Here is a 288358-nt window from a genome sequence, read left to right as displayed (position 1 = left end):
TGGCAACTAATATTTTTAGACCCAGTCTGCCACTGGCCCCTACTGCTAATTTACTCAGAGATTTTGGGCGGGACAGTGGTGCAGTGTTAGAGTTGCTGCCTTAAGGGCCTGTCCCAATGATGTAACTTTTCAGCAACTGTCGTCGACCTTCAAGCTCAGGGGGCACTCGGCTGAAAAAACGCGAGCTGGATCGACCGTCAGCGCGAGCTGGATCGACCGTCACACACACACACACACACACACACACACACACACACACACACACACACACACACACACACACACACACACACACACACACACACACACACACACACACACACACACACACACACACACACACACACACACACACACACACACACACACACACACACACACACACACACACACACACACACATTGCAAAGGCGGGGACCAGGGAAAGCGGGGGAGCGCTGTTTGAAATTCACACGGTTGAAAGTCAAGGTGATACCCGCGATGAACAGGAAGGTAAAAGACGGCTGGCTCAGTGTACGGTAAATCCTTTAAAAGCACGAGAGGGGGGGGGGGGGGGGAGGGCGGGGGGGGGGGGGGGGGGGGGGGTGGGGGGGGGGGGGGGACAAGCAGAGACAAGGGGGGGGGGGGGGGGGGGACACTGGAGACACTTTTAAGAAGCCAGACAACTTTTAATAAAGTTTAGCAGGCATTTAACATTACCAGGCGGTTTTCCTTGGTTGTGAAAACTCGTGCTTATGTTTTTTTTCCCCAATGAGCCAATTAAAATGCCCGGTCAGCAAAGGAGATTACCTATGACTACCCTCGACTACCTATAACTACATAGCCACTCCCACTCCACTGCATTACGAGTTCAAAAGAACCATGCCGACCAATTTTTACTCGCGGAAACTTTTTCAGCATGAGGCGGCGAGTATGCGGGAACTTCACTCGAGCATGAAGGAGAGTTACAGTGATCTCCTAGGACCACGTGTCAACGATGCTGCGAGTTTGTAGCAAGCGCAAACTCTTCTAAACTCGCAAATTAGGTCGCTATTGTGGGACAGGCCCTTTACAGCCAGAGCCTTACAGTTCAATCCTGACTACGGGTGCCGTCTGTACGGAGTTTGTACGTTCCACCTGTGACCACATGGGATTTCTATGGGAGCTCCGGGTTCTTCCCACATTCCATAGATGTTCAGGTTTGTCGTTTAATTGACATCGGTAAAAACAATTTATAACGAGTCGGCAGTACACTCTACAGGAAATTGTCCCGGTCGTGTAGGGTGGTGCTAGTGTATGGGGTACTAATGCTCGTGTATGGGGTTAGCGCAGACTCGGTGAGCTGCAGGGCATGTTTCCGTGCTTTATCTCTAAACTCTAAAGTCCAAAGATAATTCCAGGCTGATTATAAAACATCGAGATGCAGTATCTTTCTCCAAATGCAGATGACACTGCTCTATCATTGCAAGATATGAGCTTCTTGGCCTTATTTTTTGCTCCTGCGAGTGATCAAGGAGGAGCAGAGAGATTTACAGTCATCACATGCATATGGCCATCAGCAAGCCTGGCTTCTCCAGGAACTACAGAGGGTTTCAGTTCCTTAATGTCCAGCTGGTCTTTGACCACTGGCAACAGTTCAGGCAGATGATGTTTCCGAGCATATCCCATGATGTCTGTAACCTATGGCTGTCTAGCAGTCGTTTTCTCTCTCTGACAAAAATCAATAGATCCCAGGCTAGCTACAAGGAGACAAAATATTCTTACAGACTTGGCAGATTGCCCTGGTTCAAAATCCAAAGATGCCAGCAAAAATCAACAACAGCAGTTACAACTCAAACAGAACAGTCCATAGAAAAAAACATCAGCTCCTTGCTTCAATCAGAAGAGTATTGCAGTAGTTTAGTTTAGTTTAGAGATCCATGGAAACATGCCCTTCAGCCCATAGAGTTCACACGAGTCAATTTACAGAGGACAATTAATCTACGTACCCGGATGTCTTTGGGAGGTGGGAGGAAAGCGGAGCACAAGGAAGAAATCTAGGCGCTCACAGTGAGAATGTGTCAAACTCCAAACAGCGCCTGAGGAAAAAAAACGAAGGAGCTGATCATGGACTTTAGGAGGGCACATCATCCGAGGACGTACACTCCATTGAGTATAAATGGGGATCCTGTGGATAGGGTGAACTGCTTTAAATATCTGGGAGTCCACATCTCTGAGGATATGACATGGTCATCACACGCCTCAGCACTGGTGAGTAAGGCAAGGCAGCGTCTTTACCACCTCAGGCAATTGAGGAAATTCAGAGTGTCTCCGAGGATCCTACAGTGCTTCTACGCAGCGGCGGTGGAAAGCATCTTGTCCGGGAACATTACCATCTGGTTCGGGAATTGCTCTGCCAAGGACAAGAAGGCTATGCAGAGAGTAGTGCGTTCGGCCGAACGCACTATGGGAACTTCACTCACCCCCCTGCAGGAACTATACAACAGGAGGTGCAACTCCAGAGCAAACAAAATCATGAGAGACCTCTTCCACCCCTGCAACGGACTGTTCCAGCCGCTACGGTCAGGCAAACGCCTCCGTTGCCATGCAGTGAGAACGGAAAGGTTGAGAAGGAGTTTCTTCCAGGAGGCAATTCGGACTGTAAACGCCTTTCTCACCAGGGACTAACTCTACTGAACGTTTTTCCTTCTATTATTTATTATGTAAAAGAATATGTGTGTTATGATTGTGTTTATAATTTGTTTGGTTGTTTTGTTGTTTGTCTTTTGCACAAAAGTCCGCGAGCATTGCCACTTTCATTTCACTGCACATCTCGTATGTGTATGTGACAAATAAACTTGACTTGACTTGACTTGAGGTCAGGATCGAACCCGGGTCTCTGGCGCTGTGAAGCAGTGGTGGTGTTCCATCTCTTGTACAATTTTCTCCTACGTTGGAAAGAATTATTGTTGGTTTCAAGTGAATCATGTAGAGGAAACTACTGTTGCGGAGGGTGCACTAATGGCTAAGAGGTATAGAACATCCTCCTGCAACTGGAGTTGCTTTGTCCAGTCTGTTTCTGCATTTCCCCAACCCTTACTGCCAACTCAAACCTAATATCCGTCATTGCACACCATCCAAATTGGTCCTTCCTCCCTTCAACATAAGAAGCAACATCTACCTAACCATAGACAGACACAAAAAGCTGGAGTAACTCAGCGGGTCAGACAGCATCTCTGGAGAAAGGGAGTAGATGACGTTTTGGGTCAAGATCCTTCTTCAGACTGATGCTGAAGCTGAGTTACTCCAGCTTTTTATGTCTGTTTTTGGTTTAAACCAGCATCTGTAGTTCCTCGTTACAATATAGGCATAATTCATTTATATACCTCAGCTTTGAACAGAAACACCCACTGCAAACATAATCAAATTAATAGGCGGTTCATTTTTTCAGAATTATAAAAAAAACACTATGAAGTCAGCCGTTAGCCCACAGTCCCAATTTATGAGTGGTGGTGTTGAAATATTTCCACTACCACCACCACCTCCCTCCACCCACACTTAGAGTATTACATGCCTTTTGACAAGGGTCGGAGTGAGCTGTTGCATAACAGCAGATTCTGTCATCCAGGGACATTTATTGAAACAGCGTGGCACGGTGGCGCAGTGGTACAGTTGCTGCCCTACAGCGCCAGAGACCCGGCTTCAATCCTAACTACGGGTGCTGTCTTTACGGAGTTTGTACATTCTCCCCGTGACCACGTGGGTTTTCTACGAGATCTTTGGCTTCCTCCCACACTCCAAAATGTACAGGTTTGTAGGTTACATACGGACAAGCACCTGTAGTCAGGATCGATCCTGGGTCTCTGGCGCTGTAAGGCACCTTCACTCTTCCCTCTGCCCAGCTGGTTCCATCTGCCTTCCATAGAAGGCTGTGGAGGTTAGATGGATGGATGGATGGATGGATGGACGGATGGATGGACGGATGGATGGATGGATGGATGGACGGATGGACGGATGGACGGATGGATGGATGGATGGATGGATGGATGGATGGATGGATGGATGGATGGATGGATGGATAGATGGATAGATGGATGGATGGTGGATAGATGGATAGATGGATAGATGGATGGATAGATAGTGAGAGCAGAGATGAAGAAGGCAGGAGAATGGGCTTTGGGGGTAGAGATAAATCAGCCACAATTGAATGGTGGAGTAAACTTGGGCCGAATGGCCTAATTCTGCTCATATCACATGACCTTTTGACCTTTTGAGCCTTCTTTTTGTCAGCCTCCACCTAAAAAGAAGTTTAGAAAGTAAAAAAAACGTCTAGAAAGTAAAAGGAAATGTTATTTTATTATGATTTTTTCTATCAACTACCAGCCTTTGTCTCGGTCTGACATCTATTTAACAAAAACATTGCTGATAATAAAATGTCAATGTGACATTTCCCAATTAGTCAGTTAAACAGATCATGAACATGTCCTTGCACAGAGAACTAGAACAGCGATTTGAAAATTATCACTTACTTCGACTACTCTTACTGATATATTTTTTAATGTATTTTATTAATTATTTATATCATTAAAAGATACCTTTTGCCAGTGGTAGTATTTGAGGCAGGTACAAAACATTTAAAAGTGTTTGGATAGGTGCATGGAGACAAAGGTTTGGAGGGCTATGCGACAAATGATCGGCATGGACCAAAGTGCCTGTTTCCATGCAGTGTGACTCTATGAATGTAAAGACGAGAACTCAAAAGAAAAATTAAGTGGATGAAACTTGTTGTGATAGAGAGATCAAAGGTCTGCAATAATAATTTTAGGCTATCTTTTATCTCGGCACTAGTCTCTTCATATATATTTAAGCGCCAAATGTACGTAAACTGTCAAAGTAGAATAAACTGATTGTACCTAGAACAAACCAGTTCTCTGGCAATATCCAAAGTCCATCTTTGGGTATATTGCAAATGTTAGCTTTTCATTGTATTACATGGATGGTGAAGCATTGGTGACAGTGCAGAGATTTAGAAGAACATTAAAATGTTTGAGAATAAATAGTCAGTAAAAAAAATTGAGTATTAAGAATTCCAAGATGGCGGCTGATGGAGGAGAGCAATGGTGTCGCCAGGACAACGGGCCTTTAAGGCCAATGGAAGAATGCATTCTTGAGAACTTTGAAACATTGTGGGTGACAGAAACATGGCAACTCTTTGTGTACTGCCTCGTTGAAGTCTACTACTACGCTACAACCATTGCATTTTGGTACTTATCTATTATTGTGCTTATCTATAGTATGATTTTACTGGATTGTATGCAAAATAAAGAATTTCACAGTACCTAGGTACATAGATACATGTGACAATAAAATATCATCATCAATAAAGTATCGTCAAGCCTCTGGTAAAATGACTAAATACAAACATAATAGAAGCCTTTAAACTTATGAAGGAATGTGCATCATTGGAAATAAGTATTGATAAATTTTGGTTGGACAAGGAAATTAAAAACTCACCAACCAAATGTGGAATTCACAAGACCCACACCCTAGATAAGAAACATAAGATAAGCAGAAGCGAGAAGTTACTATAAGGATAATAACATTGTGCTGCACTACTTCTTGGTTTAGGAAGATCACTTCAGGATTGCAGATGGGGGGAAAAAATGTCAAGGGTTAAACGACAAGTGATATAACAGCTGAAGTAAAACAACGGTGCAAAGAGAATTGTTGAGCTGCACAGTGGCGCAGCGGTAGAGTTGCTGCCTTACAGTGCCAGAGTCCCAGGTTCGATACTGACTATGGGTACAGTTTTTGTACATTCTCTGTGGGCCCTGTTTTCCTCCCACACTCCTAAGACTTACAGGTTTGTAGGTTAATGGGCTTAGGTAAAATTGTAAATATCCGTGTGTGTAGGATAGTGCTAGTGTACAGCGATCAATCACGGGTCTGCATGGACTCGGTAGGCCAAAGGGCGCTGCATTTTTTCTAAAGTCTAAAAGTCTAAAGAAATTGCAATGATTTTAAGGCAAATTTTTCCCAAGCCATCATTTAATTTCACATTTATACCTCATCCTGATATGTGTGATATTATATATTTGCATTATATTATGTTATGCATTGTGTGAATCAGGTTCCTTGGAAGTGAGGGCATGATTTGGCCCTCCTCTCACCAGTTACCATAGCCAATGTTTTTCTTTCACCACCTTCTCTGCAAGGGAGAGAGGGGAGGGATAATGAATGTACTCAAAAGCATTTGTAGGTGATTACTGAAGAGCTGTCAGTGTGTAGCATAAAATCTGGGATGTATAAGGTAAGTATTGAATTATGGTATATGGTATATTTCACAGCTACAGAAACGTATGTCTGCACCCTTTGCAATTTGTTTCCACCATCACTGGACCGGTATATGGATAGGATAGGTTTGGAGGGATATGGGCCAAACTCAGGCAGGTGGGATTAGTGTAGATGGGATATGTTGGTCAGTGTGGGCATGTTGGGCCAAAAGGCCTGTTTCCATGCTCTGTGACTGTGATTCTATGACATTCTATTCTTCTGGTCTATTTCCCAATAGCAGAGCCAATTACAGCGGCACAAACCTGGCTTTTGTTGCGTCTCCTTCAGTGGACATCCCTCCAAAACTCTGTTTGAAAAGTGCTTGGCCACAAGATGCTCTGCACTATTTAGAATCATACAGCATGGAAACAGGCCCTTAAGCCCAACTTGCCCATAACGACCAACATGTTCCACCTACCTGTGTTTGGCCCATGTCCCTCCAAACCATTCCTACCTTTGTATCTGTCCAATTATTTCTTAAACATTGCAATAGTCCCTGCCTCAACAACCACCTCTGGCACCAAGTTCCATACACCCACCACCCTTTGCATGAAAAAGGTTACCCATTAGATTCCTATTAAGTCTTTCCCCTTCACCTTAAACCTTTGCTCTCTGTTTCTTGATTCCCCAACTCTGGGCAAAAGAGTCTGTACATCTACCCAATCTATTCCTCTCATGATTTTATACACGTCTATAAGATCACCCCTCATCCTCCTGCGCTCCAAGGAATAGAGTCCCAGCCTGCTCAACCTCTCCTTATAGCTCATACCCTCCAGTCTTGGCAACATCCTCATAAAAATGCCTACTCTTTATCCAAGTGTGGTTGAGATTAAAAAATACTCTGTGGAAAACAAGACGTAACATTTCTCTTTAATCTTTCAGCAATCACTTTAAGTCGGTGTCTTCTGGTTCTCGATCCTCCCATCACTGTGAATCAATGTTGCCTCAGAAATTAATCTGACATAATCCAAGGCAGACTCTCTGCAGATCTTCACTTGTTGACATAATTATTCGGCCAGATTTTCTGGTTGGCACCAAAGTAACTACATTTCATAGAAACCCACCCACGTAAAGATTAAGTCGGCTCTAAGGCATGGATTTCCCCTTTGCAATTAGTTTGTTTTTGTTTTACAGAATTTGAGACAAAGCGAGATGTCATTCTGAACTTCCACATTTAACTTGCGTACAGACGACGCTGCAGTCAGTTTTACTGGTGTTTAGCACTAATGATTCCTCTTGACAGTACAACAGCAAATTGTGGACCGTTGATCTTGAAGATAATAAGACCGTTGAAGCTAATAAGACAAACTGATTCAAATTGGCCATGAGTAGCTGTGACCAATGTATCCAGTTCATGCGATATATAGCTTGCAGGCCAGTAAGCAGTCCAATCCAATTGGGAGAATTAAATTAGTATCAGCTCAATGTTGGAATTGTATTGTGAGGGTATAGAAAAGGCAGGCAGAGCAGAGCCGAGAAGTAATGAAAGGCCAAGCATTAGGAATTAAGCGAGCATATGAGGGAGACAAGCTTAGTTTTGTTCCCCCCAATTTTTCACAAGTCAGCATTTATACTCCAACCTCAACCTCAGACACCCAGCTCCAGTTTCAGTTCAGCCAAGGATTCCACAGCAGGGTTGGTTGAAAACTTCTCAGCAGCCCCAAATACAGCAACCCACAATTACAAAGCAATTTCAAACGGGCATGCTGGCAGTGTTTGTAAAAAAATGTTACAGAGAGAATTTTTCAGTGTCGCTGAGGAATTTTGTTCCAGAAATGCTTTTTTTTTTTAATTGTAAGGAGACTCTTGTAACCATAGTAGAGTTAACAAATTGAAACTTCTGCCAAGAGTTCAGAGCATATCAATAAATTGATGCTGACTCCCTAATTAAAAAACAAATACTTCAGGTCTGTTTAGTGCCCAATACTATTTTTTTTCACTGCACAAATCCAGTGGAATATGTTTTATGTTTTATGAAATCAAGAACAAATGAGAATTTTAGTAATTATTACATATATAACACTGCTGTGACCATATTCATATACAGTGTTGCTTATTAATATTGCATTTTGATCACTCATTTACTGTAAAGAAGCACCAACTTCATCAACTAGCTTAGATTTATTCTACCGCAACATGTTATTGAGTAAGATTTACTACAACAATAATTACACCTTGTCCTAAGTCTGTAGGGAAATGTTGAGAGTTGTACTGACTTTGCTCTGGGTCATTTGAGGTTAGAATGAATGCACACAGTATAGAAAGGCAATTCTATCCAATCTAGTTCTTTTCCAAAATATGTCAAAATGCCCAGCTGTGGATTTTGTTTCTATTATTAACTTTTCCTGAAATTTCCTACATAAATATTCCTCAACCTTAAAATCATAATTCACTGAACCCTGGAGATTTTTTTCGATCATTATTCAATGTTCACCAGCTGCTCACTCTTGATGTCAGCTCTCGAACACGAATAACACGTATCAATAATTTCCGCCGATATTAATTCTGCAACCCGAGACTCATGTTCTGATATTATTTCCAACTTTCTAATTGATCTTGGGATTTATTCCAAATGGCATGTTTGAGGTAAAATTGGCCTGGTTCTGAAATTCCAAGACCCCTAGCCAATTTTCTGAATTTAAGGTGTTTAGTTTTAGTTTACAGCGTGGAAACAGTCCCCTCAGCTCACTGACTCCATGCCAACTGTCGATCACCTCTCAAGCTAATTAACCTACAAATCTGCATGTCTTTGAATGTGGGAGGAAACCAGAGCAGCCGGAGAAAACCCACAGCCACATGGAGAACATGAAAATTCTGCACAGAATTGAACCTGGGTCTCTGGCACTTTAAGTCAGCAACTCTCCCAGCTGTGCCATTGTGCCGCCCTAGTGGACTATCTCATTTAAAATGTAGTGCAAAAAAATTTGCATTGTGCCCTCAAAAGTGCAGCAAGGTGGTGCTGTGAGTAGGTGGTGTGATGGAAGGGGGTTTTAGGCACTGTTGGTGGCCGTGAAGGGGCCGCTCCAGTTTTGTGCAAGGTTTGCAGGCAGCGTTACACTTTCAGGCACAAGGTACAAGCTGACATGAGTAAAAGAATAGCCTGCGGATGAGGAGACTTGCACAAAAGCCAAACGCCTGCATTCTCCCAGCTTCATACACAGTGGGTCTCACAGACAAAAATAGGTTTGGCTGCAGTTTGCCAATTACGGATTGAGAGACTATCTTGGGGGAAGAGAGAGGGAGTAAGAGATATGATCACCCGGGGTGGGGGGGAAGGTTGAGCGTAGCAGGCAGAGATAGGAATCAAAAAAAAGCATTTACATGACTTTGAATGAGTTCCCCAGGCGCACTCCAGAAAAGGTCAGGTCTCATTTACATACTGCTAAAGTTAGCCCCAACTCTCCAGCTGAGGCCTACTTCACTGTGCATCATTTGAGTTTTGTAGACCTCATTCCCATGGTGAAAGATTGCATTGTAAAATCGTGCACTTTACACCGGTAGTCAACAACGTGGAAGCGTATGCATGCAGTTAATGGGAAAGAGAGTGTAGGAAAGGTCACGTTTAAAGTAACAGGGGAGGTGGATGGGAACCAATGCAAGGAGACAGAGGGACATCAAAGGAGGACAGAAGCAAAAGATAGAAGGGAGATAAGAAAAGTAAACCTGAAAGCTTTGTGTCTTAATGTCAGAACCATATGTAATACAGTGAAGGAATTGAATGTGTAGTTAGCAGTTAAGGAATATGATACAGTTGGAATTACAGACACATGTCCAGTGACCGAGGCTGGGAGCTAAACATGCAGGGGTAGTTAATATTCAGGAAGGATAGACAGAAATGAAGAGGAGGTGGGGTGGCATTGCTCGTTAAAGAGGAGGTTAATGCAATAGTCCTTTCACCTCTGTTTTAAGGACTGGATAGTAAAGGTTTAGAGGGATATGGGTCAAATGCAGGCAGGTGGAACTCCTGTAGATGGGGCAACTTGGTCGGCGTCGGCAAGTTGGGCTGAAGGGCCTGTATCCATGCTGTATGACTATCGGGAACATGCTTCTCAAATCTTTTACATCAGAAATAGGCAACTTTGTATTCTTCTGGACGGACACACTAAATTGGAGTTGCATGGGAGTTTAGTTTAGTTTAGTTTAGTTTAGTTTAGTTTAGTTTAGAGATACACTGCGGAAACAAGCCCTTTGGCCCACCGAATCAGCGCCGACCAGCTATCCTCACACATTAACACTATCCTACACACACTGGGGACAATTTACAACCTAAAACCTGTACATCTTTGGAGTGTGGGAGGAAACCAAAGATCCTAGAGCAACCACACACGGTCATGGGGAGAACGTACAAACTCCGTACAGACAGCACCCGTAGTCAGGATTGAACCCGGGTCTCTGGCGCTGTAAGGCAACAACTCTACCGCTGCGCCACCGTGCTGCCTATTGTTGCAGACAGTTTGTTGGAAACTAGATTCCACTGCCAATAGCTGTACTGACCAAGCTGCAGTCACTGTGCCCTGGATTTTGAGGGTGAAATCTCAACTAATCTGCTAGCCTTTGCCAGCATTATGCCATGCAACCAAAAACAGCTTCTGTGCTCCCATCTGTGAAGTGTCAGATTGCACGCAACTGTCCATGGGATATTTTCCAAGCTGTGCTTGAAAGCTGGAGTCATGTCCAGTGAGAGAGCACAAGGTTGCAGCTGTACCATAAAACATAAAACAGTGCAGCACTAGAACGTGCCCTTTGGACCACTATGTCGGTGCCGAACATGATCCATATCCCTCTATTCCCTGCATTTAGTGCTTATCTAAAATACTCTTAAACGGCACTATCATATCTGCCTCCACTACCACTCCTAGCAGTGCGTTCCAGGGCCTCTGTGTAAAAATCTTGCCACGCACATGTCTATTAAACTTACCCCCTCACATAACTATGCCCCTAATGTTGGACATTTCCGCCCTGTGAGAAAGGTTCTGACTGTCTACCCTACCTATGCTTCTCATCATTTTATATCCTCGTCTTACAGGAGGGAAATCTGCATAAATACCCCAAATCAATCTGAATCAGAACTTGGAAACTTCTCTTTTGATTTCAATAGAAAGAAACAAAGGCAAGAAAATAAAGTAGGTGATAGTTCATTTGCACTTATAAATGATTTATATTTAAATAGTTTCACCTCTAAACAAACAGAATATAGAACCTAGAACAGGGCAGCACAGTGGCCCTTTGGCCCATAATGTCCCTGACAAACAGTACACCTTGTTAAACTAACCAGCATGTGATTCATATACGTCCATTCCCCGCATATCCATGCACCCAAGAGCCCCTTAAATGCTACTATTATATATGCCTCCAGCAAACCAGGGCCCTAACACAAAACATCGCCTATCCATTCCCTTCACAGACCAATTAACGTTCTCCAGCACATTGTGTTTTGTTTAAGATTTCAGCACCTACAGTTCCTTGTGCCTGCCTCCACCACCATCCCTAGCAGATTGCTCCAAACACCCACCACTCTCTGCATATATGCATCTTCTTTTAATTTTGCCCCTTTCACCTTAAAGCACTGCCCTCCAGTCTTTGACATTCCCATCCTTTGACTGTCTACCCTATCCACGCCCTTCATAATTTTATATACTTCTATCAGTTCTAACTTCTAAACTTCTAAATGTCTTTATATGTTTCAGATATGTTTTATTTTGTTTGCCTTACTCCAAAACTGTTTTTGATAGTCCTTGATTTTTTTAAATATAAGAACCATTTCGAACCATTCTGTGTCTCAACACCATTGGCAGGTGGCTGAGCCAGAAGAGTGGTTAGCTATCGTAGTTTTTCAGTTTTATGGCCTTATTTTGTTCAGGTTGGTTTTACAAAACTGGAAAGCAGTGACAGGATCGGTCAGTCAGCATGGATTTATGAAGGGGAAATCATGCTTGACTGATTTTCTGGCATTATTCAGGATGTAACAAGTAGAATGGATAAGGGAGAGACAGTGGGTGGAGTGTATTTGGACTTTCAAAGGTAGATAAAAATGCTGGAGAAACTCAGCAGGTGAGGCAGCATCTATGGAGCCAAGGAATAGGTGACGTTTCGGGTCGAAATTCTTCTCTTCTTCAGACTTTCAAAAAGCCTTTGACAAGGTCCCACACGAGAGATTAGTGTGCAAAATTAGTGCAAACCACTAGCAGCGCTTTCCAGTCATTCGTCACCCAAATTTTAATTTAGTTTAGAGAATCAGCATGTAAGTAAACAGGCTTTTCGGCCCACCGAATCCGCACTGACCAGCAATCACCTGTACACTGGTTCTATCCTGCACACTAGAGACAATTTACAGAAATCAATTAACATACAAACCTGCGCGCCTTTGGAGTGCGGGAGGAAACTGGAGTACTAGATCAAAACCCACGTGGTCACAGGGGGAAGGTATAAACTCTGTACAGACAGTACCAGTAGTCAGGATTGAACCCAGGTCTCTGACACAATGAGGCAGCAGCTCTTCCTGCAGTGCCACTGTGTATTGTGCAATGTCTACTTATTAAGTTGTGAGGTAGCATATGTCAGGACCCTATGTTCTCCAACCCATAATCTAGGTTGAAGATAAGAGTTGCCTTGTCAGAGATTCTTTCCGCCAAATGAGATATTAAACCATTAATCTGATATTAATCTGAGGTAAATGTAAAAGGCCCCAAAATGCTATATAGTAATATTGCTGTACTATCGGTATTGTGGCAGGCAGATATAAATCCCTCAGCAACAATGAAAACAGATGAATCTTTTTATTTATTACAGTCTCTGTTCCCTGATGGAATGCCAATTCCACTTGGCTCTCGTTAACAAAATAGCATTCTAATGGAAAAATAATTAGTTAATGACTCTCATCTGCCCAATGGAGATTAAATGACAAGAGTCCACTGATGAAAAGACTCCACACATGATGTAAACCGTGCATGAATACCAGTAAGTACAGAAACAGTTTGAACAATAGTTACTGTAATACATTACTCACCAAAACCACAAGCAATAATATTTAACAAGCACTTAGAGGCAGCAACTGTCAATGACGCCATTGTTTGTTTTCCCAAGGAGTATCTATGGAAAAGAAACAGAGATTTTACACCACACAAAAGTGCTTGATTGGACATATCTCAAAATGATACAGCTGTGATAGCAGTCTGAAGAAGGGTCTCGACCTTAAACGTCACCCATTCCTTCTCTCCAGAGATGCTGCCAGTCCCGCTGAGTTACTTCAGCATTTTGTGTCTATCAGCTGTGATAGCATTTCCACAGTGGGCATGAAAAGTGAATATTTCAAATAAAAAACTATCACAGACTTAAAGAAAAATGCCCATTTGCAGATTTTGATTTTTAGGAGATTCTTTTAGGACCGCATGTTAGGTCGGCACAGTGGTGCAGTGGTAGAGCTGCTGCCTCACAGCGCTAGAGGCCCAGATTCGATCATGACTACGGGTGCTGTCTATGCGGAGTTTGTACGTTCTCCCTACGACTGCATGGGTTTCCACCAGGTGCTCTGGTTTTCTCCCACATCCCGAATACGTACGGGTTTGTAGGTTGATTGGCTTCTGTGAATTGCCCCTGGTGTGGAAGTTGGGAAACTGGGGTAACATAGAACTAGTGTGAACGGGTGAACAATAGTCGGTGTGGAGTCGGTGGACCGAAAGGCCTATTTCCACACTGTATCTCTCAACTAAACTAAATTAAAACTATATTCCTTGTTATGTAGCATGTTTAGAAACATAGAAACATAGAAATTAGGTGCAGGAGTAGGCCATTCGGCCCTTCGAGCCTGCACCGCCATTCAATATGATCATGGCTGATCATCCAACTCAGTATCCCGTACCTGCCTTCTCTCCATACCCTCTGATCCCCTTAGCCACAAGGGCCACATCTAACTCCCTCTTAAATATAGCCAATGAACTGGCCTCGACTACCCTCTGTGGCCGAGAGTTCCAGAGATTCACCACTCTCTGTGTGAAAAAAGTTCTTCTCATCTCGGTTTTAATGGATTTCCCCCTTAACCTTAAGCTGTGACCCCTTGTCCTGGACTTCCCCGACATCGGGAGCAATCTTCCTGCATCTAGCCTGTCCAACCCCTTAAGAATTTTGTAAGTTTCTATAAGATCCCCTCTCAATCTCCTAAATTCTAGAGAGTATAAACCAAGTCTATCCAGTCTTTCTTCATAAGACAGTCCTGACATCCCAGGAATCAGTCTGGTGAACCTTCTCTGCACTCCCTCTATGGCAATAATGTCCTTCCTCAGATTTGGAGACCAAAACTGTACGCAATACTCCAGGTGTGGTTTCACCAAGACCCTGTACAACTGCAGTAGAACCTCCCTGCTTCTATACTCAAATCCTTTTGCTATGAAAGCTAACATACCATTCGCTTTCTTCACTGCCTGCTGCACCTGCATGCCTGCTTTCAATGACTGGTGTACCATGACACCCAGGTCTCGCTGCATCTCCTCCTTTTCCTAGTCGGCCACCATTTAGATAATAGTCTGCTTTCCTGTTTTTGCCACCAAAATGGATAACCTCACATTTATCCACATTATACTGCATCTGCCAAACATTTGCCCACTCACCCAGCCTATCCACGTCACCTTGCAGTCTCCTAGCATCCTCCTCACAGCTAACACTGCCCCCCAACTTAGTGTCATCCGCAAACTTGGAGATATTGCCTTCAATTCCCTCATCCAGATCATTAATATATATGGTAAATAGCTGGGGTCCCAGCACTGAGCCTTGCGGTACCCCACTAGTCACTGCCTGCCATTGTAAAAAGGACCCGTTTACTCCTACACTTTGCTTCCTGTTTGCCAGCCAGCTCTCTATCCACATCAATACTGAACCCCCAATGCCGTGTACTTTAAGTTTGTATACTAATCTCTTATGTGGGACCTTGTCGAAAGCCTTCTGCAAGTCCAGATACACCACATCCACTGGTTCTCCCCTATCCACACTATTAGTTACGTCCTCGAAAAATTCTATAAGATTCGTCAGACATGATTTACCTTTCGTAAATCCATGCTGACTTTGTCCAATGATTTCACCACTTTCCAAATGTGTTGCTATCCCATCTTTAATAACTGACTAGCAGTTGCCCCACTACCGATGTTAGACTAACTGGTCTGTAATTCCCCGTTTTCTCTCTCCCTCCCTTCTTAAAAAGTGGGGTTACGTTTGCTACCCGCCAATCCTCAGGAACTACTCCAGAATCTAAAAAGTTTTGAAAGATTATTACTAATGCATCCACTATTTCTGGAGCTACTTCCTTAAGTACTCTGGGATGCAGCCTATCTGGCCCTGGGGATTTATCGGCCTTTAATCCATTCAATTTACCCAACACCACTTCCCGGCTAACCTGGATTTCACTCAATTCCTCCAACTCCTTTGACCCGCGGTCCCCTGCTATTTCCGGCAAATTATTTATGTCTTCCTTAGTGAAGACGGAACCAAAGTAGTTATTCAATTGGTCCGCCATATCCTTGTTCCCCATGATCAACTCACCTGTTTCTGACTGCAAGGGACCTACATTTGTTTTAACTAATCTCTTTCTTTTCACATATCTATAAAAACTTTTGCAGTCAGTTTTTATGTCCCCTGCCAGTTTTCTTTCATAATCTATTTTTCCTTTCCTAATTAAGCCCTTTGTCCTCCTCTGCTGGTCTCTGAATTTCTCCCAGTCCTCCGGTATGCTGCTTTTTCTGGCTAATTTGTACGCATCATCCTTCGCTTTGATACTATCCCTGATTTCCCTTGTTATCCACGGATGTTCTACCTTCCCTGATTTATTCTTTTGCCAAACTGGGATGAACAATTTTTGTAGTTCATCCATGCAGTCTTTAAATGTCTTCCATTGCATATCCACTGTCAACCCTTTTAGAATTAATTGCCAGTCAATCTTGGCCAATTCACGTCTCATACCCTCAAAGTTACCTTTCTTTAAGTTCAGAACCATTGTTTCTGAATTAACAATGTCACTCTCCATCCTCATGAAGAACTCAACCATATTATGGTCACTCTTGCCCAAGGGGGCACGTACAACAAGATTGCTAACTAACCCTTCCTCATTACTCAATACCCAGTCTAAAATAGCCTGCTCTCTCGTTGGTTCCTCTACATGTTGATTTAGATAACTATCACGCATACATTCCAAGAAATCCTCTTCCTCAGCACCCCTGCCAATTTGATTCACCCAATCTATATGTAGATTAAAGTCACCCATTATAACTGTTTGCCTTTGTCGCACGCATTTCTAATTTCCTGTTTGATACCATCTCCAACTTCACTACTACTGTTAGGTGGCCTGTACACAACACCCACCAGCGTTTTCTGCCCCTTAGTGTTTCGCAGCTCTACCCATACTGATTCCACATCCTCCAAACTAATGTCCTTCCTTTCCATTGCATTAATCTCCTCTCTAATCAGCAACGCTACCCCACTTCCTTTTCCTTTCTCTCTATCCCTGCTGAATATTGAATATCCCTGGATGTTCAGCTCCCAGCCTTGGTCATCCTGGAGCCATGTCTCCGTGATCCCAACTATATCATAGTCATTAATAGCTATCTGCACATTCAACTCATCCACCTTATTACGAATGCTCCTTGCATTGAGACACAAAGCCTTCAGGCTTGTTTTTACAACACTCTTACCCCTTATACAATTATGTTGAAAAGTGGCCCTTTTTGATTTTTGCCCTGGTTTTGTCGGCCTGCCACTTTTACTTTTCACCTTGCTACCTATTGCTTCTACCCTCATTTTACACCCCTCGGTCTCTACGCTCACACATTTAAGAAACCCTTTCCCTTTAACTCCATCCTCCACTATCCCATTCGACACCCCACCCCCCTTATTCAGTTTAAAGCCACCCGTGTAGCAGTGGCAAACCTGCCTGCCAGAATGCTGGTCCCACACCTGTTAAGATGCAATCCGTCCCTTTTGTACAGTTCCCCCTTACCCCAAAACAGATCCCTGTGATCTAAGAATCTAAATCCCTGCCCCGTTTGCCTCTGTGTTTAGTTTAGCTCAGTTCCCCCCTCCACCTACCTCCTACTTTCGCCATCTCCTATTTTTCACCATCTTTAGAGATAGAGAATAAGAAAGAAAAAAAAAACATGATAAAGAAGAATGGAATAATTTATTAATATACAACATTGGAGATAGGTTCGTAAATTATAAAGTATAACTTTTCATCTAATCCTAAGTTTGAGCTTTTCATCCAATCCTGAGTTGCTCACATTAGTTCTGCATTAATGTAATTAAAAAAAACTGCAGGTGCTGGTTTATACCAAAGATAGGCACAAAATGCTGAAGGAACTCAGCGGGTCGGGCAACATTTCTGGAGAAAATGGATAGATAACGTTTCGGGTTGGGACCCTACTTCAGACTAAAGAAGTCTTCAGTTTGAAGAAGGGTCCCAATCCGAAATGTCACCTATCCGTTTTCTCCAGAGATGCTGCCTGACTCACTGAGTTACTTCAGCATTTTGCGTCTGTCATTAGTTCTGCATTATCTCACTTTCGCATCCAATTCCTAGTGTGTAAGGAAGGAGTTGATGAGAAATTGAGATAATGTTGAACAAGTGTCAACCGATGATATGCCAAAGGGTCTGTTTTCACGCTGTATCCCGAAGCTAAACTAAACACCAGGGGTAATTTACAGGGACCAATTAACGTTTTTGTTAATGTTTTGTATGCAACTAACATACAAAACTGCATGCTGGAGGAACCCAGAGCACACAAGGAAAGCCCACGTGGTCACAGGGAGAGTGTGCAAACTCCATCCAGACAGCACCTACGATCACATCGATCCCAGGACTCTGGCGCTGTGAGGCAGCAGCTCTAAACCTGTGCCACACTCGTTATAAAAGATCAAGCATTGTAAAAGCTTTAAGCACCGACTATACATCAGTGGAACGTAAGATCTGATGAAAATGGGATTTCCAAACTAACCCTTTGCTCACCACATTATTTTCACAGCTGTTAATAACTTGTTTGAATACAATATGGGCACAGCATAAATATGTACATTTTCATTCCTCATATTCTGTCTGTTTTATTTTGATTAATGAAATAGAATCAGAAACCAAGATCAATAGTACTGCTATAACTCCCCGAATCAGACCACTCCCTGTGCAGGCTCATTCATTCCAAGAATCTTCTCTGCGCTTGTGTATTCACCCGATAGGCACCAAGTTATCAAAATGTACATGATGGCTCGATCAAATATGTATTTGAACATATGTGATAGCATCTTAAAATATTTGTGAATGTACACCTGAATATGCAATGGCTGCAGGAAATATGTATGTCAATATATTTTTTCTGAGAAGTCAATAAAAATACCGCAGAGTATTCTTTATTCAGTTTGAACTTTTGCCAAAGCACAGATGTGTGGGTAGAAGTTGCACTTTGCACCACGAGATACACGCATGATGAAATCTGAATTGATACTCATCTCAACTGGCAACTTCCTGTTTAAGATTATCCAAATAGCCTTATCCTAAACCAAGAATTAACTCTGAAAGTCTTGTATCAGCCAGTCCACATGGACACGGACCAAATGGTGACCAACAGGTCAAATGATATCTTCAGGTAATCAATAGAGCCTCTCTCTGCTGAAAGTAAGTGAGAATGGAGAATGCCCAGTGAAAGAGAGCAGCTTCAAACTCTGAAAAAGGGGCTATTAGTCAAAGAGTCATACAGCGTGGAAATACACCCTTCGACCCAGCTTGCCCATGCCGACCAACATGTCCCGTCTACACTAGTCCCATCTACCTGCATTTAGCCCATATCCCTCTAAACCTATCCTATCCACGTACCTGCTTGGTAAATGTTGTGTTAGTACTTACCTTCACCACCTCCTCCGGCAGCTCATTCCATAGACCCAGCATCCTTTGTGTAAAATGTTACCCTTCAGGTTCACCTTACCTGCCTCACCTTAAACCTATGTCCTCTGGTTCTTGTTACCCCCTACTCTGGTCTGGGCAAGAGATTGTGTGTTTACCCAATCTAATCCTCTCATGAAAGATGAACACTATACTCTCCAGCTTGTTGTGTCTATCTTTAGTTTAAACCAGCATCTGCAGTTCCTTCCTATACACTATACTCTAAATGTGGCCTCACCACTGTCTTATATAACTGCAACATGACCTCTCAACCTCTATACTCAATACTCTGACTGATGAAGGGCAGTGTGCCAAAAGCCTTTTTGACCACCCTATCTACCAGTAACGCCACTTTTAAGGGACTATTCTCATATTTGCTTCTCATTTCAGTTTTTTTATCATCAGAGCTGCTAGATAAATAATGGGTACAATCCATTAACGCTGTTACTGGGCTGATACAAGAGGTCTGGACCATGGTTTCAGAGACACGAGTTTGATTTCCATCAGGACACTGGAGAATTTATTCTCAAGTATTTACCGGTAACTTCATGGGAAATATTGAAAATAAATAGTCTCAGCAACAGTAATTTTTAACTCCCAGACTTGTGAAAACCCATCTGATAATAATCTGGTCAAGTGTGGTGTCATCTTTTCAGAAAGCAGAAATGGGTGAGGATGGGAAGATGTGAGTAGTGGTGGGATCATTTTGAAGATGCTAGAACTGTCGAAAAATGAATCATTTCTGACCCAAAACGTCATTTGTCTACTCACTCCACAGATGCTGCCTGACCGCTGAGTTCCTGCAGCACATTGTTTTCTTTGCACCGTTAGTTTTATTCTTTGGTTCCTGCCAAAAGACCTGCAGTTTTGTAGGTGAATTGTGCTCTGCAAATTGCCCCTAGCGTGTAGGGAGTGGATGCAAAAGTGGGATAACATGGAGCTGGCAAGAATGAATGGTCACCAGGGACTCAGTGGGCTGAAGGCTCTGTTTCCATGCTGTATTTTAAGAAATACATTAATAATAAATAAATAAAATAAAAATATTACTCCCAATCCTATGTATTTTAATTCTAGATAATGGCCTCTAATGTGGGGCCTTATCAAAACCTTTCTGAAAATCAGCACAGGGGCGCAGCTGATAGTGTTGCTGCCTCGTAGTGCCAGGCACCCAGGTTCAGGTCTGGCCTCAGGTGCTGTCTGTGCAGAGTTTCCATGTTCTCACTGTGACTGCATGGATTTTCTCCGGATGCTCCGGTTTCCTTCCACATCCCAGATATGTGCAGATTGTAGGTTAATTGGCCTCTCTCGAATTGCCACTGGTGTGTGGGAGATCGATAAGAAAGTGGGACATTGTAGAACTATGTGAATGGGTTGCCTGTGGACAGCATGGAATCTGTGGGCCGAATAGCATGTTTCCATACTAGATCTCTAAAATTAAAACTATACAAAATCCAAATATACATCACATTCATTCTAATCAGTCTGAAGAAGGGTCTCAAACTAAAACGCAAAACGTCACCCATTCCTTCTCCCCAGAGATCCTGCCTGACCCGCTGAGTTACTCCAGCATTTTGTGTTTGCATTTTGTGTTTGTTTAGTTTGATTGCATGGCATAAATGCAGTGAGTTAAGGGTCATCTGTGTTAAGGTGCATGGATGTAGTGAGGTGAAACTCTATCCTTGCATTATCCCTTTTAGATCAAATGCACTCAGATTAAAAACAATGATAACTGTATTTTTCTTATGAAGTGGAATTTTACCCAGTTTTTATTAAACGAAGGCTAGCTGCCCATATTCTGATATACGTCATTTGGAGCCCATAAATATGTCTGTAGGGGAAATTAAAATGACACACAAATATATAGTCATTCAAATTGTGGCTCAAGCACATTGTTGTGGCATATTTCCCTTCTCCAGCTTGTCTGTTCTTTGCCAAAACTGCTGATATGAGGTTGGAAGATACATAAAGACTTCACTTCAATGCCGGTGAGATGCATTATTTTCATCTGCACACCAAAGTGTAATTTAGAAAAAAAATCTTTGCGCTTCCGACGTGAAAACATTTTGTTTAGCAAATTTTGATTAAGGATATTGTTCAGTATTTGCTCCGTCAATCTGAATTCTATTCCGCTTGTAGTTCTTGTGTCCAATAAAGCATATGATGCTTCTAAAGTAACATAGAAACATAGAAAATAGGTGCAGGAGGCGGCCATTCGGCCCTTCGAGCCAGCACCGCCATTCATTGTGATCATGGCTGATCGTCCCTTATCAATAACCTGTACCTGCCTTCTCCCCATATCCCTTGACTCCACTAGCCCCTAGAGCTCTATTTAACTCTCTCTTAAATCCATCCAGTGATTTGGCCTCCACTGCCCTCTGTGGCAGGGAATTCAATAAATTCTCAACTCTCTGGGTGAAAAAATGTTTTCTCTCCTCAGTCTTAAATGACCTCCCCTTTATTCTAAGACTGTGGCCCCTGGTTCTGGACTCGCCCAACATTGGGAACATTTTTCCTGCATCTAGCTTGTCCAGTCCTTTTATAATTTTATATGTTTCTATAAGATCCCCCTCATCCTTCTAAACTCCAGTGAATACAAGCCTAGTCTTTTCAATCTTTCCTCATATGACAGTCCCGCCATCCCAGGGATCAATCTCGTGAACCTACGCTGCACTGCCTCAGTACATCAAAAGATCCGTGAGAATACAATGCTACAGCTCAAAATTTAGTTTAGTTTTGAGGTACAGCACGGAAAAAAGGCCCTCTGCCGTCCCAGAATAAATTCTGCGTTTAGAGTTGACATTGAGGCACATTCTTCAATGAAGATGGCAGAAATCTTAATAAAGCCACATTAAAAAATCTCAATAAAACAGCACACAAAAGTGCAATGCCACAACTAATGTGGTGTTTCAGAGTAGAAAGTGGTCGTTTCAATCAAACCTAAACACGAACAGCAGCTGAATGATGTCAAAAGGTAGTCATGTTTCAACAGGAAATAGCCCAAAAATGGATAGCGTCAAGCAAAGTAAATTGTTTATCAAAGGCTGATAAATAACTTTAAAATGTGCCATTTATTTCGAGGGTCAGTGCAAGCCACAATGACGTCCTACACAGCACAACATTTGAAAAATATACCACAGAAAAGGAAATTATGTTTTTCACTAGATGCAAGTTTTGGCACAAAGTCTGACAGGGAAAATGAGAAGAGGAAACAGTAAAGTTAAAAACATTATAAATATTTGGCAGAGGAGGATTGACTTTTGAAGAATGCTCTTCCCACTCAGTCATCTCAAACAATGTTAGGGAAAGTAAAAGTTTTACCAACACACAAAATTGAATATTCGGGATTTATTTGGCAATGCCTTTTGTCTTCAAAATACTTTTGCAGCATAGGGATTGTTTTTTTCCCAGCTTAGTAGCGAAACTGGGATAAAATAAATTCAAAAATCGGTATCAATCCATCCAGGCCTTTTCAACCCAATGAAGATAGATGCATGAAAGTCTTATTCAGAAAAGGCATTTCATTTGATGTTATTCAATCAACATTAAAGTGGCCAGACAGGATTTGAATCAAGGCTCGTGAATGAGGTTACAGATCAACCATAAACATATTGAATCATGGGCTGATTAGATGTTGGTGTATCTATTGCAATTCAAAGTGGTTTACCATGTTAGGTAGGCAAATAGTCACCACATAAAGGGCGCTAACAAAGTTACAAAGTAACTGCACCAGGTCCCCCTTATTCTTCCCTCCTCGCCCTCTGTTCTCCTCCCCCTTCTAACAGCAGTCCCCCCCTTAAGGAGTCCCCATTGTTCTTTCCCTCCCTCACGGCGGCCCCCCCCCCATGCCGGGTCCTCCTTTGTTTCTCCCCCCGGCAGCAGCGTCCTCACTCTCACGTGGTCCGTCCTCGTCCGTCGGTTGGCGCCCTCTCCACTATCGCCACCAGCTGCGCCTGTGCCACCGACCCAGGCCCCAGCAGGCTCCGTCAACCCAGAGGCCGGCCGCGAGCTCCGCCGACCCAGGTGCTATCTGCAGCGGGCTCTGTCGACACGCGGGAGACTCCGACCCGCGAGGCTCCACCGACCCGCAAGGTTCCCCCTACAAACCCGCGGGACTCCGGCCTCGGCTCCGCCACAGCCTTCAAGGAGGCATCTGAAGTGTAACATAGCTGTTGTATTGTTACACAGCTATTTGTAACACAGCTATTGTAACATAGCTGCCATGAAAATATTAAGTCCAGAAATCTATCAAGTTTTTAGACTATGCGTCAGTCCACATACAGGCAATATGTATTACACAGGTTAGATTTTGTCCATGATTATTTCTGGGCAAAACAATGTTCCTTGGGAAATGTGTTCAGATTTAAGCGCCCGTCCCACTTTCACGACCTAATTGGCGACCTCTGCCGAGTTTGCCCTTGACTCATACTCTCAACATAGTTAATTGGCTTCTGTAAATTGTCCGTAGTGGGTGTAGGATAGAACGTGCACGGGTGATTGCTGGTTGGCATGGACTTGATGGGCCGAAGAGCCTGTTTCCACGCTGCATCTCTAAAACAAAACTAAAAACAGCAATGATGCCAACAGTTGCTAAAGTAATGTTATTGCATTCTACACGATGAAGGGTGTTATTTTTCCTGAGTGAGGATACATTTCTTCAGTGGCAGTATCTTCAGATTCATTTATGACAAAAAATACCCCAGAACTAACCAAAAATCATAGCATTGTTTAGTGAAATTAAACATCCTAGGGCCTTTCCAATTTCACTACCTCGTTTGTGGGTTTTGACTTCCTGTTCTAGGTAACAGTAGGGCCCATTTGGCTACAAATGAAAGACCCTCCTTTCCCTTTAAGTTCATACAGATGTCCTTGATTACCCACGAGAAGCTCCTACTGTAGAAGAAATTGGCTTCAGACTGCTGCTTGAGGCCTGTTGAAAGAATGGTCTGGAATGGTTGGCTGTTGATCATAGGCACTGCTTGAGAGGTTTTGGTGGAATTATCTTCAGAGGGAGAATCTGAACTTGCTGATCTTGCTCAGCGGGGGAGCACTCAAGGGACCGAGTAGACATTGGTGTCATTACTTTCTGGAACTGAGACTCCAGTAGGAGGAAGTGTGGGGCGGAGGCGCAGGGTGGGGAAGATTTGGGTGTGTACTAACAAACCCGAGGATGAGAAGCATGTTCCTGCATACACAAGCTGCTGGAGGAACTCAGCAGGACAAGCAGCATCTGTGGAGGGAAATGGACAGACAGCATTTCGGGTGGGGAAACAAAGGAACTCCAAATGCTGGTTTACAAAAGAAAAACGCAATGTGTTGGTGTAACTCATTGGGTCAGCCAGCATTTCTGGAGAAAATGGATGTGGCATTGAGGACCAGGACCCTTCTTCAGACTGATTGTGGGGGGAGGAGATGGGGTGAAAGCTGGAAGAGAATGCAAGCAGGAGAATGCCTGGCAAGTGATAGGTGGCTGCAGGTGAGAGGGGGGTTTCATAATCACTGGAAAGCTAAAAGTCCAAGCACACAAAATGTAAAAACAAATCATGTTTCCACCGGACCATAGCTTAAACAAATAGTCAGTATCTGTGGCAGTGCATATTGGATCAATAATCCATTGGATCTGTGACCTTCTGTATATGAAACCATTTATTTTACTGTCATTCGCAAACTTGCCGTAATTCTCATCCAAATCATTGATATAGATCTCAAACAGCAATGTCCAGCATGGATCCTTGAGGCACACCACTAGTCACAAGCCTCCAGTCCTTCCAGCACCACTCTGTCTCCTACCATTAAACAAATTCTACATCCGGTAGGCTACCTCTCCCCAGATCCCATGCAATCTTCCCTTCCAGAGCAGCCGTCCAGATGAAATCTTATCAATGGTCTTGCTGAGGTCTATGTAGACTACATTTATGGCCCTTTCCTCATCAACCTTCTTGGCTACTTCTTCAAAAAGCTCCATTAAATTTGTGACACACAATCCCTCACGTACAAAACCATGCTAACTACTTATAATCAACCCCTGTCTTTCCAAATGCAAATAAATGTTATCTCTCAGAATCCTATCCAGTATCATCCCTATCATGGACGTAAGGCTTAATTGTCCAAAGTTCCCACATTTTATTTTGCTGCCCTTTCTTAAATGATGTTTTCTGGAACATCATCCACGTCTGATGATCATTCATACATCTCACCCAGGATCCCAGTAATTCCCTCTCTAGCTTCCCACAATGTCCATGAATATACTGATCAGGCCTGGGATATTTATATGTTTTAGGCGATCCAGATCCTCCTTGAATATAATACAGACTGCTCTCAATACATTGCCATTTTCTTTCCCATTCCCTAGGAACCAGAAGAATTAGGCCTAGGGGATTTGTCCAGAAAAACAGTCGGCCTTTAGTCCCAACGACTTATGAAGTACACTTCAACGATAATGCCTGTTTCTTGATATATTTTATCCTCTAACCTTTTTACTATTATTGGACTATTCTTGGTGTTGTTTTCTGAAGACTAATATCAAAGATTTGTTTAACGACTCCTGTTCCTTAATTCCCATTGTCACCTGCTACAGGTCTAAAGTTTTCTACTCTATGAGGCCATGTATCTAGAACGCAACGAATCCCTGTATAAGTGGGAGTAGGAGTGAACCTCCTCATGAACTACTCCTATTTACCCCAGCAGGCTCTTCCTGCTCCATGTGTGGAAGACTATTTTGTTCCAACATTTACCTCATTAGCTGCCTTGGACTGATAAATAATGGTATATAGTACTGGTATACTACTGTACTGGAGTGATTGTATATCATGCTCAATCCCAAAGGAATGCCTAAAGATATAGTTTATTTTTGTTTGCTGTAACCACTCTTGCCATTTGTTTTTATATGCATTTTAATTTACTTCCCTTATCTGTTGTCTCAGCCATTCCTTGCTGTTTTAAAAATGTTTCCAATTTTCTGCCCTAGCATGGATCTTTCCAATATTTTCTGCTATTTCTTTCAACTTGATACTTTCCCTAACTTGTTTCCTCAGTTACAGATGGACCATCTTACTTACGGTGTCTTTTTTTTCCAATGAATTATAAATTTGTTGAGAATTATGAAGAAGTCCTTGAATGTACAGTACTGCATAACTACCATTCTATATTTTAAAGTGTAGGAAGGAATTGCAGATTGAATTGAATTGAATTGAATTGAAGAGGTTTATTGGCCAAGTATGTACCAAAGATAAACACAAAATGCTGGGGTAACTCAGTGGATCAGGCAGCATCTCTGGAGAAAAGAAATAGGTGATGTTTCGGGTCGGTTCAGTCTGAAGAAAGGTTCCAATCCAAAACGTCACCTATTCCTTTTCCCGAGAGATGCTGCCTGACCCGCTGAGTTACTCCCAGATTTTTTGTGTCTATCTTACATTTTAATCTATTTCCCCAGTTTGCTTTTGCCTTCAGTGTCATTACATCTTTGTAATTGTACGCTTATATTAAACTTTGCAAGCTTAAGACTTTAGTTTGAGACCAAAGATTCCCACTTTCAGATTGAATAACGTGGCCAGGTGGGGCATATTGGATGGCATGGGTAAGTTGGGCCGAAGGGCCTGTTTCCACGCTGTATGACTCTATGACTCTATCATTTGCAGGAAAATTTCAACGATAAAAATGCTAACAAATTTTCAACAATCAAAATACTAAGGTGTGCAAACAGTTCATTTGAAACTTCTCGACATGCCATCGTTATTTGATATATCGCACCTCAGACAAAATCCTTGTCAATATATATTGTGAAGACGTAGTCAATATGTAGTCTAAAGATGGACAAAGTGAAAAACATGCTTGCATCGTACACAAAAAATGAAAACAACTAGAAATGATGGACTTTTGCCAATAGAGTTTCTGTTTCACATTAAACCCCACAGGGGTTGGTAATCTAATTTCAAAACAAAATTGGTTTAAATGGCCTAAATCAGAGATTCCACTCTCTTTTTATTCTAGTTCTTCCACACACTACAACAACTGCCATCTGGTAAAAATACGACAGATTTCAGCACCTTTTTGCTGCAGTATATGGGAATTTCATTTCCTCCGTGCAGCGAGGAAATGTCCTTTTCCAAAGCATTAATATCTGGACCACTATAATCCAAAACACATTGCAAAATGCTTGGGTTGTAATAAACCCAATTTTCATTCATTTTTCAATCAAAAATTGAATTGTGTATAATATTTTCTCCATGCAGTTGGTAGGTAAAATATTTCCCCAAAGCAATGGTATAAAATCTATTAGCAGTAAAGAAGGAATGCTATCACCAAAATCCAGCTCTTTGTCTGTATCTCTTAAATGTCACATTCTAAACAGGACAATGAAGAGCAGAGAGACCTCGCATTTCTTATAACGAGTGAAAGTAACCGATTCTACCAGGAATCTAGTCTCCTTTCCCTAAATAACAAACTGAATTTTACCCCAAAATTTAGCAAAATGCAACAAAATACAACAATGCTGTTTATCTAGAATAAGAACAAAATATGTTCATAAATTGCTGGCTTTTTCAATGGAAAAAGAAACAATATTAGTTTCAGTCTGAATATATTTTGCTAGTTCCAATGATAGATCATCAACATCAAATATTAAATATGTTTTTCTGTCCTACAAAAACCCCACTATACCCGCCAAGTGAATGAGTATTTTCCAGTTTCTAACATTGGACAATTTACTGCTTACTAGGCAGACTTTCTTGTATTTAATGCCTAAAAATATTGGTGTTACCCCCTTATTTTACTTGTAAATTGTGCATGTTTAACACATTTGCATACATTTTCTGTGGATGTTTTGCCCATTTGAAAACTGTGCTGATATTTCCAGCCTACAAAAGAGCTCAGCGCAGGCTTCTGTCATCTTTTCCAGCATCACTCATGCATTTGATAACATCATTAACATGCTCATATCATAGAAATTGGACCTGAAAGTCACAATCATAAACTTGCATTTTCAACTGTTCAATAAGGAACAATTCCAGCAATAAGTCAAGATTCATTCACAAACTAAAGTAACCCCATTAAAAGTTGTGGCCAGAGACTCAGTCACAATCAATTCCATGATCAGATCCTTCTTCCCAGATATCTAGTAGATTACAAGATCTGTGTTCTGTACTTCAGTACAAGTTGCTATGACGATTGCCTCTTTAAACTTTAGAGCTACAGTGCGGAAATACGAAGTCCACGCCGACCTGCGATCACCCCGTACACTAACACTATCCTTAACACTGCAGACAAGTTACAATTTTACCGAGGCAAATTAACCTACAAATGTGTATGTTTTGGAGTGTGGGAGGAAAGTGGAGCAGCCAGAGAAAACCCCTGTGGGTTTTCTTAACCTTGGTGGCATTGAGCTAACATAGAACAAAGAACCGACTGTGGAACTGATTACTTAAGTCCTGGACTGAAGCCAAGAAGAAATCTTGTTTATCAAATTCCACATTAAAGGGCAAATTATCAATAAACCAAAGAGAACAATGACAACAAAAATTAATTAGAACGGGTGTCAAGGGTGATGAGGAGAAGGCAGGAAAATGGGATACGGAGGCAGAGATCAGCCATGATTGAATGGCGGAGTAGACTCGATGGGCCGCATGGCCTAATTCTTCTCCTATAACTTGTGAACTTGTATAATTTATATATAACTTGTTTCTCATGTGTAGTCTGAGTCCATGTGCCTGTGATGCTGCTGCAAAAAAAGATTTTCATTGTACCTGTACCTCACTGTACTTGTGCACATGGCAATAAACTCAACATGACTTGAATTAAGGGGGGAGAAAAGAAAATAAATGAAAATTTGGGACATACTCAGCCAGTTTGGCTACTTCTGTGAAGAAAGCAACAAAGTTAATATTTCATTTATACAACAGCTTTCATGTTCCTTTCTGGTGCCGTGAAGCTAATGAAGTACTTTTGAAGTGCAATTGTATTTGAAATATCATAAATTTGATAGGCAAGTGGCCCAAAGCAAACGGTCAAAATAGCAATCCGATGATTAGATTATTTGTGTTAAAAAAGAGAGATTACATGTTAAATATTGGCCTTTTCACCAGGTGATAAAGCCCCTGTGTTTAGCTTAGTTCGGAGATACAGCGCGGAAACAGGCCCTTCGGCCCACCAAGTCCACAGTGACCAGCGATCCCCGTACATTAGCACTATCCTACACACCAGGGACAATTTACATTTATACAAAGCCAATTAACCTATCAACATGTATGTCTTTGGAGTGTGGGAGGAAACCGAAGATCTCGGAGAAAACCCACACAGTCATGGGGAGAACGTACAAATGCTGTACATCCTGCCCCCATAGACGAGATCGAACCTGGGTCCGTGACACTACCACTGCAACAACTCTACCACTGCACCACCATGCCGCCCCTTTATTTCTTTAAAATTAAGCAGTAGAATCTTTGACATCCACCCAAGAGAATGCACAGAATCCCAATGTGTAGGAAGGAACTGCGGATGCTGGTTTATACTGAAGATAGACACAAAGTGCTGGTGTAACTCTGTGGGTCAGGCAGCATCTTGGGAGAAAAAGGATGGATGATGTTTCGCATCGGAGTCTTTCTTCAGACAGAAAGTAGAGGGGGGAGGAGGGGTTGATTGAAGGTATGAAAAGGCCAGAACAAATCGGGGTAGGCAACAGATGACCAAGGAAGGGTGGCCCATAATGGCCCATTGTTGGCTGTGTTAAAGGTGATAACGAGAAGGATGTGAACAGTGGAACTGGTAGGGGGCTTAGGGTGGGGGAGGGGAATGCAGGGGTTACTTGAAATTGGAGAAATCAACATTCATACCTTTTGGTTGTTAGCTGCCCAAGCAAAATATGAGGTGCTGTCTCAGTTTCATATTGTAACCAATACACAGCTCTCCCCCGGCAATGTTAACCAAATGTATATGTGTTCAAATCTCTGGTGTGAGAATTGAACTCTAAGTGTTTTGACCTAGAGGTAAGGGAGCAGCCAAGTAAATGGCAACTGACATTCTAAAATGACACACAAGCTGTAGCTGGACACTAGAAACTGCAGGTGCTGGGTTACAAAAAAAGACACAACGTGCTGGAGAAACTCAACAGGCCAGGCATCATCTTTAGGGATAATGGCTAGGTGACATTTCAGGTCAGGCCACTAGTTCAGACCAGGAGCTTTGCTTTTCCAAGGTGGCTGACCTAAAACATTGCCTATCCTTGTTCTCCAAAGATACTGCCTTCTTAATTAAAGAATGGTACAGCACAAAAAACCTTCCCTACACCAAATCCGTGACATCTTTCCATCCGCTTAGGAGCAAGGAGGTCCTACTGCAGTTGTACAGGGCCCTTGGGAGACCGCACCTAGAGTATTGAGTGTAATTTTGGTCTCCTAATTTGAGGAAGGACATTATTGTTATTGAGTAAGTGCAGTGTAGGTTCACCAGGTTAATTTCCAGGATGGCGGGACTGACATATGATGAATGAATGGGTCGACTGAGTTTGTATTCAAAGAAATTTTGAAGGATTAGAGGAGATCTTATGGAAACATATAAAATTCTTAAAGGATTGGACAGAGATGCAGGAAAAATGGTCCCGATGTTGGGGGAATCCAGAACCAGGGGTCACGTTTAAGAATAAGGGGTAGGCCATTTATGACTGAGATGAGGAAAAACTTTTTCACCCACGAATTTTCTGCCACAGAAGGCAGTGGCGGCCAATTCACTGGATGTTTTCAAGAGGGAGTTATATTTAGCTCTAAGGGCTAAAGAAATCAGGGATATGGGGAAAAAGCAGGAACCGGGGTACTAATTTTAGATGATCAGCCATGAATGGCGGTGCTGGCTCGAAGGGCCGAATGGCTTACTTCTGCACCTATTTTTCTTTATTTTCTATGTTTCTATCTTTTTCACAGAGCAGCCAATTAACTCCCATTTGTTTCCTCCTTCAAGTATTTATTTATTTCCCATTTAGGTACCCCTATTAAATCTGTTTCCTTCATTTTATCTGACAATATATTTCACAGTGGCACAGCGGTAGAGTGGTAGAGGCATGGTTCCCCTCAAATCATCCTGAGTAACGATGTGACTCTTCCAAGGATTTAAACAAATCATTGAACATTTGAACAAGCTAATTGAATTCAGAGTAGCAGATTTTCTTTTACGCAGACTGCAATTAATTGACTATCTTTTGCGTACAATAAATCATCTTACGAAACTCTGATTTGAACAAATTCCAGATGTTTGTATTTTATTCGAGTACATTGCCTTCCCTCAAACATGTGCCTGATATGAAAGAAATAGACCTGCATAATTCGCATCAAAATAAAGTAAAATAAAAATTTAAAAAATAATTTAAAAAATTTAAAAAAGGAAGCTGTACAGAGAATGTATTATGTTAACATAATTTTGGGAACCTGTAAAAAGGTACCACTGTATTGTAATCACTTCTTCTAATAAATAAAATAATAATAAATACAAAAATGAAGTAAAATACTACTTTGTGAATCCAGCAGTATGATATAAATATATTACACTCACAAGTTTAATATAATCAAAATTTAGACAAAAGTGCCAATTTTTTTTGTCATAGTGACCTCTTACATTCCTGGCTTGTTCACAGGTCGCTCTTTTAATCAGAACTGAAAATAAGCAGACTCGAAATCTTCCAAAAGAGCAGCCTGATTTGATGCATTACATTTAACAAAATACAGCTGATGTTGTCCAAAACATTTCAACAATTGGCGAGTGGTTAAATGGATTACTGTGCGTACTAGTTTAAAAGCTCATGATATGAAGTAAATGTAAAACTACTCTACATTTTGGAAATACAAAGCTAAAAAGTGAATGTCTGAAGCTTAGTGCATCAACATAAATCTGAAAATCTTTTTATTAATCAAAATTTAACACATTAAAAATTATTCTTATACTATTTAGCATGTATTTCAGTTCTCTGACTATTACTTTTGAACAGTCATCATCTTATTTATTAAAAAATAGACAATGACTGTTTACAAAAGCAGGCAAAAACACCACAAAACCACTTTCTCAATGTAGACACAAAGAACTGCAGATGCTGGTTTACTGTAAAAGCCACTCAGCAAGTCAGGCAGCATCTCTAAAGAACATGGATAGGTGATGTTTCAGGTCAGGCCCTTCTTTAGGCTAATTGTAATAGGGGGGGAAAGCTGGGAGAGAGGTAGGAGTGGGACAAAGCCTGCAAATGACAGGTGGTTATAGGTGGGGGGGGGGGGGGGAGGGGGGGCGTTGGATTGGCAGATGGTTTGGACAAAGGCCAGAAATGAAAAGGATGAGAGAAGGGTGGTGTGAAATGTGAATCCAGAGGAAGGAATATAGGTGGAAGGGAATGGGCCTAAGGTGGAAAGAGAGAAATGGATACATATGCAGGTGGAGCACAGGGAAGAGGGGAGGAAAGAGAGTGGCACTTTCCCAATGCCTTCACTCCAATCTTTATAAATTACATTTTGTTAATTGCTGGCAAAATCATCATTAACAGTCCATCCTGAGCAATGCTTTACCATTTCAAATTGGCAACTAAGTTGGTGAATCCAGAGTTATAAATACCCAGACAGAGTAACAATGGCAGTTTTTCTTCCATTAAGGACACTAAAGAACTATGATGAAGAAAATTACAACAATCACAAAATTGTCACTTTTAAATTCACCTCTTTAAATTAAAAATGTTTATTTAATCATTTAAATTTGAATCCCTTATGTGTTTTGCTGTGATTCAAGCCAACACCTATTGATACCAATGCTATAAAAATACTATGCATGACCCAGGATTGCTTTGCCCTCCTCCCTGACTCTTCTGGGCACTGTTCATCACCAGCCTATCCAGAACAGCATTGTCCCACATTTGCCCAATTAGGGCAAAATTCATGCGTTAAGTAGCAACTCTTCCCTGTATCTGCAAGTGTTGCAACCCCTGCATAGCTCAGGAAACAGAAATTCGCCCGTAAATAATTCACAAATCACGATCAACAATTCAAGAGGCGGAATAAAAATTAATTCTTACAAAATTTATGTAATTAAAAGCAAATAAACAACATTTATTTTGTTCAACTTATATTTCTTGATGCATATGCAGATGACGTGCTTTCCCCTGTTATGGAAAAATTAGATTGGGCCATTTTTTAGGACCACATTGCATGTGGTATATAATTTAATAGTCTGCTTAAATATCAACAGCAGCAACAACATGCAACGTATCTGTTTAATACTTCATACTGAAACTGACATGTTACACATCAAAACCCAATATCATTGTTCTATAAATGTCACAATTGAAGATTTTTTTAAGTTGTTGCTATTCCACGGGTGCTGTTTTAGTGTAATTAAAAGGCAGTAAAGCAATATCTTGATTCACATCTCTTCTCGACCAAAGCTTATGTGCAGTTTCTGCGAAGCATGAAGCCTACGCCTTTCCAAGTGACTTAAAACATCATTGCTTTCTAAATCAGCTCCTGATGCAGAATGCATCAGTTGGGGATTTAAAGAGTTCCCCTTTGGAAGTGCATGGTGTGTTTGAATAGTCCAGGCGAGCTTTAATTGGTGCCAGACGTTCATGATAGCGTGCTCTCATTTAATACATGAAAATGCCAACTTTATTGGAAGCAATCATGTTTTCAAGGGCATTAGATTTGTCTCCCCTATCTCAATTTTAGTTTCATTTCCATCTGACTGTCTCGTCAATTATTATTTAATAAATTTTATATCAGCTCCATCTGAATTTATTTATTCTTGCCTCTCTTTAGGTTTACTCACTTGTGTACGTATGTGTTTGGGAGGGTGAGGCAGAGTGTCATAATTAATTTAGCAGGTGAGAACACATTGTAAAATTTGATATTTTGTTTGTCTGAAAACTGCTCCAGCAGTCAGTTCAAGATCAGAATCACAATTGGTATCGTCACTTCATCACCGTGACTAATTAAACTTGCGGCATAATTTGCAAGCATCAAATTACTTTTCATTGATTGTCTGTCCAGCAGTGTGCTTGGGCCTAGTATTCAGTGAATTGTCTGCACCAACCCTCCAAAGCAAGCTGCCAGGTTTTGTGATGAAAGTAAGTGAAGTTACCAGCATTTTGTGGTGTAAAGTGTTGTAGCGTCATGACATGCACTATACAGTAAATATAGTAATCACCAAGCTGTTTTCTGAATTGCCATCCTCAGCCAGAAGTGTTATTATACTAATGCAGCAATATTGGAAGGCACCAACGCTGCCTGAAAAGATGGAAACTAGGCCACACCAACTTTTGTAAATATGAATGCCTAGAATTTGGTGCATTAAAGAGGTGCTGCCCTTAATATAACTGCCCAATTGATAGTATAGTCTTTGTCCAAAATGCTGCACTAAACATGACCTACATTGTTCATATACCTCTTTCTCCCCAATCTCTTATTTTTTTTGTTTCTGTTTTTCTTCCCTTTTGCCATTGAATTGCGTATTCTAGCAGACAATTCCTAATTCAGTTGGTTTTTGCATCAGTAAATAATCTTATCAGTTAAGATATAGAAATACAGCATGGAAACAGGCCTGTCACCCCCACCATGTCTGCACTGACCAGCGATCACCCCCTACACTAGCACTATTCTAATTTACATTTTTACAGAAGCCAATTCACTTCCAAACCTGTACGTCTTTGGAGTGTGGGAAGATACCTGGAGAAAACCCAAGTGGTTCAATGAAGAATGTAAGAATTCCATAGAGACAGCACCCTTAGTCAGGATCAAAACTAGGTCTCTGGCACTGTAAGGAAGCAACTCCACCACTATGCCGCCACTTGATACAGCTGAGTGTGTGTTCTGTTCCCACTAGATTCAGGTCCATCGTATGGAGTGGTACAAAACATCTTTAATTATATCCATGTGATATTAATTAGTTTAAGTTATTTTCAATTAATGTGTTTCAGTTGGATGACGCTGTTGCGTTCTTTATATGTGAGAATATCTCTAAATAGAGAATTGTAAAAAATTAATGAGCAAGATCATGCTGAACCTCAGCAGAAACATGTGTTCAGCTTTCGCAAGATGCATTATGTATTCACCTCTCGCAAGGATAATAATAATAATAATAATAATAATAATAATACCTTTTATTGTCATTGCACATAGGTGCAAGGAGATTTGGTATGCAGCTTCCATCCGATAGTCATAACTTAAACAACTAATAAAATTTAGATACCCCCAGACACATGATTTATAAAAAAAAAGAACAGTAAAACAGTCTAAAGTGCAAATATGTCTGTGCCGGGTCGATGTGTCGATGACCCTGATTTAATTTACCTATAGCAGCTCCTACTACCAGCCTCCCACCCCACTCCGCACAAAGACTGGAGCATGGAGGACAGGCCCTTCGACCCAACTTGCCCATGCTAACTCCATCAACACGTCATACCTGCCAGCTATTGCCCCGTACGCCTCTAAACCTTTCCCACCCATGTACCTGTCCAAATGTCTTTTAAATGTTTTTATAGTGCCTGCCTCAAATTCCTCCTCTGGCAGCTCATTCCATTTCCCCACCACCTCTGATCTCACAATCCCTCATGAAACGTCATGAACCTGAAAGGTTTAATTTGGTTGCCCTTTCCACAAATGCTGCCTAATCTGCTGTATTTTTAGATTTCTGGATTATTTAAGGCGTTAACAGGAGATATTTACAATACACCTATCTCAGATCAATATTTTTTGTGCAATTTATATATGAACCTTGTCACCATTTGTTTATACTTCCCCCTCTACATGTATTCTTAGGCGCAGTGCTCTGGAGCTGGACCCGTGCCATATCACACCTTCACCCAGCCTACACAAAAGGCGTTTTCACAATTCTGTTCACCTGAATGCATATCTGGTAATCAACCGCATCAAAATGTGCACAATGATAAATTTTAGAATTACTGATTCACTTTCATATTTCAAATCTCTAGCTCTGCCAATATTTGGTCATATATAAGGGACATTTCACAACGCCCAATACCACCATTTGAGCACTCTGTTATACATTGTCTATCATGACTATTCTAAACTCAAATAGAATCTACTGAACACAAAATTGAATTGCTAGGTTAGGAATGTGGCACTGGTCTCTTCCGTTATCTATCCAGGATTAAAACCGATGAACTGTCCAGAGGTTTTGAAGAGGGATTTTGGTAAATGACACAAAAGAACATCAATATTTATTTTGTGGGGAAATACTTTTGGCTGAGATTACATAACTTTGATTTAACAGCTGACACAAAAGTGTACTTTCCTCCATTTTTACCTCTCTGTATTATAAATTGAATACTGTGCATCTTCACGCCTGTCCCGGAGAGCAATTCGCTGCAGATCCAATGGGACATGTTATCTGTTGACTGACCAGGCCACCTTTCCCCCCCCCACAGCAGCCACTGTTTCAATGGTTTACCTAGCAACATCTGAGTGAGGGTGACTGACTGACCCGACCGCCTTTCCTGACTGTAGTGCTCTTGTGCCTGGGTGGTCTTACTTTTAAAGTAAACTGATCTTCCACAAAGTTGGGGAAATTACAGCTTTCCCTTTGATCATACTCTTCCCCCTATACATGGCTTGAGCAAGTAGTCTTCAGCTCTTTTCCATGCTCCCAAAAAGGAATCCGTCAACTTTTTGTTGCATTAAAAATGTCGCAATGTCCTAATTCTACTCCAGGTGGTCAAACACATTTCCAATGGCTATCATGGGATTCAGTTTATAAATTAAATTAAGCATGAAATGATAGAGATAGACTCAAAAAAATACACATTCACAATAGAGATACCTTTTAGGGGGCAAATAAAAGTTTGAAACGTTACAGCATCTGCTCTCTATTCCAATTAAGTTAACTCCACCTTCGCAGTTCACAACTCCTCAATCCTTTTTTGTACCACACTTTCTATCTTTTCATCTCTGGCCTTTATGCAACAATCTGCCTATCAACCCCCTCCCTCACCTGTATCCATCAATAATGCCCCTGTCCCACTAAAGGAAACCTGAACTGAAACCTCTGGAGACTTTGCAGGTGGTTGCCAGAGGTTGCAGGTAATGGAAGCAGGTAGGGAAACTGACAAAAACCTCCGGGAACCGCACAGAAACCTTGGGTGGGGTGCAAAGTCTCCAGAGGTTTCCATTCAGGTTTCCTAAGTGGGACAGGGGCATTACTCGCCAGGCTTTGTCCTGCTCTTCCTCTTCCTCTTCCTGTTTGCTCTCCCCCCCCCCCCCCCCCCCCCCCCCGACATAACCAGCATCTGCAATTCCTTGTTAATTCCATATTATCATGAGATGCTGTATCTACAAATACAAGTCACGCAGTCTCCGTACTGAGGATTTGTAAATGACTCAACTTTATTTTTACTTTTAATATTAATAAAGTCTCTGTGGGCAGAACTTGGGGAGACGTCATCTCCATCAATGCCAGGCTCCTTGGGAGCTGCATCAGATTGTCAGTCTGGAAAATATGGGCCCTGAATCGACTGTTTAGACTGAGAGTATTACAACCGAGTTTCGAGTTGATGCACTTTCCCTGTGTATCATAGCACATTTAAATCTACAAACAATATCTGCAATTGAAAGAAGGCGAATGACCTAGTTAAATGACCTCGACATAAATTTCAGCAATATCTTTTTTTTTAAACTGAGATGGCAATGCACCAGTGAATGTTGTTATTTCAGATTAAAAAAAGAGAAATTGGGTTTTCAAAATTGCACGAGACTGCAGCAAGGTTTTTCTTAATCAATGAAGCAGGAAAAAGTAGCGCTTCTTGCAGATTAAAAAAAGAGTGAAATTGGGTTATAAAGATCAAACCACAAATAACGCATGCAAATAAGTCACCTCAATGTGATGTTCGAGTGGCTCTAGCAAATGTATTTCCTGTCCCAGTATTCATGTTGTTGTTGTTTGTGACCATTTGAGATTAGTTAGATCTACTGAAGATCGCTTTTGCATGACATCATCTGGAGATCAGACGTCATATAGCTCCCTGTAGTCTAAACCTGCACGATGAATTTAGTACAGGGGGAGGAAGTACCAGTTTCCTCTGTACACATGAAATGCGTAGTTGTTGAGAGAGGCTGATATGATTTTGCATGAACGTGTAACTATAAATGTAACTTTGAACACAGTTGCACACGTAATTAGTGTTTACAATCTGAAGTAATAGCACAATGGGTCATTTAATTACGTGGGTAGCATTGGAACAGATCGCTTTTCCTACTTATGCATGTCTAATATGCTTAAAGAAAGTATTTACTGTACCACAGGGGTAGATTGCAAATACTATTTTCAATTTATTTTTAAAAATCTATTGGAAATCTAAAAACAAAATTATGCATTTGTTCCTTTAGCTTGATGCACGGGGGGATTGAGACAGGAAAGGTGATGCCAATCATTTAGTTAAAGGTTACTTACGTTTGCAAAAATTGCATGTTCATGTGGCTTGATTTAATTTATCATATTTTAATGTTATAATATTTTCTCAGTACTTTGACGTGCTTTAAATTAGTTTTATCTTTTAGAATGTTAAGCATTTTTATTTTAATTTTTGAAGTACAAGACCTCCAGATTTGGCATATGAGGCACACTCTGCCTCACTGTACTCCAGTTAGGTCAGAGGGCTCACCTTACTTAGCGCTATCACATTCAGAAAATGGAAATAGGATTGCATGGGGACTGCTGGCAGTGAGTTCAGACAAGGGGCTGATTTCAGATGACTTGAATGCATCTGCCTCTTTTATTCAGCAAACATTTTATTGAAAGATACAGCATTGAAACCGACCCCTCAGCCCACCGTGTCCTCGCTGACCACTGGTCACCTGTTCACACAAGTTCTATCCTATCTCACTCTCGCACCCACATACTGCATACTAGGGGCAATTTTTACAGAGGCAGATTAACCTGCAAACCTGTTCGTCTTTGGCACATGGGAGGAAACAGGAACACCTGGAGGAAACACATGCAGTCACAGAGAGAATGTGCAAACTCCACACAAACAGCTGCCGAGGTCACCATCCAACCTGGGTCACTTTTTCATCGGTGAAGGCTCTGATTTGTTCTGCACCTTTTCACACTTCTAATTTTTATCTCCCCTGACTCTCAATCTGAAGAAGGGTCTTGACCCGAAACGTCACCTATTCCTTTTCTCCAGAGATGCTGCCTGACGCTGAGTTATTTCAGCATTTTGCGTCTATCTTTACTTTTCTCAGACCTGATTTTGGCTGAATATGAAGTGCTAATCATGTATAAGATGGGCCCGAGGTAGCAAGATCTTGAGTGGCTGTAATGGAATAAAATGATTACAAATTAAATGAATAATAATAATGAAAAAGTGTTGGAAATCAACTAAAAACACAAAACATTTAAATGTTAAAAAAGCTTAAAGAGCATAAGGAAAGTTACTTATCGATTTTCCCTTTTCTTCCCCCGATCTTACAGCTTGCATTTGGATCAATAGATGAGTGGTACCTGCTCCACTTCGAACCTCCTGCAGGAACTGAGAGCAGATGGAAATACTGGGGAGTCCAGCGAGCTTCCATAGGATGTCTTGGAGTGGAGTTCAATGGGGAAATGGAGCACAGCTAGCAAGCCTTGCACATTTACGTTCATGTATGAGTTATGAAACTTCGTGGCACTTTGCAAAAAGTGTTGCTAAATTTCCAGAAAATCCCCAAAAATTTAAATCTATGATAATACCTTGTAGCCAAACCAGCTCGAAATGTGGCAAAACTGTACTAACATTATTGGAGTCATGCGTTGGATTGATGGCTGGTTTTATTTTAGCTTTGTTTAGTTTATTATTGTCACGTGCATGGAGGTACAGTAAAAAGCTTAAGTTGCATGCTACCCAGTCACATGATTACAAAATAGTGCAAGATAAGTCCAATAATGTCCGACTAAAGATAGTTCAAAGATTTCCAAAGGGGTCGATGGGAGGGAGGTCATGACTGCATTCTAGCTGATGAGAGGACGGTTCAGTTGCCTGGTAACAGCTAGGAAGAAACTGTCCCTGAATCTGAAGGTATGGATTTTCAAACATCTATACCTCTTGTCCGATGTTAGACGAGGTGAATATGGAGTGACTGGGGTGAGACTCGAGCTTGATTATTATGCTGGTGGCCTTGCCAAGGCAGTGTGGTGTGAAGTCAGTGCTTGGGAGGTTGATTTGCATTGTGGTCTTGGCTGCGTCCACAATTCTCTGCAATTTCTGGCAGTCTTGGATGGAGCCGTTTCCGAAAAAACGCTGTGATGTATCCTGATAAAATGCTTTCTACGGGGAATCTGTTGACATTGGTGAGAGTTGTTGGGGTCATGCCGAACGTTTTAAGCCTTCGAAGGAACTAGAGATATTGATGCCTATATAGAAATTGACCATATCTATTGTATCCACAAATGCCCCCAAAAAATCCAAGGTTCTGTGAAATGTAGAAGCTATGAAAACAAAGGCAGCGGTGGGAGGGGGCTTCATGATTTACAGGCCTAACCATGTTTTGTTTCTTTGCTGGCCCCACATGATTTGAGGTCACTCCAGTATTTTATGATAGAGTTCATCATGAATGACCTACTTTTATTCTCTATGCTCTACACCTGGATCGGGTGAACTCTGGTACTTCCAACATATGGACCGAACTTTGGACTGATTTTTTTTCTTTATAAAGGCAATAAAGAACCATTGAATCATTAAACCATTTAAAATGATGCCCAGAATTGTTGTTGCCTTTTTAACCACTTTCATGATCTGCTTTGTTACTTTCTGTTAATCAGAACAATGTTCCCGACCCGAAACATCACCTATCCATGTTCTCCAGAGACACTGCCTGACCCGCTGAGTTACTCCCGCACTTTGTGTCATTTTTTTGTAAACCAGCATTTCACTTCCTTGTTTTTCCATTGTTCTGCCTCTTTCAATTTGTTCACAAATACTCCCAGGTTCTTCTACTTTGGCTCTCTTTTTAGAACTGCGTTCTTTAAATGCCTTCCAAAGAGCACCGCTTCATATTTCCCCACATTAATCTTCATCTGTCACATGTCTGCCCATCCCAGCAGCCTGTTTATAGACTGGTTACTTCTTTGCAGTTCACTATACTTGTATGAAAAGAAAATACTATTTATGGTTTGCATCGCCATGTCTAGATTATCAATGCAGATTAAAATAAAAGCAACGGTCCTAACTGGTTTCTGGCGAATGATATTATTCACTTTCCTCCAGATCATTAAACAACCATCACCATGATCTTCCGATGTCAGTTTCTTAGCCAACTTCATTTCACTTTACCCTGTGTTTCAACTTCATGATAAGCTTCTTTTGTAGCATTTCACCAAAAGCTGTTATAAGTCCATGTACTTCAGCTGCATTACCCTCATTGACTCTAATGAATATCTCATCGGGAAATAAAGTTAAACTGATCTCATCTACCTGTACATGATCCATATATGGTCATTTTAGTTTTTAAAGCTATATGTATTTATTCTGTTTTTATTAACTGCACTGATGGGAACTGATTCAGAAACAATTTTTCGTTTCATCTGTGTATGTAAGTACTCAGTTAAAATGACATTAAAGTAAATACTGAATGCTGAATACTGATACTGAATATCCCTCTATTCCGTGGACTTCCACGTGCCGATCCAAAAGCCTCTTAAATATCACTATAATTTCTGCCTCCACCTCCTCCCCTGGTAGTATATTCCAGGCCTCCACCACTCTCTGTGTAAAAACTTGCCCATCACATTTCTATTACCCTATCCATAATGTTATATACTTCTATCAAGTCTTCCCTCAACCTCTGACGATCCATAGAAAACAACCAACCCAAGTCTATCCAACCGCTCTCAGCAGCAGAAACCTTCTAATCTAGGCAGCATTCAGGTAAACTTCACTGCACCCCTCTCCAAAGCCTCCACATCATTCATTCAAATCAAACCTACGTACATAAATTTGAAACGTGTACAATTTTCTTTGGTCATCTGTGTTCAGAATCAAATGTTCAATTTGTAGGTCTTGTGGTTGATTATTTACCATCACAATTAGCAGGGCACAGAAAAGAATGTGCATGGTTAACATATTTAATGATTTACTTTTACAAGAAGTTAAAACATTAATCAAAAGTTTCCTCATTGAACAATAGATCCTTATTGCTACTCGTGCAGAAGTATTTTACAAAGCAGTATATGAAGTTTAAGTAAACAGATGATTTTTGTTTTGTAGGCGAGTTAAGGGTTATGTGGACGTGGCAAGAAAATAGGTCAAGATCAGATCAACAATCAGATCACGTCATCAACCTGGGGTACACAAAAATGCTGGAGAAACTCAGCGGGTGCAGCAGCATCTATGGAGCGAAGGAAATAGATGACGTTTCGGGCCGAAACCCTTCGTCATCAACCTATTGTCCCAAACTGCTTCAAGGAAACCTCTATCATTCTAGCCCCCTGGAAAAAATAGTGACCTGTTTCAATGATTACCACCAAGTAGCTCGAACGCCGACCATAATGAAGTGCTTTGGAAAGCTGGAAATGGCCACTTCTGTGCAAGTCTCCTGGTCAAACCAAACTCCTTGCAATTTGCTGAACAGGAAAAATAGGTCTACGGAGGAAGCCAGCTCCCTTGTTCTACGTTGGACGCTGAATACCTGTGTCAGGATGATGTTCATTGATTACATCTCAACCTTCAAAACTATGATACTGAATAAGCTCACATCTAAATTTCTGGACCTTGGCCTTGGTGCGTCCAGCTGCCACTTCCTTCCTTCAGTCTATCTTCATTATGTTTTGCAAGTATTATCAACCCTGGCCATTCCCTTTATTCTCTTATGCCTTCTGAGAGAAAATACAGGAGCTTGAAAGCCCAGACATGCAGACTTAGAATAGTTCCATCTCCGCCGATATCAAACACTTGAACCAATCTTCTCTTTCACGCTCTATTCCCAGAGATGCTCTGCATACTCTTATTCTTAGGTTGACCACATTTTCTTTATTCCATTATTTACTCGTACGCACATACAAATTTTACACAAAAAACAAGAAACAGAAAAACAAAACAGATTTTTTTTTACATACATATATACAGACAAGTCTTTATACCATTCTGCTGGATATGCCCTGCTTAGATCTTTGTAGTCCTCTGCGCTGTAGTTCTCCCTGTTGCCATTACTGTATTGTATTGTTTCGATTCTAGAGTGCTTCCTGAGGACCCTCAGGAAGTGCAGCCGCTGCTGAGCCTTCTTGATGAGTAGGAGATGTCAGCCGCGATATGGACTGCACACACATAAGTCGACACAATGAAAGCCAGATGAGCACCAGGTTGTCAACTTCAGGACTTCCTCTCTGTAGGCTGCCTCGTCTCCCTTTGAAATAAGTCCGACCACAGTAGTGTCGTCAGCAAATTTGACGATGCGGTTGTTGTTGTGGGCCGGACTACAGTCGTAGGTGTAGAGACAGTATAAGAGGGGGCTTAGCACACAGCCCTGTGGGGAACCGGTACTCAACCTGCGAGTGGAGGAGAGGTGGGGGCCAAGTCTCATTATTGTTTATTCTATGAGCTTCTTATGAGTAGGAAGTCCACACCATACGACAAGAAACCTGAATGAATGATAATATTACTAAATGGCAAAGCGGACTTGAATGAATACTGGGATTATTCCACTTCTGTTTCTTCTGTTTCTATGGGTTATTGATTGGGGACGATCAGCCATGGTCACAATCGAAGGGCCGAATGGCCTCCTCCTGCACCTATTTTCTATGTTTCTATATTTCTAAAATGTTCCTACACCTGCTAATAAGTTACATGAATTTCCACTTATCAGGTCTTCATTTGTTAGATATATTCACACTGGCTATACCATTTGTCGCTGTAAACTACAACTATTGTAGATTATTGTAATCTACAATAAACAGGTATGGATACCTTTAGAAATTTCAATGAGGATTGTATAGGTTTACAGCCAGTGCATTCTCAGCAGCATTCAATGTTTTGATTCCTTCTTCTATTGACGTCAATCACCACGATTAAACTTACTTACTGGTTACAACATCAAGGGAGACCATTTGACCCATCTGGTCAATGCTACCTCCTAACAGGGCAGACCTGGCAGTCCAGTTCCTCCCTCCTTATTTTCTAGTTGTCCTGCAAAGCCATCCACTCCAAAGGCGTGCAGGGTTGTAAGTTAATTGGCTTGTTATCAATGTGTGGGATAGTGTTAATATGCAGGGATCGCTGGTCGGTGCAGACTTTTTGGGCTGAAGGGTCTGTTTCTGTGCCGTATCTCTAAACTAAACTAAACTCATGCTCTCTCACATGCTCATTAACACCAGTTTGATTTTTCTTTTGCCAGTTATCGACCTAGATCATAATTTCCAGCAGTCAATTAATCTGTCAGCACCTGTTAGAAATGTGGGATGGGACTGACACATGGAGAAAATGTTTAGGTGATCAATTTGGCTCAAAATCAAAAGCCACGGGGAGTTAAAGAAGAAATGACGTGATTAAACTAGCAAACATGTCCCTTCCTGTCCCTTCTTATGGCTTTACATTTACAGAGCCTATTTGTTTTCTCACGGTGTGCTGGGATACTGAACTTTGTTCAATATCTATGTATGTGTGCGACATACACCCCTTACTCTAGTCACCTACCCCTGCTAATGTTGATACAGTATGCCACACTTACTGCAGATTGGGGGAAGGACGGAGAGTATTAAGTAAAAAAGTTTACAGACAAATAACAACGGGGTCTTGAACTCACTGCTTGAAAGTCGGGTGGGGATGGACATCCTCTTCCTATCCAAAAGGATGAATGCCTGAGGCACCATAACATATGAAATCTAGAAAGTAGGATTGTAGTGAGCTTTATCAGGTGAAAATAGAAGCACTTCCCAATTTCCATCAGCTCATTTTTCTTTAAGTCTTGTTCAATAACCACTTTGGAACAGTCATAGGAAGGATCCTTGCCATCAACGTCACAATTCCATGATGCTCAGATTCACCAGCATCACCATCATTCAAAGAGATGCAACTTTGCTTCTTACTTCCTTCATAGCCCCATTGAAATGCAGTGCCACTGCTACCATTTACAAATGATGATACAAATGTAGACCACTCACTGGAGTTCTGCCGTCCTTTTGCTGACTTGAATGCAACCTCAACTCTACATATGCCCACTGCAATAACCTTTTGTCTCATTATAAATCTGTCTCAAACAAAGTTCAGTATTTTAGCCAAGGTTCTTCATTCACGGAATACAATCAAATATACATTAAAACTAGAAATGTCTTTTTGATTTATGAACTTTCTCCTTTAATTCAGACGGGTGATGGGGGTGATTGGCTCGGGGGGGGCCTGTCTCCGGGGTGAGAGCCGACCCTGGCGGACGGGACCCAATACTTGGTCTCGTATTCTTTAAAAATGTAACCAATAGATACATAGTTAAAATATGCTAAAGTAGTTTTGTTACCAACAAAGATCCTGTATATTTACTTCAATCATTGATGAGCATATTTACACACTGAGATGTGAGTTATTACTGTTTCGCAATGTCTCATTGCTAGCTGGTAACTTATTACTCATTCCGGATGTTTAAAAACACCGTCATTATACTATTAAGTTCTGAGAAGCAGACTCTCGTTCCGCACAGTATGAACCAAAGATAGTACCTTTGGTATGAACATATGTAGCGCACCCCCTTCTCAATACATGATTGATTACAAGACGAACCATCTGCACAAAATAGGTACATAAGTAATTCACCATATGCAAAATTAACAGTGTTTATTTTCTCCAATTATTTAATATTTCTTCTAACAGTCTCAGAATAGTATGTGTGTGATTGTGATGCCAATCAAATCCCATACAAAATGGTCTGTTCATTATGATTCTTTCATTGGCAAGCAGCTAAAGTAGGTTGCATGAATTTTCAAAGTACATTTTTCTGAAATTTACATTTTCCACAAAACTGAGTATCGTTGATGAATCATTGGTTCCCCTCTTCCATCATAGATGAGACCCTCTCACTTGTCTCCTCGGTAACCCGCAGCTCCACTCTTGCTCCCCCTCCAACTAGTTGCAACAGGGACAGAGTCCCCCTGGTCCTTACCTTTCACCTCATCAACTGTTGCATACAACACATTTTCGCCACCTCCAACGAGATCCCAACACATCTTCCTATCTCCACCTTTTTCCACCTTCCAGAGACTGTTCCCTCAGAAACTCCCAGGAAAATTAATCTCTTCCCACCCAAACCACCCCCACCCCAGGTACCTTCCCCTGCAACCGCAGGAGACACAACACATGTCTCTATGCCTCCTCCCTCGTCTCTGTCCAAAGACCCCAACAGTTCTTTCAGACAGAGGTTCACTTGCACCTCCTCCAACCTCATCTACTGTATCCCTTGTGCAAGATGTGGACTAATATACATCGGCACGACCAAACGTAGACTGGGTGATTGTTTGCTAAACACCTTTGCTTAGTCCGCCTGGACCTACCTGATCTCCCGATTGCCAAACACGTTAATTCCCCTTTCTATTCTCACACTGACCTTTCTGTCTTTGGCCTCCTCCATTGTCAGAGAGAGGCTAATCACAAATTGGAGGAACAGCATCTGATATTTTGCTTGGGCAGCTTACAACCCAGTGGTATAAATATTGATTTCTCTAACTTCAAGTAACCGCTCCATCTCTCTCCGTCCCTCCCCCATCCAAGTCGCACCAGGTTCCCGTTCTCACCTAGCAAACAGCCAACAATGGCCTGTTTCCATTATCATCGTTACTTTTTTGCATATCTTTCATTCATTTGTTCTATATTTCTCTCCATCGCATATCTCTTATTTCCTTTCAGACTTTTCCCCTGGCTGGTCTGAAGAAGGGTCTCGACCCAAAACGTCACCCATTCCTTCTTTTCAGAGATGCCGCCTGTCCCACTAAGTTACTCCAGCATTTTGTGTCTATCTTCAGTTTAAACCAGCATCTGCAGTTCTTTCCTACACAAATCATTATATCACATTGGTAGCATAAGTTCCTTGTTTCTTTCATTCCCTTTTTCACTTTTGGATAGATTTTAATTAGCAAACTTCATTAAGTTGTTAAACAGACAGGTTCATGGCCATTGGTTCTGTCAAAGGTTTATCAAATTTACTTTCTAATTGAACTTTGTACTGGGATTAGGCAACATGCTAGTAAGCATAATAATAATAATAATAATAAAAAAGTCAGATACTTCCGGCTGTATTTCAGTAAATCCCTGCTGTAATAATAAAGTCAAGCTTTTGTTTTAAATACAGTATTTAAATTATAATATGTTTTGTAAAATAGTTAATGGAAATGAAAGAATAATAGACTGCAATTCAATACAGATCCAAAAGCAGTAAAATTCCATGACCTATGTTTATTCCTTGCTGACATCACGAATACAGGTTTACATTGACTCATTCATACTGAATACCAGTTGTAGGGCCCGGAGCCAGTTTCCAACTGATGTCGCGCTCCACATCAGAACACAATGTTCTGGCAAAAAAAGCAAAAACTTACTCTGGCAAAGAACAAGCAAAAACATGTCCAGAAAATTTAGAGTGGTGGTTCAAACTAAGTGGCTTTAAATTCTTTCACCTGGCTTTCATCATGACATTCTCCTCCTCCCACAACATTTTGCGTCTATCTTCAGTTTAAACCAGCATCTGCAGTTCCTTGCTACACAAATCATTATTTGGAATGGAAGGTGCTGGCAGGTACAGGTATTAAAAACACATTTAATGGGAATATAGGGCAGATGAGTTGAGTTCAATGACATGATCGTTTAATTAGAGCCAGTAAAACCGGAATGGTCAGATGATCGGGGACAAAGCTGAGTCACTGAGGGAGGAAAATCCACTGTTACGCAATAAACTTTTCTTTTATGACATGCATCTGAATTTAGAAAGCGGGGATTAAATACTACACTTATACTTTCATGAATATTTTAATAGAGAAAGTCTTTAAATACTATTCAGAAAGTTATTATTTAGTTGATCCTTGTTTTATACAAAAGGAAATTCTGTGATATTGGAAAACAATGTTATGGTATGTTATATCTTTTTTTTCTATTTAAAGTATGTTTGATCTTCCAGAGGTTAAAAGACAAGTAGAATTATTGATAATTCATACTTAACTAGAAAAATCAAATAACATTCATGTTTTTGGTATAATGCATGAGAAAAATTGATATTTACCCCAGAATGAAATGTAAATGACTATTATTTCCAATTTGAAGTCTGAAGAAGGGTCTCGACCCGAAACGTTGCCTATTTCCTTCACTCCATAGATGCTGCCCCACCCAGCATTTTTGTCTACCTTCGATTTTCCAGCATCTGCAGTTCCTTCTTAAACATTATTTCCTGTTCATTTAATTGCGCAGTGGAAAGTCAACCAGTGCTTTGTGACATCAATAACCCTCATGCTTCAGATCTGATTTCCACATTAGTTGAACAAAGGACATCATTTTCGTTCTTCTTGGACCATTACCAGGGGAATATAAAATGATATTTCCATCACAGGGTTCTCTGGGATTAACAAGGTCTTCACACAATGATGCTGGATTGGTTCATTATTTATTTATTTTTATTTATTATTGTGAATATGCCAAGATACAATGAAGACCTTTATTCTGTGTGCAGTCCAGTTAAATTATATACATTGAAATGCTGATTTTTCACCCCTCTGTTAAATGCCTCCACACTGTAACCAACTACAGCTCTGTGTTCGACCCTTTCCCTTCTTCTTCAACACCAAGATGTCTTTCATTTCTTCAACAACCTGGGGTCTCTCTAATTCTCCTAAACCCCATTTCTCTAAACCATTGATGGCTAACACACTCTGTGTACCCTCACCATGATGGAAATATGATCTCCAAACCCAACATTGATCCACTCACTTAATCATTGTCTCCAATTCCTCCAGGTTCAATCCTCAGCATTATAACCTTTAGCCCACAGTGACAGTCAACACCTCCACCACCACAATCCCTGGCATTCCTCTCCACTTCCAATGGCAACCACTAGTCTTCACTATCCCACAGTGCTCAGAATCCCACCTCAATCCTTGGCAATCCACTGAGATCTTTAGCAATACCACAATGTTTAGCATTCCATCTAACCCCTATCCACAATAACCTTGTGATTCCTGGCATTTGCTGACTTAATTCTGGCATTTCCCTCAATTCCTTGCCACTCCATGAATCCTAGGCAAGCCTCCATTCCACTATGCCATTCCCCAGGAAGCTCAGTGTTTTTCACCCCAATCTTCATCCTTCTGTATTCACGCTCCCCAGCCTCAGGATGAGACTATTTGACTACCCTCAATTAATCCAGACTCCTCTCCCTGCCACACCAGTTACATCCCCATAATGGTCGATGCTCCTCCCTCCTTCCAACAACAACGACCTTTGCATAAACAACCTTTTGTGTATTCTTTATCATTGTACCGCTGCTGGCAAATTCATTTCACTTGCACTTGATGTGAAATGTGACGAATAAAACTGATTGTTGATGTTGTTATAATTCTAAGGAGTACTCTTTCTTCCATCGTATAGTGCCACCGCAGTGGCTGCCTTGCTCGCAGCTCATCAGTCCTTTCGCCTTTTTTATTATTTTTAGTGTGTCTAAATGTATGTTTTTAATGTTTCTCAGTATCTTATGTGGGGGGTGAGGGGTGGGGGGAATAGGGGGAAACCGTTTTTCAGTCACTTACCTGGGCGGCGACTGCCTTGGGTTCTAGACCCCGACCACGGGTGAACAAAGAGGAAGATGTCTGAACTTTATTGCCTTCCATCACAGTGAGAAACGTTGATTCTGCTGTAGTGGATGTTTATGTTAAATTCAATTGTGTATTGTGTTCTTTTTATTCGTATGGCCGTATGGTAACTCAAATTTCACTGTACCAATTGGTGCATGTGACAATAAATGTGAACTTTAACTTCTCTCCACTGATCACAGGCCACAAATGTCCAAAACCCTCGCCCTAACTGAGCAACAGGCCCCTAGTAGTCCAGGCTTTGCCTCCCTACTGCTCCCTCCTCCTCTTATCTCAATTTGTTCCGATTACCCCCTACCTCCCTGCAACCACCAAAATTTACAGTGGGGACCTCATACCATATCAGTTATTTGTATCTTATTGGTGCCAATCTGGTTGGGAACTCTGGAATTTCCGGGCAGCAGCAATGTATTGTGACATTAGCCCATACAAGGGAACTGTGGGACTTGCATCACATTCCGCAATGCTATACGTGAAAGGATACTTGTGCTCCTTGTCATACTAACATCAATATAACAACTAATAAGCTGGGAGGAAAAAAAAACACTCCCTCAGGACTTATTTATGGTCCATAGCACCATCTAGAGGATTTTGAAAGAGCACCGTGTTAGCATAGTCACGTGCCCTTCAGCACTAGGTTATAAACCAGAAAGTTAACATGACTCCCACTCCCAGTCATTATAGGACAAGTCAAACAGGAAAGGGTGTGTGTGTGTGCGTATGGCAGATGTCAGGTAAGAACAGACTCCAGCTCAGCTATGTTGAGGTGGTTAACTTACTGATAATTACTTCCCTGAGTCACACATGAAGAATTGTTATGGCAGACAAGTTAGGTGAGAGTCGCCAGTACCTATGGCTGTATACCCTGCAGGAATCGTCTGCGGAGAAGTGAGGAAAATAAACACCTTTGGTATGTTAAAATGCATGTCTATTAGGAAACGGTAAATAAAATGACAAGCGCAGAAATAGAAGAATAAATACACCATTTATAAGCTGATGGAAACACAAGGAACTGCAGATGCTGGAATCTTAAGGAAATCCCAAAGTGCTGGAAGAACTCAACGGGTCAGGCAGCATCAGTAGAGGGAATGTGTGAAGTTTGGTGGACTGTGTGGGGTGGGAGGACCCATTGCTCTGCACAGGACAATGCAGCCGTTTTGAGTTGTCCTGCTGCCAGCATTGAGTAAAGCATTAAAGACCTGTTGTAAATTGAAGACTCTCAAGTTTTGTGCAAACCTAGAAAACGAACACGAAAGTGGTGTCAGAAGTAGGATACTTCAGTTGCGTCCAAAGACCCAGATAAGAGCCTATTTTTCGAATTTAAAAAAATATAATTTTTTTTTTAGTTCTGTAGTCTACTCAAACTAACATGCCTCAGCAATTCAATCGTTTCGATCCCGAGTGAGAAAGGCGGTTGTCGTATTTAATGCGAGCTGAGTTTTATTTTGAAAGTATGGCAATTACGACTGACCAGAGTAAGAAGGCTCTCTTGTGTTCATCAATGTCTCCAGAAACTTTTGCACTGCTTCAAAATTTACTTACAGAAGAAATAACTGAAGCCTCATATGCTGAAGTCACGACGGCTTTGCGGCTGCATTTCAAGGAAAGTCGAAATTTCCTCTTAGCTCGCCTTGATTTCTACCAGACGGTGCAACAGGAAGGGCAATCGATCACCGAATTTCTTGACGAACTTTGCACCAAGGCAAAGGCATGTGATTTTAAAACTCAATGCTGCGAAAAGTGCCAAGACAATGCGTGGTGGGATAGACTGGTCATGGGCTGCAGGCACACATTCATCCAGCAGGCGATTCTCAAGGAATCAGATGCCTCATTGAAGAATGTGCTGCAGTTTGCTAAGATGGCCGAGCTGCTGAGTAAAGAACTGCACAATATGGCAGGCGAAACAGCGTCGAAGCTCCCTCAGGAGATGCATACAGTTCGTCAGACTCGTCCGCAATGCCAGAAGCCACTTGATCGACCCAGAGCAAATCCGGAGAAGGTGTGAAAGTTTCAGAAGAACCGTTCCCCTGTGGGGGTAGGATTGAAACCCTGCTACCGGTGCGGCTCGACTGCTCATCATCACCGTGAATGCCCATATATTAAGTCGGTTTGTTATTCCTGTTACCGAAAAGGTCGTCTCCAGGCAGTGTGTCAATCCGTAGGAAAGCTGAAAAAGGGCAAGAAAGTGCAATACACAGTCGACCAAATCGTGGAGACCATTTCTATTGAAGTGCTCGGGGTGTCTACAATCACCGACAAGCCAAGGATTTCGCTGCGGGTCAAAAACGTTGATCTACAGTTCCAGGTTGACAATGGTGCGGCTGTGTCGCTAGTGGGTCAGGTCATCTGGAGGACGATCGTATCGCCGAAACTGAAACCGGCCAACATCCGACTTTTCAGATACGAACAACAGCCCATTCCCACGAAAGGCAAATGCACTGTCGCCGTTTCCTGTGATGGTATGACGCAGATGTTGCCGCTGATCATCGTTGGTAAAGAAGGTACATCCCTGTGCGCCATCGATTGGATCCATGCTTTCAAGCTTGACATGAATGCCATGATCTACGATGGATCAACTATGGCATTGTCATCTACCACGGATTGCAACATGCTCAGCAAGTACGTGAACAACCTGCGGAAACATGACGTCGAATGGCACTGGTCCAAAGAGTGTGACCATGCATTCACCAGGTTGAAGGAGATGCTCGCCCAGAAGACACGTTTGGTCCACTATGACCCATCTCGCTGGCCGCCGATGCATCGCCGTATGGTTTTAGAGCTGTAATCTCACAAACGGGGCCGAACGGCAAGGAAGAACCAATCGCGTTCACATCCAAAACGCTGACGACCGCCGAGAAAAACTACAGTCAAGTTGGGAAAGAACAGCATACAGATAAAGCAAATACTGATATATCTTCAAATGAGAACACTGACAAAAACTCTGTTGATTCTGAGCCTTTAGCAAGAGTTGTGAAACGCAAAAAAGGCTGTAAAAAAGAGTGAAGCGAGGTCCAGCTAAATGGAGTCGTTCAAACTGGAAAGGAGGAATGTGATGTTTGGTGGACTGTGTGGGGTGGGAGGACCCGTTGTTTCTAAAAGCAATGGTTATGATCGTATACTTTGGTCAACTTTTACACAATGTATATTACTGTTACACAGTAAGGTATGCCTCCTTAGAACAAAGATTATGATGATGCTGCATGGCGAAACTAATGAATATGAGAGAATTTCCATGGAACTTACATCAACTGTCTGTTACTTTCATGTGTCATTCCTTTCAAATTGTCCATCCAAGCATCTAACTGTGGGTGTTAGGAATGGCTAGTGTTCCTTCTGTGTTTTAGTCATGTGGAATTGTGCCAAATTCTGGAACCATGAATGCAGGATGCAATCTTAGTTGCAATTTCTATTTGATGACGTTTCTAATTCATTGTCATTCATTACTTCTTTTCCATAAGGGGTTAGATTTAGGATTAGCCTTATTATTGCCACATGTATCAAGGAAGAGTGACAAATGTGCTTTGCATGCTATCCAAACAAATCACATACCATCCATTGATACAATCAATTCAAACTCAAGTACAGTAGATAGGGCAAAAGAGAAGACACATTGTGCAGAATATAATTCTCAGCCTTGTAGCAGATTGTAGTGCATCCGTTCCTTAGACAAAGTCCCATGTCCTGAATGAGGTAGAGGTGAAATGAACTGTACCTTAGCTTATGGAAGAATTCAACCTCTTGAATTGATCTTGTGTTTTCGGATATTGTACAATTTCATTTTTTCTTGCTTTGGCATTCTTAAAGCTCCTAAGTATCCCAAATAACAGTGTTGTTTTTCTCATTATGCAGCAAATCATTTTGCTCAGCTGGTAGTTAAACAATAGACAATAGGTGCAGGAGCAGGCCATTTGGCCCTTCGAGCCAGCACAGCCATTCAATGTGATCATGGCTGATCATCATTACATGTCGTCATTACATGTTAAAAATTATAGAACTTTATTTATCCCAGGAGGGAAATTGACAACATTATGATAAAACTTGAGTACATAGTAAATGTCACATTTTATTTTTCCTTCTCTCAAACATATGAAGAATGTCCTAATATTGGCCTTTAAGAAAAATGTATTCATTTTAACTGAATATATTCTATATCTTCACATAATCTCAAAAGAAAAGAAAACCAGGCGTGTTGGAGATATGAGTTTATATCATTTGGCTAGTTTATTTTCTATAGTTACATTCTAAGAAAACATATACACTCTACCTTCATGGAGTACAAGACCTGTTTTCAGCTGAAATTATCAACAACCTAGGTAAAAAAAAGAACAAATCTAAGAATATTTTTTTTGGGGTGTACTGTGGTCTTCATATTGAAATGTCAATGAAAACATTAAACCCTCGGGAAAATAGTTGAGTGAATACATGAAATCATGTCATTGAGAAATATGTAAAGGAATCATTTTGACTTGGAAAAATTAAAAGACCAAGAAAAAGTACTACATGGTTCATCATTAATTCAACTTCATTGATTCTATGTTGTCAGGATATTGTACAATTCTTTTTTCTATTTTGACATTCTTAAACCCCCTAAATACTTCAAATTGCAACGGTTTCTGGCATTCTGCAGCGTCATTTTGCTCTGTACTACTTTTTTTTTACAACACATTGAACACATTAATTGGTTGATTTCATGCCCCAATGTACATTCATAACTACTCATATACAATTTCCCATTAAAATGTCTATTAACGGTTGGCTGTGTAATATGTCACATGGAGAAGCCTTTGTAATCAAGCAGCTAGGGCCAATGGGAAGATGCATAGGGGATCAAGCAGCATTTTTCGATAGCATTTGTTAATCAGCAGGGAAGCATGAAGGGTGGGAGTGACCTCAGCTAATAATTTGGAGAGAGGTGCTAATCTGAAGGGTGCATGTATGCAAAGCCATTGAAAGGAGCTGCTGAGGTAAGCCAATAATAAAAACTATAGAAAAAAAGGAAACAAAACACAAAAACGTATGCAGATCAGCAATAAAATCATTAATGGAACAAGAGTTGTGGAAAAATTATACAAAACAAATCCAGATGAGATACAAGACTAGAAGATGTAGAAGTAAGATGTGAACATGATGTCTTCACTATACACTGCTGGTAGCGTAATAAAGTTTGCCATTTATCTTTATGTTTAGAGGGGATAAGTTGTTTTATTTAATGCACTGGTGGGCAAGAATGCTTAAACAAAAATTACCTTAAGAGCAGATTACTTCACACTTCTCATAATCACAAACCATGAAAATGATAAACATAATAATCTCGACACTTAGATGAGAATTTAATCTGTTAGAATTATTACACATCATGAAATTGGCCTAAGTGCTTTCACACACTATTCATCATTACACAATAAATTATATTTGGTAATATTAGATTAATAATAACATAAGGTTTAGCACTGCTCGCTACCAATCCCAGCTGTGGAGACATTGGTATAGTCGTCTCGTTGTAGGACACTGATTTTTTTAAATTCCTGATCTGAAACCATGTATTGTGCTTTTGTATGTACTTTATTGTGCTTTTGTAAGTAATTTACTGTGCATTTGTATATAATTTATTGTGCTTTTGTATGCAATCTATTCTATGTAATGTCTTGTCTTTTATCTAGACCTTGAGTGTAATAAAAAGCAAGAAAGCAAGCATCACTAACGATGCCATTACTGTGCCTCCCTTTTCCAGCTTTAATGTTCGAAACTGGAGATTTTTGGATGCATATTATCACTTTCAAGATGTGACTTAATTTAGCTGCAAGTACATCCCACCACTTTGCTGCAGCTACACAAAAATGCTGGGGAAACTCAGCGGGTGCAGCAGCATCTATGGTGCGAAGGAAATAGGCTGAGTTTCTCCAGCATTTTTGTTTACCTTCGATTTTCCAGCATCTGCAGTTCCTTCTTAAACACTTCGCTGCAGCTTTTGTGATTGACCGGCCATCTTCAGTCATGCTACTTTAACACTATCCAAACCCCACTAAATCTGCAGGAACACAGTGCGTGACTTTAGCTGCAAGAAACAGCTAATGTACTAGTGTAAGAAGGGTCAGTAGTCACACTAAAGGGTGCCAATTTTTAATTGAGGAATCAAATTTTGACGATTGGCTACATATGACACATAGGAGATCTTCCTCAAGTGGCAAATGCATGGCCATCGACCAAGATCCTATTTCCAGAGTCTTCAGAAATACAATTTCCATATAAGATCTCACTGACAGTTGATTACGTTTTCAAAACCAGTCACAATTACGATATGTGACCAGATGAAGGAAGACCTTAAACCACATTCTCGTGCCAGGACTGTTCTCTCCAACAACTTCAAGGCCATTTTGACCATCAATTTCCTTGTCGTAGGTCATTCTCAGCAATCACAGACCTCTGCCATGATTTTCAATATGATACTCACTGTTGCATCATAGAGGTTATACAGGCATATTTCACATGGGGAGATGACTTTATCTTCTTTGATTTCAACAAGGAATAGATCACTTAGCGACCAATGAGGTTTACAAGACTTGCTGGCTTCTCATAATTGTGAACATCCACTGAAGGTACTCATGTGCCAGAGGAATTCCATTCAATAAGACCAACCTTTTTATCAACAGAAGATGTTTCTGCTCAATCAACATGCAGGTCATGATGGTTCATTAGAAGAGAATCAATTCCACTTATATTCCACATGGTAGCTTCCAACCCAATGGCAAGTGCATTAAATTCTTCCATTTTAGATAACAATCCTCCGCCCTTTTTCACCCTTCTCTCCCGTGCCCCACCCAGGTCCATTCTCATTCCTCCCACTATTCTGCCCACCCTCCTTCCCCTACTCCCTCCCACTCATCCCCTTGCACTTATATCCCTTCTTCTGGCTTTATTTTCATTCATCTCCTTATTTTAGAGCCTTGTGTCTTCTTTTTTATCTCTTTGTCTTTGTCCATCCATCTGCCAATCAAAACAGCTCTCACCTGTATCCACCTACAACTTGTCAGGCTTTGTCCCACCCTATCTCTTTTCTAGCTTTGACCCACTGACTACAATGATTCTGAAGAAGAGTTCTGAGCTAAAATGTCACCTACCCATGCCCTCCCGTGATGCTGCCTGGCCTGCAGTTCATCCAGCATTTTGTATTATGCTCAATTCAATGTTTTTTGGCAGGTCTCACAATGTGTGGAAACAAGGAATTGCAGATACTGGTTTACAAACAAAAAAGTCACATAATGCTGGAGTAACTCAGCAGATCAGGCAGCATCTCTGGAGGACAGGGATAGTTGATGTTTTGGGTCGGGATCCTATTTTAGATTAGGAGTATATATAGACATGATATATATAGACATGATTAAGCCAACTGTAAATAAAAAAAGGCAGAGGCCAGACATCCATTAAAAGATCTTTAACCTGAAACATTGTTTCTCTTTCCTCAGATGCTGCTTGACCTGATGTGTGTGTTCCCAGCACCTTTGGTTTTTATGTAAAATTGGCAAAATTGTCCACTCATTTAGTGAGCATACACAACTGCCACCAGATGGCAATAGATGCACAGCACAAATTTAATGATACCTGTACCTGCATCAAAAGATAAATTGAACTAAATTTGTTTTTTATCATAATACTCTTGTTCCTAATTATTCACTTGATAGCCGAGCAATTTCTTTTAAATATCTTCAAATGTCTGGGATAATTATTTGCATTATATCCATCACTGTTGCTTCAAAGATCAGATATAAAGAATAACTCACTTTTAGAAAGTAACATTCACAAATGTAGGCCGTCCCAATGAATTATAATAACCAATACACGCCTTCTGAATTGCAGTAACATAAGAAGTACATAAGATAATTTGCACGCAGCTGGATACTAGAAACAGGAATAAAACAAAATGGGTAAGGAGGAACTGCAGATGCTGGTTTAAATCGAAGATAGACACCAAAAACCTGGAGCAATTCAGCGGGACAGGCAACATCTCTGGAGAGAAGAAATGGGTGACGTTTCAGGTCGAGACCCTTCTTCAGACTTAAAACATAATGGAACCTGTTAATTTATTCAATGCTCAATGATACTTTATTGTTACATGTACTAGGTGCTGTAAAATTCTTTATTTTGCATACAATCCAGTAAACTCATAATATAGATAAGCACAATCATAGATAAACACAAATGAGCAACGATTGTAATGTAATAGTAGACTTCACAGAAGCAAAACACAAACAGTTACTTGGTTTAAGTTCTTAAGGGTACAGTCTTATCTTGGCTTTAATGGCCTTTTCTCCTAGTGGCACCAAACCTCTTGTTTGTCCACCACCTTCTTGAAATCGGCATCTTGTCCAGTGTGCCTCCAGCCGTCTCCCTCCAGCCATCTCACCTGTTCTCGGTCTTTGTGGTCCAGAAAGTAATTAAGGTTGAAATGGTTTCCCATCATACAATGAAGTAATCAAACAAACTCTTGTCTCAGTGTACTATTTCTATCAATCTGAATCGGAGTCATCTCAATCTAAAGAAGGGTTCCAACAAGAAACGTTGCTCTCCTTTTTTTCCCAGAGATACTGCCTGACCCGCTGAGTTACTCCAGCACTTTGTGTCTATCTTCATTACTATTTTATATATTTGTGCTGTATCTAAAATGTTTTTATGCATAGTAATACTTGTGCTGAACTGCATGCAAAAATGAATTTCGGTACATGTGACAATAAAGTACAATTGAACATTGAACCATATTGTTACGTGGAAAGTTACTTAAACTTCTGAACACATTGAATTCTTTGGCAGAAATTTGCCCGATATAACTAGTGCAGAAAATATTCTTATGCAGAAAATGTGCAACATAAAGGACACTATTCATTAAATAATGTCATAGAAGCAGCTGCTTGCTCAGATTATTTTCTTGCACAGTGCAGTATTTCAGGACTTAGATCCAACTATTGACAATTTTGATAGAGGTTGGTCTACACAGGATGAATTCCTTTCACTACTTCTATGTGCCTGGAGACATTTCACAGGACAGCCTATAGATCAATAGATAGCTTTGAAAGAACATATACGGGAGCTACTGCAGACACGTCATAATAGTCAGTAAAATGGACATGGTCTTTTCTAAATTTCAAGTTCATCATCATGTTCCTCACTTTTGGAAGTGACCTAAAAAGCACCTCAAGGTCATAAATAAAACAACATAGAAACATAGGTGCAGGAGGAGGCCATTCGGCCCTTCGAGCCAGCACCACCATTCATTGTGATCATGGCTGATCGTCCCCTATCAATAACCTGTGCCTGCCCTCTCCCCATATCCCTTGACTCCACTAGCCCCTAGAACTCTATCTAACTCTCTCTTAAATCCATTCAGTGACTTGGCCTCCACTGCCCTCTGTGGCAGGGAATTCCATAAATTCAAAACTCTCTGGGTGAAAAAGTTTTTTCTCACCTCAGTCTTTTCTGTCAAATTCTTAGCACCTTGTTGGGCTCCTCAAATGTTTATTATTTGGAGCATAGGAAGTTGATTTGTCAATGACCACTGTCCGCAGAAGACTTCATGGACGGAAATACAGAGGCTACACTGCAAGATGCAAACCACTGGTTAGCTGCAAAAATAGGATGGCCAGGTTACAGTTTGCCAAGAAGAACTTAAAAGAGCAACCACAGTTCTGGAAAAAGGTCTTGTGGACAGATGAGACGAAAATTAACTTATAACTATAACGCTATCACGAACCGCTTTTGCGCAAAGGAAAGACCGCACAAACCGGAAGATAACAAGAACACAGACAGACAGACACTCTGTAAGGATAGGAAGAGTTTAGAGGGCTATGGATTAAATGTAGGCAAATGGGACTAGCCCAGTATGCCAACTTGGTCGGCATGGACGAGGTGTGCTGAAAGGTCTGTTTCCTTGCTGTTTGACTCTATGATTAACTCCAGTAGAAGACAAAGCAGTGATTCACCCTCCAATAGCAATGTTGTCCCAAGAAAGGAAACAATGTCCATGTGAGGAAATATATAATAAAATTGCTCAAATGATAAGTTCTTAAGGAACTTGTATTAAGTGGCAAGAGAAAAGCTTGGAGTTGGGGCTTTCAGAAATACATGCCTTATGTGTATATTCTGAAAAGTATTCTGTGAGAATTAGTTTTATATCTGTGGTTTTACTTTATTGAAACAAAATGATTTTGAGCAAAGAGGTTGAAGAAACCACAGAGGGGAAGAAGGTTGTAAAGGGGCTGGAAAAGGAAAAATCATATGACTATACGTGTTGTCAATCAATGGAAAGGATTTAGTTTCTGCACCCCGGGGGCATGAACATCGAATTCTCCCAATTCTGTTAGTCCTTGCTGTCTCCTCCCCTTCCTCAGCTCCCCTGCTGTCTCCTCCCACCCTCCAGCCTTCTGGCTACTCCTCCTTTTCCCTTTCTTGTCCCCACCCACCCCCACCCCCGATCAGTCTGAAGAAGGGTTTCGGCCCGAAACGTTGCCTATTTCCTTCGCTCCATAGATGCTGCTGCACCCGCTGAGTTTCTCCAGCTTTTCTGTGTAACCTCCGAAAGGATTTAGTTGATTGGTTAATGCAAATAAGTTAAATGTATGGTAAACCATAATGATTGGTTAATAGTTTGCTACTCCTTTTCTACTATCCTTGTCTTTTACCTATATAATGTGTTACATTGATGCTAACGTCAGCAGTTCTTTCGACCTGCTCCAGAGTTTCTAACTCTGCGTTGGAAGGTTTAAAGAATTATCCAGCGCTGTCAGAATAAAGAATTGATTTTAGCAGCAATGGTTTGAATCAAGTTTTCTTGAATTAGACTGGCAAAAAGAACTCATTTTAACATTTTGCGACGAGGATGGGATTCAGACAGTTCACTGACAACACGAGGAACGAAAATAAGCGTCAATCTGCGCACTGATTGGACCAGAGGAATTGGCCAAGCAGAAGTGAGTAGTTAAACACCACTCTGTTTTCCTCTTCTCCGTATATTGCTGCGTAGTCGACCCTTCGTTCTTGTGTTGAACGGGATCATGACAGAATCAAGTCAGTCTAACAAACCTTGTTGATTGGTAAGATAGACTTTTGAACAGACTCGTCCATTGGGAATGGGGAGACTCAGTCATTGGGAATGATCGATGGTAAATGACGGCTGAACTGGATAAATTTATCCTGACCATTTGGAATGGCAGGAGATAGTTAAAGATTTGGAAACAGGGTCGGCTAAACACTGACAGTGCTAAATTAATCTCGACCATTTGGAATGGTACGAAGTAATTAAAAACAATTGAATTCGGATCCAGTGAAAAGCCACGGATGCTAAATAAGAAATAGTAAAACGTTAACGTCATTATTATATTGTTGTAAGAATAAAGTATAAGAATATTAATACTCTGTATGGAAAAAGTGCTTGTGAATATAGTAGTAATAAATTGATTGAATTATGGCGAAATTGGCGTGAGGAGGAATTAGATGTAAATTTAATAAGTTGAGGTATTGAGACGAGAGTGTGCACATAAAAGGAATAAACGACGGGAGAAAGAGAGAGAGAAGGAAAAAGGTTAAAAAAAAAGGGGACTGCGCAGTTTAAATGGTTGGCCTTCAATTACCAGGAGAAGAAAGGACATGAGCACAAGAGACAGTAAAAATGGGCATTGGAAGCAAGAGACTCTATCATGTTTGGACAAGCCCATAATCAATTATTTGGTAAAGGCCAAACTGTGTGTTACCCTGCTATGAAATCAGTCAGTAGCCTATTTGCAGTGTCTCCAGAAGGGGGGAGGACTGAACGGTTAGTAATATGTCAAGGTGAGAAGCCATTTCCGGTGGAAACTGTCACCATCCCTTATGATGAGACCTTAGCCCCACCGGCTAACTGTTTGCCACTACCTCGTGACAATGAGCATTCTTACCCGGGTTGTAAGGATACACGGTGTACAATTTTGGTCGCCTAATTATAGGAAGGATGTCAACAAAATAGAGAGAGTACTGAGGAGATTTACTAGAATGTTGCCTGGGTTTCAGCAACTAAGTTACAGAGAAAGGTTGAACAATTTAGGTCTTTATTCTTTGGAGCACAGAAGGTTAAGGGGGGACTTGACCGAAGTCTTTAAAATGAGAGGGATAGACAGAGTTGACGTGGATAAGCTTTTCCCATTGAGAGTAGGGAAGATTCAAACAAGAGGACATGACTTGAGAATTAAGGGACAGAAGTTTAGGGGTAACATGAGGGGGAACTTCTTTACTCAGAGAGTGGTAGCTGTGTGGAATGAGCTTCCAGTGGAAGTGGTGGAGGCAGGTTCGATTTTATCATTTAAAAATAAATTGTATAGGTATATGGACAGGAAATCAATGGAGGGTTATGGTCTGAGTGCAGGTAGATGGGACTAGGGGAAAATAAGTGTTCGGCACGGACTAGAAGGGACGAGATGGCCTGTTTCCGTGCTGTAATTGTTGTATGGTTATATAATTGGATCATTGGTATGGCCATATGAGCAGCAATAGTGGTTTTGTGTTTGTTCGTGGGAATTGCTATTGTTAGATGCATTAGTGCTAGACTAATGACAGCCTTGGGTAATGTGGAAACCGGTGAGAAGATAATATTGCAACATCTAGAAGAAGAAGAAATTCCAATGTTGAAGGATGAGGATGTTGAAAGGATGGTAAATGCGCAGGTTGAAAAAGAATTGTTAGAAGATAAATGTATTAAAATGAGTAAATTGGAGATAGACTAGTGGTATGAAGCCTAGAATAGTTGAGCACCCCAAGGGCTAGGGTAGAAGCACAGCAGAGAAGTAGGGAACAACATTGGTGTCAACAAGCCAACCTGCCGACCTACGTGGTCCGGGTTTTGGGGGCTATAAAGCATCTGAGGTTAGGTATAAACTTGGATGACTAATAAGCCAATGCTGATGAATTTCTGTTGTGTTATTATCCTATTAGTGGTCACAATATGACCAGGAGAGGGAATGAGGAAATGTATAATAAAATTGCTCAAATGATAAGTTCTTAAGGAACTTGTATTAAGTGGCAAGAGAAAAGCTTGGAGTTGGGGCTTTCAGAAATACATGCCTCCACAAAGAAATAAAGAACAAAGAACACGCACAGGAGAACAGATGGCTTATCACAACATGGAAATGTTGATCTGATGGGCACCATCCTTCTTCCTTTGTGACACATCTTCCGAGCTCGGGTGTATCATTAAGGCGATTTATGGTTGTCTATGTTGGATTGTAGGCACCAAGGGTAGATACTAGTCTGTGAGATGGTTTGTGCTGTTTAAATGTATTTATGTTGAGATAAGAGATAAGGCATAGGTGATGGTTGTGTGACCTTTGCAAAAGGATTTCTTATGTTATAGAAGACTGAGAATGTAACTCTGTTTTGATCTAAGCCAAACAATTGGGGTTTGCATATTGTAATCTTCAAATTGCTGTGCGGAATGTTATTGATAAGAAGTTGTAAAGAGGCCTTACATTCCTTTCCTCCAGAGATGGAAGATGGAGGTTGTAATACAAAATGAAATTAGACCCGAGCTTGGGAAGAAGCAATCAAGTGTAACAATTAATGGCCTTTATGTGTCTGTAGTTGGGAATTGTGTGATTAGAACTTTGTCTTTACCACTTTGTAAGAATGGGGCAAAACTCATCTTTAATCTTTGTAATCCATAAGTAACTGTATTTTAACTAAGTGGTTGTAAGGAAATTAATTGTGAAGTGTATTGTGTTTAATTGCGATTGTAAGTATTAGACTTTGTTTAAATCAAATGTTTTAGAAATAACTTTCTTTTCCAAAAGTGAAAATATGTTTTGTATGCATCTGTTGTGTGATTGCTATATTATGTGTATTTTCTGAAAGGTATTCTGTGATAATTAGTTTTATATCTGTGGTTTTACTTTATTGAAATAAAATGATTTTGAGCAGAGGTTGAAGAAACCAGAGGGGAAGAAGGTTGTAAAGGGGCTGGAAAAGGAAAAATCATGTGACTATACGTGTTGTCAATCAATGGAAAGGATTTAGTTGATTGGTTAATGCAAATAAGTTAAATGTATGGTAAACCATAATGATTGGTTAATAATTTGCTACTCCTTTTGTACTATCCTTGTCTTTTACCTATATAATGTGTTACATTTATGCCAAAGTCAGTAGTTCTTTCAACCTGCTCCAAAGTTTCTAACTCTGTGTTGGAAGGTTTAAAGAATTATCCAGCGCTGTCAGAATAAAGAATTGATTTTAGCAGCGATGGTTTGAATCAAGTTTTCTTGAATTAGACTGGCAAAAAGAACTCATTTTAACACATGTGCACTAGCAACATTGTCCTTACATTATCCAGTATCTTACATTGTGAATTCCAATAGGTGTCTGATCCAAACAAGGAAAATGAAAATGTTTTAGTCATAAAGTTAGTCAATAATGCTGTTCAATTGAAAATTATTTTGAGTGAACAACATGGCTGACTCTTTAAAAAGTACATGGGATTTTTGTAAGAAATGTAACATTTAATTAAATAGCCTGGGCTCACAATCTCTCATTTTGTATGACACAAAATGCTTTTTTAAAATGAATTAAATTATATCTCTCCTGACTGTGCACAATGTTATGCTCGATATAATTAAAGTGGTTGGAATACAATTGTTTCTTGTTGTATGATTCGACTCAATCTAAGGCAGACTGGATGCAGGGAGGATGTTCTCCTGGCTAGGATGAATACAATGAGAGGCTCTGGTAAGAGATTTAGGTTTGACCTCAAAGTGTTTTCTCTGAAGGTAGTGAACCTATGGGATACACTACCTTAGAGGGCTGCAGAAACCAAGTCTGAATATATTTATGAAATAACATTAGTAGATGGAAAAAGCATTAAGACGAATGGGGAAAAGGGAGGGAATATTTTATTGAGATAGATTGAGCCTTGATCATATTGAATAGAAGAACATACAATGGTACAGCACAAGAACAGGCCCTTCAACCCACAATATCTGTGCAGAACACGATGACAAGACAATTACATCTACCTGCACATAACCCATATCCATCCATTACTTGTATATCTATATGTCTATCCAAAAATCTTTTAAATGCCACTAACGCATTTGCTGCAACCACCACCTCTGGCAGCGCGTTCCAGGCACTCAACACTCTTTGTATAAAAAAAACTTGCCTCCCACATCTCCTTTAACCTTTTCCTCTTATTTTATACATATGCCCTCCAGTATGTTTCCACCCTGGGGAAAAAGATTCTGACTGTCTAGCCTATCAATGCCTCTCATAATTTTACACACTTCTATCAGGTCTCCCGGTAACCTCTGGCATACCGGAAAAAACAATCCAAGTCTGTCCAACCTCGCTGTAACTAATAGCCACTAATTGAGGCATCATTCGAATAACCCACCTCTGAACCCCTTCCAAAGCCTCCACGTCCTTCCTGTAATGGGGTGACCAGAACTGCACACAATTCTCGAAATATTCTGCCTAACCAAATTCCTATAAAGCTGCATCATGACTTCCTGATTCTTATACTCAATTCCCCGACCTATGAAACCAAATATATCATATGCCTTCTTTACTACTGTCTACTTGTGTTGCCACTTTCAGTTGGTTATTCAGCCCTTCAATCTTGAACACTGGGTTAATCTCGCACATTTTGAATCAAACCTTCTGTAAGAGTTATGACAAAGGTAAAATGCCTTCTCAGGTGGAGGTGAATGATTTTATGCAGCATTTGAATAAGAACAAGGGATTAGATTCAAGGTTTATCCTTCAATTATCACTTCCAAAGATTGAATATCTTGAACCTTTGCACACATGGAAAATCTGTTATTGGCTTTACACATACAAACCTATTATTTCCTACAAGTTGTTTTTATTTCATAATTGCAGCATCTGCAAATTGGTCTTTTGTATCTTTTATACAAACTGCCTACCTTGTCTGTCTGCGAGACATTTCATCAATAATTTACAGTGTAACACTTTTTAGTACTCTGAAATGATAAAAGTTGATTGGTGTAGGCTATTTATTGTATACACCTGCTTCTGGTGATAATGAGGTCTTTGATTCATGAATCAGGCTCCAAGTTTCTGTGTATTATTTTCAAAGCCAGGAAAGTGTGGTGGTCAAACAACATACATTAAAGTGACTATTATTCCATAGGAACACTACCCCTTTCATAGACTGGATTTGTGCGCAGTTTTTAATTTATGGAAGACCCAGTCTCCTGATGTATTTGGACTTTATGAAGAAGGGTAATAGAGTCATAAAGTTACATAGCATGGAAACAGGCCTTTTGACATGACTTGCCCATGCCAACCAACATGTCCCATCTACACTAGTCCCACCTGCCTGCATTTGGCCCATATCCCTCTAAACCTGTCCTATCCATGTACCTGTCTAAATGTTTCTTAAACAATGTGATAGTACCTGCCTCAACTACCTCCTCCGGCAGCTCGTTTCATCCTTTGTGTAAAAAAAAATACCCCTCAGGTTCCAAGTAAATCTTTCCCCCCCTCACCTGAAACCTATGTCCTCTATTAAACAAAATTAGAGCACAGAACATAAGGTCTAATATCCCTGCATACACTGAGGATTGGCCATAGGACAGGAAACAAGGAGTAGAAATAAACTTTTTTTTTTCAATTTGGGAGACTCCGAGGAATGGGATGCTGCTGGGTATCAGTGCTGGAGCCCTGGTTGTTTGCAATCTTTACCAATGATTTATAAGGGATCGGGTGTAATATTTGCAAGTCTGTTGAAGACACTAAGCTAGGTGGCAGTGTAGCCCAGGAACAGGATGCAAAGACCAGGCAGATTTAACTGGGCAAATTGAATGGTTGAAGTACGTTGTAGACCGAATACAAAGCTTTCCACATTGTTTTTAAAAAAAGGAAAGTTTTTTTTAAATATGTATGTGTGGTGAGATATTTAATAATGTTTTGGTGCAGATGGACCTTAATGTCAAAATAACCAAGTAACTGAAATGTAATAATCAGGTTCAGCAAATAATCAGGGATGCAAATTGTGTAAAAGGATTTGAATACAAAAGAGAGATGTTGCTTCGAAAGAGCCCTGGTTAGACATCATGAATATTGTTTTAAGGCTGGTCTCCCTACCTTAGGAACGATAACCATGCAGTAGACTGAGTGCAGTAAACATTTACTACATAATCTGCGTAGTTTTTCCAACATGACAAACCGGGTATAGATCGGGTACGCGGTCAGAACTTTTTTCCCAAGGTAGAAATGTCAAAAATTAGCATAGCTTTAAGGAGACTGGGACGAAGTTTAATAAGGATGTTCAGTGTATGTTTCCTTAGACATGGGTGGTGGGTGCCTGGAACGCACTGGCAGGGATGTTGTTGGAGGCAGATACAATAGTGGCATTCAAGAAGATGGATATGCAGGGAATGGTGGGATATCCATCATGTGCAGGCAGATACACTTACCTTGTCATTATGTTCAGCACAGACATTGTGCAACTCACTCAAGGGCCTGTTCCTGTGTTGTACTTTTCTCTCTTCTAAACTAACATCATGGTAATTCATACATCGTGGGCCAAGGTCTGTTCTTGTGCTGTACTCTTCTATGTTTTATGTAAGAGCAATTGAGTTAAAATACTGTATTGCCAACAACACCCAAAGAAATGAACAAAATAAATCTTTGAAATTCTAAATTGGAGAGGGCTGTAGAGTGACAGTTACTGAGTACATTCAATTAATTATATTGATAGATATCTGGATTTTAACAGAATCGCGGATATGAGATTTGTGCAGGAAATTGGCACTGAGATGTAAGGTCAACCAGAGAAGCAACAAGTGGCTTGGGACTCTTTCTTCTATTTCCTATCCGCTATAATTTGTCGGAAAATCCCCTGACATGAGTATAAAATGATTGCTTAAAAATTTAAACCCAAATTGTAAAGGCATGGAACTAATTATGTCCCAATATATTTGAATGGTAAAGCTAGACATTGCCAACTATTCTAGAAGTTCCTTTGAGTTGCATAATTTACAATTAATTTAACATCTTAAAGTTCGTTTGTAGGATTTCATGGAAATTATACTGCTTTGTCTTTAATGGTTTTTTTAATGCAGGATCAGATGCCATTATTTGGGCAAAAAGATCAATTTGCATATGGTGGTCTCAGTTTAAACACCGGAATTTTATTTTGGTTTTCATCTAAAGTCTCCCAATCAAAGGGATCGAAACAACAGTTTTTACTCTCCTTTTTGGGGGCAATAAATAGATTTTAAGAATCTTACTCACAAGTTATTAGGCTGACATATACATTTTGGAGATAGACATAAAGTGCTGGGGTAACTCGTCATGTCACGCAACTTCTCTTGAGAAAAAGGATGGGTGATGTTTTGGATCAGGATCCAATATTAAATTGGAAATTTTCTTCACACCATTAAAATCTAAGAGTTCTGAATCTACAGTGTTCAATGATCCATAAAGTACTCTAGTTTCAAAAATAATAATGTATCATCAGCAAACCCCTTGACTTTCTTTCTCTTCGGTGATTTGTCCATGGGCTGGGTTGTGCTGTGATTCAGGTTGAGCTGCAAATCATTTTTTTCTTGTGTGGATGTGTGTTTATTATATTTTCAAAAGTAAACCTTACTCAGAATAAAAACACATATACAAAACAAAAAACACTGCAAAAACTTTTCGTACTTTCTCAGTGTCATATCAATAAACAAAACAGCCTTGCCACTCGTGTGTAGGAATTAACTGCAGATGCTGGTTTAAATCGTAGACACAAAATGCAGGAGTAACTCAGTGGGACTGGGCAGCTTTTCTGGAGAGAAGACGACTCATTCCTTCTCTCCAGAGATGATGCATACTGAGTTACTCCAGCATTTTGTGTCAGCCTTGTCATTCATTTGGCCTCCTGGGGTGATAACCATTTTCTTTCCTTGTTTGAAGCGTGACCCCCACCAAACTCAGCCCCTCAATGTCCCGCAGCATTAGGATCCCAAACTGTGGTCCTTCCCCACCTAGACTTGGTGTTGGCTGCACCCGCACCAAGCTTCAGTACATCCTTCATCACTATTCCTCCTGGCTGAAAAATGGACAATCGGCAACGTTCCATGACGGACATTACTTCACCACCAAAACGCTTGGATATCAGGCATTGAAGACAGACCGGGGAGGGAAGACTTTCCCCACAGATTAACAACCCCAGGACTCACAGCTCGGCCAACATTCCGCCTTCTTCACCACAAGCAGCAACTCTGCCGCGCAGCGAACTCTGGGAGCGCCATTGAACTACATCTCCCAGCAGACCCTGCGAGTGACAGAGAAAGCAAATTCATTATTTAACACTCAGGGACGACCTAGAATAGATCCTATTTGGTATTAAAATCAAAATATGGCTTCACTGTCGTGGTTTTACCTCAAAATATCATGCTAATTACGCGACACTTCCGAGAGAGAGATGACTACAATTCCCAGGAGGAAACGCGGCCGGATGAGGGCGGTCCCTCCCGCCCTCCCTCCGTGGATTCCGATTGGCGAGAGGCGGTGTCAGTCAGGCCGGGAGAGGCGGTTGGTTTCCGGCCCGAGGGTCGGAGAGCCTCTGATGTCAGCGGGTTGAGATGATGATGAGGAGGAGGAGGAGGTAGGGCGGAGAGGGAAGGAGCGAGAGAGTGAGACAGGGAGAGAGAGTGCGAGAGAGCGAGGGGGAGATAATTTACAGCGTCAGTGAGGCCCGCAGAGGAAGCTGCAGCGACGCTACACCAGTCATGGAGCAGGAGTTCGAGGAGATCGACAAAAACGGAAACTGGCCGACGCTTTATCAGGTGAGGGCGGACGGAGCTTGAGTGCGAACGAACACCTTTGATCCTCGGCCTCGACTCTCGGGTGGCAGCTTCCCAGCGAACAACCGCGGGCCGAGGGTCGATCCGGAGTAAATGTCCGCCGCGCCTCAGTACTGTGACTGTAGGCGGATGCTGAGAGCATTATGTGCAGGAAGGATCTGAAGATGCTGGTTTAAACCGTAGATAGACACAAAAAGCTGGAGTAACTTAGCGGGTCAGACAGAAATGCTCTCTCCAGAGATGCTGTCTGACCCGCTGAGTTACTCCAGCTTTTTGTGTCTATCTTTGCTGAAAGCATTAGCTGCTGTCTGTCCGTCTGTGTGAGAGCGAGATGCTTGCGGATTGTGGCGGGCTTGTCCAATTAATTAGTGCTGTCAGCGGCCGCTCCAGTAAATTACTCCACAAGCATTGAAATAAAAAGCTGTCACTGTTTCTTGGACAGTTCACTGGCAATTACTTGTTTGTAGTCACCGTTTGCCTGATCTCGACATTCGTTTGCCCGTTTCAATGCCGCCGAAACGATCACATTTTTCTCTGGCCTCCTGAACAAACTTTTATCATTATACGCCGGGATTCATTTTTTACTGAGAGTAATGTTGTATAAAACAAGACAGACTTTTAAAATCTTAAGTCGAGTTTCACCTCACAACGGTCGAGTCCACATACGCACATGCTACTTTCCCAGAGACACTTCCCCCACATTTTACGTGATGGCCTACATACTTTTATTTTTATTTCAATAAAAATAATAGTTAAATCTAACTTGAAACACGGGAATGTCCCGTTTCTATGAACTTGCAGCTGGAAGAATAAGTATCTAAAAAGATTGCTTCTGGTAAAATATGCAAGGCCCCAGAATTCACACTTGCCTCTATCTTAACGTTGCCATATGTGCCTGTCAGGAGGTGAAACCATGCATCTACGGGTAAGTATATTTATAGTAGTCCTATAATGAACATCACGTATGCTGTGTAAAATTAACAACTTCAATACAACTTCTGAACTGTGAATGTATTGTTCCAAACCAGTCAATACTGTTTTCTGATCTCCAAATCATAGATCTACTTATGGCTATGACCAATTCTTTGAATTATTACAATTTGGGAGTAATTTGGAGCATTGACACAAAATGGATCAAAATGTCATAACAATATGTATGTCTGTGTGCGGGTGAATTTCTTAAATGTTTTTATTTGAGGCTTCAGTGTTAACTCTTATTTGTTAAACACATTAAAAAATAAGGGAAAACCTCCTGAACTGCTCTGTATTAGTAATCATGGCCAGCTAGATGCAGATAAAAGATTGTGGGACAATCCCAAAGTTGTAGCAAAACTTGTTTGAAAACATTTTCAAGTGGAACAGGGAGCCATTCAGGGCTAGTAATAGGTAGTGTAAGAGAAAATGAATCGGTTTCTGAACTGTCTGCATTGACAGATGAGAGTGGCATCCAGCAGTATGGGTGAGAAATGGGCAAGTAGGCATTATTATGAACTGGGAATGGCCATATAATCTGGTGAACTGGAACCAGTAGTGTGATTGACCCACCAATTTACAGTCCTTAAAACGAGACCCATTTACACTATTCGCTTTCATCTATCAATTTATAGATTGTGATTGGACTGAGATTGTGACTGAACAATATTTGGATTATGGGAGGAAACTGATGCACTTGAGGGGAAACCCACAAGCTCAGGGAGGAAATGCTAACTCCACATAGATAGGACTGGAAGAGTTTTGTGTGGAGCTGAGGCAACAGCAATGTATGCTGGTCTCCTGTGCTGTTCTCGTTGCCTAGTGCCTGAATCTTTTCCTATAGTAAACAATTTGTCTGGATTAACTACAGCAACCAACTACATTATCTGCAATTGTGTAAGCATGAAGAGAAACTCGTGTATTAAGATTTTAATTTTAGAGTATAAAATCCTGATAATTATTTTTGCCTTCCATTAGCCTAAAACTGCTCATCCACTAATATACTATATATGATTAGGTGATAACTGTACTCAGTTACTCATGTGGTGACTGACCATATAGCAATTCAACATCCTCATTTCTGTTGAGTTTATTTTGGTAAAGAAGATATTCGAAAAAGTAGAATCATTAGTGGGTTCATGATAAGAATGGTGTAGAAGAGGTTTTAGGCAAAAAAGCAATAATAAGATTGAAAACATGATTAATTTCGAACGCGTTACTCATTTTGTGTAATATTTGTCATAGGAAATTATTTAGTCAGCCCACTTTAATGAGTACAATGAGTCCACTGAGAATGGACTTTCATTTTGACTCTTTTGATAAGATTTGATGTGTGGTATTTTTGATGTGTGGTATTTTTCACACGGCCTGCATTTTTAAGGATTCTCAATGTCTGTACCTGCATTCTATTATGTTATATTTACATAGAAACATAGAAATTAGGTGCAGGAGTAGGCCATTCGGCCCTTCGAGCCTGCACCGCCATTTAATATGATCATGGCTGATCATCCAACTCAGTATCCCGTACCTGCCTTTTCTCCATACCCTCTGATCCCCTTGGCCACAAGGGCCACATCTAACTCCCTCTTAAATATAGCCAATGAACTGGCCTCAACTACCCTCTGTGGCAGAGAGTTCCAGAGATTCACCACTCTCTGTGTGAAAAAAGTTCTCCTCATCTCGGTTTTAAAGGATTTCCCCCTTATCCTTAAGCTGTGACCCCTTGTCCTGGACTTCCCCAACATCGGAAACAATCTTCCTGCATCTAGCCTGTCCAACCCCTTAAGAATTTTGTAAGTTTCTATAAGATCCCCTCTCAATCTCCTAAACTCTAGAGAGTATAAACCAAGTCTATCCAGTCTTTCTTCATAAGACAGTCCTGACATCCCAGGAATCAGTCTGGTGAACCTTCTCTGCACTCCCTCTATGGCAATAATATTTTGTAAGTTTCACTTTGTTCACAAATTTGTTCACTTAATTCTTTGAAATTTATCACTTGTACATGTTAAACTCTTTATCTAAACCATTAGAATTACATTATAAAAGTATATCTTGAGTAACCTACTCTTGCTTTCAATCCTATTACATATTGACATTTTGCCTTATCCACTACTGCTCTAATTGTTATTGGGACCCCAACTTGATTATCCATTTTCTCAAATTCTCATCTTTCTTTCGAAGTGACTGCATTATTGTCTTAACCATTTGAATCCTGCCATTTTTAATTAACTTGCACTTCTTGTAAAATCATTATTTTTCTCAAAAATTGAAAAAAGTAAATGTGCAAACACAGCTCTAAATGCTGACACGGTATTGGATGTTACGCAATTGACCTGGATCACTATTAACGTTTAGATTTGGTGATATCCCACAAAATTGCAACTCTGCTATTGGTTGACACTATTATCTGATGAGTGTATGTAAGTACGATTGTTCTAATTTAGAAGCCCTCGCTGGTGCTTCAAGGAGTATGATATTAATTTAGTATTTTTGTAGGTCATTGTTTAAGAACTGTGAATGACTCTCGACTCTCGAATGACCAAATGTCAGCAGCAAGATTTCCTATAGATCATGAAATATGTAGTTTGTGTCAGAGCAAAATGATCTTTGCTTGGGTTGTTTCAGAATCAGTAATCTTGACATTGACATTCTATATTTTGTAAATTTGCTGAACATTTAAGACGGCAACTGAGTTCAAAACCAAATATTAGATGGATTTTAAATGTAAACTTGATGTTTTAACTTTATTCTGGCATTTCGGTATTCCTAAATGTTTGGCAAAAAGTTTTAAAAATGTTTAAATCATTTCTAAATGTATCTATACAGTATTTTCCTTTACTAACTTCTAATTACTACTTAACTTGAACAGTGAAACACTAGACCTGTCATGGATCCATTCATTGAAACTTCTTGGCCAAACATGAGCCAACAATGCTGCACATTATTATTGTGTCAAGGTATTCCATTTTAACAGAGGATGCATTTAAACCATGGATTAAATGGTTGTAAGATGATTTGAAAAAAATTCAATATCGAAAGAGAAAACATGTAGGGCGATACGGTAGCCAATTTATACATGGCAGATTTCCACAAGAAAATGCCATAGATGAATTGTAAGATCCCATTTTATTCCCTACCTGTGAAAAACAATGCAGATGCTGAAAATTTGAAATAAAATCAGAAAATGGTGAAATATTAAGTTCAAAGGTTTCAAAGGTCTTTTATTGTCATGTACCAATTAAGGTACAGTGATAAACAAATTACCATATAGCCATACGGGGGGAAAAAAGCAACAAATCACACAATTACATAAAAAATTACATAAACAACCAGCACGGCGGATTCCCCACATTCCTCACAGTGATGGAAGGCAAAATAGTCCAATCATCCTCTTTAGTCTCCCGTGGTCGGGGCAGTCGAACCATCTGTCAGGGTGATCGAAGCACCCACAGCCAGTGGTCGAAGCCCCTGCGTCAGGGTGGTCGAAACTCCCGTATTTCTGATTTTTTATTTTTAATTACTCTAATTATGATCTAGGAGAGGGTATTTTTAGTGTTGCATGGTAAAGGAAATGGCATTTTTAAAACTCGAACAAAAGAGTCCAAATTTAGAATTACAACATGAGTTGGCTTTAATGTATTAAACTCTTTAACAATTCAAGAGTTGGTTCAATTCATGAGGATTATCTAGATAACAAAAATGCTTGGCTAACTTGTTTACAGCAGGAACTTGCCTGAACAGCATTAAGCATGTGGATTTGCACGTTGACCAAGTCGAGTACTATCTCATCTCATCCAAATGTAGCTTGTTTGCAGAGGAATTTCAATAATAGCTGATCATTCTGGGAAGCCTGCGAATCCCTTGCCTTGCTAGTTGTAGGGAAATCAATGTTGGTAATGTTAAAGTGTGCAGCATGTCACACTGAGAAAAAGGGTGGTAACATATAAACATGAGTTTTAATTGACTGTGCTATTGTCTGTGTACAATACCTATGTGTATGAAGGAACTGCAGATGCTGGCCTGTCGCCAGTCTGAAGAAGGGTCTCGACCCAAAACCTCACCCATTTCTTCTCTGCAGAGATAGATGCTGCCTGTCCTGCTGAGTTACTCCAGCATTTTGTGTCTATAATATCTATGGTCGTTGTTGAGCCAGAAATGACCAAAACATTTTCTTCAAATATTGTTTATTCTAATCATGTAAATGAAAAGTTTGTGCATTTTTAAATATATTTGTGCACTTTAACATTGAAATCTTTGCTAAAATTGTTTATTTTGGCATCTCAAATTTGTAACAAGCCACTCTGGAATTATTATCGTTGCTCGTAGTTAATTATGTGTATGTTTTGACCTGAGAATCCTCATGAAATGAACAAACTCTTGAATTTTATTAGTTCTTCTATTACTGTCTGTCAGATAAGTAATATTTCACCTTTTTGTTTATGGCAATTTTGTGATTAAAACCAGCTGTCTTTGACAAATCTCCAGAGAATTCTTATTTCCTGATATATCCATTTAGAAGCACGGCTTCTTGTTGAGACAAGTTAGCACCTATGTTTTAAATTAAAAGCATTTTGACTCTATCATGGGAATCAATTCCAATTGCTGCAGGCAATTCTGCAGGCAATTTCTGGAACGGTCAAGAATTATGTGAAAAGCAAAATGAAAGATGACATTGAGCAATCTTGGTGCATGCATCTAGATCTGAATTCACAAGATGCATTTCAATTCAGAGGACTTGTACGGTGATGAAAAATGTCAGAAATGCGAATGCAGAAATCCCAGATCATAGAGATCTCTTGGGGATTCTAGAGTTGGAGACACTGAGAGGAAATGGGTGAAACTTGGACCTTTGAAACCTTCAAGTTTATAATTTCAAGAGCCAAAGTTACAACAAATTGGAAGGGTAGTGGACCAGAGCAAGTTCAATTTTTTTAGAAGGTAACAGCTGGGAAGATGGTCCCTGCTGAAGGTAATGTATGCCTGCATTTGAGTTTTTGTGGCCTGGGTATTGGACATGGGTAGATAATATTTCAGCTGAAACACAATGGCAGTGGAATGATGTGGAGACAGAATCTTTCCTTGAGAACAAAAATAATTCCGAGTTTATGAACAGAATAGTTCATCACTTTATATTCCTAATATGAAGCAATTTTCAAAACAAATTGTGTTTTAATTGTCCTTTTAATATAGCATCCAAAGGGATAGGTGAAGCATTAACAAAATGTAATACTAAAGCCCCTGTCCCACTTTCACGACCTAATTCACGACTTCTGCCGAGTTTGCCCTTGACTCCTACTCGCAGCATGGTCGCCACGAGGTCGTAGGTAGGTTGTAGTAGGTCGTGATGCTAGTCGTAGGTGGTCGGAGGCAGTCGAAGGTAATAGCTCCGGGTTAAAAAAAAGGTTATTTAAACAGCAGAACGTCACCTCTTTCACTCCAAGGCATGTTCATTCATAGCTGGAGTTTTTTGGAGAGGAGACGTGTTTTAGAGATGGCACCAATAAGGCAGCGGCGCAGGAGGAGGGCACAATCCTTAAAAAAAAAAACGGCCATGCAGGTGTTGCCCACCCAAGAGGAAGTGTGGCAGGAGGTGATGCCTCGGGAGGTGATAGTGCAGGAGGAGGTAGCCCTGCATGAGAGACCCCTGGGGGAGGAGACCAGGGTGGTAGTATATGTCCCCACCACCACCACCACATCCTTCACTGCCTCATTTGAAGGCAGCAAAGCAGCCCTTTCTCCTGTATCTGACACAGCATCAAAGGCAGATGCTCCATTGGTGGTGAGGGAGGGCTGGAGGAAGGTTATGCCCTACACCTCCACCAGGCAGCAGGAGGGGGACCTTGAGGAATGGTTCCAGCAGAATGCCATCCTGTATGAAAAGGAAAATGAGAGGGACAGGGACAAGAATGGCATGCTTGCCATCCACTGCCCCACATGTGTGCTTAAAGTTCCATCTTTTGTCAAAGCCCAGCGCCACTCTCTTCCAATCATCTGGTGTACTGGGACAGTCCATCACATCTCCATTCACTAATTGAGACCTCTTCTTGTGCTTCCTCTTCACCCTTGCTCTTCCCCTACTGCCTTTCTTAAGGTCCTGTCCCAATTTCACGACCTAATTCACGACCTTTTTTACTCATGGACATTTTTCATCATGCTAGAAAAATTCCCCGACCTACTTAATGCCACGAGTACCTACGACTAGCATCACGACCTGCTACGACCTCGTGACGACCATGCTGCGAGTATGAGTCAAGGGCAAACTAGGCAGAGGTCGTGAAAGTGGGACAGGCCCTTTAAAAGGCTGCTGAAGCAAAAGGGCTACGGCAAACAGCAATAAAACGTACATGGTCGAAGCCAGCCTTCAACATAGTCGAAGGAGGTCTTCTTCTTATCGTAGGTCGTAGACATAGTCGTGTAAGGTCTTAGGAGGTCGTAGGTTACCGCAACCTTTTATTTTAGGTCGTCAGAGGTCGTGAAAGTGGGACAGAGGCTTAAGCCATCTGAAATGCAGGATTGTAAAGGGTCGTAAAGGCCAAGGAGGAAAGGGGTTAGAGGGCTGCAGAGGTTTAGATAGGGAATTCCAGAACTTGAGATCTCGGCAGATGAAAATAAGGCCGTCGAGGATGAAATGATTTAAATTCGGGATGGTCATATAGGAAGCAGATTTAAGGTCTGTGACTGCAAAAGGTTACATGCTTGGAAATTTAATCCATGAAGAGTGGCACAGTTTGTAGAGCTGCTTTCTCACAGCTCCACAGACTCATGTTAATTTGTAACTTTGGGTGCTGTCTGGATTTCGGTGAAGGTCTGGATTTTGCCGGGTGCTCTGATTTTCCCACCCACATCCCAAAGATGTGTGGGTTGATACATTAGTTGGCCATTATAATTGTCCCTAATGTATAAATGAATGGTAGAGTTTGCAGGTTGTTTATGAGAATGTTGGAAAAATAACAAAAATGAATGAGTGTAAATAGGTGGTTGATGATCAACGTGTATTTGATGGGTTAAAGTGCCCTTTTCTGTGCCCTGTCTCTCTATGGCTCTATAAGGAATTTTAAAATTAGTGCATGTTTTAAACTGATGTGTTACTTGATATTAGTATATTATTGAAGGTAGACACAAAATGCTGGTGTAACTCAGCAGGACAGGCAGCATCTCTGTAGAGAAGGAACTGGTGACGTTTCGGGTCCAGACCCTTCTTGTCAGATATAATATAAAACTTTGTTTGCATGCTATCCAGTCAAATCACACACTACATGAGTACGATCAAACCATAGACAAGTACAACAGGCCGCTGTGGAATATACTGTTGTAGCATTTCAGTTAAAGAGAAAGTGCAGATAAAAGTTCAATTGCTACAATGAGGTTATGTTGGGAGATCGGGACTACATCCTGGGTTTATGAGAACTGTTCAGTAGTTCGGTAACAGCATGGAAGAAGCTGTTTCTGAATCTGGTGGTGCATTGTTTTATATTTTTGTATCTTATGCTTGACATTACAAGGATTGACCAGGCTGTAAAAGGTCATTGACTACATTGACTGCTGCCCTAAGGCAGCGTGAAGTACAGATGGAGCCTTTGAGGGCAGGGTGAACTGGGCTACATGCACAAATCTCTGCAATTTCATGCGGACTTGGACACAGTTGTTGCTAAACAAGCAGTGATGCATCCCGATAGGATGCGTTCTACGGTGCATTTGTAGAAGTTGATAGAGACATCGAGACATGCTGAATTTTTTGAGGGCTAGAGCACTTAATCGTGCACACATCCATTGGCCAGAATGATGATGGTTTGCTTTGTAAATTACAGGATTGCCAATTAAAGATTTACAGAGCCATAACAGGAACATTGCTGCTGTGATCCTAGGAAAGTAGGTCAGTAAGAGTGAGATAGTGAATGTGACTTGGTACGAATTGGGCGAAAAGCAACATGACATCTATGTTGGTAGGTAAACAAAAGAACACTGGGCAGGCATGTGCTGGAATAGACACGTTTAGAATGAACAAAATCATGTCATATTATCTATCCATGCAACAAAATCAAGCTGTTCTAATGAACTTTTCGACAACGTGCCTGTTCATAGGGTATACCCATATAGTTTTTTATCTAGGCACTTTATCAAGATAGTTTTTTTAATAGACAGAATCTTAGCACAGTCACTGTTTTAACTTACTTTTCCAGACTGGTAGCTGGTCTTTTGAGTTGCTGCAGTATAGTTTGCAGATGGTTTCAACTGCAAATATAGCATGCCAGTAATGAAGGGAATGGGTAATTAGAACATTAGCCAGGGATATCTGTTAAATAGATCCACCATCCCTAATTCTGGTAAGTTTCGTGTTGCTGGAGCTGCAGTTTTCTAAACAAATTATGTTATTGCACATTTTTATCTTTTAGATGGTGATACGGCTATGGTGGTTGGGTAGTAGGCCATAGGCAACAAGATGCCTAAATTACTTCCTCCTATTGTGTTTTCAGTTCTTATGATTGGTCCAGTTTAAAGTTCTGGATGATGGCAATCTTTAAGACTTTGGTGCGGCACTTTATTATGATAATACTGTTGAGTGTCAAAGGAAATTGATTATACTGTCTTGTTGGGGTTGGGTCAGTGGATATCATTGTGTAGCTAAAATATTACATACTTAGCCCAAACCTGCATGTTATTTAAATACTACAAAGTGCACGTGCTGCTTCATTGTCTGAAAAGCTGCATTTGCTCGTGTCATTATTGCTTATTTTATCACATTGTTGTATATTCCTTCAAGGTTTCAAGGTCAGTTTATTATCATATATACCAGTTAAGGTACAGTGAAACTCGCGTGTTATTTTTCCGATTCTGTTTAGCAGTCCTGCGGTGGTGTAAATGCAGTTCTTTGTTATTACATCTTGTGTTTGCCACTGTTTTCTGAATAACATGCAGAAAATGTGGTGATCCAAACAGTAGGAGAAATTTGATCTGACTTCGTGACTAGCTACATTACCACAATGATGTACCCTTGTTTTGTGGAAAGTAAGGACATCTGAGATCATTCTAGAATGAGTAGATTCCACATTTGTAACAGTAGTGTTGTTTATTGTCTCATTCATTCAAGTTCTTCACACATTGCATGGCATCTTGAGTGATGTTTTGATGTATTGATGTTTTGAACATTGTTTCAAGAAACGTAATTCTATTCATAAAATTTGTAATAGTACCAATATTGGGTATTTTTTATCTTTATTCACAGTACCTAGCGCAACATTACACTCATTTAACAATATTTATTTTGGGTCAACGACTTCCCACGTACTCCACTACGAAATCTCCTCAAGGTATGCCTACTTTGAAGAAGTTCTCCTCCCTCCGAAGACAGTTTAACAACCTCCTCTCTCACTTTTGTCGGCCCCATTTAGACATTTGTCCATTGTGTCTGCAAGCATGATGCATTTTGGTTTCCCTGATAAAGTACTAGATGGAACCCTTACTTTGCCATGGACAGCAAAACTGAGAGCACTTTATGCCTGATGACCGGGTTCTTCATTATGCGGCTTTATAGTTCTTGCCTTCATGCAAGTGTCTTGGCTTCCTCTGCATTCATATCCAGGTTGCAAACTCTCTGTTTTAATAAAGTGCATAATGCTGTTTGTAATGAACAAATTGTGAAAGTCTAGTTTTTTAAAAACATGCTTAGATTCAGTTCCTGGAGACAAACCTATGTTTGCTTTTTATACCCACATGCGCAAGGTCTGCTAAAAGCAGTCTCTCTTTCACACAGTGCTAAAATGTTCCTCATTACATGGTGCTCCTAGTCCATTTGGCATGTCATGCACCAGTTCCATGGTTGATTGAATTGAGATTGTTACAAATAAATAAATAGAATTAAAACTTTGTAGCTGTCACAATCATTTAGTCTTAGATCTAAAACGAACAAGTTTCAGACGAGGCAAAAGTTCGTGAAATGGATTATGATATTTATTTGTTCCTTTCCATGCGTTATCAATTGTTGAATTTTCCAGCCCCAGTGTCCCTATAAAGTTGGCAAAAATTGCAGTGATAAATTGCATATAATAACCATGCAAGTTGATTTCTGGCAGTGTATTTTGGAATTTAAATTCTTGAGATGGGAATCATTTTATCAAAAAGAATCTAAACACTTGTGTTTGGTTTTACAATCTATTTATCTTTTTTTCCATTTTGTAGTAAGTTATCTGACTGTAACATAGTTGTATTATAGTAAACTTACTTTGGAATTCTCTAATCTGTCATCTGTATTCTTATGCAAGGTCATTGTAAATCATGCAATTTCTTTTTTGATGAGATTGTGATTGAGGGGCAATCTGTGACAGTTATTTTCATTATAACAAATTGTGTGCCATTTACTGCAAATAGTTTTGCAGTACAGGAAAGCCCATTTTTTCTAAAATATACATTGTTAACCTTTTGATAATGCTCAGTTTAGAATGACATAAATAGCATTTGTAAAATCACTGATGAATTTGTTTTTTAATTATTCTCAATTTCTCTTTGGATTCCTATGCATTACAATTATCCTTACAGTGTTGACCCTTTATACGTTTGTTTAAGGATGTTGGGATTGCAGGAAAGATCAGCATTTATTTGTCATCCCTTGCATGCTGTTCGGAAAAAAAAATGGTAAGCTATCATTGAAGTTCAGCAGCAAGTTCAGAATTTTGATCATGCAGTATTTTTTGCATTGGGTATAATGTGCTTGGATACCCATGCACCTGCTGTCCATGTCCTTCTTGTTAATAGAAATAGCATGTTTCACGTAAACCATTGAAGTTGTGTTAAATTAATGCATTTCATCTTGTGAACCAAAGCCAGAGTGCACTGCTGATGAATACATTGAATGCTTAGGAAGATGGAATAGTTGCCAGTCAAGTGGGCTCCTTTGTCTTGGATAATATCATTTTTTTTTTTAGTTTTTGGAGCTATGCTCTTTGAGACGAGTGTATTGTATTCCATCATACTCATGGTTTGTACTTTGTAGATGTCAGAATGCCTTTGAGAGGTTGCACGCCCTGCGTTGGATATAATGCACAGCTTCCAACCTCTCTTAATCATGTAAACCTCTGGTCAGCAATAAACTCCAGGATGTTTACGTAAAGAATTTTATCATTGCATACAATAAACATAAAAAAGATGCTGGTTCCAACAAGGAGTTCTCTTGTTAGAAATGGTTATTATTTACCATTTCTTTGAAGCAAATGTTATTTGTGACACCTATCAGCTCCTATCTAAGTATACTGCACAAATCCATGATGGCTTCATTACTAGAGCAGTTCCCAAGGGATTGAGAATTTGGATCCTACACTGGTGATTGTAAAGCGATTGCATTCACACACCTTTGTATTCTGTAAGACAAGGTGACAGGTTTATTCTATGTTGAGGTCAAAATGTTGCCTTCATTTGCATGTCACATTTCAGTAACATCAATTAGCTGTAGAACTATTTAGGCATTCTCCAAGGTAACTAATTATGGATTGACATTGATGGACTGCAGAGTTCCATGTAAGATTTGAGGAGAAATATAATTTTAAAGGTTGCTTTGAAGATATTGTCTCAAATTAAGGATTTAAATGATTAACAGTAAAATGCCTAGGATGCACCAAAATCCTTTGTACAATTTTATGTTTTAAATAACAAATTTCAAAGGAAATTGTTTCTTTATCTTGGGTGTTAAATCAGGTGGAATGCCTTTGAAAGGTGCAGACTGCTGTGCCAATTAAATCTCAGTGGAAAGTCGCATCAAAAGTCAACAATATGTGTTACTTTTCTTGGGAGGCTAAAATGGTTGAATATTTATTCAGGAATTATCAGGGACGAGTTGCTACATGATGCAAAGCAATTTTATACTGAGGTGTGAGCAGACTCCCTAGACTTGCCTGCGCCTTGGGAAGGTAGTAAAATTGTAGTGTTTTTATTGCAGTGACTCAAAAGGAATTTTGGAAGAAGAACTGAAATAGAAATTGAGAACTTTATCCTCCCCCATTGAATGATTTATTTTTGAACAGGTTTAGGCATGGATTTTTCAGAATCATTCTGGTTTTTAGTTTAATGATGATGCTGTCCAACTATTTTTAATTGCAGGTTTTTTTTGTTTATTACAACCATCTATTATTCTTGAAAATATCAAGTATTGATGAAAGGACTCAAAGTGTTGGAGTAATTCAGTAGGCAGTGCAGGCCAATTCTCTGTATGTTCAAGAGAGAGTTAGAGAGAGCTCTTAAATATAGTGGAGTTGTGGGATATGGGGAGAAGGCAGGAACAGGGTACTGATTGTGAATGATCAGCCATGATTACAATGAATGGCGGTGCTGGCTCGAAGGGCCGAATGGCCTACTCCTGCACCTATTGTCTGGTAACATATCTGGAGAGCGTGGATTGGTGATGTTTTGGGTTTGGACCCTTAGGGTAATTCTAGATAAGAAACGTCATCCATCCATATTCTCCAGAGATGCTGCCTGAACTGCAGAGTTACTTCAGCATTTTGTGTAAACCAGCATCTAGCATTCCTTGTTTCTAAGTATTTCTAAAAGTTATAGTCAAATGTTGAATGCCAATTTAAATGTAAACACCATCAATGGATTATCCTTTTTTTTTGTGTGTACTTACACAAGCACATTTTATTTGCATGCATCTGAAGCTGATGTCAATCAATCAATCAATCGGTGCAAGTGAAATGAATTTATGTGACTAGCATAGTGGTCTCATTTGCTCAATAATGTCTGTATAATTAAAATTGACAGGTACCTATATTGTGTAATGTAATGTTAAATGGAAATGTCTATCCTCTCAATATTTGAATATCCTTGCATGCGGTGAATCTGCAGTGTGCTTTGGTCTTGAATCTTGTCTATCTCATTGGAATTTTGAAGGGCCTGTCCTTTACTTGTGAAATATCTTGCATTTCAATGTTGGTAATTTCTCTACAATTTTCCAGAGGGTTGATATGATTTTTCACTAGTTGAGCAGTCAGTTCTGTGACTAAGCAACTAACTAGTTTGTTTTCATAAGAAATTGATGGTTTTATTGATGTAAAGTTGTAATTTGTGGCAGAATATTGTAGAATGTTGTGATATGTGCATTGTATTTAGAGTGAGAGTATAGAATTAATATTTTAAGTAAATGACTGTACTTCATTTCTCTTCTGATAGAATGTTCCCGTATTTTCTGATAATTGAAAAATATGGTGCTTTCATTTAATTCCTTGAATTCATAGAAATTTTTACTTCGTAATTTTATGAACTGTAGGGCTTTTCCCGGTGTATTGAGTAATATTTATCTCCAAATAGATCCCACAGATCATCTTGATTGCTGCTTCTTGCAAAAGCTTTCAATGTGTAAATTGGCAGGTAATTTCACTGCATTGTACCAGAACTACTTCATTGTGTGAAGTGCTTTTGAATGTCCTAAAAAATAGAATAAATGTAATTTTAATCATTTGTAGTCTTATCTGTCATATTTCTAGGTATTTTAACATTGTGTAGTAAAGATTTTGCTCCTTAAACATTTTCTTGTTAGTACATGCCAATCCCCTATGTTAGTAGATGTAAAATGGAAAGACATGTATTTAAGTTGATATTTTTCAAGCCACATTTCTGATTTTGTAAAATTTGTTTTGCAAGTGGTATAGCAACCAACTGATTGTCTTTTGTTCCAGTTAATTGTTTTTTTTTCTAAACACCTTTAAACGTGCTTGGTATGAGCATTTCACCATTTCTGATGCAACACAAAAGACTGGATGCAAGAAATTGTAGCAAAAGAAAATGGTCAAGCAGCATCTCTTCATTTCAGGTTGAGGTCTGTCATCTATCTGAAAAAGCAGAGGGGAAATGGCCAACATTAAGAGGTGGAGTTGGGGTTAAGCCAGCAAACGATAAGTTGATACAGATTTGGCTAGGAAATGAAAGGTAGCAACAACGGCCTGCCCCTCTAGGCTCTTTGTTTACTTTTTGTTTCTGATAGCCAGTATGAGCTTCTAGTCCCTTTCTGAATTTCTCTTTATTGAAACTTCAGTTCTTCTTATAGCTTTAAACATTAATCCTGGTAGTTGACTACTCCCTTTTTTAATGAGCTGACAGATCTGGGACTCTTTTCCTGAGACTCTTGCCCACCCACATTCGCACTTTTTACTTATTTTCTCCTTATTTTGCACACTAAAAGGCGAGAACAAATACGATAATTGGATTTAACAAATTTTTCCTGGACTTGAATGACTAGAAGAGGGAATGGTGATGAGTGAAGTTGCATCTCTTGGTTACAAGCAACACAAGTTTAAATATAGTCGGTGTGCTTATTTTTGTGAAAATTGGTGTTAAATTGTACTAGAAGCTTCATTTCAGTTCAAATAAATTATTCTTTGAGATTATTTGGAATTGCTTTTTTCTTTGTCTTTTTGAGCAGTTTATCGTGCAGTGTTAAAATCTGTAAGATTGCCAATGTCTTTGTGAATTATGTTTACATGATAAAATAAAAAATAAATTGAGAAGTTTGAGTGAAACATATTTTTGTATTTAAATTTGTGCACACATTCTTGCATGTTTACCATTATAAGCATGTATACCAGAGCTGTAGCATCCCCATTGTTGAGGTTTTGCTTCAATCTAGTCACTGTGTAAATATTTTTTTGCTACAATGGAATTGTCTGAGAACATGCACCATATATCTACGTTATGACTTCGCAAATAGCCACGTAAATCATCTATATACTATTAAAAGTCTCATCTTGTTTCTATGTGTGTGTGATTGTATTTTCGCCTAAACGGTAGCGCTAACATTTTTGCAGAACCTTACTCAGATTTTCCCCGTCGTCGATCTAATCGAGTTTCCTTCAGATTTTATGTTATACTAGACCAAGTGGGACCCGTTGGGTCCCGTCCCCATAACGCGCGGTTGCAGGGAGGGGGCGGCCTGCGGCGTCACACACACACACCACCCCCTTGACATTATATTAATATTATTTATTCGCTCCTTTTACCCCATTCCCTGCCCTATCCACTCACGCATACCTCCAACTCACAGGCGTGGCTAGAGCGAGAGAGGGAGGGCAGAGAGAGAGAGGGGGGTCGCAAAGAGGGGGGAGGGGCAGAGAGAGGGTGGGGACCCGACAGCTCGGTCACGTCCCCTCAACGAGGGCAGAAGGGGGGGGCGTGGGCGAGGGGGGCGGGCCTGATTTGCTCGTTCTTTCTGCATTCACAATAGCTTCCAGCTATTTACAATATATATTAATGATTTGGACGAGGGAATGGAATGCAACATCTCCAAGTTTGCAGATGACACAAAGCTGGGGGGCAGTGTTAGCTGTGAGGAGGATGCTAGGAGGCTGCAAGATGACTTGGATAGGCCTGGTGAGTGGGCAAATGCATGGCAGATGCAGTATAATGTGGATAAATGTGAGGTTATCCACTTTGGTGGCAAAAACAGGAAGATAGACTATTACCTGAATGGTGGCTGATTAGGAAAAGGGGAGATGCAACGAGACCTGGGTGTCATGGTACACCAGTCATTGAAAGTAGGCGTGCAGGTGCAGCAGGCAGTGAAGAAAGCGAATGGTATGTTAGCATTCATAGCAAAAGGATTTGAGTATAGGAGCAGGGAGGTTCTACTGCAGTTGTCCAGCGTCTTGGTGAGACCACACCTGGAGTATTGCGTACAGTTTTGATCTCCTAATCTGAGGAAGGACATTCTTGCCATAGAGGGAGTACAGAGAAGGTTCACCAGACTGATTCCTGGGATGTCAGGACTTTCATAAGAAGATAGACTGGATAAACTCGGCTTGTACTCGCTAGAATTTAGAAGATTAAGGGGGGGATCATATAGAAACTTACAATATTCTTAAGGGGTTGGACAGGCTAGATGCAGGAAGATTGTTCCCGATGTTGGAAGTCCAGAACAAAGGGTCACAGTTTAAGGATAAAGGGGAAATCTTTTAGGACTGAGATGAGAAAAACATTTTTTACACGGAGAGTGGTGAATCTCTGGAATTCTCTGCCACAGAATGTAGTTGAGGCCGGTTCATTGGTGATGATGTCACAATGGCATCTAACAGTCCGCCAATCACAATGGGATCTCATTTACAAAAGCTGTCGTGAACATTCCGACAACAGAAAATGATATCACAATGTGATCTCTGCTGCTAATACACAAGCTATGAGAGTTGACGGAGTGGGGGATGGGAGGAGAAGAAATGTTATTTAAACATTGTCTTTGGTGAGGGTGCGAAAGGGGGGAGGTGAGGGAGTGCCTGAGGGTAGGGAAAGGGAGAGGGAGGGAGAGGTGACAGAGACAATGGGCAGCTTCAAGAGGAGTAAGGAGAGAGTGATTTTTATGTGTGGAATGTGCTTTTCCATTATCTTCAAATACAGTGTTCAACAACAAGCTCGCCAACCTCAAATGTTGGGCTTGGATTCCAGAATTGTAGTGAACTTTGAGTTGTGGGTTAGTATTTGTAGAATAAACCTGCTGTTGTTATGCGTCATAATATGAGCACCTCACGAATGGTCACTATCAGATCTGATGTCTTTGATTTTGTTTTCTCTGAACCGCTGTGTAATTGCAGAGTATTGTGTCTGCGGAAGCATTCGAGTCTGCATTAATTTTATTTTTAGTTTAAGGTTTTAATGGGGCAATTTATTTTTGTTCGGGCTTTTATTTTTGTAAAGTTCTGGGTGGGAATAATTCATTTGCACTTCTGTGATTTGGGAAGGTGAATACAGTTTCAGGCTGTAGTTTTGTACTTACTGTTGTGACATGAACTACTAGACCATGTTGCATTATTCTCAATTTGCCACTGACAGTCTAATACGGGTGGAACATTGACTGAAACCTGCAGGCAGGTTCATTATCTTCCATAGTCTAGAAGCAAACAGAGGGACTAACTTATCAGTATGTTTCCTGGCCAATAGGAAGAGGTTGAGTAAATCTGTTTTACATCACCTCAGATTAGTTTAGTTTACATATACAGTGTGGCAACAGGACCTTCTGTTCACTGAGCCCAAGCCGACCATTGATCACCCATACACTAGCTCTATCCTATGCACGAGGGACAATTTTAAGGTACTATTTACAGATGCCTGTTTACCCTACAAACCTGCACGTGTGTGGAATGTGGGAGGAAACCGGAGCACCCAGATAAAACCCGCGCAGTCACGGGGTGAACGTACAAACTCCATACAGACAGCACCAGTAGTTAGGATCGAACCCGGGTCTCCGGTTCTGTACAGTAAGAACTCTACTGTTGTGCCACTTTTGATTAAGACTCAGATTAAGATAATGCAGAGGATATTGAGATGGTGCAGAAAGATTTACTTGGAGGGACTTCAGTTACATTGCGATATGTAAAGATAAGGTTTGATGACCATAGTGGAGTTTGTTGTTGGTGTATGGAAGGGTTTAAACTAGTTTGACCTGTGGGTACAATTGGTAGGTAAATGGCGAAACTGGAAATAGAAGGTAGGGGTTCAGGTGAAGGTGTATTTAGGAAGAAAAAGAAAAAGGCAAAAGTATTGTTCAATCATGATAATGCAGAGAGTAGCAAATAAGGTTGCTGACTTGCAAGCAGAGATAGCTAATAGGGACTATAATGATGTGGTAGCTAAAGCAAAAAAATGGCTTAGTTAATGGAAGGGCAGTGCGGTAATGTTCCTGTAAACAAGATTGAGTAAAGAATTGATTAAAGATAATAGTGCTGCAGCGAGGTTGTCGCAGAGGGATCAACGACTGGTTAGGTTTGTTTGGTTAGAGAGAACATTACACACCTGAGCTTGGGGTAAATCGGTTGAAGTAATTCAGTCACCAGGATTGGATGGGATGCATCCTAAGATTGAGGGATGTAAAGGAATAAATTGCAGGGTTACTGACTAGCAGTAGAAGATTCTTAATGCTCTATGGATAAGGAGGAGAGGGGCAGTGGTGGTCCTGGATGAATGGACAATGTCTCTCCCTCGTTCAAAAAGGGAACACGTGTTAATTATAAACTGGAGGAAAATGGATTAGTTATAGGAAACCAATTCATGTTCAACCAATATAATCTAATATTTTTGATCAGAGTAATTGAGTTGTAGTGTATCTCGTTTTGCAAAAAACTTGGTAAAGTGGTATGTAACAGCTTTGATGGAAAAGATGACAAACACTGATATCACAGAGACAGTTTAAGTACAGACAAGAACGTCATGATAAAATTGTTTTTTGACTGGATGAAGGTGATTATTGTGGTCACAGAGGCCTTTTTTTTTAGATCTATCTTAATGACCAACCTTGGAAGGGGACCTGGCAAATGTATGGTCATAAAGAATCTAAACAAAATAGGTTGAAAAGAATTAGTCCTATTGGTGGTATTACTCCTTTTGGTGGAAGAGTCAGGAACCATGAAAATGATTGGAAAAAGAACCAACAGTGACATGGAGAAAACCTTTCCTGCATGGCTCTGGCTGTGGGAATTTGTACTCCACTCAAGATATCTCCCATCTTTTCTCCCTATGCATCAGCACAACCCTGTTCCCTTCTCTTTTGTATGCTTGTTGCTTCAGCCAATGTCGGTGGGTTTACATTGTAGCCAATTTCTTGCTAAAGAAATATCTTCACCTCCGATTTTTTTTCTTTTTGTTTAACGATCTGTGAAGATTTACGGCCTTTAGTTATGTTCTTCCTCACAAGTGGACACATTCGGTTTCAAATCTTGATAAAAGCCTTCATACTCTGTTGGGTCACCAGAAATCCATGCATTGCTGGTATCATCATTGTAATCTCTGCACTCTCCATCCTCTACATGCTATGGTGACCAGATCTGCATACGGTGCTCAATGTGTGGTCTAACCAAGATTCGATACAAATTTAGCATAACTGCTACTTCTAACTTCCTAGAAAGAAATTACAGTTTGGCTTGCTGTGTCATTGAAATAACCTTGCCAGCTGTGACACAACTTTAAGTGATTGGTAAGGCCCTACATAAATTGTGGGATGAAGTTCAAAAGCAAACTGTAGCCGAGCAGTTAAAAGACAACATACGATCAAAAAACTAATTTCATCAATTTGGACCTTTGCAGAAGTTAGGCATGTTCACTTCTGGCGGAAAATTGCTAAAATTACAATAAAAAATTTCCTTTTTTAAACGACTAAATGATATTTGTGTTAATAATAACATTAGTTTCAGTTGATGCACTGCTGTTTTTAATTCAATTTAGAGGTTCTTCGTTCTCGTGTAGAAATGGGCGTGGGATTGGGTGGGCTGATGTCAAAATCTGGAAGGAGCCAAGAACAGGGAGGTACTGAGAGGGACGACAGTCGGACAAACCAACTTGCTGTGTGAGAGGTGTGATGTGATGGAATACATTATTTTGGCATTTTTGCATTTTGGCTTGGTTGTTAGTTAATCGAGTATCTGTATTTCGAGATCCTTTACTCCACCTAGACTAGCAACCTCCAAATAATGTGATAACCCTGCTCTTTTTTATCAAAACGTACTACCTCACATTTTTACATTAACATTCCTTTTTTTTTTTCATTCTACTTGTCAATGGCTTACTGTGATTTGTTGTAAACCTTCTTGGTATTGATTATCTCTCTTCACCTCTAATATTTTGAAATAGTTTTTAAAAATTTTATTAGAAGCAATTGTGCAAGAATAAAGCAATCGGCGTGAGAGTTATCCAATTTTCGTACAGCTTAATTTAACATTTTATAAATTGATACATAAATAAAAGAGAAAAAAAGGAAAGAATGAAGAAAAAGAAGAAAGATGCAAAAGAGAGAGAAGAAAAGACCCCTGAATTACCAAAGAAGTGCTGGAAGAAAAAAGAGAAATTAGAAGAAAAAAAAGACTGAGATATGCCCCACTATCCTTCCCCCCCGCTCACCCATCCCAAGCATCGGTTTTAAATTTGTGTTCAACCATTCTGTTGTTGAAGAAATTCAGTGAAAGGGGACCATGTTTTGGAGAATTGGTAAAAGCGGCGGCGCGACTCACCCGTTGCAGCGGCCCCTACAGCCTGTCTGTCTTTTTTTAATTTTTTGTCTAGTTAAATGTAGTGTTGGTGTTTTTTTAATACTGGTTTTAAATGTGTATATGTGGGGGGGGGGGGACTGTTTAAAATCTCTTCCCTGTCCGGGAGACCCGAGCTTTTCCCTGTCGGGTCTCCGTCTCCATTGTCGTTGGGGCCTAGCACCGTGGAGCGGCCTCCAACCTGAACGACCCGGGGGCTCGGGAGACTGCGGAGCTGCGGACTACTCACCATCGTGGGGCTGGCCGGCCTCGGACCGTGAGCAGCGGTGGTGACTTGCTGCTGCGACTCGACTCCTGGGGCTCGGAGGCTCCAGCAACGCAGCCGCAGGTCCGGTGGACTGGGACATCGGGAGCTCGCGGGTCCGGGGGGAGAGACCGCTTCCCGGAGCTCCCGCAACACGACTTCTCCAGCCCGTGTCGCAGGGTTGGAATGACCCGGAGCGGGGACGTACATCGCCCGGCGCGGCCTCATGGCCGTGGGACATTCCAGCGCCCGCCGGGGGCTCCAACATTGTGACTTTTAGACCGGGAGCGGGGCCGTTAATCGTCCGGCACGGCCTAAAATGGCCGTGGGACTTATCATCGCCCGCCTGGGGCTTGGACATCGGGAGAGAAATGGAGAACAGGGGAGAGAAAAGACTTTGCCTTCCATCACAGTGGGTTCACTGTGATGGATGTTTGTGTGAATTAAATTGTGTGTATGTCTGTAGGAAATTGTCTTTGTTTGTATGGCTGTGGAAACGGAATTTCGTTTGAGCCTCACTGAGGCTCAAATGACAATAAATGGTATTGTATTGTATTGTACTTTATCAGCCAAAACAAGCCTAATGTTTTCTAAATGTAGTGTCTCGGACATGTCAGTAATCCACATCTTTGAAATAGTTTTTGATTGCAAAGTATGAATTGTTAATGTAGTTTATAATCCAACTTGGTCTCAGCACCAATTCTTGTGGAATAATGTTATCCCACCCTGAGTAGCTACCCATTTTTGTTTTCTTTGTTGAAGCTGGGCAGCAAATCCATTCTGCTACTTGGTACCTCCCTCGCCTCCATCCAGGGACCGCAATAGCTCTTCCAGATGTGTCATTTCAAACCTCATCTACACTGCATTTGTTGCTTTCGAAGTCGCCCCCTTTACATCAGTGAGACCACGTGTAGATTAAACAACTATTTCACCAAACACTTGTGCTCTGTCTGCCAAGGCATGCTGGACATCCAAATCGCTAATTATCTTAAATCCCCTTCCCATTTACATACCAACTTTTCTGTTCTTGGCCTCTTCCATTGTAAGAGTGAGAACAAACACAAACTGTAGGAACAACAGCTCGTATTCCGCTGTGCAGCTTGCAACCTAATGGTATGATCATTAACTTCTCCAATTTTAGGTAATACCCCATACCCCATTCTTCCTCTTTCCTGTGCCCACCCCCATCTGAGTGCACATCAATTTCTTCCCAATATTCATACCCTCTCCCTTGCTCCTTTCCTCATCTTTGTATACTTTCCCATTCACGTCCTCTATTTTCCTTTTCACCCCCTTTCTCCTTTCACCAATATCCCTCCCACTGGCTTTGCATTTCACTCTTCTCTCCCTTTCTAACACCCTTTTGTCTCCTTTTCACCTCTAGACGTTGTCGGATGGGCAGAGTAGATGACAATTAACCCCCATCACCTATAATCAGGGAGTGGAGCACCAATAATCCTGCTGGCATTCTTCACAATCCTGTCTAGTTGGTGCCGTTCGTATGCCTTGCAGCTCCCGAACCAGGAAGTGATGCCGTAGGTTAATGTGCTCTCGATTGTCCCCCTATAAAAAGTTCGTAGGTATTGTATTGTATATCTTTATTGTCATTTCCTGAGTATTCACATACCCAGAGGAAACAAAAAAACGTTGCTCAACCATTGTCCATTCAGTGTGCATTAAAAATAAATAGAAATAAAAATACATATATCATGAACAAATTAACACTCTACTAAACATCAACAGGCGTTCCGATCGGCAGCGGCACGACAGTGGCTCTGCTGCAGTGTGTCCAGGTTGGTGGTTGGTGCGCGATACTTTGGCAGGGGCAAAGTCCGTTTATCAGTCTTATAGCCTGCGGGAAGAAATTGAGGAGCATCCTGCTGGTTTTGCAGCTAATGCTCCTGTACCTCTTCCCAGATGGCAGGATGGAGAATATGTGATGCGATGGGTGGTAGGGGTCTTTGATGATGGAGATGGCTCTGCTGATACATCTCTTCCTGTATATGTCCAGCAGGAAAGGGAGTGGAGCACCAATAATCCTGCTGGCATTCTTCACAATCCTGTCTTGTTGGTGCTGTTCGTACGCCTTGCAGCTCCCGAACCAGGAAGTGATGCCGTAGGTTAATGTGCTCTCGATTGTCCCCCTATAAAAAGTTCGTAGGTGTGTAGTGGGGAGACCTGCTTTACGTAGTCTTCGGAGAGGGTGTAGTCGCTGCTGGGCTCTCTTGACCAGTGCTGTGGTGTTGGTCGTGGACGTCAGGTCATCTGACAGGTGTAGTCCTAGGAACTTCACGCTGCTGACCCTTTCCACATCAGCTCCATCGATGTGCAGAGGTGTATGGTGTTGTTTTCCCGCCCTCCTGAAGTCAACCACCATCTCCTTAGTTTTTCCCACGTTGAGAATGAGGTTGTGGGATTTGCACCATCCTGTGAGCAGCTCCACCTCCATCCTGTACGCCGACTCATCATTGTCACTGATGAGACCCACCACTGTTGTGTCATCAGCGAACTTGTTGATGAAGTTGTTGTTGAGTCTAGCAGTACAGTCGTGTGTAAGCAGACTAAACAGCAGGGGGCTTAGGACACAGCCTTGGGGTGAGCCAGTGCTCACGGCTATGGTTTTTGATGTTCTACTGCCCACCCTGACTGTCTGCTGCCGTTGCGATAGAAAGTTCAGGACCCAGTTACATGTCCCAGCATCAACCCCCAATAGCTCCAACTTCTCCACCAGCTGCTGCTGAATGATTGTGTTAAAAGCAGAGCTGAAGTCTATGAAGAGGATCCTGGCATAAGTATTTTTCCAATCAAGGTGTGACAGTACGAGGTTCAGTGTTGTTGAGACTGCGTCCTCTGTGGATCGGTTGGCTCTGTAGGCGAACTGCAGATCATCTTATCACTTGCCAGTATTTGTCCCCCCCCCACCTCTTTTCCAGCTTTCTCTCTCTCTCCCCCCCCCCCCCCCCCCCCCCACAATCAATCTGAAGAAGGTTCCTGACCTGAAACGTCACTAGTTGATTCGCTCCGTCGATGCTGCCTAACCATATCAGTTTCTTTTGCTCAAGATTCCAGCATCTGCAGTTCCTTTTATCTCTTTTTTAAATTTGTTTCCAAAGTTTAATTCCCTGGACATTATCTGTCTTTCTTGCTAAATGCATCCGAACAAATGCAGCACAAGTTTATTACAAACTGAAGCGATGGAACATTTGCTGCACTTTCTGATTTCTGATTTGCTCGGATGTTTGTAAAATTTACACCGACAAATTACTTCAATCTTTTAAGTGAATTGTAGTTTTCCCATTATGTGAGCATATGATTGAGTACAGGTGCACAACCTTTTATCCGACGATCCAAATAACGAAAAGCTCCGAATAGCGGACATTTTTTCGGTCCTTGAAGGAAGGTCCTTGAAGACGTTCACCGAGGGCGGCCCGCAGAGGTGACAGCGGAACCTCCGGTCGGTCCTCGAAGAAAGGGGAACTAAATCCCCATTCATAAAAGAGAAGGTGAGGGTATATTGCGCGGGAGGGTTAATAATTTACAATCTGCTGCTGCCTGCCCGCTGAGTTAAAAAGTTCCCACGGTAGACTCATGATACACAGTGTATTGTGAGTCTTGCGTGGGAACTTTTTAACTCAGCGGGCAGGCAGCAGCAAATTGTCGCTCCCTTCAGTTTCACCCCACCTACACCCCTCTGCTTCCCGGCCATGTGCGTGACCCCTTCCCTCCCCTCTCCAGCTCCCCGCCCATTGCACCGGCGCGGGGGCTTTGCATTGTCTTCACGTCGGAGCCAGTGCCAGTCACCGGAGACGTCAGGACCAACGGGACACCGGCCCCCAGGCCCACTGCAAGCACGGAGATCCCAGAGACCCACAGCCAGCAGCAGCCCAGCCCCGTTCCAATTCCAGAGGAACACGCTCTACGTAGGGACAGAAGGTGATGGTGTGCAAGGTGCGTCTTGATCTTGAGGTTGCGGATGAGGGGGCGCAGCTCGGGCTGTGACGTCTCCGGCCACCCCCCTGTACAGGAGCTGAGACTGGGAACTGTGGGGTTGTTTGCAGTTGCAGAGGGAGGGGGCAAGGGCGGTAAAGTTCCCAGTCTCAGCTCCATTCCAGGGAGGTGACCGGAGACGTCAGGACCAACGGGACTGCAAGCACGGAGATCCCAGAGACTCACAGCCAGCAGCAACTCTAGCCCAGCCCCGCTCCAACTCCAGAGGAACCCGGGTTGCGGATGAGGGGGCGCAGCTCGGGCTGTGGGCGAACTGCGACTTGTCGCTGTAGCGGCCCATCGGGGAGCGGCTTCCTCTGGAGTTGGAGGGACAGGGAGACACAGCGGCTTTTGAGAATGGTGGGCAATCACTTCCAAAGTTCTGCCCACACAGTCAGTACACCTCTCCTACACTTGTCTCCCGCACTAAGATCATCTCGCAGAGAATGATCCCAGCTTAACCCTCCCTATTCTCTCCTATTCTGCAAGAAAAAACTACATTGAACTCAAACTCGCGATCGAGTAACTGCCGGGATCGAGGCGCAAACTCGCGACCTTGCGGATATGAGCCGAGCACTCTGCCACTGCGCCAGCCGTTAAAATCTACGCTAAAAATCTTCCATTCCGAAAGCCGAAAAATTCTGAATTACGAAAAGTGTCCGGTCCCAAGGCTTTCGGATAAAAGGTTGTGCACCTGTATCGCCTCCCTGTTAAAGTACAAACAATCATACATTTTGCAAGATGAAAGGACACAAGTTTATGAGAAGAGCTGGAAAATTCTAATTTCTTATTTAGAATATGAAGACTCAGTGGGCTAAACACAAGGACAGTGGGCTAAGAATTCTCGCTGCTGAAAAGGAAAATTTATCCATTCGGTACTTAGGTGTTTGAAAGATGCTTAGACCTTAAAAGTGAAAAATAAAAGGTAACGCTGTGCACATAATTGAATTTACTGGATTGTATTAACATCTTTATTTGCTTGGTGTGCAAATCGGGAAGAAGAAAGGAAGAAGCGGAGTGGGCTGAGGGAGAGCTGGGGAGGGGAAAGCAGGGCATACCTGCAATTGGAGAAGTCAATGTTCATACCACTGGGGTGTAAACTGCCCAAGCAAAATATGAGGTGCTGCTCCTCCAATTTACGGTGGGCCTCACTCTGGCCATGGAGGAGGCCCAGGACAGAAAGGTCGGATTCGGAATGGGAGGGGGAGTTGAAGTGCTGAACCACCGGGAGATCAGGTTGATCATTGCGAACCGAGCAGAGGTGTTGGGCGAAGCGATCGCCAAGCCTACGCTTGGTCTCACCGATGTAACCGATGTAGAGCAGCTGACACCTAGAGCAGCGGATGCAATAGATGTAGTTGGAGGAGGTGAGGATGGAAAGACTGCTTGGGTCTTTGAATGGAGTCAAGGGGGGAGGTAAAGCAACAAGTGTAGCATTTCCTGCGGTTGCAAGGGAAAGGACCAGGAGAGGGGGTGGTTTGGGTGGGAAGGGACGAATTGACCAGGGAGTTACGGAGGGAGCTGTCTCTGCGGAAAGCAGACGGGAGGAGATGGGAAGATGCGGCCAGTGGTGGGATCCCATTGGAGGTGGCGAAAATGTCAGAGGATTATTTGTTGTATGGGACGGCTGGTAGGGTGGAAGTTGAGGACAAGGGGGGCTCTGCCCTTGTTATGAGTGGGGATGGGGAGTGAGAGCAGAGTTACGGAGTTATAGAAGAGACCCTGGTGAGAGCCTCATCTATAGTAGAAGTGGAGGACCCCCATTCCCTGAAGAATGAGGACATCTCCGATGCCCTGGTGTGAAACGCCTCATCCTGGGTACAGATCTCCTCGATAACCATTAGTACAGGGACACCTCAAGGCTGTGTACTCTGTCCCCTGCTCTACTTACTCTGTACCCATGACTGTGTAACCGGACACAGTTCTAACTCTATCTTTAAATTCACCGTCGACACCACCGTTGTTGGATGAATTGCAGGTAATGATGAGTCAGAGTGAGACTCGTAGCATAAAACGTGGCTGACAAGGCACATTTACATTAGCATGAAAGCACCTGTACTCGTAAAAAATCTGGGGGCCCAGAGTAATTCCACAATCTTTTATTAACGACAATGAAAACTCGCGGGGTAAAATAAAGAACAGGAATCGTATCTGGGAGCTAGTTGGATTGCTTACCTGTTTGATAACAATCTCCTATTTGCAAACAGGATATATTCAGTTTAAAAACCTGTAACAGGAAGCTGGGTTGATGGCAAGGAAATGAGGTTTGATAGCAATGCGTTTATATCTAATGACCTACTCAAGTGTTCTCCATTCAGGTACCGTGAAGTGCATGTGCATGCGTAGGCTGATTAGAGATCTTCCACGTGTGGTTAGCTGTTTGCTTTCAAAAGATGAACTGCTAATGGGGAACTGCTAAAAGAGAAATTGTGAAGAGTAGTCATGGCTGAAAATCATGAAAGTGCCACCTATTACCAAATGTTCTACTTTGCAGGATAGATCTCAGCTTTGTAACTACTGGGTAGAAGTGCAGCTTTATGTGGAGTGTGGACTACTGCAGTGTGTTACTTTGTCCTGTGCCCTTTGCTGCATCCTTTGCATATCCTCTTTTCAGGCAAACGCATTTAAGTGAATACATTGTGCTGCATAAACTAGCCATGGTCAAAGGCCCAGATAAGAAATGCATCTGATCTTTTACCTCTGCACAATTGAGTAGGAGATGCAGATACCAGCAACAACTTTGTTATGACAGGCAGGTACAAAAGTGAAGATCAAGCTGACCTATGCAATGCTGTTGATCATTAGTTTTCTGGATCTGCTGGCTAAATAGGAACACAATATCGTGTGGAATGAATTGCGTTGGCTGAAATCTGGTGGCAATCTCAGGAAAGACCTGAGATAAATCAACCACCTGCCACTTCAGACTGAACATGTTTGTGACTACTTCAGCCTATTATGAGCATTTTCATGGAAATGTTCTTGCTGCTCAAGACAATTTTAAAACCAGTTGAAATTCATGTGTACTTTTTATTTTATTTAATTGAATACATTTTATTAGCCAAGTATGTATACATACAAGGTATTTGCCTTGGTGCTTTGCTCGCAAGTAACAACACAATATACAATAAACAAGAATAAAACATTATAATTTAAACATGTGAATAATTAAATTAAATACCAGAGCCTACAGACTTTTGGTAGCTGCTGCTCGTGGAAAAAAAGCTGTTTTTATGACTGGCTGTGGCGGCGGCGGCTTTGACAGTCCAGAGTTGCCTTCCAGAGGGAAGTGCTTCAAAGAGTTTCTGGCCAGAGATGATCTTACCCGCTTGCTTCCTGGTCCTTGCAGTGTACAGTTCGACGATGGGGGGGAAGGTTGCAGCCATCCACCTTCTCGGCTGATCGAACGATGCGCTGCATGCTCTGGATGTCATGCTTGGTGGCTGATCCAAACCAGACCATGATGGAGAAGCTGAGGACAGACTCTATGATGGCAGTATAAAACTGGACCTTCATTGCCTGTGGCAGATTTTGTTTTTTCAGCTGCCGCATGAAGTACATCCTCTGTTGGGCATTTCTGACTGTGGAGTCGATGGTGGCCTCCCACTTAAGGTCCCTGGAGATGATGGTTCCAAGGAACCTAAAAGACTCCACAGATGTGACTGTGGTGTTGTTGATGGTGAGTGGGTGGTGGGAAGGAGGAGCTCTCCTAAAGCCTACAATCAATTCCACTGTCTTAAGAGCATTGAGCTCTAGGTTGTTGTGATGGCACCAGGACGCCAGCTGTGTCACTTTCTGTCTGAAGGCAGATTCCTCCCCATCCTGGATCAGTCCAATCAGGCTTGTGTCGTCCGCAAACTTGAGAACCTTGGCAGAGAAGTCTGTGGAGGTGCAGTCATTGGTGTAGAGAGAGTAAAGGAGAGGGGAGAGTACGCAGCCTTGCGGTGCTCCTATGCTGAGGGTCAGCGGGTCCGAGATGTGCTTTCCCAGCCTCGCATGCTGCTTTCTGTCTGTCAGGAAGCTGGTGATCCACCGACAGAAGGGTTCAGGCACAGGCAACTGGGATTGTTTGGAGTTAGTTGCGCTGGCACAATGGTGTTGAATGCAGAGCAAAAATCCACAAACAAAATCCTTGCATCGGTCCTCTGGCTGTCTAGGTGCTGGAGGATGAAGTGCAGGCCTAGTAGGCACTGACCTATTGGCCTGGTATGCAAAAACTGCAGGGGTCCAGCAGGGGATTTTTGATATTTTTCAGGTGGGCCAGCACGTCTTTCAAGGGTCTTCATGATTACAGAAGTCAGTGTGACAGGCCTGTAGTCATTAAGACCAGTAATCCTTGGCTTTTTGGGCCATGTTTCTATTATTTAGAAAGATATTTAATTTAAAAGCCGAACTATGCACCTCTAACATTTTTCATCCAAATCTACAACTTAATTTTGGTACTATGGTATGGTACTATGCCACATGCTAGCCATGGCCAGATATGAAGTGTATCCAGCCTTTCATTTCATCACAACTAGTATAATACACAAAAGCGCAGAGGTCAGGAACACACTGTTCCTTGTAATGCTGTTGAATAACGGTTCTCTCTAGAATTTCTTGTTAAAAGAGAGCAAAACCCAGGCCGTTATCTTGATGGATTTCCTGTTTCTGGTATAGTATAAGCTACTGCGACAGTCACTTGCTTTACCAATTTGGAGTTTATCTTTAAACCATTTTGTTAAAAATGACCCATATTCAAATGAAGCATTATTTAGATTTTTTAAAATTTTCCATGTTCTTCAACAGATGTTATCAATAATAATATTTGTCTTGGAGGTCCAGAATGAAAAAAGGATGAAACATCCTTATCTTTGAGGTTATTCATTTATAATTGGTAATGAACTATGATATTTGAAAAAGGAAAGTGCCTGTCTTTTATAAATTAAGCATCTTGAAACTTTTAACGTTGGCATGCATTAGTATTTTTTTAATACTGATGTAGCAGGACTATTTTAATTCTAGAAAATATATTTTTTCCTTCTACCATTGCTGGACTGCTAGAATGAGAATATATACATTTTGAGAATATTCTGTGAGGCAGTTTGAAGATATTTTCATCTGTTTCAAGGTAACTCATCAGTTGGACATTCATTCATCAGACATTCATCAGTTGGATTCTAATGGCTTTTTTCTACAATGTTGAATGCATTTTATACCCCTTAAATCACAATACTTAGTAAAGCCTTTTAGTGGACAGTCAACATAAAATAAATGTTTCTGAGAATTCAGAAACGATTAAATGTTTTTAAGATTCTTAAAAGGACCCTATCAAAGGCTGAATAATTGAGGTGGTGATTTTTACTGTAACAATATTTTTTTGTTTCTTTGAAGCTTTAGTCAGTAGACGTTTGGTTAAAATACAAGAGTTCTAAAAATTCCAATTACTTGTTTAAAAGGGTGCGGTTGAATTCCTTTTGCTTTTGCCAGTGGAATCTGACTAATATTATCTGTCCATTCATGTCTGAGACATCAATGTACAAATTCTTAAATTAATTGTAACACTAGGGCGGGGAAGGCTAATAAGCTGCTATTTAAAAAATAAAAATTGGATTTTATCAGCATTGGCTTTTTTTTAATATTCTCTGGATTTAGTGGATGGTTTTTGAAGATTGCAGTACAGTTCTGTGGATCAAACTTGAAAATATAAATTTGTAACTTGAGCATCAATAGCGTGTTGAATTAATTCTATCATTTGTATTTTGTTGACAGTAAAGCTCCATAAATCCAGCACACAGTTTTTTCTGCCAGACTAGTAGGTTTTCAAAACTGTTGGATGTTATTCCAATTAATACGACATCATACTTTTCACTTTCAAATATTGCAGTGTCATTCAATTTCCAATGAACCCAATAAGTTACAAGGGAGTGCAGGAAACAGGACAAATCAATTTCAAGGGAGCTTGGTTGAACTGGATGCCAACCCATCGGGGTTTCCAAGCAATCTGATAGCAGACTATTGGGGTTGTGTGGGTCTGTTTGTTGGTGAACTTTTGGGAAAAATCAAACAAGCCTTTTACAAATTAAAAACTTTTGACCTATAATTCACACTGCTATCTTGCATAATTTAGGATAACATTTATTTGTGGGAAGACAAATATGAAACACTAGAATGTAACTACCTACAGTGTGCTGCATTTTTTTTATCTTTATATCTTTATTAATTTTTCTTGGTTGTTTTTAAATGACAATATCAGTGCCCGATTCCGATGTTGTGGCTAGATATTATCTAGAGGGGGAAATAGCATGGATATCTGCAACCTCTTGACAAAAATTCCATGCTAGGTGGCATTATGGTTGATATAGATGTGATGGGCCAAACGGCTTGTTTCTATGCTGTACAACTCATTTACTCCATGCACAGATTAATACTTCCATTTAACATTCACACCTATTAATTTACTCGCCTCTTGAAAAACTATATGGGTTTGCTAAGACTTGCCTTTTCATGAAATGTTACTAGTTCTTTTGAATCAACTGAAAATATAACTATTCAGACAGTTTATTCTTTTAGACAATAATTATTTCCTTCCAATTTGGTATCCGGTCAAGTTATCCAGTAACTTCCAATTTCCCTGATAAAATGTCTTTGAAATTATGTTAACGCACAACTGAATGTTGAGTCTCCAAATTTGGAGAACTCTACTATTACAAATAGGGCATTTCCAGTGTTCTCACACACTTCCTTATATACGTGGGGATGGAAACCATTCAGTCCTGGGTCATCCCATTTTCTCCATTTTTATTTTGCTTATGTTAATTTTATTAAGTGACACCCTGATTCAAATATGCTTTTATTCAGGGATGATCCAATGTCTCTGCATTGATTCTAATGCAAGTTCTTTGAACTAAATAATGATTCTCCACAGATACTGTTCAACCTTCTGAATAATGTTGGGGGATGGGGGACTTGTTAATTTTTACGAGCCTTATTATTTAAAGATGAAGTAATTTCAATGTTAGAGAATTTTGATGAATGATATTCTGTTGGGAGAAAAAGAGATCAAGAACCATACAGACCTTTTGAAAAAGAATAACTTTGGAATATCAAAAACAGGATACATGTTATATTACATTGCATCATTATTCACAATGGGGTAAGATGGTGGCATATTACAAGGAAATTCATATTTAATTGTGGAAAATATCAATGTTGGAAAATAGTAATGGAAATATCACATGCTGGAATTCTGAAATAATGAAAAACTATGGAAATATTCAGCGTTAGATGGTATCTGGAGAATCAAATGTTCAATTCAAAGAGCTTTCATCAGATCCAGTGCAGACATTGAATCATTTCTGATTAATGACCATATGTCTAATTGCTCATATCATGTATCATCCAGTGTCATGTCTACCTATCGGCCTGACGTGTGTAAACTGCCATTTCTAGTATCTTTCTTGTAAAAATGGTCTCTAATACCTCTTTTTATGTATATAAAATAATAAAAATCAAATACTAGAGGGCATAGCTTTAAGATGAGAGGGGCAAAGTTTAACGGACATGTGCGAGGCATGTTTTTTACAGAAGGTGGTGAGTGCGTGGAATGTTCTGCTGGGACTGGTGATTGATGCAGATATGTTTGTTGCATTTAGAATACTTTTGGATAGGCATATATGCAGGGAATGGAGGGATATGGTTACGTGCAAGTAGATCAATGATAGTCTTGGCATCATTAAATGACAAAGCAGGGTTGAGTGGTCAATTCCTATTCCTATTTCATATGTTTGTAAATCATGCCTCATTAAATAAAAGTCCTCGCCTTGGATTTATCTGTATTGAACCTCATCTGTCCATTCATTGTATATGTTAATTAATGTTTTGTAATTTTGTTGCAGTCATCCTCGATAATGGCTATTCTCTAATGCTACCCCCACAACCATTTCTCTGAACTTGGTATCATTCACAGATGTCAAATGTGAATCATTTATGTTAATTGCAAAAGGTAATTATCCCAACATTGATCCTCGGGGAACACTATTACCCGCTTTCTTTCATTGAAAAGCTACTCTTTGTTCCCACTCATTCCAATCTTGAAGCCAGCCAGCAATCTATTTTAGTACATTAATTTTTCTGTCATAATTCATTATCTATTGTGTGGGTTGGAAATCTAGATAAATTACATCTGTTATAATTGTCTACTCTGTATCCTGTGGGGAAATTCAATTAAGTTAGCCATGCCATTCCTTTTGAAAATCATAATTGAGTTTTTCTATTCTTTGCTTCATTATTTCATTATTTTTTACTACAGATGATAGGTCTATAATTCCCAAATTGCATTGTACTCCCTTTCTTAAATACGGACATTATTCTAACTAACTGCCAGTCCTCCGGTATGCCATTTTCTAATGTATTATTAAATATATAATGACAGGATGCAATTCATTAGGGCATGTTTCAAATTTTCATACTGTCTTTCCAGCTGACATGAGATCCCTTACCTTGGCAATGGTAAGACCATTTATGTATTTTGCTCTCTAGCACCCAGTCCTCCCCCTCTTTCCTACCAAGCTTGGAATGGTGCATGTGCTTACAGTGCTGATAAATGTTCGTGTATTAGGAGTTTCTTTCTCATTCTGTGATATCAGTACCTCTAAATCTTGTGTGCAGTCACTGGGAGTAAAACTATTGCATAAAGGCTGTAAAAACAAAACAATTCCCTATTTAAGGGCAGACATCCTTAAACTAAAGGTGGAAAAAAAATCAATTTGCTGTAGGAATTGAGCTGGAATTGGGCAGCATCTGTGAAGAGGATGGACAGATCACGTTTCAAGCTGATCATTGACGAAGGGTCCTGACCCAAAACAACATTCCTTCCACTGATGCTATCTGACCTGCTACATTCCTCCAGCACTTTTTTTTGCTGGAGGAACATCTGTAGTTTTTTGTGTTTCCTTAAACGAAAGGCATTTTAGCTCTTAATTCATTATCACTTTCCAATAAATTTAGTGTAACCTTGCCCATACGTCATTTGAGTCTCCTGCCAACATACTGTGATAGCCATCTTGTGCATATCACCAAATTCTTTCACTGTTCCACTTTCAACACCAAATAGAATTTTACCACTTCTTGAGCTTCGCAATAAGTGTTGAAATTGGGGTTGCAACATTTTTAATTCCAGACTAGGAACTGGGTTGGAACACTCAACACCAATCCAATACCTTGTAACAGGTGAAGATTTTTACACGATCTATTTAGGCTGAAGTCAAACCTCACTTATGGAGATACAATAACATCTTTCATGTCCTTCCCTTGAAAATTGCCATTTTGAACAAGGTGCACTAGTTATGAACTAAGTAACTTGATTGAATAGGTGACATTATGCAAACTCGTGAGAACTGGAATATTCTTTTACAAAATGTTGCCATTACAGCATCGTTGAGAATATCAGTTTTTATGATCGAGGTTCTTGCTCAAAGGTTGTTATTTCAGAAGACCAAAACCAAGATATTTGCAAATTTCTTAATGCCTTGTTTATCTAGAAAACCCCGAGCCCATAACAGGACGTAGGAAGTGAGAATTTTTCAGAGAAACACTTCAAATGCATTTCCGTATATTTTTAGATACTACAGCTGTAGAAAGTTTGAACGGTCTTGTTCGAACAGTAACAAGATAAATATTTTTTAATTGTAAAAATAGGTTTGTTCTGCATGAAGCTTGTTAGACGTGCACTGCCACATTAGCTTTATTTTGCAAGTTAATATTTTTAAATACTGGTAGCCAGTTGATCAATATTTCTAAGAACAATAAAGAATGAGGCTCTTAAAATTGGAAAAAAATGTTGACCTGTTTCTGAAATGCATTTTGCTGTTGATTTATTCTATAAATAAGGATGTAAATTGAAGGGCTTGAATCTTGTTACCGAGCATGTGCATACAGTGGGGTAAACCACTGTTTTACATCCTTTGTTTTAAGGTAATATTTTTGGTTGTGCAGTTCAAGTTTAATGATCTGAGGGTTGTAGATATGGTCACCACTTTAGGTTGTGAAATGATGGATTTTTGGGAAGGAGAGAATGGGAATCTAATCTAAACATTGTCATACGACTATCCCGATCCTTACAAATAACAAGGCTTGCATCCCAAGCCTTTGTGTATATAAAGAGAAACGGTGAATCTTTCTTGCTGAGTTTGGCTAATTGAGCTGCTGCTGGCTTTTCGCCTTTGAAACGTTTTAAGACTCAGATCTCAGTTTATTTACTGTCAAACGTCAGCGAACCTCCGTCTTGCTCAGATTCACGTGGAATTTCCACATGGATCCTATGTAATTCAGAAGAAGCCTAAAATCTGAAGTTGAGATTGAATACCCACAAATTAGGAGGCATGGGGAAAAGGCAGGTTCTCAATTATTTTATTTTTTAATGTTTTAATGTGAGATTGTTTTTAGTTTTGTAAAAATTCCATTAGTTTTTTCAAAATTCTTAACATGTTTGCCATTGATCAAAGACTCCGTCCCATATTTTCATTGCTTGAGGTATAATTACTGCTGTGACCTCTGTAGTCACATTTGCGTGGTGGACCAGTGAGATGGGGTTTGCATCTACTCAAAGTGAATCCAGGTAGATAGATAGATAGCCTTTTATTGTCATTCAGACCGAAGTCTGAACGAAATTGCAGCAGTCATACATATAATACAATACAATAAAACAACAATAAACACATATTAACATCCACCACAGTGAGTCCACCCAGCATCTCCTCACTGTGATGGAGGCAAAAGGTGGGGAGGAGGTGTGCCTGAATGGTGGAAGCTGATGGGATCCTGCATAATCTAGTCTGTTTCTAGTTCAAAAACTGAGAACCTGCTGAGGGAGCTGTAAGATATCAGGCAAGGATGTGATATCCAGCCTGTTATATTAGAAAAAGAATGGACTAGATATATTTTGAGGGATGAAGTGAAGTCATGCAAGTTCCTTACATATATTTCACAAACCTTGGTGAATTCAGTAGTAGTTCAAGGAAATAGTTTGGGTGCATTTGAGAGGAATGCAGGTTAAAATCCAAACCAGATGGGCAACAATCATTTCACTAATATATAATGGGATGAAATACACGTGGAGTGTAATCGTTGACAGGAAGCATCTGGCGAGTAAGAAAGAGCGAGTTAACATTTGGGGACTGTCAGGGCTGAGTAAAGTGAAGGTGGACAGAGGAGGCCTGCCATTGGCTGGAAGGCAGGCGGTATTGAACACAGAAGAAATAGTGTAGCGTGAATGTGTTATATAGAGAACTAGCTATTTTTAAAGGAGATATAAAAAGGAATTTTAACTGGAATTGAAAGAGAAAATGTTATAAATTATTGAGCTTGTTCAGCAGTCAATGTTGGAAGATGTTTTGGTATTGAGCTTAATCTACAGAGTGGAAGTAGTTCAGAGCATGCAAGTGACAAGTAATTATAAACTGGAGTTATGCTTGTGGGTTGTGTTTGAGAAAGCGGTCACCCTATCCGTATTTAGTATCAGGATGCTCAGGTTAGTGAGCAGCGAATGCAATATAATTTTAAAAAATGCAAACAAATTAGTGCATCAGCTGAGATGTGATATGGGTGCTATATAATGGGTGGGGAGGAGGTAAAATGGTAGACATTTGCATGGGGAATTGGCATTTGTAGCGATGGAAAAGTGATCCAGTTTATTCTCAAGGGATCAATTTTGGAATGCATGAGGCATCATGATAGAAATTAGATGATCCTGTGAATGTGAAGATGAGTCTAAACACCCTATCCTGGTCCTGAGTGGTGTGAGTTGAGGTGGACACAATATCCATGGCTGATGGTCTTGATGACTTTGGAATGGGATCTATAGTTGAGGACGAAGGAAGATTTGCCAGAAGTCCTGATGGGTAACACTGGAATTGAGGCCTTAAAGAAATTGGCTTGGGAGGAAATGTGTCGACTGTGGGAGCCTTGCAAGACTCACTCGATATTGGTGATTGGCCCATCGCCTGCAGTGGAGATGGAGAAGTTGTGCAAGATTGGCAAAAGGACTGAGGTAATGTGGGAGGAGGGTAGAAATTGCCGACAGCAGATGAAAATTCGGGCAAGAGCAGGCAGCACTCTAATCAATGTCTTGGAGGTAGGAAGCTGGACAGGACCGAACAAAAAATATCCACAAATTCCAAAACTGGATAGACCTAAAACCCAAATAGATTTTACTGCGGCGTAGTTGTAGAGTTGCTGCCTGACAGCGCTTGCAGGGCGCAGCGGTAGAGTTGTTGCCTTACAGCGCTTGCAACGCCAGAGACTCGGGTTCTATCACGACCATGGGTGCTGTCTGTACGGAATTTGTACGTTCACCCCGTAACCGCTTGGGTTTTCTTTGAGATCTTCGGTTTCCTCCTGTACTCCAAAGATCTTCAGGTTTGTAGGTTAATTGGCTTGCTTTTGTATACTTGGTATAAGTGTAAATTGTCCCTAGTATGTGTAGGACAGTTAATGTGCATGGTCGGTGCAGGCTCTGTGGACCGAAGGGCCTGTTTTCGCGCTGTATCTCTAAATTAAACTAAACACCAGCCACTATAACCGGAATCACTGATAGACCATAACAGATAAGAGCAACAAGTTTTCTTACCTAAAGGCCCTTGGCGATCCTTTTGGATTTTTATGTAATCAGTGAACTTTATTAATTTCATATTTATTTAGAATTCTAATTTCAACTGGTTTTGGTCTACAGAATGCTAATCCAATCATTAGAAACATGGCACTCTCCTTTGGAGAATGGAAAAGCTGTAGTTTGAAAAACAGAATTAGCCATTGAAGTAATAAATATTAAGGTTTTTGAGTAGGTGAACTGAGAAATCTTGTTTCCTCTGTTCGGGAAGATTAATGAGAGACCGTCAATTTTTTTAAATGTGCCTGATCAGGGATAGAGATTAGTTCATATTTCTGTAATATAATGGCAGCATGGAGTTTTCTGTGAAGTACAGATTAAACTCAGTTTATTTTAGGCTCATGTAATCATAGACAATTTAACTATTTAGCAGCCGTTAGTTATTGTAACAAAAAGTGGGTAGACCTGTGTTTTTTATTCCGAACTGTAGAAGTGGTGGAGAATTTGACTTCACACCAATTACTGCAGAATGACTTGGTTTACACCAGTGTGAATTCTTCAGCTGAGAAATGCCCGTGTATCCCTTCTGTTCACTTCCAGCAGTTCACCTCTGCAATCTGTCTTTACTATATTTATTATTACATATCTGCTATTTTTTCTGGTTCGTATATGTTACAAATGTATTAGTTTATTTAACCCTCAACACTGGTGGGAGTAGTGTAAATTGTGTCTAACAAAGTCATTCGTAAAGTCTATATTGCACATAATGAACTGCCAATATTTTGCCAATAACTTGACTCTAGGGATAGGAATGAGTTTATGCAGGTGCTTTATGCTAAAATGTAAGGAGTTAATTATTTATATTAAACTATGCAAATAAACAATTGCAAATACCCTTTGGAATATAGTTAAACGTCTGGACTACTGGCAATCATTTTACTTTTCCAAATACAACTTTTAAATATTGTATATTACAAATTAGAATCCAATGTCTGAAAATGTTGTACATTATTGCCTTTAACTTGTTGTGGACCTAGTAAATAAACTGCTAACTTAGCTTGTGGTATGACTGCTAGGATATTTATACCGGTGAGAATAATGCAGGTGCTTTATGCTAAAATGTAAATAGTTAATAATTTATATTAAACTATGCAAATAAATAATTGTAAATACCCTTAGGAATATAGTTAAACATCTAGATTAAACTTATCAGCTGGTAGGTTTTAACTTTATATAATTCAAAATGTCTAGCTTTGTTCGATTCTAACTTGATCTTTTCACTAAAGTAGTGATAATTGGCCACGTTTGTTAACCACATTTCTGGCGAGTGCTGTTATGTTTTCTTAGAAAGGATCTGCACAAATAAAGTCAATTCTGGCAGCAGTCTACAGGATGTTCCACAGAAATGTCTTGGAGCTCATTTTATTTTTCAGTTCTACTAGCTAGTACTAATGCAAGCTTCAACTAGGTTATTGGTTTAGTCCACTGTAGCAACTAGCAAGTCTATGTTTGGTAGAGTTGTCAATATAAGTTAATTGGGAGTAGTCTTCATTATATACTCAATCTGGAGGGTTTTTTTTAGACATTTTAAGGTGAATAATATAATGGAATTTTAGATGTAAATATATTCTTCCTCCTCTAAATCCGAAAACCACATAACATTGGTTAATGTTGGTTAACATTGATAAAACACGTACCACTGTTTTATCAGTTCAGCACCACTTTTCCAAGTGAACGTGATAATCCTTGGTTAATTGTTCTTCTCTCTGCAGGGGAAATGCTGGCCTCTGTTTAGTCTATCCCAACATATTATGGAACAAAACCTGTCATTCTTTTGGACAACATCAGACCTGCATTGTGTAAATGTTTAAATTGCACAGATGTAGTCTTTAAGAAGCTTGATTTTATGAAGGCAGTCACTTCCTTGCAGATAGATGTTGGGATTGTTCATTTCTAATCAAGTCCTGTAAATGGCCATCCTGCCCTTGTGTCAGTAAAATGCGATTTCTTCATTATCCCATTTAATCCTGGAACAGATCATACGGCAATATTATCGGACTATGAACCATTTTATTTACAGTAGTTCAAGCCAACATCCCAGCGCCATCATCCTGAGGGCAATAAATGCTGGCTGGTCTTGTTTATGTCAAAGGATCCATAACTTTTTTTTATTAAGTTGCACTGTAGCAAGTCTGAATTTGTCTGGGTTTAGTTGCAGCTACCCTCACCACCTCCAGTTTCTCACAAACCTGTACTTTTCAGTGAGTTCCTTGCTCTCAATAGAATTTTCACTTTGCCCCATTTTTTTGTTACATTTATTTACATAATTCTTTAATGGCAGCTAATCCTTTATTTTCCCGCCCCCTTACTTCTCCTATTATTTTCACTTCTTGACATTGCATTTATTTTTGCTACATGTTTTACATATTTGTTGAAATTCTTGTAATCTTCGTCCTGCTAATTTGTAACTTGTCTCCTTTATCAATTTAGTTAGTCATTTGTCCCTGCGTTCTTAAACCACTTAATCCTCTGGTTTACTGACATTTTGGAAGTACATCATAGCACATCTATTAATGTAATAATTTCCTTATCCCCATAGTCTGCCATTGATGAATCTCGTTCCTCGTGGAGTTTATATTTTCCCATGGAATGTGCACTTGTCAGAAATGCTGAAATGTTTCTTTAAATGTTTGCTATTTATCGTAAAACATTTTTTTAATCTCTATTGCCAATCTCCAGTACACTCCCAACATAATTGTAATTATGAACAGCCAAGAGTTTATTTTGTAACTGATCTGTATCTTGAATGGCTATAAGATTACTCATTAACCCAATCTCAGATAATATCCAACATTCCTCAGTAGCTTCATGATATATTCTTCTGGAAAACCACCCTAGGTCAGTCATCCAAACTATTTTGTCATAATTTGATTTGTAGTCTCCACAAAGATTAAATTTCTCCATGATTGTCACATTACCTTCTTTTGCAGTAAACTGTTCTGAATTACATTTTTCTCTCCAATATTGTTACTGTCATTAGAGACCTTCTAAAGTACTTCAACTGTTAATTTTTATTTATTTTCTACCATCTCCACCCATACTGATTGTACTTCCTGTTATCTGGTGCTAAAACTGTTCCTCTCTACTTTTGTAATCCTTTATCAGTGTTTCCTTACAGCACTTTTTATGCCTTGTCAATGTTATATATTTAATTCCCTTGTCCATCAGGGTATATTTGCGCGTAGCCTGTATTAAATTGGATTATTAGGAATGGGGCTATATTTAAACCTGGTCCATAGAATGCAATTCCCGTAAAATGCCTTAATTCCCTGTTCCATCTATGACATGGTAAACGTTCACAGTTTTACTCTTAACAACAACGCCCCCTCCCCTGCCCGCAATCCTGCAATTTAAATTAAATTCCAAATCTGAAGCCCAAATCCTGAACAAGCAATGCTGCATTGCAAAATAGCAGGCATAGATAGAGAGAACCGTTTCATTCCCCCCATTTCCACCGACTATAATTTCCTTGAGTAGTACTGTGTTCTTCTTCACTTTTCTCACTCCCGTGCCTGCTTTCGGCTCCCCACTCGTCACGTCCATTTCACAACAAAGCCGTCAGCAATTAACCCTTGCCTGTTGAATAAGGTCAATATCGGTGTTTTCAAACCCCCCTGACTCTCAGAACATCATTCTCTCCCTGACTAGTCCCAAATCTAGATTACTACCTGACAGCTGCATGAATCACACTGTCAGAGTAACACTTCCCCTCCTTGACACACCTTGTCGGCGGCTGTGAGTCAAGCCCAGTGTCTCCGTATCTGAAATTCCTAGAGAGTTACTGTCTTCGTAACTGCTGTTACAGCAGCGGTGGCTGTTAGTGATCCTGCTAATTTCCAAAACGCCATTAAGCAGCTCCAACTAATCATTTGTCCAGCTATCATTATTGAGCTACCTTATCATATAGAATACATTGTTCTTTCAATTGACTTAACATCTATCTAGCTTTAACTAACCATGTTATCCATAAAGATCGGTGTAAATCACTAACAACTACCCTTCATTCTGTTGCAAGTTGCACTTAAAAATTTTGAACTAATGAACTAAACACTAGTCAGAATTCAAAGACCTTTCGCCATAAAAAAAGGATTGACAGCATGGCAGCAACACATTTTTTTCTGCACTAAATTCACATGCTGTTTAGATACCTGACTCAATTCATTAAAATTACTCTTCATTCCAGTTTATGACCACATAAAATTACTTATTGGTTATCATGAGTAAAACTTTCAAACTTATTATTGGGCAATGAATTTTGCATCTATTGCCAAATATTGATTACAGTGATGGAATAAATTCCTCGTGACCTGGTACAATAAGGATGTGGACATTTGTTTTGCCAAGAACTGCAAGAAATGAGTCAAGAGTGTTTAATTGTCGCATACCGAAAGGGAACAATGGAATTCTTACCTGACATTATCAAGACATTATATCCAAATAATTAAATTTATTGCTTTTAATTTAAATTTTATTAACCAATGTTCCTTGGCTTTGACACTTGATATTAATTGTGTGTCATTCCTAACATAGAACAGCACAGTTTAATTTTGTATCTTAAACACTCCAGATGCTGATCATCTTTTGGGCAGTGAATTCTCTACAGTCAACTTTAATCAGTTAAATGAAATGCCCTGAACAAAGATGGATTTCAGGGGAAAACATTCTCCAGCTATAATTTGCACTGCACACGAAAATAGTTAGTATCATTTAAATTTTCTTTGGCAACTTTCTGCTAATTTTCTTTTGACTATTTTCTTAATATAACAGATTGCCAGAACATTTTGAAAATACTTAATAGTCCAGCAACAAATACGGAAACAAAAATAGTTAATGTTTCAGGTCAAAGCCCTTCATCAGTACTGCTTCCATTGATCGAATGAAAATAATGCTGGAATGTTCCTGCTTCATTTACAGTATTTCCAATTTTGTAATTCCAGGATATCCGACATCAAGCCAGTGACTTCCCTTGTAAAGTAGCCAAGCTTCCAGAAAATAGAAATCGGAACAGATATAGAGACGTCAGTCCATGTAAGTGCAGGGAAAGGGGTCTTAATTACGGTAACATGTGAACATGTAATACATTCACATTTCCTGCTGAGTGGAGTCCAAACAATATGCAACTAATCCATAAAATAAAATGTTAATTGACAATGTATGATGTATATAAAATGTGTTCTTGTTGATTAATGGCTTACAACCTATGATTTGCTCTAGAGTGTTTACACCCATTTTTATTTTAAAAAGGGCTGAGGAAATAAGCTGAAAGTCATGATGTTCAGCTATAGATTTTTATTCTTGTGGAAATTGTGAATGTGACTTAAGCAGTTCTGTCAAAACATCAATGTTTTGATTTTTTTACATTGTAAGATGTTTTCAAGAAAAAATATGCAATAGCTGAGAGGCTTTACATTAATAAACATTGGCTATAATTAGGCTGTGTTTTGTTTCACATTTCAACAATTATGGCTACTGTATTTCTGTAAACAGATTTTTACTAGGCATGTCCAAGATTTATATTTCTGAACTTCTCAAACTAGATGTAGATGTATATTAATGATTTGATGATTTTATTGCATGTTAAGGTATTGGAATTCAGTATTCAAGAATAAATGTCTTATTTGTAATTATTTTATCTTTCACGGAATATGAGAGCATAGTGATTTCCAAGAGGTTGAGCAATCTGACTGTTTTTAATCATCCATTGTAAGACATTGGGATGACTGAATTGTGGACCATTGATACAGACACGAGTTCAAATCATGTCATGACAGCTGGAATATTTGAATTAATTGTCTTTTAATATTTGAATTGAATGTCTTTATTTTAAAGAGCTAGAAATAGAAAACACAGACCACTGGGAAGACTTTGCATGTCAGGCAGCATCCCCGAGGAGAATTTTATCAGTAACTTGAGTCTCTTCATCAGTAACCATGAAATCATCATTTTTTTTGTAAGAGCTCATCAATTTTTCACTAATGTCCAAACGGTCCAGAGCAACATTTTTTTAAATGTGAGGTAGACAAAAATGCTGGAGAAACTCAGCGGGTGAGGCAGCATCTATGGAGCGAAGGGAAATGGGCAACGTTTCGGGTTGAGACCCTTCTTCAGACTGATGTGAGGGGGGGATGGGGGGACTGGGAAGAAGAAAGGAAGATGTGGGGGGGGAGGGGGGGGTAGATGGCTCGCAGGGGGGCCGCGGCGGCTCGCGGGGGGACATAATTCGCAGCGCGGACGCAGCACGAAGAGCCATTGTGACGTCATCAGCCAAAGCCGCTCGGTTTTCTTTTCAAAGACATTTCAGATTTGTGAACATTTTCATAAATAACTCGAGAAATAAAGCATACATTTTTCAGATAAGACAATTTTGGACTCCACGGGATAAAATACTACAGGAATATGTTAAAAAAAATCCCGTTCGCGCATCGTTTTTTCGAGTAGATGTGATCACACACAAACAAATAAATACACTCATTCACTTAGTTCAGAGTTTTATAGTTATAATGATAAGGATATGCATTCCGCCAGGATAAAACTGTCGGCCGACTGTTTAATGGGTTACATTTTATTTTCCATTAACTGACTGATTCAACAATTGTTACCATTCCTGTTGTTTCAACTTCCATGACTACTGACTTGCAAACCGTTTAGTCCAAAGACATTTTAGAAATATGCACGTGGGAAACAGATGTCAGGCCAAGGCAAAAAGAGGAAAGAGTAGAGGCCTTATCAGGAAGGTGGATGCGAGAAGGTTTTTAATTGAAGAGAGATTTAGGTTGAGGATCTTTAAATGTAAGATATTTGAGTTTGTATGGTGGTTACAGGGGTAAGCAGAGCAAGATGGATGCAGTAAGAAAATGGACAAAATGCTGTTTGAAAATATAAGAGGGCTGTAGAGAGAAGTGATGTTGCCGGGCGTGGAAGCAACAAAAAACTATTTGAACAGGTGATTGACTATGTTGGCGTAAATGAGGACAGTTGTTTAGACATGAATATCAGAGACATGATATTCAGATTTAAAGCTCATCTGAGAATTGATTAGATTGTGAAAAGGCTGAGCAATTGGATTGCTTTTAAGTGTGGCAAGGTTAAAGAACTTTAGTGGTGTTCTAAGTCAGTGGAAGTTGTGTCATGTCAGATGCAGGTTGTGACATCAGGGTTTCTTTTCAAAATGGAAAAAAATTGTAAAGTATTGTTTTTAAAAGCAGCCTTGTTTGACGGCTATTAAAAGAGTTTTGTAATCTATCAACTTTGCATTTTTGTGCAAAAAGATCAAGCATTACAAATGTCCAGTGTACTCTTTCATTTCATTGTTCCAACGGTTGCCATGAAAAAATATGAAGATCCTTTTTACAGAATCAGAATCATAGAATGAAAACAGGTCCTTCGACCCAACTTGCCCTTGCTGACCAAGATGCCCCATCTATGCTAGTCCCACCTGCCTGCAATTGGCAAAGCTTTTCTCATCCATGTAGCTACCCAAATGTAGCCATGTTTTAGTGACTGTGTTTTCCCTACAGCCACCCCCCATGCTCCAGCACAACCCATATTTCAAGTAAAGGGTGAAAGCATTGAATTATAATAGATGCATGAAAAAAAGTAATTCCTGTAAAAAATAATAATAAATATTCCCTTATTGTTATTACCATAACTCATCAGTCATTATTTTCAAATTTGTGTATGGTCTAGGTGCCTTACCAAATCCCTTCTGAAAATCAAAATATACTGCCTTTGCACTTTCTCTTTGTTTTCTTGTGATGAGATATAGTGTCAACTTCCCTAGGTCTAGTTATCTTGGGATGCAGATTAAGGCCCTTTGCATTTGTGAATCACTCCAGTCTTTAGTAAAACTAAAACACAAGTACTCACAAGTTCGCCACCTCCAACGTGACCCTACCACTCGCCACATCTTCCCATCTCCCCCCATATCTGCCTTCCGCAAAGACCGCTCCCTCCATAACTCCCTTGTCAATTCTTCCCTTCCCTCTCGGTCCACCCCCTCCCCGGGCACTTTCCCTTGCAACCGCAAGAGATGCAACACTTGTCTCTTTACCTCCCCCCTCGACTCCGTTCAAGGACCCAAGCAATCGTTCCAGGTGCGACAGAGGTTTACCTGCATCTCTTCCAACCTCATCTATTGCGTCCGCTGCTCTAGATGTCAGCAGATCTATATCGGTGAGACCAAGCGGAGGTTGGGCGATCGTTTCGCCGAACACCTCTGCTCGGTCCGCAATAACCAAGCTGACCTCCCGGTGGCTCAGCACTTCAACTCCCCCTCCCACTCCGTCTCCGACCTCTCTGTCCTGGGTCTCCTCCATGGCCACAGCGAGCAGCACCGGAAATTGGAGGAACAGCACCTCATATTCCGTTTGGGGAGTCTGCACCCCGGGGGCATGAACATCGAATTCTCCCAATTTTGTTAGTCCTTACTGTCTCCTCCCCTTCCTCAGCCCCCCTGCTGTCTCCTCCCATCCCCCAGCCTTCGGGCTCCTCCTCCTTTTCCCTTTCTTGTCCTCGCCCACCCCCGCCCCCGATCAGTCTGAAGAAGGGTTTCGGCCCGAAACGTTGCCTATTTCCTTCGCTCCATAGATGCTGCTGCACCCGCTGAGTTTCTCCAGCTTTTTTGTGTAACCCTCACAAGTACAAGCTTGGTCTATCTAGACCCTCTCTTGTACCTAGCTGACTCCCTTCCTCTTCCGACTGATGCCCCCTTCCTTGCTTCATTCCATGTTGTGCTGTGTTCCAGTGATTCCTAAATACCCATTCTTGCTCTGGTCGTTGAATCATGCCAAACCTTTGCTATTTTATTAGATGCTATTTTGTTGTGTTACTGAGGTGTTGTTTTAAAATTGAAAAATAAATGGGGAATTGAGTACATTTGGTGAGGAAATAGCATTAATAATATGAATGTCAATATGAGACATTATAGAAAAAGAATGAAAACCGGACACGAGATGTTCAAATTGTATATAGGAAACATTCTGGGTTAAATCATGACAAATGAATTGTAAAGTGTAAGAGGCAGATGAAGAAATGGTGCATAAGATAGGTTAGATTGTTGGAGCGAGATCAAATTATTCAATTATGCTTGCTGCAGCACAACAGAATATTGTAAGCATACATACAGAACAGTTCAGTTCAATTCAATATACGCATAAATAAACAGATAATGTTCTGTAGTCCAAAGCAGGACTACAGAACATCAATCAGAAATCAATCTGAGTAATGGATTTTTCCAATCCCCTTTTTCCTAGATGGGTAAACACAAAATGCTGGAGTAACTCAGTGGGACAGGCAGCATCTTTGGAGAGAAGGAATGGGTGATGTTTTGGGTCGAGACCCTTCGTCAGACTAGTTGGGGAAAAGGGAAACAAGATATAGACAATGATGTAGAGAGATGGGTATCTTTTATTTTGTGCAGCCAACAACTCCTGAAAATTGCATCCTGGTTTTAAATACAGGCCACAGAAAAAAACGTCATGTCAAATGTAGGATTAAGATATGTTAAGGTTATTTTGAAGAAGCATAAGAACCTGCTTGTGATCTGGGACAATATTGGACTCTCATATTTACCCTTACTGTATCAATATTAACAGGAACATTGTTTTACTTTGTTCGAGCAATGTTGAATCAGTATCTAATTCTGATATTAAGAGATGGACTTTAATCTGTAAACTAAATTTTGAATTAAACTGCAAACTGTATTAAATAAATGAAGAAGGGTCTTGACCTGAAATGTCACTCATTCCTTCTCCTCAAGGATGCTGCCTGTCCCACTGAGTTACTCCAGCATTTTGTGTCTATCTTTAAATAAATTCACACGCAGTTATCAAATTTCTGCCATTTATACTTATGGCACTTCTCTTTTTTTTAAACCACACCCCACTGGTTAAAAAGAGAAGTGCTTGTTTCATCATTTCTGTGCAGAATTTTTTTTAATAGAGGATATTCAGTTGCCATATAGGAGTGTTTCTTGACCCGTAGAACAATGACCGTTTTTGATGATTTTTCTGGTTTTAATTAAACTAGAATTGAAGGAGTTGGCTTTTCAATTTTACATGAACACTGATTTTTCTTTCATTTTGTCTCAAAACCAAGCAACTGCGATGTACAAACTATTTCCAGCTTTGTGCCTAGCAGGATTATAAAATGTCCCTCCCTCATGTTCAGATAAAATACTTGTTTCTAAAGAATGTGGTATTGCGACAAAGTAAATGTATATCAGACCATTTAATATTATACCCTTTCCGTGCTACAAATAGCTTGATTGGTACTTCCTATGTGCATCTGTTGCCAAAAAAATAGCAGATATAGAATGCTCACAGCTCTTGTTTTTATTTTAAAGTTGATCACAGTCGAATAAAGCTGCAGCAGGGTGATAATGACTACATTAATGCAAGCTTGATTAAAATGGAGGAGGCTCAAAGAAGTTACATTCTAACTCAGGTCAGTATTCTTGAGTATGGCACATTGTTGAAATTAATCATCTCTAAAAAATAATTGTCTTTTTAAAGATTAAATTATTGCACAGGTTCTCACTTCCTTTCCAAAACATGGGACATTTGGCATAAGTGGTCAAAATATAAAGTGAACCTGAGATGGTCCATTGAACAGATCTTCCTGACCCCAGTCCCTCTGCCCGGAATTGTTGCCTGCAGTAAATAACACTGTATTCCAATTGTGAAAAGCAGAGTTATTTAAATATCCAGGAGATTTAGAGATCCCAAAATTTCCAATGTCTCAAATTGCATTGCAATCTCCGTACCATTCTGCTGTTTATAGGTTGCACTTCAATCTTTGCATCTTTCTCCTGTTTTACATTAATTGTTGCATTTATTGTTATATCTATCATTACAAAGTATACTGTTTGCTCTGAACTTCGTGCAAACAAGATAAACAAGCAAACAAGAAAACCAGGGGCCACGGTTTAAGAATAAGAGGTAGGCATGAGGAAAAAAAAATTCACCTAGAGAGTTGTGAATTTGTGGAATTATCTGCCTCAGAAGGCAGTGGAGGCCGATTCCCTGGATGCTTTCAAGAGAGAGATAGATAGAGCTCTTAAAGATAGCGCAGTCAAAGGATAGGGGGAGAAGGCAGGAATGGGGTACTGATTGTGGATGATCAGCCATGATCACAGTGAATGGCGGTGCTGGCTCGAAGGGCCGAATGGCCTACTCCTGTACCTATTGTCTATTCATTGCACCCTAGTGTTTATGATCATTAACCATATCTGAATCTGAACCCTTTGGCAGTAGAAAAGTCATAGACCTGGCGTTGCAGAAGTGTGGAAACGTGCAGGGATTTTAATAACAGTTTAAACCTAAATTAAATAAAACACTTTACAAATTTTAAGGCATTAAAATGTAACGTGCAATACTTTTAAGAAAATGTAACATTTTCCTATGCTGCATCCAAAGACCCACAATCCCCATTGAAATCAAAGGAGTTTATAATTCAAGACATTCATTTCTTATGCATTGTCTGGAAAGGACCTACTCTGGCTGCACTGGCTCTGGCAATTGAAGAAGCAAACTGACAAATTCTCTATTCCATGCTACCAGCCCCTTCACATCATCACCAATCTGTCCGTGAATCTATATTTAGCAAGTGTGCATGGATGTCCAGGACTTGAGAGCATTCCAGGCAGTATTGGTGGAAGCTAAGGAATGGTTGCTGTTTTTGGGTTGAGATCCTGCATCAGTACTGAATGTAGAGGGAATATAGCGAGTGAAGTCGAAGTAGTGTAGAAGTGAGAGGGAGAGGTGAGACAATAACCTGGGAGGTGATGGATGAAAATAAAAGGTGTGGTGGGGCGTAGAAGATGGAACTAGCCCTCACTGTCCCCTGGCTCTTTCCCCGGCAAAGGAGAAACAAATATATGCAAATCCTTGTCCCTTCACCACCTCCCTCTCTACCATCCAGGGACCCAAGTTGCCCGTCCAGGTGAGACGGGCTTCTCCATTCTGATCTATTGCTTTTGATGCTACTGTGGTCTGTTAACAATTTCCAACTTAGGGCTTGGGGGTGGGTGCTGTCTGTAAATCATTACGGTTTATCTACACTGTTTTGAAATGGCGTGAGTTTATTTTAATCCTGGTTTAAAAGAAATAAAGCTTGGCTTTATATAAACTTTCACAAGCCCTATATTTTGTAGCCACAAACTATAACTTTAAGGATACTCTTGTCGTGGATGACAAAGAAATATGGTAATAAATAGCCACACAGCAAAATTCCTTGAATGTTAGAGAGATAAATGGCCAGATTGTCAGTTATAGTGATGTTGCCTGCAGTCTAAGCATTGACACCAATGGTTTTTGTGTCGAGAGATATATTTAATGTCCTTCTGAAAATATATAGACGGATCTATACTTCAATATTTTACATACTTGAATACCTACAGCAATGTAGCAGCATTTCAGGCATGGATTATAGGTAAGGGGTTTAGCCTGTAAGTTCTGAAGCAAAAGAGCTAACACTAAACACAGAGTGCCATCCAGTTCAATGATCCATAACAGCATTTTAGTAATTTTAAATAGTTTTTTCCACTTGACAACCATTGCATTATTTTCTTCTGTCTCCCATTCCCATTCTCATCCCCACAAACTATGTTCTGTACTGGTCACAGCATGGAAGAAATGTGAACAAAACTGTGGATCTGGAAATGTTGAGATACGTATAATTTTATGTAAATTTGTACCTATTTTAACACGTCCTGAGTTGAATATTTTCGCACCTGATCATTTTGTGCCTACACTTCTCCTTTCTATAGCCCATCTTCTAACAATCTTAAAGTTTCTAAATATCAGTTTTTATGTTCGAGCTGCCTGCTTGTAAATTGGATAATGATAACGTTTTTTGTATCTTGGATTGGCAGAGTATGCCTGCTGTATACAAAAAAATAATCTGTTGCTTTTACAGGGACCTCTTCCAAATACGTGTGGCCATTTCTGGGACATGGTTTGGGAACAAAAGTCTCGGGGAGTGGTGATGCTCAACAGAATAATTGAAAAGGGATCAGTAAGTAATTGAATTTATCTGCATTCATTTCATAAAGCGCTGTGTGGAGTTGTTGAAAATGTGAATCTTCAGTTAAGATATGGAATTTTTCAAATTAATTAACAGCAGTAAAAAATTAATTGTAGTTTAATCTACTGTCTTGATTGATTATAATGGCGACTGAAAGAACTACTTTAGACCATTATATTAGAACAAAAAGCAATTTTGCCAGGGCATGTGGTATTAATAGGCCTTGATAATTTAATGTAATGATATGCATCTATCTTCCTCTGCCTGAAAATAACTTTGGTGCTTCTGCCATTCGTTAACAGAGAAACCTGATTAGATTAGATAGCCTTTATTGTGATGACCTGCGATAATGGGATGATCTGCATATGTTCTTTCCTTGTTTCATTTTGGTGTTGGATTGTAGGCAGTCAATTATGCAAAGAAACAGCCAAATTTGTTCTAAATTCATTAAGTAAACCTCAGGCATGGCTTCAGGCCCCAGAGTCATTCCCACTTAAGTACAGGTGCACAACCTTTTTATCCGAAAGCCTTGGGACCAGACACTTGCCGGATTTCGGACATTTTCGGATTTCCGAATGGAAGATTTTTAGCGTAGATTAGGTAGGTAGCGCGGGCGGCTTGAAAAGTCTGGAGCGGCTGCCTCCTCCCCGGAGACCGGGGAATCATTGTAAATCATTGCATAAATGTTAGTCAGTTAGTTTGGAGGGCTTTTATGTGGTGGTGGAAGTGGGGGGTGGTAAAGGGGGATGGGGGTAAAGGGGGAAACTTTGATTCTTAGTCCCCTACCTGGTCGGCGACTCCCAACATCGCGGAGCTGGGGGCTCCGTCTGGCCGCGGGCGGCGCCGGTTGGAGCTCCGACCCCGGCAACTCTTCCCCTGACTGCACGGCGCTCCAAATCCAGCGCCGTCCGCGGCCGGACGCCCGCAGTCCCAGCTCCACGAATGTTGGGAGTCGGCGGCCACAGCACTCCGGAGCTTACCGCACGGCGACCCGGTAAGGCATTGCCCGCTCCCCGCTGGTATCCCAGCGCTGCGACGCCGCCGACTCCCAACATTCGCGGAGCTGGGGCTGCGGGCGGCGGTGGATTTGGAGCGCCTCGCAGCCAGGGGTAGAGTTGCCGGGGTCGGAGCTACAACCGGCGCCGCCCGCGGCCGGACGCCCGCAGCCCCAGCTGGGAGTTGGCGGCCACAGCGCTGCGGAGCTTACTGCACGGCGACCCGGTAAGGCATTGACCGCTCCCCGCCTCTCCGACCAGGTAGGGGACTAAGAATTAAAGTTTACCCCTTCACCCCCCCCTTCACATAAAAGCCCTCCAAACTAACTGACTAACATTTAAGCAATGATTTACAGATGTTTAAGTGTCTCCCCGGTCTCCGGGGAGGAGGCAGCCGCTACAGTAGTACAGACCAGGGTTGACCGTGGGTCGTTTCAGGTCAAGTTTGGCGCCAAACGCGAGCTTTGGTGTGCAGACGACATCCTGGAAAAATGGCCGGTTTTCGGAGTTTTTCGGTTTCCGGAACACCGGATAAAAGGTTGTGCACCTGTACCATTAGTCAGTAAAGGCTTACTGCTACTTATTGTCCATCTCCCTATTCTTGGATAGAACCATTTCTAGTGCTTTACTCTTCTGTGAAGAGCAAGGCTTTATTTCTTATGTATATACTAAATTACATTTATTTTATCGATAAACAGTCTCTAAAGTTTTAATTTTGGAGATACAGTAAGGAAAGTAATTCAGTAACTCTTCGGCCCACCGTGTCCACATCGACCATTGATCCCACTTTCTCATCCACTCCCTACACATTAGGAGCAAAATGTATTTTTACAGAGGCCACATACCAGCACATCTTTTGGATGTGGGAGGAAATCGGACTACCCAGAGGAAACTCACACGGAACATGCGAACTCACCACGGATAAAATACTTTTTTTTAGAAAGGATGGATAAATATCATTGCATCAAGAGCTTCTTAAGTGATTTGGCGCATAAAAAATAACTGCATAAAATGTCATTCTTTCGTAAAATTTGTATTTTCCAGCCAGAAATAAAAATATTTATTGGATGTCAGAGCTAGTTTGGCAGTAAGACTGTGCTTTATTGAAACTTAATATAATAATGCTGTGTTGGTTCACTTCGAAAAGTAGAAAGTTTGAATGTTGGTTACAAGGTCATGCCAATTTATCCAGACATTTTGTAATTCCAGGTAAAATGTGCACAGTACTGGCCAAGTAAGGAAGAAGTGGACATGGTTTTTCCAGACACACACTTCAAGTTAACATTGGTTTCAGAAGACGTAAAATCATACTACACAGTCCGTCAGTTGGAGGTTGAAAACCTTGCAGTAAGTGCACCAACAAATATTTAATCTTGATTTTTGTACGTTTTTTGTTTAAAATCCTTTACAGTTGAAAGTATTGCCTTAATTCCCACTGCAGAATATCAAGAAGGGATAAGGTGACCAACGTTAGTTGAAACCATTTTATATATCCTCATAATTATGCTGTTTGCAGATGTCCAAACTCACAATTAATAAAATGTTATTCTTTCAAGCTTAGCAAATGTAATGGGTTTCCTGTGTTGGTTGATGCAAGAGCGTGTGCAGAGGTAACACAGAAGAAAACTATTTATTTCTGTCAGAATTAGTCAATAAGAAATCAAATGCATTGCTCACTGTCTTCCATTATAATTAACCAGGAATTGTAGATCTTTTGATGCATTAGATAGGTATCTTTTGGAACAATGTATCTGGGGTTTTTGTTTTGAGACTCTCAGCCAAAATATCTGTGTACCACAACTATTATTAATCCTAGAAAATGGCAATTGGATTACACCATTTCTTTGAATTAGTTTCTCAATTTGTAGCCAGTAGCAGATTAGATTAAGCTTTCATGGGTATTGATTTTTTTTTTTTAATTCATATACTTTAAGTAGATTTAAAGGAACAGCAAATGGGAAATGCACGAACGTACGTCATTTTGTGAATTAGCCAAGTTAATCGATTTTTCTGACGTTGATTCATAGATTAAGAATGAAGACTCCTGTTCTTTGAATGCTGTTGTCTCTAGCATTTCCCAAAACAATTTCATTTAAATTTTCCTTCAGCATCTCAGATAAAATAAGCCATCTCTGTTATTTAATATGCAATAGCCCATTAGAAACAGATGGAAAAAGCATCAATTGGGTCTTTGGAACTGAATAAATATTTGAAAACTGAACATGTGATGGAAGGAACTGCAGATGCTAGTTTATACCAAAGGTTGACGCAAAATACTGGAGAGGCAGTGTTGACCTGCTGAGTTACTCCAGCACCTTGTGAAAACTGAACATGGCAGGTTGTTACACTGCTGAAGTACTGAAAGATTGAACCCCATTTTTTAATTTAGAATCTGGCTGAAAACTGTGGCTCATTTATTTTTGTATGGAATAACGTGACTGACAGAAACACCTTTCTTGCAACTGATAAATAGGCACCAAGTCTCTTAGTACTATTATATAAAAAACGATATTACTGTTTTTATGATTTGATAAATTAGAATAAAAGCTTTTGTGTATAATTTTGAGTTCAGATCATGCACTGTTGATGTAGCCAGTATGTAACTCTCCATTTCAATCCCAGGAAGGAATATATAATTATGATTCATGCCTCCCTAATTAGAACCAGATGTTGATATCTGCTTTGGCAAATAGCAGATTTTTATCAGAAAGTCACAATTTGGATCTGTTGCAAAGATTTTGGGTGGATGAACTGCCCAGTACAGAGGAATTTAAAACCACCTGATATTCTGATATTTTGAATAAGGCATTGAACTGATGTCCTAAATGGTCTGTCCATGGACCATGAAAAATAAATCCTTCACAAATATTTGAAGTACAGGATTTTTCAGGCCTGTCTTTAATCCTGAACCAGAATCACCAGAAGCATCTTGTCATTTGTGGGTCTTACTATGAGTAAATTAGTGGCCACGTTCACTGCATTATAAAGTTCTTTATTTGCGACAAAGTGTTTTAACCGGACAATGTAACAAGTGCTGAATCTGATGAACGCCTCTGACCTGAAAGCATAACTGGTTCCCTTTCCACAGATGCTCCTTGATCTGCATGAGTTTGTTCTGCATTTTTGTTTTTATTTCAGATTTACAACATGCAGTTTTGTAGATTTTTTTCTTCATAAAAATGACTTAGTATGTTTTTGTAACGTTTTCATTTTAATAGTTAAGGTGACCAACCTGGAAAGTAAAAGATTGTGATCGTTTGACTATAAACATAGTTCTATTCAATTTCACAAAGTCCAATTTATTTTCTGTTATGAAGCTTGATGGGCCCCATGCATTCATCCATAACATAGGTGGCATGTTAGAAATTAGGTAAAAGTAATTCTAGAGACTAATGGTCTCCAAGATGTGTTAAGACTATACTAATCCAATAGTTTGGCATACATTAAGAATGGAATGTTGAGTGTATTTCTTTAGCATTACCATAAGTAAAGTTGATTCTCAGAACAAGATTTTTGAGATTCAGTTGTCCACTTGTAGAGTACTTCGTTTTTGCACTTGTAGACATTGCATTTTTAATTTCTATAATTAAAGAACATTCGTTTTCATAAGACAAGTGTGTTTTAGTTCCGTTCAAGTAATAACATTAATTTATTATAAATGCTTTGGATATGTGCATGTACTTCAATGGTAAAATTATCACTAATCCATTTCAATGCCTGGTTGTATTTATTCTTTCATTTTGTCTCTCTACTTATTTAGACCAAAGAAACCAGGGAAATTTTGCACTTTCATTATACCACATGGCCTGATTTTGGAGTTCCAGAATCTCCTGCTTCATTCCTTAACTTCCTTTTCAAAGTGAGGGAATCTGGCTCGCTGAATCCAGAGCATGGGCCCATTACAGTTCACTGCAGTGCAGGAATAGGAAGATCTGGCACATTCTCACTGGTTGATACCTGTCTTCTGCTGGTATGTACTATTATAATGTTGCATTTAAAAAGCTTCCAAATACAACAATATTATAAATGGTTGAGACTGACTTTGAGTGTAACATTATTACTCTAAATATCTGTGGTATGTTGCTGCACACATGGAAGGAAGTTTACCAGTCAAATGATAAACTGCTCTTGCTGTACAAACAGTTGATATGAAGAAAGCAGCTGAATTCCCAGCAGTACATTATATATATATATATAAATTTCAGGGGGGATAATGTAATATTATCAACCAGTAAACATTTCTAAACTTTAAGAAAATAAGGGGAGGAAACAATGCAGATGGCAGTTCATCCAAGCAATGGCTTGTTTGAAAGTCTCCACCAAAATAATACATCTAATTTGTTCATGAACCTGTTTCTGGGGAAAAAAGGTGCTTGATTTACTTGTATTTCTGAGGCTTGGACTATTTATACCAGGCATCTCGGGGCATTAGAAAATACCACTGAAGCTGTCTCCACATTATCCCCCAAATTTACTGGAATGATGAAGAAACCAACATCACAGTCCTCTCCCAAAACAACACCCCAGAGGAGGCCACATTTACACTTAGTGGCATTGTTGGGTAGGCGAAACAGACCTTCAAAGCCAAAACTATCGCAAGTTCTGTCATGGTAAGAGATTGCCAAGCTGATAGAAGAAAAGTTTCAAGAATGCGCTGCAAGCCTCCTTGAAATGCAATAACTCTACCGTTTGCTAGGAATCTCTGACCCATGACTGCTCAAAGTAGAGAAGGATAATTTGAAATGACATTGAGAACCTCAAGCCACTCATTGGGAGCAGACTAAAATCCCACCCAAAACAGTGCACCATCCCAAGCTATCCCAACTATGTGCCCCATCAGGAGGCTGATGCTTCATCTATGGAAGAGCCTGTAGTTCCAACCTTGCCACTTCAGCTCCCACAAAATGTAGTGGAACAAGTCATCCTCAATTTAAGGGACTGCCAAGTTGATACTAAATTCCAGCCAGTGAATACTCGTGTCTACAAAGTTGGCAATTTATGACACATTTTGCAAATTCAGAAAATGGTTTTATGGGCATTATTGCACAGCCTGAAAGTTACAGAAATTGTAACATTAGTAGTTATATGATTTCTATGGAATGAATAAGCAGCTTCCTAATACAGTAGCATCTTCAGCAGCTTGCATCATTTGCAAGCACCAGGTCCAAGCGATTGGATCATTCTTGTAATTTTGGTTAATATCTGGAGCACTACATTGAATGTGGGCTATAGGTACAGAGAGATTTGTTTTAAAATTAGATTCATTAAAAATTATATAAATGCTTTTTTAGAGGGTATTAATTAATGCAGTTGCCTGTTGTTAGAATTGGGTGTTTGATCCTATTGCAATCTTGGCCTCCATCCCTTACACTTAAACACTCACTCTTCTATGTATTCCTATGTGGTGCTCCTTGACCACTGCCAATTGCCTTCTAGTTCCCATCTCCCATCAAGCTATAATGTTTTAGAATTGAAATTGAGCACTCGACTATAAATTTTTATTCTTAATATTGGTTTAATGTTTCTTGACAGATGGATAAACGGAAAGAACCTTTATCTGTGGATGTTAAGCACGTTTTATTAGAGATGAGAAAGTATCGTATGGGTCTCATTCAAACAGCTGATCAGATGCGTTTTTCCTACATGGCTATTATTGAGGGGGCAAAGTTCATCATGGGAGATCCTTCCGTACAAGTGAGCATTCCTGTTTTGTTTTTTGGTTTGGTTGTTATCAAAGAGCTTGCACTAATAAAGAAACTTGCATGCCCTCACCCATATTAAATATTACTTCAACAATTTTGTTCTTATGGAGGTATATAAAATCATGAGAGGAATAGATCAGGTAAATGCACAGCAGGCACGTGCCAGTAGGCAGTCAGTCGGATTTTAAAAAATCTTAAAACCGCGCATGGGCAGACTGTTCTCCTCTCTGTAAGCTGTCAGTCGACTTTTATAAAGTCTTCAAAAGCCATATCTCTTAATAAAGTATCGTATTTCCCGGCAATGAAGACGCATCTCCATTTGAGTTGTTAAATTTTGAAAGAAGGCTAGCGGGACATAGAATTTCTCATGATCAAAAAAATAAAAAATAAAAATAAAGAAAGTAACAATTTAATTTGCCCAAGGCTTCCAAATCTGATTCATTCTGAATTACTGAATGGGTGGGGGGTGGATGACAATACTAGTTCAAGGTACCAATTGGGGGGAGAGTTCCTTTTGCAGTGTGTGGGGAGTCTGCCGGGGGTAAAGTTGAGAAGGAGGGGGTCGGGGATCATGCCAAAAACTCACTCACTTCTGCCGCGGCGCTCCGGGCATGGAGCCACCGCATTGTGGCCGGGCAGTGAAGTAGCTCGGGTGGCTGTGAGCGGCCGCTGAAACCGGACAGCGGAACTGGTCGCCACCTCAGCGCCTTGTGCCGGCCCGCTCACCTCTGGTAGTGCTCTCCGTCTGAACATCTCTCACCTGTCGCTCACCAGCCTCGCTCATGTCAGCTGTTTCCCGCAAATCCTTAAATTCCAAATGGCACCGGGAGCAGGACATGGCCTCACTTGCTGCGCTGGGTGACACTGCATGGCATTCACTGCCTGGTCCGTGTCTCAACGTAGACCGGACAGTGAGGGAACCAGCTCAAGAGTGGGTCAGCGGGCGATGGATAACAGGACAGCGAGCGGTGGAGCTTACTCCTGTGTCAGCGTGAGTAACCTCAAATAGTCCCTTGATTGCGCTGACACAGGAGTAAGCTGTTTCAATCATGGATAATGGCAATCCATGTTGTCTACTGTGCATGCGCAGTACATGTAACACACAAAAGTATGCAACGCTGCTTCCAGCCTTCACGACAAGGGGAGCTGAAGGCAGCTGAAATTCTGCCCTTGCACCGTAGGCTGCTGCGCATGCGCAGTATGCAGTAAAGACTACTTTCTGATTCTAATTACAAAGTTGCCTTATGTACAGAAAGGTCCACAAATGTTTATTATTGTCTGAAGAAGAGACTCGAAACGTCACCTACTCCTTCGCTCCATCGATGCTGCCTCACCCGCTGAGTTTCTCCAGCATTTTTGTCTACCTTCTATTATTTTTATTAGATCACCGACAACTTTGAATTCTTTTGTGGATTTTTTTTTTTTACATGCTGCTAAACAGACAGATGGGGATTTCATGTTAATAAGCTATCTGAAAGTCAACATCTTCATCAATGCTGCAGTCTCTCCCTGGTGCATTGAGATGTGTTTGGGTGTGGAGGGGAGACTGCAACTGTGGCTTTCCAATCATTGCAACAGGAACTGGTGTTACAAAGGAAAATGGCCCCAAGATGCGTCACAGGAACAACATCAAAAAAGTTTAGCTGATGTATTACAACAGTGGACTAAAATATTTGCCACTGATCATTATAAAAGACGAATAAATAGTTGATGGGTAGAGAGGTTTTTATAATCTGGATGTCCAATGCTAACTCTCCTTCCAAATCCCATACTGACCTTTCTGTCCTGGGCCTCCACCAGTGCCAAAGTGAGACCAGAATCAAACTGGAGGAACAGCACCCCTTATTCTGCTGGGGTAGCTTACAAACCCAACGGTATGAACAATGAATTCTCCCTTGCTTCATCTCCCTGGGCAGATGGAAACTTTGGAAGCATTAGATGGGTATCTTCTAGAACAATGAGAAAAACAGAAATGTTTTGAATAATGAGCTAACTTGATTATCTTCTCAAATTCTTTCCTCTATAAATAAGGAACAATGGAAAGAGCTTTCTAATGAAGACCTTGCACCACCACCAGAACATAGCCCTCCACCTCCGAGGCCCCCAAAACGTGCAACTGAAATGCCCAATGGAAAAGCACCAGATGAGATCATGTGTTTTACAGACCCAGATGAGAGAACATGTGAACAAAAAGTGGAAGATATCGCTGATGGCAAAATAAACCCACTTACCAAGTCGCAAACAGAAAGGTATTTACAAAGACAATTTGTCCCTCATCAGTTGTAGTGGCACAGTTCACAATTGTTCTGGGGCTTGTGGCTTTTTTTCCTTGTATTGTGCTTCTAAATGACTCGGATTAGATAATATTCATGAGAGAAAAAATTTGCTACTGATGCAGAATATGTATTTGTTAAATCAGGGATATTGATCAGCAATCTTGAGTATGTTTGCTAATGAATCTACAGACTTGGCCAGGATCATTGCCATAGTTGAAATGCCCCGCTCCTAGTTGAAATGCAGGCAATTAGCATGGGGAAGTTGTTGAAAATATGTACTCGGTGTCCTAAATTAAAGTTTTTGCATTCTTGAACAATCGTGATAAAGATAGAGCAAAAACAGTAAGCTAAGAAACGTAGTGGGGCATGCAGCATCAATGGAAGTCAACGTTTCATCCCACCAGCTTCCACATCCAAAACATCATTTGCTGCCATTGTTGCCAGCTCCAGCACGATCCTACTACTATTCACATCTTCCTTTCTCCCACTGCTCTCCTTGGGAATATGTGGACGTCTCATCCATCCTAGTTCCCAGTCATTTTCCCCTGCGGTTGATGGAGGTCTAACACCTGTCACAGCCCCTTTCCCATCACATTTCAGGATCTTAAAAAATATTACAGGGAGCGTGTTTGTGCCTCTTCTAAGTTGGTCTGCTGTATTTGGTGCACACAATGTGGCCTCCTCTACATTGGTGAAACTTAGCATAAACTAGGTGAGCATGTTATGGAACAGCTACACTTTGGCCAGAACGGCCATCTTGAGCTACTGGTTGTTGTCATGTTAATTCTCCTACCTGATACCACGCTGACCTGGCTATCCTCTGTTTCTATTCTGAGACAAATGCAAATTGGTGAACTAACTGCTTGAGACGCTGGACTGCAGATGCAGGAAACAAGCTGCTGGGGGATCTCAGTGGGATAGGCAGCATCCTTAATGTTCTAGGTTGAGACCTTGCATCAGGACTGAGAGTGTAAAGGAGAGAGGTGAAGGCAGATTCAAGATTCAAGAGTCTATTGTCATGTGTCCCTGATGGGACAATGAAATTCTTGATTCGCTTCAGCACAACAGAACATAGTAGAACAGATCAGTGTGTCCATATACCATTATATAAATATATACACACATGAATAAATAAACTGATAAAGTGCAAATAACAGATAATGGGCTATCAATGTTTAGTGTTTTGTCCGAGCCAAGTTTAATAACCTGATGGCTGTGGAAAAGAATCTATTCCTGAACCCGGTCGTTGCAGTCTTCAGGCTCCTGTACCTTCTACCTGAAGGTAGCGGGGAGATGAGTGTGTGGCCAGGATGGTGTGGGTCCTTGATGATGCTGCCAGCCTTTTTGAGGCAGCGACTGCGATAGATCCCCTCGATGGAAGGGAGGTCAGAGCCGATGATGGACTGGGCAGTGTTTACTACTTTTTGTAGTCTTTTCCTCTCCAGGGTGCTCAAGTTGCCGAACCAAGCCACGATGCAACCGGTCAGCATGCTCTCTACTGTGCACCTGTAGAAGTTAGAGAGAGTCCTCCTTGACAAACCGACTCTCCATAATCTTCTCAGGAAGTAGAGGTGCTGATGTGATTTCTTCAGGAGGTGTCAAGTGACGGGTGGATTTGAGTGATGAAGGTGGTGTGGGGAAAGTGGACAGAGGCCAGGAGATGATAAGTGGAGACATTGAAAGGCTGCATGTTATGGAGTCTCATAAAGAAAGGAAAGTCATAAGTGGGACCATGTGAGGGAGAAACTGCAGTTGCTGTATTGGAGGGGGAACAGGATGGGAGATTAAGTAGGTTGTGTGAGTGTTAGACTAATTGGAATTAGGTGGAGGAGGGGAAAAAATTGGGTAACAGCGGTGGGGAGTGTGGGGTTGGAAAGAATAGTCAATAGTCACATACACACATAAGTGCAGTGAAATTAAATTGCCAGCAGCGGTACAATTAAAAAAGAACACAAAATACACAATAAGATTTAACACAAACATCCAACACCGCATTCTTCACTGTGGTGGAAGACACAAAGTACAGTCAGTCCTCCTCCATTGTTCACCCATGGTCGGGGCCATAAACCTCCGCAGTCGCTGCTACGGGTGGCCGGATGTACGGGCCCTCGTTGGGATCGGCGCTTTCTTACTGGAGACTGCGACTTCAGGATGATGTAAGCGCAGGCCGGCGGTCGGAGCTCTTCTCTGGCTATCCCCGGCGAAGAATCCTGCTCTGGAAGGTAGTCCATGCCGCGCCCACGGCTAGCAGCTCTGCAGACCGCGGCTTCAGGATGTAACAGTCCGCGGACCAGCGATCGGAGCACTCCCTTCTGGCGACCCCAGCAAGGGCACGCCCGCTCCGCGATCAATAGTCCGCGCTGCGCCCGCTGCTGAAGCTCTGGGCCCGACTCCGGGAAAGGCCGCTCCAATCCATGGTGTTAGGCCGCGAGGGAGGCGACATGGAAAAAGTCGCCTCTCCTTGGAGGAGGCGACCGAAAGCGGTTCCCCCCTCCCCCCTCGCCACCCCCCACACAAGACACACTGGGAGACACTAAAACAAACATTTGGGCACACAAAAAGAAGTAGAAATAACGAACATGCTGCTGGCAGGGGTGAGATAGAGGTCCTGAGTGAATCAAGTGCATCAGGAGAGAAAGGAATAGAGGTGTGCGTGTTACTTGAAATTGAAGTATTCAGTGTTCATGCTATTGAATTGTGGACTTCCCAGGTAGAATATGAGGTCCTGTTCCTCTAGTTTGCATTTGGCCTCACCTTGGTAATGGTGGAGGCTGAGGACAAACAATTTGGTGTTGGGAGTTCAAATGACTTGCATCCAGGAGTTCAAGATCACTATTGCAACACTATTTCACTGGCCCACTTGCATGAAATCTGAATTTTCCAATTTTGGGTAACACACACTGCTGGTGTTGTCATCACAAGCACACTTAGATGTTCACCAAAGGTAGACACAAAATGCTGTCTATCTTTGGTGAACAGGCAGCATCTCTGGAGAGAAGGAATGGGTGACGTTTTTGGATGAGACCCTTCGGACTGATGTCATGGGAGTGGGCGGGACAGATATAGTGTAGTAGGAGACAGTAAGACTGGTGGGAGAACTGGGAAGGGGGAGGGGATGGAGAGAGAGGGAAAGCAAAGGCTATTTGAAGTCGGAGGTCAATGTTCATACCGCTGGGTTGTAAGCTACCAAGCGAAATATTAGGTGCTGTTCCTCCAATCTGCGCTGGGTCTCACTCTCACAATGGAGGCCCAGGACAGAAAGGTCAGATTGGGAATGGGAGGGGGAGTTAAAGTGCTGAGCAACCGCGAGATCAGGTAGGTTAAGGCGGAGTGTTCAGCGAAATGATCTTCAAGCCTGTGCTTGGTCTCACTGATGTACAGGATATCTATATTGAACTTGAAATTTGATATATTGGACTTTATTATAGTCTTTTGCTAAAGTGAAATGGTTTAACTTTTAAAAAATTTCCACCTGAGAAAATAATACACCCATCTGTATTGTGCAGGAAGATTCAATTCCTGTGCCCAGAATGAGTGGCAGTTGCTTTTGCTCACCACTATCCTTTCAGACAAATAGTAATGGGCAGTCAGTAATGATCATGTTCTGTGAATGACATTTTAAAATTAAATCAAGTTTTAAACCAAACTCCAGGATTTAGGCAGATAATAATCTACATACTCTGACATTTCAAAACATTACAAATTGCATATTTTGGAGGCATAATAAATGGAGGCCGGGTAGGCTAATCAGAACCTGTGCCTGTTCTGCCATGCAGTGGCTGAATCTTTATTTCAGTAAAACTTTCCCACACTAACTTCATACATCTTGAATCCCTTGCTATCCAGTAATGTAATAAATTGTACAATCAATCGTGCAATACAACCTTTATTAACACAATGAAGTGTTCAGTTTCACATTGTCACAAAATATAATACAAATTACATCTCGATCTACCCCCAACCTCCGCCTGCATCATCAACCTACATTGGCTTTATTAGCTACCTTGTAAGAAAGTAGTGCCAAGCACCTGAGCAGATGTCAAAAACGTCCAGCAGAAAGTAATGGTTGCCTTTCTTTTCCTTGTAGTTCAGAACCAGGGCTTCGGAAGAGGCACGTTGGCAAGGTTGCATTTATGCCCACACAAACAAACGAACAGGATAATCCAGGAAAAAGTGAAACGGATGAGGAGGCGACGAAGGAGGAAAATTCATGGTTACATTGGAAACCTTTTATGGTTAATGTATGTGTGCTCACTGCTCTCACAGCTGGGGCTTACTTCTGCTATAGGGTGTACTTCCATTGACAACTACCCTAGAGGATAATGTTTTATACAGTAAAGCATGTTTCATAAAGCCGAGGGTCCATGTCTTAGGAAGCAAACAAATTATAAGACTGGAGCTTATAGGGATAAGATGATGCACTAGGGTTTGTTATAATCCCTTGGTCCCAGGAGTATAACATTCAAATCTCAGGGCCTTGACTATTCAGGAGAAAGCCGTAGAAATGCCAAATATGGGAGGGTCAGGGTGTGTATGTGTTAGTGTGCGTGTCTTTCAGTGTATAAGGCCAGCAGGGGTGGTGGTGTACTTTTGATTTATTTTATTGCTCACTTTAGAATTGTGTTTGGGAAAAATACACATCCTTCAGCCCCAGTAAACTTATTTCATAATTGCCAATGTTAATGATAATTGTCATTGGTTCAATTGGAAACAAATCCAATGTTATATTCTTGGGAAATAAAATGTAGCATTTATGTTCAACTTTTTGCTTTCTTTACAGACACATTTCAGTCATCAAAAGTATATATTTTTTCATACAATGTTTGGGCTTTGCCTTCTGTGAAATTGCATTAATCTCAGCAAAATTGTGACATTACGTTTTTGCTTTTGTCAAAACAGTTCTGCTAAGAGGCTTCCACACTGCTCAGGGTTCTCTAGCAAAATGGTCCCCATCAATTGTGTCTGTTAACCATTTTCTATTACTCTTGCAATATTGCTTGCTCAAAACATTTTGAAAGCAAATTAACTGGCTTCTAGTCTTTCCTTCTTCGGCTATCACAAAATAGGGAGGTGTAAAACGACAAAATGCAAAACCTTTCCACCAGCATTTTTTTTTACAACCGTGCCACACAGAGCTTAAACCATCAAGTCTGCAACAAAGCATTTTTCACTCCATATTTATTTGTAACAGGTATTAGTGCATTTGACATTTTTGTTAACCAATGTATTAAATATATAGCCTTTTTAATCAGAGCTTTGTATCAAGGGCTCATAGTAAAATAAAGTAATATACCTCATGCCAGTACTGGAAGCTGAGCTCCATCTACCCCGTGAGATGTAGGGTGACAGTACTTCATCTGAGGAAAAATTGTAAGTAGTCAGTATATAGTTCTGTTGTCTTGAGAAAATATGAAAATTAGCCATTTTTGGGTCATGTATAAATATGGGGAATCTGATAATATATAATTGTAGAAAATAAGAGTGTGTGAGCTATAGAATTGCTCTGTTGAATGATTGTCAATGGTCTGGATGCCCATTATTATATCCTGGCAGTTGGACATTGAACACCAATGTGTTGAATGCATGTAGTTTCCAGTACCATCATTAAACATGAAATTGCTTGGAAGTTGAAAGATGTATATCTTGATTACTGCTGTGAAGATTAATTGCATGGTTATTCTGTTTGGTAACGATGCCAGTGGTTATGAGACAGACACTGAAAAGTTCAAATTTGTGATTGATTCCCATGGTGGATATTTGTATAAAAGCTAGAATATTTGTATTTGAATCTACCATGGCATGTATGTATTAGTGTAATTGAGATGTTTGCCACATTTCAAGAACAGAATGTGTAGTTCCGGCATTCCAAAATTGTCCGCAGGGCTTATTCACATCTCACTTTTTGTTGCCTTGCGCAGACCATATTTCTATAAGCATTGAAGTTTGGTGTCTTAGAAACAAACTTGAACGTAAATTTCTTCATGCAAAGATCTCAGCAATATGACTGGCAAATCTGCCTTCTCCCTCTCTTGCATACATTACCAATATTTTGACTGAGGCATTGTGGTAACATTTCAATCAGCTTATTTCAAACGTAATTCCTCGATGCTGAAATATTACCATTTCACCTCAACGTGTGAGAAGTGAGCAGTGAATGAACCCCGTATGCAGAATTTTAAACAGACTCTTGTATAATGTTTATGTACAGCAAAATTCTAAAATAGATGAGTTGGCATACCTCTTAAATGACAGACACTGCTAAATAACTGCTTTACTATAAACAAACTATTGAGCTGCTCTGCTACATGCCTTAATTAAAGTTCTCGTTGGCTCTTGCTCTTTATAGATGGTCATACCAATAAGATAATTGAACAGATAAGCAGTGAGATTGTGGTTAAACATTTTGTACATTTTGGTATTATACACAAATTGTGGACCATTAATAAAGTGCAAGTTTTTAATAAAAAAACATTTTGGTGAGCATCAACTATTCAGAAGTGTTAACTGTATGTTTTCTTTACAGTTGGAAAGGAAATATGATGCACAATATAGTTTCTAGTGCTATTCAGTAGCAGGATTGAAAAAAGTTCCTGCATTAATTGCCCCTCAAACTATTAGATTTAGTAAACCAGGACAACGAGTAGAATTATTCAATAACATACATTCTAATGTGAGTAGTACCTGGCCAACTTTCTGTTAATAAATAATGGAATCTGATCAGAAAAATGGGAATGGAAGTATATCCTAGCTTTATTTTGATCAGTATTCATTTTAACCTAAAATTCAATGGGGCCTTCAGTTTTGTGAGGTAAAAATATTGTGGAAGCTGTATTATAAAATCATGCATTAGCATTTCTTGGATAGGACGGTATTGTTAGTGTGATTGATAGCTCAGAATAATGAACGTGAGTTCTAACCTTTCCGAGGCTTTCAGATTAATGAAAACAATTTTCCCAATCACAATTGTCCATACGGATTTAGTTTATCCCATTCTTTGTTGTATTCATTCCAGTTTAATTAGTCTTTGGAAGATTGATTTTGTCTTCGTTTTACAAACATCTGAAGTGGTATGTTACTTATATGATCAATGAATGAATTTCAGATTGAGCTTTTGATTACAATTGAAATTGAAACTTTTATTTTATTTTTACCAAACTAAGTTTTTGGTCAGTAGCAATGGAAGTCACTTGTTAAACTCCAGGGCTACGTCAAAAATCTAATCAAGGAACATTTTTATAACCAATACATTTTTTCTTGCCTAAAATGTAACATCTAATTGCTCACAGCTCACTGGGTAAGATTATTGTGCTGTTCAAAGTACAGGTGACATGCCTTTCTTAACACTTGGAAATGCGTTAACAGTAGCAACAATGTTGGATATGCTTCATATGGGTTTGCAGTTATGCAAAGGTATTTATTCAACATTTACCGTTTTTCTAAATGGGTATAGAAGGAAAATCTGTTCACTGTTTTATTTGTATGGCCTTAAAGCTAAGACATTTCTTATGACGTGTATTGTGAAGAGCCCTTTTGGTAGGAGCAGATGAATTCTAATGCTTTTTTTTTTCTCTCTTTCGTCGTCTTCCCAGAAATGTGATTTTTTTTTTTTTTTTTTTTAAAGAAAAAAAAAATATATATATATATATAAATGGTTAACAACAAATTCTATAAGATCACGCTCGTTTCCATAAATTTCAGGGATGTGTCTGACTTGACTGGAATTATTTTTGTTTTTATTGAATACTTTCGGACCAAATGTGTACAACATTTTTTTTTAAGAATGCCAACTTGTTTTTATAAAAAAAATTCCATGCAATTCTAGGTTATAATTTAAAATGTAAAATTAATTGCTTGCACTAAGTGTTTATCAACAGCATAACTTCAAACAATTCAGTAAAACAAAGTTTGATCATTGAATGTTTCCTCCTAAGTGCACTGTCAAACAGCATACAATCCTTATCAGTGTACTCCCAGGATTATGAAATGCAAACTGTGGACCATTTTTACAGTCATTTATTAATTAAATTACTGGTAAAGCAACTTAGGAGTTAAATGTTGCACTGTACCTAAAATAAAATAAAAAAAAGATACGGATTTTGTTTTTACTTGAGCTGGTGTGATCTTTTAACATGTTCCCACTTGACTGTTTCACATTTTTTAGCTTTTTGTTACAGATGGTAAACAGCTTTGTGTATTTTACTTTATTCTTGTATAGTATCTTGTAGATTAAGAATAACTGTTGTTGCTATTTTCTAGGCAGCATTAGCTGTTTATGCATATTATTTTCTACGGTTTTGTATTGTTAAACCATTTATGTAAGAAGCAGGGTCTGGGGCTTCTCCAGCATTTACAGACTTTGCAGAACCATTTTCGATTTTACAAGCTGGCTTTAAAGTGCACCACAAATCTTCATTTCAAAATAAAACCAATTTGAAAGTAACTTGCTTGTTTTCTCTTGATGTGTCATATATATTCAGTTACAAACTTTAAAACCTACCGTTTTAAAATCATTGAACTAAAGCTTGTGTTTTCTGACTATTTTTGACTGTCAGACAATTTTACTTCAAAAATGATGGAAGACTTTTTAGTAAATAATTCAGCAAATTTATTGAAATAAGACTTTGTAATTTTTGTTTTTCTATCAGTTAGCATGTCTTAATCATCACTGCACCCAGTTTACTACCAGCAGAAATAAACTATGAAAAACTGTGTTCTATTAGAAATTAAAAATCTGAAGACTGGAAATGTGATTAACACAGAAAAGGCCGGTAAAACACAGCAAGTCAGGCAGCATCTGTGCAAGAAGGATGGTTAATGTTTTGGGCCTGCAACCATTTGTCAGAACTGGGAACGGGTGAACTGCACATTAGATTGCAGTAAGAGAGAGGTTGGGGGGGGCGGGGGGAATAATGTGTAGGATAAGGGCAATGATTGGGTGGGTCGAAATAGCTTAATGAGCTTGTAGAACTCATTATTCTGTAAATAGAGATTAAGCAAATGGCAAGGTTTCAGCAACCTAACCCCAGATACAAAGATTTCTACTAGATTCAATTTTGATAATTGGGAACAGGTCTAACTGCTGCTTGAAATCTTTGCAGTGAAGGACGTATCTTCCTGATATTAAAAAAAATATGACTAAATATTTTCAGAAGGTAGACACAAAGTGCTGGAGTAACTCAGTGGGTCAAGCAGCATCCCTGGAGAAAAGGGGATGGGTGGTGTTTTGGACAGGGTCCCTTCTTCAGACAGGTTTGGAGAAAACGGTGTTAGCCCTCTTTTGTAGATAAATGTGCATGAAAAATATGATGAGTGCATTTGTGGTTGGAAGGAGGGAATAAGCAATTTTCTCAGCGACGCAAGTAACTCCAGATACTGGTTTACAAAAATGACTGCTAGAATAAATCAACGGCTCAGGCAGCATCTCAGCAGAACATGGAGAGGTGACGTTTCGAGTCAGGACCCTTCAGATAATTATGTTTGAGAGGGGAGGGAGTAAGCTGAAAGAGGGAAGGTACAGGACAAAGCGTGGTGGAGAAATTTAATGGAGTGAACTATTAAGATATGGGGTTGCAGATTCCATCAAAAAAGGTGAAAATAAGACAACGAGAATAGTAAAGGGTGCACATTTAAAGAATAACAATATTTACAACTTAATTTGCCTTCATAGGACCAACATAAATTGTTTTGTTGTTAGGACCTTGGTACCTGTGGGAACATGGTCCTAACCATGGTTAACCAATGTTCTTATCCATGGAAATGGACCCTTTCACAGAACTGGGAACGTTCCAAAATTCTCTGCACCTCTTCATTTTCTCATACTGCACCTATGAAAGGAATTAATTGGATACGTCTAATTTCCAGATGAAGCCCAAGAGCATTCATCAACTTTAAATCTACAAACTTCATTTTAATGTTCTGAACTATTCTCCAAATTGAAAATTAAACAGAATCTAGGTTACAATACTGAAGGAAGCCTTCCAGTCCATTGAGCCCAAACTGGCTTTATGCAAGTACAGTCCATGTAATCTCACTCCCCCACCCTCCCCTGCAGTCTCTTTACTATCTGTGTGAACATCCACTAAGTGAACATAGTAAAAGTGTCAATGTGTTAGCACGATGACATGTCCAAGCCTTGTTTTTGTCACTGAATTTTGTGCATTGAATTGCAAAAATATTTTGACAATAAATTAATTTGAAACCAGCAAGATAGTTTGGCAATGTAATCTATCATGGTTTACTTCATGCAACTTTAATCACACATTGAACATAGTTTATTCCAAATAATCTGAACATTTATTTAAGAATGTTAAAGATATGCAGTCTACAGCATATTTGCAAGTTTGATCAATAGACAAGGAAGTCCAGCTTTTTCGTATGATCCAAATGTAGCCATTGGCTTGAACATCAATATCTTGGACCTTTGAATAACCAGTTGATAAAATCTTTATACAATATTATTACTGTATAAACACAATTACAGCACAAATATATTGACATGGTTTTTAAAATTCAATATTCAGAGAATAGTAATTTGAGTAGTGGAATTTTGCTTCATGCCTTCCTTCCAAAGTCTGTCAACTGCATCATAGGCTAAACAACCTTTTTCACCTGTACAATAAAATAAGCAAACAGTTAACAAAAATCATGTTGTCAAAATAACAGCCTTAATTTAAATATATAGTCAGAACTTTTGTCATTTTCTTCCAAATACGAAATCAACTGAGCAATACTTGATAAATATAATTTCGTACAGTCGGAGATTTGGCACTGAAATGGACTCTTCGGCCCGCCAAGTCTGCACAGACCATCAAACACACATTAACACTAATCCCATGTTAGCCCCCATTTTTAAATTCTCCTTATATTACTATTGACTACTCCCAAATTCTACCACTTGCCTTTACACGAGGGACAATTTACAGTGCTAATTAACCTACATATTTTTGGAATATAGGTGGAAAATGCAGCAGCTTAGAGGACACCCATATGGTCTTAGAGAGAATATGCAAAGTCCACACAGCACCCAATGACGGGATTGAATCTGCATTTCGGGCACTGAGGCAGTGGTTTTAATAGGTGTGTCACTGCTGCCTTGTGCCTTTGTCTAATGTGGAATCATCATCTGTAACCCCGTTGCTTAGATAATAAGCTATTTAAACAAAACCTGCACCTGAAGTGAGTTTTAATGAGCCTTCTGAAGGAGAAGTTGGGAATTAAGCAAATAATTTTAGAGCTTTGTATAGGGACACCAAAGAGCATGATTACCAGCAGTGAAGTAATTAAAAACGGATGCTCAAGAGGCCAGAATTGGTGTTGCAGATATCCCGAGTTCAGAAATGAAGGGAGTAAGCCATGAAGGCCTTAAAAGCAAGAATAAGACCTTTACATTCAAATTGTTCCCTATTTGAAAGCAATTGGAGGATATTGAGGCTAGCTGCATAACAGCCTTCAATCACTATTACTTTATGCTTTCTACCATGCAGCCAATTTTGGATCCAATTTGATACTTTGATTTTTTTTTAAACCATGTACAACCTTATAAAAGGTTATGTTAAAATCCATGTAGAATACATTAAGTGCACTGCCACCTCCGAAAAATTGAAAAAATCAGTTAAGATGAACCTTTAACAAATCCATGCAGTCTGTACTGATTAATCTCTTCATGATTGATACTGTTTCTCAAATTGATTCCAATAATTTACCCACCACCAAGTTAAATCAACATGACTTGGTTTATCCCTTCCTTTTGTAGAACATAGTTACAATGTTTGCAATCCTCCAGTGCCACTTCTGTAGTCTGTGAAGTTTGAAAAATGCTCAGAATATCAAAAATGCTTTTACTTGCTGCTTTCAATCGCCAGGCAATGTATCTGCTTTTGAAGCCCTAATGCTTCTTTCCACAGTTTATAGTAAGATAATTAATCTCACTAGGATACTACTGAAAGCAAGAAAGAAACCCCAGGTTAAAATGGAGGCTGGAATCACCAAGGCAGAAAGCTACCTGCTACAGGGACTGTGGGAGTAGACTCAAGATGTCGTTAAGTTAATTATGTAATTGAATGGGTAGCAAAGAATACGGATTTTGAATAAATTGTAAAAAGGAGCAGGATATGAAGGTCAAATGATATGTAAAGGGGCCGACTAAGGTTTAAGGACTAGAGGAATGTCAGTATTTGCATCGTCTTTTCTAGGAACTATGATCTATTTACTTAGTTCAGCATAACGTTGCCTATTTCCTTTGCTCCATAGATGCTGCTGCACCCGCTGTGAGCTTTTTTGTGTACCTTTGAATATATTAATGCATAGCTCATTTCAATAGTTAAGCAAATCTCTGCAGTAAACCAACTGGAAAAGTGTTAATTTTAATCTATGCAGGTACCAGATTCTATTCCAGCCAAGGTCAATTTACACAACCTGTATCAGATCTTGAGGTGAGCACAGGAAAAATGGTCCTAAATTATCTGCATTTTCCTTGCTGCTTTTACTCACCATAAAATGTATCTGCTTTTGAATTCTGAAGAATGGTCCTCACCCAAAACATCACTTATCCATATCCACCAGAGATGCTGCCCCACTGAATTACTCCAGCATTTTGTGTTTTCCCTAAGATTCCAGCATCTGCAGTACCTTATTTCTCCTGAAATTATCAGCCAGCTATCTTGACTGATAGTATCTCAATATGGACACTGACGATTGGAATAGGTTGACTGAATTGTCACTCTAGTGGAACACTTGTGTTAAAGCAAGTGTAAATGTTGGCCATTTCAATTAGGTATTTTAAAGTTGCTAGTACATTTTGAACTAGCTGCATTAACAAAAGGTGAAACAAGTGAGAAGATGAATAATCAGAAGAATACCATTACCAAATGAGATGAGGGTTTCTCTTGCCACATTGTGCACGTGTGCCACTTGAGAATGACACAAGCTGGCGATCTGCTCAATGCTTTCCACCGCCTCAAAGAAAGATAAAAATTAAAAAAATAAAACATTTAATAATCTATTAAACTTACTTTAAAGCGTAGGTAATGCTGCAATCTTACAATTTCTCTATATTCAACAGAACAGCTTGTATGTACACCATGGGGTTCCAGCCATGTATCAGTCCAATACTAAAATATATTGGCTAAACAAGAAACCAAATCTGTTAATTATATCTTCACAAGAATGAACTGGTAGAATTAGTTGAGTCCCAATAAACAAACAAGTTCAGCAGCTCCATCCAATAGAATAGACAAATCAAGATTAAAAATAGAGAGTTGTTGTCCTATTAAATAATGTATTTGGCACGTCATTTGAAATAGGGGTTCAAGTTGAATTTGAGTATCATGGTTGCTACAAGTATAAAATTTGAAACATTATGCCCTGGGCTTTTCTACCCGTAGCCTGCTATTTATCCCATGGGGAGGGGTGTTTCATTCTGTTGCCTCCCACCTCTTACCTTAATAAACAATCCTCACTATGTGCAGTGAAATTGCAGCGTAACTGCAGAGGTAAGTGAAGCAGTGACCCTGGGACTCATCCATTTCAAAGCTCATTGGTGCCATTTTCATCTACAAACATCACAAGAGAAAGGCCCTGCAGATTACTATTAACTATGTTTTAGGCTGAGGATGGACACTAAAAGCTGGAGTAACTCAGTGGGGCAGGCAGCATCTCTGGAGAGAAGGATTGGGTGATGTTTCAGGTCAAGATCCTTCTTCAGACTGATGTCAAGGGAGTGGGCGGGTCAGAGATAGAATGTAGTCGGAGACAGTAAGACTGGTGGGAGAACCGGAAAGGAGGAGAGGATGGAGAGAGAGAGGGAAAGCAGGGGCTATTTGAAGTTAACAAAGTCAATGTTCATACCGCTGGGGTGCAAACTACCCAAGCAAAATATGAGGTGCTGTTCCTCCAATTTGCCCTGGGCCTCACTCTGACAATGGAGGAGGCCCAGGATAGAAAGGTCAGGTTGGAAATGGGAGGGGGAGTTAATGTGCTGAGCCACCGGGAGATCAAGTGGGTTAAGGCAGACTGAGCGGTGGTGTTCAGTGAAACGATCGCTGAGCCTGCGCTTGGTCTCGCCGATGTACAGAAGTTGACACCTGAAACAGCAGATATAGTAGATGAAGTGAACCTCTGCCTCAGCTGAAAAGACTTGGGGTCCTTGGATGGAGTTGAGGGGGGAGGTAAAGGGACAGGTGTTGCATCTCCTGCGGTTGCAAGGGAAAGTACCTGGGGAGGGGGTGGTTTGGGTGGGAAGGGACCAGTTTTAGGCTGAGGAGTCAGTCCTCATCTATGTTAAACGGCAATTGTAAGAAACAGTAGGGAACAATGACACAATGTTCAGTGGATGAGATACATTATTGTCCATTGAACGCATCACTCATCAATGCCATTGCTGGCCGTACAGTTGAAGCTGGAAAGGAGAGAGCGGCATTGCCTACTTGAAAGTATTCAGAGAAAACCAACAGAAAGGATAAATATTCTTACTCATCGTTAGATCCTGCCTATCGCAAACATACTGTATGTCCCCATAATTGTTTGTGCAGACACGACAACACTGGCTTCGCACATACCAGCAGAAACATATCCTATCACAATCCATAACATTACACCCCAGCATTGCCCTCACTCTTGTCATTACTATTAAGCCAGAGAACCACACTGGTTCAATGTAAATCAAATTATACCAGAAACAGCATCTAAATAGAGCCCGGTAAAGCTGAACACAATCCTGCAAAAAGGTTAAACATTTATGGTCCCTGAAAATAACACGTTAAGACGGCAAATGATATGCGTGCCCTCATTGGTCAGGGCATTGAGTATAAGAGTCATGTTGCAGCTTTATACAACTTTGGTGAGGCCGCATTTGGAATATTGTGTGCAGTTGTGGTCACCCCATTACATAAATGATGTCCGGCTTTGGCGAGGATTATGAAGAGGTTTACCAGGATGTGTGCTTGGATTAGAATGTATTAGCTATAACGAGAAGTTGGACAAACTTGCATTGGAGGCTAAGGGGAGATCCAATGGAAGTTAACAACGTTACGGGAGGCAATAGATAGTCAGAATATTTTTTTCTCATGATGGAAATGTCAAAGACTAGAGGACATAAACTATATTGTGTGAGGGAGTGGGGGATTTAAGGAGCTGTGCAGGGCATGCTATTTTACACTGAGTCATCGGTGCCTGGAACATACTGCCAGTGGTGGTGATGGAAGCAGATAGGACATTGCCATTTATGAATGCCTTTAGATAGACATGAATATGCAGGAGAATGGAGAGAAATAGTTCATATGATTAGTCTAAGTAGACATCATGGCCCAAAGATGCATAGCCTGTATGTACTGTTCTATGATCTAAACAACAGATGCATCATGCTAAAGAGAGAGAAAGATCACCAGGACCAAAATCAGCAGATCAGATTTAAGCTCAGCAGTCCTGTTATGTATAATGATGAATAACAATGACTAATTAAACAACTTCATCAAGAAAGGTGTAATTCCCATCAGCTTCCAGATCCTCAACAATATACAGGTCCAACCAGAACAGTTGCCTCCTCGAGGTCCCCATTATAACAAAATGCAGGCTCAATCAATTTAATTCAATCTGCAAAAATCCAGAAATGGCTGAGCATATTAGATTCAGCAAAGATCAAGGACAAAACAAATGAAGTTTTGAAACTTTATCTGAAAAGGGTGTAATACTTTTTGCATTAAAACATTGATTAGAGCAAAAATATGAGAAACAGGAGCATGGGTGGTTCTGTTCATCCCTTGAGGCAGTGCTTCCCCATATCCCACAAATCTCTTCAAGTTTAAAGGGCAGTCTCTCCTTGAATATATTCAATGACTGGCCCCACCGCTCTCCAAGGTAGAATTTCAAAGATTCGCAACCCTGAGAAAAAAACGCTACATGTCGAATCTGTCTGAAATGGGTGACCCCCCTCTTCCAGTTATTCCAGTTACTCCCACAAAGGGACCATCCTCTTAGCTTTCATCCTGTCAATCACCTTCAGATCCTTACATCAATAAGATCACCTCTCGTTCTTCTACATTCCAATGAGTATAGACCCAACCTGCTAAACATCTTGTCAACTGCTTCATCACAAATCAACTTGGTGAACCCGCTGTGTTGTTTCCAATCCATAAACAGGCCACAGCTGTACACACTACTCAAAGGCCAGTTTCAGAAGCACCTTGTAAATTTGCATGAACATTTATCTACGTGTGCACTCCATATCTTGCAACATAGACAATTCATTAGCTTTCCAAATTACTTGCAACGCCTCACTTCTTGTATTTCATCTGCAAGGTTTCCCAGATCTCTTCATACCACAACATTTTATAGTCTCTTAGTTTAAATAATATATTTCCTTTTCAATTTTACAAAGGGGATAACTTCCATTTTACTTTTTGTTCATTCACTTAATCTATTCATATTCTTTTGCAGGCTTTGTGTCCTCCTCTGAACCCACAAGCTCACCTAGTTTTGTGAATTGGCAGAGATTTTAGCGCTATTCATAGCAGCATGAAATTCCATAAAACCCTAATTTACCTTCAGCTGTTTAAGTGCCACGCAGGCAGCTCTTTGGTGTTGCACGTCTTTTTCTTGCAAACTTTCTGTGTAGTAGGCCAAAGCCTGAGAAATGTACAGTTAAAAAACATCAAAAATACAATTAGGTTAACAATATTGAATCCACAATACAAAATGCACTCTGATATTTAAGGATTATTGTTGGAGGAATCGACTTAACATGTTGGGTGCAACACCCTTCATCAGAACAATGAAAGAGTGAAAACAGGTTAATATTTAATTAGAAAGGGTGTAGCAAATGAATAGTTAATTCAAAAGGAATATTCCAATCCACCTTTGGAGAGGTGAACAAATAAATGCATTCTTAATGTGTGAAGATTTGATTTTGTATGTGGACTCATCCATAACCACATATTCATCATAGCTGTGCCCCTACATCTACAAAAATGTAGTAATTTTAACATTGTGGCAGCACCTGGTGGTTAGGCCACTTGCTACGCGAACCCTCGGCAGTCGGGAGTAGGGTCACGTGACTGGGAATTTGCGGGAACGAGTTGGCACGGGGTATAGGGATGTATATAACGAACCCCGTTCTCTTCCTCTTCTTCTCTCTTTGCGTGAGTGTCCTGCCACCTCAGCAGGAGCTCAGCTCGAGCCCACGAAACAACAGCCTCGCAGCAGCAACAATGACTTTTGTGTTAGAGGACTAAACGTGCATGTATATCTAACCTATAATGCCTGAATAAAGAAACCGTTTATTCACGACGTTTGGTGCCTCTACAACATCATAAAACAAATGGGACTGGCATACACATAGCTGTTGGTTTACAATTGTGGGCAGAACTGATTGATGGGATTTCACTATCAATAGCATCATCAAAAGTGTACTTGGACATAACTTTCTTCAATGAATGGAGTGATCAATACATGTGAAAAATCAGTAACATGATGAAAAATTTAGGAAGGTTTTTTCAGAAAGCTGTCAAATGACTAGCAAAACTAGCATCCTGTGGCTATTCACTATTAGTTACTTGCTAACTTCTCCATGGTTAACTAGGTACATTTTAGTTTAGTTTAATGAAAATTTTAGTTTAGTAAAATTCTTTTTTTTGTGTTTCGTGCTATCCAGTTAAAGAAAATGCTGTACATGATTATCATCAAGCCATCCGTAGTACACAGATAAAGGATAAAGGGTACAACATTTGGTGCGAGATAAACTCTGACAAAGTCTGATTAAAAATAGTTCCAAGGGTCTCAAACTAGGTAGATTGGAGCTCAGGACCATACTCTAGCTGGTGAGAGGATGGTTCAGTTGCAGAAACTGTCCCTGAATCTGGAGGTATGCATTTTCAAACATCTGTACCTCTTGCCTAAGATAGACACAAAATGTTGGAGTAACTCAGCAGGACAGGTAACATCTCTGGAGAGGAGGAATGGGCGATGTTTCGGGTTAAAACCCTTCTTCCACCCATGGAAGAAGAGTCTCAACCCGATACACCACCCATTCCTTCTATCCAGTTATGCTGCCTGTCCTGCTGAGTCACTCCAGCAATTTGTGTCTATCTCGGTTTAAACCAGTATGTGCAGTTAATTTGTACAACTGTACCTGAGAGAGCCTGTTATGAGAAGGCAGAAGAGGGAGTGACCAGGGTGAGACTGGTTCTTGATTATGTGGGTGGCCTTGCCAAGGCAGCGTGAAGTGTAGATGGAGTCAATAGAAGGAAGGTTAGTTTGCACAATGGTCTGGGCTAAGTCCATGAATCTGTAGTTTCTTGTGGCGTAGGATGGAGGTGTTCCCAAACCATGCCAAGATTGATCCCGCTGAAATGCTTTCTGCGGTGCGGGTTAGTGAAGGTTGATGGGGACATGCCAAACTTCCTAAGCCTTCTAAGGAAATATAGGCATTGGTGATTTTTTGGCCATAACTTTGATGTGGCTGGTCCAGGACAAATTACTACTGATATTTATTCCTAAGTGCTTGAAGACCTACTTCGACGCCATCAATGTACACTGCGTCGTTTCCTGAAGTCAATGTTGTCGTGTTGACACCCGGTTACGATGTTCTCAATCCCCTTCCTGTTTTGTTCAATTACTTTCACTATTTCAGTAGAATCTGGCCCATAAGTTCTATGGACATTGAAAACTACAGTTTCTCTTTAAACATTGTTACACTTACACTTACACTAATGAGAGATGTGACTAAATATTAATATTGTCATTTTTGTTATCCTGCTTCACCGTATCTTGGTACAGTCTCTCATATCATATCTCATTACTGATATCATTAAAGCATTTTGCTTATTTAGTCATTATCTTTGCAAAATGTATTTTTATTTTGCATATTGCTTGTTTATTTTTTTACCTGATTTATTTCAACTTTGAGGGAATAGTTCTATTTCATGTGGAGGCTAATATATTACAATGATTACACATTATGAGTATATAACTCTAGGCATAAACATGCTACTGATCAACTGTCAATGCTATTCATGATTTGCTACTTTACTTAATGTAACAACATTCACAAGAAGATGGATAAAACATAAAATAAGTTTTTTAATTTGTTTATTCAGAGAATGAGGACGATAATACGTACCTTTGTTCTAAATACGTTGTTTGCTGAAGCACTCCTGAGAAAGGAGATTGCAGTCTGAGCAACTTTGGGATTCTCATCCAACTGAAGCACACTGATGGACTGTAACGTTTGACGCAGTGGTTGCAGTTCCGACACAAGCTTTTCTTTTAACTTTTTCAGTGCCTTCACCTTGTATGTAGAATGCAATGCTTCAGGTAGAAACACTAAAAGTATAAAGAATCATCAAATGAGATTGCAAGGATCATGGCCTATAAAAGTATCAAATAATATGATAACATTTGTTAACATTAGACCAAGGTTTATATGCTGTTATATTTAACTGTGGGTGTGTTTAAACTTCTGTGTCAATCTATCAAAACTTGTTAATGAATTTAGAACTTGGCCCAAGGTCTGAAGAAGGGTCTCGACCCGAAAGGTCACCAATTCCTTCTCTCCAGAGATGCTGCCTGTCCCACTGAGTTAAGGGCCTGTTCCACTTGGGCGTCATTTGCGTGTCACACAGGTGGCGCGTGAAGATTTTGTGAATTCCAAAATCCTGAGGTGTTGCGCGCGACCATGCGTCACTGCCTACGCCACCACGTCTCACCACACGCCATGCGCGCATAATGCACGGCATGTGCGCGTCACGACACGTGCGTGACGCGTAAATGTGATTGTGACACGTAAATGATGTCGCATAAATGACGCGCAAATAACGCCCAAGTGGGACAGGCCCTTTACTCCAGCTTTTTGTGTCTATCTTCCAAGTGCTACTGTATCTGTTGTAGTTCGAAAACACATACTCTATTTATACTCTCTTGCTCTAGCTGCCTATGGGCTTCATCAGGCTGTTTGTTTATATCAAAAGGGGCGAGTGATCATTTTAGACTTTGCACATGCATTTGTTCATAAATATTTAATTACTGTAACAGTCACACAGTCAAGTTCCAGTCCATGGAGATAGCGTTTTCCCTTACCTTCCTTCGCTAGACTGGTCAAATGGGTTCCGAGCTGAGTAATATTGTACTTCTGAATGTAGTTGAAAAACTGGAAAACTGTCACCGATTCCTCTGAGACATTGGGACAAGGCAGTAATTCACAACAGCTGATAATCTGGTGCAGAAGTGTTCTGAATACTTGCAAAAACATGAGCAATTACCATTAAATGTCTTAAAACCTTTTAATAGAGTGTTACATAATTCTTTTGACCATATTAGACAATATTAATGTAGAATCTGTCCTCCTAAAGCTACTGATGGGGGAAGGAAGTGCAAATGTTAAATATGGCCTGTACTGTGACGATTCCTTCCCTCCCTATAATACTGGACAATCAGTTGAGTCTGAACACTACTGAATAAAAAAATAAAATTAATCAATGATCCAGCAAAATGATCATTTCTGAATGGTGGGTGAGTTTGCATTTGTTTAATTCATCAGAATGACTGGAAACCTAAGTTATTTTATTTTAATGATATATAATCTTGTCATGCAACACCAATTTTGAATGTGGACATATTCCTGGCTTGGTTCTCCCAGTTACTGAGAGTAGAACAAGGTTAAGTCTCTGGTTAAGGTGTTTTTAAAGAGTACTACAGCTTCAAAATTCTGTGTTTCTGTTGGTTGACTACATTCATGACAGAGCCACCTCAGGAAAATAAAACAAACCTATTTGTTATGTCATTGGTATACCTTTCAAAAACAGCCTCGCAATTATCCTCAATGTGGTTTGACTTGGCCCTAACTATGTCACTTATTCCTTCGCTCCATAGATGCTGCCTCACCCGCTGAGTTTCTCCAGCATTTTTGTCTACCTTTTGTCCAGCATCTGCAATTCTTTCTTAAACATAACACCTACTCAGTCTCACTAATTTTAAAATTCTCTGTCACTGGTGATATGATGGTGGATTTTATATTTTTCAGCTTTTACCGTAAACCACAAGAGCTGCAAAAGGTTAAATCTCGCACATTTCAACACATTTGTTTCTGGAGTCAAAAGAATTACACGAAAATACATTCAAGTTTGCAATCGCTGCACTCTGCCCTTCTCCTCATTGTCCTGAGGAGAATAGTTTCACCAAATCCACGGCAAGTTAGCCATTGCTGAGCAAGAGAGGGCAGTTTCACTTTTACCTATATATACACATTCAGAATTCCAATAATTTTATAGCTAAATATCAGTCATTGTAAAACATCGATTCAAAGTTCAGTTATTGAATAATTACACAAATTCCAATTTAAACCTTATTTATTTCATCCAAGTGATGTATCATAAATAATGGGAACAGTTTTTCAGATATTGTTTATGTATCTTATCCAACTCAGTCATGTGCTTAAAAACAACAATGAGATCGTGAAATCAAGGTAAGGCAGAAAAATGGTGTTGAGATTAGCTATGATCTGTTGAATGACAGAATAAGTCTGAAGGACTGAATGGCCTTCTCCGGCTATTTCTTACGTAATTATTAAAATTACAAGATGTATATTTTGCAAATTCAATCACAGATAACAGCCAGATATGTCATGTGTGGCTTACCTCTCTCTGTCTGTCCTGGGTATTTTGCAGCCACTTTCTGCACATAACAATTTCTTAGCTGTATGAGGAACTGTTCAGCTGATAAATGTAAAATACACTCTCCCTCTGTGCACTTATGCCAAAATGACAGGACTGATTTTCTCTTCCTTGATTTTGGAATAACTGAAATAAGAAAGTTAAAACCCAATTAGCATTAAACATGGAAATATAAAAAATCGGTGCATGAGTAGGCCATTCGGCCCTTCGAGCCAGCACCGCCATTCAATATGATCATGGCTAATCATCCAACATCAGTACCCCGTATATGCTTTTTCCCCATATCCCTTGACTCCGTTAGCCCTAGGAGCTATATCTAACTCTTAAAAACATCCAGTGAACTGCCTTCTGTGGCAGAGAATTTCACAGATTCACAATTCTCTGGGTGAAAGAGTTTTTCCTCATCTCGGTCCTAAATGGCCTACCCCTTATTCTTAAACTGTGACCCCTGGTTCGGGTCTCCTCCAACAACCTGCATCTAGCCTTTCCAATCCCTTAAGAATGTTATATGTTTCCAGGAGATCCACTCTCGTCCTTTTAAATTCCATTGAATGCACACCCATTCTTTCATCATATGTCAGTCCCGCCATCCCGGGAATGAACCTGGTGAACCTACGCTGCACTCCCTCAATTGCAAGAAACACCTGAATTATACGTAATTAATTTGAAGATGAATTTTAAGTATCTGTTTCGTTTGGGTTTTAGTAATTCCAGTGTTGATGTTCTGGGCAAGCAGCACAACTGGAAGTGTTCCCGGCGAGTGGGAACAAGCCCTTCGGCAGATCCGGCTCACCCGCCGGGAACATCAACAGGACCCGCACGGCGAGAGCGAGGAGGGATCCGCGAGCAACCGCCATGAGCTGGGTGGGCCTGTGGGCGGTTGGAAGCACCCAGCGAGCTCCGCAGTGCCGTCCAAGAGAGGACCCGCAGTGGGTGCCAGAGGGTGGACAAGAACAAAGTGAAATTCTTTGTTTTGCATACCATACGCAAGGTAAGCAAAGAATCGCCATGAATAGGGCAACGACAAAGTTATAAAGTATTCTTTACAACGCCCAATGGTCCCACTTTGGTCCCTCGGTGTGAGGGGGGGGGGGGGGGGGGAAGAACAAGGAGGGACCATTGGGCGTTGTAATGAATACTTTGTAACTTTGCTGTCGCCCTATACCTGTACGTAACGATTCTTTGCAGACCTTATGTATGGTATGCAAAACAAAGAATTTCACTGTGAAATGTGATAAAGTAATCAATCAATCAATTAGTTAATACTTTACTTTAGAGATACAGCATGGAAACTTGCCCTCGGTTATGGTTATTTTCTACAAACCTTCTTCCACTGATTTAATATTTGCTGACTTCTCATAACAGAAAGGAGCCAGAGTGTCCAACACCAGGATCTGCTGTGAAAGCTCCTCCAGTATACAGTTCTGAAGGACCAGTACAGAATCAACTGATGGAAATCTCTGAAACAGAAATAAAATTATTCGCTGGGCTTGAAAACCAAGGTATCATGAACTTCACATAAAAAATATATGTATTAAAGATCCACCAAATGTTATGAAAGGCAAAATATAAATAGTAAAATACATTTTGTAAAGAGGATAGTGTTTCTTGTCTACTTTGAAAGCTTTTAGATTAATATATGCAGGTGGAATTATTATTAGAATTTTATTTGAAGGTGGAATAACACAACAGATATCAAAGTGTGTATTACTTAAAAATGAATGTCCCCAAGGTGTTCAAGTGTTCTTTGTGGATGAAGTGGTCTTTACAGTATAATCATTTAACTGTGTGACATTAGCCCAAAAGTCTCATTAAACTAAAGGCAAAAAGAAAGAGATTATTTTCTTAACCTGTCCAAAGCTATCCTCTGAGATCAAACCGGAAATGTTGCAATATGTCAGTAGATGATTCCACATTGTTCCAGTCTCTAATACCCATTGATAATTTAGACAAATAGTTATTAACATAACTGATAACAACTGCAAATGAGCTGAAATAGGCTTCACAGACATCTGGCTCTGGTTACATTACAAAACTTGGAAAGAAAGCTGACACTGTATGACCCAGAAATAGAAGCATCTCCATGTCACCAGAAGGAGCATTCTCTTTTTTTAAATTCCCTGTTTTCTTGGTCCTAACTTGAGAAAGGAGAATGGCACAGCTATCAAAATCTCTGCAATATAATTTGCTTGCTGGCAAAAGACCAATTTAAACAATTTAACCAAAATCAGATGAAATCAAACTCCTCATTACATGTAGGACACTGTCCATGGACATCCAGAGATGTGACATGTGCAAGGCCGCATGTTTTCAGTACAATCACAACATTTTCCTGCTAATGTTTTGTGTTGCATCATTTGCCTCTGGTTGACTTTATCCTGACAGGAGGAATTACATTCTAATACATGGATGGCATTTTTACAGATTAATAGGACTCTCAACCAATTGTCAGCAGGAACTAATTATATTTAGAAAAGCCTTTTAACGTAAATAAATCATGGTACTTCATTCAGGAATATGATTTTAAAAATCCAGCCAAGGGAGAGATTGCTTCAAGGAAACAAAAAGCTTGATTGAAGGGAAGATTTTAGAGTGGAATCTAAACAGAGGAAGTGAGGCAATGAGTACAGTCTACAATGAAGAAAATATCTACACTGGAACTCTCGATGTAAAGTCAGCAGGCTGCGGTTGGACTGATCCCAGGCAAGGAATCGGCTCCAATGTTAGGTCCACGCCCCGCGGTGAGCCTCAAAGTCAGTCCGAGGAAGCCTCCAGCTCCATGATGTTAGGCCGCAGAGCAACCGGAGATACGATCCGGAAATCATTCGCAGCTCCGGCAGAGTAAGAGATTGGAAAAAAAAGTTTCCCCTGACCCCCTCCTGCTCCCCTCACATAAAACAGACCAGAGAACATGTACTCAAACTTTATAGACGCACTAAAAATAACAAAAAGATGAAAAAACAGACAGACTGTTGGCGGGGCTGCCAACCGTGCGGCATCCCTGGTGGCAATGATTATTTTATATAGAATTATTTTATAAATCTATTTTCCTTTACTTTAAAAGTTAGTAAAACAGTAAGTTTAAAAATGAGCAGGTTTATGAGCAAAAAAATAAACGCAAAGGAATCAGCCCAAGAAAATAACATTAAATTTAAACTCTGCAATATTCAGAAAAACAGATTGAACACTTAACAAAATTCAGTTATAAATTAAAGTTTTGTGAAATGTCAATTACCTCAAAAAATGTTAATGGAAAAAACAGTGAAGAAGAAAAAACATAAAACTTATAGGTAACCCATAGAAAAATAATATTCCGGGAAAACAGGCCACAGAGTGATTTTACATAACATGAAACTTTGTCACCTGTGCCTGGTTACGATAAATGCATTGAAAATAAATTAATTTTGTGATGACCTATTTACTTATTTCCTCCACACAAATTCCGTACGAGTGAATGTTATTCTATATTTCAAGTTTTCATTGCAATTTTCGAACATCTGTAATGCGGATATTTCCTGTACTATTAATTTTACCCACACCTACCTGCAGAAGCTTCTTGCACACCTGTAGGTGTGTTAATAGGATTTTATCAAGACACTGATTCTTTGATGTCAGGGCAAAATTTCCCGCAGTTTTCATTCCCAAATCTCCACTCCTGGTAAGGACACCATACTGAAAACTGTTACTTTTATTGTAAGTGCCATTTCTGTAATATAAAGTATAAAAGAAAAATAAATTGACTCAACACATCGTATCGATAACAACACTGAAAGATATTCTATACTAGTCACGGGTCTGTCATTGCAAATTTAATTGCGGACAGTCCTTTACACACTTTCGTTCGCATCATATGAGCATAGTCATGGCTTCAAGTTCAAGTGAGTTTATTGTCATGTGTCCGTGATAGGACAATGAAATTCTTGCTTTGCTTCAGCACACAGAACAAAGTAGGCATTTACTACAAAACAGGTCAGTGTGTCCATATACCATAAATTAAATATATACACACATGAATAAATAAACTGATAACGTGCAAATAACAGATAATGGGTTATTAATAATCAGAGTTTTGTCCAAGCCAGGTTTAATAGCCTGAAGGCTGTGGGAAAGTAGCTATTCCTGAACCTGGTTGTTGCAGTCTTCAGGCTCCTGTACCTTCTACCTGAAGGTAGCAGGGAGATGAGTGTGTGGCCAAGATGGTGTGGGTCTTTGATGATACTGCCAGCCTTTTTAAGGCAACGACTGCGATAAATCCCCTCGATGGAAGGAAGGGGGGAGGACTTGAGGGGGAGGAGTAGATATAACTAGCAGTCTCAGGCCTGAGCAAAGCCTGGAAGATTAATAATATGACTGGAGATCAGAGGGTGACCAGAGATCAAAAATTGGTAAGCTAAAGAGTTGATGTTTAGACATAGATTGGGTCTGAGTGGTGAGAGGCAGTTCACTTGAGATGGGATCAGTGATAGAGGAGGATGTGTATGGCTGGAATCTGTTCAGACTGGAATGGTACTTGTGGTGTTAGCCAAAGATTGGGAGCCGATATAAGGAGGGAATAGGCAGGGGATTGGGGCGGCAAAGAAGTTAAGGCTTGATTCGGAAAACTTGGGCTGTAGGAAACATGGACAACATTATTAGGTCAGTGGAGGGATTACTGGTGAGCAGAATAATTAAGGTTCCCAAAGGGAGTAGATAAGTTTAAGCAAAACATTAAATTGGTTGGGATAATAACACTAGCTGAAACTTGTTCTAGGATGCCCCTTTATATAGTAACAATTGCCCAATGTCATTTGTACTTTTGAACTATGTGGTATTATTTCCCAACAAACAATGGCAACATTAATGTATTGGTCGTTTGTGAGAAGTTCATGACTACCACAGTGGCAAATGGCATTTCTTTGGAAATCAGTGAGATTCAGTCATGTGACATTGAAATAAACAGCAACATTTGACTTAATTTAAAAACATAAAGCAGATTTTTGTGGATTGTATCATTATATTATCAGTTCTCTACCTTTCAGGCTTCATCCTCACACTCCCAGTGTATGAAAGATTATCAATGGAGTCAGCATTTAGAAAGTTGAAGCTTTCCAGCACTGTTTCAACACTCAGACTGACAGTCGATGTACTTCTGCTGACTGTAACTTCTTTCTGTTTATAACAAAGAGCACAGTATTTAAACAAATACATTCTTATTGATCTGTTCAATCTTTAATAGTCACTGTAAATCATGGGATATGTTACTGGTTTGTAAATTGCTCCCATATTTTATAAATTCTACTAATTTGTGTGTTTAGTGGATTATGGTGCATTTTACATTCATATATTTCCATTTGGTCAAATCTGGTGATGGGGTGACCAGAACTGCCTGCAATACTCCAAATATGGCCTACCTGAAGTCCTGTATACCTGCATTATGACTTCCTGACTTATATGCAATGCCCCGACCTATGAATGCATGTATACCATAAGCCTTCTTTAGCACTCTATTAGGGATCATGACAGGAGCCTCCTCGTGGCGATCCCTGGCGATTCCTGAAAGCGACGATGTGATGCATTCTGTGACGCGTCGGGCGACAATTCTGTCAATATGTTGGACGACGACCGAAGTCAACAGCGAGCTACATCCTCTGTCACACGAACGAACCACTCTATTTACTTGTGTTGCCACTTTCAGAGAGTTATGGACTTGGGCCGCAAGATCACTCTATACATTAATGGTGTTAAGGATCATCCTATTAATTGCCTATTTTCCCCTTCCATTTAACATCCTCCCAAAGTGCAACACCTCACACTTACTCAGATTAAACTCTTTCTGGCATGATCAGAAAATACTTGGCACCCATATTGTATTTTCGTAGACATCTGGCACTATTTCTGCCTTACTAAGGAGTTCATCACTTAGTTCACCTGTTGGCTCTTTTGGCAATATAATTGCCCACTGACATTTTTTGTATACCTTCAGTGCTTGGATTTCTTTCTGCGATTTCAAACATTGCATAAATGCTATGATAAGAATGGTACTTTCAAGTATCTACTTGAAAGCAAGTATCACCACTCCAGATATTCAGAAAAGGGACTTAAAATAGGTGGATGCCAACACTCTGAATTTGTTTCTGACGGACCTCATTGGATACAAGCAAGTGCAGCAATGTAGAGGGTCAGAGGCAGAGAGTCCATGTCTGGGAATTACTTCATTTATAACCTGGCAGAGCATTTACAATCTGGTACATTGAGCATGGCTAGATGCCCTTCAAAGCTAAAAAATGAATTTGGTGCCAACCTGGAGATATGCTCAGCTTAAAATTAAAAAGCTATTTTTTAGATGCTAACTGATCTGTTGAACATTTCTTTGAACTTGATCTGTCCAACTTTTCTGTTCTTCTTTATTGGACGCTAACTAAGTCGGGTGATCTATATTCATCAAAATACTCGACGTTTAAAGAATGCAAAATAAAATTAAAAAATAAAAGTTCCAATCTTCTACAACCCAAGATACAATACCACTCAATAGATTTATGTTTGGATCCTGCCATAATTGATTAGGGAATTGTGAACTGGCAGAACAAACATACCAAAGTTTATTCTGTTGATAGGAAAGGATCTAGAGAGGGATCATTTGGAATTAAAACAAGAAAAAATGTTAAAACCATAGTTTATGCTTAATTATGCTTGTACCTTTTCACCGCTAGCTTCCTTAGAATATTGTTTTTCTCTATAACACTTCCAACACTAACTCTATAACAGATAAAAGAACACTTGGAAAAAACAAATTATACTTGCTAAAATGCTCTAGAAGTAGATTACTTTGGTTTCAACTTTAGGCAATAGACAATAGGTGCAGGAGTAGGCCATTTGGCCCTTCGAGCCAGCACCGTTATGAGATACTTTCAGATTGAAGCAATTTGAGTGATATTTTTTCAAATCACAATTCATTCTCATCCCAAATTTCTAGACATGAAACAAAATAGTACCTTCAAAAAGACTGAGAAATTAATCTGATTCCTAATTCAGAACTTTCTCAGCTAAATGGATAATGGCTATTTAGTATTTTACATTTAAAAGGAGCACCAATTTACATATTTAACCTAAATATTACATTTCTGACCTATATTTTCCTGAAACAAATTAAAATACTGACTCCATTATTCAGATTTATTGTTAATATACTTGCTTAAATAATGCTGGCACTATACCTTAAGGATATCTCCTAAGTGCAGAATCTGCTGCTCTAGATTTTGTATTTCTTTATAGTTTCTTTGGTCTGTCCTCAGGATAATCAATATTTCTTGAAGGATGTTTCCTATATCTACTGAAGTGAAATTTGCCTTGAGATTTTCAGAACAGATTGAAGCACTACTTCTGTGTGTACAGGATATTGTCGAAGATGTTTGTGAATTCAATGGATCTGTAATATCTGTGCTCCAGGCTTGGCCAGTTGACTCCTGTCCAGCAGGTTTCCCAGTGGGTCTCCTAAGCCTCAGCTGTGGTCCCTTGTGCAAAACAGATTCTGCCAATGCTGAACAACTCTGTAATTGTCTTGCTCGTGGTGAATCCTTTTGAAATTCTTCTTGATCTGGAGTTTTTGGTTCTACGTGTGGTGGTTGCACAGTTCTTTCTGTAGAGAGGCTGTCCTGGAGAGATTGAGATACTTCTTGGAAATCTATTACACCATATCCGTTGTCATTGCCTCCTTGTTTATCTAAGTTTGCATAATTATAAAATTTTTCATTTTCAGGCACAGATGACAAATGTGTATTGTGGAAACAATTTCCTGAGTGATTAAAAATGAAAGTTCCTTTTGTTTCCTGATATAATGAAGGCAGTTTGTCCTCTTGTCTAATGTGCTGCTTGCAAAAGAACAGAAAACAGAAGATTAATACATCCATTCACAATTAAATTAAGTTATAACAAAATCAAATTATCAAGCTTTATATGGTTATTCTAAAGACTATTTTGCAGTTTGTGCTATATGGTACAAGCCTATGATAGTGCAGGTTTATATCATACAATCTACTTCTTAAAGTCAACACCTGGCATCTATTTCCTTTTTGGATTAATTTTAATTTAACATTTTGACTGCCAAAGGTTATAGAAATGCTGTAATATGAAATATTCTTATAGTGATACTCACAGAGAAGTACTTGTCCTTGAAGCTGGGGGTGCTGGGTGGTGTCCAGTTATACACAGAGCCTTTTCTACTTGGCCAAGAGAATTTGGAAACTGAGCCAGAGGTTACTGATGTTTCATCAGCATCAAATGGACTATAATAAAGTAAAGGGTAGAAGTGAAATTAAAAACAGGGAATAAAAATATCCACAGTTTTTTTTAATATCTCTGGACATGAACTATTACATTTTATCAGTTTGTATTTTTTTCTGCATTTGCCATATAGATATGTCAGAGTTTCATTGGAGAAATTCAGTTTTCCGATGTGACATTATATTCCCAAATATAAACACCAAATGTTAACCTTTATTTTGCCTTGAGGGTTGTGTTATAATGCAAACAATGTAAGACCTTAAATTTATTTCCAATTCCGGTATCCGTGGAAATGAAAAGCCCACTAAAATGAGTTTTTGTTTCTCAACTGACTGGAATCCTTCAGTTAGATAATTAAACAGCATGGCAAATGATACAAAAATATTATTACTACAACTGCAGTAGAACCTCCCTGCTCCTATACTCAAATCCTTTTGCTATGAAAGCTAACATACCATTCGCTTTCTTCACTGCCTGCTGCACCTGTATGCCTACTTTCAATGACTGGTGTACCATGACACCCAGGTCTCGCTGCATCTCCCCTTTTCCTAATCAGCCACCATTTAGATAATAGTCTGCTTTCCTGCTTTTGCCACCAAAATGGATAACCTCACATTTATCCACATTATACTGCACCTGCCAAATATTTGCTCACTCACCCAGCCTATCCAAATCACCTTGCAGTCTCCTAGCATCCTCCTCACAGCTAACACTGCCCCCCAGCTTAGTGTCATCCGCAAACTTGGAGATATTGCCTTCAATTCCCTCATCCAGATCATTAATATATATTGTAAATAGCTGGGGTCCCAGCACTGAGCCTTGCGGTACCCCACTAGTCACTGCCCGCCATTGTGAAAAGGACCCGTTTACTCCTACTCTTTGCTTCCTGTTTGCCAGCCAGTTCTCTATCCACATCAATACTGAACCCCCAATGCCATGTGCTTTAAGTTTGTATACTAATCTCTTATGTGGGACCTTGTCGAAAGCCTTCTGGAAGTCTAGATACACCACATCCACTGGTTCTCCCCTATCCACGCTACTAGTTACATCCTCGAAAAATTCTATAAGATTCGTCAGACATGATTTACCTTTCGTAAATCCATGCTGACTTTGTCCAATGATTTCACCACTTTCCAAATGCGCTGCTATCCCATCTTTAATGACGGACTCTAGCAGTTTCCCCACTACCGATGTTAGACTAACTGGTCTGTAATTCCCCGTGTTTCTCTCTCCCTCCCTTCTTAAAAAGTGGGGTTGCGTTTGCTACCCGTCAATCCTCAGGAACTACTCCAGAATCTAAAAAGTTTTGAAAGATTATTACTAATGCATCCACTATTTCTGGAGCTACTTCTTTAAGTACTCTGGGATGCAGCCTATCTGGCCCTGGGGATTTATCGGCCTTTAATCCATTCAATTTACCCAACTCTTCTCGACTAACCTGGATTTCACTCAATTCCTCCAACTCCTTTGACCCGTGGTCCCCTGCTATTTCCGGCAGATTATTTATGTCTTCCTTAGTGAAGACGGAACCAAATTAGTTATTCAATTGGTCCGCCATATCCTTGATCCCCATGATCAACTCACCTGTTTCTGACTGCAAGGGACCTACATTTGTTTTAACTAATCTCTTTCTTTTCACATATCTATAGAAACGTTTGCAGTCAGTTTTTATGTTCCCTGCCAGTTTTCTTTCATAATCTATTTTTCCTTTCCTAATTAAGCCCTTTGTCCTCCTCTACTGGTCTCTGAATTTCTCCCAGTCCTTTGGAATGCTGCTTTTTCTGGCTAATTGGTACGCATCATCCTTCGCTTTGATACAATCCCTGATTTCCCTTGTTATCCATGGATGCATTACCTTCCCCGATTTATTCTTTTGCCAAACTGGGATGAACAATTTTTGTAGTTCATCCATGCAGTCTTTCATTGCATATCCACCGTCAACCCTTATAGAATTAATTGCCAGTCAATCTTGGCCAATTCACGTCTCATACCCTCAACGTTACCTTTCTTTAAGTTCAGAACCATTGTTTCTGAATTAACAATGTCACTCTCAATCCTAATGAAGAACTCAACCATATTATGGTCACTCTTGCCCAAGGGGGCACGTACAACAAGACTGCTAACTAACCCTTCCTCATTACTCAATATCCAGTGATATTAGCCTGCTCTCTCGTTGGTTCCTCTACGTTGATTTAGATAACTATCCCACATACATTCCAAGAAATCCTCTTCCTCAGCACCCCTGCCAATTTGATTCACCCAATCTATATGTAGATTGAAGTCACCCATTATAACTGTTTGCCTTTGTCGCACAAATTTCTAATTTCCTGTTTGATACCATCTCCAACTTCACTACTACTGTTAGGTGGCCTGTACACAACACCCACCAGCGTTTTCTGCCCCTTAGTGTTTCGCAGCTCTACCCATACCGATTCCACATCCTCCAAACTAATGTCCTTCCTTTCCATTGCGTTAATCTCCTCTCTAACCAGCAACGCTACCCCATCTCCTTTTCCTTTCTCTCTATCCCTGCTGAATATTGAATATCCCTGGATGTTCAGCTCCCAGCCTTGGTCACCCTGGAGCCATGTCTCCTTGATCCCAACTATATCATAATCATTAATGGCTACCTGCACGTTCAACTCATCCACCTTATTACGAATACTCCTTGCATTGAGACACAAAGCCTTCAGGCTTGTTTTTACAACGCTCTTACCCCTTATACAATTATGTTGAAAAGTGGCCCTTTTTGATTTTTGCCCTGTTTTGTCTGCCTGCCACTTTTACTTTTCACCTTGCTACCTATTGCTTCTACCCTCATTTTACACCCCCCTGCCTCTCTGCTCTTGTACCCATCCCCCTGCCACATTAGTTTAAATCCTCCCCGACAGCACTAGCAAACACTCCCCCAAGGACATTGGTTCCATTCCAGCCCAGGTGCAGACCGTCCTGTTTGTACTGGTCCCACCTGTTCATACTTGGTGGGGATTTTAACATGGAAAAGTAATTCTCACAGGAAACTTCAAGGAGTTATATGAATCAAATGTTAGTGGTGAATTCTAAGTGTATTGGCCAGTGAGAAGTAGGATAAGAGTCATTAATTTAATTCAGGATAATTTCAATACTTTTTTTTCAGTCGTCTTAGAAGAAAATAATAAGAGCCAAACTCTGGATTTTGCAGTTAGTAACATTCACCGTTGTCTACAATGAAATCTACCCACAAAGGGGTGTCAACTTCCTTTTTTTCTTTTTTAGTATTGGTTTCTGTCAAGTTTAATGTCAAAGGGATCTCAGATGTTCAATGATCCGTGTGCCATCAAGCTGCCTGGCTACCCATTCACAATGAGGTATTCTCATGGACAGTGAATACATTTTACAGGTATACACTGCATTACCCTGCAAACACAGCATACACTGAAATATTGTTAACATTTAAAAATAACTTTCAATATTTTAACATCTATTCTAATTTTAAGTATTCTTAAGCATAATGTTGTTAAATGTTGTTATGTTGTTAAATGTTCCATATAATAACATTTAAAAACATTTCTTACATGGATAAGAAAGGGTTAGAGAGATATGGGTCAAACGTGGGCAGGTAGGACTAGTGCAGATGAGGCATCTTGGTCAACATGGGCAATTTGGGCTGAAGGGCCTGTTTTCATGCTGTATGTCTCTATTCAGCTCATTGACATTTTAATTCTAGAAAGTAGTCTGAAAAGTTTTCAATCATTTTTGTTGGAATCATGGATAATAGATTTGAGGAAGAGTAGAATTTATGATACCAGTGACACAATATATCTTGATGACACCTGGAGAAAGACACTCTTCTCCTGACCTCACTTGCCACATAAGATCTCTTTGGAATCATGACAATGCGGAACGGATTTATATAATTCTATGAATCTATGATGCTCTCACGGGAGGAGATTCACTGATGCATGGAAGAGGAATTTAATCATTTTGATCATCATTATACTCGCATGTAGTTTCCTCCGGGTGGAAGAAGTTGAAAATTGCCCTGAGCACCTTCATTAGTATTTGTTAGCTATGTCCACATTTAATTATATTTTTATTTCAGATTTTTGTATCTGTGGTATTATGCTTTTACCCTAGAACGTATTTTTAAGTTACAATTTTCTCTTTTTCCAATAATTAATAGAGAAAATAGTGCACACAGACTGGAACTCAGACTGCTCTGTAAAATCTATTTTACTGTTAACCGTAAAAATTGTCATCTAGTGGTATATTCTAAATTTTTGATTGGTCATATGTATCAAACCTCCATATAAACAGGTCAGAACTCAAACCAAAGAGTTTCAAATATCTACCATTACTATTCACCAATTCCTAGAGCTGTTCAGTTCAGCATTAATTAACTCAGAAGATAGATAAAAATTGCTGGAGTAACTCAGCGGGTCATAGAAATTAGGTGCAGGAGTAGGCCATTCGGCCCTTCGAGCCTGCACCACTGGGTCAGGCAGCATCTCTGGAGAAAAGGTATAAGTGATGTTTCGGGTGAGATCCTTCTTCAGGCCCTTTGTGTGTAAACCAGCATCTGCAGTTCCTTCCAACTAATTAATTCCGCTGAGGTTAGCTGACTCCGAAACCTAAATCATTGTCACTTTAGTGAAAACTCAAACATGTTCTATGTCTTTTTGATGCATAGCTAACATTTATTTTCCTTGCATGTACAAAAGACAAATTGCACTACCAAGTAATGTTGCTGCTTAAAATCTAACTTCCATCCACCAAGTTTGTGCATGAAGTACTGTTGTAACAAAATGTTACCTTAAGGTGGCAATATTGATCTGAAGCTCCTCTGGGCAATTATATCAAACTTAGGAAAATAGTTATTTTCACAGTGGAAATGAAAGATAACTCTTAGGTATATAAGCTGCTATGTTGTTTTTACTTACAAATGACATTTTACCATGTCACAAGTCAAAGACAACAGTATCATCTACTGACCTCTTAAGCAGGATAAACTGATACACTTTGTCAAAAATAGAAAAAAATGTGTTCCATTTGGCCTAAACACACGTAGATTTGATTAATGAACAAAGAACAGTTGATGTAATTGTTGTCTTTCTTTCAGATAGCCTTGATCCACTGCATTTTGTTTATAGTCACAACAGGCTCACAGCAGACGTCATCTCCCTGGACCTACACTCAACTCTGCAATATCGAGATAACAAGGACACGTACAGTACATCAGTCTCCTACTTATTGACTATAGCTCCGCTTTCAGCGCCATAATCCCATCTAAACTAATCTCCAAACTCCTGAATCAAGCAACCAGCAACCCCTCTGCCACTGGAGTCTCTAATTTCTAACCCATAGATCACAATCAGTAAGGATAGGCAACAATCTATATGTTAAGTTTTAATCTGAAATTTGAAAGGGAAAAGGGTAAATCAGAGGTGTCGGTATTATAGTTGAGCAAAGGGGACTATGGAGGGAGGAGTTGGCCAAAGTTGACTGGAAAGATACCCTAGCATGGATGACAGTGGAACACCAATGGCAGGTATTTCTGGGAATAATACAGAAGGTGCAAGATCAGTTCATTCCAAAGAGGAAGAAATATTCCAAGGGGAGTAAGGGGTGACCATGGCTGACAAGGGAAGTCAGGGAGAGTATACAAATAAAAGAGAAGAAATATAACATAGCAAAGATGAGCTGGAAGCCAGAGGATTGGGTAACTTTTTAAGAGCAACAGAAGATAACTAAAAAGACAATACGGGGAGAAAAGATGAGGTACGAAGGTAAGCTAGCCAAGAATATAAAGGAGGATAGTAAAAGCTTCTTTAGGTATGTGAAGAGGAAAAAACTAGTTACGGCCAAAGTTGGACCCTTTAAGACTGAAAAGGGTGAATTTATTATGGGGAACAAGGAAATGGCAGTACATCAACATGTACTTTGGATCCGTCTTCACTAGGGAAGACACAAACAATCTCCCAGGTGTACAAGTGGCCAGAGGACATAGAGTTTTGGAGGAACTGAAGGAAATTCATATTAGGCAGGAAATTGTGTTGGGTAGACTGATGGGACTGAAGGCCCACATAGGAGATTAGTGGGCAACATTAGAGCACATGGTATTTGGGGTAGGGTGCTGACATGGATAGAAAATTGGTTGGCAGACAGGAAACAAACGGTAGGAATTAACGGGTCCCTTGCAGAATGGCAGGCAGTGACTAGTGGGGTACCGCAGGGCTCTGTGCTGGGACCGCAGCTATTTACAATATACATTAATGATTTGGATGAAGGGATTAAAAGTAACATTTGCAAATTTGCAGATGACACAAAGCTGGGTGGCAGTGTGAACTGTGGGAAGGATGCTATGAGGATGCAGAGTGACTTGGACAGGTTGGGTGAATGGGCAGATGCATGGCAGATGCAGTTTAATGTGGATAAATGTGAGGTAATCCACTTTGGTGGCAAAAACAGGAAGGCTGGTAATATTATCTAAATGGTGTCAAATTGGGAAAAGGGGGAGTACAATTGGATCTGGGGGGTCCTTGTTCATCAGTCAATGAAAGTAAGCATGCAGGTACAGCAAGCAGTGAAGAAAGCGAATGGCATGGTGCCCTTCATAACAAGAGGAGTTGAGTAGGACCAAAGAGTACAGGGTACTGCATTTGTACAGGGCCCGAGTGAGATCACACCTGGAGTATTGTGTGCAGTTTTGGTCTCTAAACTTGAGGAAGGACATTCTTGCTATTGAGGGAATGCAGCGTAGGTTCACGAGGTTAATTCCCGGGATGGCGGGACTGTCATATGTTGATAGATTGGAGCGGCTGGGCTTGTATACTCTGGAATTTAGAAGGATAAGAGGGGATCTTATTGAAACATATAAGATTATTAAATGTTTGGACATGCTAGAGGCAGCAAAAAAACATGTTCCCAATGTTGGGGGAGTCCAGAACCAGGGGCCATAGTTTAAGAATAAGTGGTAAGCCATATAGAACAGAGATGAGGGAAAACGTTTCCACACAGAGAGTTATGAGTGTGTGGGATTCTCTGCCTCAGAGGGCGGTGTAGGCTGGTTCTCTGGATGCTTTCAAGAGAGAGTTTATCTAAGAGAGTTTAGCTCTTAGGGATAGCGGAGTTAAGGGATATGGAGAGAAAGCAGGAATGGGGTACTGATTGTGGATGATCAGCCATGATCACATTGAATGGCGGTGCTGGCTCAAAGGGCCGAATGGCCTACTCCTGCTCCTATTGTCTATTGTCTATAATATATCTTCCACAATAATTCTCAAAACAGGTGCCCCACAAGCATGCATTCTCAGCCCCTTATTATATTCCACATGGCTGTGAGGCCAAATTCTGGGCTAACTTAATCTACAAGTTTGCAAATGACATTATAGTGGGCCGGATCTTAAATTATGACAAGATGGATTACTGGAAGAGGAGCATTGCGTCAAATTAACAACTCAATAGAAGCAAGACAAAGGAATAACTAGCTCCTCCAGAAGGCATGATGGAGTACATGCCTCAATCAACAACTCTGGTCCTGGTGTAAGTGGCTGCAAGCTTCATGTTCCTGGGCATAAATATTACCAACAATCTATCCTCGACCAACCACATTGAAAATACATTTAAAAAAACATAACAAGGCCTATATTTCCTTTGGAGACTAAGGAAATTCAGTATGGCTCTTGCGACTACTACCAGCTTCTACAATTGCACTGGAGAAAACAAACTATCAGGATGCATCACAACTTGGGGATGTACAGTGACGTAGCAGTAGAGTTGCTGCCTCACTGTGTCAGAGACCTGGGTTGAATCCTAACCTCGGGTGCTGTCTCTACAGAGTTTGTTCTGCACATTCTCCCTGTGACCGTAAGGGTTTTCTCCGGGTGTTTCGGTTTCCTCCCACATTCCAAAGATGAGCAGGTTTGTAGGTTACTTAGTGTCAGTAAGTAATCCTTAGTGTATAGAACTAGTGAACGCTAGTCAGCGTGGACTCGGTGGGCCGAAAGGCCTGTTTCCATGTTGTATTTCTAAGCTAAACGAATCTAAACTAAAGCTTGATTTGGGAACAGCTCTGCCCAAGACCATAAGAGATTGAAGAGAGCTGAGGATGTAGACCAGTCCATCTCGCAGACCAGACTCCCTACCATTGACTCCATCTACACTTCATATTGTCTCAAGAAGCCAACATAATCAAGGACCTTTTACATCCTGGTCATTCGTTCTTCTCCTCATTCCTATCAGGCAGAAGGTACAAAAGCTTGGAAGCACATACCACCGGACTCAGCAACAGCTACTTCCCCTCTGTTATCAGACTTCTGAACAGACTTCTGAACAGTTCTTCCATAAGATAGGGTATAGTTCCAATCTTCCAACCGACCTTAATGTGAATACCAGACTTTATTTCTGTAACTATATTGCTAAAATACTGAAAACTCTATTATTCCCCTTCATGTTTTTCTCTTGGTTCCATCTGTTGTACTTGTGTATGGCTTGATTGTGTCCATGTATAATATAAAAACTCGTCAGTGTATCTCGATACATATGACATTAATAAACCTATACCAATACCCATCGTGTTGCTATTTTACAAGTAAATTCCTGTCAATGCCCTTTATATCGCTAGATTTTTCAGGATTTATTCAGGTATAATTACAAAACTTTGAAAGAATTTAATGTCGAAGGATTTATCAGCAACTTTACATGTTTTTGGGTATCTTTCTTTTAGAATGCAAGAACACTGATAATCATTACTTTATGTTCTTTGACTATAGTCAGTAGCTTATTATAAATTTTCAACCTCATTTTAAACATTTTTGTGAATGTTTCCAAATTCTATACAGTGACCAAATACTATTCCCTCGAGTTGTTAGAGAAAAAGTAGCCATTTTTCCAAATTCAGAGAATGCTAATCATGGCAGCAACTTATGTTTACAGCCCAGTCAACATAATAAATATTCCAGAAGATAGGAGTGAAGATAAGGACTTGTGAGGAAGTAAAAAGCTATTTGCTGGAAAAGAATACGAGATTTTTGGTTTGTAAACTAAAGCATAAGAGAGAAGCAATACCACAAAGGGTTATAAAAAAAGGTTATAAAAATGAAAATGATAATATTAAAGTCAAGATCCAGGAGGATCAGATAGATACAAATGCAGTATATTCGAATTAAATCACTTTTGAGTTCAAACACATTTGGCAACATTTTCAAGACATTAATTTTTATAGTGAATACTGGTCCATTACATGAAAAACAATTTAGTAACTTCCAGATCAAGGTATGCAGTATAAAACTAGAATTCTGCACACAGGAAACATTTGCAAATAAATCACTCTTCATTTCGGCCACTTTTGTTGTAACATTGGCATGAGTCTGGTAGTAGGTTACTGTCTGTTTTCTGAATTAATTAAGTCGTAAATTCAGTACCCTGTATCCTGAAAATACACTTGCAGGAAGATCAAAATATGAAAGGCCAATAAAAGAGTTAATCAGAAAAGTAAGCAATCATTTCCTAATATAAAATCCTTTGAAATTTGTTGGTGCATTTGAGACAGCAAACATAAAGGATATTGCTTCCAGAATTAGAGCAGGAATACAGATCTGCTACAAATTAGTTGATTCTGGCTACAAGCTTAGCTAGCTAGCTCCCACTGGAATAATTCAGTTTTAGGGGATGCCTAAATAAACATGCACAAGATGACATGGACTCAAAGTACTAAAACATTCATTTCACGTAGGTCACACAGGTTTTACTCCCAGCAGAGAGCAATAGTTACATCTGCCAGCCATATGTATCATAATCACATATTCCATTGTATGGAGCTAATGCAGTTTAAGTATTTGTATCAATTTTTAAACGTTTATTTAGGCTCTTTTCTCTTCTCCTGATCATACTCCCTTACTGGGAAGTTGGGCATCCATCATGTCTCGCTCTGCCAATTGTAATCTGGAACCAGACATAAAGGGATTGATAAAAGTTGTGTGTGTTTTCCAGTGCATCCACATTTTCTTCTCTCCCCTGAGAGGCAACTTTTACTTCACTCAATGTTTCACTAATAGCCTGTGTGAAATTAGGTAGTCAACACAATGACAATTGCAGAAGCAATTTTCTTGGAACTTTGCAGCAGATTAGTGATTCAAAAACACACTACATCCCAGACCCGTTCTCAGTGATATTTGGATTTATGGGTTATTGATCATCTTGCTTAAACAGGTTACAGGGACATGCAGCATGCCTGGAGGAAAAGGATGGGTGACGTTTTGGGTCGGGACCCATCTTACGCCAAACATTGATCACCGATTCATACTAGCTCTATGTTATCCCACGTTTGCATCCGCTCTCCACATCCAATTTAGGCTAATTAACCTAGAAACCTGCACGTCTTTAAGCATGTGGGCAGAAACCAGAGAGAGAGGAAAGCCACAGGGTCACAGGGAAAATGTGCAAGCTCCATGCAACAGCACCCAAGGTCAAGATCAAATCTGGGTCTTCATTGAGATAGTAGTTCTAACAGGTGTGCCACTGTGCCATCCTTACGCCCTTATGACGTAATCAAATTAGCAATTACTATATGTCCCAATTCTCTTACTCAATAACTGAAACAATGAAGACAAATATGCCAAATGCTTTCTTCATAACCCTATGTACCTTCATGGAACTACCAAATTCAGAAACAGCTTCTTCCCCACTGCTGGCGGTTATGGGGAGAAGGCACGAGAATGGGGTTAGGAGGGAGAGATCAGCTATGATTGAATGGTGGAGTAGACTTGATGGGCTGAATGGTCTAATTTTGCTCCTATCACTTATGTTCTTATGACCTTATGACCCACTGTTATCAGACTACTAAATAATCCTCCCAGACGCTAGGGAGTAGTCCCAATCTTCCAACCTACTTCATTGCCGATCTTGGACCTTTTCTCTACAACTCTAACACTATGCTGCAACACCATATTCTGTATTCAGGTATTTTTCTCTTGGCACTACCTGTTTTACTTAGCTATGGCTTGATGGTATACATATGTGATATTATTTGATTTGACTGGATAGCATGCACGCATGTAAAACCTTTCACTCTATCTCGGCACACATGAAAATGGCTTGGAAGTGGCGGCGATGCCTTGCAGCTGCGGCTCGCCTGCAGTCCATTTGTCTTTTCTGTTTTTTGTTTTCTCTTGTCCCGTTTTTACAGTTTATTTCGGTTTATTTAGTTGTGTATGTGTGGGGGGGTGGGTGTAACATGTTTTTTGACTCTTCTTTCGGGGGGGATGCGACCTTTCCTGCTGTATCCCCCGTCTCCGTGTCCGTCTGCGCTGAGGCCTATCGCGGAGCTGTCGGCCTCCAACTGTGACCGACCTCGAGGCTGCGGAGGCAGAGCCAGGACTTACCAACGCGAGGATTGCCGACTTCGGGGCTGTGGTTGTGGGGCGACCCAACGTACGACCCGACTTTGGAGCCTCGGTGGACGACATCATTGTGAGCTCGAGTTCTGTTTTCTGGAGTCCCACAACTACAGCTGCGTCCGCTGGACTGGAGGACGGCAGCTTCAGCAGCTTCGACCGCCCCGGGCCGCGGAGTTTGAACCGGCCCGTTTGCGGAGCACGGATTCAGCCGCGGGACTTACTTACCATCACCCGGCGGGGTCACAACATCGGAGGCTTGGATTGCCTCAGCGCAGAGGGAGAGCAAGGAGGGAAGAGACAATGACTTTGGGACTTTAAACTGTGTTGAGTGTTTGTTATTTATTCTATGTTATGACTGCAGGCTAAACCATTTTGTTGCACTGAAAAGTGCAATGACAATAAATTGAATCTAATTAAATCAAATCAAATCAAAATAATGAACTAATGCCAGTAACAATGGAGCAAAGGAACAGGTGACATTTCAGGTCGAGATCCTTATTCAGACTGAAGGGTCACAGCCTGAAACGTCACCTACTCCTTCGCTCCATAGATGCTGCCTCACTAGCTGAGTTTCTCCAGCATTTTTGTCTACCTTAGATTTTTCCAGCATCTGCAGTTCTTTCTTAAAAATAATACCAATAACACCTTGATCTCTCTGAATTAAACTCCATCTGCCGTTTCTCGGCCCATTTGCCCAGTTGTTGATCTTGCCATAATCGTAGATTGTATTGTATTGTATTGTATTCAAATTTATTGTCATTGTCTCAATTTGAGACAAACGAAATGAATTTCCCTTACAGGCAGTATCATAAAAAAAATAAAACTAATAAAAATAATAATAAATAAATAAATAAATAATAAAACATATTAAAAATAAAATTGAAATTGAATTTAAAAAAAAAGCACAAACACAGAAAGTCCACGACACAACATAACATAAATGGCACCAAGGTGAGGATGGCACCATAGTCCAGCCAGCCTCCCCTCCGTGTTCATCCGTGGTCGGGGCCTTCCGAGCACCCGCAGTCGCAGCCCCGGGTGGCCCGATGTTCAAGCCCTCACGCCGGGCTGGTGGAACGCTGACGCCGAACCCCGACGGTGAGCATCCTCCTCCTCAGCGGCCCGGACCTCCTGATCAGCCGCCTCCCGCTGCCGGAGTCTGCAGCTCCTGAGTCCGCAGGTCGAGCCGGGCAGAGTCGCAGGACCCCGCGTTGTTAGTCAGCGCCGCCCGCGTTGGGAGCTCCGCAAACCGCAGCTCCAGGACGTCGGTGCAGCAGGTCCAGCACTCCGGGCTCCAGACGGCGACCCCCCGGTAAGGCATCGACCAGCCCCGCGATGTTTCAGCGCTGTCCCGCCGCTGCTGGAGCTCCGGTCGATCCCGGCAGGAAAGGCCATGCCAATCCAGGTAGGTAGGCCGCTGTGGGGGGGGGGGCGAGGACGCGACTCGAATAATAGTCGCGTCCTCACCAGGAAGCGGCTGAAGGACGGCATCCCCCGCACCGTGCCCTCTTCCCCCACATAAAAACACCCAAAAAAAAAAAATCAAATCAAATCAAAATAATGAACTAATGCCAGTAACAATGGAGCAAAGGAACAGGTGACATTTCAGGTCGAGATCCTTATTCAGACTGAAGGGTCACAGCCTGAAACGTCACCTACTCCTTCGCTCCATAGATGCTGCCTCACTAGCTGAGATTCTCCAGCATTTTTGTCTACCTTAGATTTTTCCAGCATCTGCAGTTCTTTCTTAAAAATAATACCAATAACACCTTGATCTCTCTGAATTAAACTCCATCTGCCGTTTCTCGGCCCATTTGCCCAGTTGTTGATTTTGCCATAATCGTAGATAACCCTCTTTAAGGTCCACTAGTTTTTGTATCATCCACAAACTTACCAACCACTTACCCTGTATTATGCAGTTTATAGTTTTAAAAAGTAATTAAACATTGTGTACATACTAAGTTAATTTATGTTTTAGAGTACATGATTATTTATGGGTCATGAAGCATAGCTAATTTTTCACATTTGTTTACATGTGTTTATAGCACTGCACGAAAGCCATATTAATCCACTTTACATATATATTTTTTTACTTAATTTGTGTAAATGAGAAAGTATCTATCCATGTTTGGCATGTAAGAGGAAACCAAGGCAAACAGAGGGAACTGGAACACACAGGGTCACAGGGAGAAAGTGCAAGCTCCACACAGACAGAACCCGAGGTCAGGATGGAATCAAGGTCTTTGCACCATCAGACAGTAGCTCTTCCAGCTGCGCCACTCTGCATAGTATGCGTGGGTGTGTATAGGTATGTCTCTGTGCACATACACACAAATATTTATACAGGATTTTAGTCAATTTATTTTCCCACAGCATAGATAAAACATTACTTGAACAATTTCAGTTTTGACTTTCAATACAGTTGAGTGTTTATTTCAAACCATGGCTGGAAAACTGTTTGCAAATATGTTTGTCAGTATTTGATGAAACAGTTTATTTGCAAGTAGGATTTTCATTTGTAAAATGAATGAAAGTGAGTTACTAATACATCATGAAACCGGGATAAATTGCTCCTGTCCTGTTTGACTCACAACCATTGACGTGGTATGATTTATATATTTCGGCATTCATCTCATTTCCTTGTCATGATATCCCCATTACAGGTGAAAAGAGATCTTCAGTAAATCAATCATATAAGGAACTGCTGGCTCAATATTTTAAAACAATACAATTCCATAAGAGTATAATATAAGGAATATAAAATGTAATTCCGTAAGGTAGGAGAGCCATGAAGAGATTAAATTAAACGTTGATCAAATTTGCATCTAAACAGTAACTTGGTTTACTAAATAATATTAGATCAATCCTTACTTCCATGTGACTTCCAGCTGGAGTTTAATGGTACCCAGGTCAGTAATATCCACGATCATTATTTGAGGCTGTGCTGTGAAGAAATCTGCACTTTCACAAGTCACTGTTCCAACCAAAACAGTCATCAGCCCTTTCATTTCAGCTACCTGTGTTAAAAAAAAAATCATTTTCCAAAGATTCATAGCTTCATTTGTATGAATCAGAGAGACGGTTACAATACTCAAGGATTTTGTCTTACTTATTAAGACTGACATAACCATTCAATATAACTGTCTAAATGTATATTAAGAACAAAGTATACTGTGTCTAATTTAGCAACAAGGTTAACATTTCTGGCATTAAGTGGAGAGGCTGCTGAAAAACAAGTTAATAAAAAAAATCAGAAGAAATAAAACCAAGAGGAAACAATGATTAGTGATATAGAGAGGATCATTGATGCTAATATAATTTTAAAGAATCATATTCCTGGATATATAGAGACATGTGTAATATTTTAACTTTCAAACAGAATGAATACATTTTTGAATAAAAATATTAATTGTTCATAAATTTCACACATGTCTCGAAGGTGGATTATTGTTTATCTTACAATCTTATCTTTAATCAGTAAAATCACCAGTTTCAAATTAGTTTGGCAAACCATTGAATCAATGTAAGGATTTGTTCCATCTGGTCTTTTAAGTTCTAATTCAGTACCATTCCTCTGTTCTGTGTTTTGTTAATTTCTAATCTAATTTCCTCACAAAAAGGCCTGATTGATTCTGTTTCCATCATAGGGAATGTTTCATAACCGCCCGCAGTTTCCGCACATTCCCCTTTCAGCTTTTCCCCAATATTTTACATCTGTGTCCTTGGCTGTGAACCATCTGCTAGTCATAGATGGGAACGTTTTTCCTCTATTTACCCAATCTAAGTCAGTCATAATCTTGAACACCTTTATCAAATCATCTCGCAACCTTCTTCGCTAAATCTAAACAGCAGCTGATATCACTCATCCATACAGTTATTCTTGTGAATCCCCTAAAGAAGCTCTTCACAAGACTCTGTTAAAAGAGTGGTGACAGGACGTGAAAGCAAAAAGGCTGTTGTAATCTAACCAGTGTTTAGGCAGGCCAGTCAAACATGATTTACCTTTAACAAAGCTATCCCTGATAATAATAATTATAACTTTTCTGTTTTTATACTCATTGCCTCAATTAATGAAGCCTAGGAGTCCCTGTGCTTTTTTCTCTCAACATGCTCGGGATTTTCACGTTTATACCTGGTCCCCTTGTTTCTGTATTCCCTTAAGGATTGGACAATTAAATGTACATTGGCTCTCATTTTTCCACCAAAATTTATCAATTCACATTTCTCTATTAAATTTTATTTGCTACGTAGTTGTCCAATCTGCCAGCCTATTGATATATTTTTTAATTTATTACTGTTCATGTTCTTTGCCATTTTCCCAAGCATTGTGTAATTTACAATTTCAGTACTGTTATCCTGTGTGCCATGCCTGTACAAATATACAGTGCTCCAACACTGATGAATGGGGAACATCACTGTCCACCACCATCTGGTCTCACAAAACAATTCCATATCATTGTGAAGGAGTTACCCAACCTCAAACATCAGCTATCCATTTCCCTCCACAGATGTTGCCCGACCCACTAAGTTTCTTCAACGGATTAATTTTCACTCTAGATTCCAGCATCTGCAGTCTCTTGTGTTTCCATTTCAAACTTCATTGTTTTCTGCTTAAAGCTATTTTCTATCCATACCATACCAGCCCTTTGATTCCATGGGATTAACCAGCCTTGTACAGCTAGTATATACAATATCTTCTATGCAGATTACCTTCCTTTCATAAACCTTCTCCGTTGCCTCATCAAAAAATTCAATTAGGCTGTCCTAACACATTTTGTCTTTAGCAAACCTATGTGACATCTTATTCATCAACTCTACCAGTTCTAAGTACCTATTGATATTTTTCCCAATGTTGTTTCTGAAAATGTTCCAATAACTGTTTTGTGTTCCGTTTGGTTTATTATAGTCTTCCCTGATATAATAAACAAATTCCTTCCCTATTACTATGTTATAGTGACCCTTATTCTTATTTTCCATTACAAAATGATAGGGTCGCCCCTTAGACAATTCATTTACCGACTTGGAAAACCTAATGACAGGTTTAACACTGCAATACCAGTAACCCTAAAAAAAGGAGGAGGTTACAAGAAAGCTATGCGGCATGTGAATCAAAACATTTATGCTGTTGCCAATTATTAATTAATCAATGATGTTTAAAGGACCATATATTAAAACTAGGTGCTCAGATTACAATACCCTCCCCCTCTCCCTTCTTCCCCCTATAAACCTACCTAATCTACCTTAACATTATCCTATGGTACTCTTTTATTGTTACTTTTTTACTTTATTGTTTGTTTTGTTTTGTTTTTGACTTCTGTTTTGTCTCTTCTCTTATTGATTGATTGTGTTGTGATGTGTTTACCTTGTTTACCAGAGGGACTAAAGATGGAAATTAACTACTGGCTACAATCTTGCGTATTACATGTAAATGTTTATTAATATGCACTGTCCCCTAAATAAATAAATAAATTACAAATTACCTCCCCTTCTTCCCACCCTCTCCACTAACCCCTCCTCAAATTGTACCTATTTCTCCCGTCTCCTCCCCTTTTCGCCGAGGTTCCATGCTTTAGCTTCACAATTCACAACTCTTCAATTCTTTTGTCTCACACCTTCTGTCTTTTCATCACTGGCCTTCGTCTAACCATCTGCCTATCAAAAAACACTCCTCATCTGCATTGAGCGATTACCTGCCAGGCTTAGTCCTGCCCCTACTCTCTTCCAGCTTCTTTCTCCCCTCTACTATCAGTCTGAAAAAGGGTTGCAACCCAAAAGGTCACTAATCCATATTCTCCCGAGATGCAGGCAGACCTTACTCTGTGTATTCCTCCAGCACTTCGTGCCTTCCTTTGTAAACAAGCAACTGCAGTTCCTTGTTTCTGCTAAGATTAGGTCATTGCATCAAACACCCATGTAGAATCCACTGGGTAGCGCCAGCAATGGCTGCCTCGCAAACAGTTTGTCTGTCCCTTCCTTCTTTGTTGTTTGTTTGTTTGTGTTAAATGTGTGTTTTTAGTGGGGGGGGGGGGGAACTTTTTCTAATTAGTTGACCATATTTAGGATTTAGGCCATCGACGGAGATGCGATTTTTTTCCGTATCGTATCTCCATCCGCACTGTGGCCTGACATCGAGGAGTTGGCTGCCTTTCCTGGAGACTGACTTCGAGAGCTCCACCGTGGGAGCCTGCGGACTTAACATCGCAGAGCTCGTGGTCTCTGGTTAGAGACCGACTTCGGGAACTCCAAGCCGCAGGAGCTTCGACCACCACGACATTCAGAATTTCCACATGATCAGACAATTACAGAAATCCAGAATTAATTGCCAGTGGTTCCCCACTACATTACAGAGATGGAGATCAGTCAACTGGTGGGAAGTTATGAAGATTCCCTGCCACTTACAGGAAGGACCTCCCAAAGATTCTGCACAAATTGGGGATCACACAGGGAATATTTTGCTATTGATTTAAATGGAAGGGCTTTGTGGGGCTTTGTACGTATTTGTTCATTAAGATTTTTTAAGTGTTTATTTAAAGTTTTTTAGTTTTAATGTGTTTTAAATTGTGCTTGTATTTTTGCTTTTGCATTTTTATTTATTTTAATGCTTTCAATAGTTCCTGAGAGATTTGATTGCCTTTGAATGTTTCTGAGACATTCTTCCGCAGCTATATTTATGTTCCATGACGTAGTTGTAGAGGGTTTTATTACAGAGGATCTGACCAGCTATACCCTGCATGTTTCCATTGGGAGGAGCATATGTGGGAGTTTAACACTGACCATAGGTTCAACACATTGGGTTACTAATTTACTGGGACATACTTATGGCTGATACTCATAGTGAACTGTTTGAGAAAGAATTTGGTGAGGTTTTCTACATCTTATTGACATTTGGAATTCCTGGAAAGCCAAACAGTTAGCTGATTGCAAAATAATTATTTGTTTAAGAGAGAACAATCCTAACCATGTGCAGAAAATCTGAAAAAAGCAAATGAATAAAGTTAACATATACTATTTTATACATTTATTTTTATTTTATTTATTTTATTATTTATTTTGAACAGAATAAAAGAATAAAAAGCAAGTGTGAAACAGCGTACAAAACACAAACCAAGAATATTTATAAAGTGCCATAAACAATATCTATAAATAAATGAAATCGTATGTGACCGAAAAGGAGCAGGAAGAACCCACCCCCTATTCAACTGCTTGTAATTATCTTATACAAATTTAGCAGCTATATGTACACCATATGTACACCAGCTACTATATGTACACCAAATTATTTACATTTATACATTTGATTTAAGTAGTAAACTAATTACATTTGATTTAAGTAGTAAACTAATGGGATGTAAATCTAGTTCCAGGTTATTTTTCCTCCTCAGAGGGATCTTTGGAAGGTTTAAGGTTCAAGTAGACTGTACTTGATCAGTCACTCAGCATGCTGAGAATTGGCCTCCAAGATTATAGACTTGAGAGGTGAAAGAAAAGTAAATCTCCAAATAGATAATGGGGAGAACTCATCTGACTCATTTGAGTTTAATTCAGATAATGGAGTTTAATTCAGATAAGTGTGAGGTGTTGCATTTTGGGAAGTCAAACCAGGACAGGACCTTCACTGGGAACATTAAGGCCCTGGGAGCGTTGTAAAGTGGAGGGATCTAAGGGTACAAGTGCATGAAACAAGGTTTTTGGTTTGCTGGCTTTCATCAGTCAGGGAAATTAGTAAATCATGACATTATGTTACAGTTGTACAAGATGTTGGCGAGACAGCACCTGGAGTATTGTGTTTAGTGTTGGTCACTGTGCAAGAGGGAAGATGCCATTAAGCTGGGATGATTATGCCAAGACTTGAGGGCCTAATGGTAAAATATAGGGTGAATGCACATAATCTTGTTCTCATGGCAATGGATTCAACAACAAGGCGGCAGTGGTTTAAGGTGAGAGGGGAAAATATCATAGGAACCCGAGGAATCACTTTTTCATACAGAGGGTGATGGGTAAATGGAACAAGCTGCCAGAGGAATTAATTGAGGCAGGTTTAATAACAACATTTAAAATGCATTTGGGCTGGCACATAGATGGGAAAGCATCAGAGAGGTATGGGCCAAATGCGGAAAATGGGATGGGTTTAGATGGGGCATCTTGGTCGGCATGAATGAATTAGGCTGAGTGACTCGTGTCCGTGCCGTATGACCCATCGACAACATTCTAGACAATTTAGGAATTAAAGTGGGAGCTTTATCACCTGCTCAAATGTGCTTTACTTAAGCTTGAAGTTAGTAATGCTAGCATACTTTAATGAAGTATACAAAATAAATTAAGTACCTTTATTTCAATATCTTCATTAAGGTGAGGAAGGAAGACCATCTCCTCTTCATCCCATGTTTGTCTGTCATCAGCATCAATTTTTCCTTTTAATTTCCATCTCTGTCGACCATACCTAATCAATACCTACATAAAATCAAGATGTGATTCTGTTTTTAGAAATTGGTCTCACAAGGAGCCACAGAATCTTCCCGTAAAAACACAACAAAATGTTTGATTATTAGCATTCAAAAAAGAGTTATATAGAGCTCTTAGGGCCAGCAGAATCAAGGGGTATGGGGAGGAGGCAAGAACGGGGCACTGATTGTGGATGATCAGCCATAATCACATTGAATGGCAGTGCTGGCTCGAAGGGCCGAATGGCCTACTCGTGCACCTATTATACATCACTAGATGTATAATAATGGATTTATACAACCTGTTGAATGAAGCTTTAAATTGATTTGAATAGAATAAGACTAGAATTAACAGGTTTTTAATTAGAAATGGCACGTGCCTCCTCCATAGCTCAGCCAAATCATCTCACGTGTGGTTTTGTAGTTCAGCTTAGGAAAGTCATGTCTGTTTTTCTAGTCCGCATCAAATTAAGTAATATCAGCTCAAAAACTGACAGATATCATGCAATTAGCTTTGGTGCATTTGGGTAAATCAGCAGTAAATGAACCAGTCCATCTTCCTGACAATTATTTACCATTTTTTGTATCATTTTAATATCATGCTTCAAAAACTGACATTCCGATGATGTATTGGGGCATGCCTAGCACCTGTGGTTTTGTAACCCAAAAAAAGTGGCATATCAGCAGAAAGAAATAAAAGACAAATTTATTTTACATTATCTTAAATTAGAACTGAGCGACAAAGTGCACACAAAAAGTGAAAAGGCCTTCATTAAAAGGAGATTCCCAGTTGCAGAAATTATCAGTTTTACATTTCTGAAAGCGATCATCCCAAAGTTAGACCACATCTTCATTTTGTGCTCTGCAAATATTAGTAAGTTCAGGAAGCCTGCAACCGACTTAGCTTTCACACACTGCAAAATCACACCTCGCTGCCTGTGCCTCAAAGCTAAAATGGAAAGATTTATGAAAATATTTAAGAAGGTTATGCAAACTTTTGTGCTGAAAGCAAATCATGGAAACAAAATGGGAATGCCAGGAGCTATTTTTGCTCAACCTTTGTGTGTACATCTTGTAGTTACACTCCATCAGATTGATGAGCAATATCTATGCAATTATGACTACACCAAGAAAAACAGTATGAAAGTAGATGCAGGGTAACATCTACATGCAGGGTAAAGTCAAATCTACATTATTACAAGCAGGGGATACCATTCTGAATAAATGTGATAACTATATAAGATGCTACTAACTGTACATGATATGCATACATTTGAATGACCACCACAAAAAGATCTATGATCACAGCATATGGTTCACAAGAGGCAGCATTATTTAAAGCACTCAAAAGACCACACACTGGTTGAAATCCAAAATAATTAAGCTTGAGGTTGCAAAGAAACTGAGCAACTGCAGTTGAAACAACAGCCAATGTCCCCGTGTTCAGAAATTGCTAAGTTTCTATCAGGGAAGCGTAAACTTTCCTTATATCTGAATGATTTTTGCCCCAACAAGTTGCAGTTTTTATTTATCTTTAGGTAGAAGCTCACAAACAGAGTTGTGATAAAGGGTGGTGAGCTGAAGGACAGGAAGGGAGGTGGAATTAAGGAGTTTGTTGAATTATTATGCCATCTGCAGTGTATAAATCAGAAGAATTTGTGTGATGGAGAGACGTGGGATAATGACAAAGAGGATTAGTCATGAAAATAACAGCGTTTCCCTTTCATCCCCATCATAGGCCAAGGATTCAGTAATGACTGCTGTAATAATGGCAACGGTCATGAGAAATTATAATGAGAAAGTGCTCTGCCCTGCCACCTTTTCTAGCTGTGATTGTGTCCCATTTTATTTTGTAAGGAGGAGAATAGTATGCTAGTTACAAACAGACATCAGCTTGTCACTGTTAAATAGCTGGTAGCAGCATGTCAGGTGTAATATACAGGGTATATTACCGGTTTGCAGCAATCTAAGCTTGAGATGGCAAAGAGGAGCCTGTGAATGTTAGATGTGAGAAAAGTTTTTGATAGAAGTGTGATGATTAGAGTACTGCCTGAGCTTGGTGCTAAAGCTAGTGGAGGAAGATACTTGGTGCTTGATTCCTGGAACTGGTTATCAGAGTTATCTGCTGTATGTTTTCAATATGTGACTATCATTTAGAACCTTTGTTCACATTCTGAGTATTACAACAGTTAATTTTGTAGCTGAATGTAATTTTATTTGACTTCACGTAGTGCCAGATTCAGTAACAGATTTATCTCCATTGTTATCAGACTACTGAACGGACTTCCCTTAAGATAAGAGTGAAGCCCCAATCTCCCAACCTACCTCATTGTGGTTCTTGGACTTTTTTTATCAGCACTTTCTCTATGGTTGTAATGCTATATTCTGCACTCTGTTTTATTTTCTCTCTGCATGACCTTTTGTACTTGTATATGGCTTGGTTGCACTCGTGCGTCATATCATTTGACTGGATTGCATGTGAACAAATGTTTTTCCACTGTATTTTGGGACACATGACAATTATAAACTAAACCAATACCAGAGAGCCTATTTACAGCTTCTGATGACTGTTCATATGCTTAAGCACCATTCCCCAATATAAGAGTTAATGGAGCAGGTGGTGAGGTGGTGGACTATCTTAATTTTGTATCCACTTTTGCAGTTTGGAGAGTCCACTATTCATCATTTGTGCATAACGTATCTCAATCCATTGTGTCATCCTAATGCAGTTGATGATAACTTAGCATATCTTCTGGAAAGAGAATCTGCACACCAAGACTATATTTACAGATTTCAAGAAGAAATCTCCTGTTGCAGACGATATATTGCATTTTTCTTGCTTGTTCTGATATGAAGACAAATTTTGTTGGAATAGGGTTTAGATACCAGACACAAATGACTTAGTATCATGGAGTTATACATCGTTGAAATAGGCCTTTCAATCCATCATGTCCATGCAATCACCACAAGCCATATATACTAAACACATTAACTGTACAAACACTTGCACTGTATCTTTCTAAGCCTTGGTAGTTCAAATGTTTTCTACATTTTTAAATGACGTGAGAGTTCCAGTCATCATCCCTTCGGACACCAAACACCTTCTGGGTGAAAATTATTTATCTTCAGATCGTTTCCAAACTTTTTACCCCTTACAGTATACTGATGCCCTCTGGTTTTGACACGTTCACTTTCAGAAACGTTTGCTTCTAACCATTTTTCATAATTTTGCACATCTCTTTCTTGTCCCTCCACTGCGCCAAGGAAACAAAACCAGCATTGCTGCTCCACTTAAATGAAAAGCTCCAAACAGGAAACGTCCTGGTGAATCTCCTCTGCTCCTTCCCAAATGCCATCATATTATTTTATTGTATGGCAATCTGAACTGTGGCCAAGACAAAACTCCAGCTATGGCCTAACCAATGTTTTATAAAGGTAAGTCATAACATTCCCTGCTCTTGTATTCTATGGTCTGGTTAATCCTGCAAAATGATTCTAAGAGCATGCTGATATGCAGTAAGAATCGGCTAGAGTTTGAAGGTACATATTAAATCAAGCTTAGCGCTCTGGGAGTACCATTGTATAACATCTAGTAAAATTGCACTGATCTTCAAATTGTATTCTATGGTTGATAGGACAGCTTTATAACATTTCAGCGTACTAGATCATATTTTAAAGCTTTAAGGGAAGACCTTACCATCATATAATGTCATCAGCTAATGAAAGGTCCATAAAGGTTGCTGTTTAGAAAGGATGGCCTACATCCTAAATATGGTCAAGTAATTAGACCATTAATTGGGCTGAGCAATTATATGCTCATGAATTAACCTTGCTGCACTGGAGACAGAAGGTTAATTATTCACTTCATGTTCACCATAGCAACCATAAACAGCCTACTAAAATGATAACATGATGCACAATTATGTCAGTGCAAATCACTCCCTTCAGAATTTCACTAAATGGGGATACTTTCCACTGTCTCCACCGTACCAAGTTTTCATCCCACTTAATTCCTGCTGCTCCCACATTAACAATGTTTCTTTTCAGTTGTTGCTCTGCAGAAACTCTAAGATGGCTTGATTTAATTAAGAATTGAATCTATCTGCAATAATCATGGATAATTTTGATTTAATGGAATGCCATATAGAATAGAAGCTTAAGGGTACAATTAACAGTACCCTTAATTTATATTCCGTCATTTGGAAAATAATTCATTCAGGTATTTGTAACAATGCATTTCTGTTCTGAATCATTTTATATGACTGATCCATCAGAAATACCACTTTGCTATGAAGATAAATTAAGTTATTCTCAGTGCTGCTCTATAAATAATGGTGCAATTGAAGAGCAGATTGTTTGAATAGTAATCTAGCAATTGCATTTTCTTGGGAAAATGTCAAATAAGACACAAAGGAATAGTGTGGTGTACAAACAGAGTTCAGATGAATCCATCACCAGAACATTTTGGAATAAATACACTTGTGTATTTTCCAACAAAAGGTAAACCAATATCTACTAATACATTTTAATTCATTTCAGGAAATGAAGTGATCAATAGCCTGTTTTGTATGTCTCCTTGATTCATTTAAAAAATGAATATAAAAGCAAGGATGTAATGCTGAAGCTTTATAAGGCACTATTTAGATCACATTTGGAGTATTGTGGGCAGATTTGGGCCCCATAACTGAGGAGGGATGTGATGCATTAGAGAGTAATCAGAGGACATTTATGGGATTGATCCCAGAGATGATTGGGTTAAAGAATGATGAGTGTTTGACAGTTCTGGGCCTATACACGCTGGAGTTTAAAATGATGAGCAGAGATCTCACAGAAACCTTAGATAGACACAAAAAGCTGGAGTAACTCAGTGGGAGAGGCAACATCTCTGGAGAGAAGGAATGGGTGATGTTTCGGGTCGAGAACCTTCTTCTGACCTACCTAAATAAAAACCTACCATATAATGAAGGGCGTGGATAGAGTGGATGTAGAGAGGATGTTGTTCCACTTGTGGATGAGTCTCGGACCAGAGGGCACAGCCTCTGAATAAAGAATGTACCTTTAGAAAAGCGATGATAAGGAATTTTTTAGCCAGAGGGTGGTGAATCTGTGGAATTTATTGCTACAGACAGCTGTGGAGGCCGTCAATGGATATTTTTAAAGTGGAGATTGACAGGTACTTGATTAGAAAGGGTGTCAAAGGTTACAGGGAGAAGGCAGAAGAATGGGGTTGAGAGGGGAAGATAGATCAACCATGCTTAAATGGCAGAGTAAACTAGTTGAGCCGAATGGCCTAATTCTGCTCCTAGGCCTTATGAACATGAACATATTTTGTAACACACTCAGTCCTTATTATACAAAATACAAAAAAACATACACTTTTTATGTCATAATTAAAGATCCAATGATAAATCTTTGTATACTCCAAAGGACATGTACTTTGCATCTGTCTTCACAAATGAAAGTGATGGTATGAAAGACTGAAAGAAGACCAAGAGGTTTTGGTCAGGGTGGCTATCGGTAGGGGAGACAAACAAAAAAATAATACTGAATGGTGCTGGATAGCAGGTTCAGTTGAAATACATCCAAGTTGCTGGAAAATATAACAAAGGTAAAAATGGGTCAGACCTATTAATGGGTTTTAGAGGGGATTTAAGGGGGAAAAAGTTGTTAAATGGTGCAACTGTCTTACAGCACCAGAGGCCCGGGTTCAATCCTAACTACGGGTGCTCTCTGTATGGAGTTTGCGTGTTCTCCTTGTGACCATGTGAGTTTTATCCAAGTATTCCAGTTTCCTCCCACACTCCAAAGACGTACAGGTTTGTAGGCACCAAGGCAAATTCCTTGTATGTGAATACTTGGCCAATAAACTTACTTACTTAGGTTAATTGGCTTCTGTAAATTGTAGGAAAATTATGAAATGGATATGATTACAACAATTATAGAGCAAAAAGAGATTGTGAAAGATTGATGCTTTTATTCTTTCTGGTGGATATTAGGGCTAGTTTTGAAGGAGTTAGATATGGTGGATAACCAACCTTTAAAAAAGGGAAAGTTAGTGTGAAGTATTTACAGCATTGTATAGCTCTGTAATTGAGTAAATATTGAGTGAATATCCAGCTCCCTATTTGGTTATACAAGATCATGTAATATATATATATCATGGTTACCTCGTGGAGCACCCAGTATGGGTTCCATTTCATTATTGAGTTATCTCTTTATTTCACAAAATCTGTTCACTTGGGTAATATTATTTATTACACACCATAGATGTCATACAAACTAAACAAAGAAACCAACCTACCCAATACACTACCGTTTCTTGCTAAAGAAAAGAGAGACATATTCTTTCTCAGACACTAGTGTTAAAGAGATGGTACAGTAATGATCGGTCATTGTACTATTTCATCGATAAGCTGACTTTAGTGGAATCTCACACCAGGAGTGGAGTATATAGCAGAAAATTTTAATGGAAAAAATCATTGTAATAATAAGAAACCTATTGCCTCAAGTTAAGTTTCAACAAAAGAAAATACTTTGGACAAAAGAGCAGTAATTTTTTCTAGTGTTTTACTTTCAACCATTGCCGCCTTGGAATAAGCTATTTGAGTAATATCATGGCAAGAAAGTGATGGAAGTTTGATGATATATGAACGCACCTCATAATGATCACCTGGGCATAAACGCGCAAAACCAATCAAACCTAGAAATTCATAGAGAAGAGGTGATTAGTTCAAATCATACACATGCTGGGCGATGTATATCACAATGTGCGATTATAAATTAATCAACAAAAATAAGAAAGATAGCATTTGTAACCTCAGGGCATTTGCAACCTTCACGAATAAAACTGATATTGATTGATATTGATTGATATTAATATTGGCATTTAAAACTGCTTTACATTCAATGTTAAAGTGTTACAATATATTGAAATTGCAGCCAATTTGTACAAATGGGGTGTGCATCCACTTGAATACATTCATCACATCACATTTTCCTTTCGGCATGAAAGGTGTTCAGATGACCCATTGCGTCTATCCCAGTTCTCAGAGCAATCCACCCCCCTGGAACTTATTATCGCCACTCTAGTTTTCTATCCACACACCTACCTGCACTAAAGGTAACATAAATACAAATAACTGACCAACCTGCACTTAGGGATGTGGAAAGAAACCAGAGCACGATGAAGAAACCCCCATAGTCTCAGGGGGAATATGCAAACTCAACACAGACAGCACCTGAGGTTAGGATTGCACAAGGCTTGTTGAAGCTAAAGAAGCAGCACTAATTGCTGCACAACATTGTTGCTCATAATATTAAGCAGTTACCAAAAGCATCTCTCCAAAATCCATGCACTCTCCTTTATGGGAAAGTGTCACAAACAGCAGACTAATACATGAGAACAAATCTGTTTTAGTAATGTTGGTTGAGATAAGTATTAACCAGGGTAGTAGAACTTCACATCTAGATTTCTTCAAATGGTATATTTTTTGTCAATGAAAGGTCAGACAGAACCTCTTTATGATCTCAGTGTACCAAATTACCCATCATCCTTATACAAAGTACTATCTTGAGTCGATTGTTAAAAATGTTATAGCAGCACATTTGGAAAGCAGTGACAGGATCGGTCAAAGTCAGAATGGATTTATGAAGGGGAAATCATCGTTGACTAATCTTCTGGAATTTTTTGAGGATGTAACAAGTAGAATGGATACGGGAGAGCCAGTGGATGTGGTGTATCTGCACTTTCAAAAGCCTTTGACAAGGTCTCACACAAGAAATTAGAACATATTGGTATTGTGGGTCGGGTATTGACGTGGATAGAGAACTGGTTGGCAGACAGAAAGTAAAGAGTAGGTATTCATGGGACCTTTTCAGAATGGCAGGCGATGACTAGTGGGGTGTTGTAAGGCTCGGTGCTGGGACTCCAAAAATTTACAATATATATTAACGGTTTAGTTGAGGAGATTAAATGTGACATCTCCAAGTTTACGGATGACACAAAGCTGGGTGGCAGTGTGAGCTGCAATGAGGATGCTATGAGGCTGCAGGGTGACTTGGATGAATGTGAGGTTATCCACTTTGTTGGCAAGAACAGGAAGGCAGATTATTATCTGAATGGTGTCAAATTAGGGAAAGGGGAGGTGCAACGAGACCTGCGTGTGCTTGTACATCAGTCACTGAAAGTAAGCATGCAGGTACAGCAGGCAGTGAAGAAAGCTAATGGCCTTCATTGCGGGAGGGTTTGAGTTTAGGAGCAATGAGGTCCTACTGCAGTTGTGCAGGGCCCTGGTGAGACCACACCTGGAGTATTGTGTGCAAATTTGGTCTCCTAATTTCAGGAAGGACATTATTGCTATTGAGGGAGCACAGCGTAGGTTCACCAGGTTAATTCCTGGGATGGCGGGACTGACATATGATGAAAGAATGGGTCGACTGAGCTTGTATTCACAGGAATTTAAAAGGATGAGAGGGGATCTTATAGAAACATATAAAATTCTTAAAGGATTGGACAGGCTAGATGCAGGAAAATTATTCCCGATATTGGGAGAGTCCAGAACCAGGGGTCACAGTTTAAGAACAAGGGATAGGCCATTTGGACTGAGATGAGGAAAAACTTCTTCACCCAGAGAGTTCTGAATCTGTGAAATTCTCTGCCAAAGAAGGCAGTGGAGGCCAATTCACTAGATGTTTTCAAGAGAGAGTTAGATTTAGCGCTTAAAAGTAAATGATATTGGGAAAAAGCATGAACAAGGTACGGCTCAAAGGGCCGATTAGCCTCCTCCTATGTTTTTATTTTGGAGTAAAATTTGGCACTAAATTAACAAAATCAGAAAACTACAGAACTTCTCAACAGATAAGGCACTATCTGTGGGGAGAGAAACAGATTTTCTTTTAACCAGAAACAAACTTAGTGGGTCAAGTTGCATCTATAAAGGCAAAGAGTTCGCTGACATTGCAGGTTAGGGCAATGCAGGACTGAGAGTATATAGGAAAGACAGCATTATAAAGAGGTGAGCAGGAAGTGTGAAACAGGGGGTGGTAACAATAGCTCTTTATTTTTGATGAGAACAGAGATATATTGTTTCTTAAAATTAAAATTTAACAAAAGAGAGGTTAATTATCAAATGCCGTGTAATCCTCAAGCAACAGAAAAATAAAATAGTAATGACAACAAAGAAAAAACTCTCACGGCACAAAAGGTCATTTACATATATCCATTTGACTATTTTAGAAAGATGCAAAATCTATTTCATTCCAAGGAAGTTTTTTTTAATTGATTTTAAAGTTACCTTTCATTCTGATGTGAAATTCCCCAAGAAGAATCTCCAGTGTTTTCTCTATCACACACATATCCTACAGGAAGGAAAACAAAAGGATCCCATATTATTGATAATAGAATATACATGCCCCAATAAGTATCAATGTTGCCAAAGTGGTAATAGTTGAGAGCTTCAAGTTCCTTGGCGTTAAAATTACCAATGATCTATCGTAGATCAACCACGTTGATGTGACAGCCAAGTAGGCACACCAACACCTCTACTTCCTGAGGAGACTGCGGAAATTCAGCATGTCTCAAATGACTCTTACAAATTTCTACAGGTGCACCATAGCAAGGTTACTGTCAGGTTGCTTCACAGCTTGACTTTTGAACAGCTCTGCCCAAGACCGCACAAAATTGCAGAGAGTGGTAGTTGCAGCCCAGTCCATCACACAGACTAGACGTCTCACCGTTCACTCCATCTACACTTGACGAAAAAACTGCCAACATAATCAAATTCTCACCCACCTCAGTCATTCCTTCTTCTCCCTGCTCCCATCCGGCAAAAAGTGCCGAAGCTTGAAAGCATGCACCGCCATACTCTGGAACTGTTTCATCCCCTCTGTTAATAGGCTTCTGAATGGTCCTTCCATAAACTAGAGTACTGACCAATTCACCTTTTCCCCAATGTGGACATTGGACTTTTCTATGGAACCGTAAGCTTTTCACTGTATTTAAGAAGGAACTGCAGATGCTGGAAAATCAAAGCTACACAAAAACCTTGGGACACATGATAATAATAAACCTAAACCTAATGTTTATATCACAAAGTAGTTGGGTGACTCCCAAAATAGTACACTGGAAGACTATCAAACAAAATTTGAAACCGATTCAAATTTAGGCTGACAACTAAGTAGAATTTTTTAAATGTCTTAAAGGAAGTGAGAGAAATGGATAAGCAGTGAAGTTGGAATATACATTCCAGAGTATGGCGCTGAGGCAGATGAAAGCACAACCACTCATGATGGAGCAAATACAATCTAATAAGTGTCAGAGGGTTGAATTGGAAATGCGCAGAAACCTCAGCAAGTTTTAGTGCGAGAATAGTTTACAGAGATAGGGAGGTACAAGACCATGAATCAGAAATAAAATGTTTGGCAATGCTGGACCTCACCTAACTCCTGCAGCTCCATACATAAATGACCACGTTGATCGTTAATGGGATCTATTCTTTCCCTAGTTACTTGTACCACTATGATCTTCTCCCTAATCAAAAATGCAATAACCACTCCTATCTGTAGCATCTGTGTCTTGGAACATTGAGCTGCTGCCCTGCCCCTCTCTCAGCCATGTTTCTGGTATAGCCATGCTATTCCAGTTTGTGTACTAACCTGTGCCCTGTGCTTAGTCTATAATGCCCTCTTCGTCCCCTCTCTAAACCCTGCCTGTCCTGCTTGCTTTAACAATTATTTTTACCTCAACTTGCCATCTACAACACCATCACTTTGAGCCTCACCCCTATGCCAGGCTAACTTAAGTCAACCCCACCACTCTATCCAAGCTGCAACAGCAAATCTCCCTGCCTGGTTCCTCACCAGTTCAGGGGCAACCATCCCTTTTATGCAGGTTTCAATTGTCCATTGAGTCCAAGCATCCCCCCCCCCCCCCCCCCCCCCCCCCCCCCCCCCCCTTTCTCTTTAACTTATTTTTCTCTCACATGACCATCAACTCACCTTTGACTTATCTTGCCACCTATAAACACAAGGGATGATTTACGATTGCCAATTAACCTACCAGCATAACGTTGAGACATGAGAGGAAACAGGAGCACTTGGGGAAAAGGGAGAATGTGTAAACTCTGTACAGACATCCGTGGCGATCAGGGCTCAACCCAGGTCGCTGGTGCTGTGAGCATTAACTACTGCAGCACTCTGTAACCTGATCAGCTAGTAACTTTATGTCATTCACAAAAGCAAACTTTGAAATGTGAAATAGTCATTATGATGTTTTGAAATGCTCTGTGTTCTCTTTGGAAGGAGACCATTCATTAATAATCTATTATTTTGCAATGAGTTTATTTTAATCGGTAAATTATAACATTCCTCAGCAGACCAGATGTTAAAACATTCAGGCAAAATAATTACTGTTGGTTGTGCAGAAATGCACATTTTATCCGGAGCCCCGAACTGGAAAAGCTAAAAAAGTGGTCTCTGGTGTGCTGTCTTGCTTGTTTTAAAATAAATACCTTCCTGGTCAGGTGGATTACTTCATATTGATTTATTTAAGTAGGGAAACTTATTGTTGTGCAAATTAAAATCAAACTATTAGAATTAAACTTAATTGGTTATGAATAAAATGAATAAGTAGACATAATATTGGCAATGGACAATGTTAATTATTTGAAGCTGTCAATCCTTCAAAGATTGTGTTATAAAACTTAAAAAATAAAAATTGGAGACCATTGGGCCCCTTATGTCTGCTTCGTCATTTAATAAGATATTAACTCATGTTAGGAATACTGCATTGGCACTAAGCCTAATTGCAGCCTGCCTTCCTTTCACATCAGGTTCGCATCTAGAATTCTATGCAGATGGTCATCTGGGACTCCATTTATGACCTGTTCCATCTTCTTTGTTTCTCACCCATAAAGTTAAGCTAATGGGGACTGATGAAATTCACACAGACAGATAGGGCAAAACATATGGTAGTACCTAAATCCTGTAAGGTTGTTCAACTCTATGTGCTTTATAAATTTATCCTTGCTATAAAACTACAGGTCCTCCCCAGTTTACGGGAGGACTCCGTTCCTGAGAACTGGTTATTATCCATATAGTCAGCAAGTCAGAAATGCAGCATATTTTTAATATACCACAGGGCAACAAAGGGCAATGTGTAATTATATCAGGATGTTTATATCAACCATTCAGATATTGCCGTGAACCCAGTTCCCATGGAAAAATATGTCTGCGCCCCGCAGCAGCTGGCAAATCCATTTAGCCAGTCTTGCAAATGTTCCTTTATTTGTACGTGCCAGGCCATTCAATCAATCAATCAATCAACCTTTATTGTCATCTTGCAAAGTAACAGTTGTACAGTGCAAAATGTGAAGACGTTTCCCAGGGAATACCAGAGCATCGCACATAAAACTTAAACATTTCACACATAAATAAAAACAATAAAAACTATCCAGTCCCTGATAAAAAACCAACACCAATAGTTAAAAAGTGCAGGTAAAAAACAGCAACATTATAATACAAGTAAACCAGTCATTATTAAATTGTCAGTGCAAAAAAGCAGCAGAATCAGGTGTAGTGACTGTTCAGCAGCCTCACAGCCTGTGGAGGGAAGCTATTTAGCAGTCTGATGTTCGGGCTTTGATGCTACGGTATCTCTTGCCTGATGGCAGGAGATCCAGATGTGTGTGGAGGGGATGCAGTCTGTCCTTTGCTATGCTCAGTGCTTTTTTTCAGGCAGCGGCTCTGGAACATTTCTTGTAACCTGAGGAGGAGCTATATGTGACAAGCCCTAAACCCACATCTCAACATGGCAGAAACGAAACACTTCACTACACTGGATTTATCCTGTACTTATTATGCCCAGTTTAACACCAACGAGGGTAGTCATTACAACTTGGCAGTTAACACCCAGCAAGGGATTATATCACCTTTCTTCATTTATGACCTGTTCCATCTTCTTTGTTTCTCAAAGGGATTCACCATGCTGCTGAAAGCAACATTTTTATTGTACCTGTACCTCTCTGTACCTGAACACAGGACATAGAATTGACTTAACTTGACTAAAATACTGTTACATGATGCAATGGACCTTATATATGACTGAATTTCTCCAGAGTGGGCACTTGAATAAAATGTTTGTTGAATGGACAAATTCAGAACCAGGTCATCTGATGGATCATTTGATGTTAATTCGTAGATACATTTTTTTTTTAACCACTTAGATTCTCAATTTCAATTTCTATATTTAAGAAGTAAAGATCTCACTTATTGAAGCTCATTAACTACTTCCACTTGAATTCACAAGCTGACCAGCTGAGTGGTTCCAGCATTGTTTACTTTTATTTCAATGTGTCAGTAACCTATATGTCGTAATTTTAGCATTGGTGCTGAAAAAAAAGTTAACTGGTTTAAATTGGTAACAGTCCCTATCTTTCCTAAAAAAGCTTATTTTAAATAAGCATAATTGGAAAAAAATCTTCAAACTAAGATTGAGAAATAGAATGATTACTAATGCAATGTTTAATGCTGCTGTAAATAAATAGATTAATTGGAATCTGAGTCACATCTGCCAAATAACAATAGTAATACATTTTAGAAGTACACAGATGGAATACCTCTGTACATAACCTGTAGTTCCTATTAATCTCCAGCAGTGTTTCCCGTGATCCTTTGGTGGAAGGTGTTATTGAGTAAGCTCTTCTCATGTTGTTTGCCCCATTGCGTAGACGCCATTGGATGAAGTAGGACTCGTATAATTCTTCTATCTGGATAATAGATGTACACAACAGAATAATTCTTATACTGGTTTCTATATATAAAATTCTATGAAAACACCCTCAAAGCATTGGGCATTTCTAAAATTCAAATTATTTCATTATACTAAGCGTATAGAATTTTATATCATAGAGTGAGGCCTTTAGTTGATTCAGATTCAGATTCAGATTCAATTTTAATTGTCATTGTCAGTGTACATTACAGAGACAACGAAATGCATTTAGTTTAACGAAATGCAATAGTTTAAGCTTAAACTATTTTTTTTGAAAAAATCGTTCAATTAATCCCAATTCCCTTTACTTTAACCATTCCTTTTTTTTTAAACTTTCCAATATATATTTAATATTCTTTTGAAAATTACTATTGAAATCTACTTTCATTACCCTTTTATACAGTATATTCCAAATTGCACCAACTAAAGGGCCTGTCCCACTTTCACGTCCTAATTCGTGACCTACGCCGAGTTTGCCCTTGACTCATACTCGCAGCATGGTCGTCACGAGGTTGTAGGAGGTCATAGGAGGTCGTAGGTAGATCATAGCAGGGCGTTATGCTAGTCATAGGGACTAGTGGGATTGAGCAACAATCCTTAGCTGCTCTGTAAGAGACCAGCATTGGTTTGTGATGTGCAATTGACTCCTGCTTGGTTATCCCATGGCAAGATCATATAAAAACTTAGGGGAAAGAAGATGAGAACGTGCAACAAGAGATGAGTAACAATCCTTGCAGAAAGTAAATTATGATAATCATTCTGGGAACTAACCAGGTAGTTTGCATGGAACACTGGTAAAAATGTGTTCACATATTATTTGTCCTTTGGTGATTTGTGGACATTGGTGATTTGAATTCATTGCACATCTCTAGTTTGCCTGAGGAAATGATGTGTGGTTTGCTAATGTATTGTTGAGGATATTAAGAGTTAATCATGTTGCTGTCATAGTAAGCGTACCGTGTCAGCAGGTGCTTCTTTGCATTATGAACCAACCAAGTCAAAATATCTATTCTGGGCCATTCATATTTATCACTGAAAATTTGGGACTGAAGCTTCCATGGGCAATAAAACTACTGTTGTAATACTTATATTTAACTTTGATGACATGAAAACTCCATTGCAAAAGGCCAAGCTTGAGGTGCCATAGTTTCCATGCTAATATTGCAAAAGCACAGGCTGTTCTTGGACATTGCAGAAATTCAATCAAGCAAAACATATCAAAATGGTGTTTTTAACGAGTAGTAGTAGGCCCCCCTCGGTCATGACTGTCCATGGGTGATGCATCCTGGTCGGATGCAAGCCTGGTCGATGTCCCATGGAGGACAGGCTGTTGCCCCTGCAGCACGTCCCCCCTCGCCACGTCACTGATTGATCCAAAGGAACGGCAGGGCCGTTACAGTTTGGCACCAGCGCTGTCGCAGGAGCTGCCAGAGCGAGGTTGTAGACAAAGATGAACTGCTTTGGGACTCCGACTCCGAATTTTCTTGAGGTTGACTCCTGGAGCCTTCTCCATGACTGGATATGGCCACAAGGCAGTGGAGGTTTTAAATCAGAGTTTTAACTCTCCTAGATGTACTGTCTTCCCAGACTGACGAGCCCCATCTGCCTGAGACTCATGGGGGCGGGAGCATCTACCTTCCCGTGCAGGTCTATAGCACCTGCCCACTGCCCATTTGTGTTTTAAACAAGTTTACAAAAAGCATATAATTTACATTATGTGAACACTGTAGTAATATTTTCAAGGTTATGATGTTAATAAACAACTGAATATTATATTTAATATTTTGTGATTGTATTCCAAGTGGTCGTGCAACAAAAGCTTTAGCTTTCTTTCATATTTTAAATTTCACCTAACTTAATGAATGTAAATGACTTATGATTTATTAAGTTGAACCTACTGTCCTCATTTTATTTCACCAGATATCTTGTGTAAAACTGTACTTAGGTGAAAGCCAAATGGTTTATCCAAAACAGCTGCTTTTATTATCCATGTGAAGCTATTTAAATTGCCTACTTTTAATGAGGAGAAAAAAAATAATTCCATTATTGGCAATCTGCAAAATCTTACCCTGCTGATGTGAAATTCCAATTTCCTGACGTATCTCTCGGTAGTTCTAATTTGCTGAAATGTAATAGTTTTTATTAGTGATCAAATAAATAATTAATACCGATATCTGCAGAAATGATGTGATTTCTATATTACACTGCTGATAACAAAAAGTCTTCCATTCAATGCCCATCAATGTTGAACAAAATTGAATGCAGGCAATTGAAAATCAGGGGTGAGGAAGAACTTTTGGGGAGGCTTTGATGTACAATTGGCAAGCAGCAAAGACAAATTTCAAGCAAGTAACTGCTAAATAAACAAAGAGTTTTACACAATTTATAGAATGTTTGCAGTTTTCACACAGTCATTACCAGTAGCAGCTAAAGCAAGAACACAGAAATATTTTCACATGGTAATTTGTATGGGGCAGGAGATGTTGGATGCTTCTACTATCTGCACAAAGAAATACTGCAGTTGCTAATAAGCAATGTTCGACCACCTCCTGGGGTGGACTCTGCATCCACCAACCTAGAGATATAAATTGCAGCTTCTATTTAAATCTTGATATTAGTTTAGTTTAGAGATACAACGCAGAAACAGGCCCTTCCGCCCACCGAGTCCGCACTGACCAGCGATCCCCGTACATGCACTAGGAACAATTTACATATACACCAGGCCATTAACCTAAATACCTGTACGTCTTTGGAGTGTGGGAGGAAACCGAAGATCTCGGAGAAAATCCACGTGGTCACGGGGAGAACGTACAAACTCCGTACAGACAGCGGTCGTAGTCTGGATCGAACCCGGGTGTCCAGCGCAACAAGCACTGTAAGGCAGCAATTCTACTGCTGTGCCATCGTAGCCGCTATGTTAGCTTCAGTTAAACTGAGCAGCTCCATCTGCCTTGTGGCCTATTCTACTTGGAGTCAAATGTTTTTCCCTATATGAATTGACAATGTGCTTACCTTATCTAGATCATATAAAAAAGCCTAAAATGATAAACACAAGAAATAAGCATGTTTCATTATATTCATTTCATTATAAGTAAATGTATTATTATTCCTTTCAGAAAACAAACACACTTGTGCATTACTGAATTTTCGTTTGACACATTAAAGATTACAACACAAAGCACAATGAAATGGAATGATTTGTAACAATGTTTTTATCTACTACCCTAGATTGTACTGTGGGCATTGCTGTATGTAACTTTTATGATCAAGAGGCTCAGAGTCTCGCTTGCACTCCAAGGTTATGAACTGGCTAATTCAGCATAAGGCATAAGTGGGTAATGGGGAGGATGGTCAAAAGAAGGAAAATGGTCAGCGTTTAAAATGTATTATTACCGTGCATGTGGATCCTCAATTTGGTAAAATGATTACCAAGGGGCCCGTAATCTTCCTACCTCTTTATCCTACACCACAGGAGTGATCAAAGGATCTCAGCAGCGGCCACCCCCTCCGGAGACTAAGGAAAGCAGGTCTCCCTACTGTTCATCTAAGGACCTTCTACAAGGGCACCATCGAGAGTATGTTGACCTACGGCATCACTTCCTGGTTTGGGAGCTGCAAGACTTATGAGCAAAACCAACTTAACAGGATAGTGAAGACAGCCAGCAGGATCATTGGTGCCCCACTCCCTTTCCTGTTGGAGATCTATCAGAAGCGTAGCATCTGCAGAGCCATCTCCATTATCAAGGACCCCTATCATCCATCACACCCCATCTTCTCCATTCTGCCATCTGGGAAGAGGTATAGGAGCATCAGCTGCAAAACCAGCAGAATGCTACACAGCTTCTTTCCACAGGTAATAAGACTGGTTAACGGACTGTCCCCTCCCCATACATCATACACCAACACATCTAACCTTGCCCATACTTTGACAGCTAGGCACCTGTCAAAGCAAAGCCACTGTTCGGTCTGAATGTCTGTTTTCATTTCAATTTTTAGGCCTATTTTAGTAAGGTAATTTTAATACGCTATATGTTTTATTCTGTTTTTAATAACTGCATATTTGAGAAACATTTTTTGAATCTGTGTATCATGAGTAAATACTGAATTCGAGCCGATGATATGGCAGGGCAATGGGGTAGCCAATCAGTTATGATTGCAAGGTACAAATAATGTGTTTTATCTCTCTAAAATGCAACAAGCCATTGTCAAAGAATTTAGTCTCCCTCCTTCCACCCTCATTCCTCCATCTGACTTCACAATTTGCACGTCTTCCTTCCTTATCTCACATCCTTTGTCTTTTCGCTTCTGGCTTTTCTCCAACCATCCGCCTGTTAAAGCCAAACTCCAGTCATTATCATTTTAATTTTGAGGCTAGCTTTTTAACATTCTTGCAGGTGTTATGAATGATTAACCCTTGGTGAACATGAGCTGTATTAATAAAGCCACGCCAAAGTCCAGGACCCATTTCCCTTCCCCAAATGCTGGCCTTGCTTGTAAAGCCTGTATTCTGAGCATAAAATCATTGTGTGATGCCCTCTCTATACCGTCTACAATGTTTTAATACGAGTTTGATATTAGTTTCCTGAAACCATCATGAGTATAAATTCCGAAACCAAAATGATGCAAAGGTACAAGCTGTGCTTTGCACAAGCCATTGTCAAAGAATAGTAATTTTGTTAACATACCAATCTGGAGTTTCTCTTCATGTCTTTCTGTTGCATGGTCAGCAAATCTAACTCATTCTGGCGTGATTCTATATAGTTGCTGTAAAAAAATTATGTAACTAATAATCCACTGAAATGTAACATTTTAAATTTAGAGATACAGTTTTGAGATGCAGCGCAGAAACAGGCCCTTCGGCCGAGACCGCACCGACCGCTCATTAACATTGTCCTACACACATTAGGGACAATTTTTAAATCCATACCAAGCCAATTAGTTTACAAACCTGTACATCTTTGGAGTGTGGGAGAAAACCGAAGATCTCGGAGAAAACACATGCGGCCATGGGGAGAGCGAACAAACTCCGTACAGACAGCACCCATAGTCGGGATTGAACCCATGTCTCTGGCACTGAAAGCAGCTGTAAGGCAGCAACTCTACCGCTGCGTCATCGTGCCGCCCATGATGCTGTTTATGAAACAATGATGCTTTTCTTCTGCCTCGTGGATTTGACCTCTTTATTGGTAGAAGGTTAGAACTGCATAAGTAGGTTCCAGAAAGAAATGGTTCCTATAAAAGGTGCATACGCCAAATTTGCATTTGCATTGGCCCTTTAAGCTCATATGTTAGCCACAGTTGCTCAGTTACCAGATTAGTTAAGGTTCAATTGTTATATTCTCTGATTTTGTGAAAAGTGTCTACTTGATGGAGTGAACAGTCCACTTGGTTGTGTCAGAAGGCCATGGATTCAGGACACCCTCCTGAATTGAATCTATAGGGATAACGTAGTGTAGAACTGAGAGAGTTACCTTTTGGGTGAAATGTTAAGCTAAGGCCTCTTTTTGTGTTCTAAAGTTGATGTAAACTTCCATGTCCAAGAACAGTGCAGCACAAGTTGAGGCCCTCAGGCCCATAATGTCTGTGACAAACATGATCCACTGAGGTAATTTTGCCAAAAGACAGTCTCATTATCAACATTTATTCCTCAACTATTATCATCAAAACGGCTAATTGATTTTAATTTCATTGCATCTTGGGAGATATCACAATTTCTATATTATAATAATGGCTACACTTCCCAGAATATATTATAAGCCATTTTACAATTCTCGATTGATAATGTTGTGACATTTACATATTTGATATGGTCAATCTGACTGCAATGTACCGAAAGAGTACCTTAACAATAACCTGCTTGCAATAGTTGTCCAGTATTTCCCATTCACAAAGGCATCCATCCCATTCTGAAGAAGGGTCTTGCCCTGAAACATCACCCATTCTTTCTATCCAGAGATGCTGCCTGTCCTGCTGAGTTATTCCAGCATTTTGTGTGTATCATCCCATTCCTTTCTACTCCTACAATACTTTTTTCTTTGCACTCTGCAATTCAGTTAAAACTGGTATTCAAGGCAGCACTATCTTTCTCAGTGTCTCAGTGTTCTCAGTGCCCCCTCATCTGAAAACATTGTTACCATCTTCTAAGCACCATCCATTCTACTGCTCAGCTTGCGTGTTTCACTCCTATTTGATCCTAGTGCATTCAGGCTAAAACAGGTCACATTATACTCTTCATGTCTCTCTTGTCTATTGTCGGGGATTGGAGACAGCATTCCGTCATAATCCACTGCAGGAAGAATTTCAGGAGATTTACCAGATATTCTATGCAGATACTGCAACCATTTGTATTTGGTGAACATCGAGGAATGATACCGTCAATCTGACTGCAATGTACCCAAAGAGAAGAACCAGGGAGAGAGGAGTTTAGTATTTACAGACACTGATCAGCAAAGATTGATCTAAAGACTGTATTTCCAAATTTTACTTGGGCACTAATAATTGACACGTGATGGTTATTAATCTGAAAAGTTAACACTTTAGCAAATTTTACCAGATTACACTATAGTGTGGAGAGTTTAGTAATGCTGAATTGAGTAACTAGCACATTAAATAAAGATTCTTACTTTAGGCCTTTCCGCAATGACTTGCATATTTTCTCCACACGAATTGGCCGTGGCTCCAAGCTGCTGGAGTTTTTTTGTGAGGTTACAAGCCTCGTTGTGGATTTTACTGAGGAGACTCTTGACATTGGAGAACTTCTACTGACAAAAGAACCTCTGCAAAAGAAAATAATGGCATTGGTAAATCGCTGTGATTTAACAACGTACCTTTAAATATCATTAGTTTTCATACTGTAACAATCTCACATGTCCCGATTATTAACAAGGAAGAAACTCTGCATGATCAGCATAATCCTCCTTCCATAATCTGATCCCTTGGAAGGTTCCTCCAAGGCTTTGTAAAATAAAGTTTAATATTAGCTTATTTTTACTTTTTTTCATATGGACATTAATGGTAAAAAACAAAGTTTATTGTTCATCCCCATTTGCCAGAGACATGCCTCAGGCACTCGTCTAGACAAGTGGTAACTGCCATCACCCTCCTGGCAGCATGTTATTTGAAGGTGGAGGAATGGCTTTGAGGCAACAGGAAAAATGTCACTCAACCCAGCTGTGAACTAAGTTTATGGTCTACATTTGTGCCTTCAGTATCTGTGTGACCAGACTTGCTAAGTATCTGATTAATGGTGACTTCCAGGCTATTCACTTCTGGGGAGTTGGTAATGGTAATGTCATCTGGATAGTTGGCAAGATTATTTTTCTGGCTTTGGCACTTGTGTGGTTTAAATGTCACTTACCATCTATCAGCCCATGTCTGAATGTTATCTGTGCCTTTCCATACTCAGTCATGAAATTATACAATGTGTAACTACAAACAAAAAATTGTATTTGTTTGCTGTGTCCTGCAGGCAAACAATCAGGGGGAAAAATAAAAACACTCTACACCTCCACCCCCACCAGGATGGCCTCAAAGCCCTCCGGTTCTTCCTCGACCAGAGGAGCAACCTATACCCAGCCACTGACACTCTCCTCCGCCTAGCGGAGTTGGTCCTCACCCTCAACAACTTTACGTTTGACTCCTCCCATTTCCTCCAAACACAAGGCGTAGCTATGGGCACACGCATGGGCCCCAGCTACGCCTGCCTCTTTGTCGGGTACGTTGAACAATCCTTGTTCAATACGTACCAGGGCCCCATCCCCGACCTCTACCTCCGTTACATTGACGACAGCTTTGGGGCCACCTCCTGCACCTACACACAACTGATTGACTTTATCCACTTCACCACCAACTTCGATCCGGCACTCCAATACACCTGGACCATTTCTGACACTTCCCTACCATTCCTTGACCTCACCATCTCCATCGCAGGGGAAAAATAAAAATCCAGCAATCAACAGCTTTAACCTGGTTGAATTTGACAGGTAATATTTTTTGCTTTTATTTTTTTTGCTTTTTTGCTTGTCCAGAGGGCAGGGCAACCGACCTTGCAGCAGCCTCTGCATTCCGTCTGTCTTTTTAAAAATTTTGTCCTGAAGAATATATAGTTTGTTGTGGTTTTTATATTGTTTTTAGCTGTGTATATGTGGGGGGCGGTGGGGGGGGGGGGGGGAAACTTTTAAATCTCTTCCATGTACGGGTGACCCCACCTTTTCCCTGTCTGGTCTCCATTGTTGTTGGGGCCTAGCACCGTGAAGCGGCCTCCAACTGGAACGGCCTGGGAGCTCCAGTCGCGGAGCCTGCAGACTTACCATCCTGGGGCTGGCTGGCTTTGGAGCGTGGAGAGCTGTGGTGGTGGTGCGCGGCTGTGACCCGACTCTGGAGCTCGGAGGCTCCAGCCGCAGGTCCGGTGGGCATTGACATCGGGAGCTCGCGGGTCTCTGGTGGGAGACCGCTTTTTGGAGCTCCCGCAACGGCACCTTCTCCCGCCCGAGTTGCGGGATTGAAATTGACCCGGAGCGGGGCCTTACATTGCCTGGCGTGACTTTAACGGCCGCGGGACTTGCCATCGCCCGCCGGGAGCTCCAACATTAAGACCCGGAGCGGGGCCGTACATCACCTGGCACGGCCTTAACGGCCGCGAGACTTGCCATCGCCTGCCGGGGCCTTTAACATCGGGAGAAGAATGGAACACAGGGGAGAGACAAGACTTTGCCTTCCATCACAGTGAGGAGGACATTCACTGTGATGGATATTTGTGTAAATTGTATTGGTTGTGTGTCTTGGTTCTTTTCTTGTTGTATGACTGCAGAAACCAAATTTTGTTTGAACTTCATTTGAGGTTCAAATGACAATAAATAAAATTGTATTGTATTGTATTGTATTTTTCCCAATTGTGAAATGGATACAAATTACAATACGACGGTTTTGAGTCTTTGCCCAAATCTGTTAACAATTTTTTTAAATGAAATGGAAATAACATTTTATTTTCTCTTTCTGCTTGGATTAAATCCTTTAAATTTCCCTTCCTACCTCTTTTCTCTTATCTCCAGTCAGAACTCTCTCATCCTTCTCTCTGATATTCATTCCATCACTGCATTTATTTGTCAATCTAAAATTCCTACTTATTTTCAACCAAACTTTTTTGATGAAACAGCACTATTTTTGTAGTAAAAGAGATCATAGAATGGCATAGCTACATCGATTTAAAAGTATGGTTGGAATGTGAGGAGCCTCAGTCAATCCACCTATAAAATATGTTTGCTTCACAAAGTTGTGCAAGTCACCCTTGCACATTACATCATAAGGATAAAAGTAGTATAATTTAGTAGTTGCCTTACAAAATAAACCACTAATGCTGCCCAACTCTGACATTTTGACTCGTACTATTTAGGTTTTGGATTCAGTATCAGCATTGACTTTTTCAATAATCAATAGGAAATTAAATTTGGAACAAATTTTAGGGCCATTGCACTGTATATTGCATCTGCTGAATGCCTAGAAACAGGTCCCAAACATAATATATCCACTTCAGAAAATGTATTAAGTGTATATATTTCTTTTACATATCCTAAAAGTGATCTTGATTATTTATTATTCCAAAACAGTAATCTAATAACTATTGAACTAATCCATCTTTCTTATTGTTTTTATGCCATCTAGCCCCCTTAATCAAATTGCTGTAACCACTGTCACATATTATTAATCATTTTTGTTTCCATTTTGCACTTTCCCATTCCTTTCCTTTCTGTCTCTATCTTATTCTTCACTGATGTGGCAAACGGATGGATTCCCAAATATAACATAATGAACCAAGACATTTTCGAAATATGTGAATATAAGAATTAAATGTTATGCAAGTATGTTTTAATGCCCTGAATTCCTCTAATGTTTATCATTTTTCACAGTTGACGTTTAACAGAATGTAATTTGTGGATCTTATATTCGATTGGAACCAGATGCATATTTTGAACACAGTGAGGGAAACTTAGAACCCAAATGGATACATTTCAAACTCGTGAATCATTTCTTTAAGGTCAGGAGTCTCTGCATCATATCCAAAAATTTCCCAACAATTTTATAATTTCTTAATAAACCTGAGAAAAAAAGCTTCATAAATCTCATGCTCGGGTGATATGTTCCTGTTTGAAAATAAAATCTGTGCATCTGTGCAGAATATGATATGATAATAAACATTAGAGGAATTCAGGAATTTATAAAAACAAGTATAAGTAAACAAACTTGTTTTGCAGAAATTAAAGTTTTATAAAATGGATTGTCCTTTGGCTCGTACATTTATCACTCCAGTGTTCTAACTATTTTTCTGGCAGCGTCCCACAAGAATTGTAGCAATCTCTCACCCAAAATTATTTAAATTTACTGGAGATATATTGACTACATTGCATTATGGAGAAGAAAGTTGAAAAAAAGAATAAAAGCTTTGCCATCTGATCACACAGTTGCAATTTCCCACATATCTCCACTTACTGAATATAAAGACCAAGGAGTCCAAATGAATTACATGTGGATACGTACAGTAACAAGGCTCTGTGGAACAAACCTTGGCTGGTTGCTTTGAGAACCATGAGGAGCTGCTTCCTTAAGAGCACAATGTGCATAGATTCATTCACCAGTGGCACAATTCCCTGTCCTTGCATAGTTACCACATTTTATTTTAAGAGTTGCTTGAGAAGTATGAACTTAGCTAACTGGAGCGTTTTAAAGCACCGGTTCTTCACTGCAATTACAACCTCAAGTAGAAAGAATGAAATGGATTGCCTGAATCAGCAGAATGGAATGGAGCAGATGCCCACTGATTTCAGACAATCAATAAGGCATTGGAGCTGCAGAAGTGGCTACCAAGGAAAACCATAGATGTAATTGTGCATGTCCAAAGAAAGAAGATGGTCTTACTTTGAACATGTCACATTAAATTCATTTGTACAGATTTCATTGCTGACTTTAGGTGGTCAGCTAAACGAGCCTTTAATTTTGACTTGAGCAGGTCTTCATCATCAGATTAAGATCTGTTTTGTTCTATTTGAGGTCCGTTCATACAATGTGAACACCTATGTTAAGATGCTATTCATTGACTACAGCTCAGCCTACTAAATAAGCTCAGTAAAAGATCTGAACCTTGACCTTTGAGCCTCTTCTGAAACTGGATTCTGGCCTTCTTAACTGGCAGACTTCAGTTAGTTATAATTGGTCATAAAATAACATTTCTTCCACCTTAACCAGCAATGTTGCCCCTCAGATTTGAGTGCCCAGTCCCCATTTCCACTCCTTGTACATCTTTGACTTTGGGTCAAATATAGTCACAACATGATCTTTAAGTTTAATGATGATATCACTGTTGTCAGCTGGATCAACAACAAAAATGAAGTGATCTACAGGAAAGAGATCGAGAACTTTGCATCATGGTTGTCAAGCCTCGTCCTTAATGTCAAGAGTTACTTGTAGACCTAAGGAAGCAAGGGAATTAACTCTGTCCTCACCAACTGAGTTGCTGTTGGGATGGACAATGGCTTCAAATTCCTAAGCATTCATATAACCGCTAATCGAATGCGGTGATCAAGAAAGCACATTAGCATATTTACTTTCTTAAATGTCTGAGAAGGTTGTGCATGTTCACTGAGATTCTCGATCTTCCACAGATGAAAGGATGCATCTCAGCATTGTATGCCAACTGCTCTGTTCTTGACAGCCTGTGAGTGGTGAACACAGCTCAATCCATCACAGGCACATCACTTTCTTCCATCCAGACTATCTTCATGGTGCATTGCAACAGGAAGGCTGGAAATATCATCTAGGTTGCCTGCCACTGTGGCAATTCCCTTTTCTCTATTTTACCTTCTGGGAGAAGATGCGGGAACTTGAAAGGTTGGATGTCCATATTTAATAACCACTTCTTCCCATTGCTATCTGACTCCTGAACCAATCACCTCTTTCACTCCACACCCCCAGAGATGATGCCATGTACTCTCACTCTTAACTCCACCTCATTTGGTTATTCCATTATTGTACTTTAATATTCTTCTGCTGTATCTGTACTCTTCATTGTTTTCAGCATGGTTTTATGATATGTGTGCTGTTTACTCTGTAAGCTTCATGTGAACAAGGAAATTCATTGCACCCTGGTGTATATGACAATAAACTAATCTGAGAATTTTCCGAATTCCCAGAAGCCAAACCAAACATGTACGGCATGCCAATTGGCAGCTTCCAGTTATGCATCATGGGTGCACAAAAGTGCTTTTCTTGTTTTGCAATAATTTTGTGCTGTAAGCTATTCCACAGCTCACAATATGCAGGCATTTTGTTTTTGAACTTCTCTGCTCGTGATACTAGAGTGACTCAGTGGTGCTGTACATAGTGCAGCTGTCTCACAGTTCCAGTGACCTGGATTTGATTCTGATCTCCAGTTCTGTCTGCGTTCAGTTTGTACACTCTCCCTGTGAATGGCTCAGTTTCCTCTGGAGGCTCCTGTTTCCTCCCACATCCCAAAGATATGTTGATTATTAGGTTAATTAGCTAGTGTAAATTACCCCTGATGTTGATGGCTGAGATGAACAAACCAAAAGGGTGTTAATGTGAAAGGAGAGTTTGCAATGAAATAAGTGAGGAAATAGAATTGACAGCACTGCTTTGTGCGCTAGCATAGGTGTGATGGGCCAAATGCCCTCCTTTACATATGTTAAAAGGAAACTTGTGAAGCATCATAAATGTTTGTCACTTTGATTAAACACTTCCACTTGTAGGCTGCCATTCCTGATTAATCTGCAAAAAAGATTGATATTTCCTCAGAGATATGCAGGAAATCTAGGAACTCCCTGTTGTTTGCCGATGACAATCGTGAATTTAAGATGTTGCCAGATTGGGAATTAATATTGACCGTCAAGTTAATGCATATAATATTGCAGTATTTCCTTGGAGATAGGTAGAGAATAGTGATACCCTGTTGTTTGCTAATGGCAATATGGAATTTGAGATGTTGCTAGATTGGGAGCAAGTTAACGCAGATAACATTGAAATAGCACCTACAATGTATACCACAAATGTTACACTTCAAGAAGAGAAGAACGGAGTAAATAAGTATGTTTATCTTTTTGTTCCAGAGAATTATCCTTTAGAACAGCCTTCTGATAAATTTGTTTTTAAATATTCAATGTAATCATTACACAAACTAATATTTTACTAAGTAACACAACTTGCAGGTATTTTAATATTGATGATAAAAAAAATCTCTGTCTCCTGCCCAGAACAGTTCTGTTATAGTTTAGGGCACAACTAGAACTAATTGTTGATTATTTCAATAAAAGAGGGCAAATTCCTCCCCAGCAGAAATATGTAAGGGTATGACAACAAGGTTTGTTACTGTCTCTCAGTCAGCCATTCTACAAAGTTATTTTGAATTGTCCAAGATTAAACAGTAGCAGGTCACATCAGCTGCAATTAAACATCGATATTGTTTCTTGCAATTCCAACACTTGGTTCAATGTAGTTTAATATCAGAAGCATGTGTTTATGAAATGCTCTGAGCTTGTTTCCTGTAATGTGACTGACAGCATGCAAACTAGGAGCTGTCTAAATGGTCCAAAATAGCATGGCCTGCCATGTCTTTATAATTCTACTATTATATAATTACAACAAAGTATTGTTTGTATTTGAAATAGCATGTAATTACATTTCTATCATATTCAGTGGCAAATTGAAAGTCATGGAAAATAAAATGTGATTTTTTTCATCTATGGGAAAACACATCTTGCAGTAGGAGAATTCAAATAATGGGGATAGAAAAATAATACCGTTTACAGAATGAAAACAAGTTTATTTCTATCTTCTCTCGCTTCTTCTGTTGTTATGCCACCATAGGTGGCGTGGCGTGAAAATTATATGTACTCAGAGGCCAATCAGACTGCCAAAAATTAAACAATTTCATGGACGTTCTCAGGATTTTGTGTAGGAAAGTTCCTGGTTTTCACAAACTCAGCGGGTCAGGTAGCATCTCTGGAGAGGAAGGAATTGGTGAGGTTTCGGGTCGAGACCCTTCTTCATACTCTGACGTTATGGGTCGAGACCCTTCCTCAGACTCGACCTGAAATGTAACCCATAGGTCGGTGGGGGTGCTGCAAGCCGGCAGCCCTGCCAGCAGCGTGTTAGTTTTTTTAACTTTCTACATTTTTTTAGTGTGTCCTAATGTATGTTTTTGGTGTCTCTCTGTGTGACTGGTGTGGGGGATGGTGTGGGGGGTAAGGGGGAAACTGTTTTGGTTGCCTCCTCCACGGAGTGGCGACTTTTTCCATGTCGCTTCCTCCGTGGCCTAACATCAAGGATCGGTGCGGCCTTTTCTAGAGATGTGCCCGGAGCTTCAGCAGCGGGCGCAGCGTGGACTCTCGTAGCAGAGTGGGCGAGCCTCGCCGGGAGTCGCTGGAGGGGAGCGCTCCGTTCGCTGGCCCGCGGCAGCCTGAAGCCGCGGTCTGCAGAGCTCCAGCTGGCACGGCGTCCGCAGCCTGGGATCCCACATTGGGGACCCAGGAGGAGAAGAAGCTCCGATGGGGAAGCACCGATTCAGGACTTACCTGGACTTTATCTGGACTTTACCTTGTCGGAACATCTGGACGCCAACAGCAGCGGCTGCGGAGGGTTGAGGTCCCGACCACGGGGAAAAATGGAGGAGGACTGGCCAAATTTTGTGCCTTCCACCACAGTGATGAATGCTGTGGTGGATGTTTGTGTTAAATTCTTATTGTGTTTTTGTGTGTTCCTTTTTCATTGTACCGCTGCTGGCAAATTAATTTCACTTGCACTTTATGTGAGGTGGCGGCTGGTTCCGCTGTCCGGTCCTGGCGGCCGCGCGCAACCACCCATTACTTCCCTCCGCGGCAACAATGAGGTGGCTCCGCGCCGCGCAAACGGTGAGTGAGTGAATGAGTTGCTGGCATGATCTCCGACCCCCTCCTTCTCAATGCTCCTCCCCTGCCCGCAACTTTACCCCTGGAGGCCCAGCCAAGTTTACTACTTTGTGCTGACCCGGGCCAGACTCCCCACAAACTGTGGAAAGGAACTGTCCCCCAACCCCCCCCCCCCCCCCCCCCCCCCCCCCCCCACAGCAGCGCTGTCCTTTTACAACCGCTTCCCACTTCACACAGTTCCAGGGTCAAAGGCATGGCAGGTTTCGCAGAGCAGTCATTAAGAGAGTGGCATTGCTTGTCTAATCTTCGGCCTCCAAGACGCAGGTAAATTTTTCGGACCTTATTCTAGAGTACAAAAATCGCGTGTTGGACACCAGGAAATATGGTATCTAATGCTGCATCTAGAAGGGAGCCCATAAATTTATTGTTCTGTGATCTATTGTGTTCTCTTGGTTTGGATTCCATTTCACAGTGTAAGCGACCACAAACTATTTTTTTCTTTAAGAAGGACCTTCACTGTTTTAAACACAAATGTAAGTCTAGAATTTCCTGGCACTGGCAAGCGACTCATGCGAGCTTCTCACATACTTGCTAAGCCTGCATTTATTTAATTCAAATCCCCAGTGAAAACTTCCACTCAGAAGCCATCTGATCTTCATTGGCAAAGCAAAGTACAGACATAAATCCCATCACGTGGTCGACAGAGAACAAGCCATGCACAGAATAAAATAATTCTCACAGCCGGCTAGAGCCTGCCTCTGACTTAGATGATTGTCAAAACGTTCAAGGAGCTTTGACTGTTTGTGAAACATTCAAAGATGATTTACATTTTATTTATAAATCTCACTCTTAAAAACATTTAATTATCTCTTAATCTTCCATATTCCAGGAATACAATCCTAAAGTAAGAAATCTCTTTGTAACTTGTGAAAATTTGTGGGCAATATACTCTTGGTATGATATCCTGGCAGACTAGTTTCAATTATTGATTCATAAAGAGCAGATCAAAGCTTTTCACAGGATTTTGTGGCCTCAACAATATATTTGATTCAAACCTGGCAACACTTCATTTTCTGTTTTATTTCAGTTTTCCAGCATCTGCAGTACTTGTCTTTTCAACGATTACCAGGATTACTGCATTATTATGAAAGTTTTAAGCTAAACCCAAATGGTGATAACTCCTGGAATTTTGTTTCTGGCCTAAACAGCATGGAGTTCACCAAGGACGTTCAGTCAAATTAAATGGATGTAATGTTTTTTTTAAACATTTGTCAACTTGTATGGGGCCTGAGAATGGCTCACATGCCGAAGATGGCTTTAACCAATAGACCTGCTTCAGTTTCTTTTCTTTCATGCTGATGTTCTCAATTCCTACCAGTCATTTTCCAACTGAATCTAGTTGTTATCGTCACAATCTTGCTTTGACCCCACTATAATTTGTGTCAGCCACCATCCATCCAAACCTGATTGATTCCTTGCTCATTTTGTTTGCCATTCACCACTAATTAAAAGTCCCTGTGCAATCATCTACCCACAAAATCTCTTCTAAAACTTTTTTCACCCAGCTATCTTCTTCCACGTCCTCATTCTCTAGAATGGTGGAAGATAATGGACAATGGGCTTTTAAGTTGCAAAATACCTAAGTCTCATTTACATTAAACCTCATGAAGGACCTTATATAAAATTGGTAGGAAAGCACTGCAAATGCTGGTTTACACCGAAGATAGACACAAATTGCTGGAGTAACTCAGCGGGCCAGGCAGCATCTCTGGAGAGAAGGAATGGGTGATGTTTTGGGTTGAGACCCTTCTTCAGATTGGTTTGATAGCCCTCTACAGTGCCACTTCATAGCAATACAGTTTCAAGCTTGCCAGCTGTGATAGTCAATTATACTCACTGTGATCGTCTGCTTGGCACGGAACTAAAGCCAGTGAACGAACGGCTGCGGTTGAGCCCACTTGAATCAGCAGGAGAGGCAAAGTGCAGTTTCACAGACATTGTCCCTGGGGACGGATATGGTTCCTAAAAATAGATAAAAAATACATCAAATATGAGAGTAGAAAAAATATATATTCCCTGGACCATGGAAACAAATATTTGAACGGGTGAAGGTTTAAAGAAAGTTACATAAGCAGTTATTAATTTTTTATGTTAAGATATTTCTGCTTTGTCCTAAGTTGGAAAAGCACCTTAGCATCTCATAATATTGAATTTTAACAGTGACATCTGAAGAATCACTGAAGAGATTCAAGCACATGTGATGCCCCTAGAAACTAAAACTATCACATGCAATATTATTACCAATTGAACATTGATTTCTATATAATAAGGCTTCTTAAAGTGGACATATTTTAAAATTTCATAAGGTAACCATGTCTTGATAAACTGTAATTTCAGGACAGGCTAGTTTTATTTCTGGAGTATATTTCTCCTTCCTGAAACACCAATAGTCACAGACGCACTCCATCTAAAAGTGAAATTAAGAAACTGAGTTTAGTGTATTGTCAAATGCACAAGTACGGTGAGACACAGGTACATAGACTCAGACAAGCACACAAAAACAAATTATACATAAATTAAATATAAATTATAATTAACATTTCTAAAAGAGAGAAGGCGGTGCAAAAATAAATAAGACATAAGTGTAAAAATATAATTTGGAAAATAAACAAACCCACGGTAGTTTGAGAGATGGACCATCGTGCACAAATGCCGAGGTAGAATTAGGGTTATGTTGGTTGGTTCAAGAACCTGATAGTTGAAGGGAAGTAGCTGTTCCTGCAATGCAATATAATGTGGGACTTCAGACTTCTGTACCTCCTGCCCGATGGTAGTGCTAAGAAGTGGTCATGGCCTGGATGGTGGGGATCCTTGAATATAGCTACTGCTTTTCCTGAAGCAGCTCCACAAATAGATGATGTATTCGATGGAGGGGAGGACCATGCCTGTGATGGACTGGGCTGAGTTCACCCCCAGTCATGCTGTGAAGATAGTGTCAATTAACACACATTTGTTTAATTTTTGAGAATGTGATGATTTTGTTGTTTGTGCCTAACGTTCAAATGCGCTCAAAACTCTTATTCTTCTTATGGGTTTTAGAGGTGCAATCAGAGTAGCCTGGGCAAGTAATTACAGTGCACTTTGTAGATGGTACACTCTTCAGCAACTAAATGCCAATTATGAAGGAAATAAATGTTTCGGTGGATGGTTAGTGCCAAGCATCTTGGGTGGATTCAACAATGCTCCTGACATGAGCTATGTAGATGGTGGAAAGCACTTGGGATCTCAAGAAGCGAGTCACTCATCATAAAGGGCCTGTCCCACTTATGCAACCTTTACAGACGACTGCCGGCACCTGTGATAGGTCACCAAAATTTTCAACATGTTAAAAATTCAGCGGCAACCCCTGGCGACATGTCGCGAGTGACCTCTCACGACCATACAGCCTGTATGGTCGTGAGAGGTCTCCTATGGTCATGAGAGGTCACTCGCGACATGTCGCCAGGGGTCGCCTGTATAGTCATGAGATCTCCTGTGGTCGTGAGAGGTCTCCAAAGAGTCGTACCGTCTTTCTGGTCGCCGCTGAATTTTCAACATGTCACGGGTGCTGGCAGTCGCCTGTAAAGGTCACGTAAGTGGGACAGGCCCTTAAGACTCATAGCCTCTGACCTAGCCATGATATGTATTAACTGGTCCAGCTGAGTTTCTGACAATGTAGATTCTCCAGGATATTAAGCTCGGCAAGTTAATGCCATTGAATGTCCAAGAATTTATGGTTGGATATTCTCGTTGAAGACGGTCATTAGCTTGTACATTTATGATATGAATGTTATTTGCCATTTTTGGCCCATACCTAAATGTCACATGAGACATTTCTTGCAGGCTTGGGCAGCTTCACATGCTGAAGAGTTGAGTATGGAATTGAACAGTGTACAGCTATTGACAAACTTCCCTACTTTCTGACCTCCAACAACCACAACTGTCTTACATTGTTCAAGGTATACCTCTAACCACTGGAGTGTTTGTCTTCAGACGCTTGTCGACATTACAAAGGTTCCTCATTGACACATATGTCAAGTATTGTTGTGCTGACCTCACCTCTGGAGTTTAGGTCTTTAATCCATGTGTTGACTAAGTCAGTGATGAGATGTGGAGCCGACTGGTCCCGGTGAAATCCACACTCGACATACAAAGTGTGTAAGTGCCCATCATTAACATCATTAATGACAACTTATACCGAGGTTAAGAGTAGTCTGATTGAGTGCCTATTAGATGGATTGGACTGGCACAGCACACTTAGAAAAGGCCATTCCTCATGTGACCCTGATTTAGTAGAATCTGATACTTTGGCTTGAGCTAAATATCAATCTTCCAGCTCACAAACAAAAAAGTAATTGCAGGACCATGCAGCGACCAATTAATATATCAGCACAGGCACAGATGAATTTCCAAGCATTCATCTCCTTAAAATGATCCATTATATTTCCATTTAAAACTTCTTCACAATAGATTTGATCAAAAACAACCACAGCCAGAAACATAACATCCATTACAAAACAGATGACATCCATCTTTGCAGCTGAAAGATTTATATTTGGCACAAGTTTAATATGTTAATGCTGTTTAAAATATGCTGAAATCTTTGCATTTCCCACAAAACATAAGTGCCACATCTCACTGGCGAAAATGCCACATTTACAAAAAGGAACCACATTTTGCAAATCAGTATGTAGAAATATTTTTCTGTCTATCCATCATTTTATTTGTTATAATTTAGCCAATATTTTTGCTGCTGTTTTAAGGATCTAGCCCAAATCTATTTTCTTCTTTTACCAATCCTAGCCAAATGCTCATAGGCAGAAGAAATACTTGTCAATACAAAACTTCAGAGCCACCATAGATAGACACAAAATGCTGGAGTAACTCAGCGGAACAGGCAGCATCACTGCATAGAAGGAATGGGTGACGTTTTGGGTCGAGACCCTCCTTGAACCACCATGATTGAAAGGAATAGAATGATTTTGATACTGAAGCAGAATGAAGAATACTGTCTCAAGTACATACACAAGAAGCCAACATATCAATATTGATTACATGTCATTTGAACCTCAGTGAAGCTCAAACAAAACTCTGTTTCCACAGCCATACAAACAAAGATAATTTCCTACAGACATACACACAATTCAATTTACAGAAACATCCATCACAGTGAACCCACTGTGATGGAAGGCAAAATTTTTTCTCTCCCCTGCTTTCCATTTCTCTCCCGATGTCGAAGCCCCAGGCGGGCGATGATTAGGCCGCGCGGGGCGATGTACGATGCCCCGCTTCCGGTCTAAATGTCACAAAGTTGGAGCCCCCGGCGGGCGCTGGAAAAATGTCCCACGGCCATGAAGCCGCGCCGGGCGATGTACGGCCCCGCTCCGGGTCGTTCCAACCCCGCGACACGGGCTAGAGAAGTCGCATTGCGAAAGCGGTCTCTCCACCCGGACCCGCGAGCTCCCGATACCCCGACAGTCCACAGAGGTTGCGTCGCTGGAGCCTCCGAGCTTCGTGGTCGGGCCGCAGCAGCGAGTCACCACCGCTCCCCACGCTCCGATACCGGCCAGCCCCACGATGGTAAGTCCGCAGCTCCAAAAGCTCCGTGACTGGAGCCTCCAGGTCGTTCAGGCTGGAGACCGCTCCACGGCGCTAGGCCCCAACGACAACGGAGACCCGACAGGAAAAAGGTTGGGTCTCACGTACAGGGAAGAGAGTTTAAAAATGTTCCCCCTTCCCTCCCCCCGTCCCCCGCATATACACAGTTAAAAAAACTATTTAAAAAACACAAACAACTACATTTAACAAGACAAAAAATAAAAAAAGACAGACAAGCTGTAGGGGCCGCTGCAACAGTGAGTCGCGCCTCCACCAATATGGCTGTTTTCCTGCATGAGGCTTCATGATTCTTTATTGATTATTTATCAAAACAAATGTCAGGGACTGATGGTTCTTCTGGTAGAAAGAAATGATTCTGCGCAACCAGATGCAAGCCAGTATTGGTATTGGTTTATTATTATCACCTGTATCGAGATATGGTGAAAAGCTTTGCTATCCAGTCAACAAGCTATCCAGTTAAATTACACTATGCACGAATACAATCAAGCCATACACAAGTACAATAGAGAAAAATTCCAGAGTGCAGAATATAATGTTACAGCGATATAGCATTACAGTTACAGAGAAAGTGAAAAAAGTGCAATGTTTCGTAATGAAGCAGGTTAGGAGATTGGAACTCCTCTTCCCCTTACTCCTTACCCTTATGGGTAGACCGTTTAGTAATTTGATAACAGCGGAGAGGAAGAAATCGGCTCTAGTCAAACACAGTAGTTACAATAACTTTATTGGAGCTCCCAACAGAAGCTCACATGACCTCAATGTGCGAGCTCTTACATGAACAGCACCCAAGGTCAGAAACTGAACCAGGTCCGCAGAGTCAGCTGTAGTAACTGCTGCATTAATGTGACCCTTTTTCAAAGTACAGCTGCTCCTTGACCTACGATGGGGTTACGTTCTGATAAACCCATCGTAAATCGAAAATATCAAGTCGAAAACGCATTTAATACACTGCGATCACGTGACCGGAAGTGGCGTGCTCATCACTACCGTGGCCGAGCGTTTGCTGATCGTAAAGTCAAAATATCGTAAGTTGAAACCGTAAATCGGGGAGCATATATATCCTTCAGCTTTTTTCTACACATCTTGATTTCCTTTTGATCATCAAATAATGTACATCAAATAATAAGACATGTACATGTACAATAAATGGTTTTAGTAGGTAACCACAAGCAGATTTAAAGTGCTATATTGCTGGAGTGAAAATGATGCCAGATAATGTAGGTTGGTGTTTATGTTTTTGTATAAAGAGAGATTTAGTTGTTAGCATTGAGATCAGCAAAAAAGTCTTGCATTTCTTGCTTTAGTCTGATAGGGACATTGAAGTAAAAAAAATATATAGTTAAAATATGTAAATTATTAAAAAAGGGACCATAATTTCAGATTTGTCTATCTTGATGGTAATTAACTGTCCTTCAGATACAGCCTCATCGGATGAATTGGCCGAGATCGAAAAGTCACATCCTGGGGTTTGTGGAGTAGAGCCTGCATTCCATCACTCCAGGAGAACTGCTTTCCTATCCAAAATAGTTTGGACACTTCAACGGCATAAACAATCTGGCACTCTTACAACCATTGTTTAATAAACTATAATCTTTTTTCCATTGAATTATATATATATATATATATATATATATATATATATATATATATATATAATATATAAATATTAAAATGAAAACATATATATATATATAAAATCTGCTATCAATCTCTGCTTCACCCTGAATAATCTTTCTAGCTGGACTAAAATACCTCCGACCTATGCTGTCATGTACAGGTACACCTGCAAACATTAGCATGGTGAGGACAAGGTCTTAGTTTAACATGATGTTAGTTTGTTCACTGCCTCGTGCAGACCTAGATTGACAGCTATATTCTTCAGGACTGAGGCAGCTCCTCAGTAGTCGTGCTACATTTGTGCTAATGAATATTTACAGCACCCATTGTTGTAGATCAATGCAGATGATTTTAAGATGGTGCTGGATCATAACGACACTTTACGTGAAGCTTGTCTTAAAACAGCCTTCAAAATTCAAGATTCAAGAGAGTTTATTGTCATGTGTCCCTGATAGGCCAATGAAATTCTTGCTTTGCTTCAGCACAACATAACATAGTAGGCATGACTACAGAACAGATCAGTGTGTCCAAATACCATAATATAAATATATACACACATGAATAAATAAACTAATAAAGTGCAAATAAACAGATAATGGGCTATTAATGTTCAGAGTTTTGGCCGAGCCAAGTTTAATAGCCTGATGGCTGTGGGGAAGTAGCTATTCCTGAACCTGGTTGTTGCAGTCTTCAGGCTCCTGTACCTTCTGCCTGAAGGTAGCGGGGAGATGAGTGTGTGGCCAGGATGGTGTGGGTCCTTGATGATACTGCCAGCCTTTTTGAGGCAGCGACTGCGATAGATCCCCTCGATGGAAGGGAGGTCAGAGCCGATGATGGACTGGGCAGTGTTTACTACTTTTTGTAGTCTTTTCCGCTCCAGGGCGCTCAAGTTCCCGAACCAAGCCACAATGCAACCGGTCAGCATGCTCTCTACTGTGCACCTGTAGAAGTTAGAGAGAGTCCTCCTTGAGAAACCGATTCTCCGTAACCTTCTCAGGAAGTAGAGGTGCTGATGTGATTTCTTAATAATTGCATCAGTGTTCTCGGACCAGGAAAGATCTTCAGAGATGTGCACGCCCAGGAATTTGAAGCCCTTGACCCTTTCAACTATCGACCCGCTGATATAAATGGGACCGTGGGTCCCCATCCTACTCCTTCCAAAGTCTGCAATCAGTTCCTTGGTTTTGCTAGTGTTGAGGGCCAAGTTATTGTGCTGGCACCATATGGACAGTCGCTCGATCTCTCTTCTATACTCTGACTCATCCCCATCAGTGATACATCCTACAACAGTGATGTCGTCAGTGAACTTGATGATGGAATTCGCACTATGACCAGCTACGCAGGCATGAGTATAGAGTGAGTACAGCAGGGGGCTGAGCACGCAGTCTTGAGGTGCTCCCGTGCTGATTGTTATTGAGGCTGACACATTTCCACCAATACGAACAGACTGTGGTCTGTGAATGAGGAAGTCGAGGATCCAATTGTAGAGGGATGTGCAGAGACCCAGTTCTGCGAGTTTGGTAACCAGCTTGGAGGAGATGATTGTATTAAATGCCGAGCTGTAATCAATGAATAACAGCCTGACATATGAGTTTTTGTTGTCCAAGTGGTCCAGAGCTGAGTGGAGAGCCAGCGAGATCGCATCCACCGTTGATCTGTTGTGGTGGTAAGCGAACTGCAGTGGGTCCAGGTTTTTGTTGAGGTAGGAGTTGATTTGTACCATGATCAACCTCTGAAAGCACTTCATCACCACAGGCGTTAGTGCCACTGGTCGATAGTCATTGAGGTACGTCACCTTACTCTTCTTGGGCACTGGTATAATTTATGCCCTTTTGAAGCAGGTGGGAACCTCAGACCTCAGAAGTGAGAGGTTGAAAATGTCTGTAAAAGCCCCAGCCAGTTTGTCTGCACAGGTTTTTAGAACACGTCCGGGTATACCTATGATCATTGCTCCTTATTTTCTATCTGTTTCAGTTTTGAGAAAGCCATTAGATCCAGTGTAGAAAGTATCCTGTCAATCATCACTAAATCAAAGCAGCTCCGACACTGCCCTTGCACCGGTGACGACAAAGCACAAAATCGTTGCAATCAACATAAAAGTTCACTTGAGGTTTTTTGCACAACTTCAGATTGTACTATAATCTTTGCACCATTCTGCTGCTTTGAATTTGTGTTGCATTTATTGATGTATCATGCACACTGTTTCCTCTATGAGCTCCCTCGTATATATAAAAATAAACTAATTTCAACTTGAAACTGAATACGATTCCATGCTTTCTCGCATGTGTTGTTCAAAATGGAGAAGTACTGATTCAGCAGCTGAGGGATTAGCTTTTCTTTTCATGTTTGACGATACTATGAAACTTTAGAGTGTCTAGATTCAATGTTGAGGATAACCAGGCTAAAATATTTTGCCTGTGTAGTACTGAACCACTAACAAAATGTGTCTACTGTGCTAGTGCGCAAGATTGATGGAAAAATCTGACACAATATCTGCAAGCAATGATTCAGTGCTCATATGAATGTCATAGGTTTGTTGAATAGATTGTGGGTCTGCTCTCTCAATTTAGACCAGAGGCTCACATGAGAGCTTTACAAAGTTAACAAGGCTGGGAATTATTTCAGCATGCCTAAATTCAGTGCCGAAGTTTACTTATATTCAAATGTACAACTGAGTGGCTCAAGTGGCCACTTTAGACAGCTGTGTGTCTGAAGGCACACGGCCGAGACCGCACAGCCCAGATCTTCCTCTTTTGAAGATCTTGGAGGTGAATCTGTAGGTGATGGTGTCCACATGCACTGCTGTCCTAGTTCTTCTTGCTGGTGGAGGTCAAGGGTTTGGGAGGTGTTGTGGGAGTAGCCTGGATGAACAACATGTACAATTATATTGTTCCAAACAACAATGTGAAAGTATTGTTGACTTCCACCAACAATACTCATCTTCCTTTGAGTGATGTGTAACTCCAACTACTGGAGTGATTTCCCATTTTGAAGCATATTGAATTCAACACTACTGGAAGAGCACCTTAATGCTACATTCACTCAAATGTTTCCTTGTTGCCTAAGGTAGTCAATCTCTCTTCTAACCTCCAAAAAACCTTCACTCTCTTCTAACCTCCAAAATTCAGCTCGTATCCATGTTCTGTCTAACAATAAAGGTTCTGTATTTGTGGGCACTGGAATGTGTGACAACCAAGTACAGAACTACCTAGCATCATTGTGCTTTTGCCCAGATCAAGGCAAACTTTTTTTATTTTCTATTTCCAAGTTTTTAACAAGTTAAAGAACTTGCAATTTCAACAAAGCAAGTATAGAAGTTAACACATTTTCCAAATGGAAATACATTTTTTTTTGTGACAGCTGATGGGTATATCTTCCCTCAGTCGGGTCAGCGTTTGACTATGACAGTAGTGTTTGACACTTCACTGAAATGAGTCATCTAGAGGCTCAAAGAATCATGTGAAACTGGGTAGCTTTTCTTAATATCTCAAACAAATAGCTTAGTTTACCTTCATATTCTGGCTGCCCAGTGTTCAGCTTGGTGATGTCATAGAAACATAGAAAATAGGTGCAGGAGTAGGCCATTCGGCCCTTCGACCCTGCACCGCCATTCAATATGATCATGGCTGATCATCCAACTCAGTATCCTGTACCTGCCTTCTCTCCATTCCCCGTGATCCCTTTAGCCACAAGGGCCACATCTAACTCCCTCTTAAATATAGCCAACGAACTGGCCTCAACTACCTTCTGCGGCAGAGAATTCCAGAGATTCACCACTCTCTGTATGAAAAATGTTTTCCTCATCTCGGTCCTAAAAGATTTCCCCCTTATCCTTAAACTGTGACATGTCAACTGCCATAACACTCAAAACCTACGTTATTGACTATTGACTATGTCTTCAGATCCAACAGCCAAGAAAGCATTCCAATGCCTCTACTTCTTGAGGAGGCTGAGGAAATCTGGCATGTCTCCAATGACACAAACTTTTGCAGATGCCCACAGACAGCATACTGTTGCGCTGCATCACAGTTTGGTTTGGAAACTGCTCTGCCCAAGCCCACAAAAAATTGCAGAAAGTTGAAAACGTACCCCAGTCTATCACGCAGACCAGACTACTCACCATTGATTCTATCTACACTTCAAGCTGCCTCAGAAAAACCACCAACATAATTAAAAACATCCCACCCAGTCACTCTTTCGTCTTCCCATCTAGCAGAAGGTACAGAAATTTGACGGTCCAACCAACAGGCTCAGGTGCAGCTCCTTTCCCTCTGTTATCAGTCTTCTGAACGTTCCTTCCATAAGCTCAGGTATCGTCCGATTCACTTCCACCCCAATGCGGACATTCGACATTGTGTGTGGAACTAATGCCCTACAATGTTGAGAACTGTATCCTGCACTCTGCATTTGAATTTGACTTGATTGTATTTACGTATAATATCAATAGCAATAATGTCCTTCCTCAAATTAGGAGACCAAAATTGCACACAATACCCCAGGTGCGGTCTCATCAGGGCCCTGTACAACTGCAGTAGGACCTCCTTTCTCATAAATTCAAATCCTCTCACAATGAAGGCCAACATGCCATTATTTTTCTTCACTGCCTGCTGTACCTGCGTGCTTACTTTGGTATACGTGACAATAATAAACCTGAATCTAAACCTAAACCAGAACATGAAGGCATCTATTAACTATATTTTAGTAGCTACATGATCAGCTGCAACCTTATGTGAAATGGAACTTCTGTGAATCTGGGGTAGTATATTAATGGAATACTACTCTGAAACTATTTTGGTTTAGAAAGTAACCTGACAATAATTTCCTTGAAAACTAAATCTGTCTCTGCTTGGACTAATTATAACCAGATCAATAATTGCCTAGAAACAAGACAATCTTAAACAGATGTTCATTTTATTCAGTCTCTGCAGGAGACCACTGTATTAAATTATGGCTGAAAATACACATCTCAAAGTTAGTTGCCAAAATATGCATTGGTTTAAAGTGGCAATATACAGTTCTCAAATTGTCAAAAAAAACAACCCTCACCTGTGTCCACCTATTACCTGCCACGCTTGGTCCTGGCTCTCCTGCCTTCCAGCATTCTTACCTCCCTACAATCAGTTGGAAGAAGGGTCCCAACACGGAACACCATCTGCCCATGTTCTCCAAAGATGCTGCCTAACCCGCTGAATTACTCCTTCACTGTCTTTGGGGTTCTGTTGTAACCCTAATTTTGTGGATTATACATTTATTGGAGAAACTGTTCAAATTTAATTTACATTCACTTCAATGGAATGAAATTCAGGTGTTATTGTCTTGGGTAGCTAAACTACATCAGCTTTAAAATCAGGCTGACAAGTTTTCCAGTATGTTTTCATACTAAAAACTTTGCTTCTGAAATTCTGAGACAAATGGAATGTCAGTACTTGGAATCTTTGGTTCATTTTGCCTTAATACTGTATATCCATGCCTAGCTGTAAAGTAGAGCAATGAATCACTGTCACTATGCTAATGAATGTGATGCCAATTAGTCACAGTTTTTAATGGGAAATATCCACTTATAGAGCTTTTGTGTATTCATTAGCAGCACTCAATCTTCAGGCAGTCTAGTTAAACTTCTATGCCGTGGAGCAGTTACACACAGATTCAATACTTGTCCACTCCCCTTAACCCCCTACACTATGAATTTTTAATCTGAGACACAATTGGTTTGGAAATATTTGCTGAGAAGAAACGTCCTTAGCTCACCACTATTAATGCAAATCCACAATCATATCCGTGTTCAACATATTGGAGCAGTTATACTGTTAATAAAATATGTTACCTTTACATTTGCAGGCTGATATCATAAATCATGCAGCGCAGAAATATGCCTTTTGGTCCATCACGTCCATGCTGACCTTATTGCCATTCTATACTTATCCCATTTTCCTTCAATAGGACCATATCCTTCTATGCTTTGCCTAGTTAAGTGTCCCTTAAATCTCCCTTAAGTGTCCCTAGCTAAATGTCCCTTAAACATAGTAATTGTATCCGTTTCCACTATCTCATCCGGCAGCACATTCCAGACATTAACCATTCTGTGTAAAATACCTACCCTTGAGTTCCCCTTGAAAACTTCTTGCTCTTACCTTAAATATATGTCATCCTGTTTTTAATGTCAGCCATGGGGGAACAAAAAGAGTTTCACCATCTAAGCATCTAATTTTACATACTTCTGACAGGTCACCCCTCAACCTCCTTTGTTGCAAAGAAACAAGCCAACCTTTTAAATCTCTTCCCATAACTAAAGCTCTCCAATCCAGGGAACATACTCGTTAATTTCCTCTGCACGATCTCCAGTGCAATCACATCTTCCTTCTAGTAACAACCAGAACTTGTATACAATGCAACCTAACCAGCGTTTGGTAAAGTTGCAACATATTGGCCCTCCTCTTATATTATCTGGTCACTCTTATGTTAATAGTGTCTCATTGTATCTTCTTATCTAAATTAGATTTGCTGACATAATATCCCACATTTTAAAAGATATTTCCTGCACTTGCTTCAAATCTTGGAAAACCTTAGTTGTTCAATTTTGGTTGAACACCAGCTAATTACCCACAAATAAATTGGTCCCAGCTCTATTCAGGTAACACTATCCAAATTGTCCCACCTCTCACTGAAAAATTACTAATGTCTCAGAAATCTAAGGCTCTCCGTTTATCATATCCCAGTTATACCATCACATGCTCTTTCCTCCTATTGTTGCACTGACTAGCTCATGGTGAAGAGCGAACAGGAACTGGCCATTCAGCCCACAATGTCTGTATTGAACATGCTGCCAAATTAAATTAACCCTTTCTGGTTGCATGTAATCCATACCACTCGATTCTCTGCATATTCCTGTATCTGAAAGCATTTTCAACACTACTGTTGTATCTGCCTCCACCACCACCACCCCTGGCAATAAATTCCAGGTATCAAACATTCTGCATAAAAAAAACTCCCCCTGCACATCTCATTTAACATTTCCCCCTCTGATCGTAAAGCTATGCCATCTGATATTTGATATTAACATCATGGCAAAAAAAAATATTCTCTATTCCTCTCATCATTTTATAAACTTCTATCAGATATCTCGTCTGCCTCTGAAGCTCCAGAGAAAACAAGCTGAGTTAGTCCAACCTCTCATTATAGCTAATACCCTCTTAATCCAGGCAGCATCCTGATAAACTTCTTATACACCTTCTTCAAAGTCAGCAAATCTTTCTGTATTGGGGCAACCTGAACTGTACTTAATATCTTGTAGAATGACCTGTAGCAGTTCTAGTCTACGACCCAACTTCAGGCAGCACTTCTTGACATGAGGGCAAAATCTCTACATGGCATTAACAAAGTGACAGCGGTAGAATCACAATTATTATCCTACTGAATGAGTGGGGCAGATTCATGTGCCACCTCATCAATTACCATTTTCTTTGGCCTCAACAAGAATTAACTATTGGAGTCCTATTATATGCTTGTCAAACTTCTGCCTTTAATATCTCTGGATGAAGTTGTGCAAAATCATCCAAAATCATGATATTAAGAGACATGAAAGTAGGAGTTTGATTTTATGGTACCTCCACTTCTATGCCGGTTACAGATCGAGTCAAGAGTGTTTAATTGTTATATGTACAGAAAACAGAACAATGAAATTCATACTTGCAGCAGCACAACAGGTCGGTAAACACAGTACTCATAGATAACACTTCTCCCGTGGACGTGGAAAAGCTTTTCCCACTGAGAGTAGGGAAGATAAAAAAAAGGGGACATGACATGAGAATAAGGGACTGAAGTTTAGGGGTAACATGAGGGGGAACTTCTTTACTCAGAGAGTGGTAGCTGTGTGGAATGAGCTTCCAGTGAAGGTGGTGGAGGCAGGTTCGTTTTTTATCATTTAAAAATAAATTGGATAGTTATGTATGGGAAGGGAATGGAGGGTTATGGTCTGAGCGCAGGTATATGGGACTAGGGGAGATTCTGTGTTCGGCACGGACCGAAGGGTCGAGATGGCCTGTTTCACAGTAATTGTTATATGGTTCTAAATACCTTCAATTTAAAAAATATATATATTAATGCAAACAGAGGTCAGGCAATGGCGATAATTCATAGTTTGTAGTGTTCAAAGAAGATGCTGTTCTTGAACCCGGACATCACAGTTTTTATACTTCTATACCTTCTTCCTGATGGCAGGAGTGAAAAGAGAGTATTGCTTGGGTGGTGAAGGTCATTGATGATGCTAGCTGTCTTTTTGAGGCAGAGCCTCCTATAGATCCCTTTGATGGTGGGGGGGGGGGGGGGGGGGGGGGGATCAGTACGTGTCATGGACCGGGTGATGTCCACCACGTTTCACAATCTCCTACATTCCTGAGGTTTCGAGTTACCGAACCAGGCCATGATGCATCCAGTAAATATGTTCTCTACCATCCACCTGTAGAAGTTCAAGAGAGTATTCGCTAACTTACTGAATCTCCTCAATCTTCTGAGAAAGTAGAGGTGTTGATGGGCTTTCTTTATGCTGGCATGTGCCAGGCCTATGACAGATGTTCAGAAATATGCAGACCCAGAAATTTGAAGTTGTTGACTCTCTCCACCACCAACCCAACGATGAAGAAAGGTTTGTGTATTCTTGGTATTTTTCTTCAAAAGACAACAATCAGCTCCTTGGTCTTACTGATGTTGAGAACAATTTTGTTGTCTGGCGCCATTCAATCAGACAATCTGCCTCCGACACTCTAACTCATCATTACCTGTAATTCATCCAACAACGGTGGTGTCGACGGTGAATTTAAAGATATAGTTGGAACTGTGTCCGGTTACACAGTCATGGGTACAGAGTAAGTAGAGCAGGGTACTGAGTACACAGCCTAGAGGTGTCCCTATACTAATGGTTATCGAGATCTGCACCCAGGATGAGGTGTTCCACACCAGGGCATCGGAGATGTCCTCATTCTTCAGGGAACGGGGGTTCCCCTCTTCTACTATAGATGAGGCTCTCACCAGGGTCTCTTCTATACCCCGTAACTCTGCTCTCACTCCCCATCCCCCCACCCATAACAAGGGTAGAGTCCCCCTTGTCCTCACCTTGTACCCTACCAGCCGTCATATACAACAAATAATCCTCCGACATTTTTGCCACCTCAAATGGGATCCCATCACTGGCCACATCTTCCCATCTCCTCCCGTCTGCTTTCTGCAGAGACGCTCCCTTCGTATCTCCTTGGTCAATTCATCCCTTCCCACCCAAACCACCCCCTCTTCTGGCACTTTCTCTTGCAACTACAGGAAATGCTACACTTGTCGCTTTACCTCCCCCCTTGACTCCATTCAAGGACACAAGCAGTCTTTCCAGGTGCGGCAGAGGTTCACCTGCACCTCCTCCAACCTCATCTATTGCATCCGCTGCTCTAGGTGTCAGCTGCTCTACATCGATGAGACCAAGCTTAGGCTTGGCGATCGCTTCGCCTAACACCTCCGCTCAGTTCGCAATAACCAACCTGATCTCCTGGTGGCTCAGCACTTCAACTCCCCCTACCATTCTGAATCCGACCTTTCTGGCCTGGGCCTCCTCCATGGCCAGAGTGAGGCCCACCATAAATTGGAGGAGCAGCACCTCATATTTTGCTTGGGCAGTTTACACCCCAGCGATATGAACATTGACCTCTTATTTCAGATAGTCCCAGCTTTCTCCTGCCCTTCCCAGCTCTCTCTCAGCTCACTGTCTCCACCTCTTCCTTTCTTCTTCGCCCCCCGCCCCCCCCACCACCCTCACATCAATCTGAAGAAGGGTTTCGACCCAAAACGTTGCCTATTTCCTTTGCTCCATAGAAGCTGCCTCACCCGCTGAGTTTCTCCAGCATTTTTGTCTTCCTTCGATTTTCCAGCATCTGCAGTTCCCTTTTAAACAGTTTGGAGAGGTTGATAGTTTGGTACTCTGAGCCGTGGTTGATGAACAGCAGGAGAATGCTTTACTAGGTAAACTCAAGTGCAACCTTCCTGGTGGTCTCTCTGAAAACACATGCTTTTCTCCTGATAGGTTGAATATAGAAGCTTAAAGATGGAGAAGCCAGTATGTGAATGTGATGGTCAGAGTAAATGACGTGATAACTGAAAACTGCTGTCCAGCAAAGCATTTACCGTTTCACACCAAACTCCTGATTGCACTGCACAGACCTTTACTATCTGACTCTTGCCTGTAAGTTTTACAAACATACTGAATCAGAATATACTTGATGTACTCATTCTGTCTTAGAGGACAGAGCATTGATTGCCACATACCTGTTGAAGTCTGCATGGCCCGTCCTGAGCTATGAGTAGAACAAACTGAACACTAAATTTTTGGAGATCTGCTTCTTTTTCTTGGCAGGTAATAGATTTTGCCATATGGAGTAAATTTAGACTCGCACCTCACAAATTCTCAGAACCCTTCTCCCAAAATTGTGGGATTTTAACATGAATGACAGGTTCCAGAGTAGCCAGGAAATCCATCAAGTTACAAAACTATTTTTTCTTCTGAGTTTTCAAATGTTGATTCTGCAGTTTTTCACAATACATTTTTTTAAATTGTTCTTGTTTTGTGTCACTTAGTAGGAGATGATAAATAATTCTTTATGACTGAAAATCAGTCAGAATTGCTTCAAACTATTCAATTAATTGCCAAGACCCACAGATTGAACGGAAAGATGTTATGGCTTCAGCAGTTAAAAAGCCCTGGAAAATCAATATAATGCTATGGTTATATTACTTAATATATATGTGTTTTGATAGTATACCCAAGAAAATTCCTTTTATGGCAAGACCTACTACGATATCATGTGTACTGGACCTTTGATAAACCCCGAACTGGCCACCACTCAAGAACTCTTATCAAACATTCCTAAACCTCCCACAATCCATCCTTCCCAATGCAATTTGACTGCAGCTGTACTGCTCCTATGAGCCAAAAAGATGCAGATCCTTCAAGTAGATTAATATCTGAGTTCTAGGAGAGTGCTGTCTCTTTAGAGTAACTTAGAGTGACTTAGCCTTAACAGGAAAATCATGCATGTGTGAATAAATAAAGCATTAATAAATTTGAATTTTCGTCACTAATATTCAAATGTATTGCAGCCTCTCCCTCTCTTATCAGTGAGTCATTTATCACTGTTTCCAAGAGATAAGACCATGGAGCAAAAGACCATGAATGATTTTCCACAAAATGCTCCGCACACTATTTAGACCTTTCCCATTTGAACGTGGCTCTGAATTTACCGTTTCGGACATTTCAGCAGAGTCATTTTCTTCTCGCCTGCTAAAATTTACGAAGATCTAGCACACTGTTCAATTCAGTAGGGGATATTCTACAGAGAACTTCAAAGTTATTGAAAGTTAAAAAAAAATCAATAATTGTCTATTAAATGTTAAATGATTCACACCTATCATGTTACTTCTTCTTAGGCAGTTCCTTGGAGTTGAAGATGACATAATCTAGTTTACTGGGTCTGAGTAACAAACCTCCCATGAGAGTGGAGCTAATTTTAGAACTAATGGGAAATCTTTCCCTATAGACACGACACTTCAGAATTAAGATCAACCAAACCTCAGTGATCTATGTGTGGGTGAGGTTTGCCATTCTCAGAGGCTGAGTCAACGTCAACACCCTAATTGAAACATATGAGAGCCTTACAATCAACATCTGCAAGACTAAGGTCCTCTGCTGACACGCACCACACTGCCTTCTGTCAAAAAAACAGATTATAATGAGACCTTGGAAAGTCTGGACTACTTCCCATATCTCAGGGGCCATCACATGGGGAAGGCAAACGTCAATAAACTACCCTCAATACACTAGCTCAACCTTTGATTAATTAAGAAAAAGTGTGTTTGTTGATCATGACCTCAGACCTGGCACAAAACTCATGGTCCTCTAGGCACCATCATCTCTGTCTTCCTCTATACTTCTGAGTCTTGGACCAACTCCTACAGGCATCTGAAGCCACTGGAGCTAGCACTAGTGCAGACTTATTGGCTTCATGCCTCAGCACATGTGCTAAGTTCACTTAAGGCGAGCAAGCACAACCTAAAGTTAGCTAGCTCTTCTTAAAGGCTAGGTGAAGAACATTGCAGAGCTTTAACAAATGGAACCCATAGAATAATATAATCTGATAAATAGAGGACTCCAGTTATCTAGCACTGTACTAGAGATCATGGCGAAGGAAGTACAAAATAGGAGAGTTGAGAATCATCTATATTGAACATATCTATATGAGGGAGTTTTCGAGAAAATGCTGTGAAAACCATGGGAGGAGAGTTACGTCAGTCAATGCCAGGTACAAATCGCTGAGGAGTTGTTTGCATTTCTGCATTTTAGTTATTTGTGCTCAATGTGCTACAGTTACTTCCCCCATCTTCCAGCAGTTATACAACCATAGAGGTCAAGGATACTGAAACAAGGTTTTTAGCTCAACAAGTTCACACTGACCTTCAAATACACATCAATCACATATCATTCTCCCCATATTTCCATCATCAACCCCAGATTCTACCACTAATCTGCACACTATAATGGGTTTAACCCAATTGTTGCAATTAAATGCTGTTTGTTGAGTTTGAATGGAGACCCAAAGAAGTATTTTCCCCTTAAAATGATGTCAAGGAAATCTAAAAAGGGACAAAGATAATAACATTTAAATCCAAGGTAGACAAAAATGCTGGAGAAACTCAGCGGGTGAGGCAGCATCTATGGAGAGAAGGAAATAGACGTTTCGGGTCGAGACCCTTCTTCAGACTCGAAGGAAATAGGCAACGTTTCGGGTCGAGACCCTTCAGAGACATTTAAATCTAAGTCTTTTGCCCAGAGTAGGTGAACTGAGGACCAGAGGGCATAGGTGAAGGGGAAAGGATTTAGTAGGAATCTGAGGGGTAACATTTTCATACAAAGGGTGGTGTGTGTATGGAATAAGCTGCCAGAGGAGGTAGTTGAGGCTGGGACTATCCCAACGTTTAAGAAACAGTTAGACAGGTACATGGATAGGACAGGTTTGGTGGGATATGGACCAAATTCTGGCAGACCAATGTAACTGGGTTATGTTGGGTCGAAAGGCCTGTTTCCACGCTGAATCACTCTATGACTCTATTTAGTCTCTTAAATATTTTTCAGAATATCCAGAAGTTTACAGCTGTCGACCTCCTTTGGATACATAGTCACTGATGTAACGCAACAAAAAATAGAAGCCAATTCGCACCAGAGAGGTCACATGGACAACACAATGATAATTTTCAAATAAATTACTTTGGAAATATTGTTTGAGGAATAAACAGTTTCCAGTGTAGTGTGACTAGTCTTCTTTGAAACAATGTTGTGGAGTGTTTATGTTTATCAAGTAAGGAGAATAAACCTCAGTTTAACCTCTTCCAAGGACCCCAAAAGTTATCCCAATAGTCACAGTCTGCACCCCGAGGAGGATCACTCTTCAATTTCCGCCCAATAACTAATTCTCAGCCTCCGTCAATGCAAAACTTCCAATTCCATGTGTTAAAACCTTGTAAACCAACATACTCTGTAAGACCTTATCAAAAGCCTTCTAGAAATTCAAATAAACCACATCCACAGGTAACCCCCTTATCTATTCAACTATTTAATGCTGTTAAATCCCTATACTATTTTTGCTAATACTTAGATTTTTCAGTTCCTCATTCTTTCTTGATTCTTGAATCTCTGATAGACCTTTGAGTGTCTTTCTCTGTGAAGCCAAGCAGAGTGTTTAATTCCTCGCAAGATTTCTTAAAGTCTATTTTTATGTCACTAGCCTGTCTACACTTATATTCTAGCCTGCCTTTCTTTATTAAATTCTTAATCTTCCTCTGCTGAATTCTAACACATTTCCATCTCCTGCTATTGCTGGCAACTTTATAAGCTTCTTCTTTTGATTTAAAACTCATTTTAATGTCTCAGGACGAACATGGACAAATCATTTTTTCTGATGGTTATTTGAGCCCAAAAAAATTTTTGCTTCTTTAAATATTAACCATTGCCTCTCTACCATTGTGCCTTTCAATGCATTAACCCAATCAATAACAGTCAAATTCTCCTCTTATTTTTGGGGGATATTTGACTCTACTTTTGCATTAAACAACATCACTTTCAATTTCAATGTCAAATTCTATCATATTATGGTCCATCAACCCCAAAGGCTGCTTGATAATACGATTATCAATCAACCCTTTCTTAATGCACAATGCAAGATGCAAAGTAGACTTTTCTCTTGTAAGTTCCATAACATATTGATCTTTCATATACATTCCATCAATTAATCATCCACATTATTATGGTAAATTTGATTTGTCCCATTGACATGTAGAATACAGTTGATCACAATTACTATTACACTTAGAAGCATAGAAACATAAAAAGTAGGAGTAGGCCATTTGGCCCTTCGAGCCAGCACTGCCATTCAATAAGATCATGGCTGATCATCCAGTACCCCGTTCCTGTTTTTTCCCCCATATCCCTTGATTCCATTAGCCCTAAGAGCTATATCTAACTTTCTCTTGAATACATCCAGTGAATTGGCCTCCACTGCCTTCTGTGGCAGAGAATTCTACAGATTCACAACTCTCTGGGTTAAAATATATTTCCTCATCTCAGTCCTAAATGGCCGACCCCCTTATTCTTAAACTGTGATCCCTTTGTCTGGCAATATTCAAAATACACCAACCTTTAATCATATTAATCTATATTAGCCATAACCATAATCTCAACAAATAAAAATGTTTGATTCATTCCTATTGTGCGAGGTTTTGAATATGATCTGCGCCAAACCATCTCTTTCTAATGTGATGCTGATGTAAAAAGATTGTAGACTATCTTACGGGGTGGGAGATTGTAACCTTCACGTGGTCCGCCCTGTTTCAACGAATGCAATCAACCTGGCGTGCACAATCAAATAAAACCAAATAGAACAAGTAGTCCTACAACTTTAGGCTGTGCATGCCATATGCAATCAGAAGAAGAAGATGAGGACTATCTTACAAAACTGCCTTTTGATTCCAAGCAACAAGCTCTGGCTGGAGTTGCTGTTCGTAAAGCAAAACAACATAGCAAAACAGCTATACAAACCTAATGGCTTCCCATTTACTGTTTGCTCTTATAGCACTTGTTTGACACACATGGTGAATTCTATTGAGGTCAAATAAATTCCAGGAGATTCCTTTAATCCCATTGATGCCATTCTAACATAAATCCTTTGTCGTATCAATTTATTTGGTTCAAAAGGTTCTGCACTCCACTTCAAATAGAATAAGCAGTGATTGATTGTTTGAACAATCACATAATGTGGCTCAGATTTAAGACTTGCGACAAATACAAAATCACGTTTTTTTTCTCTGGAAATAAGGCTTATGCCTACAGAGGAAATCTGCAAATACTCATTGCTTTTTGTTCATTTAAACAGACCCATTCTAAGTATTTTAACATAGCAGTAGGACAATATAATGCTCCTGGTTCCTATAAAAAAAAATCTTAACCATTCTGTTTCTTTGCTGATGGACTATAATGGAACATCAGATTCTGATCAATTAGTCACATTGTTATACTTAGCAAGAATTCTTCAAACATTCCAAGTTTAGAAACACATTTACAGCGATCAAGAGTTACCATGTATAAGTAAATACAAATCATTCCATCTTACCAGAAGAAATACAAAAGTTCAAGTTGTTGACGTCCGAAGATTTAGTTGTCTCTTTAGAATTTATAAATCGCCTATTATTTTGACCCAATTTGTCACATTGATTTAATTACTTCAGCATTTCCTGACTTGACTAGTCTTTGTCGTCTTTTCTCCTGGACTGTTGTAAACTCTTTGCCTATGAACTCTGAGATCCCCTGTGAGAGTTACTTACGATGAAGTTTAACACAAACTGTTAACTTTTCAATTCCCTATTGTAAATTAATCCAACTGGCAGAATGCCATTGATGATGTTTGTTCAGAACATTGCATTCTTGTGTAAGATAGCTTGTAGAAACTGTTTCATAAATAAAAAATCTTAACAAATATGCAATGGGATCACAGTTCCTGACAATTAGATAACTTTTTCACTTTTGAGTTAACTATTGTTAGTCATCCAAAGTACTGGCTGAATGTTTCATAGGATACATCAGTTATATTCTAATCTGCAGTTTTAATTGATAGGAAGTGGTTTAAAATTTGTATCTATGTGAACAGTTTAGAGTAATTCGGAATCAAGTTAAGTAAACATTACAAAGTCATCATAAGAACAAAACAAAAATCAGAGTAAGCCTTAATAACCTTTTTTCAATCTGCCATTTAATAAAATCATGAACTTTTTCAGCCTTTTTCCCATATCCTTTGGTACCTTAAGTAAAAATCTGTTGATTGCAATCTTGAATATACATGTCCATTAAGGATTCATGGTTATCCATAAAAGAAAATGTCAAGATTCACCACTCTCCAAATGAAGAAAAGCTTATTTTTCTTTGTCATACATGGCAGGCGCCTGATTTCAAGATTGTAATGCCGAGTTGTAACCTCTTCAGATACAGGAAGCAGATCTATAAACACACACTATGCACTCTAAAACTACTGTCTCACTGACATAATCTCTCAATCTTCCAAATTCCAGTGAATATAGGTCGAATTCTCTCCTCATATAGGTCCATTAATCTCTCCTCAAGAAAAGCCAATGCGCCAGTCAGCATCAATGGTGTTGAAGTTGAGATGGTAGAGAGCTTCAAGTTCCTAGACATAAATATCACTAACAATCCATCTTAGACCACTACATTGAAGCTAGGGCCAAGAAACCACATCGATGTCTCTACTTCCACGAAGACTAATGAGTTCAACATGTCTATAACAACTCTTACCAACATCTACAGAAGCACTGCAGAAGCACCCGGAATGCATCACAGTTTGGTTTGGCAATACCTCTGCCCAAGATATAACAGAAATTTGTGGTTGCAGTCCTGTCCATCATACAAATCAGCCTCCTCTCCATCGACTCCATCTTCATGTTGCACTACCTTGGCAAAGCAGCCATCTTAATCAAGGACCATTTATGCCCCAGTCATTCCCTCTTCTCCCCTGTCCCTGAGGGCTGATTTTATCTGAGAAGTTTCCTTCATTTATGCCTCTTTTTTTTTAAACAAAGAATAACTATTCTTTATCTTATCTCTCAACCTATTATCTTCAGCGAGGAAATGATGAGAAAGAGGTCTTCTGCTCTGATAACACTAAACTACTTTTAGCTACACCATTGATAAGATCTTTATTCTAAGAATATTAGAGTTGCCTATAGTAATTATTCCTGTCATTTCTTTCCTAGGCAAGATAATCCATAGGATGACATCACAAAACATGATGGATATCATGAACTGCATACCTGCTTGCTCATCAGAAATTTGATACCTCAGCAAGCTAAGTAAAAGTAAAACAAATTTCAACAAACAAATGAAAGGGAATTAAGTCAACACTTAAAACATATTATGCCCCTATCCCACTTAGGCGATTATTTTAGGCGACTACAGGCGACTAGGCTGTCGCCACATGGTCAGGGGTGACGTCTGTATGGTTGTCTCCTCAAGTCGCCCAAAGAGTCGTAGCGTTTTTCTGGTCGCCGCTGGATTTTGAGTGTTCAAAACTTTTAGGCGACAGTCGGCTTGACGCCAATGATCATAGCTTGTCTTCTCCTGATATAGATGCTGTTGTAGGTTGTCGCCAGGATGACGTAGGTTGTTGCCAGATGACGTTAGTTGTCGCCAGGTGACGTTAGTTGTCGCCGGTGCTGACTTTGGTGAATTCCATTGGCGACTACCTACATCAACTTACGTCAACCGGCGACAGGTACCTACGACTGAATCGTCTTACCTTGTCGTAGCTTGTCGCGGATGGACATAGGTTGTCGTAGATGTGTTGGACGTCCTAATGGGTCGCCAGTTGTTGGTAGCTTGCCGTAGCTTGACGTCGACTAGGTGGTAGGTAGTTGTAGACATTGTCGTAGGGGAGGTCCAGTCGCCGTTTTTTTGGCGACCTGCTACGACTATGGCAGTTGCCAGCAGTCGCCGAAAAAGTCGCCTAAGTGGGACAGGCCCATTATTTTCATTGGATTTATAATTTGAAAACTGAGATTGATTTTATATTGAAAACTGAAAATTGATTTTATATTGTGTTTATTGAGGTGCTGTGATGCGGGTCCCTGATGTGCTTGCTCTCTGCTTTAATCAAATTTAGATTAAATGCCTAATTTTCAGGAAGTAACATCTACATTTGGCTTTAAATGTACTGTAGCATTCTATTTTACTTTGCTTAGAAAACAGGTGTATATTACTAAGCTTTAGAAACATAGAAATTAGGTGCAGGAGTAGGCCATTCGGCCCTTCGAGCCTGCACCGCCATTCAATATGATCATGGCTGATCATCCAACTCAGTATCCCGTACCTGCCTTCCCTCTTAAATATAGCCAATGAACTGGCCTCAACTACCCTCTGTGGCAGAGAGTTCCAGAGATTCACCACTCTCTGTGTGAAAAAAGTTCTTCTCATCTCAGTTTTTAAAGGTTTTCCCCTTATCCTTAAGCTGTGACCCCTTGTCCTGGACTTCCCTAACATCGGGAACAATCTTCCTGCATCTAGCCTGTCCAACCCCTTAAGAATTTTGTGAGTTTCTATAAGATCCCCTCTCAATCTCCTAAATTCTAGAGAGTATATAACCATATAACAATTACAGCACGGAAACAGGCCATCTCGACCCTTCTAGTCCGTGCCGAACACATAATCTCCCCTAGTCCCATATACCTGCGCTCAGACCATAACCCTCCATTCCCTTCCCATCCATATAACTATCCAATTTTATTTTTAATGATAAAAACGAACCTGCCTCCACCACCTTCACTGGAAGCTCATTCCACACAGCTACCACTCTCTGAGTAAAGAAGTTCCCCCTCATGTTACCCCTAAACTTCAGTCCCTTAATTCTCATGTCATGTCCCCTTGTTTGAATCTTCCCTACTCTCAGTGGGAAAAGCTTTTCCACGTCAACTCTGTCTATCCCTCTCATCATTTTAAAAAACTCTATCAAGTCCCCCCTTAACCTTCTGCGCTCCAAAGAATAAAGCCTTAACTTGTTCAACCTTTCTCTGTAACTTAGTTGCTGAAACCCAGGCACCGTTCTAGTAAATCTCCTCTGTACTCTCTCTATTTTGTTGACATCCTTCCTATAATTAGGCGACCAAAATTGTACACCATACTCCAGAATTGGCCTCACCAATGCCTTGTACAATTTTAACATTACATCCCAACTTCTATACTCAATGATCTGATTTATAAAGGCCAGCACACCAAAAGCTTTCTTTACCACCCTATCTACATGAGATTCCACTTTCAGGGAACTGTGCACAGTTATTCCCAGATCCCTCTGTTCACCTACATTCCTCAATTCCCTACCATTTACTATGTACGTCCTATTTTGATTTGTCCTGCCAAGATGTAGCACCTCACACTTATCAGGATTAAACTCCATCTGCCATCTTTCAGCCCACTCTTCCAACTGGCATAAATCTCTCTGTAGACTTTGAAACTCTACTTCATTACCCGCAACCCCACCTATCTTAGTATCATCTGCATACTTACTAATCCAATTTACCACACCATCATCCAGATCATTGATGTACATGACAAACAACAGTGGACCCAACACAGATCCCTGTGGCACCCCACTCGTCACTGGCCTCCAACCTGACAAACAACCATCCACCATTACTCTCTGGCATCTCCCATTCAGCCACTGTTGAATCCATCTTGCTACTCCACTATTAATACCCAACCATTGAACCTTCTTAACCAACCTTCCATGAGGAACCTTGTCAAAGGCCTTACTGAAGTCCATATACACAACATCCACTGCTTTACCCTCATCAATTTCCCGAGTAACATCTTCAAAAAATTCAAGAAGATTAGTTAAACATGACCTTCCAGGCACAAATCCATGTTGACTGTTCCTAATCAGACCATGTTTATCCAGATGCTTATATATATTATCTCTAAGTATTCTTTCCATTAATTTGCCCACCACTGACGTCAAACTAACAGGTCTATAATTGCTCGGTTTACTCTTAGACCCCTTTTTAAACAATGGAACAACATGCGCAGTACGCCAATCCTCCGGCACTATTCCCGTTTCTAATGACATTTGAAATATTTCTGCCATAGCCCCTGCTATTTCTACACTAACTTCCCTCAATGTCCTAGGGAATATCCTGTCCGGACCTGGAGACTTATCCACTTTTAGATTTCTCAAAAGTGTCAGTACTTCCTCTTCTTTGATCCTCATAGTTCCCATAGCTACTCTACTTGTTTCCCTTGCCTCACATAATTCAATATCCTTCTCCTTGGTGAATACCGAAGAAAAGAAACTGTTTAATATCTCCCCCATCTCTCTTGGCTCTGCAGATAGTTGTCCACCCTGACTCTCTAATGGACCAATTTTATCCCTCGTTATCCTTTTGCTATTAATATAGCGGTAGAAACCCTTCGGATTTACTTTTACCTTACTTGCCAAAGCAACCTCATATCTTCTTTTAGCTTTTCTAATTTCTTTCTTAAGATTCTTTTTACATTTTTTATACTCCTCAAACACCTCATTTACTCCATGCTGCCTATAATTATTGTAGATCTCCCTCTTTTTCCGAACCAAGTGTCCAATTTCCCTTGAAAACCATGGCTCTTTATAATTTTTACGATTTCCTTTCAACCGAACAGGGACATAAAGATTCTGTACTCTTAAAATTTCACCTTTAAATGTACTCCATTTCTCTTCCACATCTTTCCCATAAAACAAACTGTCCCAATTTACTCCTTTTAAATCCTTTCGCATCTCCTCAAAGTTAGCCTTTCTCCAATCAAAAATCTCAACCCTAGGTCCAGTTTTGTCCCTCTCCATAATTATATTGAAAATAATGGTATTGTGATCACTGGTTCCGAACTGTTCCCCAACGCATCCTGACCCTGACCCATCTCATTTCCTAACAGGAGGTCCAGTACCGCGCCTTCTCTAGTAGGTACTTCTATGTATTGTAAAGTCTATCCAGTCTTTCTTCATAAGACAGTCCTGACATCCCAGGAATCAGTCTGTTGAACCGTCTCTGCACTATGGCAATAATGTCTTTCCTCAGATTTGGAGACCAAAACTGTACGCAATACTCCAGGTGTGGTCTCCCCAAGACCCTGTACAACTGCAGTAGAACCTCCCTGCTCCTATACTCAAATCCTTTTGCAATGAAAGCTAACATACCATTCGCTTTCTTTACTGCCTGCTGCACCTGCATGCCTACCTTCAATGACTGGTGTACCATGACACCCAGGTCTCGCTGCATCTCCACCTTTCCCAATCGGCCACCATTTAGATAATAGTCTGCTTTCCCGTTGTTGCCACCAAAATGGATAACCTCACACTTATCCACATTATACTGCATCTGCCAAACATTTGCCCACTCACCCAGCCTATCCAAGTCACCTTGCAGTCTCCTAGCATCCTCCTCACAGCTAACACTGCCCCCCAGCTTAGTGTCATCCGTAAACTTGGAGATATTGCCTTCAATTCCCTCATCCAGATTATTAATATATATTGTAAATAGCTGGGGGTCCCAGCACTGAGCCTTGCGGTACCCCCCCACTAGTCACTGCCTGCCATTGTGAAAAGGACCCGTTTACTCCTACTCTTTGCTTCCTGTTTGCCAGCCAGTTCTCTATCCACATCAATACTGAACCCCCAATGCCGTGTGCTTTAAGTTTGTATACTAATCTCTTATGTGGGACCTTGTCGAAAGCCTTCTGGAAGTCCAGATACACCACATCCACTGGTTCTCCCCTATCCACGCTACTAGTTACATCCTCGAAAAATTCTATAAGATTCGTCAGACATGATTTACCTTTCGTAAATCCATGCTTACTTTGTCCAATGATTTTCACCACTTTCCAAATGTGCTGCTATCCATCTTTAATAACTGACTCTAGCAGTTTCCCCACTACCGATGTTAGACTAACTGGTCTGTAATTCCCCATTTTCTCTCTCCCTCCCTTCTTAAAAAGTGGGGTTACGTTTGCTACCCGCCAATCTTCAGGAACTACTCCAGAATCTAAAGAGTTTTGAAAGATTATTACTAATGCATCCACTATTTCTGGAGCTACTTCCTTAAGTACTCTGGGATGCAGCCTATCTGGCCCTGGGGATTTATCGGCCTTTAATCCATTCAATTTACCCAACACCACTTCCCGGCTAACCTGGATTTCACTCAATTCCTCCAACTCCTTTGACCCGCGGTCCCCTGCTATTTCCGGCAAATTATTTATGTCTTCCTTAGTGAAGACGGAACCAAAGTAGTTATTCAATTGGTCCGCCATATCCTTGTTCCCCATGATCAACTCACCTGTTTTTGACTGCAAGGGACCTACATTTGTTTTAACTAATCTCTTTCTGTTCACATATCTATAAAAACTTTTGCAGTCAGTTTTTATGTTCCCTGCCCGTTTTCTTTCATAATCTAAATGCTAAACTCATAGATATGAAAGTTTTTGTGAGTAAACCTCCAAGGCACAGAATCAGGAAGTTTGCAAAATGTGACCAGCTGTTTATGCACTGCAGTATCAATTGCTGGGTAGACACAAAATGCTGGAGTAACACAGCGGGACAGGCAGCATCTCTGGAAAGAAGGAATGGGTGACGTTTCGGGTCGAGACCCTTCTCAGTCGGAAGAAGGGTCTCGACCCTAAACGTCACCCATTTCTTCTTTCCAGAGATGCTGCCTGTCCCGCTATGTTACTCCAGCATTTTGTGTATACCTTCGATTTAAACCAGTATCTGCAGTTCTTTACTACTTAGTATCCATTGCTAGTTGTGTTGGCTGTGCACTGAGTGGCATCATCTATTAAACTACATTCAGTTGTATTAGCAGCTGAAAAGTCTCAAGTTTTTTTAATTTAAAAAAAATCAATGCCACTCAGAAACCAGGCTTTTAATGCACTGAGTTCACTGCAGTTGTACTATTTATAGAGGTATTCATCTACTTAACACTATTCATCTACTTAACACAGTCTTCTGTAGTCTGCCACAGGCGGTTGATGATTGAGTGAGGTGCACTGCTGTTTCTCCATTTATTTGCCATGGGTGTTTCTGCAGTGGTCCCGCTGTGAGAGATGAAGCTGCAGAGCATTGGAGGGAGGAAAGATATGTGTGGTAATCCACAAAAAGAACTAATGTCCACAGATGCAATCCTCCTTGAATGTACAGGGATGCATACTCGCAAAAGACCAATGTATTCTGAGCAAATTATTCCAACGCGGTAGTTGATATTGATCTGAGAGTAGAGGTACAGCCTGGCACCAAGCCTGGACAACTTTGTCCTAAGGAAATTATGATCAGTAACTAGATAGTGAGATTATTTGGCACGGTGTGAGTTTGTTGGGTGGTGTACAGGGAGCATGCGGGGATATGGGCAGGGTCTGGGGGCAGGGTGGGATGAATTGCTGTAAATGTCTGGGTGAATATTGTGTCTAGTATGAGGTGCTTGGCAGAGGCTGGCACAATTGGGGTATGTGGAAGTCACTCAAGATTGAGGAGGGAAGACCCAAAAGAGAACCAGATATGCACCCATCTCAAAACAAACCTCCCGACGTTGGTCCTATGGTGGATCAGCATCTGATCTCTTTAGCAGATCAGATTCTCCCCAAGTTAAAAAAAAGGTAACTTGGTACCACATGTTAATGGATGCCATGAAGCACTTCAGTGTTCCTTCATCCATTAGCACATCAAAAGCACAGAGGGCCCAGAACAAAAGTGACAGATAATGCAATTCATGTGAAGCTACCAATTTTGAAATGTATTTGATCTTTTGATTAAATTTGATTTCTTGCTGCACAAAACATCGTGCGATGCAATCTAATTTCGAGGCAATACTATCTAAAATAAGGTTAAATAAATTATAAATGGAATATTTCATAATAATGCAATCAAATCTATCCACCGAATTGTCTTATTCTTTAGTATCTTTATTAAAGTTTGTAGGAGTTCCAAATGCAGAGGAGGAATGTTTGGAACACAAGAAACTGTAGATGTCAGAACCTGGAGCAAAAAAAACTCTAGCAGTTTCATTTTTTGCAGCAGCAGGAATGTCAGGTGAGGCTTCCTGCTCTGCATTTTATAACAACTACATTCTATTAACTTTGTTTATGTTATTATTAACCAATTACAAATGGGCGGCACAGTGGAGCAACTGGTAGAACCAAATATCCTATAGCAGAGCTCTGCTATAGGATCTTTGGGTAGAACTGCTGCCTCACTTTAATAAGAATATGATGCACTTTATTGTCATTGTAAATATATTCAACAACATTTCAAGCGCATTGCCCGAGCAGAGCTCCAACGTAACTGATAAATAATAACGACAATGGAAACAACAAAGACGGCAAGAAAAACGTCATCACCTGGTTTCGACCCTGATCTTGGGTGCTGTCTGTGTGGAGTTTGCACATTGTCCCTGTGACAGCATGGGCTTCCTCTAGGTGATCTGGTTTCCTCACACATCCCAAAGACGTGTGGGTTTGTAGGTTAATTTGCCTCAGTAAATTGACACTAGTGTATAGGGAGTCGATGAGAAAGTGGGATAACATAGAAATAATGTGAACGGGTGATCAATGGTCAGCATGGACACGGTGGGCCAAAGGGTCTGTTTCCATGCTATATATCTAAACTAAAGTAAACTACTCCTGTTGACCAGATAACCTTGCTTCCAGTCTTTACCCATAGTTACCCCAGTTTTATCCAGGTAGTGACATCTTCCACCCTTTTCTTTATTCTCCTTGCCATTGCTCATGAAGGATCCTCAATCCAAAACATGAACTCTATTTCTCTTCTCACAGGTTTCCAGTGTCCACAGGTATTTAATTTTTACAGTAACCATATTTACAGAATCAGCTTGTGGTCAATGTACCAGGCTTCATCATCACAATCCTCGAGTATATCCTGTCCATTGGCAGAACAACCCACCAACAGTGGCACCACAGTAGTGCTTCAGCAAGATGGAGTGGCTGGGTAGTAGGGAGTACACTCCAGGATCTATGATGTCTCAAGGCTTTTGGTCACACATGGGCAAGGAAATCTGCTGATTAACCAACAATTGTCCTCCCTCAGCTGATGAGTCAGTACTCCATATTAGACAAATATATTCTACAGTACGGGATTTCAATTTCAATCATCGAAAGTGGCTTAGTAATATTAGTACTGATTTAGCAAGCTGAGTCCTGAAGAGCATTACATGCGGACCGAGTCTGTTCCTGTCAGGTGATGAGCAAACCAATGTGACAGATTGCCCTTACCCTCAGCAATCTACCCATGACAGAACTATCTGTCCATAACCACTGCATAGTCTTACAGAATAAAGCCCCATCTGTAAACCAAGGACATCCCCCATCATGTTGTATGTGATCTTTACCAATGTGCTGAATGAGATAGAATATAGTTGGCAGCTTAAAACTGGGCTTCCGTGAGGATTTGCGGACCACTGCAACAGTAGAATTGTGTTCCAATGTAATCTTCAACCTCGTCGTCATGTGTATCCCTTACACTCCCATTACTTTCCAAAGCAGGAAACCAACATCTGCTTCAATGCAAATGAAATGCTGGGAGCAGCATTAACCATACTTAAAATGAGGTGTCATCCTGGTGAAGTTAACAACACAAAACCATATGCATTGTTAAACAGCAAAAGCAGCATGCATAGGGCAAAGCAATTCTACTACCAATAAATCAGATCAAAGTTATGCAGTTCTGCCACATCTGGTCATAAATTTTGGTGGAGACATAACAAGCTAATAGGTGAATTTAAATCTCCAGTCCGATGACCCAATTAGATGATCCATCTCAGTTTTCTGCTAAGATTGCCAACATCACATGAGCCAGTCCTCAGCCAATTTGATTCAGTCCATATGAAATCAAAAAACATCTGATGACACTGGATACAACAAAGGCTGGGAAATCAGACAATATCCCAGCTGCAGTTCACTCAAAACTGTGACTCCCAGCCAAGGGATTCAAATACAGTTAAAACATTAGCATCAACCCAGCAATGTGGATAATTTTCTAGGTGTTTTGTCCCTAAAAAAATAATCAAATTCAGCTAATTACATCCAGTCAATCTACTGATGTCAATAAAATTATTGGAAAAGTCTTTTTCCAAATGATAATTATTTGTTTGCCAATGCTCAATTTGTGTTTCACAGGGATCAGTTGACTCTAGACTTTATAACAGACCAAAGAGCCAGAAGCAAATTGAAAGCGCCTGTCTTTAATAGCAAAGCGGCATCTGACCAGTTGTATTATTTTGGAACTCTGATAAAACTGCAATTCATGTGCATCCAGAAGAAAATCCTCCATACTTTGTACAATGGTCCAACAGGAGTTCTTCTTAGGCAATCATACAACCTCAGAACATTGTTGTAGAAATTCTTCAGAGCAGTCACTTTAGCTGAACTATCTTCTTTTGCTTCATCAATGCAACAACAATTACTCCTTAGAACATAAGTCACAGATGTTTAAATGGTGTTCAATTCCATTCACAACTCCACAGAACATAAAACAATCCATGATAATAGACAATGACTTTCTCCCATAAAGTAGAGCCATTTATCCTTGACATTCAGTGACCCTAATTCAAGATCTTGGAAAGACATTACTCACCAACTTTAACTGAACCAGCCTAGTGAATATGGTACGATACTGGGTGCCCTATGGTGAGTATGCAATGAGCATTTGTTGCTTGTAATTTCTGATATCCATTCACTGAGTACAACAATCCATGCAAGAATTATCCTCACACAATTGCTTGCTGGATCTCAAGGGCTCAGATGTAAGATTAAAAAATATCCCTCGCAACATATATTTAATGTGTCATAGAGTGATACAGTGTGGAAACAGACCCTTCAGCCCAATTTGCCCATACCAAACAACATGTCCCAGTTACTCTAATCCCACCTGCCCGCATTTGGTCCATAGCCCTCCAAACCTGTCCTATCCACACACCTGTCTAACTATTTCTTAAATGTTGGGATAGTCCCTGCCTCAACTATCTCCTCTGGCAGGTTGTTCCATACACACACCACCCTTTGTGTGAAAATGTCACCCCTCAGATTCCTATTAAATCATTTCCCCTTCACCTTAAACCTATCTCCTCTGGTCCTTCGATTCACCTATCTGGGCAAGAGACTCTGTGCATCTAATGTGTATGTGCTTTTTACTTTTTATTAACATTGTTAGTCATGTTCTCGACTATATTCAGAGGAATGTCCAAAACATATTCAGAGGAATGTCCAACAGATATGTTAAATGTTGTAATAAATATAATTTCCAAGCTGTAGAATTAATTACCAACGGTCGTAAGTATAATGCATCACATACTGTAAATATTATTTTGTTAATAGTTTAAGGGTCAGTAACACAAATTTAATAGGAGAGGTTATGGTTATGCTTTGAATGTGAAGTTTAACCTTTAATGACTGCCTGGCCAATGACCTACAATTCTCCATGAGAAAGATTATTTGAGATAAGGATAGAACCCATTAGTCACTAGTCATCCACTTTATATTTATGAATACCACAGTAACATTCAGTGTAAAAAATATGTCTTTCTATTCACAGGTTTTTAGATTGAAACGATTTCCATCCCAAAGGAGATTAGATTGATGTGACTTTTCCTGGAATTGAAGATAAAATAAGTAATAAATTGCATTTAAATAGTACAGTAGTTCTTTGGATGACCAAAAGTTCTTAATAACTGTACAAGCAAATACAACATCCAAGCAGACACGCATCTAAGTTCAGCAAACAAGACCTGTTAATCTGCTTTTGTTTTCTTGGTTGTGGGTTAAATATCGACATAGTCTCTGCATATATGCTCCTGCTTTTCAAATAACAATATTGGGTCTTTTATTTTGACCTTGGTAGGATAACAAGATCAAAAAAGTAACTGCTAGAGGAAATCAACGGGTCAGGCAGAATCTGGGGAGGGAAGTAGACAGATGATGTTTCAGTCGGGACCATTTTCTTCAAGGCTGGATGAGAAGCTATCTCAAGAGTCAAGTCAAGAGTCAAGAGTCAATTTAATTGTCATTTGGACCCCTGGAGGTCCAAACGAAATGCCGTTTCTGCAGCCATACATTACACACAAATAGACCCCAGACACAACATAATTATATTTTACATAAACATCCATCACATAGCTGTGATGGAAGGCCAAAAAAAAACTTATCTCTCCACTGCACTCTCCCCCCCCCCGATGTCAGAGTCAAAGTCAAAGCCCCCGGCTGGCGATGGCGATTGTCCCGCGGCCATTGAAGCCACGCCGGGTGGTGCGAGGTCGCACACCGGGTCTTGGTGTTGGAGCCCCCGGTGTGCGCTCGCAAAGTCCCGCGGCCATTCCAGCCGCGCGGGGCAGTGGTGTCAGGCCCCGCTCCAGGAGCTCTTCAACCCCGCAACACGGGCGGGAGAATTCGCCGTTGCAGGAGCCCCGAAAAGCGGTCTCCCTCCAGGGATCCGCGGGCTCCCGGTGCCGCCGTCCGCAGACCCGCAGTAGCAGCCTCCGCATCAGCAGCAGCAGCGGCATCGGCAGCAGCAGCAGCAGCAGCAGCAGCAGCAGCAGCAGCCTCCACCGCTCCAACCGTTCCGGACTCGGCCAGCCCCGCGACGGCAACGGTGAGTCGGCACCAGAGTCCCCGGCTTCTTCCTGTTGGAGGCCGCTCCTCGTTGCGGCCCCAACGACAACGGAAACCCGACGAGAAAAGGTCGTCGGGTCTCCAGTGCAGGGGAGAGATTCAAAAAGTTTCCCCCCCCCCCTCCCCCCCCCCCCCCCACCCCCCCACACACACACACACCCCCAACAAAAAATAACAAAAACTACATTAAAACGCAGACAGAAAATAATAAAACGCGGACAGACTGCAGAGGCCGCTGCTGGCCAGAGCCGCGCCGCCCACCTATCTAACCTCTTTCTACAGCCTATGTCCATTCTATTCCAAACCTAAAGCAGATCTCGACCTGAAAAGTTGCCTGTCCATTTCCCTCCACATCTGCTGCCTGGGTTCCTCCAGCAGTTTGCTTTTTGCTCAAGATTCCAGCATCTGCAGTTTCTTGTGTCTTTAATTCTCAGTCAAAGAACCGCTTCTCTGGTGTCGAAGCACTCTCAATAGTTCATTAAGTATTGGTTTTGATATTGTTTTTTCATTGAGAATGGTGGGAGCCTGGGGAGTATAGTAGAATAGACAGACCTAGGAGTGCAAGTACATACTTCCAGAAAGTTATGTCACAAGTGGGCAGAGTAGTAAAGAAGGTTTTTGATTAATGCACTGGAATACCTTGATCGCTCTAAACTTGATTATTTTGCAGTATCTCTCCACTTAGATATGAATTTCCCTTTTGATTCTTCTTACTGACGAGCATTACATTACACTTTTCCACAAACTCTATTTATCAAGTTTTTGCCCAGTCACTCAATCTGTCTATATCTCATTACAGATTCAGAATCTCCTCATCATATGCCCTCCCACCTATTTGTGTATTATCCGCAAAATTAGAACCTTACATTTTGTTTGTTCCTCCAAATTCTTATGTAAATCGAGTCATACAGTCAGAGAGCCATGCAGCATGGAAACAGGGCCTTTAGCCCAACTTGCCCTTGCTGACCAAGATGCCCCATCTCTGTTAGTCCCACCTGCCCAGTTTTGGCCCTCTAAACCTTTTTTTGCATGTACCTGTCCAAATATCTTTTAAGTGTTGTTATAGTACCTGCCTCAACTACTTTCTCTGGCAGCTTGTTCCATATACCCATCGCTCTCTGTCTGAAAAGATTGTCACTCAGGTCCCTATTAAATTTTACCCTTCCTTAAACCAATATTTTCTGATTCTCGATTCCCTTACTCCAAGTAAAACAATCTGTGCCTATCTATTCTCCACCCAATCTTATACACCTCCAGAAGAGCACCTCAGCTTCCTGTACTCGAATGAATAATATCTGAACCTGCCGAACCTCTCCCTATAGCTCAGGCCCTCAGTCCTGGCAACATCTTTTCAAACATTCTCTGTACTCTTTCCAACTTAATATCCTTCCTATAGCAACAATAATAAAACAATTGAAGGCCAAGAACTTTTCTCTGGGATACATTCTTCCAGCATGAAAAGGACCCATGTATTCCAACTCTTTGTTTTTTATATGGCTGCCAGTTTTTCAACTATGCTAACACACTTCGTCCAATACCTGGGACTTACTTTTTGCATATTCATCTTGTGGCATCGTGTTAAATAGCATTTGGGAAATAAATACCCCATATTTTCAGGTTCCCCTTTATCAACTCTCCCTGTTACATCCTCAAAGAATTTAAGTACATTTTGTCAAACATAATTTGACTTTCATAAAACCATGTTGATTAGATTTGATCATATTCTGTTTTTGTAGATGATTAGTTATTTCATTTTTGATTAAAGACTATACCATCTTGCCAACAATAGACGTTAAACAACTGGTCCCTATCTACCTGCCATCTGTCTTTCTTCCTTTTTTGAACAAGGGAATCACACGGCCTACTTTCCAATCTTCTGGTACACTCCTAGAATTTAGTGAATTATGCAAATTTCCAACTCGTGGGTCCATTACTTCTGCAGCCCATCCCATTAGTACTCCTAGGTGCAGTAAACAAGACCTGGCGATTTGTCCAACTTTAGACCTTTAGTTTCTCTTATACTTTGTTCCCTGCGATTGGGATTTTTACATGTTCCTCCCTGTTATTTGTCATCTTGGAGATAGTTGCCGTATGCCACATTGTGAAAATTAAATCTAAAAAATTGATTTAACATATCTGCCATTTGTTTGTCTCCTGCTATTAATTTATCAGCCTTGTTCTCTAGAGATCTACCTTAGCTACTTTATTTCTATTTACATATCCATAGAAACTCTTTCTATTTGTTATGATGTTGTTTTGTTTTGATATTACACACAAGTTACCTCCCTTCCTATGAAAACATCCTTCCTGATCAGCTGAAAATCACATTTACAGGCATGGTCAAATTAACAGCAGGCTTCTAATTTGAATAAGGCAGCTTGCTTGTCAGCGATCGATCCAGGCCCTTGCTTTCTAAGTCACACTTTCTATATACAACGTTAAGGTAATAGTGCAGAAACTGCAAAGAAATTGAATAGCCATATGGTTTGGAAGTTTGAAGTTTATCCCTTCTTATGACCTACATGGATGTTAGTTAAAAACATCACAATGGATTGCATGTAACATATGAATTTATGTTCAAGTTTTGTCTGTTTTTTGTTTAAAAAAAAAAGATGATTATGATGCACCCAGTTTTTTCCAGAATATTTCTCCAGATCTAATTAACAGAGAAAGACAAAAAAAAATTAAGCCACGTGCAAGAAAACAATTTGTTAAAAATCACTATTATGTTATTAAATTTACTCACTTTATTCAGTAATTGAGATCATATTGTTGTTGGTTTTGTGATTTAAACTAGTTGTGAGAGGTTGGGATAACCATGGGTCATTAGCTGGCTCTTCACAAGAAGACAGAATTCTCTGAGAACCTGACCTCAGTGGTCCTTTTGGCACATGCAGTCAGATTTATGAAAATATAACCCACAGTGGAATTCCCAAATTTCCTGCTTGGTAACCTTACCCTTCCTTCCTTATCTCACAATCATCCTTTTTATTTCTAAGTATTACATCCAAGACATATAATTTAGTCTCAGAGGAAAAGCATTCCATTTATTTATTTGAATGAAATTGCTCAATTTGCATTGAGGAAAGCATAATGCAAATTTATTTTGCTCAATAAAAAAGGAAAATATCTAAAATATATCACCAGTGCACAAAATATGTAACAAATATCCTGAATAAAGTTACATTTATTGGGAGCTGCATTTAATTGATGTGCTGCTACATGATGGAAATTAGTTGAATTTTGCATGCAGAATAATAAATAAGAACTCTCGTTAAGTTCTCATTACAAATAACAAATGGGCTGATTACATCGTGTACAAATTGAAGAAAGGCAGAAATATTCACTGAACAGTTAATCAATTTAGCATATTGGTTCATATCAGACACCACAATATGAAATCAGTTCATTGATTCACTGCATTAAGCAGCACAAAAACAGGTCATTTGGCCAAACTCATCCATTGAGAAGTCGATCTAAACTAATTTAATTTGCCTGTGTTTGGGCATTAACCTATAACACTTTCCTATCCATGTATCTGTCCAGATAATTTTGAAACATTATCATTGTATCCCCTCTGCTACCTCCTCTGGCAGTTTGTTCCATATACCGTGAAAAACTTGCCTCAGATCCCTTTAAATCTTTCCCCTTTCATTGTAAACCTATATTCTTTAGTTTTAGAATCCCCTACACTGGGGGAAAGAAATGTAGCTATCTACCCTATCTGTGCCCTCATAATTTTATAAATCTCCATAAGGTCATCCCTCAGACTCCTTCATCTCAGTGTAAACAATCCCAACCTATCCAATCTCTCCTTATAAATCAAGCCCTCCAGTCCTGGCAATATCCTCGTGAATATTTTCTGTCCCCTCTATAATTTAATCATCCTAACCCTTCCTGTAGTGTGGGACCATAACCACAAACCAGAACACAATGTAGGGAAGTTTTTCCAGTTTTGCAAACTCTCTAAGTTTCAAAAGAAAATGTGCATTTTTAACATCAATTTCTTCAATGTCAGTTGTATGATAACAAAGCAATTTTGTAAATATTCTGCATCTCTTAGGTAAAAGTTAATATTGTTGCAGACCTAGATATATATCTTCATTCCTAGAATAATTGGGTTGATTAAATGGATCAGGAATTATACAGCCAACTCCAAACCAAAGACAGACTGTTGAGAAAACGTCTACCTCATAGCTTTTAAGGGTCATGGGTACAATGAGTGGTTATAATGTAGATCTATTGTCCTTTGACAGCAGCTCACAGTGTCTATGCTCTCCTAGGAAATCACTTGCCCTGATTGCATATCTTGGCTTTCTTAAAGATGGAAAGCATATTGAGCTGCACCAAAGGGAGAACAGAGATGGGAAAAGTAAGTGGTGCATGTAAATCTTAAGACACTTGTGGCAATGTCAGAAAAATAACTAAACATGAGGACAGAGACACAAGAGATTATAAATCGTAACCAAAAGACGAACTACTAGAGGAACTCAGTGGTGCAGGCAGCATTTGTAGAGGGAAATGGACACATGGCATTTGGGTTGAGAGTCTTCTTCATCGGGAGGAGAGTCCAAACCTGAAACATTGTCAGGGTATGAGGATATTGTGATTTCTAGAAGGATTCTAGAGTTTCTGGTTTGTCACTGGCCACAACTCCAACTATGGTGAATGCTAATTCTTTGCAGCTATTTTCAGGCAACAGAACCCTCCTATCACCATCTAGAGAGTGGTCCTGACCTACAACCTACCTCATTGGAGACCCTTGGACTATCTTTAATCGGTCTTTACTGGACTTTATCTTGCACTAGACATCATTATCTTTATCCTGGATCCGTACACGTTGGACTGCTTGAATGTAACAATGTATTGTCTTTTTGCTGACTGGATAGCACACAACAAAAAAGCTTGGCACGTGTACCTCGGTACACATGACAGTAATAAATTAAACTATCTAAGTGAGAGGGTGCTGTCATAACGGATGATGACAATATTGCAGACCTGTAGGTAGGTCAGAAAAAAATCTTAAAGGAACCCACAGAATATGACTTTGGAGCATTGTATTGAAGGAAAGCGCGGCTACTGGAGATTGCATAATGCAACTTAGATTTGATTTAACTTATACTAACCACATAGAACTGGGTCTATTGCTGAACTAAATAGCAATGTTAGAACTGAACACATTCTTAATTCCTTTTAATAAACATGTAGCATCAAGATATATAGTAACTATAGCTTGTCTAATGAATGCTTATTAATTGTGCATCATAAAATTTGTGCCCTTTAACGAGGGGCTATCCAATTCAGCCACTCTTGTTTTTTGAACAAGCATTGATTTCAATTTGAAAGCTACTCATTATTCCAAAATAAACCTGCTAGTGGTGTATAATTATGAATTTTTGATTGACAGTATTTTATGACAATATCCAACTTCAAGGATAACTTAAATCTTGAGTTAATGACTAGCAAGAAAGATATGACTTCTGATTTGCATTAGGTATCAGATTTCAATTTTGACAATAGTGTGGTATTAAGTACAGAACAAAGCAGGCATTGGTTCGTGGTAATCTAGGGATGAATTAACCACCGGATATACATTTTATTAATTTCACTTGAATAAAAATTGACCTCTGCAAGGTTATCTGTCAGTTACCAAACATAATTGGAATAATTAATGATGTCAGTGCCACCAATAACATCACAAGTAACTTAATATAATCAAAGTCAATTATTTTGAGAGATTTGGACCAATGACAAAACTGATGTACGCATCCACATTATTGTATATCTTCAGAGATACTTTTGCAAAAAATGTCACCACAGAAATATTTGGCACAACAAAGAATATCTACAAGTACTGATTATGAAAGTTATTTTATAACAAGAAGGAGAATGTTTTTGCCTCAATGTAGCATTCAGATTATGTAACAAACTCCAACTCTGCTTATATTGTTACTATTGCAATGTGCATTCCAAACTAATAGGATATAATGCAACTCTTTCCATCTTGTATTCACAGGAAGTGAGTCAATAGTGAGTTAAGACTGCATCTGAAAGATAAAATGATATACAACAATCTGTGGCACAGATGAATGATCCAAGATTTGGTGGCTCGGCTTACAGATATTGGCTAAAGGATTACTAGCCTATAATAAACAAGCAATCGTAGTGCTGCATACTGCATCCTAGATAGTTTGTTGCATTGCCATTAATGTTTGATTTTTATGCGTCCATCTCATGCAACATTGTGCATTTTGGAGGAGAACAATTATAAGCTTTTTCCCAGTAATTCGTATTAAAAGCATGTAATTTCAGGAATCCTGTACATCTGCTACCTAGACCTAGCTACAAGTGTAATCGTGCCATTATAGTGGAGGTAACCACATAATCCAACTCATACAGCCGGGGTGAGCAGAGATTTGGGAGCAGGCAACCCCCTTTTCACTTACACATACTGTGTAAATCTTTGTGGCATACAGTATGTGGATAGCTATAGAGAGAGTTTGCATGATAAGGAGCACATAAAGCCATCAAAGACCAAGGTGAAATATTGGTGAATCGAGGAGACCCTACAGATAGTATAATGACCTCACACTTATTATCAATGTTATTGAAAACAGTACCAAAGCCTAGCTGTCAATGTGTAATTTCTTCTTTTTGTGTATGCCTGGAACAACATTTTTGACCTGAGTTTGAAGTTTGTAAGCCCTATTCCGTTGGACAGGACTTATTACAAAAATACACATAAACCTTTTTGCTTTGAGGACAGAGTGTGATATATTAATAAGAATAATAATACATTTTATTTATGGGCGCCTTTCAAGAGTCTCAAGGACACCTTACAAAAATTTAGCAGGTAGAGGAAAAACATGTAAGGGGAATGAAATAAATAGTAGAGACATGACTAGTACACAAAGTAAATCCAGAATTCAATACAAAACACAGTATGAGGCAATTAATGCACAGATGAAAAGGGGCGGCACGTGGGGCTAAGGATAGGCAGAGGTGAAGAGATGGGTTTGAGGCGGGGCTGGAAGATGGTGAGGGACACGGAATTGCGGATCAGTTGGGGGAGGGAGTTCCAGAGCCTTGGAGCTGCCCTGGAGAAGGCTTTGTCCCCAAAACTGCGGAGGTTGGACTTGTGGATGGAGAGGAGACCAGCTGATGTGGATCTGAGGGACCCGTGAGGGTTGGTAGGGGGAGAGGAGGTCAGTGAGATATGGGGGGGGGTCAGATGGTGGAGGGCTTTGTAGGTGAGGATCAGGATTTTGTAGGTGATCCGGTGGGAGATGGGAAGCCAGTGAAGTTGTTTGAGGACTGGATATTCTCTATTGTTTGAGCCAGGTACCTACATTTTTCATTGACAAAGGAACAATTTAATCCAATGAGCTGGTCGCATCATCCGCATTCCACCTAGATCTTGCACAGAAACATCAATGCTCTTTGAAGGAGGTAAAATTCAAAATGTCAGGCTTCTTGCTTCTGATGGTGTTTTCATATTAATATTTATTCCACACATTTCACTACCAAAATGAACAAGCTGAGGGCATTGGGATGAAACATACACCCTTTCTACAGCCTACAATATTACCTGTAAATCTGTACGTTTTGGGAGCGTGGGAGGTAACCAAAGCACCTGGCGAAAACCCATGCGGTCACAGGGAGAACATATAAACTGCATATAGACAACACCCATAGTCAGGATCGAGCCTGGATCTCAGGTGCTACCACCGCACCACTGTGCCGCTGTAAACCATATTAAATCATTATCCTGAACTAATTTGTGCCTCCTTCTCACGCTATATTTTCCATTCATCCCACAGTTCCCTCTGCCTTGAAGAGTTCAAATGTGCTCATCTTATCAGCCTCCTCCTCTCACACGACCAAACACTGTGCCTTTTACAATAAAGATATACTAAACATTTCACCTGGCTAACATTGGCAATGAAGTCACAACAGTCAGGGGAGAAAGAAACTGTGCCATTCTACCTTATATTCTCATCTGCCAGTTAAATTATTAGTACCTTTGATGTAAAAGTAGGGGTAGAATCCAGTATTTTCTAAATATTCACCATGTGCAGTCTACAGCCAGACCAAGGAAGAAAAATACAACCGGTGCGATTTTCCAGGGTGCTAAGTAAATGCCCGTTTCACCTTGAATGACTCAAGGCAAGGGTTGGGAATGAGTAGACTATATATAGACTATATATAAAGACAAATAATGACAGAATTAAGATGTATGCAGAGGCAAAGATAGTTTGCAACAACAAAAAATGACTGTGTGGCATTAGGATTGTTCTGTGTGGCATTAGGAATGTTAACATCACTTATATTAGCAACATCCTATCGTAGTCTTCACTGGCCAAAAATAATACTTGGCCAGCCCCATAAAAACTTCAGATACAAGAGCAGATCAGTGCTTAAGTTTTTTTCCCCTTAAGTGGCTCATCTGACTTTTTAATACCTTGCCAGCAAAAAATAGGTACATCAGGAATGTCATGGAAATCTCTCTGCCTATTTTGGTTAAATACTCAAATGACACTCACTGTTGGAGAGGAAGCTGCTGCTATAATTGACACCCAATCCTCCAACTAAACATTCAGTCCTTTCATCACCAATGGACAATGGCTTTAAGACTCATTCAAAAGCACTTCTGAAACGAAAGCACTACTATTGGTAAATTCTCTTCCATGTTACCAACCACTGTGATTCAGTGAGGTACAGCCATTTTTTTCATTATTGCTAGGTCAAAATCCTAGAATGTTTCACCTAACAGCTCAATCGGTTCACCATCTCAATAAGTGTAACAGTCAATAATCTGGCCAACTAGGATGGATGGAGACATAATACAGTTAACTGGACAGATGCTGTGTCTCTTTTTCATGACTGCAGAGGGCAAAGGCTCCGTTGCCTACTTGGTGCCATCATGAGGGACATCTTCTCCTGACTGGAGATGAATTGGAGTAGGAGGGAGCAGGATTCAGTTATCTGTATCCATATGGATAACAATGATAGGGGCAGAACCAAGAAAGAGAGTTTGACGAGAACCACAAGAACAATTTTTTTTTAAATTATTACCCCATTAATGAGAAAATTGGTAGAGGGTCAATACAAAGAGGCAGATGAGTGATAAGCTCAAAGACTGTGCAATAGAACTGAGTTACAAAGTGTGGGGTGCAGGCATTAATACTGGAGAAGAGAACTGATCCGCTGGAATAGACTTCACTTGAAATAAGTTGGGATCAGTCTGCTACTGCATTAAATAACTATCAAGATAAATAGGGCTTTTAAACTATAAAATCTGTTGGTGAGTCCCGGTACATTCTACCTAAATCCACATGCCCTAACCTTGTGAGCCAAACTCCTGAATGGGACTTTCCCAAAACACTCAGCCACTGGTATCTCCTCATCTATTCTACTAATAACATCCCAAATGAGCTACAATGATTAGTCAAATCTGATTTTCCTTTCATTAATCGATGTTGACTGTTCAATCCTACTAGGTTTTCCAAAGCGTTCTTTTATTGCATCCTTCATCACAGATTTTCTACAACTGGTGCTAGGCTAAAGAATTGGTAATTTCACATTTCTTTAAATGTATCTCTAAATATATCACTTCTGTACCATTATATGATCATTTTTTAAATTTTAAACGATTTTAAGCAATATTCATGTTAACGAGACTAATTTGCGATACCAAATATTTGCAGTTGCGAAGGAAGTGAAATTCAAAAACATATTTCAAATGACAATATTTAAAAGACATTTGGATAGGTACTGGGATAGGAGAGGTTTTGAGGGATATGAACAAAATGTGGGCAGGTGAGATTAGTGTAGATGGGGCAACTTGGTCAGCATGGGCAAGCTGGACCGAAGGGCCTATTTCCATGCTGTTTGACGCTACAACACAATAATTCTCTGAGAAGCACTGGTGAGTGTGTTTTCGTTTGGTTTCTATTAAACCTATGATATGTGTTACTTGTGTGAAATTATTAAGTATGGCAACATTTACCCTGGATTTTCAGAAGCTGGAATAAAACTTTGCATGTGGTCAAACAATCTGTCCAACTCTGGAACTGCCAGGTTATGCCATTCAATCAATCATAATGAGCTCCCAGGCAAAGTTCAGGAATTTAGTTCTCCTTTGACCGTTACACAATAGGCTTCACAAATTTGACATCTATCTATTTTTTCTATTAATATATAAAACTCTCGTGCCATCCGACCGGCTGCCGTCCGGCTGCCTTTCTGCCTTTTGATTCGTTGACGGCTGCTCCTTCCTATCAGCTTCCAACACACTTCGAAACAAAGTTACAAGACAGGAACACTCTGAACTTTTCACTGCTGCAGCAGGCAGGGGAGGTGCAATTGGATTTTCTTTTAAATCCACTGCTGAGGGAGGCAGGGGAGTGCTGGAATCTTACATTTGGGAATGGCTTCAGTTCCATTGGAGGGGACGGGTGCATGGTGGAATATTAGGTTGGGGGATCACACCATTGGGGGAGCAGACCCAACGGGTCTGCACTTGGTCTAGTAACATTTAAACACAAAAGGCTGCATGTTGCAGAAAGTAATTACAAAAACATCCTAAAGAATAAGTTAACAGTCATTTGGGAATCAATCCTTTCTAATGTTAAGTACTCCCCTGTACCGTGCCTAACAATGATTGATGCTCAGGCAAATAGATATTCCTCATGGCAAATTATGAGACAAATGAGGAAAATATATCTGATGATGTGTTTCATTTAGTAGGTACCGCCATGGTTTATCAAGAATTTACAACCGGAATCGTGCTGGGCAACCAGGAGGAAAAGCAAGATTGTTTTAAAATACATTTTAAATTATAGGTTCTGAACACTGATTGTACAAGGAGCTAACCTGAACCAGGCTAGCCATCATGCAGGAACACCACGTCCTTTCACTTAAATGAAGGGAAATAGTTCCAGGAGGAAACAGAACCTATGAGTTGCCACAATGAAAGGTTGGTGAAGTCAGCACTGTTGTATTTGGAACAGGAAAAGTTGATAGGTGGTCTGAAAAGAGGATGTTTTCAAATGACCAATGACTTTGCAAGAAAATAGAAAAGGAAAACTATTTTCTGCCAAGTGGGTGATTGATCAGAAGCCATAATTCTAAACCCGGCAGACTATTATTTGCCTGACACTTTGGAATACTCACTTTCAATTCAAAAACTATTGTCATCAATGGAGCAATCAACAAAAAAGTAAAAATCAGAAAACATATAAAAATTGTAATTATTCAAAAACACATGAAAGCAAAGAAAAACAATTAACTGACGACATAATTGAGAAAATGTAAATATACTGATGCATACCCTTGCCTTTTGGAACTATTCCTCTTCATCGAAGTGAGAGGACTTGCTGTTCCTGCGTGATGTCTAGCCTGGTTCAGGTTCAGCAGGCACTTTTCCCAGCATTAAGTATTGGGAAATTGTAGCAAGGTCGTGCTCTTTTGCTGTCTCCGCAGGGCCTCCAAAGTTGGAGTGCAATTGAGGAATTGCTAGCAAAGAGCAGCCTGCAAGTTTCGAACTTCTGCATTCACTCAGGACTTCTGGATCTATTGCACTCATGTGAAAGAAACCCCACATTTTGACATGGAACGGGCAGCATTTACTTGAAGTTATGCCATTATTATTCCTTTTCTCTCCATTCGTTCAAAATAGCAAAATATTACAGCTTAATAGATGAAGAAGGGAAATAATGAATTTGCAAAGGAATATTGTCTCTTATCTCGATGATAAACATAAAAATCTGGAATAACTCAACGGGTCAGACAGCATCTCTGGAGAAAAGGAATAGGTGACGTTTCAGGTCGAGACCCTTCTTCAGACTGAGAGTCTGGGGAAAGTGAAATATAGACGGTGAAGTAAAGAGATGTAGAACAAATTAATGAAAAATATGCAAAAAAGTAACAATGATAAAGGAAACTGTTGGTAGCTGTTTGTTAGGTGAGAATGAGTACAGACAATGAGATTCAACAAGACGACTTTGAAGCTGGTACGACTTGGGTGGGGGAGGGATGGAGAGGGAATGGAGGGGTTACTTGAAGTTAGAGAAATCAATATTCATATCACTGGGTTGTAAGCTGCCCAAGCGAAATATGAGATGCTGTTCCTCCAATTTGCATTTGGCAACACTCTGACAATGGACGAGGCCAAGAAACAGAGAGGTCAGTTTGTGAATGGGAAGGGGAATTAAAGTGTTTGGCAACTGGGAGATCAGGTAGATCCAGGCGTTCAGCGAAACGATCACCCAGTCTATGTTTGGTCTCGCCGATGTATAAGAGTCCACATCTTGAACAACGGACACAGTAGATGAGATTGGAGGAGGTGCAAGTGAGCCTTTGTCTACCCTGAAAGGACTATCGGAGTTCCTGGACAGAGTCGAGGGAGGAGGTATAGGGATTGGTGTTGCATCTCCTGCGGTTTCAGGAGAAAGTACTTGGGGAGGGGTTGGGTTTGGGTAGGCAGGGATGAGTTAAGCAGGGAGTTTCAGGAAAAAAGATCCCTGCGGAAGGTGGAAAGGGGTGGAGATTGGAATTTGTGACTGGTGGTGGGGTCCCGTTGGAGGTGGCAAAAATGTCAGATGATTGTGTTGTTTGCGATGGCTGATTGGGTAAAAGGTAAGGATTAGAGGGACGCTCTCCCTATTGCGACGAGGGGGAGGGGGAGCAAGGGCGGCGTTTCCTACAAAAGCCTGCTCGCCAACCTTTTCTCTGACACCTCAACAATTCCATTAGTACAGAAATCAAATAGAAAATATTGCCAATTTCCATTCTGCTTTTGCCTTCACCTGATCCATCAAATTCTTCCCTTCCCTTTCTGCATTTCTCCATTTCCATCTTAAGGGATAGGATAGCAACCAATAGCCACTGCATTTCCATAGACTCCCACAGCTATCTTGAATATACTTCGTCCCGTCCTCTTGGGGAATGACAATTCTTCAATTTTTTAAGTCCCTTCGTCTCCATTGCATTTGTCTTCCATCACCAGGTATATATATATATATACACCCCTCATCTCCCACTGCAGCACAAAGGGCATCACTCCCTTCACAACTTGATGGTCTACTTTTCAGTCCTGGCCTACCATGCCCCATCTTATGGAACTTCCAATGCAAGCCACCTATCCTTCCAACTTTTTTCTTCCCACCAGCCAGAAACCCAAACAATCATTCGAGGTGAAACTATTATGCACTTGGCCTTCTTTCAGTCTAATGCACTGCATTTACTGTTTGCAATGAGGCCTTATCTGCATTAGTGAAACCAATTACAACATTGGTGATCACTTTGATGAACGCCTGTCTGGAGTGATCCTGAGTTTCAAGTCGCCTGCCACTTGAATTCACTTTCCCACTCTCACCTTCCTGACTGACGTCCTCCACTGATACAAGGAGTAACTTGCAAACGGGAAATAAAACATAATGAAACACGCAAGTGTCGGACTACAAGAATAAGGCAGAGGAATGGACGAATTCGTTAACTCTTTCAGTCCCACCATTGACACAGTGGGTATATTGGCCTCTTTCTGTGCTGCACAATTCTGTCATTCTAAGATGATTTTTTAATTTGTTTTTGCAAAACATTGGCGATATTCCCAACATGGATGTGAATTTTAATTGTGGTGCTAAATTGCATTACTCCAAGCTGGACACTGGGATGTTCCCAGAATGGTTTCCTATTTTGCACTCTGGGGAAGCTTATAATCTTAATAACGCCTTGTGGTCTTTTGTGCTGCTCTCAGGTATGAAATGATGCTAGTTCACTGTCTGGCATCTTAGATCGCATGAGATGATAGCAAAACATTCACCCTTCTAACAAATTTAAGAAAAAATTTTCCTTTGCCGTCAGAAGGGATTTTTTAACTAATAACATTAATTTGCCTCAATGATAACATTGTCTCGCTGCGCTAAATTGAGTGCAACAGCGCTAAATCAAAATTGCCTGGTGATTGACATTACTGTGCACAGCATATTTCCTGCAGAAGTTTGTTACACACTTGCTAATATTCTCAAGAGTGGGTACGTGCCTTTGACAGCATTTGGGAAAAACTAAAAGCCCTCATGGGCCTCCAAAAATGCTGCTAATCCAAATTTGTTACTGACGAGGACCTCTGATAAGAATAATCTTAGCACAAATTTAAATGAGATAATCTTATAGTTACAGCTAATAGTTTTTTTGTCAAAATAATTAATTGAAAGGTAAAGGGAGAAAATTGTTTCTTGTTTTGTTTTATCATGGGATTCTTGATAATACAATAATACAAACTGTTAAAGGTAGCAATTTATTTAAAATTGATGGTGGAGAGTGGTTTATGTTTTACTATCAACCCATGTGACATTTTATGCCTAGCACAGTAGAGAGAAATTGATAGTTGGGAGCATGATAAATTGTGTTAAGAATGAAGTTCTGGGATTACTCTCCTGCTATCTCAGAAGGGTTAGCAACAGCCTGAATATAAACAACACACGTTTCGTTTACTGGTATACTGCAGTATAAACTGTAGTGCAATGTGTTTATAATTACTAGAGCCAGGATGTTTAGGCGCTAAAAAACTGCAAAATAGGCAGACAAAAAGGCATAATAACATTACGAAAGAAGGCATTTATTGACAAAAAAAGGCATAAAAAGGCATTATTTCCACCATCAAAATATGGTTAAAAATGATAATATAGATAGATAGATATGCCATTTATTGTCACTATACATGTACAGTGAAACTGAAAGCTGCTCGTACTCAGTGCATACATACAATTTTACACAAAAAACAAGAAACAGAAAAACAAAACAGAAGGGAGATGGGGGGGGGGGGGGGGGAATAGGTGCACAAATTCTACGGCGCTACATACATATATACATATATACAGATGGAAGTCCGTGTTGGGCGGTGTAGTCAGTGCATGTGTGGATTTGAATTTATGGTAGATATAATTCTCGGGAAGCAGCTATTCCTGAGTCTGTTTGTCCTGGATTTGATGCACCTATAGCGCCTTCCAGAGGGCAGCAGGTCGAACAGTCCAAACGCAGGATGGGAGCTGTCTTTGGTGATCTTCTTTGCCCTGCTAAGGCAGCGGGAGGTGTAGATGTCCATCAGGGAGGGGAGAGGGCAACCAATGATCCTCTGCGCTGTCCTGGTTACCCTCTGAAGCCTCTCCCTGTCTGCCATGGTGCAGCTGCCATACCATGCTGTAATGCAGTATGTCAGCAGGCTCTCGATGGACGATACAATATATATTTATATTAATATAAAGGCTTACTACATTAAATGACCAAAGTTGTCTGGTTGCACATAATTACTAGCATTTTTTCAAATGATCTGGTGTTACACTATGCTGTGTCAGACAGAATATGCTTCAGTTGTGAAAATCTTCTTTCTACCTCATCAGAGGTCACTGGTACATACACAAAACAAGCTACCAACTCTTTATTCATGTCGATATCTTGTGCATTACAACTACCTTTGAGCTAATATTTTGTATTTCTTCAAGATCTATGTTAGCTAAAATCACTCTCACATTTTCCTTGTATAACTTTACCTACATCGCCAGGAATTTTACGTATATTGTCAGTTACTTTGTTGAAAACCTGCAAGTTATTCACTAATGTTTCGCAACGTTTCTCAAGGGAAGTGATAGCTTGTGGGAAGTTTGCAAAATTGGAAGCAATAAACACAAGATCGCGGTGGAGGGAGCTTTTCTGCATGATTTCACTGACATCCTGACTGCAGCAGATTCTTCTTCTTCAAAGGAAAGACATTCTTGCCATAGAGGGAGTACAGAGAATGTTCACCAGACTGATTCCTGGGATGGCAGGACTTTCATATATGAAGAAAGACTGGATTGACTCGGCTTGTACTCGCTAGAATTAAGAAGATTGAGGGGGGATCTTATAGAAACGTACAAAATTCTTAAGTGGTTGGACAGGCTAGATGCAGGAAGATTGTTCCCGATGTTGGGGAAGTCCAGAACAAGGGGTCACAGTTTAAGGATAAGGGGGAAGTCTTTTAGGATCGAGATGAGAAAAATAAATTTCACACAGAGAGTGGTGAATCTGTGGAATTCTCTGCTACAGAAGGTAGTTGAGGCTAGTTGATTGCTATATTTAAGAGGGAATTAGATGTGGCCCTTGTGGCTAAAGGGATCAGGGGGTATGGAGAGAAGGCAGGTACAGGATACCGAGTTGGATGATCAGCAATGATCATATTGAATGGCGGTGTAGGCTCGAAGGGCCGAATGGCCTACTCCTGCACCTATTTTCTATGTTTCTATAGAAACATATAAAATTATAAAATGACTGGACAAGCTAGATGCAGGAAAAATGTTCCCAATGTTGGGCAAGTCCAGAACCAGGGGCCACAGTCTTAGAATAAAGGGGAAGTAATTTAAGACTGAGGTGAGAAAAAACGTTTTCACCCACATAGTTGCGAACTTATGGAATTCCCTGCCACAGAGGGCAGTGGAGGCCAAGTCACTGGATGGATTTAAGAGAGAGTTAGTTAGAGCTCTAGGGGCTAGTGGAGTCAAGGGATATGGGGAGAAGGCAGGCACGGGTTATTGATAGGGAACAATCAGCCATGATCACAATGAATGGCGGTGCTGGCCCAAAGGGCCGAATGACCTCCTACTGCACCTATTTTCTATGTTTCTATGTTTCTAAAACAGTTGACGATTTATTTTATCTTTTCAAAATTTGCAGCATAGTAGAGTACAGCAGAGAGCCATGTACCCTACCTAGTCAAAACGGGCTGAGATGGTAGCGGAATCCCGGGTGCCATTTCCTTGAACAACTGCACACATGACGGTGCTTTGAGGAAGATTTTCTTGACATTAGAAAATGTCTTTGTGCTAAGCATGTCAAATGCAACATTTTGGGGAATAAAACTTTAAGAGCACGAGCAGATTTTTTCATGTACGGAATGTATCAGTCACAAACAGATGTACATTCTCGTGTTTTATACCATCTGGCCAAAGTACAGCAAGTGAAGATGTAAACAACTGAGCAATAGTTGAGCTGTTCGACTTCTCCAATACTTCCGATGTCAACAAATACTCCTTTGATGGTTGATCTGCCTCCAAGGTACGGATTACCACATTGGCAACATATCTCCCCACAGCATCGGTTGTCTCGTCTATCGAGATCCATATTTTGTTGCATGCAATTTCATCTCTAATTTTCTGCACAACAATGTTGAAGTTGCTGTCAACATCATTTTTCTGTAATGATGACTCGCTCGGTATATGTTCCTCTGTTTATTTATCTAAAAAACCTCTGAGAGGTTCTCTAAAAAAACACATCAGTCTGAAGAAGGATTTCGGCCCAAAACGTTGCCTATTTCCTTTGCTCAATAGATGCTGCTTCACCCGCTGAGTTTCTCCAGCACTTTTGTCTACCTCCGAGAGATTTGTTTTCCAATTTCCACAGTGGAATTCCAGCATCAATGAATGCCTTGCACAGATCACTCGAAAACTCAGATTTGCGACTAGAGCCAGCAGTGAATGTAGTGAAGAGACAAGCTTGGGTATTTTGCTTGGGTAGTCTACACCCCAGCAGTATTAACATTGACCTCTAATTTTAGATAGCCCTCGTCTTCTCCCTCCTCCCCCTCACCCTTCCCAGCTCTCCTTCTAGTCCTACTGTCTCCACCTCTTCCTTTCTTTTTCCTGCCGCCCCCCCCCCCCACATCAGTCTGAAGAATGGTTTCGACCCGAAACGTGGCCTATTCCTTCTTTTCATAGATGCTGCCTCACCCGCTGAGTTTCTCCAGCATTTTTTGTCTACCGTCGATTTTTCCAGCATCTGCAGTTCTTTCTTAAATAGATCTTGGAGAAGGCTGAACCAGCGGGCAGCGGCACAAACGAATGAACGACCTACGGTGGCAACCCTGGTTTTGCTCCGGTGGTGGAAATATTTTTGTAAGTAATACTATGTTAACATGTTAATAATAAGATTAATATTAATGTGTTAACATAGAAAACCTCATTGCAATCACGGTACAATTAGAGAAAATAGCACGACCTTTTACAAAATAGCAAAAAAAAGCTGATTTAGACAGTCGATCATGAAAAAGGCATTATCTTGGTGAAATCGTCAAAATAGGCATGAAAAAGCACATGGCATTTATGGCAAAATCCTGGCAATAATAATTACATACATTATCAGTAATTTATTTTCCAGATGCAAGCTTTAAATGGAGTAACACAAGTTTGCACCAGAATGAAAACCTACATGCACCTTGAAAATATCATCAATATGTTGCGGTAACAAATGAAAATAATCCTAGAATGACAGAATCTTGTAACAAAAATATATCCAATCTACCCACTCTTCCAATAGTGGGGCATTGAAAGAATTCACAAATTAGTCCAACTCCTATGCTCTATTCCTGTAGTCTTACACTTGTGTATTTCCTTATTAATCATTCATTCAATTCCCACTTGCAAGTTACCATTGAATCTACTTCCACCAACTTCTCAAGGATTGCTTTCCAATGTATTTTGATACCCTTTATTTTAAAAAGCATTGAAACGTTGCAGGAAACATTTTGAAGAACAATATGCTGTAGATAAAACATGCACCTAGGACTCAATGAAATGTGGAATACAAGATTGATTTAGGATTTGTGAAACAATCATTTGCTGCAATTCTGTCACAGCAGTATTTGAAACAAAGTCAGTTGAATGTTTGAGACCAGTTTGCTTTATAACAATTTTTGTATCATGTTGAGTAAGTATGTCGTACCAATTTTCAATGGTAGGAATGATAGTCATTCTAGAATAATTTACTTGTCACATACAGCTAATTTCTTTTCTTGGTATTACTTATTAAAAAAATTTGCTGCTTACCTCTGTGTAATGTCCTGATGCCTTAATTCCTCCTGAGGTCACATGTGACTTAATGCACTGTAGGATATTTTTGCAATGATGTGGCGTTTACAAGAATTACATAAATGCACCATATGCATGCTACTGATAACAATATATCTTAGGAGTGGTACTTGGAAATGTTATCAAAAAATAAATTCCAAGAAGCAATAAGGAACTCTCTGTTCTGCGGTGCTTCAACATACTGTCACCTAACAGGATGGAGTTTAAACTCTATATTTCCATCTATTTCCTGTGGTGCAGTACAGCTAGCTCGGGAACTGTTAAAGTAGTTCCTAAATTAACAGTATGCTGAGTCTGTATAGTGTTTCCAGTATGCCATCAGCTGCATGTCATAAATCAAACATCTGGTTTCATTTTTTAACCGGAACTTATGGTTTTCTCTTTTACCTGGGATGCTCAAGAGAATCGTAATAATTACTGAAAACATTATGCTTTATTAAACTTTAATTGACATTACTGCAATATATATGTAAGAAAAACATATCTATTGCTCTGAAGGTAACTGTTTAAATACGGAGTTAAGTATGTAGACACAATTTGCAACATCTGCAAAAGGAAACTTGGGGATAACCATTTGAGGCTCCCTTAACCTCAAATGTCAGAACTACAGCACTGTGTATATGTTGCTTTATTCTGTGCCAGTGCTTCCTTTGACAAATTATACTTTCCCAAGAAATTCACGTCGTGGCTATGGTTAATTATTTAAAAATGCATATCTAGCTCCCCTAATGGAATACTGGGTAAAGGCAATAGCTAGTTTGATACTAAGTCCTCGGATCAGATTAAGTTGCCATTCTGTAGCCAGCTGTTAGTTCAGAGCATTAGGAACTATAAATGTTTCTTGCAAGTGTTGGATCAGAATAGAAAAAGAAATCTGGCAGGATTATCACCTCTAATGGTCACCTAACGATCCTCATTCCAAACTATAGATTCTGAAGGAATGGATATTATTTTAATGCATACTCACTGCATTAACATTAACATGCATTATTTATCTCCAACATCACAAAGGACTTCGTGGACCATAACTCACAGGAGCAGAATTAGGCCATTTGGTCCATAAAGTCTACTCCACCATTTGGCTGATCTATTTTTCCTCTCAACCCCATTGTCCAGCCTTGCCCATGTCACTTTTGCCCTTACTAATCAAGAACTTATCAATCTCTGTTATAAAAATACCCAATGTCTTGGCCTCCAGAGCCATCTGTGGCAAAAAAATGAACTGGTTCATCACCATCTGGCTAAAGAAATTCTTCCTCATCACTATTCTAAAGGTACGTCCTTTTATTCTGAAGCAGTGCCCTCTGGTTCAATACACTCCCATTACTGAAAGCATGCTTTCCACATCCACTCTATCTAGGCATTTCATTATCAAATAGGTTTTCATGAGAACCCCCTCATCCTTCTAAACTCCAGCGAGTCCAGGCCTTCAAATGCTCCTCATAATCATATCCAAGGTCATTCTCGTAAACCTCCTCTGGACCCTCTCCATTTTGCCACTTACCACTTTAGATGCACATCACTATGATTGTGTTGTCCAAAGACTTCATCCTTCTGGCTTGCCTGCTTCCAGGTTAATTTGGAGAGCAACAGCCTGCAAATTTTTGCCTTTGGTATACAATTGAATTTTTCTTGAATATCTAATTTTGATATTTTCCCCATCCCTATACTTTTACAATTAGTAAATTAATGTTCAAACAAAGAAAAAGTAAAGTTATTTAAAACATCTTCTTTCGCAAGTAATCACAACAATGTCCTGAAAAATATGTTTTAATTTCTGGAAACTCCACAGGAAAATCAAGATAAGGAATAAAAACATTTTTCGAAATGTTTCAAGTTCAATGCCTAGCATCAAGTCCAATGTCAAATCAGGAGGAAGAGTCCAGCATTAGCTTAGAGCAGGAAAGAGAAAGGAATGGAATTGGTGGATCGGTGACGGTCATTTCCATTCACCACTAACCCGTTCTTCTGGGTTTCTTTCCTCCATCCCTGTAATCAATCTGAACAAGTCACTGGTCAGAAAAAATGTCACCTATCCCTGTCCTCCAGGGATGCTGCCCGACTCGCTGATTTGCTTCAGCCTTTTGTGTATTTCCTTAGTAAGCCTGCAACTGCAGTTCTTTATTTCTCTATTCACACACTTGTGAATAAAACTGCAATGCAGAATTTTCCACCGAGCATGCAAACTTTAGTGCAGCGCTTGTAGCAGCTATCCAACCTGCTGTCGCACAAGCAGATTGCTGTCATTATGGATAATAGATTGCAAAAGCACCACTTGGTAAAGTGGTAATGTGTCCATTGGCCAGGCTCTCTCAAGAACATTGCACTTTATTTGCCACTCCTGCCACACTATCTGTTTCTTTATATATCAGTTAACAAGCCTAGACTGCCTCCACCCATATCATAATGGTGTAATACACCGTGAGGCCCATTTGTGTCACATTGCTCAAGTTGTCCTCCTTGACCATTACTGTCACCCCCATTGAAATATGGTAGAATTGCACGAATGCAGCGCCGGAGACCTGGGTTCAATCCTGACTACAGGTGCTGTCTGTAAGGAGATTGTACGTGCTCCCAATGACCTGTGTGGGTTTTCTCCGAGATCTTCGATTTCCTCCCACACTCCAAAGCCTTTCATCACATCTCCTTTTTCCACATATTTTCTTTCTCTGTATACCTTCTGCGTAACTACCAAATCATATATATTCCAAGTGAATTCTTATTAATACGCCATGAAGGCAAGCAACTAACTGTGTGGACTCCATAGACCTACGTACCTACAAGCAACAACACATCGCCAAAGCGCAACATTGTAACTATCAGAAGCAAATATTATATCCATAGGTGTAGGAAAGAACTGCAGGTGCTAGTTTTAACCAAAGACAGACATAAGAAGCAGGAGTTACTCTAGATTTTTTGTGTTAAATCTATAGGTGTTTGATAATTAAATTCAATGAGTTTAGTGAGCTCTTTGAGGAGTCTTCTTGATACTGGTCTGGGCCAGGTCTTTTGTTGAACAATGCAATACTGAAATCACTGTTCGTTCTTCTTATCTCAAACCCAGAGCCCTTGTTCAAATATGTGTCCAGTTTACTTCTAAAAGATACGTTTCTCTCACAGCTATTCCCAATAATTTTATTAACAAAAAACAATCTTTTTTACGTGAAACTTCCACTAATCTCTCTCAGAAATTCTGCTACTAACATGCACATTTGAAATAATTCTCCATCATCATTTAATAAAGATTCCATTTGATGAGAGATAAATAGAAATTAATGACTGGCTTTTTGAAAGCCTCAATTAGCATTTACAAGTCTATTTAATTGTCTATGATCTCATCCAGAGAGATTTTGATTATCAGTTTTAGTTAAGAAGTTAAAAATGCCATCAAACTTGCCTTTATTCTCAAGTACTTGATCTCCTACTTCATTCCCAAAACCTTTACTTTGTAATATCTCAGGAATGTAATTGTGCAACGTAAAGTTTGATATAAATTCCAAAAGTGATCATTAGTTCGCTGTAGTGTCAAACAAAAATGCAAACCTGATAAAATTAATGACATAGATTTATGAAATCAATTGAAACAAACTGACTGTAGACTTTGTGGACAAGGAGGGTTTGATTTTTACGAATTAGTCCCAACATATATATCATACAGTATGCCACAGATTTCCTAAAGACATCGTAGGTGTGTGGTTCCATCCAAACTTGGAATATTAGAAGCCCTTGCCTCAAAAATGCCTGGAACACAGACTAAACAGGAAGCTACTTGCAGGACTCAGATGTTTAAATGTTTTATCCTTTAATTTGGTTATTTCCATCAAAGCCAAGAAAATTACCAACATAAAATGTTCAATGTTGTTCATAATCTTGAACAAAGCAAAGCTTTGTAACATTGGCAACTTGTACTAAATAAAGAAAACCACGGAAAGACATAAAACATTTCAGCATCAATGGATCCCAGTCTAACCAAGAATTTAGACTAACAAATTCACAGGTGATATAAAAATATGTTCAATTGGGCACAATTTTTATTTAATTTAGGAATATAAAATGTCATACTTTTTTCAATTTTGAATATTTCAGGTCTATATGCATAATAATCCTTTTGCAATAAATTGAAGTCTGTCGATTGTTTTCATTTCACAAGAACTGTGGTTTATTCGAGATAATGGCAATACAAAAGCAATCTTGATTATAATTTTAACAGAATGAAGTTTGCATAATATACAAGGATATCAACACTCACTATTTCGATGCAGGGAATCTTACAGCAATGTCTGAAGCAAGCATGGGAATTTGTCATTTATGACTGTTTCTCAAGGTGTACTATAACACTATGTTCAAATACTCAGCAGCGGGCCTGAACAAGTACGCTATGGTTATTAACGCCTTCATATGGAAAAGTGTCAAAGAAAGCATTCCACCAAGACCATCCAAGTATTATCTAACCAGAATGGATGAACCAGGAGGTCTGAAATCTACTGAGGACCAGATCTTTGGCATTCAAATCTGGAGATGCAAGATGTCGGACAAATAACGGGTAGTCTGGGTTCCAGGTTTACAATCAACATTTTGAGGCTAGGGCTTTCAATATTTCAAGCCACATACGCATGTTGTTTTAACAAACTCTGTGGAGTATTGAGTGGTATATTTGTTGGGACTAATTCATGAAAACCTAACTCAAGAGTATAGGAGGGAGATTAAAAATATGATTTAATGGTGCCAGGACAATAACCTTGCTCTCAATGTCAGTAAGAATAAGGCACTGATTGGTCACTTCAGGAGGGGAAAGCAATGATCCATGAACCTGTTTTCATAGACGGGACGATGGTCCAGAGAGTCAACCGTTTAAAGTTCCAGGGCATCATATCTCTGAAGATGTATCCTGGCCCATCACATTCATACAATCACAAATAAAGTTATTCAATGACTTTGCTTCCTTAGAAGATTAAAGAGATTCACTGTGTCAATGAATACTCTGGTGAATTTACACAGGTGTATGGTAGAGACTATATTGACTGGTCGCTGCACTTCATGGCCTAGTTCGACAATTCAAATGTCCAGGAACGATTATAGAGATTATAGAGATAATAGAGAGGGCAGACACTGCCTGGTCCATCACACATACTAACCTCCCCACCATCAAAGAGATTGATAGGAGGTGCTGCCACAAAAGGGCAACCAATATTATAATATACACGCCACCCTGGCCATGCTCTCATTTTGTCCCTACCACAATACAATACAATACAATCAGTTTTATTCGTCACTTGCACATAAAGTGCAAGTGAAATGAATTTGCCAGCAGCGGTACAATGAAAAAGAACACACAAAAACACAATCAAAATTTAACACAAACATCCACCACAGCATTCATCACTGTGGTTGAAGGCACAAGATTTGGCCAGTCCTCCTCCATTTTCCCCCGTAGTCGGGACCTCCACCCTCCGCAGCCGCCGCTGTGGGCATCCAGATGAGTGAAAGTCAGGTAAGTCCTGAAACGGTGCCTCCCCCACCGGAGACCGCAGCTTCTGGTTGGTGTAGGCCGCAGGCCGGCGGTCGAAGATTTAAAGTTCCCGCCGCGCTGCGCCGCAGCCAGAAGCACCGTATACCCCAGGGCCGGTGGTCGAAGCTGCCCTCCAGGGGTCCCCGGCGAGGGACCCACCTCCTGATGGTAGGTCGCCACTGCGCCCGTGGTAGAAGTAGGCCACGGACCGGCGGTGGGAGCTTCTTCTTCTCCCGGCTCCCCAACGAGGGATCCCAGGCTGCGGACACCGCGCCAGCTGGAGCTCTGCAGACCGCAGCTTCAGGCTGCCTCGGGCCAGCGAAACGGAGCGCTCCCCTCTGGCAAGCCCGGTGAGGGCTCGCCCGCTCCACGCCAAGAGTCTGCGCTGCGCCCGCAGCTGAGCCCCAGGTGCGTCTCCGGGAAAGGCCGCACCGATCCTTGCTGTTAGGCCACGGGGGAGGCGACATGGAAAAAGTCGCCTCTCCGTGGATGCGGTGACCGAAGAGGTTTTCCCCTTACTCCCCCACACCATGCCGCACACAAGACACACAAAGAAACATTAAAAACATACATTAAAACATACTAAAAAAACAAAAAAAGTAGAAAAAACGGACACGCTGCTGGCATTGGGAAGAAGGTACAGAAGCTTGAAAACTATGACCACCAGGTTCAAGAATAATTCTTCCCAGCACTATCAGGCCCTTGAACACTCCACTATGAGCTTCTATAGACTATCTTTGCATACACCAAAGACTTTGGGGTCCTTCTTGCACTAGTATTGCAGTTGTTAATTTATTGATGCTGAAATAAATTCAGAATTTTATTGTTCCACTGTTATTACATATAACAAATAAACACTCTTGACTACAGACATTGCCAAAGCAATCAATGCAGTATTTTAAAATTGACAGGAACAAATTATTTAAGCCAATGGTTCCAAACAGATTGTGGACATGTATCCACTTAAAGATATCCAAATCCACTTAAAGATATCCATGCATGTACTGTCAAATGCAGAGTTCCCAACCAAATAAGAGTTTTGGAACACAACATATGTCAATTTGTTTCAGGGAGCTTGCAGATATTCCCCAGCATATGCACTCTTTAATCAGTTTACTGATTCAATGGGAGTTATATGGCTGTGAAGCAAAGGGGAAGATAAGTGAATTAATTTTTACTTATTTAAATTTAAATGATTAAAAATATAAAATGTGTTTAATGCATGTTTAACATTTTACACTCAAGAATAATGTAACTAATTTAAATTAGATTTTAAAAATTATTTATGACAATTTCAGTTTTTTTTTAATATCTTTGTATTTCAGGAATATTTAATAATTATATAAATTACCTCACAGCTTTTATAGAGAATGAAACTGGGTTCAAAGCTTTGTCAGTTGTCAAATCATTTAGGAGTGGAGGCTCCATCTGAACACCATTGGAGGAAATATGGCTGGAGTCCGAGGTCTTTGAATTAATAAAATGGGACCCATGCATATGGGCCTGTTTAGTCCAAGCAACAGGAGGCTGAAAGCATTAATTCCTGCAGGCAATAGGCCTGGGTCAATATCATTTAGTCGTGAGCTTTAATGGCGTACCAAGGTATAAATACTCCTCAGCAATTTCCATAGCACTCAAAATTTATTTTTTAAATCTGGATTTTTATTCCCATCGAATAATTAACAACAAAGTGAATGGATTTAAAAATAAAAAAAAGTAAATGTTTAGTTTTTGTATTTTTGGTTGGGAACATAATACTGAGGTTACTTTAAGGTTGGCACCCTTTAGGGATTGTTTACCATTTGGCTGCTCCATGGGCTTCACATCTTCTGATGTGCCAAAATAGCCATCGATCTGCCTTTGTTTGTTCATGTGTGGCTCCCAGTTTGTCGTGGAGGTCAGTGAAGCTCCTCCACGGAATCAACAGATGTCAAAGCTATTAGCATGACTGGGACTAATAAACATCTGTGCATGCCTTTGTTAGTCACAAATGTTCCAACATACTCAAGATAAAAAATTAAAACACAAAATAAAGCATTTTGCTTTTTAAAAAACTGAAGAGTAGATGCATCCATTAAAATACTTAATATCGCTGAAACTGACAAATAAATAAACATATGATTTTCTTAATCTTCTCCTGGCAGCTCATGTCTTCCTGTCATCAGGTGACTGGGCACGGACTCAGCAGTCAGATTCTCCATCTTGAGAGGTGGAGGGTCAGCAGAAGGTCACAATACCCCAGCGGATTCCATGGGAAGTCCATTGGAGCAGCACAGAGGCAGCCAGAACCTGACAAGGCTGTTGGAAAATGCCACTACTGGCCGAAATCAAGAGTAAAGCCAAGTGAAGAGTGTTTACGATACAATAGGATACAATACGATAGAACTTTATTCCCAGGAAGGAAATTAATTTGCCAACAGTAATAAAAAAACACAAAATACATGAAACATGAAAATAAAGTGACGAGTGGGAAGGCTTTGAGGATGTGCAAAGATTGATGAGGTGGGGGGGGGGGGGGGGGGGGGGGGGGGGGGGGGGGGGTCAGTCTCAGTCTACCCCACGACAGAATGGGGAGGAGTTGTAAAGTTTGATAGCTGCAGGGAAGAAGAATCTCTTGTGGCATTCTGTCCTGCTTCTTGGTGGAACCAGTCTGTTGCTGAAGGTATTCCTCAGGTTGACCAGTGTGTCATGGAGGGGGTGAGCTGTATTGGCCAGGATGCTCCGCAGTTTGAGGAGCATCCTCCCCTCCAAAACAAACTCCCAAGAATCCAACTCCATCCCCAGGACGGAGCCAGCCTTCCTGATGAGTTTGTTGATTCTATTGACGTCCGCAGCCTTCGCCCTGCTGCCCCAGCACACGGCAGTGAAGAAGATGGCACTGACTACCACCGATTGGTAGAACATGTGCAGCATCTCACTGCAGACGTTGAAGATGCAGAGCCTTCTCAAAAAGTACAGGTGGTGCTGTCCCTTCTTGTACAGGGCCTCAGCGTTCCTGGACAAGTCCAGTTTACTGCCCAGGTGCACTCCCAAGTACTTGTACTCCCTGGTAAACTGCAAATTCACACCATTGATGGAGACAGGGGACAGGGGTATTCCTCTCCTCCTCAAGTCCACCACCAACTCCTTACTCTTGTCGGCGTTGAAATGCAGGTGATTCAGCCCATGCCACTCCACAAAGTTGTTGACTACACCTCTGTATTCAGCTTCCCTCCCCTCACTGATGCAGCCCATAATTGCAGTCATCTGAAAACTTCTGCAGGTGGCAGGAGGTGGAGTTATATCTGAAGTCCAAGGTGTAGATGGTAATAGAAAGGGAGAGAGGACCATCCCCTGTGGGGCCCCTGTGTTGCTCACCACCATGTCTGAGACACAGTTCTGTAGCCTGACATATTGTTTAATTGTCAAATGCACCAGGACAGAACAAATAAATTCTTATTTGCTGCAGCTGTACATTAACACAACAGCACAACAAATAAATATACGTAATCTACAAGACAATAAATTATCAGTAGTATTAGATAACCAGACCATAATAGTGTTAACCAAAGTCCATAGTTCCACCTAAACAAAATCCATAGTAGAGCATTGCTGAATTGGCATTGTAGTTAGGATGGTGCAATGTGGCTTAAGACCTTGATGTTTGATAGGAATAAGCTGTTCTTGAACTTGGAGATCATGGTTCTCAGGCTCCTGATGGTCGCAGTATGAATGTGCAGCCAGTGGGGAGGGTCTTTGATATTAGCTGCCTTTTTGAGGCAGAATTTCTTGTAGATCCCTCCGATGGTGGGGAGGTCAATAACTGTGATAGACCAAGCAATGTCCACTATTTTCTGCAACTTCCTTTATTCTTGGGCATTCAAGTTACTTAACCAGACTGTGATACAACCAGTTAGTTTGCTCTCCACTGTACTCTGTAGAAGTTCGATAGAGTATTCGGCGACATGTCAAATGCATGTAAACTAGGGCTTCTGCAAAGATACCCAAGATGTCTTCAATTGGCCATATGCTCTGCCTTATATTTATTCAAAAGTTCCAAAGGCAATCTATGGAAAGCCCTTAAATAAACTATGCACATTTATTTTTAGCTCCTTGTGTGTCAGGAGTCTAGTATTTGTAAAGAATTTCATCAAATGCAAAGAGCCCACTGGATTATACTGCCTGGCAATCTCAGCCTTGTGTTTTGGGTTCATTTTGAGTGGACCTTGAAAGAAAGATCTTTGCACTCAGGTTGAATCCAGCCAGTTCATCAACATTGGGTGCTCTACTGAATCTCCAAATATTTTGTTGATTTAAACCAAAGTTTTTACAATAAATACATTTCTATCATTTATCCATAAACATTCTGTTTTACATTGCCCAAGTCAGTAAGGAGAAAAAAAATGCTTGACACTATTGGTACTTAGTCACCATGCATGTACTGTAAGGCAGCCCCTTGCATGTACCTAACCGGGTGCTGGCAAAACTTACTTCTGAAAAGAGCAATCCAGACTGAGGAGTACCTGGCTTATCGAGTTGGTGAGCTTGATTGTAGGTTGTGAGGGAAAAGAAGCAAGCACTCCACAAAAGGGTTTCTCATGGGGAACATGTTCAAAAGATGGATATATGTGGACACAATAGACAATAGGTGCAGGAATAGGCCATTTGTGCCCTTCGAGCCAGCACCGTAATTCAATGTGATCATGGCTGATCATCCACAATCAGTAACCCATTCCTGCCTTCTGCCCATATCCCTTGACTCTGCTATTTTTAAGAGCCTGATCTAGCTCTCTCTTGAAAATATCCAGCAATGATGGCTTGAATGACTGCAGGTTTGGGATGTGTGCATTTACCAATGCAGGATCTTGGCAATAGCGGATTCTGATTGTGTATCAAAAATACTTCCAAATCCTGTGGCTCAAATTTACCCGATGGGCTGTGGTAGATCCAATTTCAGTTCATAAATGTATTTTGTATTGTGTAGATCTCTCCTGAACATGGGTAAATGTGACTCGTTTAGATAGACATCTTGGTTGGGATGAACAAGTTGGGTCAAAGGGCCTGTTTCTATGTTGTATATCTCAATGTTTATATAACTACACGTCCTCCTCAGGTAACGGCAGGTTTCCATTCCTATAAACTGTTTGTAACCCGAATAGTCTGCAAGTCTGAAATGTGGTTGTAAACCATGTTTCTAGACGTTAGAAATTGCTTGCAGCCCTGCAGTAGTTAGCAAGTCTATTCCACTGGACTCCCAAAAGCACATTCATAAGTACAGGCTGTACATCAGTCTGGCATTTGTAAACTGGAGACGACCTGCACACACAATGTGAAAGGTGATTTAATAACTTCCAATTGCAGGATAATGTGTACTGCTGTATTATTTGTCTGCTCTCAACTCCCTCTGCTGGAAAACTGCTGATAAGTCAGCACTATGGTAACCCCAGGCAACAAACACAGTGAATTACATACTACAGTGCATTCAGAAAGTATTCAGACCCCTTCACTTTCTCCACATTTTGTTACGTTACTGCCTTATTGTAAAATTGATTAAATTCATTTTTTTAATCATCAATCTATGCACAATACCACATAATAAAAAAGCAAAAACAGGTGTAATTAAAAATAAATAACTGAGATATCACATTTACTTAAGTATTCAGACCCTTTACTCAGTCCTTTGTTGAGACACCTTTGGCAGCGATGACAGCCTCAGGTTTTCTTGGGTATGACGCTACAAGCTTGGCAAACATGTACTTGGGTCATTTCTTCCATTCCTCTCTGCAGACCCTCTCAAGCTCTGCTAGGTTGGATGGGGAGCGTCGATGCACAGCTATTTTCAGGTGCCTCCAGAGATATTTGATCGGGTTTAAGTCCGGGCTCTGGCTGGGCCACTCAAGAACATTTGCATACTTGTCACAAAGTCACTCCTGCATTGTCTTGGCTGTGTGCTTCGGGTCGTTGTCCTGTTGGAAGATGAACCTCTGCTCCATTTTGAGGTCCAGAACGCTCTGGAGCAGGTTTTCATCAAGGATCTCTCTGTACTTTGCTCCATTCATGTTTCTCTCGGTCCTGACTAGTCTCCCAGTTCCTGCCGCTGAAAAACATCCCCACAGACTGATGCTGCCACCACCATGCTTCACTGTAGGTATGGAGCGGTGCCTGGTTTCCTCCAGACGTGACACCTGGCATTCAGGCCAAAGAGTTCAATCTTCGTTTTATCAGACCAGAGAATCTTGTTTAGGTGCCTTTTGGCAAACTCCAAGCGGGCTGTCACGTGTCTTTTACTGAGGAGTGGCTTCCGTCTGGCCACTCTACCATAAAGGCCTGATTGGTGAAGTGCTGCAGATATACTTGTCCTTCTGGAAGTTTCTCCCATCTCCACAGAGGAACTCTGGAGCTCTGTCAGAGTGACCATTGGGTTCTTGGCCAAGATCCTTCTCCCCCGATTGCTCAGTTTGGCCGGGTGGCCAAGGTCCTTCTCCCCCGATTGCTCAGTTTGGCCGGGTGGCCAGCTCTATGAAGAGTCCTGGTGGTTTCAAAGTTCTTCCATTTAAGAATGATGGAGGCCACTGTGCTCTTCGAGATCTGCAATGCTGCAGAAATTGTTTTAGACCCTTCCCCAGATCTGTGTCTCGACACAATCCTGTCTCGGAGGTCTACGGCCAATTCCTTCGTCTTCATGGCTTGGTTTTTGCTCTGACATCCACTGTCAACTGCGAGACTTTATATAGACAGGTGTGTGCCTTTCCAAATCAGGTCCAATCAATTTAATTTACCACTGGTGGACTTCAAACAAGTTGTAGAAACATCACAAGGATAATCAATGGAAACAGGATGTACCGCAGCTCAATTTTGAGTGTCACAGCAAAGGGTCTGAATACTTATGTAAGTGTGATATTTCAGTTATTTATTTTTAATCACTTTGCAAACATTTCTAAACACCTGTTTTCCCTTTTTTATTATGAGGTATTGTGTGTACATTGGTGATTGAAAAAAAAAGAATTTAATCATTCATTTTTCTTGCCCGCATCTATGTTCATTGGATTTTACATAATTTGAGATGATATTTTTAACGAAATGTGGAGAAAGTGAAGGGGTCTGAATACTTTCTGAATACACTATATATACCGTACTGCTTCTTTAACAGGGATACACATGTTATAAATACTCATCACTGCTCTCTAACCACTCCTTTCTGAGGACCCACCTGCTTCAAGAAGACTATTTTAATTCCAGTGCCAAAATAAAGTAAACTAAGGTGCATTAATGACTATTGTCCAGTGGCTCTGACCATCATGAAATGCTTCAAGAGACTGGTTATGGTGATTGAGGAGATTTGGCACGTTTTCATAGATTCTCACAAGCTTCTACAGATGAACCTTACAGTTGGGTTGCAACACAGCTTGCTTTGGGAACAGCTCTGCCCAAGACTCCAAAAAATTGCAAGAGTTGTTGATGTGGCTCAGTCCTCCACACAGACCAGACTAAGTGGATCATATGCAAGTTTTCAAAGAACTGGCCTGCTGGATCTCATGGTTACTAATCATTTTCACTCCTCTTCCCATTCCCATTCTGACCTTTCTGTCCTGGGCTTCCTCCATTGCCAGTGAGGCTGCATGCAAACTGGAGGAACAGTGCCTATTAGTTTGCTTGAATAAAATCCAAAATGTTTAGCAATGGGTTTTGTCAAAGCATTTCAAGTCAGTCATTATTTCAGTAAGTTCTGTGTATGTTAAGTCCACCAACTTGAGGTCCAATACAACATGGAAAGTTATTTGATTTTTGTAATTTGCAATGTCATTTGCTACTAATCACCAAATGTTTCAAAAAGGAATCAAAGTCTTAATTGGAGCTCTCAAATTGTGCTACATGTCCAATTGTTTATTGGGTTTTTTCCCCCCCCAACTATGGAGGTTTAATTCGCTTAACAACTTGCTGATTATTCAAGCATTCAAACATATTATATGGGATATTTGCAGTAGCTACAGCAATTCAATTTTATCTCATGGGCTTTATAATAATCCATGTTTGAATAGTAAAGGAAGGAGGAACACATGTTGCATGCTACATGCAGCCAGGAGAGATAGATTAGAAATTATTGAATGGCGTAGACTTAATGGGCTGAATGGGCTAATTCTACTCCTATCACATGAATTTATGAACGTGAAATTATTAAAAATCTGCAAAATTATATCAACCCTGCACCATCATAGATCACAGTGAGAACCCATAATTAAAGGTCTGGAGAGATTGTTTAATGATGATACTATTGGTCTAAAAAAAATCTGTCACAGCATTGCAGCTTAAGTGGTTTGTGGACAATGAGTTAAACTGGTATGTTCATGAATTGATAAGCATATTCTAACCAAGCCACTAAACAAGCTATATAATTATATATACTCAACAAATTCAACTACAGTTTCCTACCATTTCAAGCAGGGTGCAAGGCCACCAAATTCAAAGGCAGTTTCATAACATTTCAAGCAGGGTGCAAGACCATCAAGGACAGTCGTGACCTCTCCCTCCCCTATCTTGCAGAGTCTGAGCCACGCCCACACTTCTGGGTTTTATAGTCCCTCCCCATCCCACCAGAAAGAGCGTGGCCTTCACGGCATGATTGACAGGAGAGACAATCTCAACATTTTTTAAACACTAATAACTCTGTTATTTTTTATCGATGGGAAAAATCCTTGTCACCTGATGAGCGGAGGGGGACTCTGAGTAAGTTGGCCAAAAATCACAGCCGCACATGGTAGTGTTTTTTCTAAAATCAATATACAGCGTAAACAGGATGTGGTCAAGATTAAACTTTTAATTAGATAGAAGCAATACCACTTTTCAGTAAGGCAAAGGCAGCATCACTTTTCAATAAGGCAAAGGCAGCACCACTTTTCAATAAGGCAAAGGCAGCACCACTTTTCAATAAGGCAAAGGCAGCACCACTTTTCAATAAGGCAAAGGCAGCTCCACTTTTCAATAAGGCAAAGGCAACACCATTTTTCAAAAAGGCAAAGGCAGCATCACTTTTCAATAAGGCAAAGGCAGCATCACTTTTCAATAAGGCAAAGGCAACACCACTTTTGCATTTTGAAACCAAACCACTTTTGCATTTTCAAACCAAACCACTTTTGCATTTTCAAACCACATTTTCAAACTTCATTTTCAAACTACATTAAGGGCACTCACAGGTCAGTAAAACCAGTCGTAGTTTAGTAGACATGTTTTCAGTGTCATTCACAGCTCAGACTGAGAGTTGTGACCTCTCGCTCTCCCATCTTGCAGAGACTGAAGCAGTCCACACTTCCTGGTTTTATAGTCCCTCCCCCTCCCACCAGAAGGGTCGTGGCCTTCATGCATTGATTAACAGGAGAGAGAATCTCAACATTGTTTAAGCATTAATAAGTCTTTTATTTTTCATCGATGGGAAAAATCCTCTTGTCCTGCGCAGCGGAGGGGGACTGAATATAATGGCCATAAGTGTTACTGCCGTAAGTGGTAGCATTTTTTCTAAATCAATATGCAGTGTAAACAGGAAGTGGTCACGATTTTATTATATGGATAATTATCATTTTATAATTTTAGTCAGGGTAGGCAGTGCCTACCTTGCCTACCCTAATGAGTATAGAAGTTGGGAGGTCATGTTTCAGTTGTACCAGATGTTGGTGAGGTCACATTTAGAGTATTGTATTCAGCTCTGGGCACCATGTTATAGGAAAGATGTTGTCAGGCTGGAAAGGGTACAGAGAAGATTTACAAGGATGTTGCCAGGGCTAGAGAATCTGAACTATAGGGAAATGTTGAGTAGGCTGGGACTATATTCCTTGGTGTACAGGAGGATATGGGATGATCTTATTGAGTTGTATTAAATCATGAAAGGAATAGATCTGGCAGATGCAAAGAATCTCTTGTTCAGAGTAGGTGAATTGAGGACCAGAGGACATCGATTTACGGTGAAGGGGAAAATTTAATGGGAATCTGAGGGGTAAAGTTTTCCACACAAAAGTGGTGGATGTATGGAACAAGCTGCCAGAGGACGTAATTGAGGCAGGGACTATCCCAACATTTAAGAAATGGTTAGACAGGTACATGGATAGGACAGGTTTGGAGGGATATGGACCAAATACGGGCAGGTGGGACTAGTGTAGGTGGGACATGTTGACCGGTGTGGACAGGTTTCCACACTGTATCACTTTATGACTCTAAAAGTGTACTTATTCAGAAAAGAACAATGTTTCAGGTGTGGAAAGAAAAGCTCTAAAACTGCTGTATTTCAGGTATAGCAAGCTAATGTAGTTGTGGTCAGTATCCAGACCAAAGGGAAACAACTGCTGTAGAAAATCATTGTGGAAAGCAAAAATATTAGAGGAGCGGTAGAAAAGCCAATCACGTGACATTAAGCAATACTGAATTTACATTTTTAATTGCCTAAATGTCAACAGCATTGATTTAAAAAATTGCACTGCCTAAACGGCTGTTTTTATCCAGAATGTTGTGTTTTTGTATACGAATTCCAGCATCTACAGAGATGGGGGGTGTGGGGTTGATGTAAAGGACAAATAGAATATCTCTGACAAGGTGAGACCAAGATTACTGTGGCGATAAGCCACTGATGAAGCTATCTAGATTTTATTGATAGGTTTGCAAAACATTGCCACATCTCGTTTTGTTTTCTCCATTGTAGAGTCTATCAGAAGTCTATTAGACTTCAAGAACTGCAAGTGAATCATTATTTTTATAACAAGATCCGATGTAAGCTTAAGTGCAACATGTTTTCTTTTGTCTGTCTGCAGCCAGGACTGGGTAGTTTTCCTTACCACTTGTCTTCTAATAGATGTAGTAATGGAATCGTCAATATTGGAGAGGATGCATTGCAGAAATAGGACATCAATTCAACATCATTGTGAAACTTTGCAGTTTCATAGGCCACAAAACAATGGTCCATACGTGGAGACAGTGCAAAATTGTGGTGCACAGGCATCTCAAAACATGGATGAATGGTGTTCAGTCCAATTTTGATATGAAAGTAGTGGAAAGGGAGATCCAGCAGCATCAAGACATGAGTAACAAGTATAAAATCAATTTGAATGATAGAGTTTGTATTCTGAGACCTCCAGGTAAATTGAGGATGTGGAGCTGGGACTTTTTCAAATAGTAAAAATATATAATACTTGGAGGTGGGTGAGAATATATAGCCAATTTAGTCCTAGTGCATGATTCCAGTATTTAGCAAAATGTTAGTTCAACATAATAAATTAATCTATTTCTGCTACACTTTCAAATTGTTGTATAACAAAAATCCCCTTGTTATCACAGTTCTTTCACCAATCAAAGTTTGTGTCCCCTGATTACTTACTCTTTTGCCATTGGAAACGGTTTCGTCAAAGTATCAATTATATTGCGGACTTGATAGTTGATAACAATCCATCCAGTGAAGATCAAATTTTATGCTAATGCATGAAAGTAAAAATTGTGTTTTAAATTAGTTAATGCTAGAAGAACAAAATTGTAACGCGACCAGCAAAACAGCCAGCAGTAATATGAGAAATGTTTTCAATTGCACAGGAAGCTACTATGATTTCAATTATTTCAAACTAATGTTTAACAGATAAATAAAATAATCATTAAACCTTTCTTTTTTTGTTGTTCAGATTACATCGACAACAATATTCTACTGATTCCCAATGTGGAGTATGTAGAAACAGAAATCTGCATTAAAATAGGTTTTTTTTCGTTGCAGCCTTCCCACTTTGTTATGCTTGGAGCAAAGTAATTCACTGCAGGCCTCAAGAAGCAGTCACACATAGCAAGTATTGATTGAAATATATTAATGTAGAAAATAAATAACCATACCTTTAGATGTATCCTGCATCATTTATGATAAGCAAATGAAAGTGTAGAACAATAATCAAGTTACATTAACTCCGAGACCCTTACAAACAGTTCTTTCTAAGTATTCTTTGGAGAAACCTTAAAGCCATACTTCGAGGTCTTGAAGTTTACACAGTGGCTGTTCAGCATTACATCATCAGAATAGTTTGTTTACATAACCATAGCTTTTTTAAAAGTTAAAACATTTTTTCCCCTTGACCTAAATTTTCAGTAAAATGTCTTACCGTTCTTTAGTGCAGAAGATATTAAATCTGTACACTGCAATTTAATAATGCATTTGTCGTTTTGCTGGCTTGCAGATATGAACAAAACAATACCAGCTTTCTTTGAAAATTTTACCAAATGTTTGTCACATGTTTAGCACAGAAAGCCTGGAGACTGGAGAAATAAAGATACTGTTGTCATAACCAACAGCGATTCAAAATTAAGTTTTACTCTTTGAATATGAGCATTGTTTTTCTTGCATGTAAACATACAAAAGGCCTGCTCTAGTATTCTTTATTACGACATAACTGATATGTTTCCAGGCCAATTGAACACCCAAACATAATCTCCTAGTTAGAATTTAACTGTCCAGAATTTGTTCTATTTCCCTGATCTTATCTCTTTTGTTAAAATCTGTTAATTCAATCAGAATGTTTAAATCATGAATAACCCAAATTGTTTCAAGTAATAATGTGATGCTAGTCTACTATCTGAAGACTTCTGGATTTAATTATTGACATGGTACGACATGGTCAGCACAAGGACTTCATTGATCTTTATCAAGTCTAGTCTAAAGTAGAAGTTCAGCAATATTAAAAACAGCTATTCCTTTCTAATTCTCATGTAGCTTCCTCTAGCTATATCTTATTCTAAAAACTTAATAGCATTATCTTCACATTCAAATAAGTGACAAAGAAGAATTTCATGTTAATCATTGCTTTTCAACTGATGGTAGGAGTTGAATGGTTCATTATAACTTGATTTGTTTAATCAGTCCCTCAGCCCTGACTTTGATGCCCTTCTTCTGCTCGTCAGCCCCTCCTTATAGTATGCCACTTAATGCTTTTACAGATTTAAACTCATTTGGTTGACAGCTGATTTAGATATATCATTCCCATATGAGAAGGACAAGAGGAAATGCTTTGTCATCCTGCCCTAATCCAAAAATGGGTCAAAACTTAAAATTTACCTCAGAGAATAAAAATAACCCTAACTTCTTTTCTCCATTCCCAATTACCCTCTTAGATCTTTCCGCAATGCACAATCTGTATCATCTCCAACAAATATAATTCCCCTTGCTCGCTCGTGTGTCAGACAACGTTCTGCCATTGCTTTGCCACAGCAAGTGCCACATCTGTGCCTCTGCGGAGATCGTCCGCAGTGCATGCCTCTCCACTGCAAGTCAGTAGGTGGGCCATTGTCTGTACCTCTCCACAGTTGCACTTGTCACAATTCGAGAGGCCCCACTTCTTCAGGTTGAGTCCGCAACATTCCACTCCAGTGCGGAGGCGTTTTGGGCTTTCCAGGTAGTATAAGGCAGGTGCTGTCCAGGTGCCATCTGTTGTTTGATTTTGGTGCCTGGTATGGTTGGCTCTAGTTCCATGAAGCTGTTCTGACTTTTCAGGCGTTTCTTGGCATGTTGGTGATTGTGCAAGGGGTGGCGGGGGTCTGTGTCCCCATTGAAGCATTCTACTGCAGCTGCCCGATCACGTCTTCGAGATGGTTCATCGATGACAGCCAGCTCGTACAGATGTTCAACCTTTGTCGGCTTCAGGCATCCTGTGGTTTTCATGCAGGCAGTGTTCAATGCAAAGTCCACCTTGTGCGCATGTTTAGAGCAGCTCCAGACAGGGCCTGCAAATTCTGCCACTGAGAAACAGAGCACCAGGGCTGCAGTGCGGATTGTTGTTAGGTCACTTCCAAATGAGCTGTTTGACAATTTTTTTATGACATTGTTCCGGGTGGTGACCTTTGCCTTGGTTTTCTCAACATGTTGGCGATATGATAACGTGCAATTGAGGACCACACCTAGATACTTTGGGGCTTTGCAGTGTTCCAACAGGACATAATTGCATCGCACCTGCAGTTGACGTTTTGCAACCCAGTTTTGGAGGTGGAAAGCTGCGCTTTGTGTTTTAGTTGGGTTTGGGCGCAGAGATCTGTTGGTAGTATGTTGTCATATTCTGTAGAGCAGCCTCTAGTACGGTCTCAATCTGGCTGAAGTCTGAGGATTGCTTTGTCATGCATAATATTGGAATTGGTGGAGAGGTGGAATATTGCGTTGGGGGACCAGCCCTCCCATGTAATGCTGGGACCCAATGGGTCCCACTTAGTCTAGTATTGTAATATTGTGCTGTTTAGTTAGGCTGCAATAATAGTGGTACGGTGCTCTACATTAAAATAAATGCATTATAAATGCTGTCAGAGCTATTTAGCAGCATTCCCCAGTGCAGGTGGTCAAATTCAAATCAAATATTGATTGATCTGCATGGTGAATTTTCCACTATTATAATTGTGAACTGCATACATTTAATCAATTGTACCATGCATTTTGGTAGTCCTTATATTTGGAAGGATCCCAAGCGCTTTTCCTGTCCTTTCTTGCCCTTAAGGAAACTAAGATAATGTAAACGTAGCAACATTAACATTTATAGGAAGGATGTCAACAAAATAGAGAGAGCACAGAGGAGATTTACAAGAATGTTGCCTGGGTTTCAGCAACTAAGTTACAGAGAAAGGTTGAACAAGTTAGGGCTTTATTCTTTGGAGCGCAGAAGGTTAAGGGGGGACTTGATAGAGGTTTTTAAAATGATGAGAGGGATAGACAGAGTTGACGTGGAAAAGCTTTTCCCACTGAGAGTAGGGAAGATTCAAACAAGGGGACATGACATGAGAATTAAGGGACTGAAGTTTAGGGGTAACATGAGGGGGAACCTCTTTACTCAGAGAGTGGTAGCTGTGTGGAATGAGCTTCCAGTGAAGGTGGTGGAGGCAGGTTCGTTTTTATCATTTAAAAATAAATTGGATAGTTATATGGATGGGAAGGGAATGGAGGGTTATGGTCTGAGCGCAGGTATATGGGACTAGGGGAGATTATGTGTTCGGCACGGACTAGAAGGGTCGAGATGGCCTGTTTCCGTGCTGTAATTGTTATATGGTTATATCTCCTCTGATTAATGTGTCTTTTGAATGTGGTTGATGTTGCAGATATCCTCACCCCAGCCTAGAATATTAAGGTAAAAAGTGTTCAAAGCTCTAGTTTTAAAGAAAATGGCAATGGTGTGTGCTAGAAATCACAATGAAAAACACAACATAACGTCTTGGTCTCCGTGAATGTACTACCGCCTATGCGTTAATTATTTGCATCGTGACCAATAGGTGGTGATAGAAGGCCTCCTCTCATAATGTAGCCTTGTTTCAATTGCAATTATCAGATTCACATCACCATCTTCCCTTTAACCTCCAGAACTTATGCAGGATGACTTGGAGAGAAACTGAATGTGACAAAGGGAAAAAAAATTGTGGAGTTCAAGGCAATCCTGTGAAGATACTACATTCAGGAGATATAGCAAGCCAGAATTGCAAATGAAATAATTACAGTTGTTTCTTTAAATAATTGTGCAGGTATAAAGCGATTAATAATAATGATCTATGGAAATTTGGTTTGAAAAATATAGTGGATAATATATATTTCCACCTCATAATTTTATTTGTTGCAGGAGCTTTTTTTTATATGCTCAGCACCAACATAGATCAGCCATGATTGAATGGCGGGGTAGATTTCATGGGCCGAATCGCCTAATTCTGCTCCTAGTGCTTATGAACATCCAGCAGTGCTATCATGTCATATACTTAGGGTACAGAATTGGTTGGTTGGTTATAAGGGACATAACAGATGCAGGAATTTTGAGCAAAACACAAAACACAACAAACTGCTAAGGTGCTGCCTGACAGACCAAGGTCCTTCAGAAGTTTGTTTTTTGGTTTGTTGCAGATTACTCACCCTTTGCAATGTTCCAACAAAGCATACTTCACAGCAAAAGATGTCCTCTACCAGTGTTAATCTATATACGGAAATGTATTCCTGAAGGAAGAGGCTGTAATATCTATTGATTTCAGTATGAGGTGCAGATAGAAAGTTGGAAATGCTGTGTTACATTTACAAAATGTATACAAATGTCTTGAATGAAGGTACCAAAGGTATGTTTGCTAATTTTCTTATGACATACAAAGAGAGTAGGAAACTAAACTGTGAAAATAAAATAAGGAGGCTACAAAATGATATAGATATAATAGCAAGTGCATTGTGAATGATCTGGCAAATAGAATGCAATCTGGGAAAATGTGAAATTGTTCATTTTCACAATATATATAAAAATGCATATTATCTAAATGATAAGTAATTGCGGAAAGAAAGCATCTAAACAGTAAAAGATTGCAGAGCTCTGAGATGCACTGGGATTTGCATGTGCTGATGCATGGTTTACAAAAGTTTAGAAGACTAGTAAGGTATTAGGACAATTAAAAGAATGATACTGCTCATTGCTAGGGAAATATAATAAGAAAGTAAAGAAGGAATGATTTATTTATTTATACAGGGCATTGATTATCTGGATTATTGTGTATAATTAATGTCTTCTTATTTTAGCAAGGAGTTTAAGACACTGGAAGCAGTTCAGAGAACATTTACTCCACAATAACTGGAGCTGGTGTGTTGGCTTATGTGAAAAGACTGATCACCTAAAGTTTATAAGAGTAAGAGGTGAAGATTGAAACATATGAGTTCCTGAAGGGCCTTATAACTGAGAGAATATGGAGAGTATGAATGAAAGGGTAAGGGTTATTGTTAAAAAAATAAAAAGGTCACCTATTTAAAATAGAGATGATGTAAGTATTTTGTTTCTGGCGGTTTGTAAGTCTTTGAAGGATAGTGGACGCAAGTTATTTGATCATTTCTAAAGCTAAGTAGATAGGTTCATGATATGAAAGGGAATACGGGATTGAAATTAGAATCAGATTAGCAATGATCTTATTAAATGGCAGAGCAGACTCTGGCATCAAATGGTCATCTGCTGCTCCTAATTTGTATGTTTGTGTATATGTTTTGTATGTATTTTCTCTGAAGCAGCCAATAATATTACCTCATACAATTACAATGGCTGCTAATGATATAATTTTTAAAAGATGTAAACACAAAAGGACAGGTTGTGATTATACACAGATCTTTATGTGGAAGGACAGTTCATGCAATTAATATAAAAAGCAGAGACTATTATAATCCTATAGAAAGCCATTGTGCAGTCAGAGCTGCATTACTGCATCCAACATGGGTTACAGAAGAGTTACTAGAAGGGTACAAGGAAGGACAGATCATAATTAACTGAATCTTAGCATGGTTACCGCACAAAAGGAGACTATTTAGTCTGTGGAATCTCTATCCAGTCATGTGGATCATTTAGAGAAAACCCACATGAATTTGTTAAATCAAGTTGAATTAACATGTTAAGAGTTTTTTGAGGAAATAACAGAGAATGAGAAATATGATGTTGATGCACTCCATATAAATTTCCAAAAGACATTTCATGCGAAGCCACAAAATCAAGTTATTATTAAGACTGAAAGCCATGAAATAAAAAGGACTCTCGCTGCATGGATGAAAAACTGACTAATTAACAAAAAAATTGAAATGTTACTGAAACTTAATCTCACAGAAAAATCAGTGGAGTTCCTCGGGAGGAAGTACTGACAGCATAGTCTTGGGGATGTTGCCATTGCCTCTTTTATTCCTGCTGGATGCTCATAAGTTCATAAGCTCTAGGAGCAGAATTAGGCGATTCGGCCCTTCAAGTCTGCCATTCAATCGTGGTTGATCTATGTATCTATTTATTCCATATGCTTCAACTTTGCATATCGATCATTTAAAGATGACCTCTTTAAAAGTGTATTAACCTCATTAACTCTCTTATCAAAACAATATTTGCCTTTAACAAATCTGTGGTGGCTCTGCTTTATTCTCAGGTTTCTCCAGCTATTTTTCCTTTGATTACCATTGCTGATAACCACCATTATGATTAAACAAACACTTACTGAATTAATGAATTGTCATTACTGAATTGTCCTTTTATCCCTTTATGACCAATGATGTATTTGCAATTCTCTACTCTTCTCGTGCTACTTCCATACCTAAGGTAGAAGATTATGGTCAGCTCTTCTGCAATTAAGATGCATCTAATGTTGATCAGGTGACATCCTCTTTAAGCAAAACATGCCTTTCTAATATTATGTCCTTACAAATGTTCTGGTTGGAGAGTGCTTCCATGGGCTCAAAGGCATCTGAACAAGTTGATCAAGAACATCATCTCTGGAGTCTTCTTTTCTGTAAGAGCCCCAATAGACCCTATGTGATGACAACTAAGCAGCCATGGCAGAGGGTTGCTAGCAAGGAGTAAATTGCACAAGTAATGTATGAAAGTCAACACTTGCAGGAAGCCGGCAAAGTACACAATCCCATTGCTTGCTCTACCAGGTTTTGTGGAATGAAAGAAAAAGTAGAAATTTGTGTATTTTGTTTTTATGCATATAATCTTTGCATATTACATACTGCATCAGGTCCCCATACTACAGCTGAATTCCTGAATCAAGCAAGTACGTTTTCCTCCCATCATGTAAACTTAAAACAGTGACATATTTTTACCCAATAATTTCCCAAAGGAATTATTGGTATAGAAATGTAGTATAAACAATCATAAAAACCAAGCCAAAAGCAAATAATCCAGACCTGAAGGTTGATCATTGAATGGGTGCTGAATACTGCCCTCTACTGAACAAAGTACAAAAAAAATCAATTTAGATGTGTTTTACCAATGATTAGCATTTAGGCATTCAATTTTTCTTAAATTACAGAAACATGGGATAGCCAATTAATTTGTCTGTTTTGAGATAATTTCAATCCAAGTATTTTCATATATGCACTCAAACCTTAGGTCATTAATACGATCCACATGACCATATATATGATCCACAGGCTACGTTCTGCCAGGAAGAGAGTAGTTGTAGAGTCCTCATCAGTATTAACCGATCAGTAATTTTATTGACACAATGTGAACACCTTACAACCCCATTAACAATTAAGAATGACCTTAAGATTTGTCCACAGTCATCTTTAAAGCTCCTCAGCAAGAGATAAACCTTCCCTGAATGGAGATTGCAAAATAAACAAAAAATGATGGAGAGCTGTTTGATTTATCCATGATAGATGCTTACAATTACCCTCTAAAGGGGATATGGTTGGGTGAGATATTGAATATAGCTTTAATCTGAACATGAATCAAACTCAATAATTTATGATGAATACCTTTTGAGCACTGTGGAAATATTTAATTCGACATTTATTAAACAGTGTTCTACTTATGATGAAAACAAGGATGACATCGTGATGAAAGTTAAAAGGAAATGTTACTTTTTTCCAGTATCTTTACATCTACAAAACATTTGAACATAAGCAACAACTCAAAAAGTAGTCAGTTAATATAAGTAGGCAAGTTTAATGGAACAGATTTGATCTATTTTCAAATGCATAGCATCAACACAACATTGTCATTATTTTAGTAAGAAGATAATAAAAGGGACTTCACTCTCCATCTATTTGTGTTATATCCAATTCAAAAGTATTTCATATTCATACACAAGAAACACAAAGTGTTCATAATTTAAAGTATAATTTAACCTCGATTGCACTGTATTTGGAAACTCTTCATACATTATACAGGGTCAGACACAATTTCTGTTGGTTGGAGAGTCTAGGACAAAAAAGCATTGTTCGGAAATTAGACCCAGGCTTTTGATGATCGGAAACATTTCTACGTGCAGAGGGATAAAAAGTTGGAGCACTTCCATTAAAGCTAGTTGACACTACATTAATAGTTAATTTTAAACCCGAGGCTGACTTTCCTGTTAACCAAGATATTAAAAAACATGGAGCAAAGACAGATAGTTCACAAATTATC

The 288358-nt window shown here is 40.2% G+C and overlaps 2 protein-coding genes and 1 long non-coding RNA gene across 10 annotated transcripts; 2 read left to right on the top strand and 1 right to left on the bottom strand.

Moving 5' to 3' along the window:
- Positions 1-50215: 50215 nt before the first annotated feature.
- LOC129707444 (uncharacterized) lies at positions 50216-59037 on the top strand. Of its 2 annotated transcripts, none has more exons than XR_008725183.1 (3): positions 50216-50876; positions 56490-56644; positions 57430-59037. It is a non-coding gene; the product is annotated as an uncharacterized LOC129707444 (long non-coding RNA). The 2 variants fall into 2 exon arrangements; XR_008725184.1 differs by having other exon boundaries at positions 50217-50700.
- Positions 59038-69527: 10490 nt separating this feature from the next.
- Positions 69528-137238, top strand: LOC129707443 (tyrosine-protein phosphatase non-receptor type 1-like). Of its 2 annotated transcripts, none has more exons than XM_055652478.1 (9): positions 69528-69768; positions 112570-112660; positions 117975-118075; positions 120548-120646; positions 122860-122997; positions 125411-125620; positions 127183-127344; positions 129384-129601; positions 133716-137238. In XM_055652478.1, exons 1-9 carry the CDS (start codon positions 69712-69714, stop codon positions 133930-133932), a joined length of 1293 nt encoding a protein of 430 aa, XP_055508453.1. In that variant the 5' UTR covers positions 69528-69711; the 3' UTR covers positions 133933-137238. The 2 variants fall into 2 exon arrangements, with proteins under 2 accessions (XP_055508453.1, XP_055508454.1); XM_055652479.1 differs by lacking the exon at positions 69528-69768 and adding an exon at positions 102949-102970.
- A 245-nt stretch (positions 137239-137483) lies between these two features.
- LOC129707442 (RIPOR family member 3-like) lies at positions 137484-282088 on the bottom strand. 6 transcript variants are annotated; one of them, XM_055652473.1, is made up of 23 exons: positions 280329-282088; positions 279832-279925; positions 209937-210061; positions 199751-199903; positions 197813-197891; positions 196140-196163; positions 195196-195249; positions 192976-193125; positions 188656-188719; positions 186019-186062; positions 179247-179372; positions 173793-173938; positions 159419-159548; positions 158481-159134; positions 156299-156435; positions 154831-154993; positions 152612-152747; positions 151252-151413; positions 149696-149854; positions 148740-148942; positions 146165-146248; positions 142492-142582; positions 137484-140236 (listed from the first exon to the last, which is right to left on the bottom strand). In XM_055652473.1, exons 3-23 carry the CDS (start codon positions 210035-210037, stop codon positions 140145-140147), a joined length of 2952 nt encoding a protein of 983 aa, XP_055508448.1. In that variant the 5' UTR covers positions 210038-210061; positions 279832-279925; positions 280329-282088; the 3' UTR covers positions 137484-140144. The 6 variants fall into 6 exon arrangements, 5 of the variants coding, with proteins under 5 accessions (XP_055508448.1, XP_055508447.1, XP_055508450.1 ...); XM_055652472.1 differs by lacking the exons at positions 279832-279925; positions 280329-282088 and adding an exon at positions 262946-264224; XM_055652475.1 differs by lacking the exons at positions 279832-279925; positions 280329-282088 and adding an exon at positions 262946-264222 and having other exon boundaries at positions 158481-159131.
- Between the last annotated feature and the right edge of the window lie 6270 nt (positions 282089-288358).

This window comes from Leucoraja erinacea, chromosome 21 (assembly GCF_028641065.1).
Source record: "Leucoraja erinacea ecotype New England chromosome 21, Leri_hhj_1, whole genome shotgun sequence".
Classification (NCBI taxonomy): Eukaryota; Metazoa; Chordata; class Chondrichthyes; order Rajiformes; family Rajidae; genus Leucoraja; species Leucoraja erinaceus.
This window is presented reverse-complemented; position numbering and strand designations above follow the sequence as displayed.

Bases quoted from the DNA above. Each gene is read 5' to 3' on its own strand.
- LOC129707442 (XM_055652473.1), bottom strand. From the start codon at position 210,037: ATGTCTGTGAAACTGCACTTTGCCTCTCCTGCTGATTCAAGTGGGCTC. The intron at 197,892-199,750 runs GTAAGAATCTTT...ATTTTTTTACAG, and splicing joins TCATTGCGGAAAGGCCTAAA to CAACTATATAGAATCACGCC. The intron at 188,720-192,975 runs GTATTCCATCTG...TCCTTCCTGTAG, and splicing joins ACTACAGGTTATGTACAGAG to GATATGTGTGTGATAGAGAA.
- LOC129707443 (XM_055652478.1), top strand. From the start codon at position 69,712: ATGGAGCAGGAGTTCGAGGAGATCGACAAAAACGGAAACTGGCCGACG. The intron at 120,647-122,859 runs GTAAGTAATTGA...TTGTAATTCCAG, and splicing joins GAATAATTGAAAAGGGATCA to GTAAAATGTGCACAGTACTG. The intron at 122,998-125,410 runs GTAAGTGCACCA...CTACTTATTTAG, and splicing joins TGGAGGTTGAAAACCTTGCA to ACCAAAGAAACCAGGGAAAT.